Source organism: Bos grunniens, chromosome 11, assembly GCF_055505025.1.
Source record: "Bos grunniens cultivar Pamir isolate PY7600 chromosome 11, Bosgru_T2T1.0, whole genome shotgun sequence".
Lineage (NCBI taxonomy): Eukaryota > Metazoa > Chordata > Mammalia > Artiodactyla > Bovidae > Bos > Bos grunniens.
Window position 1 is genome coordinate 87,678,186 of NC_141175.1, and position 280,098 is coordinate 87,958,283.

Here is a 280,098-nt window from a genome sequence, read left to right on the forward strand (position 1 = left end):
TGTAGGATCTAGTTCCCTGACCAAGGATCAACCCAGACCCCCTGCTTTAGGATTGCAGAGTCTCAACCACTGGACCGCCAGGGAAATCCCTGGAATCCGTATTTTTAACTAGAATAGGAAAATTGATAAAATTACAGCCTTCAGAATAAATCTATTTGGGTTTGCATGCTGCCTTAGACCATAAATAAGTCATGGCATCTTGGCCAAGAAAGTATCTCCGAGCCTCAGTTTCCACATCCAAAATACGGGTTTGATAATCGTTACCTTTTTAAAATTTTGTGAATTTTTAATTAACCATATGCTTTTTGAAAGCAGTCAATAAGCAGTCGCTTTTTTTCCCCACACTTTTGTATATTTTTTTTTCCTAGAGAGTCTAAAAGGGTAGTGTTTTGCCAGCAATCCTGATTGAACTCTTTCTTAGAATTAGGTCAGCAGCAAACACACTGCTGGGTTGGATGAAATAAACCCAGCAGAGAAAACAAAATAATCAGGCCTGCAGCCCTCAAGGCACTGTTGATTTGTGTCTCTGGTAGGAGACTTTAAAATTTGGAGTTGAACTCCATTGACTTGCAAATTTATTCTATTCCTGGCCTTCAAAAACAATCCTGAGGAAAATAGATGAGAGCAGAAACCATGAGGCAAAGATGACACCTGCTGGCAGAGCATGGCTCCTGCACAGGCCATTCCTGTTGCTCAGCTGCTTCCAGCAAGGACTGATCCTTCAGATTCATTCACAGGAAATGTTGTCAAGGAAATAACCAGAGATGTGGACAAGAGTTTACATTCGAAGTCTTCATCAGGTATTATTTATAAAATGAAATGTTGGAAAGACTTAGTCCAACATTTGGGAAATGGGTTCAATACATTTTGGTATGTGCATGTAACGGACCATTAGTCATCCATGTTAAGCTGTTTTCAAATCATTTTAATAACATGAATAAATGCTAACATAAAGATTTTAATGCCAAAATAAGATCATAAAACAAACATATATAGAATATTCATTTAGTAAAATCAGTATCTATATGCTCAGAGGAGAAATATGGTTTGAAATGTAAAAATATTAATAGCAGTCATTTCTGAGGTTAGTATTTTCTTATTTATATATTTATGTATTTTTCAACATTTCTGCAACAAGCATGTATTAGCTTAGTGAATAGAAAGCAAAATAGTAAAAATTATTTATTTTTTCCTGCTTTATAGAGATATAATTGACCTATAACACTGTTTAAGGTGTGCAGCTTGATGATTTTATATACATATATTGCAAAATGATTACCACAATAAGGTTAGCTAACGCTTCCATCACCTCACATAATTAAAATTTGCGTATGTGTGTATTGTGAGAACATTTAAGATCTATTCTCTTTAAAAAGTATTTTTTAAAAAGGAAAAAGAGCTTCAATGCCATTTTAAGTGAGAAGAGAGGCCCCAGAAGAGATAGATGGAAAAGTGGTGAAGATCAGAGGTGAAGAGTTGACACTCAGATCTCAAGAACTATGATCAGAGAGACTATGAGAAGCAGTCTGACGTTAGCAACATCCAACACTGCAATGTGGCTGGACAGTGGAACAACAGAATGAGAGTATGAGGTTATTTCATTGTCTGAAAAGCACAAAGTGTTCTGTTCTCTCTGGGCTCGTCATCAGGCTCTTTACAAGTGGCTCTCCTTTGCAATTGTCTCTGTGGAATTTTCTTACATGAATGATGGTTATTGAAGGTCTGTCCTGCTAGGTGAGTGACTGCAGCTCTGTCTCCTTAATGAATGTCCAACTGATGCCCTTCTTGCTTCCCCCAGCATAACTGGCAAGGCTTCCCCCTAACACCAGCTCCATGAAATCGCCTGACATCTTTGCACTTCACTTTTCTTATTGATAAAATACAGATGACAACAGCCAACTTGCTAAAGTCCCACAGCTGTGAGCTTTGCATGAGATCATGTGTTTTGAAAATATCACACACAAACCACAACCAAGGCCACAGTGACCAACATCCCTGATTGAGTGATCATGTGTCAGGCACTCCACAAGGTGTTTTTCTCACCTGTTTCATTTAGTCACCATAAAAAGCTTGAGTGAGTGTCACACCCGTTTTACTCAAAACAAAACTGAGTTTATAGCCTGCTCAAAATTGAACAGCTTTTACATTGCAGAGCGAGGATTTGGATTTAGTTCAATCTCCAAAGGTTGGGCTCTTTAACACTATACCGTACTACTGCATAGCATTTTAGCACCCGAAGGCATCCACCAGATTATTAGGGTGAATCCCTAGAGTTTATTTTCTTAGAATTTATTTTTATTTATTTATTTGGCTGTGCCAGGTCTTAGTTTCGCTCATGGGATCGTCCATCTTCGTTGCAGCATCTGAGGTTTTTAGTTGCAACATGCAGGATCTCTAGTTGTAACATCTGAACTCTTAGCTGTAGCATGTGAACTACAGTCTACATGATTGCACCAGATGAGGGCACCAGGACCCAGAGGGGGACATGACTTGCCCTTATAACCATCAAAAACACCACAAACTTCACAGAATACCAAGATCGTTTCCACAGTCTGCCAGCTAATGTAGTTCCTGGTCACCCAAGCCCAAGGAGAGGGCTGTGGTTTCTGTCCTCAGTTAGCTCTGCTTCTCCATTTCTCGTAACCAGAAACTTTTGGATCCACCCTGTTATTCAATGGCCAAATTACACACTCTGAACCGAGTGAAATTTTGAAACTTCTGGGGAAACTGAACTTTCACACAATGAAGTTTTCACCAACTGCCAAAGCCAATGGGAGGGGGCATAAGGGCAGAGAGGCCACCAGCAGGAGGCTCCAAGGTCACCAGCCAATCAGAACCCTAGATGTAGGAGGTGTCCCCAAATGATCACTTTAAGTAAGTACCTTGAGAGTGGAAGGGAATGCTACTAATAATTATAGTCACCATATCCACAGGGTAATGTAGCACCGAGTGGAAGGAGAAGCTAGCGAAGAGCAGAGTACCAGAAGTCCAAGGGTCTGAGACTAGAAGCAGGAAAAGCAAGCTGGATTTGAGCATCCCTCTGGGTTGTGGTCCTGAGACAGTCAAATGACTTGCTCTTCATCAATACATCACTGTCACTTCTCTGGTGCTGTACCCCAGCCCATAGGCTATGACAGACGTGGCTGTAGTATATGCAAAGGTCAGAAACAACTTAAAAGTCAACTTACACACCAAGTACGCATGGGAATAAAATTCACCACAAAACAATTTCCATTTAGTTTACTCCAGCTGCAATTCTATGAATGTAGCATTTCCCTCTGAAATGTTCACTTTCCCTTACACTTTGTATGACTGTGTGAATGTTAAACTATGTAACAAGTATCTATTTCCATATTCTAATCAAGAATCAGATTATTTTGCGTCGTGAAGTATGTTGTAGCCTTCCAATAACCAAGGTGAGAAGAAACACTAATCTACAAGTCAGGTCTCTTCATGGGGACTAACCAGTAGGATGACTGATTGTTCTTTTGGTCAGATTAGCTTGTTGTCATGGAGAGGGGAATGGCAGCCTACTCCAGTGTTCTTGTACTCCATCCGTTAGGGATGGAGGAGCCTGGTGGGCTGCCGTCTATAGGGTCATGCAGAGTCAGACACAACTGAAGCGACTTAGCAGCAGCAGCAGCAACTTGTTATCAATGACCATGCAGCAGACCCCAGAGGGTTCCTGAATTGACCATTCTAGCCCAAAACATTGGCTCTGATTACATCTTTGAATCTCTCTGGTCCTCAACCATACCTGGACACAGCTGAGCCACCCATGCTCTGCAGCCTCTGCTGCTCACCTTTCATTTAGTTGCCTTGTAAGACTGTCCTTGGTTTCACTGCATTTCACTCATTCATTTATTTAACAAACCCACCATATGCCAGGCACTGTTCAAATGAACAAAGATCCCTGCCTTTGTGGAGCTTACATTTTAAAAGTGGAAAGCAGACAATAAAAAGGCAAACATAGTGAATAAATTGTAGAGTATATTAGAGGATGATAAAAGAAAACACTGAACAGAACAAGATTAAACTGTTAAATAGAGGGGTCAAGAAATACTTCACTGAAAAGTTATACTTTACCAAAGCTTGGAAAAAGATAAAGAAATTAACCACAAAAGTATCTAGAGGGAAAGTACTCCAGGCAGAGGGAATAGCCTTCGTAAAAATCCTGAGGTAGAATCCAGTCTGACATGTTGCACAAACAACAAAGAGGCCAGTGTTGCTGGAGCTTGGTCCAGCGAGCAAACGGAGAGACTGGTCAGGGGTGAGGTCAGAGTGGTGTTAGTGGACAGATCACAGGAGATCAAGCAGGCCCCTGTAAGGACGCTGACATTTACTCCTGAGTGAAATAAGAAACTATTGTAGAGTTCTGAGAAGAGCAACACTATCTGACCTACTTCCTTAAAGGATCATTTTTGTTGCTACATTGAGTATAGACTGCCGGGGTTAGGATAGAAGTAGGAAGATTGATGAGAGCTTCTTACAGTCATCGAGGCAAGAGATAAAGATGGCTTGGATCAGTACACCACCAATGGAGGTGGTAAAAGGTGACTGGATCTAGATGTACTTTGAAAGTACATTTGACTGGCTATCTCCTGACTAACTGGATATGTGAAAGAAGGTGAGAAATCAAGAGTGACTCCAATGTTTTTGGCTCAGCCACAGAAAGAATGAAGCTAGGGAGAGGAAGAAGGTGGCGCAGGTAAGCAGGGAGAAGATCAGGAGTTCGGTGAAGGCATGTTGAATGTGACCTGGAGCTGCTCAGCAGGCAGTTGAAAATGGGGAGACCAGAAGGCAGGTGAGAGCTCTGGAAGTCATCAGTTCTTAGGTAAAGACTTGAAGCTGAATGAGGTCAAGAATGAACTAAGAGAGATGGAGAAGAAAAGAGGACCAACACAGCTGAGCCCTGGGCCTGTCGATATTAACCAGTCTGGAGATGAAGAGCAATCAGCAAAAGAACGTGGGAAAGATCCAACTGGAGGAGAACCAGGAAGATTCAGTAGGACAAGGCCTGCACACAGGCCAAGAATATTTTGTTCTCCAATAACTTTTTTCTTTGGTTCCCTGGACCAGTGCAAATAAATTCCATACCTCTGAGTGCATTTTCCTTTGCATTTGATACTCAGCCATTTCAAGCCCTTTCCATGTAATTACCATGTATGTTTGACAGCAGCCAAGGGCAGTAGCCCTGATGGCAGGAAAATGGCCCAGGCAGGCAGCCTGTCTGCTGCTTTGATACGTCCCATGTCCAGAGGAGACCGCCACTCCAAACAGATCCCCACAGACTGCACCCTACCCAACACTGTCAAAACACAGCATGAGAGAAATTCAAGCCAGCCTGTCTGGGGCAAACTGTCAGGGTGTCATGCAGCGTGTGGGAGCTCAGCTATATGTAGAAGGTGAGGCATAGAATCCGGGGAAAGAGACAGACTCAGCAGCCCAGAGCATCCTACAAGTTGAGACTTGATGCCTATTACCCCTACAAGAGTCCTGCCTTATATCCTTATTGGCAACAAGCTGAAATTGCCCTCAGAAAGAAACAATGTCTAGGAATTCATGTCTGCAGTTCTGAGAACATGGAAATACTTTTAAAGCATCAGCTCTACAATCTGATTTATACACTGACTAATGGAGGGGACTGGAATGCAAAAGTAGGAAGTCAAGAAACACCTGGAGTAACAGGCAAATTTGGCCTTGGAATACAGAATGAAGCACGGCAAAGACTAATAGAGTTTTGCCAAGAAAATGCACTGGTCATAACAAACACCCTCTTCCAACAATACAAGAGAAGACTCTACACATGGACATCACCAGATGGTCAACACCAAAATCAGATTGATTATATTCTTTGCAGCCAAAGATGGAGAAGCTCTATACAGTCAGCAAAAACAAGACCAGGAGCTGACTGTGGTTCAGATCATGAACTCCTTATTGCCAAATTCAGACTTAAATTGAAGAAAGTAGGGAAAACCACTAGACCATTCAGGTATGACCTAAATCAAATCACTTATGATTATATAGTGGAAGTGAGAAATATATTTAAGGGCCTAGATCTGATAGATAGAGTGCCTGATGAACTATGGAATGAGGTACGTGACATTGTACAGGAGACAGGGATCAAGACCATCCCCATAGAAAAGAAATGCAAAAAAGCAAAATGGCTGTCTGGGGAGGCCTTACAAATAGCTGTGAAAAGAAGAGAAGCGAAAAGCAAAGGAGAAAGGAAAGATATAAACATCTGAATGCAGAGTTCCAAAGAATAGCAAGGAGAGATAAGAAAGCCTCCCTCAGCAATCAATGCAAAGAAATAGAGGAAAACAACAGAATGGGAAAGACTAGGGATCTCTTCAAGAAAATCAGAGATACCAAAGGAACACTTCATGCAAAGATGAGCTCGATAAAGGACAGAAATGGTATGGACCTAACAGAAGCAGAAGATATTAAGAAGAGATGGCAAGAATACACAGAAGAACTGTACAAAAAAGATCTTCACGACTCAGATAATCACAATGGTGTGATCACTGACCTAGAGCCAGACATCCTGGAACGTGAAGTCAAGTGGGCCTTAGAAAGCATCACTACGAAGAAAGCTAGTGGAGGTGATGGAATTCCAGTTGAACTATTCCAAATCCTGAAAGATGATGCTGTGAAAGTGCTGCACTCAACATGCCAGCAAATTTGGAAAACTCAGCAGCAGCCACAGGACTGGAAAAGGTCCATTTTCATTCCAATCCCAAAGAAAGGCAATGCCAAAGAATGCTCAAACTACCGCACAATTGCACTCATCTCACACACTAGTAAAGTAATGCTCAAAATTCTCTAAGCCAGGCTTCAGCAATATGCGAACCGTAAACTTCCTGATGTTCAAGCTGGTTTTAGAAAAGGCAGAGGAACCAGAGATCAAATTGCCAACATCTGCTGGATCATCAAAAAAGCAAGAGAGTTCCAGAAACACATCTATTTCTGCTTTATTGACTATGCCATAGCCTTTGACTGTGTGGATCACAATAAGCTGTGGAAAATTCTGAAAGAGATGGGAATACCAGACCACCTGATCTGCCTCTTGAGAAATTTGTATGCAGGTCAGGAAGCAACAGTTAGAACTGGACGTGGAACAACAGACTGGTTCCAAATAGGAAAAAGAGTTCGTCAAGGCTGTATATTGTCACCCTGTTTATTTATCTTATATGCAGAGTACATCATGAGGAACGCTGGACTGGGAGAAACACAAACTGGAATCAAGATTGCTGGGAGAAATATCAGTAACCTCCGATATGCAGATGACACCACCCTTATGGCAGAAAGTGAAGAGGAACTCAAAAGCCTCTTGATGAAAGTGAAAGAGGAGAGTGAAAAAGTTGGCTTAATGCTCAACCTTCAGAAAACAAAGATCATGGCATCCGGTCCCATCACTTCATGGGAAATAGATGGGGAAACAGTGGAAACAGTGTCAGACTTTATTTTTTTGGGCTCCAAAATCACTACAGATGGTGACTGCAGCCATGAAATTAAAAGACACTTACTCCTTGGAAGGAAAGTTATGACCAACCTAGATAGCATATTGAAAAGCAGAGACATTACTTTGCCAACAAAGGTTCCTCTAGTCAAGGCTATGGTTTTTCCAGTGGTCATGTATGGATGTGAGAGTTGGACTGTGAAGAAGGCTGAGCACTGAAGAATTGATGCTTTTGAACTGTGGTGTTGGAGAAGACTCTTGAGAGTCCCTTGGACTGCAAGGAGATCCAACCAGTCCATTCTGAAGGAGATCAGCCCTGGGATTTCTTTGGAAGAAATGATGCTAAAGTTGAAACTCCAGTCCTTTGGCCACCTCATGGGAAGAGTTGACTCATTGGAAAAGACTCTGATGCTGGGAGGGATTGGGGGCAGGAGGAGAAGGGACAACAGAAGATGAGATGGCTGGATGGCATCACTGACTCAATGGACGTGAGTCTGGGTGAACTCCGGGAGTTGGTGATGGACAGAGAGGCTGCGATTCATGGGGTGGCAAAGAGTCGGACACAACTGAGCGACTGATCTGATCTGATCTGAATGGATGGAATTCCATTGTTACCAGAGTTTAATCTCTTGATTTAAAAATGTTTTTACTAAATCCTGCTATCCATCACTTTCAGCCCAAAACAAACACACTGAGTTTGGCAGAGAAGAATGGGAAGAAGAGAGAGGGCATGGGACCACAAAGATTCCACTTCTGCCCCATCCCTAGGGAGGAACACTGTCTAGAACAGAGGATAGGAAACAACCTCATCACCTGGAGTTTGGGGGTCCATGTGAGATCTCTAAAGAAAGGGTTCTACTATTTCATACATAGAACTTAAAAATCTGTTGCAGCACAATGTACTACTGAGACAGAGACATGACTGTGGAGAGGCGCTCTTTCTGCAGCACCACCTTCAGGGTAAAATCTAAAGCTGAGGGTGAAAACCACACAGCAGATGATTTCTCAGGCCCTTTTCAGCTCTAGAACATTTGAATTCTAGCCTCTTGCTCCCAAACCCAGAACAACAATCTCAGTTCAGACTCCACTCATGCTCCAGTCTGACAATGACTTTGATGGAGACGTGTGACCTGGCTGGCCCTCCTACATGGGTCTGATAACATTTATGGGCCTTTGAGGAGGGGTATAAGGAACATCTATTTGATCAAAGTGCTTTGAACTCTTTGATTTTGAGAATTGCTGGACTGAGACTTTCATCATGAGTTAACAAACCCTTCCTTCTGCCGCCCTGATCATTACCAGTTTCAGTCTGTCTGGCCTCAGGCAGCGTCTGGATGAGGTTTTATCATGACTGCCAGCCTCCTACAGCAGAGCAGTGTACCTTTCCTGGTCAACTTCTAAGTATTCTCAATTTTTCTTGGTTTCTCAGATACTCTCATCTCTCTGTCTTCCCACCCCCCAGAGGAAATGTTAACAAGTTTAGGTTTGCCAAAATGTAACTTTCGAAGCTGTCAGCTTGCAATATAGGTCTGGGGAAGAAACACAATGATCTTGAAGAAAATCTGCTTTTAGGGACAGAGACTTTTTTCTATGACAAACACTCATTTCCAACACTAGGATCCAACTGCAAAGAAATGAAGCATGAGCAGCGGGATTAGGCATCTTCTAAATCTGGATGTTTAAAGCCTGAAGTGAAAGCATGCCCCATAGAGTTAACAGAAGCTGATAACTAACAAATTCCTGAGCTTGTTACAGAACAACAGATAAAGGAACAGCTTGTCAGAACCCCATGGTTCATAAACTGCCTTCGTTGATTAAGCTCATTTCAGTTCAGTTCAGTTCAGTTCAGTCGTTCAGTCGTGTCCGACTCTTTGTGACCCCATGAGTTGCAGTACGCCAGGCCTGCCGGTCCATCACCAACTCCTGGAGTTCACTCAAACTCACGTCCATTGAGTCAGTGTTGCCATCCAGACATCTCATCTTCTGTTGTCCCTTCTCCTCCTGCCCCCAATCCCTCCCAGCATCAGAGTCTTTTCCAATGAGTCAACTCTTCTCATGAGGTGGCCAAAGGACTGGAGTTTCAGCTTTAGCATCATTCCTTCCAATGAACACCCAGGGCTGATCTCCTTCAGAATGGACTGGTTGGATCTCCTTGCAGTCCAAGGGACTCTCAAGAGTCTTCTCCAACACCACAGTTCAAAAGCATCAATTCTTCGGCGCTCAGCTTTCTTCACAGTCCAACTTTCACACACATACATGACCACAGGAAAAACCATAGCCTTGACTAGATGGACCTTTATTGGCAAAGTAATGTCTCTGCTTTTTAATATGCTGTCTAGGTTGGTCATAACTTTCCTTCCAAGGAGTAAGTGTCTTTTAATTTCATGGCTGCAGTCACCATCTGCAGTGATTTTGGAGCCCAAAATATAAATATAAAGTCTGACACTGTTTCCCCATTGATTTGCCATGAAGTGATGGGACTGAATGCCATGATCTTAGTTTTCTGAATGTTGAGCTTTAAACCAACTTTTTCACTCTCCACTTTCACTTTCATCAAGAGGCTTTTAGTTCCTCTTCACTTTCTGCCATAAGGGTGGTGTCATCGGTTATTGATATTTCTCCCAGCAATCTTGATTCCAGCTTGTGCTTCTTCCAGCCCAGCATTTCTCACGAAATTATTATTTTTTCTTTCTTTCTTTTTTCTCTTTTACTACATACCTTCCGAGCTTCACACAGCTCAGTCGTTTTACAGGAACTTGCAAGGCTACCGGATTTGGTTGGGACCACCAACCCTAAAACTGGGCCTGCACAGGTGTCCCATGAAGAGTCTCTTGATACGGAGGGGGTGGGGGCGGGCTGGAAATTCCGCCCTCCCGTCAAGCTAAATGCCTCTATTCTGAATAGGCACACGCATGTAACCCAGATGTGCCTGCGTAAAACAGCCATTACCTCATCTTTTCCTGACCTCCAATCACCTCTCCCCATGCCTAAGATACTCTGCTTATCCAATTCCCTGATAGCTCAGTTGGTAAAGAATCCGCCTGCAATGCAGGGGACCCCCATTCGACTCCTGGGTCGGGAAGATCCGCTGAAGAAGCAATAGCCTACCCACTCCAGTATTCTTGGACTTACCTTGTGGCTTAGCTGGTGAAGAATCCCCCTGCAATGCGGGGGACCTGGGTTCGAACCCTGGGTGGGGAAGATCCTCTGGAGAAGTGAAAGGCTACCACTCCAGTACTCTGGCCTGGACAATTCCATGGATAGTCCATGGAGTCGAAAAAAGTTGTACATGACTGAGCGACTTTCACTTTCACTTCACCCCGACACCCTCACCTTCAGAGAGTGGGATTTCTTGGCTATAAACCTCAGCATCTCAGTATTTGGCTTGCTGCGTGTATGGCAAATGGACCTGGTTTGGTGGTAAGAGGCGTAATACACTCTTATAACACCTGTGCTCCTCTTCCAAGATTTTGAGTCTATATTTTAAGAACTTTGATGGAGGATCAAGTACATCTTCATTTTACGGGGACATTATAGTACCACATCCTTTGTAAGACAAGAGAAAGGCAATATTGTTCATAAGTCACCTAATTCACATGCTTACCTTGGTGGACATTTGTTGCTCTTATCTGTACAGAATCTATTCTCTAGATCTTCCTTTGGAGAAAGACTTCATCCCCATCTCCAACCCTGAGGTTTGTTGGGAGTAACCCTCCCCACCCCCCACACCCCACCGCCCCAGCTTTGTGGGCAGGCATGACCCACAGGACAAAGTCTATCAGCGCTTTCCAGTCCCCAGCACAGAGACTGAGTGAAGAATGAACCTAGAACACCACTTAGGCCAAAAGGAATTAGGGCTAGAAATTTGTGAAACAATTCAGCAAAATAAAATTCCTAAAAAGATAATTTTAAATCCCTAAAATTTTCTAATGATCTTTTCCTATCCTTAATTCATCTATCAATAAGGGATTAAAATCATATGTAAAACTACTCTGTGCCGCCATCAAAAATGACCTCTTTAATTACGCCTCCAGTAAGAGCAATTGGTTTAGGAAATGCAGGGAGTGCACTCCTTTTTTACAAACAAATGTATTTTACTACTTCCCAAGTGTTTAGAGAATCACAATGAATAACAATTGATGGCCAGCAGTCAGCTAGATTCATTCACCTCTCCGTGTCAATCTCTCAGCTCAAAAAATTTACTGCATGTCATTCTTTGTTAGTCAAAACCACAATAGTTTAATCCTTGCCTGCCAAGGAACTTTTGTACCCCATAGAAATTTTTAAACGTAATAGAACAAAGTTTTCAGTACCATTTATAATTCATCAGTTTTAAAATCTATTTTTAATGTTACCTTTGTAATCTTTGTGGGGTTTTAATTTGTTCAGATGGTTGATAGGGTTTTTTCGTTTGTTTGCATGCTTGCTTGTCTGTTTTTGTTTTAAGTCAAGTTTTTTTCTCTTCTTAACAATTCTGTGCTCTTAATATTAACTCTCAAACAAATGGTCTAAATTCTCCCTGGCAAATATGGATACGTTGGGAGAATGGGCCATGTGTTTCCTTTGAAATATGAGCACCCTAAGATGACTTCACACGGCATGAGCACGCCAACCAAATTCAGGCTGAAGGCTACAGCCATGACAGACAGTCCTTTCATCTCAGCTGCCTTCAAAACTGCCATAAAGTATTGCTGCTGTGTGCCAGGACCCTGCGGCTGATCTTCATGTTGAAGAGGATATAGGGGTGTCCTGTAGCACCCTACTGGCTCAACCAGCTAACGACCTCTCCCTCTCCACTTGAGTCCTTCCATGAAACATGGCAGTGAATTCACACAATGGGACCCACTCCTCGCAACAGAGTAAAAGGTTAGCTATTTGAAGGCTGAGAAAGATGTACCATAGAAGTCAGAGAAGTGAGACAGAGGGAGAAGTGCCAGGAGGACGTTAAACCACTTCAAAATGACTTTTAGTGTTTCAGACTGTGTAGAAAGTGGCCCTGAAACTGACTGAAACCTCAATCTTTCGTACATTCATCTTTGAAGCCAAAAGTTGGTGAGAAGGTTGGTTGGCTGTGAAAAGCACAGCCCCAGATCATGAACAGCAAACTGAAGTAATTTCCCTAAATTTCCTACATTAGTTTTGCTTTAAATTACTATGGCTGCCATAAACAGTCTCCCTCATCTTCTCTTTATGTCTTTTATTCCCACACCTTTATTCCTCAGATTTAGGGCTTGTAAAGAAACAGATTTCATTTTCAGCAGAATGGACCATGACCAAGCTTCCTGTGGGGCTGTCTGTACATCAGAGAAGTAGAAGTGTCTTGTGCCTTGTCCTTCCCTCCTTTGTGAGAAGTAACCGCCTCCAGCTGAGCCAAGTTAATTGAGCATGTGCTCAGTTTTCATATGACTTTGCTGCAGCATCAGAATGAATGCACCTCTTTGATGGAAGAAAGAAACTCCCTGGAATAAACAATTAAGGATTTGGAGTTGGAGCTGAAAGCATGGGCTGCTTTGTTCTTATGACAACTGCTTCACCATCTAAAACATTTCTGCAGTTTGAAGGATCTGTCTTTTCTCTTCCAGCCACAACCCTCAAGCTACAATAACAGACTCATGATTTTTCTTAGATGCCAAGGTTATGAATACTCTTTTATGAATATTTTCCTTTGAACTCATTTCTCTTGAAGAAGAAAAATAGCCCTGTGTGTTGCAGGGTTGACAGTAATAGACAAAGCCTACAAATTGTTCTCTTAGGGGCAGTAAAATGCTCCAAAATGTATATAGGAAAATTCCAAATACAACATAATGTTTATGGAAACCTGCCTTTGCAGGTATGATTTTTAAAGTAATATTTCTGACTGGCATTTTTATACAGAACATATTTCAGGGATTAATATCAAGATTAATACCTTAAAATGTTTCCCTTTATGGTATCATGATTACTTTTCCCATATACATACAAATTCTCTGTCAATAGAATTTTAGAATATGCCACTTAGAAGGAAGGACACTTTCCCTGAGTTAATCTGCTTATGTTTTTATTTTCCCTCTTATCTCATTTCAACATATTCTCCAACGTCCTCCTCTAAAAATAATTCAACTAATGTTAACCAAAAGATTATAGTAGATTTATTTATTTAATTCTGCCTCAAATAAAATTTATTATTTAGGCGTATAATTATATATGTAGTACTGTCAACTAACTTTTAGTTTCCTTATTAGAACATCTTTTCATTCTGTTTTAATATCTGTCACTTAAATCATTTCTTTTCTGGTATTTAAAAAGTGTTTTCCCTGAACCCCTTTCAAATGTTTTCACTCATTTGAAAATTAATCCAGAAAACTCAGCCTTTTTTAATCCTTCTTTGTGGCTTAGATTCTTCAGCCCTGGAACCACTCGTGTTGATTTCTATGATACATAAGCTTATGTAAAAATAGCCTTTGATATGGCAGAGAAATAATTCTGCATACAAATGACACACCTCTGAAGCCTAACATTGTCATGTGAACCCTTGCAGCAATGATTTAAGAATGCTCTCCCAGACTGAGTGAATAACCTGTAAAAATTTCAAGACGCCATTGTTGCATTGTGTTTGGTATTAAAAATATTCTGCAAAGGTCTTTTCATGTAAAAAGGTGGTACTCTGCAGTGCTCCAGAGGATGAGCTGTAGCGCCAGGCTACTTGCGTTCTAGCCCCAGCACTGTCACTTACTAGCTACGTGATCTTGAAGAAAATACTTAACCATTCTGAGCATCATGCATGCATGTGTGCTAAGTCGCTTCAGTTGTGTCTGACTCTTTGTGACCCTATGGACTGTAGCCTGCCAGGCTCCTCTGTCCATGGGATTCTCCAAGCAGGAATACTGGAGTGGGTTGCCATGCCCTCCTCCAGGGAATCTCCCTGACCCAGGGCTCGAACCCACATCTCTTACATCTCTTGCACTGGCAGATGGGTTCTTTACCACTAGCACCACCTGGGAAGCCCTCTGAGCATCATAAAATGTGGCTAATAGTAGCCTATACCCTTTAGGATTGTTGTGAGGATTAAGTTGGTAAAAACATGTGCAGCACCTATAACATTGACCCTCAGTTAGTACTCAATAACTGTTGGTTCTTAATATTATTTAACTCACAAATGCACGGCTTCCCTTTATAGAATTTTAGAAGCAGATTTGTGTAAAATAAAGTCTGTAAAAATCCAGTTCTGTAAAATTCACCAGGGTCCAGTAGTCAAGACTGCATCTTTCAATCCAGGGGGTACAGGTTAGATCCTTGGTCAGGAAACTAAGATACCACATGCTGCATGACAGGGCCAAAATTTAAGAATAAGTGAATACTTGTAAAAAAAATTGTTTAAAATGAAATAAAATTCACCATCATGAAATTGCAGACATAGACATAGTTGTATATAATTCTGGCTATTCTTGTATAAAATTATATAAAGTCATATACATAAATTATATTTTAGCCCCTGTTTTGACCTGGAAAGTATGTTTTCATAAGTAAATTCCTTTTCCAATGACTGTCTTTGCTATTGAACTTGAGGTTGCTATTGATTTCCCACTCAGTTTGTCTCACACCCTATCCAGTCCCAGCACACTAACTCAGTGAGGTTTATTAAATGTCTGCACAGAACAGAGAACACATGAAAAACAGCAACCCCCCAATTAACTTCATCTATTAGTATATGGCAGGATGAATCGCATCATTGTTTAACTGTGATCAAGTCTGTATTTCTAGATAACTGTTTCCTATAGCTAAAGAAAAATCTATGAATTCTTAACATGTTTCCAGCCCAAACAATTTTGCTTCCATGAATCTCCTATAAGAAATTAGCTATAAGTAATTAAACAAATGTGAATATCATATAATTTATACAACAATACACAGAAATGATCATAATTGCTGTGCTTTCTCTGTGTTACCTTCATATTGACTCTGGAGGACACACTCAACAATCTCTGTCTTCATCATAACCCAAGATCAAAACAACAAATAAATGTCTGGTAATTATATAATTTAACAGACAGAAAGCCAAAAAATTGAAGATAGAGTTTGATTATAAACACATATAAACTTCATTGAAAATATATGAGGAAAAATTAGAATGAGTGATGATTTGGTTAATATAATGAAATTATGGCTTTTTTACTTTCTCTATTTTCTACGTTTTTTTGTCCTGACTATATTATTTTACAATAAAAATGCAAAATTTGTAAACAATAAAACTGAGCTATACTTCAAATCATATGATTTTTTTCATTTATATATAAAGAAAGACATTTACAACATAGCATTTAATTTTGATTTAATTTCCATAAAATAAATCATACAAAGATTTCTCAAAGAGATTGAGTCCTCAAAATGCATCTCTGTTTTGTTTTATATGCAATAGATTTGCAAGTATAAGAAAATCATAAAACTAAGGCTATACATTGCACCTGACCATCATATTAAATATTATTTTAGAAGACCATGATACTAACTATATGCATCTGATTTAGCTTCATAGCTTCTTATCTAAAGGAGTTTTTTTAGAGATATGTATCTTCAGTTTTTCTTACATTTGCCTTTATCACTAGATGAAAATTAATGAGCAATTTGGACATGACATAAATCTAGGATATTCAAAGATACCTACAGAAAGAATCTATAGGATAGAAGTTTCCACACAGCATTGTCTAGAGTCAGATTATTTTAAAGGATTCCTTGACTTTTGAATATGATACTAGATGCAATCACCAGAATATTTAGTTCACCAGTAAACTAAACCAGAATATTACAAATGAAGATATTCTAACACAAATACTTGTAGAATTTTGTTTAGATTGTCAATGGTTGTTCTATCCAAATTTTCTTCATTGTCATCCATGGTGTGCCAGACTTCAGGGAAAGGAGATGATATCAGATGCAAAACTGGAACACCTAACACAAAGAAATGACTTGTAATTAAGTACATATTTCCCATGAGTAAGCTAGAAAGTATAATTTTTCAGAGAAGTCTAAGTGGGAGCTCTGTACTATATAAACACAGCTAATAACTCAGCTAATAACTTCTGTACGTCCCTATATCTTACCCTGATACTCCAAAGTCATTCATTCATTAAACAAATATTAATAAATTCAGTAAATAATAATAAAGCACTTACTATGTGCCAGCCCCTATTCTAGAAATTGAGGGTTCATCAGTGAAAAGGCAAAGCCCTGTTCATATAGAACTTACATTCTACTAGAGAAAGAAACAAATAAACAAATACAAAAAATAATTTTTGAAAATGATAAGGTTTATAAAGAATAGTAAAACAAGATAAGGGAATAGAGAATGAGGGGCAGAGAGCAGGGCCAAGAAAAAGGAATTTAAAATCAGGATGGCCCTGGATTTCCCTAGTGGTCCAATGGTTAAGAATCCGCCTGCCAAGGAAGGGGATCAATCCCTGGTACAGGAAGATTCCATGCTCTGTGGGGCAACCAAGCCTGTGCACTGCAGCTACGGAAGCCCACGGGCCCCAGAGCCTGTGTTCTGCCACAAAAGAAGCCACCGCACTGAGGAGCCCATGCACTGCAACTAGAGAACAGTCCCTGCTCTCCACAACTAGAGAAAGCCTGAAGGCAGCAATGAAGACCAAAAATACATATAAATTACAGTTAAAAAAAATAAAATCAAAGAAGTCCTCTTTGAGAAGCTAACATTTACACAGATGCAACAAAGGAGAAACTAAGCTGTGTGAAGACCTGGGGGTGACCAGGCAGCAGTATTAGCAAGCCCAAAGGTCCTGTGGCAGGAGTGTGCTTGGCCTGCTTGTGGAACAGCAGTGTGACTGGGTCAGAGCAATAATTAGAGAGGTAGGAGGTGATGCTGGAGAGGAAGAAAGGAATCAGAAAATGGAAGCCCTTGTAGGTCATGATGAAGACTTTGGGGCTTACTCTCCATGATGGCAAGCCAACAGAGCTTTAAGGTAGGGAAATAACATAATTTGATTGACAATTTTTAAAGATAACATTTGCTCATACATAAAGAATAAGGAGGTAAGACCAAAAGAAGGAGATGAATTGGATGGCTACTGTAAGAATCGTTGAGTTAATTTAGACTTCCAACACTGATGGAAAGGATGAAATGAAAGTGAAAGTGTTAATCACTCAGTCTTGTCCGACTCTTTGCAACTCTATGTAGCCCATCAGGCTCCTCTGTCCATGGAGTTCTCCAGGCAAGAATACTGGAGTGGGTTGCCATTTCCTTCTCCAGGGTATCTTCCCAACCCAGGGATCATACCTGAGTCTCCTGCATCGCAGGCAGATTCTTTACCATCTGAGCCACTAAGAGGGCCCTTTGCTTCCTTATTAGCAGGAAAACATAGTTACACAAAGTATAAGAATACAATCTAGGTCTGTGAAAGGGAAAGCGGGATGTCAGAGGCATACGAGCCTTGATAAATATTCTACATGTAGGAAAAAATTAAAAGGTCTCTTCAGGGACTTACAATGACTTTCATGAACAAATAAAAGCCATGAGATGATTGGTGAATGATTTAATTTATCAGCAATTAAATTTAATGGTTCTTCACACTTCTAGATTGTTGTAAATGCACATAAAATACACCGAATATGATAGGCAAAAACCACACATGTGCATACATATTTACACATACACACATTACCTCTTCTTAAAAATGGAATATGGTCATCCTGAATCACACCTCCATAACCATAATTCCGGAAATACCACCTCTCCGAAGAGTGATCCTTGAGTAAACCTAATTCACGGAGTCCATGTTCTGCAGATGATAATTAGACAGCAGATGAACACGTATTTTTAACTAATCGACAGAACGCAAAAAGAGTTTCAAATCTTGGCACTTGGTTTTAAAACACTGTGAGTAGTGCACCCATGACAAAAAAAAAACCTCTAAGCTGAACTTGGGGTGTGGACATTTTGGATTATCTCTGAGGGAGGAGTCACCTCTGACTTTAGCTTTCTGACTCCTGAGAGTCAGAAACTCAATAGAACAGTGGAGAGACGGAGAATGAGAAAACTAGAGGGAAGCAGAGGGGGAAAACACAGGTGTAGATACTTACAGATTTTCACCCCGGAACAAAGAGTGTTTCAAAAGATGCTGGGCTTGAAAGGGAACTTAGACAGAACAGGTATGAAGTACTATACTGAGTGACCTCTCTTTGCAAAAGCGATGCTTACTATGACTTGCGTCAGTGGTTCTCAAAGTGTGGTCTATAATCAGTTGCATCAGCACCACCTGGGAACTTGTTAGCAATGCAGATTATCTGGTCCTACCTCTGACCGACTGAATTAGAAATTCTGGGGGTGCAGTCCAGCAATCTGTGGTGTAACAAGCCTTCCAGGTGATTCTAATGCACACTAAAATTTGAGAACCATTGACCTACATTCCATCACTCCTGTCATAGTGTAACATAGAACTCATGTGTTACATGAGTTACGTATAACGTGAGCCTATGTTATAAGATGAAAAGAGATCACTAGAAGAGTTTAGGACAACCAAATGAAATTTTGCAGGATTGGTTATATTCATTGCTAAATTTAAAGGGTAAAATTAGACCAAAGGGTAAGCATTCGTATGTAATATGATTTTAGGAACATCAAAAAAGCCCTTACTACCACAATATTCCCATCTGTTTATTCATAATTATAATTCCTTATCTCATATACAACTTTTCCTTATACAATTAGAGATACGGTTTGAATATAAATACCACTCAGTGGGTTACACAATGGGTTAAAATTATATTAACATGTGAGTTACTGATATAAATTCATTCTGGTGGAAGAAATGAGATAAGGGAACAAAACCCATGACAGAAGGCCAAACCCAATTTCTTGAGGCTACTCAGAGTAAGGAAAACATGCTGTAAGGAAGTGTCCCAAAAAGCTTATATTAATACCAGAATAGCAAGTCTTTCAAATTAGAAATTGAAATTTGTCAAAGATAAGCATCTGAGGTTCAGGTAAACATTTCTTTCACAATATTCTAGATCTGGATATAGGCACATTGTGGCAAAAGTATGAGTTGAGATGGCAGCATTTTCCCCCACTGCTGAGAAGGAAGTACTATCCTACCCCACTGCAAGAAGTCTGTGTGGCTAGAAAAGAATTCTTAGTCTGATGTTTTTGCGCAGGGCTTGAATTCTATAATAAACATCTATCTCATGTTCATCCCTCCCTAAGGCCAATCTTTCATCGTTTGTTTTGTTCGTGTGTGTGTGTGTGTGTGTGTGTGTGTGTGTGTGTGTGTGTGTGTGGAGAGGGAGGAGTATATGGAGTAGAGATACAAGAGAAAGAAGTTATTCTTCTTCTCCAAGCCCCCAGCCTCTCTCCTGAGCCACAGATAACTTTGTTTCCTTGGCTAACCTGGCCTAACCTCATCTGGCCTAATCTACTCTCATTTAGTTGTCACTAAACCTTCTTTTCAGAGAAGGCGATGGCACCCCACTCCAGTACTCTTGCCTGGAAAATCCCATGGACGGAGGAGCCTGGTAGGCTGCAGTCCATGGGGTCGCTGAGTTAGGCACGACTGAACGACTTCACTTTCACTTTTCACTTTCATGCACTGGAGAAGGAAATGGCAACCCACTCCAGTGTTCTTGCCTGGAGAATCCCAGGGACGGGGGAGCCTGGTGGGCTGCCGTCTATGGGGTCGCAGAGTTGGATATGACTGAAGCGACTTAGCAGCAGCAGCAAACCTTCTCTTAAGTGACTCTTGAAGGATTTTGGCTTTCTCTTGCATCCCCTTTACTTATTGCTTTAGAAAATAGACAAAGATGGTACTAAATTTAAAAGAATATCACAACTACATAAGGCAGCAAATAGAAGATGACAAAGACAACAGAAGAAAAAAAGAAACATTAAAGGATATCTTTTGGTATCATTATAAGGACATAACATTCATCATTATCCAGTGTGCTTTGCTGAGTTTTCCCTAAAAATGCATTCCATTTGTTACAAACAGGACTCTGAGAAAATATCTCGAAGCTATTTCTAAGGATATGAATATATGAAATGTAGTATTTTATGTTTCCATTTCAAAATGCAGTTTCATGCAGGAAAATAAAAACAGATGAATAGGAATAATTAATTAATAAAGCAAGATAAAAGCCAGTAAAGTATATTGTGTACTCTGATCACACCCTTAAGTCACAAATTCTGAATTTTAGAATGCAGTGTTTATCAGTGAGAAGAAACCAGGTTTGATTCTCTAAGAGTGAAAAAGTGAAAGTGTTAGCCTTTCAGTCATGTCCAACACTTTGCAACCCCATGGACTGTAGCCCACCAGGCTTCTCTGTCCATGGAATTCTCCAGGCAAGAATACTGGAGTCAGTGGCCATTCCATTCTCCATTCTTCCCAACCCCCAGGGATGGAACCCAGGTCTCCCGCATTGCAGGCAGATTCTTTACCATCTGAGCCACCATAATAAGAGCGCTGCTTACCAATTGCTTCAAGTCTACCAAACCATCTGGCAGTGTTTGGGAAAAAGTTGGGAAATGTTGGGAATGGAGCTCCAATTAAATCCAGTAAGACCAATAAATCCTAAGGGAGAAAAAATATTATATAATCACTGTTGCCAAAACACATTTCATACTCAAAAATAGAAAAAAATCAGTCAAGACTAACTGCATTTTAATAACTGAGAATGAAATGAGGAGCTGTATAAATCAACAAAAGGTTTAATAACATTGTAAAGGAATCATCTGAGGGAGATTTTTAAATCTTGCTTATACAATGTGGAGAAATAGCAAAATGTAGATTCTTCATGTCTGTAACTCCAGAACAATATCACTAAGGCTAAATTAGAAGGAGGACACGTGGATAAATATTTCATAGAAAAAAAGGATACATTTGCTTTATTTTCAGATGGGCTTAAAAGCCTGTCTTGTCTTCTACTCCATTCTAATCAGTCATTTTATCCTTAGCCTGTAATAACACGACTGCCAAAGAGAACACTTGCATAGGAACTATTTATTCCTTAAAGCAGCACCTAAGAGAGTTTCCTTGACTAGGAGTTCTGTAAGCTTAGTCTCTGAATATCCATTTCCTTTTCTGTCAAACTAGAAGCTCTAGCTTGCTGATCTCTAAAGGTCCTTTCTGGCTAAAAGCCTCTGTAATAAGCCAAGTGATTCTTCTTTGAGCCATAAAACTTTAGCAGGCTTGAGGACTCCCTGGAGACTACCCCCTACATTAAGAATGCCTGATTTATTTAAGTGAGGTAAGGTATGAGTAATATCTAGCATTGATCCTGATATATAATAGATATTTTCAGAGTCTATGACTCTAAGACATAGTATCTATTAACTCATGAATGATGATTAAATATATTTATCGGGAAAAAAATATCTTGTTTGAAATAGGAGTATATTCACCAGGTTGGATAAGCTCCTAGGAATTTGTTCTGGAGGAAAAATGGTCTTAACTATCACTATGAATTCATATATTTGGACTCGTAAACAAATAACTTTGTTCCTCCTGCTGATCAGTCAGGCCTCTTCTCCTCCTTTGAACCCTTTTAACCACTTGAGCAAAAGTGATTAAATGAGGTGTCAATTATGTTCTCTTGACACCGTATGGGGCTTCCCCGGATGGCTCAGTGGTAAAGAAGTTACCCACAATGCAGGAAATGCAGGGTTGATCCCTGGGTCGGGTAGATCCCCCGGAGAAAGAAATGGCAAACCACTCCAGTATTCTTGCCTGGAAAATCCCATGGACAGAGGAGCCTGGTGGGCTATAGTCCCTGGGCTCACAAAGAGTCAGACATGACTGAGTGACTGAGCATGTACGCATGACCCCTTGTGAGCTGCCAGTGGGCAACGGGATAGAGAGAAAGCCAACACGAGATGTGTTGGAGTCTTACAGGACACTGCATGTGGCCATCTGGACTCACAGGGCGAAGGTCAGTGATAGGACAAAGGACACAGATGAATGGAGGGTGTTAGAAACAGGTTACCAGTTCACAGATAGGATGAGAGTCAGGGATGGGTGGAGCCACAGGAAGATTGAAGTCTCATGGGTTCCATGCAGGTGTCAGTGAATGTCAAATATGGGAAGAGAGTCAGAATAGGAAGGAAATCCAAAGATGGAATAAGGGACCAGGCATGGGTTGTGGGGCCAGAATGAGGGATGAAGGGGGGCCATAAGTTGCACCCACTACTTGGTAATAAGACCAAAATTTTAAGGAAGCACTGAAATGTCACTACCCTCATGTCAAAAACGCCACATCAAAATTTCCTATACTCACTGGAAGTCACTATAATGTTTTGAAGCCACCAAGGAAATTCTTCACTCCCATCCCTATACTATGTTCCACTCATACCCCATTTCCCAAGACCTCAGTCTCCTCTGGCTTGACAGAGGCCTCAGAGATGGGACTTGCTCTCTTCACCTCTAAACTTACTGGGGGAATGTGCTCCCATGGGACCAAACTGAATCTGATGCTTCCTTATTCTGATTTTTTACATCATTTTAGTTAAGCTCAGTCAAACATAACTTCTAACCCAGAATCATTCTTTTTAGCTCTGGGATTCCTCAAAAACCCAGTGCCTGCCAAATAATGCTCTATTATAAACACTCTGCTCCAAGAACGCCGTGGCATTTTTAGGTCTTTAACTGGCTATAGCTTTGACCTCCTTGGAAGCAGAGTCTGCAGTTGCAGCATCATGAAGAGCACCTGGACTCACCATGCCATGCAGTTGGTTGGTGTCCCTCGCTCCAGGTGGGTGTGGTGTCGACGCCATCTTGGAAGCTAAGTGGCGAGACCCATACAGAGAATCCTGAGGAGACCAGAGATGAAAAGCCTCTTCTCCATCAAAGAAAATCAGCTGGAGTGAAAGATCTGGCCTTGAGTCTGAGATATTCTGAATTTTAACAAAACAGAAAAAGAGAGAAAATATTCTCAGAATTTAAAAAATAGCATGCTTTCCTATTAACTGGACAAAATGATGTGCCATGAAGCAAAGGAAGAAGCCAGAACAAGTGAAGATATGTCAGAATTTATTTTGCACCATTTCCTCTCTGAAAATCATCGGAGATCCTACAGTCTTCACCCTTATAGATCTCACCATCTCCACTCCTTCTGAAAACAGAAGTCTTACATTTTTTTTTCTTACTCTTTAGAGAACTCTGGAACTACAATGGTGCACACTGTGACACAGCACCCGGGTCCCTTTCAGAAGGAGGTGTTGTCCCTGTTGCCAGCGGAGGAGTCAGCAGAAGGCCTTCGGTGGTTGGTCCCCTTAAGGACTGGCTCAGCCATGGAGGTTCCTACATGCAATGACTGGCCTAAGCAGGCATGGGAGCCCTCTAAAGGGCCATGCTACCTCCAGAGCTCCCCAAGGTTTGGCTGAGGCTGTTGCTGAACCTGCATGGCAGCCCGGCTTCTCCCTCTGCCTACTCCCATTTCTTTCCCCTCCCTGCCACAGGTGTGATGGTAAGGCCACTCCCTACTAAGTGACGGAAATGCTAACCTCCACATCAGAACACACCTCCCAGGGAACTGAACCTGAAACAGTACCAGTCTTTCTTGCTTCTCACCTTAGTTAAGTCTGCAGTGCTGTATTGAGTTCGAGAGTCTGCCCTTGGAATGCAACAGAGACACAAAGAATGGTAATTACAGCTTCTCCCTCAGAGGAACCTACACTTTACTTGGGTTAGGGAAAGATAAATACGTGGCCATGGCAAAACGTATCAAGGGTCACCAATGTAGCAGAAAAGTCCTCTAGGAACCAGGCAGATTGAGAGGTGGAATCCTTGGAATGTCAAGGACTTCAGGAAAGAGACAGTATTTAAGCGGAACTTAGAAGGATGAGTAGGATTCTGATGGATGTTACACTTTCCACTGTCTTGACAGCGGCTCTCACCTTTCAGATTAGTCCTTCTGGTACCCTAACCCCCATAGTCCTTCAACCCCATTGGAATCTCTAATCTATTATGTTCTAATCTATTGATACGTTCACCTTTTCACAGTCTTTACCTCTAAACTGTCCCCCCTTCACTCTATGCGTGGGTGAGTGCATGCTAAGTCACTTTGAGGCATCTTAGCACGCACGCATGCATGCATAGAGTGAAGTAAGGACACCACAGAGGTAAAGGAAAGACTGTGAAAAGGCGAACATATCAATAGATTAGAGACTCCAATGGGGTTGAAGGACTGTGGAGGTTAGGGTACCAGAAGGACTAATATTCATCATAAATTCTGAAGTCAATCATTCTAATTACTCCCTGCGTACATGTTCAGTTCCTATGCCTCTCTTCACCTTGGTCAAACTCATGTGGCAAAAACATAACATTAAGTTCAACTATCTGCCTGCTTTGTGCCTGCACTCAGGCACCTGAACCTGGATGAAGAAAAATACACAACCATTCACTCTCTCCAGCCCTAGGCAGTTCTGGGGAACTGACTCTGATGTTGCTTTAATCTGTTACAGATAAAACTTCTCCTCTCATCTCTCTAAGGACATGAAAATAGCATTCTTTAAAGTTATTTTCTGTGGCTGTATCCTATTTCCTCTGAGTTCATTTTTCAACTTGTATTATTTGTTTTGCTTTCTTTCTTTCTTTCATGCTGGAGACGGTCCTCAAATATCTGATCATCCTTTGTGTGCATTTGCATGAAGCAATAAGACACGATAGCACTGACGACAGACACAGATTGCTTGGCTCCACTGCAAGGCAGTCTGATGCCCACTGAGGGTTTTCACTGAGGATCCCCAAATGTCACTGTCTGTGGGCCTTCTCTATGGGTGGTTTGCATTCTCCAGAGAAGGATCCTCCAGTTTCCTGTCGGACGTGTGTGAGCTGGCTGCGAGCTTTCTCAGGCTGGAAGCAGGGAAAAGCTGGGGAAGCTCACTGCTTACTGTGTAGTCTTTCACTTCATCTTACCAATTCCCATGAGGTACCTCATTCCTGCCCTCCGGTGTCCCCACATCTAGAACCTCCCTGGCTCAATTTCTCCAGAAAAATATCCCATCATCTCCTACAAGGATACAGGTGAAAGAGTCACCTATCTGCCAGGTAGGGGGTGGAAATCTTATACACGTGTGTGTGTTAAGTCGTTCAGTCATGTCCAACTCTTTGTGACCCTATGGGCTGTAGCCCGCCAGGCTCCTCTGTCCATAGGATTCTTTAGGCAAGAATACTGGAGTGGGTTGCCATGACCTCCTCCAGGGGATCTTCCCAACCCAGGGATCGAACCCACATCTCCTGTGGCTCTTGCATTGGCAGGAAGGTTCTTTACCACTAGTGCCATCTGGGAAGCCCTCTTATACACCTAAGGGCTCCCTATACAGACTTAAACTCTCCTCCTCCATCCCCTACCTCATTTCTGCCTTCCTTACTGTCCCCTCCTATCCCTGAGCCAGTCAGGACTTCATCAGGGGACCACTGTCTTCTTAGACTTCTTCCCCTCTGGGCAATGTGACATCTCTCTACTCTGATATGTCATCTGTCTTTTCTCCATTCACCTTCTGTCTTCATATGGTGGTTTCCATGAACAGATGTTCCCTGAATTCTTCAAAGATGGAATTTTTCTTGACTGCTTTGGGGAGATTTCATAAGAAGGAGAAAAAAATGTCATTATCAACTGAAAACTAAGTTATCTTTGTATGGTAATCATTTCAACTGTCATACTATTACTCCTTAATTATACCCCAAGAAAAAGACAGCTTATTATATTTTGAGTCTCTCATAACTCCTGATAGTACTGAAGATAGGATGTGTCTGTCCGTGAAACATATATGCACTCAGGGTTTCATAAGAACTAGGAGACACAGGTTCGATCCCTGGTCTAGGAAGATCTCCTGGAGAAGGAAATGGCAACCCACTCCAGTATTCTTGCCTGGGAAATCCCATGGACAGAGGAACCAGGTGGGCTACAGTCCATGGAGTCACAAAGAGTCAGACATGAGTTAGCAACTGAGCAACAAGAAGAAGTAGTGGAACAGACTGTCTCACTGGCAAAAGGTATATCGTACAAACATTAGTGGAGACAGTCAAAGAGCCTTGACTGGTTCCAAAGTTCTAACTCCAAATCAAAGAGCATAATCATAGAATACCAGGGCAGAATAAGATGGCTTGGGACCAGAAACACTCTGTTCATGCCCAGTGTTTACATATTCTGCAAGTTTGAAGGTTCAGGTGCCTCAGAAATGTCAACAGTTTGGTAACTCCACGGTTCAGTACAATGGCTTGCTCTCATTCCCTTCTCTTCGCACCATCTCATTTAGATAGCCGTAAACTGTTTTGGACAATGACCCTGAGTCCTGTGAGGCAACTTTCTCTTTTTACTTCTTTTTACGATTGGTGGAAAAATAACTTTGGTCTTTAATCTCTAATAACTCAGTCTCGTATCTCAGAGCTAGAAAAAATGCATGGCCAGATTTGTGACGGTCTTCTAGTCCTTCTTTCTGGCAGTATGACAAATGCCTAGTTACCAGTGTTAGTAGAGTCAGTACATTACCTGCAGTCTTTCCCCATCCAAGGCTGCATCAGCTAACGCCATAAAAATAAGGTGTAAAAACCACCCCAACTTCAGTGGCTTAAAACAACAATCATGAGTTCTCTGGGATCTGCAGGTTAACTGGGGACAACTGGTTTAGGTTGGAGGAGCTCTGTTTCACCCTGCAGTCATCAAGGTTGGCTCTGTTCCACAAGCCTCTTAGTCTCCTCTTAGGACTGGCAAGCTAGCCAAGTCATGCTCTTCTCACAGTGATGGCCAAGGCACAACAGAGCGAGCCCAATTGCACGAACACATTTCCAGCCTCTGTTTGTTATCTACTAGCATCCCATTGGCCAAGGCAAGTCAAGTAACCAAGTCCAGAGTCAAGGAATGAGGAATTACCACCTCAAGTGGTAGGCTCAAGTGGAAGGGCACAGCAAAGTTACAAGACAAGAGAAGTGAAAGTATAATTACAATCTTATTACTAGAAGGGGAAGACTGCAAAGAATTGGAACCATCATCCAGTTAGTTTCCTATCCAGGCTTCTCCAAGGTCACATTCTATCATCCCTTACACAACTCATGACAGCCGAAGAACATAAAATATCTCCTTAATACAAATCTAAAGTACAACTGAAGAATAAATCTGATACTCTCAGGGATTGCATTCAAAACCAGTCTTTATTTTTCATTGCCTACATCACTGTTTACCTCTAATAGAAAAGACACTTATCACAGGGAATATAAGAATCCCTACATGAACTTAAACTATTAAAATAGAATGATCATCTGAAAAGACCAGAGGCCTTTTGGGAGACAATGGGGGAGACTTTTCTACTATGATGGCCATTTCCAATCTATAGGTCCACATCAAAATTTAAATATTTCCAAAATTTTACTGTACTATATAAAAAACTTAAAATGAGGACTTGGAGATCAGATTAAAATTTTTTTGTTGTTTAAAAAAGAAAGGATAATTAAAAGAATGTATGTGCATTTTGCTAATGGAGAGCCTTACTCAAAAATCATTCAGCCCTTTCTACTTCTGGTTACCAGAAGCAGGAGTGAATTACATGGAAACATGTAAAAGATCTCACCAAGAGAAAACACACCCACCGCATAGACTGTGTCTTTAAACCATATTTTACCTCATTTCATGTCCCTACACTAGAAATGCAAATAGGAAAAGTTAACCTTTTATATCAGCTTCTGAACTCTCTCGGTCAATTGCTAGCAAAGGATACTAGTTAAAAGCAGGGCAGCGCATGGAACAAAGACAATATAGAAGGTTCAGAAAACAAAACAAATGGAAAAAAACAGTGAAAAGGATACTGAGTGGTTATAAACAATTCTTGCTTTCTTCAGTTCAGCATATCCAGCAAAAATAGAACCAAATATCTCTATTACTTCCATTACGAGATAACTTTTTTACTTCTTTACCCCAACTTAAGCTGTCTCCTTCATAAAACTTTGAGGGGGAAAAAGGTATTTGTTGTCTGTGAACAAAGTTTTCTGTTTTTGCTTTGCTGTGTTTACTCAGTTATGAGATATCTGAACAAAATGTCTTCATCTGGTGTAGCACTTTTTTCCAATATACACTTAAGAACACAGAGACTGAAATAACATTATCTGAGAGTCCCAGAAGTATTCTGAACTGAAAATGTAACAAAAGCTTTGCTATGCTACAGAAAATTGAGCTGAGATTCACAGACAAAACAATAATGCATTTCTTCTTCATGCTTTTCATCTTGATATGTCTGAATTACCCATTCTCTACTTCAGAACCACTTTGCTGAAACTCCCTCCCCCAACTCAAGGCCACCATCTCTCAGAATAGAAGGCTGTAATGTTCATGGCTATACAAACAAGAAGAAATAAACATATTTCCTACATATGCCTGAATCAACCTTACACCTTCTTAATTTTTTGCAAAAAAAAATGTTTTTAATTTGATGTGTATTCATAACTAAGAAATCAGGTGTCAATTAACAAATACACTCTCATGTACTAAGTAAGGTTCATTGCCCATGGTGGACATTATAAATAATGTAATCTTCCGACTGGGCTTCCCTGTGGCTCAGTGGTAAAGAACCCACCTGTCAAGGGAAGAGACATAGGTTCAATCCCTGGGTTGGGAAGATCCCCTGAAGAAGGAAATGGCAATCCACGCCAGTATTCTTGCCTGAGAAATTCCATGGACAAAGGAGTCTGGCAGGCTACAGTCCATGGGGTCACTAAAAGAGTTGGACACAACCAAGCAACTATACAACAACAATCTTCCAATTAATATTTCAAATTCATTTCATTTTGCAATAAATTAGCACAAAATACACAGAAAGTCTACATCTCTAGATGGCTTTCTTAATGCCCCATGAACTAGAATTCACTCTGAGTTACTGCTAAATATTTTATTATCCCAGGAATCTGCAGGAGGGAAACAGATACCTTCAAGGAAAAGAGTTGCTTGTCTAAGGCCCGAGCAAGTTCCAGCATCATTGCACATGGCACGGCTGAATCAGTGGCTCCCACAAACACTCTGTCGTCCCAATGAGGAAAATACTTGGAGTCATAGTGACAGGCGAGGACCAAGTGTCGTTTAGCAGTGGGGTTGAGGGTGCTGATGATATTCGAGAAAGACCGGTACCCGTAGGGGGTCTGACTCAAGAAGGTGTCTACTTCCAAGACCCAGTCAGCTTGAAGTCTCTGAATTCTCTGCATGATGTGCTGATCAAAACAAAAACCAAAATTTCAGGTCTAGACAGTTTTGTTTTAGAAATTTTATGTAATACCTCTCCAATTAAAAATGCAATACATATTTATTGTATTAATAGCAAGGATGTTGAAAGGAAAAATAATCTAGTCCTCTCCCATAGTGTCCCCCTGCCAATCCAACCCAACCAACTGTTAATACTACCTATGTTAAGAGTCTGATGTGTATCTACACCCTTCTTGTTTATACAAACATACACTAGCACACAAACATGTATATTTAGCAGAGGGATGTATATTCTTATAGGAATAGAATCCTACTCTACATCTGCTCTGCCCCTTGCTCTTCTCACTTAACAATGTATCATGGACCTCTCTAAAGGAAATTAACCCTGAATATTGTTTGGAAGGACCGATGCTGAAGTTGAAGCTCCAATACTTGGGCCACCTGATGCGAAGAGCCGACTCACTGGAAAAAACCCTGATGCTGGGAAAGATTGGAGGCAGGAGGAGAAGGGGACAGCAGAGGATGAGATGGTTGGATGGCATCACTGACTCAATGGACATGAGTTTGAGCAAACTCCGGGAGATAGTGAAGGACAGGGAACCTGGCATGCTGCAGTCCATGGGGTTGGAAAGAGTCCGACATGACTGAACAACAACAATGGACCTCTCTGCACATAAGGAGATATAGCTCCAGTTCAGTATATATTACAGCTCACTTTTAATATTTCTAGCAGGATAACAAGACAGATTTGAGACATTAGATATACTGCTGCTGCTGCTGCTAAGTCGCTTCAGTCATGTCCAACTCTGTGCGACCCCATGGACTGCAGCCCACCATGCTCCCCCGTCCCTGGGATTCTCCAGGCAAGAACACTGGAGTGGGTTGCCATTTCCTTCTCCAATGCATGAAAGTAAAAAGTGAAAGTGAAGTCGCTCAGTCGTGTCCGACCCTCAGTGACCCCACGGACTGTAGCCCACCAGGCTCCTCCATCCATGGGATTTTCCAGGCAAGAGTACTGGAGTGGGGTGCCATTGCCTTCTCTGATTAGATATACTGGATACTTTACCACTAGCGCCACTTGAGAAGCCCTCTTAGAATGGGCAGAACCTCAGATATCCTTCAACCATTCCCTTGTAACTCTCCCCCTTCTGTACATTATCCTTAACAGGTGAGCTCTAGTATCTTTTGTTAGTGTTTGTTACATTATGAAATATTTGCTGACTGGGGGCACATGTTAAGTGCTTGGGACAAAAAGAGTTGCCATTTGCAATTCTCATCCTCAAACAAACACTAACAAAAGATACTAGAGCTCACCTGTTAAGGATAATGTACAGAAGGAGGATGGTTACAAGGGAATGGTTGAAGGATATCTGAGGTTCTGCCTATTCTAAGAAGGCTTCTCAAGTGGCGCTAGTGGTAAAGTATCCACCTGCCAATGTAGAAAACACAGGAGACACAGGGGTCGATCTCTGGGTCAGGAAGATCCTCTAGAGTAGGAAATGGAAGTCCACTCTAGTAATCTTGCCTGGAAAATTCTATGGACAGAGGAGCCAGGCGGGGTACAGTCTATGGGGTCACAAAAGAGTCAAACATGATTGAGCACCTCAGCACACTGCTCTAAGAATCAATCAGTAACTCTGAACCCAAGCCCTGGGATTTCTTTGGAAGGAATGATGCTAAAGCTGAAACTCCAGTACTTTGGTCACCTTATGCGAAGAGTTGATTCATTGGAAAAGATTCTGATGCTGGGAGGGATTGGCAAGAGGAGAAGGGGACGACAGAGGATGAGATGGCTGGATGGTATCACTGACTCGATGGATGTAAGTCTCAGTGAACTCCGGGAGTTGGTGATGGACAGGGAGGCCTGGCGTGCTGCGATTCATGGGGTCGCAAAGAGTCGGACACGACTGAGCGACTGAACTGAATTGAACCATAATGACATAACAAGCAGTTTTCCCTTTGTATTCAAAGCAGGTCCAGATCCTCTGCAAATGCTGGTGAAGATAAGAAAGAATCTATTTTCCCATCTTTCCTGATCACCTTGGGCCTTGTGAGCAACATGATGTCTGACAGGGAAGGGCAACAGATGTAAAAGGAACATCTCTTCAGGGACTGGAGGTGTCTTCTTAAAGAATTTAGAGTTTGTGATGTGAGAAGTTGCAGGTGAGTTCATGGCTGTTCAGTTTGCCCTTTCCTATCTTTATTTTCTCTTTGCTTAATTCTCACTACGTTCCATTTATTTCATTTTGAAATATTATATAGATCGTTGAAGGTTGCCTTAAAAAATTATTTTTAAGTCACACAACAATTATTTTTTATTTTCAAGTCATACAACAATTATTTTTAAGTCACCCATCAACATATCCGGCAATTTGTTCCACAATGAACATCCAGTGGGGATGGACCTTGAGGTGATAAACAAATAACTTATAATGACTGGAAAAGAATGGGAGAATTTTTCCCCCCCAAGGAAATAAATGACTTTCTAGCCTAGCCAAGTCTTGTGTGACCTGCCCTAACTAGTGTGACATGACACGTAGGCAAGAGCCTTGAAACAACTGGGGCAGGAAGCTTCCAGGAAGAGGAAACTAAGCCAGAGGGAAGACAGTGATTCTATAGTCAGTCCTGAAAAAGCCAAATAAACAAACCGTTTCCCAGTTACTCCTTGTTCTCTGTCAGGAGGTGGACTTTGGCCTAAAGAGCAATGTATACAACGTACCTTACCTTTTCTATGATACATTTACAGGCTGTTTTTTCATATAAAAATAATTTTTGAACCATTATAACCTTTTTGAAATGATTACTCATCTCTCATTTATTTTGTCATTCTCCACAATGCTTAGTGTTGGGCTTTGTCCACAGTAGGCTATCAGTAAATATGGACTGATTAGAACTCATACTTATTCTAAATGAGACTATATAAAATAATATGGTATAGGATATTAATCATTTGACTAGAGAGAAATCACTGCCTCTAAGAAAAGTTTTCCAGAGAATGTGAAAAGAAGTTATCCCCAGACTTTGGGGAAAAGAAATTTTTCCATAAAAAAGGGGTCAGTCTTTAAAAATAAATAAATAAAAAGCACATCTCCAGAACATCTGGTATCCAGATGATGAACTGCTCCATAAAATGTGTTCAACACCAACAGCAGCCTGCATGCTTACAAAATGAACTGGGATTTTAAAAATATGTATCTCTTAGCTTTGCTCAGCTGAAGTCTCACACACAAACTCATTTCTCAACCCTGAACAGGTTTTGGCCATAATATCTGATACCTGTATTGATGTTAAAATCCACAAAAGTGTCAGCAAATGCCCCCCAAAAGAGTTCTCCCTGCACTAACCTTTTTTACTCAGTATAAATATTTTTATTTGTCTTAGCAACTAATTTCTTTATAAACAATCAAATTGGCTGCATAATCTAATTAGGTCACCAATAGCCCTTATTGTTGTGCTTGTGGCTTGCAGACTTAGTTTGCGAGTTCCCACTGTAATTCTCCAGGGTAGGCTCCACAAACTACTGCTCTTCTCTCTAGACTGCCCCTGAACAGAGAGTGCTTGGCTATGAGAGGGCGTCTAAGGCAGCTATGTTTCCCAAACTCCAGGTTGCAGGAGCCTCAGCCTACCAGGCATGCTAAAATGTAATTTAGAATATAGATGGATTTCTTTTTTTTTTTTTTCTAATTTTATTTTATTTTTAAACTTTACATAATTGTATTAGTTTTGCCAAATATCAAAATGAATCCACCACAGGTATACATAGATGGATTTCTATACATCTATCTTTTTAAATGGAGAGAGAAGAAAAGAGACAGGGAGATGGATAAAGACAGAGAGATGAAGACAGAGAGAGAGTGAGACTGAGTAAAGAGAGAAAGAAAAGCATATGAAGATGGAGGGGGAGACAAGGAGAGAGACAAAGAGAGGCCAAGACTGGGGGTGGAGAGAGAGCAAGGAAGAGAAAAATAAAAGTAAACATGACATTCTGCTTCCTGCTTCCTGGGGAGGAAGGCCCGTGGGGGACTTTAGGTAACATTGGTGAATGATGCTGGGTCAAGTTAATTAAACTTACACTCTCCTTTCCAAGGTCTGAGAAACACTGTCATTAGCAGACCAGATTTGTTTGGAAGAAGTAGATTCTGTGCTATTTGCAATAAGTCTGCAAATATTGCCTGGATGCTGCCACTGGGGACTCCGGGCACTTCCTCCCTCTTGGGTGGACCACGTATTAGCCCCTCAGGCTTTCAAACCAGGGCCCTCCATTCACGGATACACATACTTTCCACTAAAGAAGCCCAGCTTCAGCTACTCAGATACACTGGACATCTACAGGGGATTTTAACCACCACATTTCTAGCTTGCTTCTAGACAAAGTTTTTGGCTTGCTCCTCAGTGAGACTTTATCATCTTGACTTTTTAATTCATTGTTTATTCCTCTCTCAGCTAGAAATCACTGGAATCCTCCAAAATTTAATACCTTCCAAGTATTATTTACAAATAAAGTATCTTCTCAAATAAATATATTCTAAAAATCCAAGAGGCAGCATTAGACCCACTGATCAGAGACAATAAAAATGAAGACTATGGGATATTGCTCCCATATTATCCTCTGAAAGGGAATTCATAGCAATATACATCTTTATTGATAACTGATGAAAGTTAATTCACTAATCAATTTTATACCAAGTCTACATTTTTTTTTAGATTTTTAAAGTGTTCTTTAGTTATGACCCTGAAACTCTATAAATTATAAAACATCTGACTGGGTCCTCAAAAGTGCCTCAGGAGAAAAAATAATTTTCCACCATTCTTGTCTAAATTTAGTTCAGAGCAAAAGGTACTAATAGTCAAATTAAAGTCATTAGTGCAGTTCCCCCCTAATATCTCAGTATCATCTGTTTCATTTTCAAAAGAGGGAATTCTTTATCTTCCACATTTTGGGGGGGGCAGCTTTCCTAAAATTCATGGTAATTTTCTTCTCCCCAAATTATAAAACTGAATGTCTTAAGTGAGATTTCTAACACAACCATTCTGTCAGCACTGCTGCTATGCAGCCAACTATATGCAGGGAATCCAGCAACAGTTCCCGGCACATTCCAAAATACTGTCAATAAATTTCTCACTTGCCTCCACCCCCACCTGCATTGGGAGATGTTATTATGAATTTTGCAAAACTTTTAAATGAATATGTAGTTTTAAAATCACAACAGAATCTATGTATATTATTTCTGCAATCTATACTCCTGGAGCTAGAGAAAGATCAAAATAGCAATATTTTGTTGTCTTTATTGCTTTTTAGAGGACACAGCCAGAAACCTCAGGTCTAAATGTGCATATACATTTTGCAGATATATATTTGGCCTTCTGAGCAATGCTATGGGGAAGTGAAAAAGTGGAGATGGGTGAGCATTACAGACATAGATTTTTTCAAATGAAGAACTGAAGATTTTGCAAAGACCCAGTCAGTGCCCTGAACTTTTCTGGAAAATGCTTGAGCGATGAGGCCCAGGGGAGATCATTGAAATGAGTGGTATGTGCCTTGCTCTCCAACTGGGGCCTGAGAAGACACAGAGCTGGACTCATGCGTGAGCACACACCACAGAGCTAGGCTCGCCCAGCCACTGCTCTCCAGGGCTTGGATGGAGAAGTCAAGTAGATCCCAGTGCAGGTTCCAGCCTCATCTCTACAACATGTATAACCATGAGCAAGTTAAATTGCATACCTCAGCCTTTTAAAATCTGTAGCACTGGGAGAATAATTGTCCCCAAAAAGGTGGCACTGCCGTGTGAACTGAATGAGATTATCCAAGCAAAGTTTTCCATCAAGCGCCTGACAGAGCTGGAAAAAGCCCTGGATAAAAGTCTGCCATCATCAGCATTATTCCTCTCTCTGCCTAGAGCTTAGAAGAAATTAATGTCGTCTTTGGGTCTCCTCCACCTAAGTCCTTAAGGAAAGCAAGAGCTGTTTGGATGGAAGACAAGAGGCTAATGGGGCAACAGACAATGCATCTGGGCTCACCTTGAGAGGCAGAAGTCATATATTGGATAGAGAGGAAGAGCCCACCAGCTGTGCTGCTGGGCCTTGCGGGTATCACTTTGTCACTGCAGTGGAGTGCCAAGGGGTTTGCTGGAAGAGTTAGGCAAGTGGGCTACTCTCAGAGAGGCCAGCCTCTCCCCATTCCTTCCCAAGCTGCCCCTAAAAATGGGGCTACCTTGAAAACACAGGCATTCAGAGCTGGGGTTTCAGATTGCTGAAGAGGATAGACACTTAGGAGTCAGAGAGACATTCAGGTTTAGTCCCTCTAATGGCCTAATCCACCCTCCATAGCAGTGTCTTCCAAACTACAGTGCAAAAATCAGTGCATCTTGAAATCAGATTAGTGGTTCATGACTAGAGTAAAAGGAAAACTAGTAAAATAAAATTAAAATCAGAGGAACTAAAGAGCCTCTTGATGAAGGTTAAAGAGGAGAGTGAAAAGGCTGGCTTAAAACTCAACATTAAAAAAACTAAGATCATAGCATCTGGTCCCATCACTTCATGGCAAATAGATGGGGAAACAATCAACACAGTGACAGACTTTTATTTTCTCAGGCTCTAAAATCACTGCAGATGGTGACTGCAGCCATGAAATTAAAAGATGCTTGCTCATTGGAAGAAAAGCTATGACCAACCTAGACAGCATATTAAAAGCAGAGACATTACCAACAAAGGTCCATGTAGTCAAAGCTATGGTTTTTCCAGTAGTCATGTATGGGTGTGAGAGTTGGAGAATAAAGAAGGCTAAGCGCCAAAGAATTGATGCTTTTGAACTATGGTGTTGGAGAAGACTCTTGAGAGTCCTTGGACTGTAAGGAAATCAAACCAGTTAATCCTAAAGGAAATCAATCCTGAATACTCATTAGAAGGACTGATGCTAAAGATGAAGCTCCAAAACTTTAGCCACCTGATGCAAAGACCTGATTCATTAGAAAAGACCCTGATGCTGGGAAAGATTGAAAGCAGGAGAAGAAGCAGACAACAGAGAACAAAGTGGTTGGATGGCAACACTAACTCAATGGACATGAGTTTGAGCAAGCTCCAGGAGATAGTAAAGAACAGGGAAGCCCGGCCTACTGCAGTCCATGGGGTCACAAAGAGTCAGACACGACTTAGCTACTGAACAACATCAACAGATTGCACATAATAGGAGTATTTTTTAAGAAAGTTTTTTATTAGTTAACTCTATGTTTCTGTGTATAAAATGTAATATATATATATATATATATATATATATATATATTTGCCATGTGTCGGAGTCAGAAGCTTGAGAAGCACTGTACTTGAAAAAGTAGTTTATCACTGGTCTTAACTCTCCCTCCAGGTAAAATACAATTTCAAAAGGGGAATAAAGGCCTGTTAAGACCATAACTCACTCTTGACCCAGAACTGTTAAGAAAGAAATGTCCAAGTCTGTTGAGATTGGGTGTTTAAAGTTCAAGAAAACTTGGTTGGGTGCCTGGGGGTGTGTTATAGAAAAAATCAAGAGTTGGGTACCTAGTACCCTGTCTGATTTTGGCCCTCTCAGACAGAGAATTCATATATAAATTGATTTAGGTTAACATGCATCTCTTAATTCAGAATAGATATTTACTCTTAGTTGTCTGCTTTTCTAGGATGCTTATTTTAGTTAATAAGATGAGATGACAGATCTGAATATAAGACAACTCAGAATTTTGAGCATAGCATCATCTCTCATGGGAACGGAATGTGTTGGACAACCTTCAGAGTAGTGTGCTGTTTCTCACCTGGCGAGCAGCAAAGCTTCCAGGCGATCCAGGATATCGCTCTATCAGCAATGGTCGTAAGTCATTTTGCCACATTTCAGAAATACTGGTGCCTTCTGCAACTTGCCGAAGAGATGATACATTCAAAAGGGCTGGTTGGTGATAATTCTGATAATAAATAAACATTAATATTTACATCATTTCATAACATACTTAAGATTTATCCTGAAACATTTGCAATTGTAAAATATTTGCTTTGAACTTCAAGATAAAGGGATAGCTCTTACATTATAACATAGTAAATTAAACTGCTGCTACTGCTGCTAAGTCATCTGCAACCCCACAGATGGCAGCCAACCAGGCTCCCCCGTCCCTGGGATTCTCCAGGCAAGAACACTGGAGTGGGTTGCCATTTCCTTCTCCAGTGAATGAAAGTGAAAAGTGAAAGTGAAGTTGCTCAGTTGTGTCCAACTCTTCACGACCCCATGGACTGTAGCCTACCAGGCTCCTCCGTCCACGGGATTTTCCAGGCAAGAGTACTGGAGTGGGTTGCCATTGCCTTCTCCCAGTAAATTAAACTACTCAACTTTAAAATTGGCCCCTTAGATCTACAAGTTCGACTGTTTTGGCAGCTTGTTTTTAAAACAGAATTAAGATAATGCTTTGAATCTGAGAATTAATGCTTAACACTTGTAGCTGTGTAACTTTTAATAATTTTGCTACAATTACTTTGTAAAACTAAGGTTTACAAATAACAATTGTTGATATCCTAATCTTAAGAAAACTCAATATTGCAAAAACTACAGCCAACAAAACAATATACTCTGTTAGCATAATTGTTCTATAAAAGCCAGTGTGATGTTATGGAATAAGCATACTCTTGGGGTGAGAGGAGCTGGATTCAAAGTTTTTGCTGCCATTTACAGGTTGTATGACCTTGGCCAGGTCACTTAAATTCTCATTTCCCTAAAATACTAATAAAGGAATTTGAGCTAAATCTGCATTGTCTAATATGGTAGCCAGGAGCCACATGTGCTATTAAGCTCTTGAAATGTAGAGAGTCAGGTGGAAGCGTGCTTTATGTGTAACACACATATTGAATTTTGAAGACTTCGTATGAAAAAACATGCAAAATAGCTCACTAAGAATTTTTATAGTGATTAAAAGTTGAAATGAAAAAATTTGATATATTGAGTTAAATAGTGTTAAAATTAATTTAACCTATTGTCTTTTACTTTTTTAATAGAGCTACTAGAAAATTTTAAATTACATATGTCCTTCGCATTATATATTTCTATTGAATAGCTCTAACCGGATGATTGTTGCAATTCTTTTCAGTCAGAGATTGATGATTCTACAATCCACTAAATAGTACATTTTTTGTCTTCAGTTAAAATTATTTTAATATTCCATTAATGCTCACACTCTTTGATACACTTATATATTAAGTGAACCTTAATTTAAGCAGCTGAACAAACATAAAATTCAAATTTGTATTCTGGATACTACTTTATACTTGCTGAATTTTCTTATAATTCCAGTAATGATGAATCATTCATTCATTACATGTTCATCAGGCATTCAATGACAGAAAGTGTTACTCCTCCCCATAGGGAAGTGAGTCCTTGATCTGATTTCTTCTCTGAGGGGAATGATGAAGGTAACATAAATTTTTCGGAAATCAAAACAGAGCTCATGGGAGCCCTCTCTATTTTATGGCTTTTTCCAAAACCAGTATAAATTGATTATGTGCAGGTTATCACATGGGTGTTTTCACTCCATGAGAAACTGTGGAATTAGAGCATGCTTATTGTCTGATTGGAGAAGAAATGGCAACCCACTCCAGTACTCTTGCCTGGAAAATCCCATGGACAGAGAAGCCTGGTAGACTACAGTCCATGGGATCACAAAGAGTCGCACACGACTGAGCGACTTCACTTTATTGTCTAACGCTTATTATACTTATACTTCACTATGTCTCAGTGGCACTCTCAGCTATTATCACACAAAGATAGGGGGCTGTGGGTCCAGGCAGCCCCCTTCAACTTGGCCTCTCAACTCAACTCCTCATCATTTACTATCTATAACTCTGGCTAGGTTACTTAACCTCATTATGACTTAACATCCTCATCTGTAAAAGGGAAGTAATAACACCTACTTTCCAGGGTAATTATAACTAAGTGAGCTAACTCATGTAAACTACCTCAGTAAACATTTGGTAAGTATTATTAGTTCTATTACTGTCTATCAGACACTGAAGAGGTATAAAATTCTGAGCTGGAAAGGTCACTTAGAGATGATTATAATCCAATCTCTTTGCTGTCAGTGGAAACTGAGTCAGAGAGACTAGCTGATTTTCCCAAGGTTGTAGGAGAGTTACAGGTAAGTTCGAGAAAGGATCATGGTGGTGTCAATTCCCAATCCCATGCTCTGCCTCCCTGCATTATCTGTGACTTTCAGTGCACAACACTGTCTATTGATGCTGCTTCTGAACATCTTAAGGTTTGTGTTTATTTACTGATCATACATTTAAAAATATATTTCCTTGCTAAATTTGTTGCTGTAGCCTTTAAAGTCCCTGGTACCTCAGATCTAAGTCTTCCTGTTAACACTCAAACAGCACTTTGAGAAGAAAGAGGGAGATAAAAGATAAAACCATAGAAATGTGAGAAGCGAAAAGAAGAGAATGGAGGCAAGAAGTTGGAAAACTCACACGGTTAATTATTACTTAACACAGACAACAAGAGCCTCTGATCTCTCCTGCTGCCCCACAAGCCCCGTGCAGGACCACTCAGACCAACTCACCATGCTTCAGTCTCCCTGGCATTCTTCAGGACCCAAGGCAGTGAGGCTCAGGCTTGTTGGGGCATTTGCATTGTGGTGCCTTCTACCCTTGAAGGCTTTCCACTTCCTCTTCACCTAGCTAACTCCTGCTCATTTCAGGTTGGAGTGTAGAGGCCTTGTGTGTCTATTTGTTTAATGTCTAATTTCATGCAAGATGTCAACTCCAAGAGGACAGGAACTATCTCTCTTACTTGCCATGCTCTCCCCAGAACCACACAGCACCTAGCTCACGTGGCACACTCAATAATAATTGGGTTAACTCATCAAATATGGAATCAACAAGTGAACTGTCTTTCTAAAACTAACTTCATTAAGACGGTATGTACATAATAATAAAGTAAAATGGGAAGTTTCCCATCATATATACCAAGTCAGTTGAATGAACAGAGATTATAGAGCCAGGAAAGACAAGCGGCTGCCTGCTACAGAGGGCCAGGAAGTGCTGTAGTTCAATGTTGGTAGACTTTGTTCTTTTTGAGTTTCTGAGAGTCGGTGCTTGTGATGTTTAGAGTTGAGAGCTGGCCTGGGAAAGTCACTGTGACAATCAAGAACTGTTGTGTCAAAGGCTGTCTGGCCAAGGACTCCTTTTCATTTACTGTTTATTACTCCATCCATCCCAGACCCTATCTGGTCACTGTGGTCCTTGACTCCATGTCCACAGTGAATGGAAATCAAGTTGATATTTAAATGGGCGATTTATATAAAGATTGCCGCCATGGCTTGCCCACTTGCCCAACAGGGTGGAGTGTTGCTCCAGGACCCTTTGTTTTGGGCATGTAAGATCCTCTGTTCAATAAATCACTGATTGTCTCTGTCACCATCTCCAGGCTCTTTCTTTGGCCTCGAAACTGGGCAACTACAAGGTTCACAGGCCTGCAGGGCGCAGCCCAACAATTCGTGAGCCAAACAGGAGCCCAAGGAAACTCCCATGAGCCCCAAGATGTTGGGAAATAAGGATTATGAGGAAGAAGGGAAATAAGTAAATAAGTAAATAGGTGATTTACGGAGGCTTAAAAAGAGTTCTTAAGAGATTTAAGGAAAAAACAGGAACAAAATAATCCTCTAGCATCACTACCTGTTACAGATACTGTGAATGAAACATGGTTGACAAACAATGCTTAATGGATAAGTAAAGGGTAAGCTCATTAGATAAGTCTATTGGTGCTCCTGAATACAGAAACTTACCTGTGTTGATCCTCAGTCTCCTGGGCTTACGCATTAAATGAACACACTTTGGTAAAGAGCCCTTCCCCTCCCTGCCTCTCTGGGAGTAAAGATGCCCCTGTGAAATCACAGAGATTAAAAGCTGTGCTATGCCAAGCTAAGTCACTTCAGTCGTGTCCGACTCTGTGCGACCCCATAGACGGCAGCCCACCAGGCTCTCCTGTCCCTGGGATTCTCCAGGCAAGAACACTGGAGTGGGTTGCCATTTCCTTCTCCAATGCATGAAAGTGAAAAGTGAAAGTGAAGTCGCTCAGTTGTGTCCGACTCTTAGCGACCCCATGGACTGCAGCCTTCCAGGCTCCTCCATCCATGGGATTTTCCAGGCAAGAGTACTGGAGTGGGGTGCCATTGCCTTCTGCTAGAGAAGGGGAAACAGTCATAATCGGTTAATTGCCTAAGCTTTTCTATTCATTAAAGCCCTGAATGGAGAACCATTTGATTTTTCCAACCTAAACAGCATTTGTTTGATTTTTACGGAGGCTGACTCTCAGAACTCAATAAATATAAAAATCTATGTGCAGCTGAGAGGAAGCAGTAGAGAAGAAACCTGAAAATAAAGTGCAAATTGGGCACAAAGACAGTAAATGAATGAGGTAAAACTGTGTTGAGCTCAATGTTAAATGTCAACCCCAAACCACTCTAGGTTTATTTCAGTTAAAAGGCACATAGACAATTTTCCATTGGTACGGGCATTCTCAGAGGAGTGAGTCTCTATTACAGCCCCTGCCTTGTCTTTCCATCCAGGCAGAAAGGACAATAAGTCTGCTTTGGGTGACAAGAATCTTTCAGCTGCAAAAGTGTGAACCAGGTCTCCTTCAGCATCTCCTCTGGACTAATCACACGGTGCCCGGCCAAAGAGGGTTTTAATTACACAATTTGCAGAACTGGCCCGGCTTGCAGATGGATTTGAGGTCCCACACCATTGAATGGAAGGGAGAACATTACAGAAGCACAGCCAAATCAATTCTAGTTTCCATCCAATATGAGCATCACCCAGACAGCGCTCACATTAACACCTGTGTCTACTTCAAATTCAACCCATTTATAGAACTCCTTCTGGGTCAGATGCCACTGATATGATAAATGAAGTTGTGGAACAGTTGAGAAGTGAATATGATAAAGTCCTATCTTCTTTAATGCTAGCAGCCCTCTATCTAAAAGCGAAACAGTGCAGGTTTTAAAAACAACAATTTAGAGCCAAATCCCAGATCCTCACTTGCTAGCTATGACCAGGAAAAGCTCCCGTATCTGCATAATGGATGTCATAGTACTTACCAGCCAGATGCAAGAAGCTCAAAAACAGCACATTTTCTTTCTCCTTTTACCACCAACATGCAGACTACCACTGGCCCTCTGCCCCTGCCAGTGGAGTCTCCATTGCTGCTTTATGATTCACAGGAATCATAATGGGCAGAGGGATAGATGGCCAAGAATTTTAGAACCACAGAGGAGGGGAACCTAATGGGGTTTTAGAATATATGTGGTTCCAGAAGTGGAAAAACGTGAATTCTGGTGAGAGCAGTAATTCTCCTCCAGAACAATCCTAGAGGAGGGCTCCTAGGTGAAGCCAACTCTCCTGTACAAGGTTCCTCCATCCTTCATATGACTTAAAGTTTTCTTTTTTACTTTTGTTAATAACAAAGGGAAAATCTATCAAGTAAAATACATTGGGTCCCAGCTTCATGATAAGGAAAGTTTGGAAACCACCTAAACATCCAATAATAAAGGCATGGTTGAATTAAGGAAAGACAAGGACTCTTCAATTCGCAGCTGTAATGGTGGTCAAGGTTCCTCATCTGTAAATTGGGGATGAATATATCCTTCTTACTACAAGGGCACTGCGAGGTTCAAGTCAGATGCTTATATATAGAAGCCTGATACCCAGATGCCAATGCCCCTAAATATATACCAGTGAGCCCACCTGTGAATCAAATAACATATAATATGACTTCTATGGAAAAATCGTTTACAGGTTTCAAACAAATCGCAGTCTTCTAAACACAACCATAAAGTAGGGTTGAACTGTTTTTACGTATTAGATCCCACTGGAAAAGACACACCTTTATTTCAAAGCAAAGAAATGGATTTCAAAATCAGTACTTCCTTTACCACACCTCACCTTTTGGCAGACCAGTGTGCCAAGGGCACACCCCACATGATTAAAATAGCTAAATATCATGCAGAGCAGGAAGGCATGAATTTTAGTGTGGATTAATTCATTTCCCAGGCTGCAAATTGTACTTGACACCTGATAGATCTTATTAAAGCCTTAAAGGGTAAGGGGCTGGGGGACCAGAAATCAGGCATTGTCGTGGCTGACTTTATCATTTGCATCAATTGCTTGCACATCTTGAAAGGAAACAAATAGAACAGCGATTAGAAGATTCTTAAATATAAAAGAGATTCGGGCTTTAAAAGACATTTCTCAAAAGCTAGAGTCTCATTAGTTTAAAAGACTGAAAGAATCCAGCACCTTCTCACACCCACAAATACCTCCTGCCTGTAAATGACCCCTCAGAACAGCTCCTTCTGTCCCCACCTCACTTATTCCCATCCATTTCCACGGATCATAAAGACACATTTGGTGTGGCTCCACATTCTGGTAGTTAATGCCCCTTCCCAATTTCTGGCAGGAAAGAGAAGATGGAAGTCTGTAACCCTATGTTCATCTATGGACATTAGTCCTATTGAATTCTCATGGGAAGCTTTTCTTATAATGAAGTTATTTGTGAATCGATTGCCCTCATCGTCCCCAGGTTCCCTGTGGCTAGTGATGTCCTTATGTAAGTGGAGCACCCTTGTGGTCCTTGAATGGTGAAGCTATAAGTATCACCCAGAGAGCTGAAGTGGACTATTGATATCCATAGTCTGTGGCAGGCCAGGACCCACAGGTGAGCCCGGAGAGGGCCTGTGCATTCGCCCTGAGCCCTCTAAGTCAGTACTGGCAGACCACAAGCATTTAAGAGATCTGTTCAACAACGCTGTCAAAGGTCATATCCCTTTCAGTTCAGTTCAGTTCAGTCGCTCAGTCGTGTCGGACTCTCCGCGACCCCATGAATCGCAGCACGCCAGGCCTCCCTGTCCATCACCAACTCCTGGAGTTCACTCAGACTCACGTCCATCGAGTCAATGATGCCATCCAGCCATCTCATTCTCTGTCCCTTTACTTTGCTGCTTTTCTTAGTATCTTTGAAAGTATACCAACCTTTGCTTAAGTCCCTAGCAGTTTTACACAGTTTTGAAAAACTGTTACACAAGAAATGGAAATAACTGTGAACCTATTTACTTCACACAGAGGGAGCTTGCAAATCCCTTTTATCCTAAGTTCATTACATGAAATCTCCACCTACAATTTTATACATTTCTTTAACAATTGTATTTTACTTTTAACGAAAAAAAAAAAACCATTTTAAAGTAAAGTGGGTCTCCAAGTAATCTCCTCCTTTCGGCGCTGATTCGCTTAAAAATCTAAAACAGACCGACACACACGTCCGTGCCTGGAAACTTCAACACCTGGAAGGCGTCCCGGGATACGGCGGCGCGGCGAGGGAGCGGTGGCACACCCCCAGGCACGCCCCGCACCTAGGCCGCCTGGAGCGCCGAGACCCAGCCCCCCCCGCCTCCTGAGCTGGCGGATGCGCCGGTGCTGCGCCCTCACCTCCCCGCTCCGCCACTGCAGGCAAGTCACACTTCGTGTGCCTATCAGTACCAGCATCAGACCGCAGCCGAGCACAGCCCGGTGACATCACCCAGCTCCCAAGGCATCTCCAAAGCCTCCCGGCGGCCAGCCAGGCACCCTGGCGAGCACGCAGAGCCCCAACTCTTCTGGGCGCAGGGTTGGGGGACCTCGGCTCTGCCCGCTTCTCATCCTGCCCAGGTGGGGGTCGCGGGACTGAGTCCCCGCACGCGAGAGAGCCGCCCAGATACAATCGCGCAGCAGCAGTCTCTCACCTTCTCTTGGGTCCAGTCTACCGCGCCCCGACGGACCCCACTGACTGCCAGGGGTAGGACGGCCACCAGCAGCAGCAGGTGGAGGGTGTCCACGACGCGCGGGTCCCTGCAGCCTGCCATCTCTCCTGGGCTGTCTGGGTGCCGGTTCCTGGAGCCGCCGGCGGTCACGAGCCCGGGAACGCGCGTCCTTCGCCTTCCCCCTTCTCCACCCATGGGTCGACTGCGCCCGCCTCCCCATCGTCTTCGGGTCGCCTCCCCGCCGCTCTGCGCAGGCCAAAGCCGCAGCTCTCCACCCACCACCCCCACCTTAGCAACCCGGGGACTGGGCTGTCCTAGGAGGCACGAGCTTCCGAATCCACGGGGACTCACTGCCACTTCCTTGGAAGAAGGGAAGGAGAGAAGAGACATGGGAGAAGCATCTTTACGATCTCCACTGCTGTGACGGGAATGGAAAGGGGAGGAGACCCTGTGAGGTTGAGAATTGTTTTCCCACGGCCCATTTAGAAGGGATAGACAGGGATCGCTATTTACCGAATACTTCTGTACTAGCCACTGTTCTAGGTGCTTTTCTGATGTTTCCTTATTGAATCTTCACAACCAAGTTATGTAGGTATTAATCGCATTTAACAGATGAGGAGACAAAGCCTGAATGGAACCTTCAGAGTATTTCCTTTATAACAGCCCATATATCTTTTCTCTTTTTTTCTCACAAATAGTTACTGTGCCTTATAGGAGACAATCATACTCCCAAGCTGAGAAGTATGGTTGAAGTAATTGAAATAAATGAGATCTAAAATGTTCACAGGGGCCAACTCCTCCAGTCCATACCCCTAAAGGAAAAGCTAAATACAATCGTCTTTACTTTGTAACATCAAAGATCGCTGTTATCCAGGTAATCCTAGAAACAAAACGGTATCTCAATTTTAGGCAGTTGAGACGTTTCTAGTCTAAGTTGTCGGGGACAGTTACTTCACCACCCTTTTTTTCTTCCAAACTGAGGATCAGGGTGTGGGCTGCCATGAGTCATCTCCTAGTAACATATAGATCCCCAAAAAAGAATCAAAACAAGGACACTTAAACAGACCTATTTCCCAGAGGGCGAAGGTCTGAAGGTAATGGACAGTCAGAAGGCTCACCCACTCTGTTTTAGGCTTGGCTATAAACAGAGTTTGAAAAGGGAGAGGACTGACCTGGGAATACTCTGTCTGCCCTCCTCTGAAGTCAGGGAGGAAGACAGGAAGGAAATACCCACTTTCCTGATCAAAATGACTAATCCTGTTCATGTCTGAGAGTTTTGAGTAACCATGCAAATCTTCAGGCTCAAACAAAATTAAACACTTCTGATCATCAGACAACCTCAGAACTTTCTACTGGTATATATTCACATCTCCTCTTTTGCTGCTTAGGCCAACCTTGAAATTGTGGGTTTCCTGAGTGTCTGGGTAAGAAACAGCATAATTGTTTTTCTTACCTTACTACCTTTTTATCTTTCCACAATAAGATTTCTTCAAGAAAGGGGAGGTGGAAATATGAAAACAAATGTTAAAGATAATATGCTGAGTATAAGCAATTCAAAATAAATGCTTGTGTTAAAAGGTTAACACATAATTTTGATGATTAGTTTCCATTGCCTAGGGTTCTCAAGTCTTCTCCAATTTTGGTTATATTTAAGTCAGTAAGATGCAGTTCCAGTTTGGGATCTACAGGATGTAGACTGAGACAGAGCTAGGCATTCAGGATGTATTAGGGAGTGCCCATGGGACAAACCCCTGTGGGAGGGAGAGGGCGGAACTCCACTGGGTGGAGGCAAGAGTCAGCAGGGGAGTGGCCCTGTCTTCCACAGCTTCACCCAGAGTGAAGAGTTGTCCCACCGTGACCCAGAATGGCTGAAGCTTTATAACCTCACCTCGTCTTCTTCCTACAAGAAACAGTTCTCTGCAGCCAAAGGAGCTGACAGCTAGAGGCTGTCTGCCAGAAACACGCCAGCAACTGGAGCAGAGTCTTTTGATAAAGGGAATGTGAACAGTACATCTCTGTATTCACTACTCATGCATCCTTATGATGTACCTGTACCCCTAAAACATTTGCATAGTAAGTGAAACTGATTTTAGTAAATTATTCTTTTACACAGGTCAGATTTTTTGATAAGCAACGAATCCAGTACAACTCTATTTATGTCTCTTCCTTCTTTATTTTTATCTTTTCTTGATATGCAGATGATACCACCCTAATGTCAGAAAGTGAAGAAAAACTAAAGAGCCTCTTGATGACAGTGAAAGAGGAAAGTGAAAAAGCTAGTTTAAAACTCAACATTCAAAAAATGAATATCATGACATCCAGTCCCATCAGTTCAGCTCAGGTCATCAGTTCAGTCATTCAGTCGTGTCCAACTCTTTGCAACTCCATGGACTGCAGCACGCCAGGCCTCTGTTCATCACCAACTCCCAGAGTTTACTCAAACTCATGTCAATTGAATCAGTGATGCCATCTAACCATCTCATCCTCTGTCATCCACTTCTCTTCCCGCCTTCAAGCTTTCCCAGCATCAGGGTCTTTTCCAAGGAGTCAGATCTTCCCATCAGGTGGCCAAAGTATTGGAGTTTCAGCTTCAGCATCAGTCCTTCCAATGAACACCCAGGACTGATCTCCTTTAGGATGGACTGGTTTGATCTCCTTGCAGTCCAAGGGACTCTCAAGAGTCTTCTCCAACACCACAGTTCAAAAGCATCAGTTCTTCAGCTCTCAGCTTGCTTTATAGTCCAACTCTCACATCCATACATGACTACTGGAAAAACCATAGCCTTGACTAAACAGACCTTTGTTGACAAAGTGATGTCTCTGCTTTTTAATATGCTGTCTAGGTTGGTCATAACTTTCCTTCCAAGGAGTAAGCATCTTTTAATTTCATGGCTGCAGTCATCATCTGCAGTGATTTTGGAGCCCCAGAAAATAAAGTCTGTCACTGTTTCCACTGTTTCCCCATCTATTTGCCATGAAGTGATGGGACCAGATGCCATGATCTTCGTTTTCTGAATGTTGAGGTTTAAGCCAACTTTTTCACTCTCCTCTTTCACTTTGATCAACTTTTTCAGTTTATTCTTTCACTTTCACCAGTCCCATCACTTCATGGCAAATAGATGGGGGAGCGGGATGGAAATAGTGACAGACTTTATTTTCTTGGGCTCCAAAATCATTGCAGATGGTGACTGCAGCCATGAAATTAAAAGACATTTGCTTCTTGGAAGAAAAACTATAACAAATCTAGACAGCATATTAAAAACCAGAGACATCACTTTGCCAAGAAAGGGCCGTCTAGTCAAAGCTATGGTTTTTCCAGTAGCCATGTACTGATGTGAGAATTGAACCATAAAAGAAGGCTGAGTGCCAAAGAATTGATGATTTCAAACTGTGCTGTTAGAGAAGACTCTTGAGTGTCCCTTGGACGGCAAGGAGATCAAACTAGTCCATCCTAAAGGAGATCAGTCCTGAATATTCATTGGAAGGATTTTTCCTGAAGCTGAAACCCTAATACTTTGGCCAGCTGATGTGAAGAGCCAATTCATTTGAAAAGACCCTGATGCTGGGAAAGATTAAAAGCAGAAGGAGAAGGGGATGACAGAGGATGAGATGGTTGGACAGCATCACCAACTCAATGGACAGGAGTTCGAGCAAACTCCAGGAAATAGTGAAAGACAGGAAAGTCTGGCATGGTTCAGTCCATGGAATCACAAAGTGTTGGACATGACTTGGCAACTGAACAACAACATATCTGAAATATCTATCTTCCCCTTTTCTTCATTCATTCTTCTCTTCTCTCCTCCTTCATTCTGTAAACTTTCCAAATCTCTTCTGTTATTTTTTCCCCTACTACAACTTTTTCTGTCTTCAAACTCTTTCTATAGAAGATAACCCATGACTATTACATTTAACTAGACAATTGCAGGCACCATTTTTAACCATGGAAAAACTTATTTGTGTATGCAGTGATAAGCATTAGTCACAAGTGGAATGGTTATCATCTTTATTATAGTATAGATCCTGTACTGTAATTTGAAGTACATTAAGGGCTCAACTGCTAAAAACAAGGTCTAACCATGCAGTTTTCTGGCAGGATTTTCATATACCAAGTCCTACCTTTAAAGTGACACTATTGGACTAAAGCAGTAATCACCAGAAAGTTGTATTAAAACAGCAGTTCTGAAAATGTGATCCATGGATCCCTTAGGATTCCCCAAGACCCTTTTGGGGAATGTCTGCAAGGTCAAATCAATTTTTACAATAATACAAAAACAATGTTTATGTTTTACTGTATTAAATTTGTACTGATGTTGCTAAAGCAATAGTGGTTAAAACTTCTGGCACCTTCAGTTCAGTTCAACTCAGTTCAGTCACTCAGTCGTGTCCGACTCTTTGTGACCCCATGAATCGTAGCACGCCAGGCCTCCCTGTCCATTACCAACTCCCAGAGTTCACCCAAACTCATGTCCATCGATGCCCTCCAGCCATCTCATCCTCTGTTGTCCCCTTCTCCTCCTGCCCCCAATCCCTCCCAGCATCAGAGTCTTTTCCAATGAGTCAACTCTTCGCATGAGGTGGCCAAAGTATTGGAGTTTCAGCTTTAGCATCATTCCTTCCAAAGAAATCCCAGGACTCATCTCCTTTAGAATGAACTGGTTGGATCTCCTTGCAGTCCAAGGGACTCTCAAGAGTCTTCTCCAACACCACAGTTCAAAAGCATCAATTCTTCGGCGCTCAGCTTTCTTCTCAGTCACTTACCAAGACAGAAAACAAAATTGTACTATTAAAAAAAAACCACTTACTTTTAGTCACTGCATTTTTCACTGCATGCACAATAAAAAAAAAAAAAAAGAAAGAAAAAAAAAAGAGAAAGACCAAAGAAAGGCAAAAGATCCAGTCTAGTTTAAGAATATCATTGACAAAGCAATAAAAGTTGTGGTTATTGTTAAATCTCAACCTTTGAGCAAGTGTGTGTGTGTGTTTTTTAACAACTTTATTGAAATAGAATTAGAATATGTTAAACAGTGCATTTAAGGCATACAATCTGATGCATTTTAACATATGTTTACACCCATAAAATCATCATCACAATCAAGGAAATGAACAATTCCATCTTTACCTATAGGTTATTTAGAACATATTATTTAGTTTCCATACAGTGACTATATATAGACTATACAGTGGAAGTGAGAAATAGATTTAAGGGACTAGATCTGATACACAGAGTGCCTGATGAACTAGGGACGGAGGTTTGTGACATTGTACAGGAGACAGGGAGCAAGACCATCCCCAAGAAAAAGAAATGCAAAAAAGCAAAATGGCTGTCTGAGGAGGCCTTACAAATAGCTGTGAAAAGAAGAGAAACGAAAAGCAAAGGAGAAAAGGAAAGATATACCCATTTGAATGCAGAGTTCCAAAGAATAGCAAGGAGAGATAAGAAAGCCTTCCTCAGTGATCAGTGCAAAGAAATAGAGGAAAACAATAGAATGGGAAAGACTAGAGATCTCTTCAAGAAAATTAGAGATACCAAGGGAACATTTCATGCAAAGTTGGGCTCAATACAGGAGAGAAATGGTAGGGACCTAACAGAAGATATTAAGAAGAGGTGGCAAGAATACACAAAAAAACTACAAAAAAGATCTTCACGACCCAGATTATCACAATGGTGTGATCACTCATCTAGAGCCAGACATCCTGGAATGTGAATTTAAATGGGCCTTAGGAAGCATCACTATGAACAAAACTAGTGGAGGTGATGGAATTCCAGTTGAGCTATTTCAAATCCTGAAAGACGATGCTGTGAAAGTGCTGCACTCAATATGCCAACAAATTTGGAAAACTCAGCAGTGGCCACAGGACTGGAAAAGTTCCGTTTTCATTCCAATCCCAAAGAAAGGCAATGCCAAAGAATGCCCAAACTACCACACAATTGCACTAATCTCACACGCTAGTAAAGTAATGCTCAAAATTCTCCAAGCCAGGCTTCAGCAATATATGAACCGTGAACTTCCTGATGTTCAAGCTGGTTTTAGAAAAGGCAGAGGAACCAGAGATCAAATTGCCAACATCCACTGGATCATGGAAAAAGCAAGAGAGTTCCAGAAAAACATCTATTTCTGCTTTATTGACTATGCCAAAGCCTTTGACTGTGTGGATCATTTTTTGACTTTGACTGTGGAAAATTCTGAAAGAGATGGGAATACCAGACCACCTGATCTGCCTCTTGAGAAATTTGTATGCAGGTCAGGAAGCAACAGTTAGAACTGGACATGAAACAACAGACTGGTTCCAAATCAGGAAAGGAGTATGTCAAGGCTGTTTATTGTCACCCTGCTTATTTAACTTCTATGCGGAGTACATCATGAGAAACCCTGGGCTAGAAGAAGCACAAGCTGGAATCAAGATTGCCGGGACAAATATCAATAACCTCAGATATGCAGATGATGCCACCCTTATGGCAGAAAGTGAAGAAGAACTAAAGAGCCTCTTGATAAAAGTGAAAGAGGAGAGTGAAAAAGTTTAAAGTTGGAAAAAGTGAAAAAAAAAAGTGAAGAAGAAAAAGTGAAAAGTTGAGCTTAAAGCTCAACATTCAGAAAACTAAGATCATGGCTTCCAGTCCCATCACTTCATGGCAAATAAATGGGGAAACAGTGGAAACAGTGGCTGACTTTATTTTTCTAGGCTCCAAAATCACTGCAGATGGTGACTGCAACCATGAAATTAAAAGACACTTACTCCTTGGAAGGAAAGTTATGACCAACCTGCTGCTGCTGCTGCTAAGTCGCTTCAGTCGTGTCTGACTCTGTGCGACCCCATAGACAGCATATTAAAAAGCAGAGACACTGCTTTGTCAACAAAGGTCCATCTAGTCAAGGCTATGGTTTTTCCAGTGGTCATGTATGGATGTGAGAGTTGGACTATCAAGAAAGCTGAGTGCCGAAGAATTGATGCTTTTGAACTGTGGTGTTGGAGAAGACTCTTGTGAGTCCCTTGGACTGCAAGGAGACCCAACCAGTCCATCCTAAAGGAAATCAGTCCCGAATAGTCATTGGAAGGACTGATGCTGAAGCTGAAACTCCAATACTTTGGCCACCTGATGCGAAGAGCTGACTCATTGGAAAAGACATTGATGCTGGGAAAGATTGAGGGCAAGAGAAGTGGATGACAGAGGATGAGATGGTTGGATGGCATCACCAACTCAATGGACATGGGTTTGGGTGAACTCCAGGAGTTGGTGATGGACAGGGAGGCCTAGCATGCTAGGGTTCATGGGGTGGCAAAGAGTCAGACATGACTAAGCGACTGAACTGAACTGAACTGAATTTAGTTTCCAAATAGTTGATGATCTCCCTTGTATCTATTTGTTACTGGTTTGAAATTTATTTTCATCATGGCCAGAGAGTAAACTTGGTGTGTATGAATCCTTTAAAACTTTTTGAGAATTGTTTTATAGCTCAGAATATGATCTATCTTGGTAATTATGATCTATCTTTTTTCTGACAAGAAAAGAATGTGTATTCCTCTTTTATTAGGTAGAGTGTTCTGTAAATATCAATTAGGTGAAGGTAGTTGATCATGTTCTCCAAATTTTCCATATAATAACTAATTTTCTGTCTACTTGTACCATATATTACAAAGAGAGAGGTGTTGAAATCTCTAAGTATAATTTTAGATTTGCCTACTTCTTTCAGTTCTATTAATTTTTATATCATATATCTCTAAGTTTTCTTATTAAGTGCATGCATTTCCGATTGCAATGTCCTTTTGCCAGATTGACCTCTTCATCAGTGTGAAATGACCCATTTTTATTTGGTAATAATTCTTTGCTCTGAAACCTATTTTCCCCTATTATTAATGTAGCCATTCCAACTTTCTTTTGATTAGCATTAGCATGTTATATCTTTTTCCATCCTTTTTAAACTATTTTCTTCTTTACAAGTAAAGTAGGTTTCTTGTAGGTAGCATATAGTTAGGTCTTGCTTTTTATCTAATTGGAAATTCTCTGGCTTTTATATGGAGTATTTGGACTTTTTATACTTAATGTGATTATTGATATGGCCAAGCTTAAATGTATCACTCTGGTACTCGTTTTCCATTTGTTCCATCTGTTTTTTGTTTTTACCATTTTTTCTCATTTATCTTGGATTAATTTATTGTTGTTTATTATTCTACTTTATGTCCTTTGGTAGTTTGTCAGCTTTACCATTGTTTTGTTTTTGTGATTGGTTTAGTATTTATAGTATACATCTCTAACATTATCACTATATACCATCAAGAACTATTATGTCACTTAATGTATAGTACAAGAATGTTAAAATAGTGTATTTCTATTTCCCTTCTTAGTCTATTGTCAGATATTTTACTTCTCAATATGCTATTAACCACATCATACATTATTATTATCTTTGCATTAAACAATTCTCCTTCAAAGAGGTTGTTACAATAAAGGGCATTTTGCATTTGGTATTTACCATTTCCTTCCTTTGTGTAGATGCATATGTTCATCTGCTATCATTTTCCTTTTGCATAAACTATGTCCTTTAACATTTCTTGTAGTGCAGGTATGGTAATAATTTCTGTATTTTGAAAATAAAAATTTTATTTTGCCTTTGTTTTTGAAAGATATTTTTTCTCAGTATGGAATTCTGTGCTGACAGGTTTTTTCTTCCTATACTTTAAAGGCTGTTGCTCCAATGTCTCCTTGCTTGCTTTGTTTTTTATTAGAAATTGGCTGTCATCCTAATCTTTGTTCCCATACATGTAATGTGCCTCTGTCTTAAGATTTTCTCTTTATTCCAGTTTTTAGACAATTTAATTTTAATAAGCCTTGGTGAAATTTTCTTTCTGCTCTTATGGTGGGGTTCATAGAATTTCTTGGATCAGTGGATTTTAAGCTTTTATCAAATTGGGAAAACTTTTAGCCAATATTTCTTCAAGTGTTTCATGCCCCATCCTTCTTTGGGCAGTCCTATTATACAGATACTAAATTCTGTGAAGTTTTCCAGCAGTTCACCTGTGCTGTTTAGTTTTCCTGTTTTTTTCTCTATTTCCTTTGTATTTTTTCAATTCCTTTGTCTTCAAGTTCACTAATATTTTCTTTTGTGGTGGCTAATCTTTGTTGTTAACTGTTGTTAATTCCATTCAGTGTACTCTTCATCCCAGACATTGCTTTTTCTTTCTTGGATGTCTGATTTAGATTTTCATCCCATCCATGTCTCTCCCTAACATCCTCAGCCTCTCCTCAACTGTCTTGAACATATAGGATATAGTTATGACAACTGTTTTAATACCCTTGTCTGCCAATTTTTCATCTATGTCATCTCTATATCTGCTTCTATTGATTGGTTTTTCTCCTTATTATAGGCTCCTACTTCTTTGCATGCCTGGCAATATTTTTATTAGATACCAGATGTGACTTTTATTTTTTGGGGGGTGCTGGGCATATTTGCATCCTCTATATGTTCTTCATCTTTGTTCTGAGACACAGTTGAGTTGGAAACAGTTTGGTCTTCTGGAGGCCTGCTCTTCAGTTTTCTTAGAGTGGAGCATAGCTGCATGTGATCCAGGTATCATTCAACACTGTACTGAAGCAAAGCTCTCTGGATATTCTATACTTGCATTTTATATTTCCTATTTTGTATTTTAAGGTTTTTCCACTCTGACTGCTGGAAACACAAAATATTCTTAAACTTATCTGTTCTCTAGGGCTTCTTATGCCTGCTTCTTTCCAGTAGATCTTTCCCCCACCCTCCACCCTAGAGTAGTTTCCTCACTTGAATGTGCTGATCTGTACCCAGTTGAAGACTTGAGGAGAAATCTTTACTGTTTCCTAAAGTGCTCTCACCTCGAAGCTCCCTGTTTCTCCTTCTGTACTGTTCAAATTTTAGCCATCCACTCAACCTTACCATGTTCTCAACTCTGTCTGTTCGTCTCATAGATACCACCTGGCTCCATTTGGATTCTTTCAAACTGGGAAATCTCTCAAGACAGCAAGCTGGGGGAAATATCCAGTTCATCTCATTTGTTTTCCTTCTTTTATGACTCGTCTGTGATGTCTGTTTTCCAATATTTGAACATCATTGTTTGATATACTGGAGAAGGAAATGGCAACCCATTCCAGTGTTCTTGCCTGGAGAATTCCAGGGACGGGGGAGCCTGGTGGGCTGCAGTCCATGGGATCGCACAGAGTCGGACACGACTGAATCAACTTAGCAGCAATAGCAGTAGCAGTTTGATATACATTTGAAGATAGAATGATAAATCTAGTCTGTTACTCCATCTCGACTGGAAGCAGAAGTTGAGACTATGAATCTTGCCTTTTGCCTGACAAAAGGTGAGGTTCAAGGAAAGTACTTCTGCTACACGTTGAAGGACAAATGTTATCTCAAGGAAAAGCACATACACAGTTGTTTGTTTGAGATGTGAGATGAGCTATCTGCTTTCTTGATAAAATCCTACTTTTACTTGAAAGAATAATTGACTGATATCCTGATTATTCAGACTTGGCTATTTGGTAAAAATCTGTTTGAAAATGAATAAAGTGTGCCTATGCTTTCAAGGACAATAACCAACAGTATTTATTGTCAATGATAAAACTGCATCTTTCAAGTGAAAACTGGGTTTCCCTCATAGCTCAGTCGGTAAAGAACCTGCCTGCAATGTAGGAGACCCGGGTTTGATTCCTGGGTCTGGAACATCCCCTGGAGAAGGAAATGGCAACCCACTCTAGTTTTCCTGCCTGGAAAATCCCATGGACAGAGGAACCTGGCAGGCTACCGTCCATGGGGTCCCAAGAGTAGGACACAACTTAGGAAAACTTGTATCTGCTACCGTAAGTTTGAGAGTTTCCTGATACATAACAACTTTTCTAACAAAGTCAGTTATTTTAACAAATGTGATTTTAAAATACTTTATAATGAAATGTTCAACATTTGGAATATCAGTATAACTCAGTGAACCAATATTTTCCAAACACTCCATGCCCAATCACAGAGAAAAGGTCCAGCCAAAATATAAGACAAACCAATGGATTTCAATGTAACGGAGTGAAAATGTTTACATGGTTTCAGATTCTGCATTACAGCTAACCTTAATGACATTATTATTTCCCATGTTTTGTTTTAATAACAAAAAAGATGACCCATAATTATCTAAAGAGGTGATTAAAACACTCCTTCCTTTTCCTACCACATGTCAATGGAGGCTGCACTTTTTTTATATACGTCAACCCAAAATAACATGTCACAGAAGGTTGAATGCATAAACAAAACCAGTTGCTTTCTAATAAGTCAATAACGCTTTTTAAGCATTAAAAAATGCCAGTCTTCTCATGAAACCCTGTTTTAGAAAGCATAGCAATTTTTTCATAAGAATGTGTTGACTTGTAATGCTTTTGTTGTTTTAAAATAAGTCCATAATTAAATATGTATAAAATGTCTGGTTTAATTTTCAATATAATAAATATTAATAGAAGTAATCCACATAAGCAAAAGCTACTAGAGGCCCTCAATAACTGTTACTATTGTAACAGAGTGAAATATTTGATAATTCATGTGTTAAGGCTATTTTACCCTGGAGAAATAAAACATCAAGCCAATGGTTTTAACTTTAACTGTATATTTGAATTATCTAAAAAGCTTTTTTTTTTTTTTTTTAGATGAAGTTGCCTGGGTACCTACCACCCCTAGAGGTTCTAATATGATAAGCCTATGTGTGGTACGGACATCAAGGTAATTCTAGCAGGGCTGAGAATCACTCTATTAATCACATACTCTGAGAAATACATTAGCAAAAACCACAGAGAATACAAAGAGACCCGTATTATAGCCCTGCCCAAATCTGTCCACCACTGCTTTCAATAATGGAATAAAAAATTAAAATGTTTGCTTCCGTAGTACAGAGTCAGACTTTTTGCTGTTCCCTGGAAATCTCAGGAATCCAGATTTCCTGTAAATCTTCCCAACTGCTTACACCAGATCAGAGGTCAAGTCAAGGTGGCAACAAAAGTTGGGAAAAAAAATCTCCTTTCCTCTTGTTTTCTGGCTCTCTCCCTTTCTAACCCTTTAGAATAACAGTTCACGCTCCTTTCTAACTGGGAAGGAGAACATTCCCTACAAACCCTGATTCCTTTCACTAGCACTAATCTTGGATCCAAACAAAATTCCTTTCACTCCTTTACTAATTTTGTCTTGCTTTTTTTTTCTTTTTTTCCAGTTTTTTTCTCCATGGGCTCTGAAAACCAAAAGTCTTCATGATCCAAAGAAATGAATCTCTAGTAAGGAATTTTAATCCATTCAAGGAGATGAGGACAGAGAAAGAGAATCAAAGATGAAGAATCAATAAGAAACTTCATCTCTTTACTGCTTACAGAATGGACAGCTCTGATATATACAATATCAAAATTGACTGCAATGTTGAAGGTTCAATCAACTGATTTTATGGAAAGAATATATATACATACCATGTATATATTTTCACTTTTTATTCAAAGAATTCCACTTTTTTTTTTTTGCATCTTATAGGATTAAAAAGGTGAAAAACGTGAAAAAGCACCAATTTCTGGAATATATTAATGATAATACATGGAAGACAAAAAGCTGTCAGCTTGAGAACTTGTTTTCATTCAAAGTTACTAGCTAAATTTTTAAGGTGTAAGTTAAAAATATGATTAAAGTAGTTAGGTGTGCCAATAACTTATTTTTTGAGATCCATTAATTCTATAAATTCATACAATGAGAGATATTATTATCCTACTAGTTACTGCTAAGAAACTTAAAGCATGGGGAGGTTGCAGGTGGATTCTTTACAGGCTGAGCCACCCAGGGAAGCCCACACATAATCTGCCCAGGGGCATGCAAAACCAACTCAATGCAGGCATTATACTTTTACTCTAACCTACAGGCTTTTCCAGTTTCAAAGGAGAAGATTTAAGCAGCTAGTAAATTCTAATTTTTAATATGTTGAACTAAGCATTTACTGAACCAGACACCTTTGAAATGATTTTATTTCCAAGTTTTAGGCAGAATACTCATTTTGTATTGCTTTCTTCTTTGTAGCCAAAGATGGAGAAGCTCCATATGTATAGTCAGCAAAAACAAGACCAGGAACTGACTGTGGCTCAGACCATGAACTCCTCATTGCCAAATTCAGACTTAAATTGAAGAAAGTAGGGAAAACCACTAGACCATTCAGGTATGACCTAAATCAAATCACTTATGATTATACAGTGGAAGTGAGAAATAGATTTAAGGGCCTAGATCTGATAGATAGAGTGCCTGATGAACTATGGACAGAGGTTCATGACATTGTACAGGAGACAGGGATCAAGACCATTCCCATAGAAAAGAAATGTAAAAAAGCAAAATGGCTGTCTGGGGAGGCCTTACAAATAGCTGTGAAAAGAAGAGAAGCGAAAAGCAAAGGAGAAAAGGAAAGATATAAACATCTGAATGCAGAGTTCCAAAGAATAGCAAGAAGAGATAAGAAAGCCTTCTTCAGTGATCACTGCAAAGAAATAGAGGAAAACAACAGAATGGGAAAGACTAGGGATCTCTTCAAGAAAATCAGAGATACCAAAGGAACACTTCATGCAAAGATGAGCTCGATAAAGGACAGAAATGGTATGGACCTAACAGAAGCAGAAGATATTAAGAAGAGATGGCAAGTATACACAGAAGAACTGTACAAAAAAGATCTTCACGACCCAGATAATCACGATAGTGTGATCACTGACCTAGAACCAGACATCCTGGAATGTGAAGTCAAGTAGGCCTTAGAAAACATCACTACGAAGAAAGCTAGTGGAGGTGATGGAATTCCAGTTGAGCTATTCCAAATCCTGAAAGATGATGCTGTGAAAGTGCTGCACTCAACATGCCAGCAAATTTCGAAAACTCAGCAGCAGCCACAGGACTGGAAAAGGTCCATTTTCATTCCAATCCCAAAGAAAGGCAATGCCAAAGAATGCTCAAACTACCGCACAATTGCACTCATCTTACATGCTAGTAAAGTAATGCTCAAAATTCTCCAAGCCAGGCTTCAGCAATATGCCAACCGTGAACTTCCTGATGTTCAAGCTGGTTTTGGAAAGGGCAGAGGAATCAGAGATCAAATTGCCAACATCCGCTGGATCATGGAAAAAGCAAGAGAGTTCCAGAAAAACATCTATTTCTGCTTTATTGACTATGCCAAAGCCTTTGACTGTGTGGATCACAATAAACTGTGGAAAATTCTGAAAGAGATGGGAATACCAGACCACCTGACCTGCCTCTTGAGAAATTTGTATGCAGGTCAGGAAGCAACAGTTAGAACTGGACATGGAACAACAGACTGGTTTCAAATAGGAAGAGGAGTTCGTCAAGGCTGTATATTGTCACCCTGCTTATTGAACTTCTATGCAGAGTACATCATGAGAAACGCTGGACTGGAAGAAACACAGGCTGGAATCAAGATTGCCGGGAGAAATATCAATAACCTCAGATATGCAGATGACACCACCCTTATGGCAGAAAGTGAAGAGAAACTAAAAAGCCTCTTGATGAAAGTGAAAGTGGAGAGTGAAAAAGTTGGCTTAAATTCAGAAAACAAAGATCATGGCATCCGGTCCCACCACTTCATGGGAAATAGATGGGGAAACAGTGGAAACAGTGTCAGACTTTATTTTTTTGGGCTCCAAAATCACTGCAGATGGTGACTGCAGCCATGAAATTAAAAGACGCTTACTCCTTGGAAGGAAAGTTATGACCAACCTAGATAGCATATTCAAAAGCAGAGACATTACTTTGCCAACAAAGTTTCGTCTAGTCAAGGCTATGGTTTTTCCTGTGGTCATGTATGGATGTGAGAGTTGGACTGTGAAGAAGGCTGAGCGCCAAAGAATTGATGCTTTTAAACTGTGGTGTTGGAGAAGACTCTTGAGAGTCCCTTGGACTGCAAGGAGATCCAACCAGTCCATTCTGAGGGAGATCAGCCCTGGGATTTTTTTGGAAGGAATGATGCTGAAGCTGAAACTCCAGTACTTTGGCCACCTCATGCGAAGAGTTGACTCATTGGAAAAGACTCTGATGCTGGGAGGGATTGGGGGCAGGAGGAGAAGGGGATGACAGAGGATGAGATGGCTGGATGGCATCACTGACTCGATGGACGTGAGTCTCAGTGAACTCCGGGAGTTGGTGATGGACAGGGAGGCCTGGCGTACTGCGATTCATGGGGTCACAAAGAGTCGGACACGACTGGGAAACTGATCTGATCTGATCTGATTGCTTTCTCTCCTTTAATCAGATGTCTAATACCATATGTATTAGGAAGGGGAAAAGTGGATTTTTCACACACAAAAAAATATGAATTAATATAATCCAAAAGTGAAGACTGAAGTTCTTGTTTGTCTTTTCCTTTGGGGTCATTTATGGGTTTTCTTAGGTATTACATTCTACTTATCTATGTTTTAATGATAGGAAATCATGAGGTTTTTCTAATGATCAAAGATCACAGACCAGAATCAGATTTAACTGTTAAAGCATTCTTTCCCCCAATTTTGTAATCTTGAAGCAGCATTAATTGATTGTTAATTGGCCCTTTTTGACTTTTCATAAAAGAACAATTATTTGAAGAGTAATTTTCAAGTCGTACCAACAACAAAAAAAAAGCTTGTTTTTAAGGTTCAGCTAAGCCTAGTAATCTCAAATGAAAGAGGAAGAATGGCTCTAAAATCTCTTTCCATGGGATTCAAAAATAGAATGTTAAGACAGCAAAGAAATATGACACAAATTCACAGAAAACAGCAGTAGTCATTTAAAAAAGAACAAGCTGACTATGGCACACATAGTTATTAATAATAATAGAAAGTTACAGCATAATACCATAACCCAAATTTGCCTTAAACCACGTGTTTCTATATATATATTTATTTTTGCCTAAATTTAGGATTAAATTTATGCAGGATAAATAACTCTAATTCTGCCTTAAACCACATATATTCCTATATATATATCTTTATTTTTGCTTAAATAGGATGAAGGTATGATGTTTGCTTTATTTATATACTTGAAAAATTAGCAAAGTATTTTGAGTGTTTTAGTCATTCTAAGGCAGTGCAGATTGTGGTCATAAAAAATCCTTTCAACTCTACTGTTTATATATACTCCATTGTTCAGACTGTAATAAATTAGATGAACTCATTCACCTTCAATTTTAATGTTTTAAAAAGCATTTCCACAAAGCTCATAATCAACACAAGGCTACAAGTGTACTTAAATTTCCCTTTAAAAGGAGCTTAAATTATTCAGCATATAATTTTAGGAAAACTAATCCCCTTCTGTCACTGGCCAAACCTCTGTCTTTCATGGTTTTTGCTCAGAAAATCATATATATCTATTATGGGAAACACTAAAGTTTGTATCTAGAAATCTATAAGAAAGCAAAAGAGACTGAATAATTACCTTTCATAATATATTTGTTTAGTTCTCTAAGAAAATCCTTCTAATAGTCCAGGGTTAAATATCTATTAAAATTAGGAAGAAGCAATGTTGCAATTTGAGAAAGTGTGCTGGGAGGAAATTTCATAAGCAAAGGAAGTGGCCATAGCAAAATTGTGCGTCTTCATTCTCCTCTGAGTCAAACAGTCCCTTTCTTTATTTCTTTTAATATTTATTTTAATAAAGTATAGTTGATTTACGATGTTGCATTAATTTCTGCTGTACAGCAAAGTGATTCTGTTATGCATATATATTTTATTTTTCATTATGGTTTATCACAGGTTATTGAATATAGTTCCCTGTGCTATGCAGTAGGACCTTGTTGTTTATCCATTCTGTATGTAACAGTTTACATCTGCAAATCCCCAAACTTCCAATCCACTCCTCCCTGCAAAATTATCCCCTCTTTTCAGTTCTGTTCTTAGAATAGAGAAAATGAATCCCAATCAGAAAACAAGCTAATGGCTCAGACAGAAAATACATGACATTCAAGACCGTGCCGTACATACATAGGATACAGTAAAAATTATTATTCAAGATTTTTAGATACTGAAAATATAGGGGAAATATGATATAGCAGCTAGACAATAGCCTGATTATACAGATCTCTGTGTGCTATTATTTCATGTTTATCTTTAAGTTATGCGGCTTTACATAATACTATTGTTTTATAGTATATTACAGGGAGACCTGGCATGCCACTGTCCATGAGGTCTCAAAGATTCAGACACGACTTGGCAACTGAACACACACACACATACACATATACACACATCTTGAGCATATGCTTTTATGTGTAAAAGACTTTGATAATATAATTCTTAGAAGAGTGAAGGCCCTGGCAGCATACCAAGTTCTCAATAAAATACTGAATGTCTGAAAACAAATACCTTATGATTATTCAAAGTAGTGTCTGCCAAAATACGAAGAAATAGGTGACTCATCATAGTACATAAAAGTACAGCTTAGCCAACAACACAGGCAATGTTCTTCCCTGACCCTGCTACCTTCTTTAATTACTGTTCTCTTTCCCTTCACTTCCATTTTTAATATAATTAGCACCACTAGTTCTCAAATTTCAGTTCCATATTAATGCCTGTCCATGAATATAATTATTCCATGAATATATATTATTTGTCTGTTACAAAATGAGAAAATTAAGAAAAAGTAATAAAATAACTGTATTGCATTAAAAAGCTTTACTTATTCTTATACTCTTCCTTCATATTTGATGTTACATATTTTAATTAACATAATAATTGGTATAGATTTCAGAGTTTGTTTTATATTGTCATGTTCTATTGTTAATTGTGGCAAAATACACATAACGCAAAACTAACCATCAACCATTTAAAGAGTATAGTTCAGCGGCATTAAGTACGTTCACATTGTTGTACAACCATCACCTCATCCACCTCCAGAAATATTTCCATCTAGGAAAGGTGAAATACTAAACCATTAAACAATTCTCTGTTCTCCCTCTCTGTGCTGCTGCTGCTGCTGCTAAGTCACTTCAGTCGTGTCCGACTCTGTGTGACCCCAGAGACTGCAGCCCACCAGGCTCCCCCATCCCTGGGATTCTCCAGGCAAGAACACTGGAGTGGGTTGCCATTTCCTTCTCCAATGCGTGAAAGTGAAAAGTGAAAGTGAAGTCGCTCAGTCATGTCTGACTCCTAGCGACCCCATGGACTGCAGCCTACCAGGCTCCTCCGTCCATGGGATTTTCCAGGCAAGAGTACTGGAGTGGGATGCCATCGCCTTCTCCGCACCTCTCTCTAGCCCTTAGCAATCACCATTCTACTTTCTATCTCTCTGAATGTAACTACTCTAAGTAACTCATGTAAGCAGGATGTCTTTTTGTGATGGGCTTATTTCACTTAGAATGACGTCCTCAAGGTTCATGTTGCAGCATGTATCAGAATTTCCTTCATTTTTAAGATTGACAAATATTTATACCATATTTTACTTATCCATTCATTCACTTGGGTGCCTTATGCCTGTTATGAACCTGAGTCTCTTTGAGAAAATGCCTTTTATTTAAAAAATTGAAGTACAGTTGATCTACAATATTAGTTTCAGATGTATAACATAGCGATTCAATATTTAATAGATTATGCTTTTAAAGTTATAAAATATCAGCTATATTCCCTGTGCTATACAATAATACATCCTTATAAGTTTATTTTATACACAGTAGTTTCTGTTTTGTTATATTCGTTCATTCATTTTCTGGTTCCACATACAAGTGATAACATACCATGTTTGCCTTTCTCTGTCTGGCTTATTTCACTAAGCATATTACCCTCCAGTTTCATCCATGTCGCTGCAAATGGCAAAATTTCATTCTTTTTGTGACTAAGTAATATTCCATTGTATATATACACCAATCTTCTTTACCCATTCATCTACTGGTGGACACTTAAGTTTACTTCCATATCTTGGCAATTGTAAATAATGCTGCTCAAATTAGTATTTTCATTTTCTCCAGGAGTGGAGTTGTTGGATCATGTGGTTGTTCTATTTTTATCTTTTTTTGTGTGAAACCTCCCTTCCCACCAACAGTGTATGAGGGATCCCTTTTCTCCACATTCTCAGCAACATTTGTAATTCATAGACTTTTAAATAATTTTATTTATTTATTTTTGGCTGTGCTGGGTCTTTGTTGCTGCACGGGCTTTTCTCTAGTTGCAGCAGATGGGGCCTACTTTCTCGTTGTGGTGAGCAGGCTTCTCATTGCAGTGGCTTCTCTTGTTGCCGAGCACAGGCTCTAGGGCACTTGGGTTTCGGTAGTTGCAGCTCCCGGGCTGCAGAGCACAGGCTCAATAGTTGTGACATAGGGGCCTAGTTGCTGCACGGCATGTGGGACCTTCCTGGATCAGGGATAGGGATTGAATCCATGTCTCCTGCATTGGCAGGCAGATTCTTTACCACTGAGCCACCAGGGAAGTCCTGTAATTTATAGACTTTTTGATGATAGCCTTTCTGACATGTATGAGGTGATATATCATTGCAGTTTTGATTTGCAGTTCTCTAATGATTAGCAATGTTGAATATCTATTCATGCGCTTGCTGTCTCCTTTGGGAAAATGTCTATTCGGGTCTTCTGCCCATTTTTCAATCAATCAGGTCATTTTTTTATATTGAGTTGTATGGAGTGATTATATAGTATGGAAATTAACCCCTTAGTCATCATAGTAGTAGCAGTAGTGTTAGTCGCTCAGTCGTGTCTGACTCTTTGCGACCCCATGGACTATATCCCGCCAGGCTCCTCTGTCCATGGGATTCTCTAGGCAAGAATACTGGAATGGGTTGTCACTCCCTTCTCCAGAGGATCTTCCCAACCCAGGGATCAAACCCAGTCTCTTTCATTACAGGCAAATTCTTTAGTCATCCTGTCACTTGCAAATATTTTCTCCCATCCAGTAGGTTATCTTCTCATTTTGTTAGTGGTTTCCTTGAGACCCTGCTTTCAGTTCTTTTGGATATATACCCAGAAGGAGAATTGCTGGGTTATATGGTAATTCCGTTTCTAACTCTTGGAGGAACCCCGATACTGTTTTTCATAGCAGTTGCACCATTTTGCATTCCTATCAACAGTGCTTAAGTGTTCTAATTTCTCCACATCCTTGCCACACTTTTTTTGTTTTTTGACAGTAGCTATCCTGATGGATATGAGGCAGTATCTTATTGTTCTGATTTGCATTTCCCTAAGGATTTAGTGATCTTGAGTTCTTGCTTTATTGTTCTCAGTTGATAAAGCAAGAAGTTGGCAACTCAATCTGTTTTTTGTGGGTTTTTTTTGTAAATTTTTTGGTCCTTGAAATCTGAAAGTCTGAGAACTACCAGTGTATTGTCTATGTCCTCTTTCTAGCCTCTGTTTATCTCCTAAATTCACTGCTTTGGTGTGTGTGTGCCGTGCCCAGTTACTCAGTCGTGTCCAACTTTTTGGGACCCCATGAACTGTAGGTCACCAGGCTCCTCTGTCCATGGAATTCTCTAGGCAAGAATATTGGAATGTGCTGCCATTTCCTTCTCCATGGGATCCTCCAGACTCAGGGATCAAACTTGAGTCTCCTGCATTGCAGGCGATTCTTTACAACTGAGCCACCAGGGAAGCCTCCATCATAGGACCTCAATAAATGTAATTCCTGTCCCTGATCTTCCTACAGGATAATTTCATCCCTTCTCACATTTTCATTCTGCACCCTATGCAATGACTTTCAAATCTCTAGTATTAAACCATGTCTGTGGAATACTAAGACTTGTGCAAGGCACCCTGCAAGGAACACAGGAAATTAGGTGTGGCCCTGATCTCAAGGAACTTACAGTTTAGTAAGAGAGACAGTTGTGCATAAAGTGTCTATGCATAGGAGCTATGAAAGGAACATGATTGAAACCACAGAGAACAGATTGGTATTTGCCAAAGGGGAAGGGGTTGGGGAAGGGATGAATTGGGAGGTTGGGGTTAGCAGATGTAAGTTTTTATGTATAAACAACAAAGTCCTATTGTATTATAGCACAGAGAACTATATTCATTATCCTATGATAAACTGTAATGGAAAACAACATTAAAAAAGACTGTATATATTTGTGTAATTGAATCACTTTGCTGTATAGCAGTAATTAACACAACATTGTAAATCATGTATCAGTTCAGTTCAGTTCAGTCGCTCAGTCGTGTCCGACTCTTTGCGACCCCATGAATCATGGCATGCCAGGCCTCCCTGTCCATCACCAACTCCCGGAGTTCACCCAGACTCATGTCCATCGAGTCAGTGATGCCATCCAGCCATCTCATCCTCTGTCGTCCCCTTCTCCTCCTGCCCCCAATCCCTCCCAGCATCAGAGTCTTTTCCAATGAGTCAACTCTTCGCATGAGGTGGCCAAAGGACTGGAGTTTCAGCTTTAGCATCATTCCTTCCAAAGAAATCCCAGGGCTGATCTCCTTCAGAATGGACTGGTTGGATCTCCTTGCAGTCCAAGGGACTCTCAAGAGTCTTCTTCAACACCACAGCTCAAAAGCATCAATTCTTCGGCGCTCAGCCTTCTTCACAGTCCAACTCCCACATCCATACATGACCACAGGAAAAACCATAGCCTTGACTAGATGGACCTTTGTTGGCAAAGTAATGTCTCTGCTTTTGAATATGCTATCTAGGTTGGTCATAACTTTCCTTCCAAGGAGTAAGCGTCTTTTAATTTCATGGCTTCAGTCACCATCTGCAGTGATTTTGGAGCCCAAAAAAATAAAGTCTGACATTGTTTCCACTGTTTCCCCATCTATTTCCCATGAAGTGATGGGACCGGATGCCATGATCTTTGTTTTCTGAATGTTGAGCTTTAAACCAACTTTTTCTCTCCACTTTCACTTTCATCAAGAGGCTTTTTAGTTCCTCTTCACTTTCTGCCATAAGGGTGGTGTCATCTGCATATCTGAGGTTATTGATATTTCTCCCGGCAATCTTGATTCCAGCTTGTGTTTCTTCCAGTCCAGTGTTGCTCATGATGTACTCTGCATATAAGTTAAATAAGCAGGGTGACAATAAACAGCCTTGACGAACTCATTTTCCTATTTGGAACCAGTCTGTTGTTCCATGTCCAGTTCTAACTGTTGCTTCCTGACCTGCATACAGATTTCTCAGGAGGCAGATTAGGTGGTCTGGTACTCCCATCTCTTTCAGAATTTTCCACAGTTTATTGTGATCCACACAGTCAAAGGCTTTGGCATAGTCAATAAAGCAGAAATAGATGTTTGTACAAATTTAAAAGGGGAACCATAGAGTTTGTGAATTATATCTCAAATTTTTCAATGTGAGAAAAAAATTCTACGGCTCAGCTTACCTGAAGTATTTGATCCAAAATGTGCCCCATATTTTCGTACCTATATGCTTTTTCTCCTGTTGTTTCCTCCCAGAATCTTTTTTCTCCCATTCCTCTCCCCCATATTTTCAAATCTCTTTCTTTCTTCCAAACCCAGCTAAAACCCTCTTTTTTTTAAGACCTCCGCAGGCTGGTGGTATGCTTTGTACTTCTCTGACATTTTATTTTGCCTTCTACTTATTTTGCTCTCTCTCCATTTAATAGATTTCACATATCTTACTTAATACACTTTAGGTTCTTGAGAACAAGAGTTGTTTCATCTATAAATCCTATCAAATGCCTTGCTTATAGTAGTCTTTCAAAAATGTTTAGTAAATTAATATACAAAGGATTGTTAAGTTTCAAGGAAAATCTAAGGAAAAAAAGACAAACAATTAATAACAACTAATTTTCAGCTAAACTCTCCATCATCAAATAAGTGACTGTGATACAATTTACAGTCTAAGGTTACATAGTCACAATTCTTTCTGGAAAGACTTGAGATTGTGAAATTTGAGGTGTCATGATCAGAGTACAATTTATAATAACATGTTCAGGTCCTTGTAGTCTAACTATATTAAAAATAAAACCAATAAGGATAAAACTGTTCAGTGATTTTATCCTGCACTCGAACACATGAAGCTGCTAGTGTAGAAAATCTGTGCAGTAGGATCTTCCTTTGATGAAGTGCAAAGGAATTTACTCTATAGCCATAGGGATTCCTGTTCTTTTCAAACTCTTTGTTATTCAGTTTCCCTCCACAGACTCAAGCTCAGCAACTTTTCTTTCCCTGTGCTGCCTGAAAAGGAGGAGATATGGAGATGGAAAAACTCTAACTGTTCAACATGAATAATCATAGCTATTATTTCTTGAGCATTCACCATGTGAATTTTTTTTAGGTCTTTTCTATATGCTAGCTCATTTGGTCTTTATACAAATCGTGGGGGAAGGACTACTACAAACCAAGTTAACAGATGATGAGACTTGAAGCACATAGAGGTTCATTTGCCCATGGTCACACAGGTTGATAAACTGTAGGCTCATAATGCATCCTCAGGCATCCTTAATGCCCATTACAGGTTTAATGCATTAGATTTTTTTTTTCATTTAATTCTCACAAAAATTCTATAGGGTGAGCAATTATCTCCCCTTATTTAATAGGTAAAGAAACAGATTCTTGGTGAGATTAAGCAGCATGCACTTGCTAAATAGCAGAGCTGAGGTTGGACTCTGTCTTCAAAGTCCTACTCCAACCCTTACCTTCCAGTTGGCTCTTGAGGACTGGGGAAGCTCCCAGGTTGTGCGTGAGGGAGTCTGCATCTCTAACTTCACTGCTGTGCTCAATGCTGGTATGAAATGAGTTTTAATACTGGCTCTCTACCTAGGTCTGTAGCACCTTTATTCTTTCTCAACTGGCATTTTAAATATAGCTTAGCCGATTTTTCAGTATTTCAAACAGAGGTTTTAAATTAATACATAACTAGCAGCAGCAGCAGAATGAAATCCAGAAGCCCATTGGTACATTGGAGGTAATGTACCCTCCTCTTTCTTGGGGGAATATATATTTGCAAGCACAGAGATAAGCAGGAATTATTGTGGATGAACCAGGTAATTTGTTTTTTCTTGCAAATTACCTGATACTAATTTTTAAGGACACCATATGAAATCCTAGGTAGAACATGGGCAGTAACCTCTCCTTTTAGTTATCAGATTTTTCTAATTCTCCTTTCAGTTGAACTTTCCTCACCACACCTCTCTTTCATTATACACTATGTTATAAATATACATGCATATATATGTTTGTATACATATATACTTGTGAATATATTAATATCTGCATATATATCAATAACATAATATATAATCAAATAGTAAATTATATAAAGCTACATATAGGTGCAAGTAAAGAAAAAGGAAGTGCTATATGGAATAAATTCAGAAGGCTATAAAAAATAAAGATGAATGTCCCTGGCCCAGAGCTGGTATTTAGTAAATGATAGATATTATTAGTAGGCTTTATATCCAGACAGAAGACAGTGGTCTTCTCGAAGTTCATTAAGGGGAAAGGTGGATACGGAGAGCCCAGGGGGATCTGATATATACTCAGTCCACAATAAAATGTGGTAAGTAACTTGAGAATTATCCATCAAGGCTATCAGAGCACAGAACAATTATTTAGAGCCTGCAAATCAGAGAAGACAGTTTGAAGGTATAACAGTTCATGCTAGTCTAGAAGAAGACCAACTAAAATCTCCATATACAGAGGGTCTGAACTAGCGTAGAGAAGGACATTTTGAAGAATATATCAAGAGCATTGGTGCTGAAAAAGAAATAGACCCTGAAGTATTTTTTTCCCATACCTATTTTACTAACTCTGTATTGGCACCTAACTGCTTTCTAAATTTTTCACTTGTTTTAAGGTCATGGAAAAAGACAGAAAAATAAAATAATTTTGCAGTAATCATGTTATATAAATTAAAACAAGCTCAAATTTTTTTTTTTAATGACTATTGCTTCCAGTGGGGCCCTAACAAATCATGTTTTACTGCATTTTGGATTCCGAATCAGGATGCTCTGCTACCTTAAGTCACAGCAGTGTTGACTCTCTTTGCTTCTATTAGGTAACATATGTGAATGGTTATGTTGTTAACCATTAAGGCGCAGTGGGGTGTATGTGGAATAAATCTAGGACAATATTTGCAACTACAGTCACAGAAGACAAAGACTAAACTCCTAGTTTTCAAAAAACACCAGCAGGAAGAAAAATCTTTTTCATCTTAGTCTGATTATATTTTCTCTCAAGTATAAAAATCTCACATTTACTTAATATACCTAATCTTTATTCCTTCAGTCCTCTTGGAATAGGAATGGAACATCTTGAGAAAATCATAGTTCATGTCAAGCAAAAAAATTACAGGTACAGATAGTCTTAAATATATTGTTGAAAGATTCAACTAGAATGGAGGAGATGATTTTATTTTTAAAAAGAGAAGTGAAAAAGTGGAAATGAAATGAAGATATACATACATATATCAATATATGTATGTATATATATACACATGCATGTGTGCTAAGCGTGTCTGACTCTTTGTGACCCCATAGATCGTAGCCACCCAGGCTCCTCTGTCTATGGAATTTTCTAGGAAAAATAACTGGAGCAGGTTATTATTTCCTACTCTGGGGCATCTTCTCCACCCAGGGATCAAACTTGCGTCTCCTGCATGGCAGGCAGATTTTTTACCACTGAGCCACCTGAGAAGCCTCATACAAACACACACACACACATGCATTTGCACCTCTATAAAATAGCAACTTGCTTCATTTAGAAAAGTTACTTCTAGAAAGAGTAACTTCTGTCTCTTTAAGAACCACGAGTGAAAATGGAAGTCACTAGTAAGGCGATGGCACCCCACTCTAGTACTCTTGCCTGGAAAATCCCATGGATGGAGGAGTCTGGTAGGCTGCAGTCCATGGGGTCACGAAGTGTTGGACATGACTGAGCGACTTTCCTTTCACTTTTCACTTTCATGCATTGGAGAAGGAAATTGCAACCCAGTCCAGTGTTCTTGCCTAGAGAATCCCAGGGATGGGGGAGCCTGGTGGGCTGCCATTTATGGGGTCACACAGAGTTGGATACGACTGAAGTGACTTAGCAGCAGCAGCAGCAGTAAGAAGGACTGGGTGTAAACAGGTCCAATGAGCTCCTGGGAGTCTTGCTGAGAGAGGGTATTTGGGGTTGGACTAAAACGTCAGTTGGGAAGTGAAGGGAAGAAAAAGGCAAAGTTAGGTAAGAGCCTAGGTACGTTTTTAATTTTAAACATAACCTTGAGTGGGTTTACTTTCAATTTTAATGCAAAAGAATAGCAGAATAATACTACATATAAAATATAATTAGATTGAATTAGATATTACTGAATGTGAGACATGCAGTATCTTCGAATTCCCCAAAATGTTTCAGACATGTCTTTTAAAAATATAGCTTCAGAGTAGACCAGAGTTATACACAATTTTACTTGCCCCATCTTTAATATAAATTATTTTTAAATTCCCATTTAACTTTAAAGCCAGGGACATCCAGTAAGATTGATGACTTGGAATAAAAAGTGGGGACCCATTTGGCTTTTTTTCTTCCTAATCTCAAAAGACTGTCCTAGACCTCTGCACTGGATGGATGAATTATTGACTGCAACCCATCGGCTTCTTTGAATATATTTTACTTAAGGACTGTGGGGATGAAATTTGGACCTCAGGAGGACTAGGCCGTTTCTGGGACTATGTGTGTTTGTGAGCTGTTTAGGATTTTCTCCCACGCAAAACATGTCTAATTCAACACCTAAGGTATTTTCCCTCTAGATCTCCTTCCACCCACGTCTCTCCTCACCTGGCATTGTCGCCCTTGTCAATGCCACGTGGAAGCCTAGGTTCCATGATTCTTGACTTCACTTTGCTCCGATGATAGGGGACACACTCAAGTTTAAAGATGGACAAGTAGGATACACAAAACATACTGAAGGCAGACCCGGTTTATTCTGCTTTAGGTGAAGGGCTCTGGATGTATCTGCCTAGGTGTGGAACACCCTGGGATGCAGTGCCAAGTGGCCACCTGAAGGCTAAGCACTGGGGAGGGAAACTGGAGGAGCAGTGAGAAGATACCTCAGTGTGGAAACTGTTCTCTACTGTAGACCCCTAGCAAGTTCCGGACTTGTCACCACCTCCTGCCCTCTTGCCACCATCATCTACATCAGAGCGGAGGACAAAAGAGAAAAAGGCAGTTCAGTAGCAATAATGGGTATCAAGTACAGTGCGTAACTGGAATATGTACACGGTCGCGCCCCTCCGTATCTCGGAGGGTGCAGAGTGAGCCCGAAAGCACCCGAAGCTCCTGTTGCTCCCGCGCGGGGTCAAGCCACAGCCCCACGCGGCCACCACGGCTTCGAGCTCCGGGGAGACTACAGCTCCCGGCAGGCCCCGCGCCGGCCGCGCGCCCCCGCCTCGCGCGCGCCCCCGCCTCGCGCGCCCCGGCCCCCCGCCCTCGGGCCTCAGGACGGGACGGGGCGGAGGGAGGGAGGGAAGAAGGGGCGCCTGTGGCGGGCGGGATTCTGCGAGGCGCGTGAAGCCTCGCTGGCTCCTGCTCCAGGACCCAGACGCTGGCAGGCTTGGACTTTCTCACGACCGGCCGAGCCAGGCTCTGTAAGTAATCGCCTCGGGCAGCGCGGAACAGACACCGAAAAAGTTAGCGCCGCCGCGGCCGCCGCTTTGTTCTCCCGGCCCGTCGGGTGAGGCGGCGTTGGCGGCGGCCGCCCCTCCCCCACCCGTCCGCACGCGGCGGCGGCAACGAGGGCGGCGGGACTCGGACCCCGCGCCGGGCTGGGCGGCGGCCGCCGGGGCTGGGCGGGAAGTTGGCCGAGTGCGCGGCGGGAAGAGCGGGCGGTGGGCGCCCCGGCGAGCGGGGGCGCCGGCGCGGCCGGCAGATGGGGCCAAGTTCCGGCGAGGGCGCCGACGCCAACTTGAAGTCACGGTACGCCGGCGACCACCGCGCCCGGCCCCTCGGTCTCCATCTCTCAGCGGATCCCCCCTCCCCAACTACTCCCGACGCCAGACGGGCGGCACTCACGCTGCCGAATTCGGGATGAGCCTTTCCCTTTTCTTTACACCGCTTTTCCTTGCAGCCGTCTCAAAGTGGTGAGTCGTTGGTGCTTAGGGAACGTAAGCCCCCACCCCAGTTTCCTGACTCTTGTTTAGTTTTGCAAGTTGCCGCGTTGTTCCGAGTCAGTCTCACCCCCGGGAGGTTTTTCTTAAGATGAAGCACTGAGGAGAGCGTGTGTTTCTTTGAGCAATAAAATAACCACAGACTATTCGATTGCCTGTTGGAGATTTTATTTGAAGTCATCGCAGTCAGAAGCAGAGGCCTTGTCGTGTGCAGCAGGCACGGATATAAATCGAGCGACGGCATGTGTGAGAGCTGCAGACTTTTCCATACACAGATTGATGGCTTGGACGTAACTGTCTCTTCAACCACACCCGTCCCCACAGGAAATAAGACTATCAGTGTCATCTTTGATTAGGAAGGATAAGTTACACCCTGAACTTGGTTCGACACAGCCTTAATGAGCTGTGGAGGCAAATGAAAACTTTTAAAAGACCGTAATTTGTACTCTAGAAACGATTATCGTATTATTCTTATACTGTTTCTACTTTGTACTTACTGCTTAAGTTCTTCAAGTTTTAGCGGCTGTAATTTTGCTTAGATCAAGTTTACTTACCAACTTGAATGCAGCGAGGGTGGGGGCATATCTTTGGATTCGTTGCCCCGACTGAGGTCTAGGCCAGGTTTACTTAATAGAGGAACCCGCTTCTCCTTCCTGTTAGCATCTGGATTCGGAGCAAGCATGGACATTTCAGCCAAAAAGAAGTTACAAGTTTTAATAAAAGTATGTAAAACGTGTCACAGAAGCCTTCGTGTTAGGTTTTGCTTCAGTAGGTCATGTAGATGGTGGTCGACCTGATCAGAGGAACTTGAATATTTGACAAGTCAGTTTTCCATCCTAAGTTAAGAATGTTGACTTGTTTATTATCTTGAGATGAATCGTAGTGAGTCTTTTAAATATATAAATTTCATAAGCTTTCAGTTTCATGGGGTGACCTGTTTCAAATAGAAATATCTCTTAGTAGGTCGTGTTTCACCTAAAAACTGCCATATCCCCTAAAAAGCTTAATACATCAAGTTTTCGGACATTAGGTTTTTAAAGTTATATAAGAATTGGAAAAATCTACAGGAGGAAAGAGAATAAATGGTCATTTAAAGTTGATGAAAATATTACCATATTAATTGCTCATTTTAAAAAGAAACTACTTTTACAGAACTTGATATTGGGAAATTATTGGCTAATATAGTTTTAAATTTGATTTAATAATAATCATGCTTGTGATTCATAATCTGTGCAGATAGTACTTTGAGTCTGATTATGTAATTCAAATTGAACTTGTATGTGAGCCTCTTTGGAGCAGTTGTCTCATTAATGAAAAAACTTGAGATAATGTTCTGGAGATGTTTTAATTTTAATTTCAGTGTAGAAGAAAGTTTTCTCCACTTCTGTGGTCAGTTTATAGTGACCATACGTATGAAATAGCTCACTGGCTGTTAGCTAGTCAGATTTCTCAGATACCACTGATGCAAAGAGAGGTGATGTAGATACATCAAGCCCAACATAAATTTGTAGACTGGAAGTTTGTAAGCTTAATAGCAGATAAACTTTTCACTGCTTGAGAGAGCGGACTTGGTGTGCTTACTCTCTGTTCTCTCTGACGGTGGAAAAGACTGAACTGCAAATACCCATGGTTTAGATGAGCAGAATTTTACCAGCAACGGTTTAGTTAATGCTGAGCTCTTAGGAGGAATAGTACTTAATTAATCTAAGGTAATAGTTACATTTTTGGAAATAAATAGATGGAGGAATTGCTAGAAACTATGATTTTTAAAAAACCAACAATAAAGTTATTTGGATTTTTTTATACACTATAAAAGCACCATCAGGGTTATTATTAAGCAAAATCAAGCCTGTATCAAGGTAGAACATGGATACTGACTTCAGGACACCTGTAAAGTATTGCACTGAAAAAGGCCACATGCTTTTTTACATATTAAAAGAATACAGTGCTTATCAACAGAAGAAAAAAAATTATCTGCATTCGTTAGCATTCCTAGCACACAAAACTAAATCAATCCAGGAAAACCTGTTACTAGTAGAGAGTCATGGTAAATATTATGCTATTCTGAATAGAGAAAGTGTTGTACCTCTTCACTGTTACCTTTACTGAGTACAAGAAGGACATTGGCTACAGTAAATAATGAGCTTCCCTTTTGGAGTATTTACTAGCTGGATTTGTTTTGTCTTTCTGGAATCCTCTTTGCTTCTCTCTCTGTTTCCCTGACTCCCACTTATCCTTTAGGTTTTAGCTTCCTTAAAGGTGCCTTGCCTGTGACCTCAGTTGAAATCAGGTCCTCTCAGGATACTCTGTCATATCACCTTTCATAATTTGTAATTGCTTTACTATTAATATGAATATTTGTTTAATGCGTGTGTCCCACATCACACAACAAGCTCCAGGGAGAGCAGTAGCCACGTGTGTTTTGGTCACTGCCGTACAACCCTAGAGTTTCTCATAACAGTCTAGCAAATGATAAAGTATAGTATTAGTCGCTCAGTCATGTCTGACTCTGTGACATTATGGACCAGGCTCCTCTGTCCATGGAGTTCTCCAGGCAAGAATGCTGGAGTGGGTTGCCATTTCCTACTCCAGGGGATCCTCCCACCCCAGGGATCAAACCCAGGTCTCCCACACTGCAGGCAGATTCTTTACTATCTGATCCATCACATTTGTTGAATGAAAATGCTGCTTTTGAACTTCTTATAATTAGAGGCTTTGCTAAGAAATGAGATAATGTAAATGTAGGGAAGGATTGAGAGAGAGCTCAAATTGTGGTGTTACCATGAAGTAACTCTCAGTTAAGTTCCCCAGCCTCCAGGGCCTTTGTTTTTACCCAGTAGTAATAATAGGGCAGATTGGACTCAAGATTCCTTTAGTATTCCACTTTTTTACTCCATTCAACAATAGTGACAGATTATATGCTCATTTGAATAAAATATATGACAGATAATTCCCCAAAAGAGTATTTGAGATGTTTCAAATAAAAATGCTTGCCAACTCATAGCTATTAGGAACAAACATATCTAATTGATTTATAAATTAGTAAAATGTACTATTTGTTTTGTGATTGAAGCATAAAGACAAAATAAATTAGAGGTATTAGGTTTTTTTAGTATTTAGTCTTAATAGTTTAATGCTATATCTCAGATCAAATCAAGGTTCATAAAACAAAACAGGGAGAGGGAAAACGGAATGAGTGGGCAAAAGCTAAGACAGCTCACTTAGTTTTTTCTATTTGTGTTCATGCTGAAACTTTAACAAATACTTTAATATAAAAATAAGACATAGTTTACCAGTAGTTATTGATAGTACTGATCATTGATTGTAATCATAAGACAAGTACTGTTATTTAGCTAACATTAGCAGGTATTATTTGGAAATTTAGTGGGAAGACAGCCATCAAAAATAATTATTATTATTGAACACAGCAGTATCTTGTAATTTAAAGTATTTAACCTGCATGCAGTATTATTCATAGATATTTTGCTAATGTTTTTATGAAGTTTGTTCAGCTTTTGGAAACTACTCAAGTCAGGTATGTATGTTTAGAAAACGTGTTCCAGATTGTTGGAGGTGACATGAAATAGTATAAAGAACATGGTCTTTGGAGTCAGAGGAACTTTGATGTGAATTGCAGTTCCATCACTTTCAGCTGTGTAGTCATGGGCAAGCAACTATTCTGAAACTCTGGCTTCTTTTCTGTAAAACAGTTAAACAGCTCCCCTGCGGTCATAGCAAGGGTTTAATAAAGTATATCTTAATTGCAGAGTTTAATGTAAAGTGGGAGCTTAATTATTAATTCTTTACTCTTAATTACTATGAAAATTGCTAAAACTTACTGAGCACTCCGATAAGCCAGAAGTGTGCTGTACATATAGTCGCGCAGTCCTCAGTAACATCCTGTAGGGTAAGTAAATAGTGCTGTTGTCTTCATTCTATTTCTGCCGTCTGCAGTGATACTGAATAAACCAATTATTCTGTTAATTCCTTAATCTTACGTTTGCTCTGTGTCCACAAGTTGTCCATCAACTCAGCTTCTTGGGCGTGTGGTGTAAGTAGGGATAATACTTCATAAGTGAATATATTGTCACCAAGAACAAGAAATAAATAAATCATCCATTTAAAAATAGGGGAAAAAACAGTTATTCTCTTAACACCTTTTCAGATATTTGAAGACCATCATTTTATTCATTTTTGTTATGCATAATTTGTCACATGACATTGTCTTCACTTTAATCTGGATATATACTCTGTTGTTTTTGAAAATCAATACAGCCTTTAAAAAAGTTAACCGTGGTAATGTAACCGTTAAAATGTAACTGTGGTAATGTAACCTGATTAGCAACCAGTATTCTGATTGATGCTGATGTGTTCTCAGTGTCCCTGGGATTTGGGTTTATGTTAGTTCTTTTAGTCACCCATATTATTAATAGCAGCTGCTGTTAAACTCTTGGGTTGATAACTCCTCTAATGAACAGGTTCTAAGTCAGCATTTCTCCATTTCAGTATTGCACATTTAACTTTTGAAATGCAGAGCTTTACACTTGTCATTGTTATAGTTCACTTGAATTTTAGTTTATTTCTCTCAGACTGTACAATCTGAGGATTTTATAAGCATGTTTTCCATGTCTTTATAATCTTATAAATAATCAAAAATAATACAGGATCAAGGCCAGAGTTCTAAGGCACTCTCCTAAAGGTTTCTTTAAGTTGATAAAGAGTAGCAAACTACACTAACATCCAGCTTATACTTAAGCAACTTCTTTACTGGAATAGCATCTTGAATATTGTTTCAGCCAGAATACACTTAATTTTTTTCTGGCTTTGCTAAATGTGTAATCTTGGACAAGTACTTTCGTATCTAGGCCAGTTTTCTCAACTATAAAGTGAATTGTTGTGAGGATTAAATGAGGAAACATATGGAATGCTTAGAACAGTGTCTGGCAGAAAGAACTCAATTACTGTAAGTTATTATTTTCTCCTTCTAAAAAGGCTAATAATCACATTTTTCAAAGATGTAAATATAGTTGATTTGGCGTTATTCTGTTTGAATTCAAGCTCACCTCTAGTGATCATAATATGCTTTTCTGAGTATTCAGAAACCATTTGCTTTCATAATCTGTTTTCACGTGTGACTGAGGGTTAATATTAAGGTTATATTCTGTAGTTTCTGAAATTGCTTCCCTATTCCTCTAGCCCAGAAAACTTGAAACAGCTCTGCTCCATCTCCAGTCCATGATTATTTCTCTCTGAGTTCTTTCTTGAGGAAGGTAAGAGTCAGATTTGTGATTGCACTTACTGATTTTGCAATATGGAGTAGATTGTATCTGGACCTGAAGACTTGTATTCTCAAAGATCTTTTAGTCTCTCTTATTCACCAGGCTCAAGTTTCAGTTCTCAGTGCTCTTTTACAGTTTTAGTTTAAAAACTGAGAGAAGGTAAGCAAAGCACAAGTTGAGCAATTCTGCCTTTTCTCTGTGCTCTTTCAACCTTAACAACATCCTCACTGAGCAGTGATTCTCTCAGTTCCTTGTTCTCTTTGAGAAATAGTATGTTATTGTGGAGATACCACTGGGTCGGAAAGTATGAAACTTGCCTACCTAGTAGGTCCTAATTCCTACTCCACCTCTTAATAACCATGTGATGCTGGGCAGGTTACTTTATCTGCTAGTTCTTCAGTTGTCTCATCTGCAAAAATAATAAAGTAGTATTTGCGTTGTCAAGTTCGAAAGACATACCATGAGATAAAGTGTATAAACGTTTATAAGATGTTAAGTGCTGTACAATGTAAGATGAGTTACAAATTGTTTATCTGAATGTAGTTCTAAAAGCTTTTGTTATCTTTAGGCACTTTTTTCTTAAGACTTAGTTTTCCTGAACTTTCTCATTCCTAATACTATATCTGTATGTTTTTGATCTTATGTTATGTTCATCCTAATTTATTTAGTCCTATTAACCACTGTCCAGAGAGCCATTCTACAGCTGCTCGGAGTGCTTCACTCTTTGTTGTTATTAGGATTGTTTGCAGGTATGTGATGGAACCTAAACGGAAATATCCATCTCTTTTTGAGCCATTTCACTTAGCCATGAGGTCATGCTTTTAGTTTTTGAACTGTCTTTATGAAAAACTGTGATAAATATAACCGTGCTTAGTGTCCTTTTTACTTTTAGAAATTTTTTTGTGACAAGATCACTTTTTCCGATCTTCCTGTCTTAATTATGTCTTTTACACTTATTTGTGTGCCGTATAACTGTTTAGTATATGCTTTTTTAGTTTTCTGTCTAGATTTAAACTTTTAATACAAAGAAGAATACTCTTATTTACATTAGGGCAGTATTATATATCTTTTGTACAACCGAGTGGTACTTATGTTATTTCTATGACAATATCGGTTTTACTTTTCTTTTTGTCCCTTCTGTTTTTCTCATAACTCAGTTGTTTGTGGAATAAAGTGTTTTGACCTTCCTTAAGTTTCAAGTGTTAGTGAGGAATGTCAGGAGTCTGTTTTGTTTCTGTTTTGTCTTTTGAGCAGGAGACTGTCCCTGAAATTATGGGCTGTGATAACTAGGCCCCAATAAAATGGCTGCCCATTAAAATTTATTGGTGAATTATAAACATACAACCAAAACTTATTTAAAGAAAGCATAAAGATTCTTGCAATTTAAAAATAACGTTAAGTGAGTATAAAGTACTAAAAGTTTTTAAAAAATTTCTTCCAGGCTACCTACATTTCAGAAAGCATCAACCTTTCTCAATGGACGCGTTTATCAAGTGGAACATACCTGTTCTATTTTAAAAAGCTTTGTGCTTAATCTTGGAAAAATTTACTCCTTCAAAATGAAAATGAGGACATGTGAGAAGGTGATATAAGGTGTGGACATTTGAGAAAGTGTCCCATTAGATCAATGAACCAAAGGATACGAACTGAATAGATTAATCCTAAACACTTTTTAATTTTTAAACTAGGAGGATTTTATTTGACAGAAAAACAACTCTTATTCATTATGTATTTTCTGAAATTAAAAGAGAGAAACAAGAGTAGACTTAAAAGAAAATAGGTGAAGATGTTTAGTAGATAAACAATGCCAACTCTTTTCTGATGAGGATAATTCAGTGATGTTAAATCCTTCCCAAAACCCTGGTTGTGGTCCTAACAACAAGACTTTTTTGATGGGACTGATACTAAGGGAAGTGGGACCTTTGGTATAGTCAACTCACAGTTGTAGAACTTGCCATCATCAGCATGAGTGGCTTAAAAGAGGAAATAAAGAAGCTTTCAACTAAATCCAAAACTACAGTCATTTTTTTACCGCTGTGATTTTAAGGCCTCTTCATAACCATTGAAAAAGAATTGACAACTGTTTTAAAAGATTAAAGAAAGGCAGATGTCTGCAAACAATTCTCCTCCATCAGCTCAGAAGTCTGTAATACCTGCCACTCTTCCTGCTGTGCTTCCAGCTCCTTCTCCGTGTTCAAGTCCTAAAACAGGACTCTCTTCGCGACTCTCTAATGGAAGCTTCAGTGCACCGTCGCTCACGAACTCCAGAGGCTCAGTGCATACAGTCTCATTTCTGCTGCAGATTGGCCTTACACGGGAGAGCATTACCATCGAAGCCCAGGAACTATCTTTATCTGCTGTCAAGGACCTCGTCTGCTCCATTGTTTATCAAAAGGTACTGTGCATGCTATTTATGTCAACAGTTTTTCTAATTAATATTGTTTCTGTTGCTTTTCTATAAATTATGCATACAACAATGAGTGAACTCATATGGATGAATCAGGTGTTTATATCCTAATTCTGACCGTTTGGGAGAGAGTCCTAATAGACTAAAAGCTTATAGTCTGAAATGTCAGAGTCTAATAGCTGGAGACTATATCCAAGCTTTAAAATACTATTTCAGTTTGTCTCTTTAAGAGCAGGAGAAGCAGTGTAAAGCCAAGAGGACTTAAGCAATCTCACTTGTTTTCAGAGAAAAGTCAGCAGGTATTAATAGGAGGCACAAAAAAGGCATCAAGGGTACTTACCGAGAGGACGGGGCCCAGCCATCCAGGCAGCGGAGTCCAGGTCCACACCTCTCCTTCCCAGGGGCCCTGTGTGCCGCCCTTTTGTACACCCTCTTCATTCCCTTTTGATCCTGATTTCACTTAAACTGCCGGAGGACCACACTCTGTCTGTCTCTTAAAAATTAGGTAAACGAGTTTTTAATATATATCAAAATACATGAACATTTAAAAATTGAGGGTGATTTTATTTTCTTTCATCCCCTCATCCTCTGCCCCATACCCTGCCATTTTTTAAGGACTCTTAGCTGAATTTCTTTAGTATTCTTGATTTGATGGATGAGCTGGTATGTTCTACATTTTATCATAAAACTCTGCATATAAGTAGTATGAATTGGTATGACTTTCTTTTTAATGGACCAAGCCTATGTTTCAAACAAATTAGTATACTTCATGTTTTAAAAATTCTATCAGTAAGATTAATATATTTGGGTTCATGCTCCTCCTCTTACTGTTTTTGTTTCAGTTCCTTATGCTTCATGTGGTTTGTCCTTATCTTCTAATGTAGAAGTAATTAACAGTCAAAAAATGTTATGTGGTTTGTAAAAATGACCCATATCTCCTCTGTGTTAACAGTGACATCTATTTAAATGTGGCCTAAAGTAAGGTTAGATATCTTTGTGTAGATCTGTAGACCATCTATATGTCTTTAAGTGTCTTTGCTTTTAGTTTCCCTTTCATCAAATGTTAACAGATTTTAATAAATATTTTTGCTGGCTTTTAACTTTAAGGTTTTTGACTTAAATATAGTTTGTAACTTTTATTATTTCTCTTTTTTTGAGCCCTCTAGAAATCATAACTAATGTTTTGGTAGAGTTTTTATTACTGAGTTTTTGACCTTTGGAAACTTTACTTAGTTGTTTTATTTCTACAGAGGCATACTGATTATCTACAGGATTATATAGGGTTAATGTTGCTCCTTCATTAATATAGATATGAAAATTGGGTCAGATTGGTCAAGTGCTTGGGAAATTATAATCCATGAAAAATTCTAGTGACACCAAAGAAATAGACAAGATACAGCTCAATAAAAGATAACTCAGGGTAAAACTTCATGCAAATATAAAATAGAATTATTAATTTCAGAGATAGCCAGCATAAAATGAATACCATGGTGGACTGAATTTGAATCAGTATTGTGGTAATATGGGGATGTATTTGGCAAAAATATATAGCATATATGTCTCATGGTCATATTATACACTCATTTTGACATATGCTAGAATTCTAACTGTTTAAGTATAGTGAAAAAGAGTACTGAGCTTGTAAATGGGTCAGCTTTAGTGGGTTTGTTTGTATGTTTGTTTTGGCTACCCCACACGATTACCGGATGTTAGATCCTCAACCAGGGATTGAACCCAGGACCTCAGCATTGAGAACACAGAGTTCTGACCCATAAACCACCAGGGAATTCCCCAGATCTGTTGTTTATTAACTGTATAACTTTGCATAGTTTAACTTCTGTGGATTACATTTCCATATCTGTCAAATGATTGAGTTGGAGTGTTATCTAATATGTAATTTCAACTGTGAAATTCTGAATCATTTAATCTAAATTTAGGTCTTTACTCTAGAGACGGAGAATGGAGTATCAAGGAACAACGTACTCAAGTCCCAACTGAAAAGAAATCTTAAGGGAGACAGCTCAGTTTCTGGGGTTCTATAGAGAGGTTTCATGGATCCCTAACTTATCTGAGAGATGGAAAAACCATGTCAGAAGTTCTCTTCTTTTCATCTTCTCTCTTGTCTTGGATTCTTGCTTGCTAATGACTTACTTCACTACCTGCACATGCACAACTCCAGGTTAACGCCCCAAACTCTGATGGGCATACTTGCTTTTCTTATTTCTGTGCTTAGTAAATTTATGTATTAAACCTTCTAAAGGTAGAGGACTGGTAAATTTTAGGGAGTAGATTAACCATATCTTGTCCCTTCCCTCCAAAAGCTTATAGTTTGGTAAGGGAAACATTTACCACAGTAAAATATGAAAAGTAAAACGTGAAGCTAAGATAAAAAGTGCTCTTCTCAGGTTGATAAAAAGATGTGAAAGGCTTCATATGAAATGTAGCATTTCATCTGATACTTGAAGAATTAATAACCTTTCAGCAATATGGGAGGGAAGGAGTATATACCAAGGCAAAAGAATCAGGGTAAGCAATGATACGGGAGCGGAAAAGAGGAAGACTATAATTGACAGCATTTATTTTGTGCCTGCTCTACATCAAGAGCTTCATGCACACTTTCTACTTAATCCCCACAGCAATTTCTGGTGCTGTGAACCAGGAAAAAACACATAGTTTTTTTCTTCTTGTGATGAGAACTTGTAAGATCCATTCTCTTAACAGCTTTCAGATAGAAAATATTGTTAACTGCAGTCACCATGTTGTACATTATATTGCCAGAACTTATTTATGTTATAATAAGAAATTGGTACCCTTTGACCACTGTATCCATTTCCCCACCTTTGACCCCTTGGCTCTAATAATCACCAGCTCTGGTTTTTGTGGATTCCAGATGTAAGTGAAATCATATGGTATTTGTCTTTCTCTGTTTGACTTATCTCACTTATCATAATGCCTTCAAGATCCATCCATATTATTGCAAATAGTAGGATTTCCTTCCTTTTATGGCTGAATAATATATCATTGTCTCTCTTTGTATATACACATCACATTTTCTGTATCCATTCATCTATCAGTGGAGATAGAGGTTGTTTCCATGTCTTGGCTATTGTAAATAATGATGCACTGACATGAGGGTGCAGATTTCATTCAAGAGAGTAATTTCATATCCTTTGACTTTATACTAGAAGTGGAATTGTTGGATCTCATGGTAATTCTATTTTTAATTTGTTGAGGAGCCTCTGTATTGTTGGATAGTGCCTGTACCAATTTACATTCCCACCGACAGTGCACCAGGGTTCCCATTTCTCCACATCCTTGTCAGTATGTGTTGTTACCCTTTTGACAATAGCAGTTCTAACAGGTGGGAGATGACAACCTCACTGTGGTTTTGATTTGCATTTCCCTGTTGGTTATTGATGGAACACTTCTTCATTTACTTGTTGGCCATTTGTATATCTTTTTTGGAAAAATGGATATTAAGTTCCTCTGCCCATTTTTTACTCTTAATTGATAGGTAGGGCTAGTTGTTGTTTTCTTTTGATAGTGTGTTATGAGTTCTTTATATGATTTGGATATTAATCCTTTATCAGATATAAGATTTGCAAATATTTTCTCCAGTTCATTTTTTAATGGTTTCCTTTGCTATAGAGAAGCTTTTAGTTTGATTTAATCACAGTTGTTTATTTTTGCTTTTGCTGCTCATGTCAAAAGCAAAAAATCATTGCTAGGATCAGTGTGAAGGAGTTTACCCTCCTATGTTTTCTTCTAGGAGTTTTATGGTTTCAGGTCTTGTGTTCAAGTCTGCATTCCATTTTCAGTTGATTTTTTGTATAGTGTAGGACTGGACTTAAGTTTGATTCTTCTGCATGTGGTTGTTCAGTTTTCCCAGCACCATTTATCAAAGAGACTGCCCTTTTCCTTTGTTTATTCTTGGCTCCTTTGTTATAAATTAATTGACCATACATGATGGGTTTATGTCTGGGCTCTGTTCTTTTTCATTCACTTAACATGTCCATTTTTATGCCAGTATTGTGACTTTGAAGTATAGTTTGAAATCAGAGGCATGATACCTCCACCTTTGTTCTTCTTAAGATTGCTTTGGCTATTTAGAATCTTTTGTGATTCTATACAAATTTTAAGATTTTTTTTTCGTGAAAAATACCATTGGAATTTTGATAGGAATTACATTGAATCTGTAGATCATTTTGGGTAGTGTGAACATCTTAACAATATTAATTCTTCTAGCTCATGAACATAGAGATCTTTCCTTTTATTTATGTCTTCTGCAGTTGGATTTTGATGCATGGCACATAAAATTGTTCTCTTTCCAATGATTTGTTATTAGTGTATATTAATAGAAATGTAATTGATTTTTGTATATTGACTTTGTATCCTGCAACTTTACTGAAGTTTTCAGTTAATCCCAACAGGTTTTTTGGTGGAGCCTTTATGATTTTGTGTATATAGTGTCATTTCATCTGCACATGTACAGTTTGCTTCTTCCTTTCTGATTTGTATGCCTTTTTTCTGTTGTGTAACTGCTCTGACTAGGACTTCCAGTAAATACTATGGTGAATAAAAGTAGTAAGAGTGGACGTCCTGTCTTGTTCCTGATCTTAAAAGTTTTCACCCTTTCAACATTGAATATGATGTTAGCTGTGGGCTGATAATATATGGTCTTTATTATGTTGAGGTACATCCCTTCTACAGTCACTTTGTTAAGAGGTGTTATCGTGAATGGATGCTGCATTTTGTTAATGTGGTGTGTTGAAAAAATCCTTTCATCCCTGGAATAAATGCCACTTGATTGTTTGTTCTTGTTGTTCAGTTGCTGAGTCATGCCTGACTCTTTGCAGCCTCATGGACTGTAGCACGCCAGGCTTCCCTGTCTTTCACTGTCCCCTGGAGTTTGTTCAAACTCGTGTCCATTGAATCAGCGATGCCATCCAACCATCTCATCCTCTGTCACCTGCTTCGCCTGCCTTCAGTCTTTCACAGCATCAAGGTCTTAATGAGTCAGCTGTTTGCATCAGGTGGCCAAAGTATTGAAGCTTCAGTATCAGTGCTTTGAATGAATGTTCAGGGTTAATTTCCTTTAGGATTGACTGGTTTGATCTCCTTGCTGTCCAGGGGACTCTCAAGAGTCTTCTCCAACACCATAGTTCAAAAGCATCAATTCTTTAGTGCTCAGCCTTCTTTATGGTCCAACTCTCACATCCATACATGACTACTGGAAAAACCATAGCTTTGACTATACAAACCTTTATTGACAAAGTGATGTCTCTGCTTTGTAATATGCTGTCTAGGTTGGTCATAGCTTTTCTTCCAAGGAGCAAGCGTCTTTTAATTTCATGGCTACAGTCACAGTCTGCAGTGATTTTGGAACCCAAGAAAATAAAGTCTGTCACTGTTTCCATTTTTTTTCCTCCGTCTATTTGCCATGAAGTGATGGGACTGGATGCCATAATCTTAGTTCTTTGAATATTGAGTTTTAAGCTAGCCATTTTTGCTCTCCTATTTCACCCTCACCAAGAGAATATGATGCTTTTAATGAACTCAGTTTGCTGATATCTTGTTGAGGGTATTTGTGTTTGTGTTCATCAGGGATACTAGGCTGTAATTTTCTTGTAGTGTCCTTATCTGGCTTTATTATCAGGATAATGATGGTGGTTTCATAAAATGAATTTGAAAGTATTCCCCCCACTTCTGTTTTTCAGAAGAATTTGAGAAGGATTGTTATTTAAACATTTGGTAGAATTCACCATTAAAGCCCTCTGGTTCTTATCTTTTGTTTGTTGAGAGGTTTTTGGTTACTGATGTAACCTCCTTACTATTAAGTGATCTGTTCAGATTTTCTACTCCTTTATGATTCAAGATTGGTAGGTTGCACATCTCTAGGAATCTATCCACTTCTAAATGTCCAGTTTGTTGGTGTGTAATTGTTCATCGTAGCCTCTTATCCTTTGTATTTATGTGGTATCAGTTGTAATTTCTTCTTTTTCATTTGTAATTGTATTTGAAACTTGTCTTTTTTCTTGTTAAGTCTGTATAACGGCTTCTCTATTTTATCTATTTAAAAACCCAGCTCTTAGCTTTATTGATTTGTTTTCTGTTGTCTTTCTAGTTTCTATTTCATTTATTTCCGCTATGATCTTTATTTCCCTCCTTCTACTACTACTACTTCTTTTTATAGTTGCTTGAGATATAAAGTTAGGTTCTTTATTTGAGATCTTTCTTTTCTCAGCGTAGGTGTTTATTGCTATGAACTTCCCTCTTGGAACTGCTTTTGCTGCGTCCCATAAATTTGAGTATATTGTGTTTCCATTATTTGTCTCGATATTTTTTTGTTTCTCTGTTGATTTCACTTTGACTTGTTGGCTATTCAGTTGTATGTTGTTTAATCTTCACGTATTTGTGAATTTTCCAGTGTTTTTCCCTTCTGATTGATTTGTAGTTTCACACTGTTGTGGTCAGAAAAGATGGCTTGATATGATTCACTGTTCTTAAATTTATTAAGATTTGTTTTGTGCTGTAACATCTGATCCACCCTGGGGAGTGTTCTCTGTGTGCTTGAAAAGAATATACATTCTGCTGCTTTTGCATGAAATGTTCTGTAAATTTTCATTAAGTGTATTTGTAGCCTAAATTCAGTATTCCTTACTGATTTTCCATCTGGATTATCTATCCATTATTGACAGTGGGTTTTTTTTTTTTTTAATTTATTTATGGCCGAGTTGGGTCTCGATTGCTGTATGCGGGCTTTCTCTAGTTGCAGCAAGTGGGGGTACTCTCTGCTGTGGTGTGAGGGCTTCTCGTTGTGGTGAGGTCTCTTGTTGCAGAGCAGGGACTCCAGGCATGCAGGCGTCAGTAGTTGTGGTGCTCTGGCTTATTGGCCCCATGGCATGTGGAATCTTCCCAGACCAGGGGTTGAAGCCATGTTCCCTGCATGGGCAGGCAGGTTCTTAACCACTGGACCACCAGGGAAGTCCAACAGTGAGATACTGAAGCCCCCTGTTACTAGTGTATTGCTGTCTATTTCTCCCTTCAGTTTTTTAAAATGTTTGCTTATATATTGAGGTATCTCTGTTTGGGTGCATATTTACAAATGTATATCCTCTTGTTGAATTGACCACTTTAGTTTTTGGCTTTAATTCTATTTTATCTGATATAAGTTAAATACTTTTAATTATACCATACTCTTATTTGTCACTCTTAACAATGTTATTTGGAGAGCCAAAGTTTCTAATTTTAATGAAGTACAATAAATTTTTTCCTTTATGGATGGTGCTTTTGTTTCATATGAAAAACATATTTGCCTAAATGAAAATAAGATTTTGTCCTATGTTTTCTTCTAGAAGTTTCATAATTTTAGGTCTTTTTTTACATGTATTTTTTGGCTGTGCTGGGTCTCTGTTGCTGTGTGGGTGTTTTTCTCCAGTTGTAGTGAGCGGAGGCTACTGTCTAGCTGCAGTGCGTGAGCTTCTTGCTGAGGTGGCTTCTCTTGTTGCGGAGCACAGGCTCTAGGGCACATGTAGTTGTGGCACGTGGGCTCTAGGGCACATGTAGTTGTGGCACGTGGGCTCTAGGCACACGTAGTTGTGGCACGTGGGCTCTAGGGCACATGCTCAGCAGTTTTGGCGCACAGACTTAGTTGCTGTGTGGCATGTGGGATCTTCCCGGATCGGGGATTGATCCCATGTCTCCTGCATTGGCAGGTATACTTTTTACCACTGAGCCACCAAGGAAGCCCTAATTTTAGCTCTTTTTATCGGTGATCTATTAGTTTCGTGGAGCTGCTATATGAAAGTACCACAGCTACATAATTTAAACAACAGGAGTTTATTTTCTGACAGTTCTTGAGGCTAGACATGTAATCGGAGATCAGTAGAGTTGGTTCCTTCTGAAGACTGAGCAAGAATCTGTTCCATGCCTCTCTCCCAGCTTCTGGTGAAAGTGAAAGATGATCAATCGTGGCTGACTCTTTGCAATGGACTGGAGAATTCTCTAGGCCAAAATACTGGAGTGGGTGCCTTTCCCTTCTCCAGGGGATCTTCCCATCCCAGGGATGGAACCCAGGTCTCCCACATGTGTGCAGGCTCTTTACCAGCTGAGCCACCAGCGAAGCCAAGGCTTGTGTGTCATGTTCTCTCTGTGTCTTCACTTCGTTTTCTATTTACAAGTATCTGACTGTGTCTACAAATTTTTCCCTTTTGTAAGGACACAGTCATACTGTTTTGTTTTGTCAACATATGTGTGTATCCTTAAACTGCGTCTGTCCTAAGCTGCTTCAGTATGCCCAACTCTCGTGATCCCATGGACTGTAGCCGCTAGGCTCCACTGTCCGTGGGATTCTCCTGGCAAGAATACTGGAGTGAGTTGCCATTTCCTTCCCCAGGGGATCTTCCCCCCCCAGGGATATCCTTAAACTAATTCCACATTGTCTTGAATTCTCTGGTTTTATGACGATATGATGTCAGGTGTGTAAAGTCCTCCAACTTTGTCCTTTTTTTCAAAACTGTTTAGCCCAATTAACATCCTTTGCATTTTCATATAAATGTTAAAATCAGCTTTGTGGTTTATATCAAAAAGCCCACCAGAATTGTGTACATTATTTATTACCTGTGTTTCATGTTTCTGATGCAGTTTTAAATGAGGTTTTTAAATTTTCTAATTTCTGATTTTTCATTTTAGCATTTAGAAATATAATTTTTTTTGTACATCACACTATCCTGCAGTCTTGCTAAACTAGTTCTAGTAACTTTTAAGTTTCTTTAGGGTTCTCTACATAGATGATCTTGTCTTTTGCAAATGCAGTTTTATGTCTCATCTTCCAATATTTCATTTCTTGTTTTGTACTGGAGGCTAAACCTGTAGTACAATATGGAATAGAAGTGATGAGAGGACGTTTGTGCCTTGTTCCCAATATTAAAAGGAAAGCATTCAGTCTTTTATCATTAGGTGTCAAATAAAGTTTTTTAGATGTTTTTCATCAGGTTGAGGAAGTTCCTGTTCCTAGTTGGCTAAAACTTTTATCTCAAATGATTGTGAATTTTATCAAGTACTTTTTCTCCATCTATGTATTTTTCTCTGTTGATATGATGAGTTACATTGACTTACTTGGAAATGTTGAACCAACCTTGCATTTGTGGAACAAACTCTCTTGGTCACCATATATTTTCCTTTTTATACTTTGTTTGATTCAGTTTACCTATATTTTCTTAGGATTTACCTGTCGTTTTTTTCTTCTATTATCTTTGTGTGGTTTTGTTAACAGGGTATTATTGGTCTCACAAAATGATTTTGGAATTATTTCCCTCCCTCTTCTGTATTCTGAAGAAATTTGTGTAAAATTGATATTACTTTCTGAAGTGTTTGATAGAGCTCACCAGTGAAGCCACCTGGGCCTGAAATATTCTTTATGAGGAGGTTTTAAACTCAATTTCTATTCTTCAGTGCACATAGAGCTATTCAAGTGTCTACTTCTTTCTGAGTGAACCTTGGTAATTTGTGTCTTTAGAGGAAAATTTTCATTTCATGCAAGTTATCAAATCCATTATGTTCTCTCATTATCCTTTAAAATCTGTAGGATTTCTGGTAATGGTGTCATTTTCATTCCTAATATTTATAATTTCTGTGTTTATTCCCCTTCTCAGTCCTTGTTCTTTCTGGCTACAGGTTTTTATCAACTTTGTTTTCAGTGAAGTAGTTCTTGGTTTTAATTATTTTTCTCTATTGTTGTCTTTCTCCCCCCTTTTTTCTACCTCCTTTGGGGTTTAACTTGCTTTATTTTTTCAGTTTTTTTAAGGTAGAAGCTTAGTCTTTTTCCCTTTAATATAAGTGCTATAAATCTGGTGGTATAAGTTTCCCTCCAACCACTACTGTAGCTGCGTATCACAGACTTTGATATATTTTTATTTTATTCAGTTAACTGCCTGATTTCTCTTATGATATCTTCTTTGGTCCATTGATTGTTTAATTTGGAAGAATTTGGAGGTTTTTCAGATATTTTTCTATTGTATTGATTTCTCGCTTTTATTTCAGTTTTGGCTCAAGAGTATACTTTGTATGATTTCAACCTGTATATTTATTGAGATTTGTTTTATGGTGTAGGACTGTGTCCTTCAGTATATTCTGTGTGTTATATTTGCAGTTTACAAAACATGTATTTGCTTTTGTATAGTGGAGTTTTCTATAAATAACAGGTCAAGTGGTTGATCGTGTTTTCTATATCTTTATGGATTTCTTTTTATTCTGTAATGTACTAAGAAAGTAGTATTAAAATCTCCCAGCTATAATTTTAGTTTTGTTTGTTTCTCCTTTCAGTTTTTTTCCCTTTCAGTTTTAATCAATTTTTACTTCATGTTTTTTGAAGCTCTGTAATTTGCAAGCACATTTGAGATTTTTACATCCTTTGATACGTTGATCCCTTTTTTAGTATAACTTTTCTTCTTTATATCTGGTTATATATCCTATTCTGAAGTCAACTTTGGTAGAATATAACCATTCCTGCCTTTTTTTTGTTTAGTTTTTGCATTGTGGTACCTTTTCACATGTTTTTGCTTATAATCTCTCTTGTACCTTCATGTGTAATGTGGGCTTTTTGTAGAGTGCATGTGGTTGGGTCATGCTTTTTAAATTTACTCTGTCAAATTCTGCTTTTCAAGTGCTTAGACTTTGTGTTTAACACAAGTTTTAGTATAAATGAATTTAAATATATTGTTTTTTCTCTTTAGGTCTTGAATCATTTTCTCTTTTTCCTGCCTTCTTTTAAATTGAGTATGTTATGTAATTCCATTTGTTTTTAACTGTTGTTTTATTACACTCCTAAAATTCCTTTTAGCAGTTGCTCGAGTGCAGCGGTCAACAAACTACATCTTTGGGCCAAGTCTGCCCCATTATCTTCTTTTACGAATAAAGTTTATGGGAACATGGCATGCTTGTTCATTTGTATCTTGCCCATGGCTGCTTTCATGAACAACAGTGGACTTAAGTAGCTGTAACAGAGACTGTATGGGCCACCAAACCTAAAATAATTACTCTCTGGCCTTTTATAGAAAATATTTGCCAACTGTCGCTTTATCATAATCTTAGCATAAACTGCCTTTAAACAGTATCCTCCTGTTGAAACGCGTGGTGCTGTGCTGTGCACTACTGTGACGTAAATCACTACTGTGATGCAGTGCGTCCTTGGAATAGTATATTTCTTTTTTCTGTCGTCATTTGTGCTGTTGTTGTCACATACTTGATTACTGCATACAGTTGAGTCTCATTACTTGTGGTATTTATAACATGATCTCAAACATTGTATTAGTGAATACTGCACCATTGCTTCAGGGAAAACACAGGGCTACGTCCCTGTGAGCATTCAGGATACAGTTTTGTCAACCAGGAAATACATGACCTTGTTTTGTATATGTCTCTGCTTAAAAATACCTTATTTAATGTATATATTGTTGATTCATTAATATTGACCTCATGTACAGAAGCCCTGTCACTCACGCATGAATGGAGCTTATCTAGCACACATTTTCTCCATAAGGCACATTATAGCCTTCTTGCATTTAGGAACAGCAGACAGCACATCAGCCATTTTAAGCAGAGAAGTCGCCATCAAAAAGCCCCCAAGTCCAGAACACATGGCACTAAATAGACCATGAAAAGGACATGCATTTTACACTATGAGAGCTGAAACAAGAAGGCAAAAGCATCACCTTGTTCAGTTTCAATTGGAAATATGCAGAGTGACAGATTTTTCACCTTTTCTGCATGTCTGCAAATGACTGATAAAGCACAGAGCATATTGATTTTGAGGTTTCAAGTAAATTTTAGCAAGTAGGCACATCCACAGAAGCAGAATCTGTAAATAATGAGGATTGACCTTTGTTACAGATCTCTCAGTAAGTTGTTATTCTTCTTGCTTTTAACAGTAAATTAGGTTTTTAGAAAGTTAGAACCGAGAAAAATGATCTTTTATATTTATCCACTCACCTACTTAACGCTTGCAGTTTAACACTTGCAGTACTCTTTATTACTTAATGTTGGATCTGAATTGTATGCAACATGTCTTTTTCTCAGTCTTCATTTAGATTTTTCTCTTCTTGGTTTTCAGTGGTTTGAATATCATGTGCCTTATTGTGGTTTTCTTTTTGTTTTGTTGCTGGAATTTAAGCTTGGTCTTGAGAATATGATTTCCTCAACTTTTGAGAATTTTGTATTCATTGAACCTTCTTAGTCTTTTCCTGTATTATTTCTACCACACTTTCAGAATTCTTGTTTGCTTTCCTCGTCTTCTTTCTATCTAATCCAGACTTTGATTTGAAACGTGTAGTGCAGTTGTTGTTGTTTAGTTGCTAAGTCATGTCTGACTCTCTCTGACCCCATGGACTGTAGCCTGCCAGGCTCCGTCTGTCCATGGAATTCTCCAGGCAAGAATCCAGGTGTGGGTTGCCATTTCCTTCTTCCTGACCCAGGGATTGAACCTGCATCTCCTGTGTTGAAAGGCGGAGTCTTCACTACTGAGCCCCTGGGAAGCCCATTTAGTGCAGTAAGAAAGCTATATTTGAATTGTCTCCAGGTTGTGCTGTGACTACACCTGAGCTAGAGCATTATTAAAACTGTTTTCAATCCCAGCCTACTGTGAAAGTAGATTGGAGTGTAAACCAAGCTCCTTGTCACAGTTTGCCATGATTCAGTCATTTTTGATAAGTTTTTCAATTGGTTACATGTACTTTGACCAGTGCAGACTTTACTTCAGTGTTTGTGTCTTTTTCCTACAAAATCTTATCCAATACTTTTAAGCAGGTACACTGGAAAATTTTCTAATTACCCTTCATGAACATTTCCTAATGAGCAGCTTTTTTTTGTTTGTTTGTTTTAATGTCAACATTTTAAAAGTATTTACAAGCTCCATGTATATGGTTGGGTACTTCTGTGCAACTTAAATGTGACTTAATTTGTAACAGTGGTTTTCAACCTTAACTACACTTGAGAATAACCAGGGAGCCTAACAGACCCTTTCCTAGACCAGTGAAGTCATGCTTCCTGGGGGTTCAGAGTTTGCATAAGAACTCCATCTGTGGCTCTGTTTGTGGTTCTCGTGAGCAGCCCAAATCAGGAACCTCCACTTTAATGGAAATTGACAAGCATAAATGGCCAGATAGGTAATAATCTGAAGATATTTTTTCTAAATGGCCAGATAAGTAATAATCTGAAGATATTTTTTCTAAGTATTTAAAATTGTATAATTTGTTGTATGAGCTTGATATCATTGTTTTCTACATACTGGTAATAAATAATATATTTTTAAGACATCTGGTAATTCAAAGATTCGGTAGGGCAGAAACCAATACAACATTGGAAAACAATTATCTTCCAATTAAAAAAAAATTCAGTAAGGTCTACATCTGATTATAGGTTAATATGGCAGTTCAAAATCTTATATTAAAAAAATGCTGGTGATTTCATTTCTTCTGCTTGTCCGATTACAGACAGCTAGATAGTATAATCCAGTTATCCCTTTTCTCAGTGCCGTTATCTGTTACTACTCCATGCAGTTGAGTAGACATTTGTGGTACACTTAAACTGTTCAATCACAGTGCCCGCTACTGTGGAGCTTATCAAGATAAAGGATAAATTCCCTGCCCCTAGTGATTTATGCTCTAGAAAAAGAGAAGGTGAGTGAATGTCAAATTACTGTTTGGTAGGATAGATGACGCTAAGTCCTGAAATAAAGGCATAAAATGGTACATGACTCAGAGGGAGAACTGTCATCTCATTGGGGAGTTGTGACAGTGTTTTCAGCCCTACTGTTTACTTTTATTATCACCAACTGTAGTCCTTCACCTGTGGAACTGAACTTCAGCTGCTGGTACAATGCCCCAGGACTACTTTGATAGCTTGTAGCATGAATACAGCAGGATGCCTTTAACGTCCTTTAGTAGTCAGTGAAGAACAGAAACCTGTCTTACTTGTGCACGTATGGAGTTTTTTTTTTTTTCACAGTCAAATGAATAAAGCTCTGTGCTTCTGCTTCCTAGTAGTGTTCTAAATTTTATATGCACTAGACCTAGTTATTCAAGAATTCGTGGTAATTTCTGTTCTCTTCACCTTCCTGCAACTAACTCAACAAACATTTCTGGTTGCTGGCAGTGAGCCACTAACAGAAATATGTGATTATTTAGGTAAGGTATTACTGCAAGAATACTTAGAGAAAATGCTTATGGTTTCCAAAGGCAAGTCACTAGTCCAGATTACTTCCTAAGCTCCAATCTGCCATCTTCTGTCTTATTACTAGGGCTTTGTGTCTGCTGTTCTTTTACTTGGAACACCCTTCTCCTGCCATATCCTCTGCTTACACCTCCAGGAAGTCTTTTTCTGACCTCCTCTGCCGGGGTTAGATGCTGGTATCCTGTACAACCTGTATTTTAACTTTCATCATATTGATTGTAATTGTCCTTTTACTTGAAACTATCCACCATAAAACTGTCGTCTCTGTGAGGTCAAACATCATGTCCACAGCAGGTGCTCAACAGATGTTTCTTAATTGAATAAGTAAAGAAAAGAATCCATTAGAAACAGTGTGGTTTGGTAGTTAAACATGAGTTTGGGAGTCAAATTTGGGTTTGTCTCTACCACTTACTAGTGCGTGTTTGGTTTCTTATCTGGAAAATGAGGTTTAAAATAATACTCATTTCATGGTTTTGTGTGTGTGTGTGTACATGTATATTAAATGATTATATTTATAAAATGCTTAACCCAACACATAGTAATCACACAGTAAATATTAGCTCAACAATAATATTGCATATTAGTCTGATCTTCAGTTCAGTTCAGTTCAGTCGCTCAGTCGTATCCGACTCTTTGCGACCCCATGAATCGCAGCACGCCAGGCCTCCCTGTCCATCACCAACTCCCGGAGTTCACTCAGACTCACATCCATCGAGTCGGTGATGCCATCCAGCCATCTCATCCTCTGTCGTCCCCTTCTCCTCCTGCCCCCAATCCCTTCCAGCATCAGAGTCTTTTCCAATGAGTCAACTCTTCCCATGAGGTGGCCAAAGTACTGGAGTTTCAGCTTTAGCATCATTCCTTCCAAAGAAATCCCAGGGCTGATCTCCTTCAGAATGGACTGGTTGGATCTCCTTGCAGTCCAAGGGACTCTCAAGAGTCTTCTCCAACACCACAGTTCAAAAGCATCAATTCTTCGGCACTCAGCCTTCTTCACAGTCCAACTCTCACATCCATACATGACCACAGGAAAAACCATAGCCTTGACTAGACGAACCTTTGTTGGCAAAGTAATGTCTCTGCTTTTGAATATGCTATCTAGGTTGGTCATAACTTTCCTTCCAAGGAGTAAGCGTCTTTTAATTTCATGGCTGCAGTCACCATCTGCAGTCATTTTGGAGCCCAAAAAAATAAAGTCTGACACTGTTTCCACTGTTTGATCTTAGTGGCTTCCAAATGAAACTAAACAGAACTTTAACCACCTTGTACTTTGGGATCCTTTCTCATTTGAGGGTTATAAGAAATCAATTGTGATCCAGAAATCACTGAAAGCACCTGCCAGTTAAGTTTATGTTAACTTTTGGTTTTGTCCTTTATGGAATGTACATTTGTGTCATAATCTGTTTTCTACTTTGTATAAGACAACTGATTCCTTCCCTGATCAGTATGGGTGAATTATTTGAAATTTCCTATTAGGTCCACTAATGCTCCTTTTTATTGATGCAGAAAGTTGGAGATTAATGATGTATCATTTCTGTGGTTTATTTAATCTTCTGTTCTTGGGCTGTATGTGTGAGTTTCATGTGCAGTCTTTTAGCTCCTGAAAACCTGTGACTTTTGTCTTAGAAGATTGTAGTATATTGTATTACTCAGGGAATAAGTTTCTTTAGATTAATGTGATTACAGATATGACTTCAGGGTCATAATTTTGAGTTCAACTGATTTAACTAGTTATTTACTGTTGTTGAGCAAACGTGCTTTTCTGGGTTTCTATACTGTTATAGGCTGCTATGGTTAATTCAGTGGAATTGAGATTTTCCGGTATTGTATGAACATTCCCAAAGACTGAACTGCCAGAAAGAGCAACTTTAAAGATATGGGGAGAGGAGAGCTCATTGAAACTATGTTAGATCTTTTGATATTACAAGAGGGACATAAAACTAACCAAGAGTACATGACCATTTCCATTAGGGGAAAAGTGATTGAAAGTATTTATTGATAATTATCTTAAGAAATTAAATGAATACAAATACAAACAAAATTTAACATTTTTGTGTAATGCTTAAGAAAAAGGCTTTGTGAAATAAACGTATCATTATATTCCTGAAAAAGAAAGACTGATAGTATATAATTTGTACTACCCAAATTAAATTTTTTTTCCACTCAGAATTTTATTGGGGAAAAGAAATTTATTGGGATTCTTTCTACTCCGATAATGTTTTTCTAAAGTTCATTAGGGAGAAAAAGTAGTCAAAAGCATTGTTTAAAATCTGAAAAATAAGAGAGAAAGGGAAGTGAAAAACTGTAGTAACTGAAAGCAGATACTACTAAACACAGTAACAGATCCAAGGTGCATTTCAGTGCATGTCAAGGGAGGTGAGAGAAATAAAGGGGAATCATTTTTCAGAAATTTGAGTTTAGAAAACTCACTAAGCAGTTAAAGGGGCATTAACATAGACCTCCATTTAATACCTGACACCAAGATAAATTTTTACAGGAATTAAAGGTTAGGAACCAGAGTTCAAATTGCCAACATCCTCTGGATCATTGAAAAAGCGATTGACTATGCCAAAGCCTTTGACTGTGTAGATCACAATAAACTGGAAAATTCTGAAAGAGATGAGAATACCAGACCATCTGATCTGCCTCTTGAGAAATCTGTATGCAGGTCAGGAAGCAACAGTTAGAACTGGACATGGAACAACAGACTGGTTCCAAATAGGAAAAGGAGTACGTCAAGGCTGTATATTGTCACCCTGCTTATTTAACTTCTGTGCAGAGTACATCATGAGAAATGCTGGCTGGAAGAAGCACAAGCTGGAATCAAGATGGCCAGAAGAAATATCAATAACCTCAGATATGCAGATGACACCATCCTTATGGCAGAAAGCGAAGAAGAACTAAAGAGCCTCTTGATGAAAGTGAAAGAGGAGAGTGAAAAAGTTGGCTTAAAGCTCAACATTCAGAAAATGAAGATCATGGCTTCCCGTCCCATCACTTCATGGCAAATAGATGGGGAAACAGTGGCTGACTTTATTTTTGGGGGCTCCAGAATCACTGCAGATGGTGACTGCAGCCATGAAATTAAAAGATGCTTATACCTTGGAAGGAAAGCTATGACCAACCTAGACAGCATATTAAAAAGCAGAGACATTGCTTTGCCAACAAAGGTCCATCTAGTTAAGGCTATAGTTTTTTCAGTGGTTGTGTATGGATGTGAGAGTTGGACTATAAAGAAAGCTGAGCACCGAAGAATTGATGCTTTTGAACTGTGGTGTTGGAGAAGACTCTTGAGAGTCCCTTGGACTGCAAGGAGATCCAACCAGTCCATCCTAAAGGAAATCAGTCCTGAGTGTTCATTGGAAGAACTGATGTTGAAGCTGAAACTCCAATACTTTGACCACCTGATGGGAAGAACTGGCTCATTTGAAAAGACCCTGATGCTGAGAAAGATTGAAGGTTGGAGGAGAAGGGGACGACAGAGGATGAGATGGTTGGATGGTATCACCGACTCAATGGACATGAGTTTGGGTAAACTTTGGGAGTTGGCAGTGGACAGGGAGGCCTGGTGCCCTGCAGTCCATGGGGTCACAAAGAGTCGGATACAGCTGAGTGACTGAACTGAACTGATGAGAATTTAAGTCAAAGGAAAATTAGAATATAGTGGAGTTGAGTATTTATCAACTTATGAGTAGATATCTTACTTTCAGAACAGTAAAAAAAAAAACAAAGGAAAAGAATAGCTTGCAGATTTGAATATTCCAAATTGTAATATTTGCAGATGTAAGAATAATAAAAAGAAGTTTAGGGCGATACTGCACCAAATATTACATAAGATTAATATCTTTATTCTGTAAAGAGCTTGCATATTAGTAAGAGAAATCTCTAAATATTTGGTTAATTCATATAAAATATATCTCACAAAGATATTCGATTAAAGAAGCTCTTGGGAAATGTTCAATATAGTAGTACTAAATAAATGTTAGGTATTATGTGTTCAATTAGGGGGAAAGTGAAATTGGTATTTCCATTAGAGGTGAGATATGGCAAAACCTCATAGAAACAGAGAGCAATCAATGATTCTAAGCAAAAGTTAAAAACTACATCAAGTTCTAACTAACACAGATAGTATAAAACATGTACACAGATTTTTTTCCCCTGAAGAATGTATCTCTTTAACAAGCAAATCATTCATAGTTGAGCTCTGCTTAAAACTTGGATGTGACCAAAAGTGGTCAGTCTTTGAATTCACTCCAATTTCATGACACATCCTGAGGGTGGAGTGGGTGGGGTGTCTTTTGTTGTTGTTGTTGTCTTTAACTTTGGCCAAAAAGTTAGCTTCCTTTTTTTGAAAATTTGAAATGCTTCCAACACTTATGTTACATTGAGGTTGGTTATGTCTTATTCCTCTTTCTGTCTCCCCAGCGCCTTATACTCAGTAGCCATTTGTTAAAAAGAGACATTGTACCTGCATTTACTGCTAAAAACATGATACTGCAAATAATCTTTAGTGCTAATTATTTCCCTGATGAAACAACATAAAGTTGCTAGAACCACAGAGAGAAAGGAATGAGTGAATACACACCAGTGTTCTTTTTTGTACTGTTTCATGTATCAGTGCCTTAGTTTTGCCCAACCTGCTGTCACTAGTTTAGGTGGTCACATATTTAGTTTCTGGAGCTCTGTCTTTCTGGGATTGTGTAAAAGGCCAGGTTCTCCTAAAGTACTTGAAATTCTCAAAGTTTTTCACTCTGAAAACACCAGTGAACTTCATATTCCTTGTGAGAATGTAGCTTGCTGCTGCTGCTGCTGCTACTGCCTAGTCGCTTTGGTTGTGTCCTACTCTATGTGACCCTGTGGACTGCAGCCTGCGAGGCTCTTGTGTCCATGGGATTTTCTAGCCAAGAATACTAGAGTGGGTCGCCATGCCCTCCTCCAGGAGATCTTCCTGACCCAGGAATTGAGCCCCAGTCTCCTGCATTGCAGACAGATTGTTTATCACTGAGACACCAGGGATGTCCAAGAATGTAGATTGGGACTGTTACAGCCCCAGTACCTAATTTTAACATATACAATTAAATTAAGCCAGTGGTTCTCAAGTGGGTTGACACCCGCCACCCTCAGGAACATTGGGTAGTGTCTGGAAATGTTTTGTTTTTGTTGTCACAGTTAGGGGAAAGGAAGTGCTACTGGTATCTAGCGGGTAGAGGGAAGGGATGCGGCTACAGTGCTCGCGAGAGCTGCCCCACCCATCCCCTCAACAAAGGATTATCTGGTCCAAAGTGCCAGTAGTGCTGAAGTTGAAAAACGTGGAGTTAGAGTCTATAGAAATAAAATCTATGAAGTTGGAAGGAATAAAAAACTTCTGTTAGTACTATTGTAGGGTCTTAGTAAATTAGTAAATATGAATGTCTTCTAGATGTGAATTGTAGCTTGAGAGCTTTAAATTTGGATTTGTATTTTGCCTTTAGTGTGTTTAAAAATACAACACAGTTTCCATTATGAATATGGATATAGTTACACAAAGAAAGTAAGTTTTTAATCTCATTGCATTAGATATCTGTATCTTCATACTGGTTTATAAAGCAAACTTAACAACTCACAGTATCTCTGCCTTCTGGGAGTTTATACGCTAAAGGGAGTGTTCTTTATACTGATGAAATCCAAAGAACTGGTAGGACTGGCAGTCAGGAGAAGAAGGCAGACGGAGCTGAGCAGTAGGTAGAACTAGGATTGAGCCAAGCAGAAATTGGCTGATCAGATCTCTGCCAGGAGGCCACTACCAGAGAGTCAGATTGCAAATGAGAAAATCAAAACTGAGGGAGCAGGCCTTGCCCATTTAAACAGAGTATTCATGCATGGATTCCCCGTGTCAAAATTACATTAGCATTTAAAATCTGTTCTATTTTTTGTTATTGGCATGTGTTTTTAAAAGATTTAATAATCTAAGAAAGAGGTAACTGTTTTCAAATCAAAGGGACAGATGCAAGTGAAGATTTTGATTCTGCAGCTTTTTTGTGTTTTGTGGTTATAGACCCTTTCTTCCGTCACTTGACTTTTGAACCTGATCTGTAATGCAAGGGTCATCATACTTACCTCCATTTTAAAATGTAATTAATGTAAAGCCCTTAATACATCATCTGGCACATGGTTAGTACCCTCCAAATAGTAATATTCATGGTTTTAAAATCTCTTTAAATCTGGAAAGATCATTGATCCTGTAGTGTTGTTAAAATTTTAGTAAACGCCAAAGCATGTATAGCATTCATGCTATAGCCATGACAGTAACTTAGCTTTATTCCTAACCTTTGATTTTAGTATTTAGCATATGACAGACTATTAAAAATGGAGACAAAATGTTCATCTTATTAGAGGACTGGGGTTACTTGTTTTAGGAATTCTGAGGAAATTAAATGAGATCAAGTGCTCTGCATAATATAATGCTTGATGTTTAGCAACTATTACACTCAATGAATGCTAGTTTCCAACTTTCATATTGCCAAGAGGCTTAGAAATACTATTGTAACGCTACTGCTATTATGTTAATTTATTGAATGAAGATAGTAGATGTAATTGGAGTAAGAGAGGAAATTGGCAGACAGTAAATCATTTTAAGCTATAATGGTGTTTACTGAAATTGAAATGATCCTAACTAAGACTGACTGTCTCCTTTTAACTGATTTAAAACATTTGTTTTTAGTTTTGACCATTTACATGACACTAGACCTGAAGGCTCTTTGTTTACCTATCCTGATTTAGGAGGATTTTGGTCTGTTCTTTGACTGAATACACTGTCTCTGCAGACATGCTGTAATTTTCAGGTCCTGCCAAAGTAGAGTGAAAACCCCAGCTGTGTCTTTTGTGTTCTAGAAACCAGTTGTCATTCTCTTTTTTTCCCCTCTCTATTCTTTTCATTACAGCTGTGTTCAATGGCTAGGTGACATTCTACTCTTTACCCTATCCCAGCGTTTTTTTATCTTGGCAAAACAGTGTCTGTCAGGCAACCATTGACTAATCTGGAGGCTCAAACTGGAAGAAGGTTGTTTTGTTTTAATTTTGCTAGATATTCAGGTTAAGACCTTGGCTGGAATAGAAAGATCCAAAAAGTTTGAATTAAAGATAATCAGAACTAATTGAAAAACAAAGAAAAAATGAAAAAAAGATCGTTCTGGTTTATGTCAAAGAGAAGTGGTATTAAATGAAGCAACTTGTCTAGCATCCCATATTTGGAACATTCTGTTAGAGATTAATGATGAAATTCAGAGTCCACATTGAATAATTTTCTCGTTGACTCATCTAGACTTTCGTGTCTTCTATCTGTGTATGGGAACAGAGTCCTTGAAATTCTTCTCTTTAATAAAATTGTTTCCTAAGAAGTGATGTTAACGTAATAATTATATTTATTTCTGGGAAATATTTTAGTGTTAAATTAGTTTAGCTTTGCTCAGCAGTCAACAGTCTTTTTCAGTAAGTGCCTGTTAGATACTAAGTTCTAGGTGCTGGGCATTCAGTAGGGAACATTGCAAAGAGAATGCCCTTGCCCTCTTGGACTTATTTATTATCATCTGTTTTATTATTAGAAAGACTTACTGTGAAGATTTACTTGGCATCAAATGACTTTGGTATTTCATCTTTTCAAATTAAGTGAATATGAAAAAACCTGTGATGCTAGAAATGTTCTATTAATCTTGACCTGGGTGTTGCTTATGTGGCATGAGAGTGTAGAGTTATCTATCTTCTAATTAACATTCGTGTACTTTATTCATTATACTTCCTTTAAAAAATGTTTTTAATGTACATTAAAATTCTCCAATGGTTTTCCATTGCCATTAAACTAAAACTCATATTCCTTTTTTAAAGTATATAGTGATAAATTATATGTTGAGGTAATGTTAAATCCTGAAGCTGTTATGTTAATGTGTAAAAATTGTGTTTGATCAAATAGAAACTTGAAAACTTCTTAACTCATCTAACTTTTTTTTTTTTAAAACAATGTTCACAGAGATGTTATAGAAAACAGTGGCAGGTTTTTTTTTTTCCAAATTTTATTTGTTTATTTTTGGCTGTGTTGGGTCTTCGTTACTGTGAGGGCGTTTCTCTAATTGGGGATAGCAGGGGCTAATCTTTAGTTGTGGTGCGGGAGCTTCTCGTGGCAGTGGTCTCTTGTCGCAAAGCATAGGCTCTCGGCACGCAGCCTTCAGTAGTTGCGGCTCAAGCTCAGAAGTTGTTGGTGCACAGGTTTGGTTTCCCATGGCATGTGGGATCTTCCTGGATCAGGGATCGAACCTGCATCTCCTGCTTTGACAGGCAGATTCTTTGCCACTGAGCCGCCAAGGAAGCCTTCATCTAACATTTTATTGACAAAATTTTAATGATATGAACTTTATTCACATTAACTCCCAAAATATAGTGTGACTTGAAGGAATTTTATTTGCAAGTATTAAAAACTTTTTACTTAAGACAAGTATAAGTTAATACCATGGAAAATGACTTTCACGGGATAGTTATAGAAAGATAAGATGATCTGTTTTTTTATTCCTGAAGCCATCTTTAATGCAGAAACAAAGACAGATGAGTCTAAAGTGGGCGAAGTGGGTGCATAAGGGGTGAGAATTTGATAACTTTGTGATGAAATTCTGTTACTTTCCCACATGAACTGAGAACAGAATTCATTTGCACTGTCAAGAGAAGTCATTGGCACAGTTGTAGAAAGAAAATCCAGAAAGGGGGGAATGGGGATTTGGAAAGAGGCTAAAATAAAGGCCTTTTGCTTCTACCCTGCTAATTCTTTTGATGTTTTTCTCATTTCCTCTTTCTTCTTTTAATCAAGGCTGAAGTGGGCAAGGGAAGGAAATAAAGCATGTTTAGATTTCAGAAGGTTTTCAGCTTCCTTCCACATATTCCAGTCCCTCTATTTTCTTGACTCCTTTATTCCCCAGAGCAGCATTTCTCAGCCTGAGCGCTGTCGACATTTTGGGCCAGAGAATTCTTTGTTTTGTGGAGTGCTTATTGTAGGATGTTTGGTAGCATCGCTGGCCTGTACCCACCAGGTACCAGTACCACAAGTTGTAGCAACCAAAAGTGTCCCAAGACATTTTTGAGACACTTAAGATGTGCCCCAGATCTTCTGGAGGGCAAGATTACCCCAGCTAAGAACTACTTTCCTAGAGGACAATTACTGATGGGCTTCCCTTGTGGCTCAGCTGGTTAAGAATCCTCCAATGTTTGAAGATCCCCTAGAGAAGGGAAAGGCTACCCACTCCAGTATTCTGGCCTGGAGAATTCCATGGACTACATAGTCCATGTGGTTGCAAAGACTTGGACACCACTGAGTGATTTTCACTTTCACTCACTTTCACACTAAGCTTATTACCAGCTCTCCTCCTTTTCTAATCTTGGTCTGGGTCACAAGTAGCTCCCACCCACCCCCCGCCCCCTTGTGAGAAAAGAATGCTTAGAAAGAATTGTACCATTTTATTAGGTAAGACTTGTATTCTGGAATGAGAATAGAAAGGAGTCCACTGAAAATGGAAATTCACAATGTAATCAATAATTGGTTTTCATTACTTTGCTAAAATATTTCTTCCTCTTAAAAATTATACAATTGAAAGGGGGAAAGTTATCCTTTTTTCTTTATTATACTGGAGCCTGGCTGAGAAAAACAAGCCATTATCTTGGAAAAGCTCCCTTTTTCTGTATAGGGTATTTTACAGGCATCATACCATATTGAGAAATTCAACATATATACTGCTAAATATACAGGGGTTTTGTTTGTGTTTTTTGGTCTGTTGTTCTGGTCTTATTAAGGATGTCCCACACAATGAGAAACATTCTGAGGGATGGTTGGATTTAAAGTTGTAAAGATTATGGATCCATGAAACAGGCAAAAATGAATAGCCACTTTACAGAAAATATAGCTATCTCTTAGGCATATGAAAATGTTCAACGTCGCTTCTTATAATTAAAACTACATTGAAATACATTTTTTTAACCTAAAGTCAACAAGTTTGATGGTATACTTGTTATGGACTGAATTGTGCTCCTCTTTTCAATTCATCTGTTGAATCCCTAACCCTCACTGTAATTATATTTGGAAATAGGAAATTTAGGAGGTACTTAGGGTTAAAGAAGATGTTCAGGGTGAGATTCTAATCCAGGAGGATTGGTGGCTTTTTAAGACTGGAGGAAGAGTCTCTCCACCTGCACACTCCATCTCAACAACTGCATGTAAACTAAATATGTTGCTAAAAGACAGCGGATCTGTGATGCAACCAGAGGAAACTTAAAAATGCCTTGAGACAAACCATAATGAACAGCCACAGAAAGAGAAATGAAGGGAAAAACATGCATTCTTAATATGTTACTTTTCGAAGTATAATTGGTATAGCCTCTGTAAAGAGCATTTGGGGAGTGTCCAAAAAATGTTAAATGTGTATGTTCTTTGACATGGCAAATCTACTTCTAGGAAATTATCCTACTCATATATTCAAAAGATGGGGGGAAAATGTATATACAAAATTATATACTGTGTATTGTTTGTAATAAAAAAGATTGGGAACAGTATCTTCAATTCATACGGCATTCAAAACATCAGGAGTTCTCTGAGCTCTTTACATATATTCACTTACTTAATTATCATGATAACCTTATAAGGTAGGTATTGTTTTACAAATAGAGAAACTGAGGTTAAGTAACTTGGCCAACTTTGTAAGTGAACTCAAGACTATTTAGCTTTAGTTTTACTCCTCAACCCATATCCCATCAGTAGGGAATTGGTAAAATAAAACTGTGCAGCTGTTTAAAAAAAAAAAAGAAAAACATTTTTGTATATTGTTATTAAATGATCTCTAAAATATGTTGCTAAGTGAAAAAAAATGTACAGAACACTTTTTATAGTTGGCCACCATTTGTGTAAAATGAGGAAAAGATATATCCATGTCTACTATCTAGGTATAAAATATGTTCAGAAGGATATTGAGAAAACTGGCTGTGTTGTTGACTATGGCGGAGATCACTGGACAACTGGAGCTTAGGTTTTGCACTCCACTCTTGTAAAATTTTGAGCCATCGAAATAAATTTCATACTAAGAAATAAGAAATGTATTTTAAAAGAATATATATTATATCCCAAAGTATATAATTATCCTTAAATCCATACTGAGAGATACATATAATATATTTGGATGAATAAATAAATGGTAGGAAATAGAAAAATCTCCCCTACAGAAGAATTCTGAATAATTTATATAGCTTCTCTGCCCTGAAGGACAGGGGAAGTAACTTGTTCCTTAACAAGTGTTAAGCGTAGGCTGCTCATAGTAACTTACTTCCAAAGAGTATGTTATCAGTGGGAGAGGGGAATAGCTCTCCAGGGGAGAGACCTGACAGACGCGGCCCAGTCAGATCATCAAGGTCTGCGTCAACAGCAGTTGATCATGTTGATGGTAGGAACACTTGATATGATGAGTATGGCACTTTACCTCTGACGTCTTCTTTGCCAAGATCCGTAACTCCAGTGTAATAATGAGAAAAATTCTGACAATGAGGCATCTGAGAAAACCCCTGAACAGTACTCCTCAAAACAGTCAAGGTCTTCAAAACTCTGCAAAGTCTAAGGAACTGGCACAGCCAAAAAGGGCCTAAAAAGATCTGACAATTGAAGGAAGTATGGTATCCTAAACAGGAACCTGGGACAAGAAAAAGACATTGGGTAAAAACTAGGGAAATCTGAATGAACTGTGGACTTTAGTTAATGATAATGTATCAATATTAGTTCATTAGTGTAAGAAATTTACCAGTGAAAATGTCAATAATAGGGGAATCTGGTACATGGGTATAGGTATAGGGAAACTCACTCTGCTATTGTCTTAATTTTTCTATGTCAAACTATTTAAAGTCCATTTTTAAAAAGAGTATATATGTATGTCTCTGTACATGTATATGTATATGCTGTGAAAGTGCTGCACTCAATATGCCAGCAAATTTGGAAAACTCAGCAGTGGCCACAGGACTGGAAAAGGTCCATTTTCATTCCAATCCGAAAGAAAGGCAATGCCAAAGAATGCTCAAACTACCACACAATTGCACTCATCTCACAGGCTAGTAAAGCAGTGCTCAAAATTCTCCAAGCCAGGCTTCAGCAATATGTGAACCATGAACTTCCAGATGTTCAAGCTGGAAGTTTTAGAAAAGGCAGAGGAACCAGAGATCAAATTGCCAATATCCGCTGGATCATGGAAAAAGCAAGAGAGTTCCAGAAAAACATCTTATTTCTGCTTTATTGACTATGCCACAGCCTTTGTGTGAAAGTGAAAGAAAGTGAAAGTGAAGTTTCTCAGTCGTGTCAGACTCTTTGCTACCCCATGGACTGTAGCCTATCAGGCTCCTCCGTCCATGAGATTTTCCAGGCAAGAGTGCTGGAGTGGATTGCCATTTCGTTCTCCAGGGGATTTTCCCGACCCAGGAATTGAACCCAGGTCTCCCGCATTGCAGGCAGACGCTTTACCGTCTGAGCCACCTGACTGTGTGGATCACAATAAACTGTGGAAAATTCTGAAAGAGATGGGAATACCAGACCACCTGACTTGCCTCTTGAGAAGTCTGTGTGCAGGTTAGGAAGCAACAGTTAGAACTGGACATGGAACAACAGACTAGTTCCAAATAGGAAAAGGAATATGTCAAGGCTGTATTTTGTCACCCTGCTTATTTAACTTCTGTGCAGAGTACATCAAAAGAAACACTGGGCTGGATGAAGCACAAGCTTGGAATCAAGATTGCCTGGAGAATTATCAGTAACCTCAGATATGCAGATGACGCCACCCTTATGGCGGAAAGTGAAGAAGAACTAAAGTCCCTCTTGATGAAAGTGAAAGAGAAAAGTGAAAAAGTTGGCTTAAAGCTCAACATTCAGAAAGCTTAAGATCATGGCATCTGATCGCATGACTTCATGGCAAATAGATAGGGAAACAGTAGCTGACTTTATTTTTGGGGGCTCCAAAATCACTGCAGATGGTGACTGCAGCCATGAAATTAAAAGACGCTTACTCCTTGGAAGGAAAGCTATGACCAACGTAGACAGCATATTAAAAAGCAGATACATTACTTTGTCAACAAAGGTTTGTCTAGTCAAGGCTATGGGTTTTCCAATAGTCATGTATGGATGTGAGAGTTGGACTATAAAAAGCTGAGCAACTGAACTGATAAATGTGTATGTGTGTGTGTTTGTATATATGTATGTGTGTGTGTGTGTGTGTGTATATATATATATACACACGCACATATATATGTCTTCCTGTATGGGTTCTTTATTGCTATATATATAGGTGGTGCTAGCAGTAAAGACTAAAGAAAGCTGAGCGCCGAAGAATGGATGCTTTTGAACTGTGGTGTTGGAGAAGACTCTTGAGAGTCCCTTGGACTGCAAGGAGATCCAACCAGTCCATCCTAAAGGAAATCAGTCCTGAATATTCATTGGAAGAACTGATGCTGAAGCTCCAATACTTTGGCCACTTGATGCAAAGAACTGACTCATTGGAAAAGACCCTGATGCTGGGAAAGATTGAAGACAGGAGGAGAAAGGGACGACAGAGGATGAGATGATTGGATGGTGTCACCAATGCAATGGACATGAGATTGAGTAGGCTCCGGGAGTTGGTGATGGACAGGGAAGCTGGGTGTGCTGCAGTCCATAGGGTCACAAAGAGTTGGGCACGACTGAGTGACTGAACTGAACTGAGCAGTAAAGAACCCACATGCCAGTGCAGGATACATAAGAGACTCAGGTTTGATTCCTGGGTCAGGAAGATCCCCTGGAGAAGGACATAGCAACCCTCTCCAGTATTCTTAACTAGAGAATCCGATGGACACAGAAGCCTAGTGGGCTATAATCCTTAGGGTCACGAAGAGTCAGACACAACTGAAATGACTTAGCATGCACACGTGCATGCATATATATATATTTAATATTGAATACACTGAATAATATAAAAGTAAATTTTGAAATCAGGTGTCCATGTCCTAGTCCCTAGAGCTTAACCATAAATCTAGGAATAATCTTCATGTGTTTTGTTTGTTTAAAATGTTCTTGATACTTTCCCCTAAGCATCTTTGCTGTGGATATCTTTGCCACAGGCATTTTGGTCAGATTTAAGTTTTTTGTTCACACATACTACAGTACTACATGATTGCAGTCAGTTGAATCTGCCGGTGCAGAACTGCAGATTCAGAGGCCAGCTGTCAAATTATGCATAGGTTTTTGACTGGATGGGGGTTGGCACTCCTAGCCCACACAGATTGTTCAGCTGTATGTGGTTTTTTGCTTATTCAGTTTTCTTATCGTTCCGCGTTGCACTTATTCTTTTTCACTAAAATTTCTTCCTTCATTAAGAGAGGTGTCCTTTTCCAAATACTGGCATGCCTATTTGTAACCAAGCTTTGTATTGTGTTGTGAAAGCTTTCTTCTACAGTGTTGTTTCTGTCACATGTCTGTTGGTAGACATGCCAAAATTCCATGAGAAATATGGGATGAGTTCTGTACCTTTAAGACCCTCAGCCTCTTTCTCCTCTGATGTGTAGTGTATTTCAAAATAAGAAACCAAATCATTTTGGGGCAAATCATCCTCATTTGTCAGGACTTCCTGGTGGCTCAGACAGTAAAGCGTCTGACTCATTTGTCAGCTCAGTAAAGCCATTGATAATGTTGCCAACTAGAAGAAATGGTAATATATTTTGAAACCAAACTGTCAACCAGTTATTTTATCTTTGATGGCAGAATTGCCTTATGGGCAGTAAGTTATGTGGCAAAAATGCTTGCTGCAAAGAAGTGAATGATAAAGATGCTTAGGGTGAAATAGGATGGTTTTAAGCTCCACAGATGATTGCAGCATGTGACCAAAGGTGAGACATGATGTTACAAATTCATTCCTGCTTGAAAACCAGTTTCTGAATTTTTAAAAATCATCAACAGTCTATCTTTATAAATTCAAAGCTTATTAACAGAGTTTTTTTTTGTTGTTGTTTTTTATGGAGTTGTTCCTTACAATTGTTTAGATTTTTTTAAATGAGTGTTTATGGTTTGTTTCCTTGTTTCTACTTTTTAGGTGTTTTATCTTTGAAATACTCATGCCTCAAGATTCATAATATTTTTAATGGTGGGCAACACTGTTTCCTGATATTCAGTGACAATATTTAATATTCTCTCTGGCTCTTTTTTTCAGGCTAGTTTCTGTTACTTCATTTTGTGAGGACCCTTGTTTTCAGAGAATTCCTAAATGTCTTACCAAACACACATATATAATCATGAATAACAAAAGACTCTTTTTCACAGAGTTGTTATTACATTTTCTTTCCCTTGGAGAATTGTGTAATTTCTCAACCATATAGATGAATATAGTATATAAACATTTGCTAGTCCAGAAAGTTACTTTGTTCTTTATCATCACTGATGGCTTTCCAGCTTGGTACACAATGTATGTCTTAAATAAATATTCTTAATACTCATAATTTTGCTAAGCCATTAATTTTTTATGTTTTCTTCTCTCATTAATATGTTTAGTTGTGGGGAGTTCTGATTTGGTCAAAACGGTATTAGTGATCCATATACTTTACCAAATATAGTTTCTAGGGGGAAGTGTTTCTTGTCTTGCTTCCTATCTTCTATATAATCCAGACCCCAATACCTCTCTCCTGACCCATAGCCTCTGCCTTCTGTAGGAGCTTGCTCTGTCTCTTCCTGTTCCAGTCCCGGCTACTCAGGGCTGTCAGCATTATCCTTTTAAAATTGATCATGTTCGTGCCTTGCTCTGGCACCCCTTGTCTCTCCCACTTTGGGTATAGAATAACATGAACCACTGGTGTTTATTTGATCACAGTGCTGAGTGTTTTATAGTCATCAAATAATTTAATTTTGATGAGAACCACTTAAAGCTAGTACTCCTGGGGACTTCACTGCAGGTCCAGTGGTTAAGACTCCATGCCTCCACTGCAAGAGGCACAGGTCCGATCCCTGGGAACTAAGATCCTGCATGCCATGTGGTGCACCAAAAAAAATAAAAGCTTGTAGTCTTACTATTCCTAACTCATAGACAAGAAACTGAGCTTTGAGGGGTTAAGCAGCTTATCTAAGGTGCTATAGTTTGTAGGTTGCAAAGCTTGAGAACCCAGCTCTGCAGATGCTGAGTTTCTCTGTCTGTATGGTCCATCTGGGGCTCCGGTGTACATTTTTGCCTTTTTTCTGTCCCTGCCCGCCGCCCACCGCCACCTCCACCTCATTCTCCAGTCGTCAGAGTCCACTTCCCTTCTGTCATTTACCTTCTACTTTCTCAGTGATGACCCTTTCGTTTTCACTTTCTGCCCTTGGAAATCTTGCTTCTCTTTTTATGATTCTGCTCAAATAGCACTCTTAAAGGGATAGTCTATCTTTTTTATTCCCTCTTCTAGGGTTTTTTCATTCTTGGCATTTCTCTTATGTTATATATTTGTTTTATTTCTCTTTCTACTAGGTTGTAAGCCCCTGGAAGGCAAAGACTGACTCTTAGCTTTACACACCATAGGACTGTACACTTAGAAGACATGTAAAAAAAAAATTGTGACTTTGTAAAATGAGTTTTATTCATACAAATATTTTGTTAGAGATTTTATAAGGATGGAATATGGAATCCTTTTGTTATTAATTCTTAAGAATTGTTGCAACTAAGGTTGTATTTTAGTTGCAGCTAAGTTTTACTCTCCATTAGATGTTTTCCAATTTAATAATTAAGTAAAATTTTAGTAAATTTAAATTTTAAGTTAACATCTAATGAAAATAATTTTTGATTCTGTATTACTCTTTTCAATGGAAAATTCTTATGCTGTTAGATCTGTTTACAGCATGTTATGAAGTTTTAAAAATATCCGTAACTCAAATATTGAAAAGAGATATAGTATTATAAAAATTCCAAATATTTCTATACTTTATTAACTGAGGTTTCTTAAAATGCAAGTAAACTTTAAAATTTCTAATTAAGTCATTATTTTCAATTCCTAAAAATTTAACTTTTTCCCCCAGAATTGAGACCTTTTTAGAGATGTATATAAGAATTTTTAATGGGAAAATTAAGGCCATAAAGTAAGATGAACCAGGTTGGTATCTGCACCTAAAATATATGCCGTAAGATCCTTAATTGATGTAGAAGTGGGCTACAAGTTTGGCTTGGCCTTTTTCAGTGGGCAAAGTAAACAGGAAAACCTGATTAGTTACATGATCAAACTGCTCATTACAAAACCAACTGGATGTGAACAAGGAAAAATCATCCAAGGTCAGGATATCTTATTTAGAGGATACAGTGAGTTGACTCCATAAAGAAGATATTAAACTTGGTAAACCATCAAGATGTAAAAGTTAAGGGAAAGTATTACTCAAGCTAGATGAGCGTGGTGATTGAGCACAGGGAATATGGCTAGACTAAGAAACTCAACTTTTATTTATTTTTAATTAGCTTACGTTTAAATAACTACATGTGTCCATATTGAACAACAACAATATGGCTGGTAGTTGACTAGATGGGAAGCTCAGTTCTAAAGGACAGGAAAAACTGCTCATCTCTCAGTCTTTGTAAGAATAGCACTAAGTTGAAGATTGTATTCTTCATCAATAACTGAGTAAAGAAATTCTACACTTCTAAGAGACAAATGTCTCTAAGATATCAGTAATTCTTTATATTGCTTACTTTTATGTTTTTGAACTTGAGAATTAACCAAGATGCTTGAGCACATGGTTGATCTTATTTGGATATTAATAAAATTGTTAGCAAATAGTGTCTCCAGGAGATGATGAGGGACAGGGAAGCCTGGCATGCTGCAGTCCATGGGGTTGCAGAGAATTGGACACGAATTGATAACTAAACAACAACAAAAGTACATTTAAAATTATTTCATAAGATTGAGACATTTACTTACAAAATGAGTATACTGATATAGGACTGTTTTCCTACAGTTTCCAGAGTGTGGATTCTTTGGCATGTATGACAAAATTCTTCTTTTTCGCCATGATATGAACTCAGAAAATATTCTGCAGCTCATTACCTCAGCAGATGAAATACACGAAGGAGACCTAGTAGAAGTTGTTCTCTCAGGTAAGTAAATAGTTTCTTTTATTTTGTTGCCTTTTTTTCCCTCCCAAAGAGCCTTTTTTTTGGGGGGGGGTGCTTCAACTAAATGCTATATTTAATTATACTTTGTAAATACTATAGTTGCTTACTTCTATGTTGAGCTTAAAGCTCAACATTCAGAAAACGAAGATCATGGCATCTGGTCCCATCACTTCATGGGAAATAGATGGGGGAAACAGTGGAAACAGTGTCAGACTTTATTTTTCTGGGCTCTAAAATCACTGCAGATGGTGACTGCAGCCATGAAATTAAAAGACGCTTACTCCTTGGAAGGAAAGTTAATGACCAACCTAGATAGCATAGTCAAAAGCAGAGACATTACTTTGCCAACAAAGGTCCGTCTAGTCAAGGCTATGGTTTTTCCTGTGGTCATGCATGGATGTGAGGGTTGGACTGTGAAGAAGGCTGAGCGCCAAAGAATTGATGCTTTTGAACTGTGGTGTTGGAGAAGACTCTTGAGAGTCCCTTGGACTGCAAGGAGATCCAACCAGTCCATTCTGAAGGAGATCAGCCCTGGGATTTCTTTGGAGGGAATGATGCTGAAGCTGAAACTCCAGTACTTTGGCCACCTCATGCAAAGAGTTTACTCATTGGAAAAGACTCTGATGCTGGGAGGGATTGGGGGCAGGAGGAGAAGGGGACGACAGAGGATGAGATGGCTGGATGGCATCACTGACTCGATGGACGTGAGTCTGAGTGAACTCCGGGAGTTGGTGATGGACAGGGAGGCCTGGCGTGCTGCGATTCACGGGGTCGCAAAGAGTCGGACACGACTGAGCGACTGAACTGACATGATTTTTACTTTCAGGAAGGTTACATCACAGATGAGAAAATAGGAAAATAAGAAAGAAAGTGTTAGTCGCTCAGTCTTGTCCAACTCATTGTGACCCCATGACCATAGCCCACCAGGCTCCTCTGTTCATGGAATTCTCCAGGCAAGAACACTGGAGTAGGTTGCCATTTCCTTCTCCAGGGCACCTTCCCAACCCAGGGATCGAACCCAGGTCTCCCATATTGCAGGCAGGCTCTTTACCATCTGAGTCACCAGGGAAGCCCCCAGGAAAATAAGCCCTGAATTATTTAAAGTGTTACTAAGCTAAGGGAATTATCAGTTGAATTGGAAGAGGACCATATTCCTCTTTTGACTCAAAGAAATGAAACAATTACACTGAAATTCTGTTTCCTTTTCCCATTTCTGTGACGATTTGGAGAAGAAAATCAGAAGGAAAAAAATAATGAAAATGTGGAAGAGGAAACTGCAATATTGGTTGATTCCATGACTTAAACAATGCTCCTTCTCTGCTTTTTCTTCGTGGACATTTTCTTATTCTCTGTTTTCCCCTCTCACCCATTCTTGCCATCCATTGTTCCTTAGCCCTGCTATTTCTTACCTCATCCGACAGCAGGTGGGCAGGAGAGCTAGTGAGAAGTGGCAAGGAATAAAGAATGTGTATAGTAGGCCTGTAGAACTTGTGTTTGGCAGCAAAGGAAAGAGGGAGGGAGAGACGTAGAGGGAGGGAAAAAATAAAGAGATGGGAGAGAAGGAAAGGAAGAAAGGCCAGGCCTAGAGTCCAGCATTCTGCCACCATTTTTTTCCCTCTTCCCAGTTCGTCTTTGCAGTCTTGAGACTCTTTCTGATCACCACCTTTCCTTATTAGTCTCTAATCCTTACTGTTTATCTTCTCCACTACAACCCCAAATTCTGTACACATCCCAGTCCTTGTCTTCCTTTTCATTGTAGAGGGGCTTCACTCCCTGTCATCCCAGTGGTCATGCTCATATCTATTCCTTTTTTGCTCTGGAGCCTACATCAGCCCACAGGGATATCCATAGTGAGTTGCACGTGATGTTGAAAGGATGTCTGATGATGGATGCATCTGCTACTGTTGAGTTGCTCACAGAGGGGAAAAGAGTCTCTTTTTTATCCACTGGGACTGTGGAGAACAGACAGAGTGTATCCTGGGATCCTAAATGAGGACTGAGTGCATTTCTCCCAGAAACATTGCTATAAGTTAATGTTAAGTTTTATAATTTTTTAAAATTTAGTGTTCTATTTCCCAGTACATTATAAGTTAAATAGTTTTTAACTAGCTAAAATAAATATGACAATCATTTGCAATCTAACTCCAAGAAAATGCTTTTGGAGGTCAAAATACGTACTTTTGGAGATCAAATTATTTAAATTTGTCAGCTTCTTAAATAAAGTTCGAAAACCATGATGTTAAAGTCTTAAAATAATTTTTTATGGGTGAAAGATGAAAGTTTCAGAAAAAGAAATCTGTATACTTTGACATAAATGACTATGGTTGATGTTCTTAATCTTATCACAACTGCAAGTATAGGGTTTATTTGAATATTTTTATTTTTTTTAAAGCTTTGGCCACAGTAGAAGACTTCCAAATTCGTCCGCATACTCTCTATGTGCATTCTTACAAAGCGCCTACTTTCTGTGATTACTGTGGTGAGATGCTTTGGGGATTGGTACGCCAGGGACTGAAATGTGAAGGTATGTGTTCTAAATTTTTGATAATTTGAAATAAGTTTTCACATTGACGTTCTTTAATCATCAGTGAAAAAATAAGATCATTGGTCAGTGACTAGGTAGTACCCAAGGTTTGGAAGCAGAGCAATCTGGTTGTTCTGTGTTAGAATTGCCAGGGGGGTAGGATGCAGGTGCACATCTGATTTGTCAGTAAACTTGTTCTGTAAAGGACCAGAGGGTACATACTGGTATTTTAAGTTTTTCTGGCCATGTGGTCTCAGTTGCAGTGGCTTAACTTTGCCGTTGCAGCATGAAAATAGTCATGGGCAGGTGGTAAACTGTGAGAATGCTGTGTTCCAAAAAATTATTTATGAGCACTGAAATCTGAATTGCATGTAATTTTCACATGTCATAGTTCACAGTTTGCTGAAGTTATTTAAGCCAGTGGTTCTCAAACTTCACTATGTATCAGAATCACCTTGAGGATTTGCTGAAACATTACTTTGCAAGGCCCCATCCCCAAAGTTTCTGATTCAGTAGGTCTGAGGTGAAGCCCAATCATTTATTAGATTTCTAACAAATTCTTGGGTTCTACCTTGGGGAGCACACTTGAAGAAACCACTGCTTTAGCTAACCTAACCTTTCTAAATAAACCTTTCTACACATTTCCTATTCTTAGCTTGTTATCTGTGTTCTTCATTAGGATAGCTACTGCTGCCAGAGAAAATAAAAGAAGCACCTTTTTTTTTATGTATGCACTTAGATGGTTAAGTTAAAAAAATTTTTTTTAACCTTTTAAAATATATTTAGGCTGTGGATTAAATTATCATAAACGATGTGCCTTCAAGATTCCAAATAACTGTAGTGGTGTAAGAAAGAGACGTCTCTCAAATGTATCCCTGCCAGGACCTGGCCTCTCAGTTCCAAGACTCCTGCAGACTGACTATGTAGCCCTTCCCACTGAAGAGGTATGTACTCTAAGATAATAGAGGGCATTTTTACCACTTATTCTTTATGTTTCTACAGTATATATGATGTCATCCTAAATCATAAGTTATATACTAAAGAACAGTAGCGTTCCTACACTTAAGAAACTTAAAATGTATCACTGTAAACAGGGCTTACCAGTAGCAATGAATTGCATGTTGTATAGTTTGAGATCACCTTATCACTTGAACCAGGAGATCAGTCTCCTGACCAGTATCCTGACTCCTGCTCTCCACACTGCACTACAGCTTAATAGTCAGCAACCAATTAGATTGCTCCCTTCAAGGAGACCTCTATATATTCTGCGTTTCCGACAATCTGTAGTATTCAGCATTCCCTGAACACATCCTTTCTCCCCAGCCCCCTACATTTGCTCTTGTTGATATCTATCCTATATGCTTTTTCTAGACTTACCTCAACAGCTACCTTACTTGATTTCCCTTTACCTAGAAGTTATTTTTCTGAATGCCATACCACTTTTCAAACCTCCTTGATGGTGTGTATAGCATTTTACCATAATATCACAGCATTTGTATACTAGATTGTCCTCAAGGAGTTTAACTATTTAGAGAAGACAGTATTCATGTCTGTCTTTGCCTCACCATGCCCAAGCTCCGTATCTTGTGCTTTAGTGGGTGCTCAGCCATAAATGAATAAGTGTTTGAGTGACATCACTGATCTTTACGGTATTCCAGTGAGGTCTGTATACTGTGAGATAGCTGGCACTCAGAATTATCAAGTGACTTGACTAAAGTCACAGAAATTAGTAAGCAATTTTAGAATTTAACCCAGATCTGCTAATGTGTAAATCAAATGTAGTAGATTGGGGAAGAAAGAAATAACTGCCTTACTTATTTGGTACTACTTTAAATAACTTCCATCTGTAGATTACAGTCTTAATTTAGTTATTTCTGTAACCCCTTTGGCCTTCTATATATTAATGGCAAAATCAAGCCATTGGACTGCTGTCTTGACCGCTTCATCACAAGATTTTGCTAAATTGAGGAACTAAAATAGAAGCTTCTGAAATTCTTTCACAAAAATCCCACATTTCCATATTGCATAGCCCTACTATGACATTTTTAAAGTATAAGATGAGTGCTATAGCATTAGAACTGAGAATGAGAAGTTATTATAAATACATGCAAAAGTTTAGGGAAAGATTGATAATAGAAAAATTAATGCATTTTACACACAAGCTACACAGGGAAACTTGGCTCGAATTGGGGACTGTAGAATGAACATATATTGTTTTAAGAACCCCACAAATGGTACTGGTTTGTCAGCCATACCCACTGAGTATTACAAGATTAGGAAATAACAGGACCGAGCAGATGAATAAGGTATTCAGTTTTAATTTATTCATTTATATTTTACCCGGAAGATGAAAATTCTTTACAGAAGTATAAGGAGAGTGACATGTTTGAATTGGATAGATTGTGCAGAGTGTTTTAGAACAAGTAGAAACTGTAGTAAAGAATACCATCTCAAAAATGAAGGTACATTCAGTAAGAAGAGCTGAGAGCTCATGGAGGAAAATCAGAGGGGAGGAAGAGTGGTAAAAGCGGACAGTCTAAAGGAGTAGAGGAAACAGTGAAGAGATGGGAGCGCCCGAGACTGAACCAGGTTTAGAGAAGAACTCACTCTAAGTGGCTGCAGGAAGTGCCTTGTAACTTGTCAGATGCCAGTCTTCATGCTGGGATGCTTTACTTATCTTTTCTTGTGTAATCCGCACCACAATCCTGGCAGGCATGTAGCTGTTGTCTTGATTTCATAGATAAAGCATGAGGAAGAAAAGTTTCTAAGGAGTCAAAATATTAAACTTCACTGACTACTGACATAAGAGAAGGCCAGTTTGGAATAGAAGCCTTTGAATCTGACCCTTGGGTTGTCATGTAATAAGGCAGTTTCTGTCATTGTCTGAAATCACTTTGTAAAGGGAATCAAGTAAAGAGGTGGAGAGGCAGAAGAAAATAGACTGTTCATTGAATTTGGTTAAAATGGAACCACCAGGTTTAGAGAAACCAATGTTGAGTGATGGCTGTTTGGAGATGAGAGAGATTAACGTTCATCTCAGTGCATTTGGGAGAAACTTTTTTTTTCCTGCCCCACTGCATGACTTGTAGAATTTTAGTTCCCTGACCAGGGATCAAACCTGCACCCTTGGCTATGAAAGCATAAAGTCCTAAGCACTGGACCACCAGGGCGTTCCCATTTGGGAAAATTTCTGCAGGAACAGTACAGAATCAAGGTAGAAAGAAATTCTTGATTCTTAAGTGTGCACATTAAAAGTGGAGATATTTCTTTCACTGAAAAATGTTCCAAAGTCGAATATATATAATTGGGGAGTTGCCCCCTTTAAATTTTTTATATCACCTTTATTATTTTATATGATTGAGAGTTGGCAATATTGTTATGAAGTTTTTATGAGCAATTCAGCCAAAATTAGTTTAAACACACATTGTGGAAATAATTAGATTACTTTCAGAAAATTTCTGTCTACACATCAATAAGAAAGAAAGGAAAATTTAAGCTAATAAGTGATTTGTAAAGAGGGCCATTAAAGCAATGTAAGAAAAGAGCTTCCGCTCTAGTTACTCTCACTGGTCCCGTTTTAGCCAAGTGCTCTAGGTAATTCTACCAGCATTCTCCGTCCTCCAAATTCTGATTAAGTCTATTGTACCTTTCTTGCCTTCTTCACTCAGTAGATGGTAAACCACTGTTATTGGCTAGATTGCAGTCTGCTCAAGGGTGTTGAGATGGGGAAAAGGTTAAGAATCACTGTACTGCTAAGTAGAAGACCCAGGTGTAACTCAGGTCAGTCCACGTGTTTGTTTTAAGCTTGAGACATAGACTAAGTGGTTGAAGCAGAGCAAGAGAAATACAGTGTTGAGTCACCACTAGACTGGGGGCCCAGGGATAAGCAAAAGCTGAAGGCATCCGTTTCTGGTTCCTGCTGGCTGCTTTATCAGCTTTGAGGAATCACTTCAGTGTTCCTTTTGCTGACGGTGCTCTGTACGTGGAGGAGGGTTGGGCCAGACTAGAGCAGGACACCTTAGACAGCTGAAGTCTGCAAGTTTGGTTTGGGTTTTAACATTCTTTTTGTACGTTTCTTAAATTGCTTCATAATTTGCTTTAGAACGTTTCTGGCTACACATTATTGAAAAACTATCGAGCAGAGGCTCTATTTGTGTTGTTTTTATAGTGCTTTCCTCCAGTGGTCAGTCCTTTTCTTTTTTCCTTCCTCCTACTTCCTTCAGAAAAAAAGCCCTTTATTTTCTTCTCTCATTTCTCCTGTACACTTCTCTGTCTTTTGATTTCTTTTGGCTTCTGTTGGTTGAACATATCAATGTACAGGGACTCAATTCTAAGTTACCCACATTACTGGTTATAGAAGGCAGTCCTGGCCGTGACGAGGCAAGCAGCTACAGCAAGGTCTGCGGTGCATCTAGAAGGCAGTTAGGTATCTGGATTTTGTCCTTGAGAATAAGGACCGTATTCATTTTCATATTTCTAATACATAGTAAAGGACAGTCAATGAATGTTGAATGAATATGATGGGCTATATTGATCTGACCTGGAATTAAATTGATTGTTTCCTTGGTATACATAAAAAGGGTCATAGTTTAAAAATCCATTTATCCCTCAAATGGCACAAAAATTTTTAACCAACGTCTTCTTTAATTTTCCTTTTTGCTCACCTGAGAGGGAAAAAACCAAATAACTGAAATATACTTAAAATATCAAGGAACTTCTTAAAGCATTATTACTAAGGGTAAAGTTGTTTTAATTTACATCTGCCATTATTAATGAAAGATTTTTACATACTTATTTTAGTATTTATTAAAATAGATTTTAAAAACCAAGACTTGTTTCAAAATATTTTCAGACGTTGTGTTCAGTAGCTCAACATGAGCAGCACTAACCCTTCTAAATTTACTTAATTTTCCTGTAATTAATTTCTTGGTAAGGAATTTGAACGTTATAAACTCATTTTAAGGTTTTGTTTTTTATTTGTGAAATGTCATATGTGCCTGGCAAATAATAATTAATCAATGGATACATATCTGTGAGGATGAAAATACCTTGCATAAATAATAGCAAAAAAATTCTACACTTTTCTTTTTCAAGGGTTGGTAAGTTAAGCTTCCAAGGGAAACTGCTGAGATCCACGTTTTTTTATTTGTGGCTTTAGTGTTTGAAATAAATGACTTGTCAAACCCTGATCTGAAGACTTTGTTTTTAATGTTGACTTACACTATGGAAATTGCTTATGTTTTAGTCACATGTTCACCAAGAACCTAGTAAGAGAATTCCTTCTTGGAGTGGTCGCCCAATCTGGATGGAAAAGATGGTCATGTGCAGGGTGAAAGTCCCACACACGTTTGCTGTTCACTCATACACCCGTCCCACGATATGTCAGTACTGCAAGCGGTTACTGAAAGGCCTCTTTCGCCAGGGAATGCAGTGTAAAGGTAGGATTGCATGATTTTCTGAAGTAAAATTCATATTTGTTTTTGTTAGCAAATATAAAATATTTTTTACTTCAGAAGCCTTAAGCAAATAAATTGGTCTCATAGTTAAGAAAGAAATACGCATATATGTGTATCTATTAATGATGACTCCTATCTGCAACATGTGTGTTCTGTACCAGGAGCTATGCTAAAGAAAAATTAGAGTGTAAACAGAAAAACTAGAATTTGAATCTGTGAGATGTGGCTGCTTAACAATTGTCAATATGGAACCATTAGTGAGCAGGTAAGCTAATATTTGAGCTTAAGTCTTTCTGATTCCAGAGCCAGACACTACCCAAAATATAAAATAATGCCCTCCTCTTTCCATTAAATGGAATCACCGACTTGATGGACATGAGTGAGCAAGCTCTGGGAGTTGGTGATGGACAGGAGGCCTGGCATGCTGCAGTCCATGGCGTCACAAAGAGCTGGACACGACTGAGTGACTGAACTGAACTTTCCATTAAGTATTCATACACACACACACACAGCAACATGTTACAAGAGTTTTATTTTTGCTTTAATTATGGGGCTGTGAGAGCCGTACCAAAATTGTCATTCTAAACAATCACACTGAAACAGGCAGAAATAGTAGAAGCTACTGGAATTATTATGGGGACCATCTATATTTAGATACTAACCCAAAACACTGTCATAGAATTCCAAAAACATCTCTAATGAACTATGTTTTTAATAGAGTAATGGTTTCCTGTAGTTATATAATGTTTTAATGCTTTTAAAAGATGCTTTTATCTTTTTGTCTCACGTCTTCTCAACAGTGCTGCACAACTATGTGAAAACCAAAATAGAGATATTAAATGTGTTATTAGGCATTGAGCCAAGATAAGATATAGGTAATCTGTCTATAATCTTATGTACTTATTTTTCATGTGATTACTGTAATTATCATTACTTCTTGATACCATACTTTTTATGTAAAAGTATTTGTGGAATTGAATTACCTAGTTTTATCTAGGTAAAACATTGGAATTGAGATCTTTGCAACAATAAGTTCTGTTTTCAGTGTTGAATTAAATAATTTATGTATAAATTTATAAGTATATAAGAAAACTTTTTTTAGCAATATTTTGCTACATACATAGAGAATACATTGTACATTTGTTGCCAATATTTAATAACCATCAGGCAAGCTTAATTAAATGTTGAAATTTTATTTCAACAGCTTACTTTTGAATATGAGTTAATATATAAATTAATACTTTAAATATCAACACTAAAGTGTACTGGCAAGCAGCCACTAAAGAATGTTTTGGGAAAGAACATTAAGAACAGATGTACAAATTCTAGCCAGCAGATAATCTTAGTAAAGGTAGTAAATATGCCGTTCTGCTGAGTAGAACAGAAACATTCTAAAACCACATGCAAAAAAGCACAGTACTTTTTAAAAGAATAAAATATGGAAGTAGATTAATGAATTTTGAAATAAAATCAATTAACTATGTGACTGGCTTAGTAGTTTAACTTCTTAGAGCTCTAAAAGAATAATGTTTTTTGCTTATATTGGTTCAGAAAGTATCAAAAAGTCATAATTTATTTAGTAATCCCTGTATTTTTACTTCAAAAGTAAAATAGACATTTTCATTCACTTGTTAAGCTAAGAAAAAAAATAGTTAAGATAAAACAGTTATGCAGAATCATTTGAGAAAAATGTACAATTCTAAGAGCAGTTAATTTATTCATTCATCTGTTTTCCACTTGGTTATATTAAAATTTCAGGGCAGCTTATATAAGCACATATAGGATAAAAGAAAACATAAATAAATTAATAAAAAACATGGGCAGGAATATAGAGAAGTGTAAATGACTGTCATTAGAACTACATACTTACTGCATATGGGTGGTAAACTTGGCTTTACATTTCAGAGGGAAAGGGAAACCTTGTTATTTTCACAATTTGCAAACTTCATGAGATAAAAAACATTTAAATGTATGCCAGTGTTAATACTAGTTCATGTGAATTTTCCTAGGGCCTCACCTTTTTAAAGACATTACGTAATGCAGGTTTTCTCATCCACCAAATTATTATTTCATAGAGCTTTTTCTTATAATGACCTTTCTGTATTCTATTGGCATGATACCAAGAGTTTTCTTCAGTTATAGAAGTTACAAAATTATTCTAAATCAGGACTTGAAATTATTTTTACCCTTTTATTGTTGGTAGAATTATTTTGAAGGTGGTGTTAGATAGTAGTTATAGCAGTGGGTTTCAGTTTTAATGTTAATTAACTAAAGAAGTCATTAAAGTACCCGTTTCTCAACCTCACTCCCAGAGCTGATGACGTAGTAGGTTAGGGGTGGGGCCCAAACAAGATCGGGCATCTCAAAAGATGCTGATGTTCCGGGCCTGGTGACCACAATTTGAGAACCATGAGTTACACAGTAGTATTGAACAGCTTGGACGTCACTGACACTCATCTGCAGTACAATCAGCTCTGAGGTTCTTGCAGGCTGAAGAGAGCCATTATATACTACAGGTGGGGGACCTTATGCGTGAGAAGCTCAGTCCTTTCTTGCAAGGTTGTCTAGGAAAGCTCTTACTAATTCCTAATAAATGGTGTAGCATTGCAATTTCTTTTCTGCGTATGTACCAGGTCCTGATAATTAGGAATTGAAAGTAACTGCCTGACATATGTTGGAAAGGGATTTAATCAGCCTGAGAAACTCTTTAAGGGGGATATAGAAAGAAGAATGCGACGTAAGGGAGGGAAGCATGGATCTGCAGCATTTTGGCAAAGTGTTAAACAAGTGGTATAAATTTAATTTTACAGATAAAGAGACTGAATGATCCCTGAGGGATTAACCAACTATTAAGAGATGGTATCAGAATATGAAACCAGACCTTTTAAGACCTGAGTTCTTGTAGAGGAAATCTTTATTATTTCATCATCATTATTAATAATACTGTATGTGTGAGTAAAGAAAGTCTTTAACCATATCTGATACTGCCTGACTTTTTACATAAATTAATAAGATGAATATTTTGTTTTAGATTGTAAATTCAACTGCCATAAGCGATGTGCATCTAAAGTACCGAGAGACTGCCTTGGAGAGGTTACTTTCAATGGAGGTGAAAGTCTTTTTCTTAATTTCCAGAAAAGATCACAATTCTTTTGTGTATTATCTTTATATAAGGTTATATTTGCATATTTTATTTTGTTTACTTTGTTTCTTTGACTTTTTTCTGATTTAATAATCAAGCAAAATACAGATATCGCTAATAGTATACTTTTAATTATGCCTCTGGTCTCCTTTAACCACCTACCACTCTGTAGTCATATGTGGCAAATGATGCTGCATATTCTCATTTATCTTTAGACATAGCAAAACTTACTTTGTAACCGTGCTGTTGTCCCTAGAACTATTGCATATTTCTAGTATTTATTAACTACTTAATGAAAGCCAGGCACTGTTGTAAACATTTTATATATATTGACATTTAAACCTAAGAACAACCTTTTGAGATAAGGACTTAGAGATGAGTAAACTTAGGCACAGAAACATTAAATAATTTGCCTAAGAGATACAACCAGTAGTGATAGAGTTGGGATTTGAATCTGTGTGGTCTGGCATCTAAGTTCATAGTCTTTAGAAGTCATTGTACTGTCTCACTTTCTCTTTTTCCATCAAATAATCACTTAGCTGAACATTGTTGCTTTTTTACCTTTTTTCCCCCTCTTTTCAAGATTATATCACTCAAAGTGATTACCTTTTTTGGAAGAAAGGAGTAAACTTGCAGCATAATTTTTCCTTAATATTACATGGCTGGTAAAAATTGAATGTAAGTAGTTCTATAGGAAAGGCTTCCCTGGTGGCTCAGATGGTAAAGAATCTGCCTGCAGTGCAGGAGCCCTAGGTTCAAGCCTTAGGTTAGGAAGATTACCAGGAGAACGGATATAGGAGGAAAAGCATGAGGAGTGGAAATTAATCTCCTTAAGAGTTTAACATTTTCTCACGTGGCATGTTTTCTGTGGTTGCTGTTTAAGACCATTGACAGCGCATGATTGGTTTCTTCGTTTCAGTTGCTCAGAATTAATACAGCTTTTCTACATGATTGAAGTCTTTTCTAGATTTAGCTGGTTCATGTATTTTTGTCCTTGTCTACCTTTTGACAAATGGATATGAAGTACATTTATATTTATTTTAATGTTTATTTATCTCTTTCAGATATTTACTGTTTAATTAGGAGTTTTTTCCCTCTAAATTACTTGTTCACATGTTATATATTCTACTAATTCTTTGTCAGCTTCATTGAGATACGAGTTGTATACCATACAGTTCATACATTTAGTTTATTCCCAGTTATGCAGCCATCACTACAGCCTAATTTTAGGACGTGTTCATCATCCTGAGAAGAACTCCATACCAATTAGTTGTCACGTCCCATCCACTCTTCCCTGCTAGCCCCTGGCAACCACTAAGTCAACTTTTATCTGTATCAGTTTGTCCCTTCTAGACATTTCATATAAATAGGATCATACAATGTATAGTCTTTGTGACTAATTTCTCTCACTTAGCATAATGTTTTCAAGGTTCATCCATGTTGCATGTATCAATACTTCATTGTTTTTTTATTGATGAGTAGTATTCCTCTGCCTGAATGTTCCACACTTGATTCATCACCAGTCAGCCATGGTCCTTTGAGTTGTATCCATTTTGGGGCTATTATGAACAAGGCAGTACATTTGAGTACAATTGACTACATGTGTTTCCATTCCACTTGGGTAGATAGCCAGTAATGGAACTGTTGAGTCATATGGTAGCTCTGTTTAACATTTTGAGGACTGCCAAACTGTTTACCAAAGCAGCCATACCATTTTACATTCCCACCAGCAGTGTATGAGGAGTCTCATTTCTACGTATCCTTTCCACCACTTGTTAATTGTCTGTCATTTTGATTGTCACCATCCTAGTGAGTATGAAGTGTTGTCTCATTATGGTTTTGATGTGCATTTCCCAGATGGCTAACTGACATTGCGTATCTTTTTATATACCTCTTGGTCATTTTTATATCTGCTTCAGAGCAGTATCTCTTCTGGTCCTTTGCCCATTTAACTAGGTTATTTATTTATCTTTTTATTATGGAGTTGTAAGAATTCTTTAGATATTCTGGATACAAGTCCCTTATTTGATACATGATTTGCAGATACTTTCTACCATTCTGTACACTGCCTTTTCACTTTCTTTGAGGTGTCATTTGTAGCAGAGAAGTTTTAAATTTTGATGAAGTCCAATATATTTGTTTTTTCTTGTCATTTAGGTTTTTGGTGGTATATCTAAGAAGGCTTTGCCTAACTCACAATCCCAAAGTTTACTCCTATGCTTTCTTCTAAGAGTGTTATAGATTATTTAGGTCTGTGATCTACTTTAAGTTAATTTTTGTAATTGATTTAAGGAAATCTTCCCAATTTTCTTTTTTCTTTTTTGCATATAAATATCCATTTCTCCTATGACCATACACTGAACAGAATGTTCTTTTTTCATTGTATTGTCTTAGACACTTGTGGAAAATGAGCTGACCAGGTCTATAATATAGTGGCTAACCTTTTACTTTGCTTCTAGTATCTTTTGTCATATCAAAATTTAAAATTCTGATGCAATCAAGTTAATTTTCTGCCTTATGATTTTTATACTTATATCATCCTAAGAAATATTTCTTTAACTTGAATCATAAAAATATTTTTCTGTAATTTCATTTAAGAATTTTAAAAATGGTTTTCACATTTGATATACTGTCTCTATTTAGGTATATTGATATTCCATTAATGTAAAATTCTGAATTCATTTAAAACTTTGCCAGAGCCATCTACTTTGGGAACAGATACAGATATACCAATGGATATTGACAGTAGTGACATGAACAGTGACGGTAGTCGGGGCTTGGATGACACAGAAGAACCATCTCCTCCAGAAGATAAAATGTTTTTCTTGGATCCATCTGATCTTGATGTGGAAAGAGACGAAGAAGCTGTTAAAACAATCAGGTAATGCGTGGGTATGGACTACAAGATATTTCCAAATGCAAGGTCAGTCCAGGAGTTCTGTTAAAAAATAACAAATCATATCTCTTTAAGTGGAACCTAGAAATGTAATTATAAAAAGAAAATTTTTTTTCTTGAAGTATAGTTGCTTTACAATGTCGTGTTAGTTTCTGCTGTACAGCAAAGTGAATCAGTTATACATAAACGTATATCCCTCTTTTTTTAGATTTCCTTCTCATTTAGATCACTATAGAGCACTGATTAGAGTTCCTTGTGCTCTACAGTAGGTTCTCATTAGTTATCTGTTTCATATACAGTACTACATGCTTGTCGATCCCAATCTCCCAATTCCTTCCACCCCCTAAAATGTAATTTAAAATCAGTTAAATTGTGGCTAATGCTTTTACATGTACCACATGTACATTTATTTTTCTGAAATAAATTATATTCCTCTTGCTGTCCACTCAAGATGAGAAGGTATGAGAATCCCATTTTCTTAAAAAGAAAAATGCTTTATTTAAATACTGTATTTAAATACCTAGCTGTGTAGCAGTCTTTCACAAAGTGCCAGCATTGGACTTCAGGTAAAGCAACCAGTTTCTTTACACAGGCATATTAGCTAATGTTGCAAACCCCAGTAAGAATCTATACCTGAGAATGTTGTACAGAGATGATGGTGATGAATTTGGGGGCAGTTTTCATATTGCAGTTCATCTATTAGCTCTTTGTAAAAATGCTCCTGGATTATGAAACTTATATATCCTCCTATATTTATAGAAATTCAGTTTTTTTAGATATAGCCTATAAGATATACTACTTTGTGATACAGTGTTAACATTTTAAGCAGGTTTTGTTTTTCATTGGCAGCAAATAGGTGTTTAGAGAAAATTCATCATATGTCAGTCTCATATGGCTGAGTCATTTATTCAGTTTGTCTTATCATTAAATTATAGCCAGTCCAGGTTCGATGCATGATACTGGATGCTTGGGGCTAGTGCACTGGGACGACCCAGAGGGATGGTATGGGGAGGGAGGAGGGAGGAGGGTTCAGGATGGGGAACACATGTATACCTGTGGCAGATTCATTTTGATATTTGGCAAAACTAATACAATTATGTAAAGTTTAAAAATAAAATTAAAAAAAAATAATAAATAAATTACAGCTATTATTATCATTATCATTATTAACTAAATGTTTGCCCAAATTGGAGACTTAAGAGAACTAAGCTTGTTTCCTAATCATGGATACTTCACAGTTTAAGAGCAAGTATTTAACTGTTTGAGACTCAATTGAAAAACAGTGTATTTTTCACACACTTCTGCCAAGGTGCTCTTTCTCTCCAGCTACACTGTTACTGACCTGTGTTTCAGTATTACCTGATGTGACTCATTTCATTATTTATTATTTTTACTTTCTTAATACCTGTAAATCATTTTTCTTTCAGTGTCTTCTGTAAGTAATTGTTGCTGACAACATGAATAATGGACTTTGATATTTGAATTTTGTCCTGTTATGAATTTATTAATTTGTCATGTTATCTAGGGTACGATTTCTAGTAGCAATCCCAAATGAGACCCTCTCCCAGGCTCCAGATTTGCCAACCGGAGAGGATTCTTTCTGCTCTGTTTATTGTTTTCGTATGTCCTGTGGCCCTCCAGAAATATTCATGACAAATAATGATGATTTACAGTATTGTTGTAGGAAGGGGGGGACCCCACTCCAGGGCCCCAAGAGCGGGCTCTTGTCTAACACTCGGAAAAGAACTGTCGGAGGAGACACGTGCTGACAAAGCAAGAGATTTTATTGGGAAAGGGCACCCGGGTGGAGAGCAGTAAAGGGAACCCAGGAGAACAGCTCTGCCATGTGGCTCGTAGTCTCAGATTTTATGGTGATGAGATTAGTTTCCAGGTTGTCTTTGGCCAATCATTCTGATTCAGAGTCCTTCCTGGTGCCACATGCATTGCTCAGCAAAGATGGATGCTAGCGAGAGGGATTCTGGGAAGTGGGTGGACACGTGGTGTCTCCTTTTGACCTTTCCCGAACTCTTTTGGTTGGTAGTGGCTTATTAGTTCCATATGCCTTACCAGGACCTCCTGTTGTAAAACAACTCATGCAAATGGTTACTAGAGAGCCTGGCCAGGGTGGGCGGTTTCAGTCAGTATGCTTCCCCTAACAGTATCATCTTTGTCTTTTATAAATTAACTGTGTATCATCATAACAGGATTAATTTATCTTTTTCTTCTTAAGCCATTGTCTTCGTAAGATATTTTGAAGAATTTTAGTTTAATTATCTTTAGAAGGGTTTGATTTTACTGTATTGATGATCTTTTAAGTTAACATTATAAATATTTGTCATAAATTTAAAATATTTTGTAGTCCATCAACGAGCAATAACATTCCGCTGATGAGGGTCGTCCAGTCCATCAAGCACACAAAGAGGAAGAGCAGCACAATGGTGAAGGAAGGGTGGATGGTCCATTACACCAGCAGGGACACCCTGGTCAGTAATCACAGGCATCTTATTATGGTAGTGAAACTCTGTTATGTGCTTTACTTCGTGCGTTTTTTAAGTCCAAATGAGAATGAGATATATATTAAGACATCATAGTACACCAGAACCATCTTTATATTTAGGATGTTAGGAATATTTAAAAGGTGGACTATTCAATGTACTATTTTTATAAATTGGTAGAACAGTACAGAGTCAAAGCAAGTCTGATGGTACACCACCAAATGCACAATCTCTGAAAGAAAGAATTGGTATTCCCTGGTGGCTTACATGGTTAAGAATCTGTCTGCAATGCAGGAGACCCAGGTTCAATCCGTGGGTCAGGAAGATCTCCTGGAAAAGGGAATGGCAACCCACTCCAGTATTCTTGCCTGGAGAATCCCATGGACAGAGGAGCCTGGTGGGTTACAGTCCATGGAGTTGAAAAGAGTCGAACACAACTAAGCAACTTTCACTTCACAAACTTCTGCTCTGCAAAAGACAGTATTAAAAGATTGAGATGACAAGCCACAGACTTGGAAGAAATATTTACAAAAAAGATATCTGTAAAAGACTCTTCTCCAAAATATACAAAGAACTCTTAAAATTCAACAGTAAGAAAACTTAATAACCTGATTAAACAATGTGCTGAAGACCTTAACATGTACCTCACCAAAGAAGATACCTAGATAGCACATAAGCATATGAAATGATGCACCACATCTTATGTCATAGGGCAAATGCAAATTAAACAGTGAGATACTGCTGCCCATCTGTTAGAACAGCCAAAATCATAAACACTGAGAACACCAAATTCTGACAAGATGTAGAGCAACGAGAGCTTTCTTTGATTGCTGGTAGGAATGCAAAATGGTATTGCTAACATTTGAAGACAGTTTAGTAGTTTCATGCAAACCTAAAATGCTTTTACCAGATGATCTAGCAGTCGTACTCTTTGCTGTTTACCCAAAGGAAATAAAAACTTACATTCACATGGAAACCTGCATATGGATATTTATAATGGGTTTATTCATAATTGCCAAAAACCTGGAAATAATAGATCTCCTTCAGTAGGTAAATGGGTAAACAAACTGTTCTAAAGACAGTGGAATGTTATTCAGCACTAAAAAGCAATGAGCTGTTCAGCCATGAAAAGACTTGGAGCAATCTTAAGTCTATATTGCTACATGAAAGAAACCAATGTAGGAAGATTACATACTATATGCTTCCAACTATATTATTTTCCAGAAAAGGCAGACCTGTGGAGGGTACAGGGTGGGGACAAGTAGGAATGAATAGGTAGAACACAGAACTTTTAGGGCAGTGAAAATACTCTATGTAATACCGCAATGATAGGTACTTGTCATTATGCATTTGTCCAAACGCATAGAATGCACAGCACCAAGAGTGAGCTGAGTTATATAACCTATGGACGTTTATGATTATGATGTGTCAAATGTAGGTTCACCAGTTGTAACCATTGTACCACTCTGTTAAGGGTGTTGATGATGGGGTCTGGGGTTATACATGCCTAGGGACAGGAAGTATATATGGGAAATTTCTGCCCCTTCCCCTTAATTTGCGATGAACCTTAAATGGTTCCCAAAAAGTAAAGTATTAATTTTAAAAAATTGTTTATAGACACATGTTTAAAAAACAAATGCTGCATGGCAAAGAACAGAAACAAAGACAAACAACAAACTGGAAAAAGTTTTTTTTTCAACCCAGAACACAATAGAAAAAAAGGCAATGAATCTGAACAGACAGGTCTCAGACAAGGAAATGCAAATTACTCTTAAACATAAGATCTTGATCTCATTTTTAATAAAAAAAAAAATACAGTTTAAAATGTTACGAAAATACTAGCCAAGTAGTATACTAATTGAATAGCCAAAGCAGTCTTGAGAAAGAATGGAGCTGGAGGAATCAACCTTCCTGACTTCAGATTATACTACAAAGCTGCAGTCATCAAGATGATATGGTACTGGCACAAAAACAGAAATATAGACCAATGGAACAAGATAGAAAGCCCAGAAATAAACCCATGCACCTGTGGGTACTTTATTTTTGACAGAGGAGGCAAATATATACAATGGGGCAAAGACAGCCTCTTCGATAAATGGTGCTGGGAAAACTGGACAGCTACATGTAAAAGAATGAAATTAGAACACTTCCAAACACCATACACAAAGATAAACTCAAAATGGATTAAAGACCTAAATGTAAGACCAGAAACTATAAAACTCTTAGAGGAAAACATAGACAGAACACTCGATGACATAAATCAAGATCCTCTATGACCCACCCCCTAGAGTAATGGAAATAAAAGTAAACAAGTGGGACCTGATTAAACTTCAAAGCTTTTGCACAGCAAAGGTAACTATAAGCAAGGTGAAAAGACATCCCTCAGAACGGGAGAAAATAATAGCAAATGAAACAACTGACAAGGATTAATTTCCAAAATATACAAGCAGCTCATACAACTCAGTACCAGAAAAACAAACAACCCAATCAAAAAGTGGGGGAAAGACCTAAACAGACATTTCTCCAAAGAAGATATACAGATAGCTAACAAACACATGAAAAGATGCTCAACATCGCTCATTATTAGAGAAATGCAAATCAAAACCACCATGAGATATCACCTCACACCGCTCAGAATGACCATCATCAAAAAGTCTACAAACAAAAATGCTTTAGAGGGTGTGAAGAAAAGGGAACGCTCTTGCACTGTTGGTGGGAATATAAATTGATACAGCCACTATGGAAGACGGTATGGAGATTCCTTAAAAAACTAGGAATAAAACTACCATATGACCCAGCAATCCCACTCCTGAATAAACCCTGAAGTTGAAAAAGACACGTGTATCCCATTGTTCATTGCAGCACTATTTACAATAGCTAGAACATGGAAGCAACCTAGATGTCCATCAACAGATTAATGGATGAAGTTGTGGTACATATACACAATGGAATATTAGTCATAAAAAGGAATGCATTTGAGTCAGTTCTAATGAGGTGGATGAACCTAGAACCTATTACACAGAGTGAAGTAAGTCAGAAAGAGAAAGATGAATATCATATACTAATGCATATTTCTCCACTCTTCTCCAGTAGCATATTGGGCACCTACCAACTTGGGGAGTTTATCTTTCAGTGTCATACCTTTTTGCCTATTCATACTGTTCATGGGGTTCTCAGGCAGGAATACTGAAGTGGTTTGCCATTCCCTTCTCCAGTGGACCACGTTTTGTCAGAACTCTCTGCCATGACCCCTCTGTCGTTGGTGGCCCTACGAGGCATGGCTCATAGTTTCCTTGAGCTAGACAAGGCTGTGGTCCATGTGATGAGATTGGTTCGTTTTCTGTGATTGTGGTTTTCATTCTGTCTGCCCTATGATGGATAAGAATAAGAGGCTTATGGAAGCTTCCTGATGGGAGAGCCTGACTGAGGGGGAAACTGGGTCTTGTTCTGATGGTCCAGGCCATTTTCAGATAAATCTTTAATCCAATTTTCTATTGATGGGCAGGGCTGTGTTCCCTCCCTGTTGCTTAACCTGAGGCCAAACTGTGGTGGAGGTAGTGAAGATGATAGCGACCTCCTTCAAAAGGTCCATGCACGCACTGCTGCACTCAGTGCCCCCAACCCTGTAGCAGGCCACCGCCGACCCACACCTCTGCCAGAGACTCCTGGGTACTCATGGACATGTCTGGGTCAGTTTCTTGTGGGGTCACTGCTCCTTTCTCCTGGGACCTGGTGCACACAAGGTTTTGTTTGTACCCTCCAAGAATCTGTTTCCTCAGTTCCTGTGTAAGTTCTGGTGGTTCTATGGTGGGGTTAATGGTGACCTCCTCCAAGAGGGCTTATGCCATACCCAGGTCTGCTGCCCCCAGAGCCCCTCCAGCAGGCCACTGCTGACCCGTACCTCCACAGGTGACACTCAGACATAGTTCTGGATCAGTCTTTGTGAGTTGGGTGTGCATTTTGTGACCTTCCCAGGTCTGAGCAGCTCAGGTGACCAACTGCTTGGAGATTGCACTGTCCCAGGTGGGCCGTGTGCCTTAATGACCTCCTCGTCCCGGCCACTCGGTTTCCCAGGTGTACTGCTAGAGCAAAAACACCCAGTTGTGGATGTGACAGGTGATGGTAGTAAAGTCCGATGCTGTAGAGAGCAATATTGCATAGGAACCTGGAATGTTAAGTCCATGACTCAAGGCAAATTGGAAGTGGTCAAACAGGAGATGGCAAGGGTGAACATCGACATTTTAGGAATCAGTGACCTAAAATGGACTGGAATGGGTGAATTTAATTCAGATGACCATTATATCTGCTACTGTGGGGATGAATCCCTTAGAAGAAATGGAGTACCCATCATAGTCAACAAGAGTCCAAAATGCAGTACTTGGATGCAATCTCAAAAATGACAGAATAATCTCTGTTCATTTCCAAGGCACCATGCATTATCACAGTAATCCAAGTCTATGCCCTGACCAATAATGCTGAAGAAGCTGAACAGTTCTGTGAAGTACCTACAAGACCTTCTAGAACTAATACCCAAAAAAGGTGTCATTTTCATTATAGGGGACTGGAATGCAAAAGTAGGAAGTCAAGAGATACCTGGAGTAACAGGCATATGTGGCCTTGGAGTACAAAACAAAGCAGGGCGAAGGCTAACAGAGTTTGCAAAGAAAACACACTGGTCGTAGCAAACGCCCTCTTCCAACAACACAAGAGAAGACTGTACACATGGATATCACCAGATGTCCAACACTGAAATCAGATTGATTGATTATATTCTTTGCAGCCAAAGATGGAGAAGCTCTATACAGTCAGCAAAAACAAGACCGGGAGCTGACTGTGGCTCGGATCATGAACTCCTTATTGCCAAATTCAGACTTAAATTGAAGAAAGTAGGAAAAACCACTAGACCATTCAGGTATGACCTAAATCAAATCCCTTATACAGTAGAAGTGACAATTAGATCCAAGGGATTAGATCTGATAGAGTGCCTGAAGAACTATGGATGGAGATTCGTGACTTTGTACAAGAGGCAGTGATCAAGACCATCCCCAAGAAAAAGAAATGCAAAAAGGCCAAATGGTTGTTTGATGAAGCCTTACAAATAGCTGAGAAAAGAAGAGAAGTGAAAGGCAAAGGAGAAAGGGAAATATATACCCATTTGAATGCAGAGTTCCAAAGAACAGCAAGGAGAGATAAGAAAGCCTTCCTCAGTGATTAGTGCAAAGAAATAGAGGAAAACAATAGAATGGGAAAAGATTAGCGATCTCTTCAAGAAAATTAGAGATACCAAGGGAACATTTCATGCAAAGATGGGCACAATAAAGGACACAAATGGTATGCACCTGATAGAAGCAGAGGATAAGAAGAGGCAGCAAGAATACACAGAAGAACTATACAGGAAAAAAAAAAAAAAAGAACTATACAGAAAAGATCTTCATGACCCAGATAACCACGATGGTGTGATCACTCACCTAGAGCCAGACATCCTGGAATGTGAGGTCAAGTGGGCCTTAGGAAGCATCGCTGTGAAGTGAAGAGGAACTCAAAAGCCTCTTGATGAAAGTGAAAGTGGAGAGTGAAAAAATTGGCTTAAAGCTCAACATTCAGAAAACGAAGATCATGGCATCTGGTCCCATCACTTCATGGGAAATAGATGGGGGAACAGTGGAAACAGTGTCAGACTTTATTTTTCTGGGCTCCAAAATCACTGCAGATGGTGACTGCAGCCATGAAATTAGAAGACGCTTACTCCTAGGAAGGAAAGTTATGACCAACCTAGATAGCATATTCAAAAGCAGAGACATTACTTTGCCAACAAAGGTTCGTCTAGTCAAGGCTATGGTTTTTCCTGTGGTCATGTATGGATGTGAGAGTTGGACTGTGAAGAAGGCTGAGTGCCAAAGAATTGATGCTTTTGAACTGTGGTGTTGGAGAAGACTCTTAAGAGTCCCTTGGACTGCAAGGAGATCCAACCAGTCCATTTTGAAGGAGATCAGCCCTGGGATTTCTTTGGAGGGAATGATGCTGAAGCTGAAACTCCAGTACTTTGGCCACCTCATGCGAAGAGTTGACTCATTGGAAAAGACTCTGATGCTGGGAGGGATTGGGGGTAAGAGGAGAAGGGGACGACAGAGGATGAGATGGCTGGATGGCATCACCGACTCGATGGACGTGAGTCTCAGTGAACTCTGGGAGTTGGTGATGGACAGGGAGGCCTGGCGTGCTGCGATTCATGGGGTCGCAAAGAGTCGGACACGACTGAGCGACTGATCTGATCTGATCTGAGTGGAGGTGATGGAATTCCAGTTGAGCTATTTCAAATCCTGAAAGATGATGCTGTCAAAGTGTTGCACTCAATATGCCAGCAAATTTGGGAAACTCAGCAGTGGCCACAGGACTGGAAAAGGTCAGTTTTCATTCCAATCCCAAAGAAAGGCAATGCCAAAGAATGCTCAAACTACCATACAATTGCACTCATCTCACACGCTAACAAAGTAATGCTCAAAATTCTCCAAGCCAGGCTTTAATAGTACGTGAACCGTGAACTTCCAGACATTCAAAGTGGATTTAGAAAAGACAGAGGAACCAGAGATCAAATTGCCAACATCTGTTGGATCATCAAAAAAGCAAGAGTTCCAGGAAAACATCTACTTCTGCTTTGTTGACTATGCCAAATCCTTTGACTGTGTGGATCACAACAAACTGTGGAAAATTCTTCAAAAGATGGGGTTACTAGACCACCTGACCTGCCTCCTGAGAAATCTGTATGCAGGTCAAGAAGCAACAGTTAGAACTGGACATGGAACAACAGACTGGTAGCAAATCGGGAAAGGAATGCGTCTGGTTCCAAATCGGGAAAGGCTGTATTGTCACCCTGCTTATTTAACTTACATGCAGAGTGCATCGTGCGAAATGCCAGACTGGATGAAGCACAAGCTGGAATCATGATGGCTGGGAGGAATATCTATAATCTCAGATATGCAGATGAGACCACCCTCATGGCAGAAAGCGAAGAACTGAACATTCTCTTGATGAATGTGAAAGAGGAGTGAAAAAGTAGGCTTAAAACTCAACATTCAGAAAACGAAGATTATGGCGTCCAGTCCCATCACTTCATGGCAAATAGATGGGGAAACAATGGAAAGAGTGCGAGACTTTTATTTTGGGGGGCTCCAAAATCACTGCAGATGGTGACTATAGCTTTACAATAAAGACGCTTGCTCCTTGGAAGAAACGCTATGACCAAACTAGACAGCATATTAAAAAGCAGAGACATTACTTTGCCAACAAAGGTCCATCTAGTTAAAGTGATGGTTTTTCCAGTAGTCATGTATGGATGAGAGAGTTGGACTATAAACAAAACTGAGCGCCGAAGAATTGATGCTTTTGAACTGTGGTGTTGAAGACTCTTGAGAGGCCCTTGGACTGCAGGGTGATCCAACCAGTCCATCCTAAAGGAAATCAGTCCTAAATATTCATTGGAGGGACTGATGCTGAAGCTGAAACTCCAATACTTTGGCCACCTAATGTGAAGAACCAACTCAATGGAAAAGACCCTGATGCTGGGAAAGATTGAAGGCCGGAGGAGAAGGGGACGACAGGAGATGAGATGGTGGATGGCATCGCTAATGCGGTGGACATGAGTTGACTAGGCTCTGGGAGTTGGTGATGGACAGGGAGGCCTGGCATGATGCAGTCTATGGGATCACAAAGTCAGACACAACTGAGCAACTGAACTGAACTAAACACATACACAGAATGTAGAAAAATGATACTGAAGAATTTATTTGCAGGGCAGCAGTGGAGAACAGACATGGAAAGAGACTTATGGACATGGGGAGAGAGGAGGAGAGGGTGAGATGTATGGAGAGAGTAGCATGGAAATTTACATTACCATATGTAAAATAGCCAATGGGAATTTGCTGTATGTCTCAAACTCAAATGGGCTCTTTATCAACCTGGATGGGTGGGATAGGAAGGTAGATGGGAGGGAGGTTCAGAAGGGAGGAGATATATATATATACACCTGTGGCTGATTCATGTTGAGGTTTGACAGAAAGCAACAAAATCCTGTAAAGCAATTACCTTTCAATTAAATAAATTTTAGAAAATGTTACGAAAATACTAGTTTTTATTTATCAGTGTAGCACAGGATGAAAAGGGTTAGTAATAAGCTGTATTAGTGAAGGTTTGAGTAAATAACACCCTCATGTTACTGATGAGACTGTAAGTTGGATCCAGAAATAGAGGAATAACTGAACACTGTCAAGAAAAATTACATATGCATTTATCTTTTGATCCAGTAAGGCATACTTTAGAAATTTAGTCCATGGATAAATTAAGTATTTGTGTGTGCATGCATGAGATTCCTGAAAAGAAACCTCCAAAATGTAGTAACATTGTTTGCCTTGAGTAAAGGTGGGAGTGAGATAGGGGTGATGATGGAAGTATACTTTTCACTATCTTTTTAATTTTTCAAATTTTGAAGCTCATGAATTTTATACCAGTACAAACTTATAGATAAGAGATGAGAGGGAATGGAGAGTTCAGACACTTTGGAGGAATCATTACTTTTGAACCTTACAGTTTTGTGCTCTTTGTAGAGAAAAAGGCATTATTGGAGACTGGACAGCAAATGTCTTACACTGTTTCAAAACGAATCTGGATCAAAGTATTATAAGGTAAAAATTTCACATCTTTTAAAAATATGTACATTAAAATACTGTGTGTTTTCCAAATATATCCAAGTAATATTTATTAGTTGTTATATTGGATTACAGCTCTGCCTAATATAGTTTCTAGAAGTCACTGTTAAGATCCTTGTAAAAGCAAGTATCCTCTGCCCCTCCATCTCATCCCTTGCAACAGCCTTGCTGCCGAAGTTTTTTTTGTTGTTGTGCGATTCTTTTTTTCTGGCCTATGAGGTTGCTGCTGTTTTCCTTCTGGGTACCAAGTGGTCCTCCGTATCAGTGGATGTCTAGCCATTTTATATAAGGGACTTGACCCTTGCATACGAAAAGACAACTAGACTGTGATTTAGATTAGACTATGAGAAGTCCTGTGATTATTGCTGATCAGAAGAAGCCATTGTGGTATTCAGCATTTCTTCCATTTTCCATTTTACCTTAGACCCCAATTCCCAGATGCTTCTTTTGGCTCTTTTTTATATAATTCTCTTTGCTCAACTTGCTCCACATTTTGCCATGTCACCAGTTGACACCAAATAAAATTGTTAGTATAGTGATTGTATCAGGAAGAAAGAAAATAGAGACTAATGAATTGCTTTGAATTGGTTGGGTTTTTCTAAAGAAGTTTTCTACTTTAGGAAGTAGACTAAATATAAATGATTGTTAAAGTTATGGACAGAATCAGAATAGAGCACTTACACTTATTCTGACATCCTCCTTTGCTGCTGTTATTTCTTTCTCGTTCTCCTTTGGGGCCATATCTTGCAGATAGCAGCCAGTAGAGTTGTTGTTGAGATGACTTCCTGACAGCTGGGATATGGCAGGTGTTGGCTATAGCAGCAACCGCCCTTCTAAATCCTTTCTTTCTAAGGATCTGCTACAGGCCTGAATTACTAGCTTGGTTATTATACTCCATGCTCTCTGCCTTTGTCCTTGATGGACATGCAGATCGTTCAGAGCAGATACCCTCGTAAGACTTGACTGTGTGTCCATGTGCCACATTCACATACTTGTGTTTGTCTTTAGTGGTATTCATTAGAAATGCATATCTTTGATTGTTTAGTGTATTTGAAAAAAGCCCACATATTCATGTTTCCTAACGCTTAGTTCTTTACTTCAGGAAATTCCACTTTCAGAAATTCTCCGCATATCTTCACCACAAGATTTCACAAGCATTTCCCAAGGCAGCAACCCACACTGTTTTGAAATCATCACTGATACTATGGTATACTTTGTTGGTGAGAACAATGGGGACAGCTCTCACAATCCTGTTCTTGCTGCCACTGGAGTGGGACTTGATGTAGCACAGAGCTGGGAAAAAGCAATTCGCCAAGCTCTCATGCCTGTGACGCCTCAAGCCAGTGTCTGTACTTCTCCAGGCCAAGGGAAAGATCACAGTAAGCAATAAGCTTCTTGATGACTTTTTCCCCATTTGGTTCTTAAGTGTTTTGTGGGTGTAGTTGTGTTTCTGTATTTATTTTAAGCCTCATTTTTAGAATCAATACCGTTAGTCAATTGCTTTATAAAATTATGTTGGTCATAGTATGTGCTTGCAGTCCCCAGAGCGAGGCTCCAGAGTCAAGTCTGCCTGCATTTAAATCTTGGCTCTGCTGACCTGTTATGTGATCTTGGCAAGTACTTTCCTTTTCTGTAACGAACCTGCTGTATAGAGTTGTCAGCATTAAATGAAAGAGAACCAGAAGGGGTTAAGTATTAGGATGGTGCTTCATGGTGGGATTTTCAGTCTGTAAAGCGTTGCAGTTCACATAGTACTTATAAAATGTATGAAGTCAGAAATGCTGCATTCGTTTTAACTGAATTAAAACATTCAGAAACATTAAAAAAATATATTGAAACACATGTGCTTTGCACCAACAAAATTTATAAAATAAAACCTAAATTTGTTTTAAGTTTCAAGTGAATACTTAATCACAAAGCCATAGTAAAATATCACTTCCCTGCACCCACCCCCCCATTGACATTACGTCATTTATGGTGAAACAGCTTTCATTCATCAGGCAAATACATTTAAATTGAAAGAGATGTCAGCCTCTTTTCTTTTCTAGCTGCACTGCACAGCTTGTGGGATCTTAGTTCCCCGACCAGGGACTGAGCCCAGCAGTGAAAGCACCGAGTCCTAACCCCTGGATGGACAGGGAATTCCCTCAACCAGTTTCTGTATGCCTTTTATTTCAGTTAAGCTATGCTGCTTAGTATACCTCATCTTGGCATTATGCTAGGCCCTGAGCTAGAATACAAAAGAAATACAGAGATTTTTTTAAAGATAGGCAGGGAAATAGGTACATAAAGCAGTAGAGTGCAAAAAGGAGCAGTGCATTTCTCAAGGACTCAGATACAGATAGGAAGGTAAGTGGAGACTTCATGATAGAGAAGCCTGATTTGGACCTTGACCTTGGATCTCACATAAGTTAGGATAGGCAGAGCCAACCTAGGGGTGTGCGTGGAATTAAGGGGACCTGTGATCAAAGGCATGAGGGTAATGACCATGAAAATGTCTGGTGTTGAATATTGATTCTGAAAGGATGAATAAAATGGATAATCACAATGTTTCTTAAATTTGAGGGGATTTTAAAACTGTCTGATATTCAGTTGGACCTTTCACCCCAGAAAATAATGCAGATACAGAACACAAATTTTATATATAATTGGATTTAGGATCCTTCTCAAGCCCATCCATGGACTCTTCCTAGGATTATAAGCCCCTAAGGACAGACTGCAAAAGGGCTAAGGGAGAATGAAAGCCCAGTTCTGCCACTTTGCTAGCTTCATGGTCTTGGCTTCTTCAGTTCTCTCATCTAAAAGGAGAATGATATAATAATTGCATATGATGCACTTAGCACCATTCCTGACCTAGTTGTGGCACTCTTACTGTGCAGCTGCTGCTGTTGCTGCTGTCCTTATAACAACCAGTCTGGAGCAGAGTTCTCCTGGGAAGCGATAGAAATGAAAACTGGATGGAGTTAAGACAGTGGAGGCCTTTGAAACATAATAAATATTAACTTAAACTAGAAAACTGGAACTACTGAAAAGCAGAGTTTTAGGCTCATTCATTTTATTGATGCTGTGCTTTTTTGGTCTCTTGCATTAATATTTGATTTTTGGGGTTATTTAAAGTTGACTTAATATTTTTAAATTGACAATATTTTAAAATGGAGTTTCCACAGTCATTTACTTATTTTTTGATGTATAGTTGCTTACATTTTCTTCTTAATGAAGTTTTATGTTTTTATATTTGGGATTATAAAAGAAATTTCTTACCTTTTTCTTTATCACTGAGATTCTAGATGTTTGAGAACTAGTCTCTTGCTTTACTTTTCTCATTTCTAATTTTCTTGTCAGTTACTTCCTTTGCTTACCAAAGTAATATAGACATTTAAACTTTATAGAAATATGTAATATAAAATGAGAATCTCTTCCCTATATGCATGTGACATGTCCCCCTATTCCCAGTTGTATATCTCCCCCCTCAGAAAACCATTATTAATAGTTTGGTGTATATTTCTTTTGGGGGTGGCTTGGGAAGAGGGAAGTCTATTCTATTTGTACGGTCTTGTTATATTTTTATTTTCATAAAAGTCATGTTTGTTGTAAAAGATGATCTTTTTACAACTTGATTTTATGAACTATTTAATATCATATATTTCAGAATTATATGTTTATATAATTTTAATGTTTTATGACAATAATGCATACTTTCTATACATTTTTTAAACAGTCTAGAAGCATATAAAAAAATCTTTGTTCCTCAACCCCATCTCTCTCCCTCACCAGAAGTGATCATATTTTGTTTGCTTTTCATATGCCACTACCCTGAAACATACCTTTTTAACTTAATAATATAAATAGCTTTCTGACTCAGTACTTACAGCCCTGCATCCTTAAATGTGTAGATAGAATTCTTTTGTATGGATGTGTATTCTATTTTACCAGTTTCCTGTTGATGGATTAGTATTGTTTAGGGATAAATTTTGTTTTAATGTAATGCTATTAACTGTATGTTAGCTAGTTTTTAAAATTTAATGTACTGTAAGCATTCACATGTCAGTAAATATTAGTATTACTAAGTTATATACTAAGTTTTTTTCCCCATATTATCATTCATTTTACAGAAGATTTGTCTACCAGTATCTCTGTATCTAATTGTCAGATCCAAGAGAATGTGGTAAGTAAATATTACAGCTGAAATATGAAGATTGGGTAATTAAGGAAAATAAAATGTGAAAGTCTTACTAGAAAATAAGTTTAAAAAAAAAAGAAAGAAAATAAGTTTATAACCCAGAGTACTGTGCAGTTTGCCTGAAGACACTAGACTGAACTGTGTGGGTGGTAACTTCCTGGAGGAGTTCTGCTTTATGAAGGAAACTGAGGCAGTTTCCTTTTAAATTATAAAAATAAAGTTAACTTTTTCATAAGTGACATTAGTATATTACAGAGTGATAGACTAGTTCAAAGAGAAGAGAGAGGCTACTTGCTGGGTCAGAGCAGGGAAAACTTCCTAAAGGAAGTAGAACTTGAAATATACTTAAAAAGAGTTTTGACACGAGTGCTCAGAGGATGGCAGTGAGAGAAAATTTCATGAAAGTACAGAGAAGCAGAAAATGCAGGATTTTAAGGCAGAGTGAGGACTCAGTTGAGCTGGTACACGTAGGGGTTTACATTAGGGGTCAGCATACTTTCTATAAGGGGATGGAAGTAAATATTTTAGGCTTTGCAGACTATATACAGTTATAAACTCAACTCTGCTGCCATTGTGAGAAAGCCATAGTCAGTACATACAGGAATGAGCTTGAGTGTTTTCCAGTATAAGTTTTTTTGTGAACACTTATATTTGAATTTCATATAATTTCATGTTTTACAAGATGACATTATTGTGATTTTTTTTTCAACCATTTAAAAATGTAAACTGTTTTTAGTTCAGAAGCCATACAGAAAGAGGCAGCAGGCTGGATTTGGCCCACAAGCCTAGTTTGCCAGCTCCTGGATTAGTTAGAAAAAAGGCTAGAAAAAGAAGCCCAAAAGCTGTATATAAATTTATTTGATTCACATCTCTCTTACTCTTCAACTTGGGGCATCCAGCTGTTACTGTTCAGTAACACATAAACGTTGGGTTTTCTAAGATTGTATAGAAACTGGATATCCAGTAGTGTTGTGGGGGATGGAGGGTTTCAGGGAGGTTTGATCTGTGTGTCTCTTGTCCAGGCAGCATGTGTGCATGTGCAGTCGCTTCAGTCGTGTCCAACCCTGTGGACAGCAGCCTAGCAGGCTTCTCTGTCCCTGGGATTCTCCAGGCAAGAATATTGGAGTGGGTTGGTAGGTAGCAAAGGAACCAGAGTATTGGGGAGAGAAAGAAGTTTTCTCATTTCATTTTTACAGATGAAAAGACCAAGTCCCAGGGAATTCAGCTTATTTAAGATTACCTAATTTAAGTGGAAATGAGGGGTTTGTGGAAGTACTGATTTTTATATGCCAGGCACTAGACTTGACACTTTATATATCTTCATTTAATTCACTTAAAAATCCAGTAAGATAGATGTTATTATATCTGCTTTACTAATGAGGGAATGAGGCCTGGTTTATTCAATCCAGTGACTACCATGAGAAAGCACTGTCTGGGAATGTAACACTGAACAAAATAAGTGTAGTCCCTGGCGTCTTGGAGACTGTAGCACATACCCAAATGAGACCTTGACTGAGGATCTGTGGAAAGGATTGGAGAATGCTTTCTAAGAATATTCTGACAGCAGCAGCCACTAATGGGAAAAAAAGAGGAAAGGGAAGGAAGAAGATTGAGGAGTGGATATGAGTTACACATATTTCATCAGTCTTTCAAAATAAGTCTCAAAAATACAAATCTCAAAAATACAAAACTTTGAGTTTTCTTTGAAGTCAAAAATAGCAAATCTCTTTAATAGTAAAGTTGGTAAAACTTTCTTCTTAATTTTTATGTTAATTTACTTTTTATAGATCACTACTTAATAAATATATTTTTTAATTCAAATCATTTTTCCCCCAGTGGTGGTCTTACAGAATACATTATAGTTGTACATTAAGAGTCATAGTAAAGTTGGTCTTTTTTAGGACAGAGAATGTCAGTATTTCATAAAGTATTTTGTGAAAAAGAAATCCCTCAACCATTAAAAACTGAAATGTATGTAAGTATTTGAATGAAAAGAATCAGAGATATGGACATGGTTTCATGGAACTAATAACACTTACTCTTTCCCAAATAGGACATCAGTACCGTTTACCAGATCTTTGCAGATGAGGTACTTGGTTCAGGCCAGTTTGGTATCGTCTATGGAGGTAAGTAAGCAGTGGCAGCCTTTTGCATATTGTAGATAATGTATAAAATTAGGAAATCTAAAAATCATCTGCCAGTTGTTAGCATGTTTTCACAATTTTGCAAGTGGTTTCTTCCTCAGAGATTAATCTGCATAGTTTTAGGTAAGTCCTTTTCACTATAACTTAGTATTAATTTCTTAATTTAAATTGAAAACTTTAAAAAGAAACAGAGAATCAGAAAATTCACAGTAGTTTTCGTCGTTTCTTGTAGCTTACACAGAAAGATGTTTGTGTGGCTTGAAGTTTGTGTTGGACTCTGAGAGTTCATTTACTGACGTATGTGCCCCACTGGTTTTCCCACACAGTTGCCCGTTTGTCTGCGGTTGGCACACATGATTTATCAGGTCTAACACCTGAAATCTTAACCTCACTCTGACCTACATTGCCGAAGCCTTTTAACCTCACTGTGCCTCAGTATCTTCATCAGTTTAATGGGGCTTATACAGCCTGGCCTGTATCCATTAATGTATGTAAAGCTACTTTACAAGCTATGATGCAAGGTAGAAAAGTAATGTTAAACCATTTGCATTCCTTACCACAACTAGTTGGTCTTTCTGCTTGAAGATTTACCCTAATATATAGTTAAATCACTCTGCAAAGAACCTAGAATAAAATGAATTCCATGGTACAGTGTTTCTATCTTGACAGAATTTCTGAAGACTAAGTCACATAGTTAACTTTCATTTATTTAATAAGGTGGATTATTTTTCAGCAGACAGGTTCATTCAAATTCCCTGCTATTTCAAATAACAAAACAGCCTTTATTAGAGGCAGTTACTATAAGGGAAAATTATAGTAATTATAGATGAGTGATGGAGAAAGAACAAAATGAGCCTGCCCCCTAAAAGAAATACAAAAGTAAATACATATCAATTTCAGTTTGTGGACGACTTCCTAATGAAACTTCTGTATTGTATGTGACATCAATTTGCATCTTCTTTCTTACCTGAACTTTTTTGAAAAATAGGAAAACACAGAAAGACTGGAAGGGATGTGGCTATTAAAGTAATTGATAAGATGAGATTCCCCACAAAACAGGAAAGTCAGCTCCGTAATGAAGTGGCTATTTTACAGGTAAAAAGTTGCTTTGTATTGGTTTTCATTTTGAACCAGCAAGATTTGGTTTTTGTTTTCTTTCTTCGCATCTTATAACATTTTGGCTCAGTGAGAGGCCAGTGAGCTTCTGAATTAACTCCCTTTTTTTAAAAAAGGGCAAAATTATGTTACAGTAATCTAGGAGTTAAAAGGACTGACATTATGGTAGTAGGTTGTTTGGAACACGTTTTCATAAGTAAAGTCTTAAATTTAAAAAGCTCAAATTTCATTCTTAACTCATCACTCCATGAACTATAAAAAACACTTTGATACTTCTACCACCGGATTTCATTATAACAGTTTAATCCATCAAGCTATACTTTTAAAGATATATTGGCAGTGAGTTAAATTCCATAAAATAAATTACTATGAGTTTTTATTCTCATGTAACATGTTTATCTATTTTGGAAGTCATCTAGAAGATTAAAAGTTAGCTTTATTTTTCTGAATACATTTAATTTATAATATGCAAATGTTTATTGATTCATTGTGTAGCTTTTGCATGGTATTTAAGAAAATGTAATAGTTAATGCTGTCAGAGCCCTATTTGCTTGTGGGTGAAGTTCAAGAAGACCCAGCCTATTGAACTTGGTGCTACTTTGGAGAAGAAGGTAAGAAAGTTGTAAACATGTAATTAAGTTTACATTTATTACATTACTGGTCACTGTTACTAACACCTGCCTCACTTTTTCCCAGATGATCAAAAGATGGTGGTCTACAAGCTACCTGTGTGGTCACTTCAAGGCTGCCTCCTCCTATGAAGCTACCTTTAAAATAGTCTGAATAGTAGCATTCAGACTCTGCATTAGGGTTTGAAAATATTGTTAGAGATCTTTTTTCATATCTAATTTTGGACTCTTTCTCAATATCCAGTTTTTATGCAAAAAATAAATATTAAGGATTTATTCATAAGACTTGATTTCTCCTTGTCACTTTTTAAAGTTTTATTGTAGTTGATTTACAATGTTGTGTTAATTTCTGCTATACAACAAAGTAACTCACACACACACACACACACATACATATATATTCTCCTCCGTTATGGTTTATCATAGGATAATGAGTATAGTTCCTGTGCTGTACAGTAGGACCTTGATGCTTATCCATCCTGTGTGTACTGGTTTGCATCTGCTGATCCCAAACTCCTAATCCATCCTTCCCCCACCCCTTCCCCCCAGTCTGTTCTTTATTTCTGTGAGTCTGTGTCTGTTTCATAGAAATGTTCATTTGTGTCAGACTTTAGATTCCAGATATAAGTTCTCCTTGTAACTTTGATCACAAATACAGTTCTGAACTAAATACTGAAGCTTATATCTCCCATGTTACCAACTGCAGATGTTAATAAAACTAAGTTTAGGAATTTGCAGGTAATATACAATGTAAACACTTTATTATTATATCACTCTGGTTCTTTTCATTGATATTGCCTGACTGGGAACAGAATTAAATAATTGTAGTATGGGGGATTTTGTTCCTTTCATTTCATAACAATGTGGTAATGTAAAATCTTTTGTTATTGCCTGAAGAGGGTAGTAGAGTAGTGGGAGAAAAGATGAAGTGCTCTCCTGGCTCCCTATGTAAATAGGAAATTCAGTATTTTCCCCTTCTCTTCTTGGAAATCACCCAGAAGCTACACGAAAAATGATAAACAGAAAAGCATACTCTAATATAGATAGAAAGTTCAGATATACAAAATAGGTAGAAGTTTTTCCAAAAACAGTGGAGATGGACCGGGCAAATGTACAAAGAGGCATCACAACAAGAACTGGTTTTGCTGGCTCTTTCTGAGGTCTACAGTCATGACAGCCTCTCTGGGTTTCTCTCAGATAGAAGAAAGTGCCTAGTAAGATTTAATTCAAGAAAAAACATGAAGTGAATTAAGAAGGGCGCACTCAGTGGAAGAGTGCAAATCACGTTAAACCAAATGACGTCAATAACTTTAAAGGAAAACTAGTGACCATACTAGAGAAGGCAGTGGCACCCCACTCCAGCACTCTTGCCTGGAAAATCCCATGGACAGAGGAGCCTGGTGGGCTGCCAGTCCATGGGGTCGCTAAGAGTTGGACACAACTGAGCGACTTCACTTTCACGCACTGGAGAAGGAAATGGCAACCCACTCCAGTGTTCTTTCCTGGAGAATCCCAGGGACGGCGGAGCCTGGTGGGCTGCCGTCTATAGGGTCGCACAGAGTCGGACACGGCTGAAGCGACTTAGCAGCAGCAGCAGCAGTGACCATACAGGGAAGAACAGACAAATACACAGATGTCCATGACAGATGAAGTAGACAAAGCTAAGTAAGAACAGAAGAGGCCTAAACATTATAAGGTAGATATAACCAGTTTATATTGAACTCTGTACCCACAAATAAATAAATACTTTATTAGCTAAAAAACAGTTTTTTATCTTAATGTACTAAAACTGCAAATAAATTATAAAATTGGGGAAAAGAAATCTCCCACCATCTGAAAAAAAACTTTTAAAGTCTTAATTCTTGAATCAGAGAGTAAAATCATGACCCACGTATTTAGAAAATAATTATGAAAATACTGTTTATCAGAGCTTTTAAACTACTACTCATAGAAATGTCAAATACTTAATGAGGAAGGAATGAAAATAATGAATTGAGTCCAACTCAAGTTAAAGGAGGAACAGTCAACCTGAGGAAAACAGAATTAACAAAGATAAAACTGGAAGTTAATAAATTTAGTACAGTAAATCCAAAAGCTGGTTAGCTATGTGGGTGGGATAACAACAAAATAAGTGAATCAAAATATAAGAAAACAAAAACATTTTGGGAGGATGATCACAAATACTGAAAAAAATTAAGGGAATCTTAAGATACTATCTTGGTGGCTCAGCTGGTAAAGAACCGCGTGCAATGCAGGAGACCTGGGTTCGATCCCTGGGTTGGGAAGATCCCCTGGAGAAGGGAATGGCTACCCACTCCAGTATTCTGGCCTGGAGAATTCGGTGGACTGTATAGTCCATGGGGTCACAAAGAGTTGGACACGACTGAGCGACTCTCACTCACTAAGATACTATATTGTGCAACTCTACTAGGTAAACTTGAAAGCCTGGAGAAGATGATTAATTCTCTATGAAACTATAATTTACCAAAACAGACTCCAGAGGAAATGGGACATTAAATAAGTAGAAGACGTTGTTAATAAGAATTATGTTACAGCATACTTCTGTTTTGGTGTGTTCATGCATATGTTCTCAAGGATGGCAGGGGTTGGGGGTGAGAAACTTGAGAGGTAATTTGGTGTATAGGGGACAGCTGGCCACACTTATAGCTCTAAATTGATCAGAGTTAGGACGTTTTGACTCTTCTGCTTACTGCCATTATCACGCCCCACAACTGGGGTATTTCACTTTATCTACTATAAGATTGTATCACTTTTTATTTTGCCACCTGGAACACCATCATTAAATTATTTTAAGCTGATTATAAATAATATTTACTTTGTGCTTGCTGTGCATTTTCTAAACAGTTTTAAAACACCAACCATGATTCAGAAGTTAAGCTAAAAATGACTAAGACACGGTCTCTGCTGTCAGTACTGTACTAGAGAGTAAGATATGTATACATGTAATTCAGTACTGTGGGATAAGTACCGCTGCATGGAGAGTGCAGGGGCACCTGCTGCAGTAGTCCAGGGGAGAGGTAGTGTGAGCGAAAATTAAGGCATTACGGTGGGAACTGAGAATGATGGTGGATTCAAAACACATTTTAGACATGGAGCCCAACTTCACACAGGCTGGAAAAAAGTTTGCCCTCTTGGTGTAATTAGATATCCATAGTGTGAGAAAAAAAGCATAAGAAAAAACTATTTCTGTTAATGAGGATTAAAACATTTAATCACTTGGGCCAGTATTTAAGAACATATTTAAGTTTGAATAAGAAAAATGAAACCAGGTTATTGAAGATACTAAAATTCATCCAGAAATTTAGATTTATGTCCATAAAGAACCATTAAATGTTTTTGAGTATGGCTGGTTTCTCAAATTCACTTTTGAGGAAGTTTTGTTTTTAATACCAGTAAGATAGTTTGCTTTAAAAAAAACAAAACAAAACAAAACAGTATCACATTCAGCTTTGTATTTTTCCAACCTGTGAGCCTGAAAGTGAAAGTCACTAAGTCGTGTCCAACTCTTTGTGACCCCACGGACTACACAGTCCATGGAATTCTCCAGGCCAGAATACTGGAGTGGGTAGCCTTTCCCTTCTCCAGCGGATCTTCCCAACCCAGATCTCCTGTATTGCAGATGAATTCTTTATGAGCTGAGCCACAAGGGAAGCCTAAGAATACTGGAGTGGGTAGCCTATCTCTTCTCCAGCAGATCTTCCTAATCCAGGAATCAAACTGGGCTCTCCTACATTGCAGGTGGATTCTTTACCAACTGAGCTATCAGGGAAGCCCCAACCTGTGCGCCTAATAGTGCTTAAGAAAAATGGGGTGATGGTGGTAGAGATGCTGAACCTGAAAGAGGGAAGACCAAATCAAGATATAATATGAGATCAGGACTTAAATGACTACCTTCAAGACAAAGCCACCTGTTGAGCCAAGACCTTTACAAACAGCCCTGAAGAACCAAAGCTGTGTAATTGGCTAAAACTTTGGTAGTTGGTGCCTATTTGTGGATAGCATAAAGTTAGAGTACCATCAGAAGATTAAAAAGATGACAAAAAAGGAAAAGCAGTAATGGACAAGGGCAGTTATATAATCAAACTGGGGAGACGTTCTTTCCCTTCCCGTGCATCTTCTCTTCAGTACAGAACTTTGAAAATCAAACTCCATGATCCTTTTTGTTTGCTTTTATTTTTCTGAGCTATCTTTTGTGCCATTATTCCATACAGTTAACTGCAGTACATTGTTAGATACTTGCATAGTAAAACTTTACTCAAGTTGGTCACATAATATTCTGCAACTCTTCAGAATTTGCACCATCCTGGGATTGTAAACCTGGAATGTATGTTCGAAACCCCGGAAAGAGTTTTTGTAGTGATGGAAAAGCTACATGGAGATATGCTGGAAATGATTTTATCTAGTGAGAAAAGTCGACTTCCAGAACGAATAACTAAATTCATGGTCACACAGGTATTTTAAACTTTTTTTTTTTTTGAAACTAGAGAAAAATTAAGGACTATGGGAAATAGTAGTGTTTTTCACATATCAGGATATTGTGGGTGTTGTTACTTTGAAGAAGACAATAACACTTGGAGTTAAATCTTTATGAACTGTAATGGACTTTCCAAATTATTATACTGTTCAGGGGGGTCCAATTAGGATTTAGCTGTGACTTTTCCAGGAACAGAAAAAATTCTCTCTTCTTCAATAACAGATACTTGTTGCTTTGAGGAATCTACATTTTAAGAATATTGTGCACTGTGATTTAAAGCCAGAAAATGTGCTACTCGCATCAGCAGAGCCATTTCCTCAGGTGAGATATTCTCCAGAACCTTTTTAAAGTATGGTTTTAAATATCTGTGTGACAACATTGTGAAGCACACATGTAATGAAAGGCAGTGCTGTAGATTCAGTTCATAACTATCTACAGAAATAAAGTTTTTAGCTTGTAACTACCAGGGAGGATTTATACCTGAATAATTTGAATTGAGATTTTACTAATTATTGATATATTGTTTGTGTTCATGAAGACTTTTTACACCTAATAACTTTTTAGACCAGTTCTTAAGGAGTAATTTTTTTGTGATTTGTGCACAGTTCACCACTCCCCTGTAGTTTGGGAATATAGTAGGAAGAGGTAGCCTTGGTTGGTGCTTGGTCCTCAGGACAAATTCCCTATGAAATAAACTGAGGGATAACCCTGAAAGGGGAAGACAAGATTTTGGCTGAGGCAGGCAGCCAACTCTTCCTCTTTAGAGTACTGTATTTCAAACATTCTCGACAAAACCCATGGAAGAATTACATTTCCCATCACCACCGGGGCTCACATACGTATGTTGATAATGTGTCTCCTGCATGTGATATACTCATTTTGTTTTTCACTTGGTTAAATTTTATTTCATTAAAACGTCTTCATCTTGATTCAGATTTATCTCATAACCTAAAAATGGTTCTTAACCCAAAGTCTGAATCATTTATCCTAAGGACTGTACGTTAGTGTTGCCTATGAATGTTTCTCATGACTGTCATCAACTCGAATAATTTATTTCCAAGTTATTGTTTATGTGCATTTATTTAAAAAACAATTAGACAAGAGGGCAACAGATGACTATTCTGTTGGTAAATACAACTTAGATTGTCCTTCAAAGAAAAAGATATATTTTAAAAAATTATTCAACTCTTTTTACATTTAAGGAAGTAATCATATTCCTCTTAGAATGCATATGAGAATAAAAGTAATCCCCTGTCTTTATGAGATCAAAAAGGTGCCATGAGCATTGATGCTATATTTTATTTTATTTTATTTTTTTTAGTTTGGTAGAATTCAATAGTGAATCCCTGTATGCCTGGTGCTGTTTTGAATATTAATTATTCAATTATTAACTCAATATATTAATTATTGAATATTAGTTAATGATGCTATATTTTAAATAAAGTGCTTCAATATATTATTTCATTTTATCTTCAAAGGAGTATGGGCAAAGGATGCACACCCCTCCAGCTAAGGTTAAAACTCGAACCTTCTAACCTCCATTAGGATCAAAGGGAAAATAATGTCATTTATTTGATAATCTTTTTTTTTTTCATCAAATGCTAGGCATGGCCACTCTTTTTTCAGGTGCCAAACTGCCAAGTCATCTTTATCAAAATGTTAGCTGAAATATGGCATTTAATGAGGGGGAAAAGAGTTCACATTTCTTCATGGTTGATAATCCTGTTCTTCAAATAGGATTTGAATCTCAGAGGAAGTAGCCAAATTCAGTAATGACACAAAACAAACATCATAAAAACACGTATGAAGGTCCATCTTTGCTTTCCAGTCATTATGTATATCACTGGTTTTTAGAGGCCAAATCCCTCATCTCTCAACTCATCTTAACGTTTTTAGTGAAGACATTTTGTGAATCTGGGCATTTCCCTCAGGGAAGTACTTGGCATTTGCTGCTCAGCATGGATGTATCCTTAATCACCAGAATTTGAACCTCTGCTAGAGGATAGGCAGCAAGCTCATTACATTTCCAGAGCTTTCTTTCCAAAAGAGCATGGTAGTGACTATGGCTACCCTCAGACATAACTCTTTTCAAATCTAAACATCTAACTGGCAATATTTTGTTCCATAGTCATAGAAAAGCTACTCTTAATTCTTTCAAGCAATCTCTAGTATTACTCTTTTACTGGCCACATTAATAGTTACCTTTTAACACACCTGGACTGGTATGTATATATACTTGCCAATATATAGTGACCTTGGGAAGAGAGATTCTAGGATTAAGTAAAATAAAGGGTAAGTTTTTAAATATCATAACTTATTTTTCATTCAGCAAACACTTGAGTATCTTTATACAGGCACTGTGAGGCCACTATGGATTTAAAAATGAAACAGTTCCTGCTTATAGATGATAGAAAGGGGTCTCCAAGCCAAATGATAAAAGATCAGCACCTTCCATTTCATCAAAAATGATGAGCACTCATAACACCATTCTGGTATTTGGCATTCTGGAAGCTACACTTCAAAAGTGATTGTTTGAAACAAGCTCTTAGCAAAGTTCTTCATACTGTTAGTAATGGAACATAGAGTTATAAATGTATCTTCCTTTTGGGAAAAGGATATTTTACAATTTCCGTATGTATCATCTTTTGGCATTCATAATACAGTTGGCAAATGTGTTTAAATGATTCCATATCATATTTAGGGACAGGTAATTATAAATGAATTGATATATATTTTATCTGTATATCAATAATATAAAATTAACATCATCCTTATTTCCAGGTGAAGCTGTGTGACTTTGGGTTTGCACGCATCATTGGTGAAAAGTCATTCAGGAGATCTGTGGTGGGAACTCCAGCATACTTGGCCCCTGAAGTTCTCAGGAGCAAAGGTTACAACCGTTCTCTAGATATGTGGTCAGTGGGAGTTATCGTCTATGTGAGCCTCAGTGGCACATTCCCTTTTAATGAAGATGAAGATATAAATGACCAAATCCAGAATGCTGCATTTATGTACCCACCAAATCCATGGAGAGAAATTTCTGGTGAAGGTAAAAAAAAAAAAAATTAAATTTTTGGTCTGTGCCTCTTAGTTTAAAAACCTTCATGATTCCACATCACCCTGTTTTGACATCTCTTTTTAATATTTCCCATTCATCTTCCAAATTCAGCTATTTACCATTGTTTGAAGAATACTTCCTTTTATATATGGTTTCTTTATCTTCCTAAGTTTCCAGGCAGGGCACTAATCCAGGTCCCAACTGCCTCATTTTGAAACTACTGAAACAGCTTTGTAATTGTGCTCCCCAGTCACCGGTGCCAAGTCCGTCTCCTGGAAATGCTGCTTTCGTCTTACTGTGCTCCCAGACACCTCAGCCTCCCTGGAACCAGGCTGCAGCTGTAGGTCTCTGTGACACGGCCCAGGTTCTCACCTTCTGGTCTCCTCTGCTACCGCTGCCCTACACAAGCTGCTTTCAGTCATTTGCTGCATTTTGCTTTAGACCTTTCCCCTGCCTGCTCTCCTCCTTGCTGTCGAAACCCTTCCAGCCCTTCAGAGATCCCTGATCTTGTGGCTCATCTGTGAAGTCTTCCCTGAACCCCTCCAAACTGTATGATCTACTTAGGCTACTGGTTGGGCATATTTTTCCTGAAGTAATCTATCTTTTCACAGTCACTTTTCTTACCTTCAGAACTAAATCAGGTTCTTTATACACCACTTAAAACATTTTTAAAAATTCTGCCCAGTATGAGACCTAATCATAGGGATTAATAAAACTGGGTAAAGTTTGAGGGACAACATAGTAAATAGTAGGCTTACTTGTTAATGAAGAGATCTGATGGAAGAAGTATATATGAGGGTTTGGGGATGTTGCCAAAGTCACCTTAGAGCCCCTTGGACAGTGTGGTCTATAGACCTCTTACATCAGAATCACTTGGTGAGGTTATTAAAAAGACCTTCTGGCTCCGTCCCTAAGACTCAGACTCACCAGCTGTACTGCTACTCAGGAATACATTTTAGTAAACACACTGAATGATCCTGATGCACATAGCAGACTGCCATTTAAGGAACAATGGATATTTAGAATATAGAGAAACTAGTACTTAAACTAATTTGGGGGGAAAAAACAGGGTGGAAAAAAATCTGGAAAATCTTGACTGGTATGACAGTATATAGAACTAGAAATAGTATAGGATAGTCCTTAGTGTGGCTCATCCCTGGATGCAGACCTTAGTAACAATGGCCTTGTTACATAAGGATTTTGTCAGTGTGTAGTTACATGGTTGCTTTGGTTTTATAGTTAGCCCACATCTCCAAATAATTGGATAAAATATGCATGCTAAGATCTCACCACATACACCAAAATACCATGAACTTATTTGTTAAAACCTGTTAAGTACGAACTTTTGGTAAGAAGTTATTACCTCACTATAACTACATCTGCAGAAGCAAGGCAATGAATGGCTTTGGCTCTTTTCCATTCCAAGCCCAAAACTAGCATAGCATCATTGTGGAGGGAAAAAAAAAACAAAATCAGACTGTAAAGAGAGTCTGTTTTATTCATTTTTAAAAGTAATGGTTAATTCTTAGCACATAAAAGCGTCATTCTGAGCCCTTTGTGTGTATTAAGTTTATTTCATCTTCTCAACAACCTTATTTTACAGATGAGCAAACAGGCAAAGTGCAGTTAGTAACTGACCCCATGTCACACACAGTTACAACTTGGGCTCAAGCGGGCGGGCTCCAGTCTATACTTTTAACTTGTATTCTGTACTGTCTCCTTAATAAACCAGGTATACTGAATTCAATAAATATTTATCAGTCACTAACATGTTAGCTTAAAGGCTATGTCCTTGAGAAGCAAATATCTTGAACTGTGTATTTCTGTGGATTGAACTGCCTTCCGGGCAGAGTCACAGGTTTGGGGTGGTCAGTGCTCAGATTCACATAGCTTATTTTGTCTTTTCCCTTAGCAATTGATTTGATAAACAACCTACTTCAAGTGAAGATGAGAAAACGTTACAGCGTAGACAAGTCTCTTAGTCATCCCTGGCTGCAGGTAAAAGCAATGTATTTCTCTTTAGCAATCTTCATTTGAGCAGTTTGTGGTGATTTGTCTTACTTAATGAAACCACTCTTAATAGATCATCAGATTCTACATGTCTTAGGGCCTTATGGTGTTTATTTCACCTTTTTGTAAGATGAGCATAACACATTATATTGTCAAATATATTTTATTTTTAAAATGTCCACCAAAAGGTTTATATTTTGTATTGAAAAGATCAGATACGCCATTTTAAATGTTTGGTTTAATTCCCCTAAAAGCCATTGCATAGATTTATCAAAAGATACCCCCAAACTTCAGACTAGAGAGAAGCTTTAGAACAATTACTGTAAAGGGAATGAGGGATATAAGTAACTTTAGAACAGATGTAATCATAATTAATCTCAGTAACTGTTAAATTATCCTGACAACAGAGTCTAAGCACGTTTCCCCTGTTTTGAGGAGTAAGGTGTAATCAGATTAATAGTTATTATTAACCACCTCAGAGGGCTGAGGCAGTATTTTTTTTTTTTTTTTAATTTTAGAAGAGTTACTTCCTTCATGAGAGAGACTAAATCTGAAAAAGTATAACATTGCTAACCTAAAGTATTACAAATGGAACTTATTGTATAGCTAGTATTTGAAATGGCAACCCATTCCAGTATTCTTGCCTGGAGAATCCCAGGGACATGGGAGCCTGGTGGGCTGCCATCTGTGGGGTCGCACAGAATAGGACATGACTAAAGCAACTTAGCAGCAGCAGCAGCAGGGGGTAGGGGTTGTCAATTACATAACTAGGGTGCTAAGCAAAAAAACAAGTTAACAGTATTTTGTTTCTTTTACTGTTCATAATCTTCATTTTTTTCCCCCTAGGACTATCAGACTTGGCTTGACCTTAGAGAATTTGAAACTCGCATTGGTGAACGTTACATTACACACGAAAGTGACGATGCCCGCTGGGAAATACATGCATACACACACAACCTTGTATACCCAAAGCACTTCATTATGGCTCCCAATCCAGACGACATGGAAGAAGATCCTTAGTTATCAGTGAGCTAACTTCAGTAAGGAAGCATGTCATGTCATGGACTGGTATTTTGCTGCGTAACTGTTGTTCTTTGTATGGTGTCATCTGAAAGGATGCAAAGATATGGAAAATATAAGGAATCAGTGACACCGATACTGTAGTTCATACTGAGTAGGTACAAGAGGGGAAACTGAGTCATAAAAACATAATGGATTCCAAGATGAAGCTTTTCATAAACCTTTACAACGTAAGCAATAACTGGTTTTTGTGTTTTTCCCTAAGCGCTCATTTTAGTACAATAGTGGCACTTAATTTATCTTCCTTTCTTGTTCTTACATCGTTTTTTTTAAAAGGAGAAAAAAGGCAAGCCAGAGTCCAGTTATTGCATAGCTTGATCAAATCATACAAGAGTTATTACACAGTTTATAACTAAACAGATTTGCATTTATGAGATAACTGAGAGGCTACCAACATGCCATTTCCTATAGGACTTTAAACATTTGTTTAACTGACCACAGAGGCACTGAGGGGTTTTTCCTAGATGCCTAGAAAGGGAGTGCTGAACTGGTTTACCCTTCTCTTTTAGGTCAGTTAAACTCCAAAATAATAGTATTGCTCTAATTTCTTTGGGGTTGAAATTCTGAATATGCTCTTAACATGGAAAGTTGTCACCTTTTGTTTGTATGTTGCAACAGCCCCTAAGATTATTTGGGACAACTGATACACAAAATCAGGAGTAGGAACTGCTGGTCTAAGTGCTGAGTTGTTACATACGTCTTCCTGTAGTTCAACTCTGCTGCTAAATAATCACATTCCCATTGATGCTGTTGTGATGTCACCATTAGATTCCAACATTTAATGGGTACAGATCTGAACTCTTAATCACACAATTTCTCTTTACATGGGACTGTATAATTTGAGGAAGAAAATTAAATACATGCCAAAAGTAGGGACAGTGCAGGGTTAGTTGATGCTACAGGAAAGAATAACAAACAATATTCTTTTTTTCTTCCCTTAGCTTATTGGAAGGCTTTACAGATATCTGGAATGTTTTTAAATCAATTATTTTCAGCAGTTTAGGGGAGTGGGTGGGGTAGAGCATGAAACAGTTTATAAAGAGTAGGGCTGTATTATCAGCTGAGCAAATGAAAGAATGAAGTATTTTTAAAAACACTGCAGCTCCAGCAGCCAGCTAAAGACAGTTTTTGTACCCTAACATCATATTTAAGAGGTTAGATTTTTTCATAGCTTTTAAAAGTTATTAATAGTTTCCCCCAAAAAAGTTAAAGATCTAGGACTATCCACTTATAAAAAATCTAGGGGCTTTGTGTTTCTTGATTCCTAAATAATCACTGTGAATGTTTTTTTTCCCCCTCCAAAAAGAACAAAAGATGTGAAGCCCAAAAATCTGGCTCCACTCTTAAGCTGTGTTGACCTCGGCAGGTGACAACCTGGCTGAGCTTTGAGCTCCTCAATCTATAAAATAAAGATTATAATTCCTGCCTCTGTCTTCCTTAATGTTGTTGTGAAGATCAGATATTTATAAGCTAAAAGTTATAAAAGTGTTAACTGTCATTTCCCATGGAATCTGAGATAGCAAAAGAATGTTCTTGTGAACAGAATGAGAGGGCCTTCAGAGATCCCTGAAGCTGCTCCCTTGTGTAGGGCTAAAAATACCCTTGAGAGAATGGAAGCAAACACCAGTGCTCCTCTGTTCTGAGCTCTTTACATGTTTTTCCCTCACAGGAGACATGGATAAGTCATCGAACTTTGTCTCACAGATAAGGAAAGTGAGGCACAGGAAAATTAACTAGCTGCCTAAGGTCACACAGTTAGGATGTGGGTTTGAATCCGGGCAGTGTGTCTCCAGAGTCCTTATTGCTAACCATTCTGCTATACTGCCTACCGTTAGATATTCCCAGAAGACATTCCACAGTGTCTCTCACTATTTCATTCTCATACAGGAATTTAAAAAACTAAAAGCAAATTAATTATGTAAAACCTTTGGGAAATGTATTTTCCCTGTGATAGGGGGTAACTTCCCCTAATTTCTCTAAGTCTGTTTATACAATCAGTGTGCTCAAATGAAGTAATTTCTGAGTCACTAGGCACCCTATTGTGGTTTTACTGTGTAAGATGAAAATTAACTGGAATGCTGTTTTCTATACTTATATAATAAAACTTTACAAGCCATAAAATTAATTGCACTCTTTGTTTTTGTTATTGAGAAGTTTTCTTAGAAAAAAATGTAAAGGCACTGTCAGATAATTTGGAATTGAGTAATTTTCTCCAGTTACTGTATAACCTGCATAACCTTTTTTGTCTTGAAGTCATCATGTTTGTATAAGAAATAACTCTTAGAAACATTTGATAATGTATACAAAGTCTATAATGACATTGTTTAGTACATTTTTAATTATATCCCACTTTTTGTAAATATCCTTGAAGTTTGATAATAAAATGTATTTCCATATCACTGTACTTTTCCATGTGGAAACCTGAGCTAGTAGAGGTATCCAGAGAAAATTGTATTTGGTTGTGTTATTTTCCCAGGCTTTGGTAAGAGAACTGTTTTGGAAATAGTATTTGTAAATGAAACTAATGCTATATTTAAGAACACAGATTTTTTTTATCTGACTAAAATAAAAAACAACTCATTATTACAATTTTATACAAAATTTGAGGTTATTACCTCAAGGTCTCATTTCTTAAAAGTTTGGAATAATTAAAAGTTTTTCAGAAACTACCATTAAATATTCAACTATTGCAACTGCCAAAAGACTTAAGTAAGTTAATTTATGTTTTTCTAGGTTTTAAGAAGCACTGGCTAACTCTTTCCCCTTAATCATGAAAACTATTAAATAATTGGGAAGGGCCAACTATGGACATTTTCATTGAACACTCTGCCAGTGAACTTCCAATATAGTTAAGCTATAAATTGAAGATATACAGCTAACATTCTTTTAATCTCTCAAATTTGTGTGGCTATTACTATAATTCTTCAGAAAGTCCATGTCTGGTATTATTAAAAAGTTCTGTGAACCAAAAGAATGGGAACTTACAGAAATAAATCTTGACAGTTATCTGGAAATGAGAGAATTAACTAATTTTAGAAAATTATTCCTCCTAAGTCTGCATTTACTCTCATTCATGTTTTAAGTACATGTCAGGTTGATTGGTTTTACTGTGACTTTAAAATTTTTTTAATCAAATTTTGGTTTTAATTATAAAATTCACAGAAGCATATTGTAAAAAATTCAAATACCAAAAAGGAGGACAAATTAAAAAAGACTTCTCACCCCTCAAACCAGACTGGCAAATTTCATAGTGATTACTGGGAGTTCATAGCAAATATAAGGCCTACCTCAAGAAAAAAAAGTTTCAAGTAAACAACCTAATCTACCATCTAAAGGAATTAGAAAAAGAACAAAGCCCAAACTTAGCATATGGAAGGAAGTAAGAGAGGAAATATAAAGTCCAGACAACAATAGAAAACATCAATGAACCAAGCACTTGTTTTTTGAAAAGATAAAATTGATATGTCTTTAGCCAGGCTCACTGAGAAGAGAGGACCCAAACAGAATAAATGAAAGAGAAATAATACTAGAGATACCAAAAAAATAGAATACCATGAATAGTTACATGCCAACAAATCAACCTAGAAGAAATGCACAAATTTTTAGAAACTTACCCCACCAAGACTGAATCAAGACAACCTGAACAGACCAATCACTGGTGGTGAAATTGACTTTGTAATTAATAAAAAAACCAGCAAACCAAAACTCCAGGCTTCACAAAGGAATTCTAAACATATAAAGAAAAGCTAATACCTATTCTCAAACTATTCCAGTAACTGAGAATGGAACACTCCCAGATTGATTCTACAAGGCCACGATTTCCCTTGTAGCAAAACCAGATAAAGACTACAAAAGAAAATTACAGGCCAGTATCTCTGATGAATAAAGACACAAAAATCCGCATAAAGTAGCAAGCTGAACTCAACAATATACCATGATCAAGTGGGATATATTCCAGGGACACATTATCTGCAGATCATTCAGTGTGATCAACGTTAATAAAAGGATTAAAATCACACAGTCATTTCAACAGACAGAAAAAAGTAACAATACTCAACAGTCATTCATGATAAAACTCAACAAAGCTGATACAGAAGGAACTTATCTCAATATAATAAAGGCCATTTAACATCATACTCGGATTTCCCTGGTGGCACAGACAGTAAAGAATTTGCCTGCAACGCAGGAGACCTGGGTTCGATTCCCTGGGTTGGGAAGATTCCCTGGAGAAGGGAACAGGCAAACCCACTCCAGTACTCCTGCCTGGAGAATTCCATGGACAGAGAAACCTGGAGGAATACAGTCCATGGGATCACAATGTCAGACACAACTGAACAACTCATTTTTCTTTCACTTTCGGACTTCTCTGGTGGTACAGTGGATAAGAATCTGCCTACCGATGCAGGGGACGGGTTCGATCCTGGTCCAGAAGATTTTCACACGCCACGGAGCAACTAGTTCTATTTAATCAGCCCCCTGTGAATGGCCAGTTGTTTCCAGTTGTTATTAAACCAATCAGTATTCATGTTTACACTTTATAACAACCAGCTTTATTAATTAGAGGATACTCAATTTGTTTCATTAAATTGAGAACAAACATTTGTACCAAGAATCAAATACAACCTTAAAAGATCAACTTCCAGTGGTACTGTATGGTTTATTTTTATTGGCTATGAAGAGATAAAATATTTTAATACTTATTTTACCTGTGATATATAAATATGTTCCCTTTATTCTGGTTTCTTAGGCCAACTTGGGGGTGAAAAGTCCAAACAAATATCACTGCCAAGCAAGTTCACCAAACCCAGCTACAGGTGATGGAGAGGGTTTTGACTGACGTGCATTCGTCTGATGATTTCTACCATGAAGTCTCTGATGAGGTACCAAGGCAAGAAAGTTGAATCTTTCTCCCATCTTCATAGGATTCATTAACATATTATACCCCTGAAGTAACTGCTGCCTCAATGATGGGTCATCTGTTTTATCTAAAAGAATCTGAAAAGAAAAAATGTCTTAGTAAAAATAACCAGAAGAAACAATTCCTAGGTATATGTAGTAATACAATGACTATTAACTATTCAATAAAACTGCTTAAAAATGTGATTTTGAGCCTCTACCTCAGAATCATGGCCTGTTTATTAAAGACATAGGTTGCTGTTACTCAAACCTACAGATTTGTATGTTTAACAAACATTCCCAGGTGGTTTGATCTACGCTGAAGTGTTAAGCTGTCTTTAAGACAGTTCTAAAATTCATACCCATACAGGCAGTTAAGTTTTCTTAACAAACATTAACACTATTTGGAAGTCTTACAGAGATGCGTGAAACTTACAATCTGCTCTACCCTCAAGTGGTCTGGTTACACTGAACCCCACACTGCTGAAAAGACCACAACACCATGGATTGGACTATAAGAGCACCGAGACCACGTGAACTCACTACTTACAGTACTTATTGAAATACTATGAAATTAAACTAGTTAGTAATAGTGAAATAAGATAAATCATTACCTTCAGCCGGACGTCAATGCCCATATTTCTTAAAAAAGTTTGCTGTTCTATTGGACCCAGGGAAGCTACTTTCCCCTGGGACATTCTACGCAAGTAACTGAAGTCCACGTCAGCTGTTAGGTCTGCTGTTCCCGGGGCAGTTAGGACATCATGAAGCCTGTGGCCACAAAACCCCTTGAACATAATTTTTAAATGATGAGTTTTTGTACTTTTACGGTTATCATTATCAAGATTAAAGAAATGCTATCATGTAGTCCACTTTACATAACTGTTAAAAAGGAATATATGGCCTACATCAGGGGTTTACAGACTCTTACAACATAGCACCCTTTCTTCAAACGAGATACTATGCGGAAAACCCACTATGAAGTACTGTGTTGTAGTGCCTGGACATGCTGCCTTTGACATCTGTTGAAAATTTTCATTAACGCCCATGGTGATAGAGAATTCTCCAGATGAACTCAGGTTAACAGAACTGAGACGGTGTTTTACAAAGTGTATCCATCAGCTATATGCATCGTAATCACCTGAGAACACGTTACTGGACTCTTCCCAGACCTAGCAAATCAGAATCCTGGAGGTAAATCTAGAGAACAGTGTTTTAAAAAAAACTCTCCAGGTTTTTCTTTAAAAAAAATAATAATAAAGTTAAACTTTTTTTTTTTTTTTTTTACTGAAGGGAGGAGAAATTTTTAAGAACTTTTAAGAAAATTCCCACTTGAATTATTCAGATGTTTACTAGAATCTATGCAAACCTAGGTTCTGCAACTTAAGGAATAATGTAGACAATCTAGACCCTGTTCAAAGGAAAGGTAGACAGTAAAATACCGGGTTAAGGGTGATTATAACAACATAGATTAATTATAAAATATGTCATGCAGCAAGGACAGACACTGTAGAAACCAAAATGAGATACATATCTTCAACGAACTTCAGCCCTAACATATGACAACTATGTCAACTGTACCAGTTAAGTTCTGATAAATCATGTGACTGGATTATACATACTCTGAAGGTGTCTGTCTTAGTCCCGTCATGACCATAATCCGCGATCAGGGCAGCACCTCCAGTTAGTGAAATGCGTTGAGAAAGTTCCTGAATAACAACACCAGCCTCAGGACACACTTCCACATGATCCCTTGTTTCATCATTCTAGTAAGGGAATAGTTGAATCAAAATACATCATTCAAAAAACTTGTTTCCTTAGGGTTTTCCTACAATGAGCATTTCTCAGTTATAACAAAAACAAATTCCTTCTCAATATGAATATGTTGTCTACACTCAACTTTTCACATGACACCCTTTTTATTATATAGAACTCCTTGGTTCTCTGATGCCATCCACTCAGTTTACAAACACATTTTATTTTGATGCCTTTTATAAAAAGCCATAAGTCCTCCCAACCCTCCAGATGGCTAAGTACATTATCATTTTATTTACAGTGATTTTACTTCTATATCATAATTCATATAAATATATTCCACTGGGCTGAAACCATGGGAAAGGGATTTTTGCCTGCCTGGAACAGTGTCTGGCACATAAAAGACACTAAAAACTTGTTCTGGAAGAACAAATGAAATAAATCCAATATAACAAAACAGAGCCTATTAAGTGTATCTGCTTTCTTTGGGGGCAAAAGGTACCCCACTGATATACCCTAAACATTGTAAGTTAATACCAGCTTATAAACCAGTGTCAATGTACCTGAAGCCCTTATTTCCCAAGATGTTCAACTGTTAAGGGTCTTCAAGAAGTACATATTGGCTTAGAAAGTATATGAACAATAAATAATAATACTTGCCAACTGGATTAGTATATATTAAATTTGACTAATTCCTGTTACTGAACCAAATTTTTTCTTCATTATGCAACTATACATTAACTTTTGCTCCCTCTTAACACCTATTAGAAAAGACCCTGAGGTGGCAGAGGATGAGATGGTTAGATGGCATCACCAACTCAATGGACATAAATCTGAGCAAACTCTGGGAGATGGAGAAGGACAGGGAAGCCTGGCGTGCTGCAGTTCGTGGGGTCACAAGTAGTCAGACATGACTTAGTGACTAAACAACAGAAAGTCTCTGCCTATAATAGCACAGGTCTAAGAGGTATAGAGTCAGGCAGACTCAGCCTGTGAGTCTGAGCTCATCCACTGCTTACTAGAGACAAGTTACTTCACCTTTCACAGTCTAGTTCCTCAGTACATATTCTAGCCTTACTGTGAGGATTAAATGAAATAATAAACCACTAAGCCCCCAGTGTATGTTGGTCACTCAGTCGTGTCGGACTCTTTGCGACCCCATGGACTGTAGCCCACAAGGCTCCTCTGTCCCTGGAATTCTCCAGGCAAGAACACTGGAGTGGGTTGCCATTCACTTCTGCAGGGGATCTTTCCCACCCAGGGATCAAACCCAGGTCTCCTGCACTGCAGGTAAATTGTTTACCAACTGAGCCGCCAGGGAATCCTAACTTAGTTGGCTTTACCAAGTAAGCCCCCCATGCTATTTGATAAATTCCGTGGTGTGACTACATAAATCACAGGGCCAGTTTCAAGCATAAGCTGACAGGCCTCAGCGTTCTGTGCTGGCATTCTTTACATCCTACACTGCTTGCTCTTCAGGACAACAGATTTCCATTCCCATTTGCTCCGTCCAAATGAGAGAGAGAAGTCATCACCCCATCTCTCCGAAGTGTACACTGTTCAAGTGAAGAACTAACAACAATCAACTCTCAGAGGGTCAGCTTCTGGAAGCTTTATGAATTTGATTCTCACTCAGGTAAAATTAGGTAGCCACAATATGAAAACACAGAAATGTTCACAAACACTTAGGCTGATATTTTAAATCTATGCTTTGCAAAGAAAACTTAATTCACAGGTTTATGTTTAAAAGCTTGTAAAATCAATAACTTCTGAGGCAGAAATCCTTAGTTATGGTCTAGAAAGTAATCCTTTTTTTCTCAGCTCAAAAAAGAGGAGGTGGGTGGGATAAAACAGGCAATCTAAAGCCCAAACATGCCTGGGAAGTAAAGGATTTTTGAATCATTAAACCCAAACCTAAGATCTGTAGCCTCTTGAGATTATGCAGCAGTACATCCACCATTTGGCAGACTAAAATCAGACTAGAATCATGTGCCATACTGTTGAAGCATGCCTTTTTTCTCTTTCACCCAAATTTAGATTTGAGAAAAAATGCATGCTCCAACAGTAGCCCAAAGAGAGTGATAATAAAACTGACCTAAGGGTAGTTTTGAGAATTGAATGAGAAACTAGAGTAATACAAGGTATTTAACAAATATTGTTATTGCTACTTTACTATACACTGTACAACACTGTTTTCACAGACACATAACTTCCTGTCAAGTAAACAATATTGTCACCATTTGATGGAGAACTGCAGGAGACAGACAGACCCGGAACTTGCTGAGTAAGCACTTAAATTCTTATTACATGAAGTTCACACAGCCAAGGAATGACTTGAACCCATTCTGACAGATCCTATGGATTTCCACTATCAATAAAAAGCTCTTAAATGTTACAAGGAACTCTAAAATAGGAACTCAGAAAATAAGACCGAAGATTGGGTTGGCAATAAACTTACGAAAAAAAAAAAACTTATTCCTACTTGTATGAACGCTTCTGCTGGGGTGGCACACGGCGCCAAAACAAATCTCAGTTTATCAGAAACCTGTGGGTCAATATCAACAAGTACTTCTCGCCATCCGTGTGGGGTTTTCTAAACACAAATAACAAAAAAAGAAATTTCTGCAAGTCTGTTCTCAAAACTGCTTTTATCAAAATAGCAAATCTTCTCTTATCATATATAAGCTAGATAAATAACATTTACAGAACACTTTACCACTTGAAATTATTTAAAGGCATTACTTCATTTCCTTTGAATAATATGAGTAGACTGACAGATGCAAACTATTAATGTTGCTTAGATAAGAAATGGAGGAGAAAGTAAGCAACATGGTAAGTGCCCCCAAAACAGAAAACAGACTTAGAAGGACTAATCAGAAGCTTCAACAACAAATTGCTACATAATAATATTAACATATACTCTTAGCCCTAGAAGTTACCAGTACACATGCACTGCTACCAAATTTTAAATTTCCTCACATAAAGAATGAAGAAAAATTTTAATTCTTAGAATTTAAAAATATTTCCTAAAAAAGTTATCCTTCATTGTACTATAATCATTTACCATCTCATATTCCCATACATCTTTATCCCAGAAGAATTAAGAATTCTTAATAATTATCCTAAGAGAATTAAGAATCCTTAATATTTCACTTTTGCGTTTCAATTATTTTCAATTATTTATATTCATCAAACTTCCAAATATAGCTAGCTTCAAACAGTAAAAATTAAACACCATAAATGTTTATTCTTACAACAAAAGGCCCTTTGTTATTCAATTATAAATGTGACTTCTTTCCCATCAGTACCTGAAACTTATGCACAGGAAGAACATCGAAAAATTCATGTGCGAGATAAAAGCTGTACTCTATTTAAAAACAGAAGAGAGAAATTAACACTTCAGCATTTTCAAGGCAATAAATTGGTTCTTTTGGACATTAGCAAAAAGAGAATGCATAGTTCTTCATATGGGGAGTTGTGGTGCTTGCGTAATTACCACTTTCACAGAATCATCCACCTCTTCACAGGAAACCTACGGTGCAGAACTTACACAGGAGGAACTATCACTATTCTCATTTTCCACACAGAGGATCCCAATCATCAGTTTAATCTTTAATGCATCACTAAGAATGAAATGAATCAGAACTCAAATCTGTTAGCAAGAAGAGGATTTGAATTTCCTAAAATCAAATGAGATGGTGAAGGCCAGGAACGGCTGTGGCACCTTGGCCAGGGTCAGGCGATACCACTTTAGGTTTGACCTGGGGCTCGTCAATATAACATTCTTGAGGAATACTAGGATTTCTCCACCACCCTTTACAAGTAAGGATAATCCAAAGACGACAATATTAAACTCATCTAAGGGACTTCCTGGTGGTCCAGTGGCTAAGACTCCATGCTCCCAATGCAGGGTACCTGGGTCAATTCCTGTTTCGGGAACTAGATCCCATATGCTGTAACTATTAATAACAGATTCTACATGCCGCAACAAAGATGGAAGTTCCCATGAGCCGCAACTAAGACCCAGTGTGGCCAAATAAATAATTTTTAACTAAAAAAGTAAACTCATCTCCTAACATTGCTTCCTTCAGCCCGACTGCCTTGGGCTGCTTCATCATCAGTACTATCTTAGGGGGTCGGGAAAAACTGAAGTATACAACAGAGATCCCTATTTTGGTTTTGTCTGGTTTTTCCAACACTGCATGAAATTCACTGCTTCTCAATGTTAGGTGATTTTATTTTCTAACACAATGCTCTTCTCCAGAAAAAAAATGTTTGTTAATCTCTATAAGTAAGGGAATTGGCAGCACTAACTCAGTCTATTATATTGCAAAACAAGGTTGTGCTCACATATCACTGTGAGGGGCTGTGATCAAAATTCTTTCATTAATCAAAGTAAAATAATTACCTTTTGGAACATCTTGAAGATCTCGGTACCAGGAAACTGGAATTCCAGATTTAGTGACACCTTTCATATATACTGGGGATTCAGCATTTCGCTCTAATGGGACCTTCTCTTCAGTCAACGTTAATGCTTGAATCTCACTTAATTTCTGGCTCACCTCTACCAGATGTAGTGAAATGTCACAGTTTTTCAGCAAAGACCCAAGCTGACTAAATACCTAAATATAAAAAGAAGAAATTGGCAAAATACAGACTGTTGAATAGATTTTAGGTTTTTCTAGCCATTTATTTCAATAATTTGTCAGTATCAGAGTAGAAGTAATAGCTGGTTTCAGAGAAATTTCTTCTTCACACAGGTCACTCTCCAGCAGTCTGTAAGAACCAAAACTTATTGGAGTTATTAAACATAGTCTATATGAGAAATGAACAGTCTACAGTACCATTTGCTTTCCTACTGATAAAAATTAGAATTATGACTAACAAATGAAAATAAAAGCTTTAGCATCCAATAAAAACAATTATCCAGATTAGGGAGTCTAAAAAAGACCAAGGAAATAAAATTTATATGGCCTTGATTTTAACTTTGAAAAAATGGAGATTTATTACTTGTAAGACCTGGAAATTGAATATGTGACACCTGGTGCCACATAGCATGTTCATGGACAGAGAGCTAGGCTTGATTTTAAAAAGCTTCCCTGTCTATAAAACAGTCTCACCGAGATGATCAGAATGTATCCACAAGAAATCGGATTTGAACAGCACTAATAACCTCACATTATTAGTGAAGCAACCCCACGTCCAAGGAGTACCAGCTGCGTGGGTGCAGGAGGGCGGAGAGGAGCTATTCCATGTTCAAGGTCAGGAGGGGCAACCGTGAGGAGATACCCCTTGTCCAAGGTAAGGAGCAGTGGCTGTGCTTTGCTGCAGCAGCCGTGAAGAGATATCCCACGTCCAAGGTAAGAGAAACCCAAGTAAGATGGTAGGTGTTGTGAGAGGGCATCAGAGGGCAGACACACTGAAACCACAATCACAGAAAACTAGTCAATCTGATCACACGGACCACAGCCTTGTCTAACTCAATGAAACTAAGCCATGCCATGTGGGGCCACACAAGACATACGGGTCATGGTGGAGAGGTCTGACAGAATGTGGTCCACTGGAAAAGGGAATAGCAAACCACTTCAGTATTCTAGCCTTGAGAACCCCATAAACAGTATGAAAAGCCAAAAAGTTAGGACACTGAAAGATGAACTCCCCAGGTCGGTAGTGCCTGATATGCTACTGGAGATCAGTGGAGAAATAACAGAAGAAAGAATGAAGAGATGGAGCCAAAGCAAAAATAACACTCAGTTGTGGATGTGACTGGTGATAGAAGCAAGGTCCGATGCTGTAAAGAGCAATATTGCATAGGAACCTGGAATGTCAGGTCCATGAATCAAGGCAAATTGGAAGTGGTCAAACAGGAGATGGCAAGAGTGAACGTCAACATTCTAGGAATCAGCAAACTAAAATGGACTGGAATGGGTGAATTTAACTCAGATGACCATTATATCTACTACTGTGGGCAGGAATCCCTTAGAAGAAATGGAGTAGCCATCACGGTCAACAAGAGTCCGAAATGCAGTACTTAGATGCAATCTCAAAAAAGACAGAATAATCTTTGTTCATTTCCAAGGCAAACCATTCAATATCACGGTAATCCAAGCCTATGCCCCAACCAGTAACGCTGAAGAAGCTGAAGTTGAACGGTTCTATGAAGACCTACAAGACCTTCTAGAACTAACACCCAAAAAAAATGTCCTTTTCATTATAGGGGACTGGAATGCAAAGTAGGAAGTCAAGGAACACCTGGAATAACAGGCAAATTTGGCCTTGGAATACGGAATGAAGCAGGGCAAAGGCTAATAGATTTTGCCAAGAGAACGCACTGGTCATAGCAAACACCCTCTTCCAAAAACACAAGAGAAGACTCTACACATGGACATCACCAGATGGCCAACACTGAAATCAGATTGATTATATTCTTTGCAGCCAAAGATGGAGAAGCTCTATACAGTTAGCAAAAACAAGACCAGGAGCTGACTGTGGCTCAGACCATGAACTCCTTATTGCCAAATTCAGACTTAAATTGAAGAAAGTAGGGAAAACCACTAGACCATTCAGGTATGACCTAAATCAAATCCCTTATGATTATACAGTGGAAGTGAGAAATAGATTTAAGGGACTGAATCTGATAGACTTAGTGCCTGATGAACTATGGACAGAGGTTCATGACACTGTACAGGACACAGGGATCAAGACCATCCCATGGAAAAGAAATGCAAAAAAGCAAAATAGCTGTCTGGGGAGGCCTTACAAATAGCTGTGAAAAGAAAAGAAGTGAAAAGCAAAGGAAAAAAGGAAAGATATAAGCATCTGAATGCAGAGTTCCAAATAGCGAGAAGAGATAAGAAAGCCTTCCTCAGAGATCAATGCAAAGAAACAGAGGAAAACAACAGAATGACTAGAGATCTCTTCAAGAACATTAGAGATATCAAGGGAACGTTTCACGCAAAGATGGGCTCGATAAAGGACAGAAATGGTATGGACCTAACAGAAGCAGAAGATATTAAGAAGAGGTGGCAAGAACACACAGAAGAACTGTACAAAAAAGATCTTCACGACCAAGATAATCATGATGGTGTGATCACTCACCTAGACCAGACAACTTGGAATGTGAAGTCAAGTGGGCCTTAGAAAGCATCACTACAAACAAAGCTAGTGGAGGTGATGGAATTCCAGTTGAGCTATTTCAAATCCTGGAAGATGATGCTGTGAAAGTGCTGCACTCAATACACCAGCAAATTTGGAAAACTCAGCAGTGGCCACAGGACTGGAAAAGGTCCGTTTTCATTCCAATCCCAAAGAAAGGCAATGCCAAAGAATGCTCAAACTACCACACAATTGCACTCATCTCACACGCTAGTAAAGTAATGCTCAAAATTCTCCAAGCCAGGCTTCAGCAATACGTGAACCATGAACTTCCAGATGTTCACACTGGTTTTAGAAAAGGCAGAGGAACCAGAGATCAAATTGCCAACATCCTCTGGATCATGGAAAAAGCAAGAGAGTTCCAGAAAAACATCTATTTCTGCTTTATTGACTATGCCAAAGCCTTTGACTGTGTGGATCACAATAAACTGTGGAAAATTCTGAAAGAGATGGGAATACCAGACCACCTGACCTGCCTCTTGAGAAACCTATATGCAGGTCAGGAAGCAACAGTTAGAACTGGACATGGAACAACAGACTGGTTCCAAATAGGAAAAGGAGTACATCAAGGCTGTATATTGTCACCCTGCTTATTTAACTTACATGCAGAGTACATCATGAGAAACGCTGGACTGGAAGAAGCACAAACTGGAATCAAGACTGCCAGGAGAAATATCAATAACCTCAGATATGCAGATGACACCACCCTTATGGCAGAAAGTGAAGAGGAACTCAAAAGCCTCTTGATGAAAGTGAAAGTGGAGAGTGAAAAAGTTGGCTCAAAGCTCAACATTCAGAAAACAAAGATCATGGCATCCGGTCCCATCACTTCATGGGAAATGGATGGGGAAACAGTGGAAGCAGTGTCAGACTTTATTTTTGGGGGCTCCAAATTCACTACAGATGGTGACTGCAGCCATGAAATTAAAAGATGCTTACTCCTTGGAAGGAAAGTTATGACCAACCTAGATAGCATATTCAAAAGCAGAGACATTACTTTGCCAACAAAGGTCCGTCTAGTCAAGGCTATGGTTTTTCCAATGGTCCCTATGTATGGATGTGAGAGTTGGACTGTGAAGACAGCTGAGCGCCGAAGAATTGATGCTTTTGAACTGTGGTGTTGGAGAAGACTCTTGAGAGTCCCTTGGACTACAAGGAGATCCCACCAGTCCATTCTGGAGGAGATCAGCCCTGGGTATTTTTTGGAAGCAATGATGCTAAAGCTGAAACTCCAGTACTTTGGCCACCTCCTGTGACGAGTTGACTCATTGGAAAAGACTGTGATGCTGGGAGGGATTGGGGGCAGGAGGAGAAGGGGAGGACAGAGAATGAGATGGCTGGATGGCATCACCAACTCGATGGACATGAGTTTGAGTGAACTCCGGGAGTTGGTGATGGACAGGGAGGCCTGGCGTGTTGCAATTCATGGGGTCACAAAGAGTCAGACACGACTGAGCAACTGAACTGAACTGAACTGAATAACTTCACAGTTTAACTTTGAGATTCTTTCCATTTCAATTTTTCCTTAGCTACATATACTTTGTTTTTTTTGCCATTGTAAACATAAGGAGAAAAAAACCAAATATACTAATGTTTTATCAATACACATTAATGCAAAATATTCAATGCTAACTGTGTAAGTACATCAATTTTTTTTCACTTGAATTTAATATTCACTGGTGATATGCATCGTACTTTTGAGATCTGTATATGCAGATGCAGACTGATAAGGACAAGACGACTTTTTCAAATTCAGTTTTGAGATGAAACTACATATGGAAAACTTCTTCCTAACAGAGAAATTTGAGAGTTGAACTATAAAGAAAGCTGAGCTCTGAAGAATTGATGCTTTTGAACTGTGGTGTTGGAGAAGACTCTTGAGAGTCCCTTGGACTCCTAGGAGATCCAACCAGTCCATCCTAAAGGAGATCAGTCCTGAGTGTTTATTGGAAGGACTGATGTTGACACTGAAACTCCAATACTTTGGCCACCTAATGTGAAGAGCTGACTCATTTGAAAAGACCCTGATTTGGGAAGGATTGAGGGTGGAGGAGAAGGGGACGTCAGAGGATGACATGGTTGAATGCCATCACCGACTCAATGGACATAGGTTTGGGTAGACCCTGGGAGTTGGTGATGGACAGGGAGGCCTGGCATGCTGTAGTTCATGGGGTCACAAAGAGTCAGACACGACTGAGCAACTGAACTGAAGCGAAGAGAAATATCCTTCAGAAATCTGATCAAAAATAAAACATCTGTAATTATGCCTTTGGCTATTTTTCCTTATATTCTTTGGCTGTTTCAGAGTTCTTAGAACTTGAAATAGGGAAGCATCCTCAAGACATTTTTAAGACCTGTGGGTAGTTTGGTGCATATAGTTTGGAGCACAGCGTTTAGGGTATGGCAAATGGTTGTGAACATCTTGTATTGGTCAGAGGGTAGCTACTGAAGACGCGTAGGCAGGGCAATTGATAAAGCCAAACATTTTCTTTCCAAAAAACAAACCTCACAGTTGGATTAGAGGGAGGCAAGGATGAAGGACTTGGTATTAACACATATACTCTACCATATATATAAAACAGGTGAACAACAAGACCAGCAAGAACCATAAAACAGGTGAACAACAAGGAACTATATTTAGTATAATAACCTAGAATTGAAAATAATCTGAAAATAAATATATATAATCACTTTGCTATAACCTGAAACACTGTAAATCAACTATACTTCAATAAAAAAAAATGTCAAGAAAAATACCCGTGGGCTTAATTTTTAAGGTGCTTGAGACAAAATATTGTTTGAGAATTTTATTTTATATTCAAATGACTTTGTCAATTTAAAAAGATACAAAATTGACCCCTGAAAACGTAAGTCAGTAGGTCTTTTCCACTCCAAGCCATACAATATAATGATTCTTCTTCATCAGACAATTGTAAATTTAAAAAAAATTTCAATTCCTAATTTCAAGCAGAAATTACATAACATCAGGAAATTTTAATTTCTTGAAACTGAATGGGTGTTTTTTTTTTTCTTTTTTACACAAATTGTCACGTACATGCAAAATAAACTCACAATTTATTTTGGGTCACACAATATGAGTGACTTTGATGTTAACATATAATGTCCAGTAGCTAGTCACAGGAGTTACACCAAATTATACTTATAAGCAGCATGTGAGAGTCCCCTTGCTCCTCATCCTCACCAAGTCTTTCTAATTTTGAGTAGAATGGTTTCTCACTGTGATTTTAACTTTCATTTCTCTGACTACCAATGAGTCTGAGCATCTTTTTGTATTTGTTGATCATATGGATTTCCTCTTCTATGACAGGTCTGTTTACATCTTTGGCTTGGCCCTTCTGTTGAGTTCTCTGTCACTTTCTTATGGATTTAAAGGAGTTTTTTCTGTATTCTAATGTCAGTTCCTTGTTAGTTGTATGTGTTAAAAATATCTCCTCCCACTTTGTGCTTTGTCTTGTCACTTTACGGTATCTTTGAAGAACAAAAAGGTCCTAGTTTTTTTAAAGAACAAAGAAGTTCTTAATTTTAACATAATGGAAATTATTAATCTTTTTCTTTGTGGCTTCTGCTTTTTTACATCAATTTTAAAAACTCCCTACTCAAAAGATGAATACATTCTTCCATAATGTCTTCTAAATGTCTTATACTTTTTAACTCACATTCTCTCCAAACCCCCACTTTTTAAGATTACAAACAGATAATAAGTAATGATTCATTATATTACCTTGACATTATATTTTAGCTGAGAAATATGAGAGAAGGAAGTAAGGCTGAAAGCCAAGGAAATCAACAAAGTTTTCAAACTCGGTTAAAAGTAACAAGATTCTGGACTTTCTTGGTGGTCCAGTGGTTAAGAATCCACCTCCAATGAAGGGGACACAGGTTCAACCCTGGTCTAGGAAGATTCCACATGATGTGGGGCAACTTAGCCCCTGAGCCACAGCTACTCAGCCTGTACTCCAGAGCCTGCGCCCCGCAACATACTGAAGCCCATGCACCCTGGAGCTTGTGCTCTGTAACAAGAGAAGTCACTGCAGTGAGAAGGCCTCGCACCACAACTAGAGAGTCGCCCCCATTTGCTGTAACTAGAGAAAGCCCATGCACGTTAAAAATAAATGAAACTAATTTTTAAAACAGATAACAAGATTCAGGTACATGAGACTTTGTTACTTACCCTCAAAATATCTCCCAAGAGGGTTCCCTTGCCTGGGCCTAGTTCCACCAGTTGGAAAGCTGCATTTTTTCCAGCGGCTATCCATTCACTGATGAACCATATCCCTAGGAGCTGTGAGAAGGAAAGAACTACATTTGAGCATTATAAAGCATAAAAGGATACCAGGATATAAAACTATGTAAACAGACTTTATACCAGAAAGCAAAATGTTTGCAAACAACTATACATGTTATTCAACAAGTTCATATATGTATACACACATAGGAACTTCGCAGTACAACACATACCACTTACGATGCTTAGTCACAGAAGAAAACACCTAGCTAAAAGGCAGCCTCCATTATAAAAGGTCTCATGACACATACTGAAAGGTACTAGTACTTGAAAGCGAACAGACATACGAAGTATGATTAGGCCATTTCTTCATATTCATGCAATTTCAATAATTACACGGCTTTAAGTGATAGTTAATATTTTTGAATGCCTAGATTCTTCTTCCTTTTGTGTACTATTTCCTATTTCTAAATTGATCCAAGATTATACAAGGAAATAAATGAACTAGAATTCCTGAAAAGAATTCAAAGTTTCCTCAAGGGAGACATCTACTATAAATACAGCTAAATAAGAAACAGGGGCTTTAGCACACATCTTGATCCCACTGATTCCTCAGTGTTTTTTTTAATCTTTTCTCTCTTCCTTCTTGGGTACTCCCAACTTCCTTTTACACCTCACCTGTTGTCTCTCTCCATCCTTCCACTCTCATTTTTCATCTGGTTCTCCTCTTTTCGAATGCCTCACCTTCTGTCTCTTTTCTTTCTCTTTCCTTTTGTTCTTCATATGGCTACATTTCCTTTTCTACATGAAGTATAAACCTTTTAAATGTCCTCTATATACCTCTATTATTCTCTTTCAGTATATAAACCACTAAAAAATTAAAACTTCACGAATCACAAAAAACAAAACTTATAAAACACTACTGTAGAATAATACTACTTGATTTTTTTCTCAAATGTTTGTAATAATTAGTTTCTTCTATAGTTTACATTGAATATTACCTCCCCAAACATCTGACTTATTTCAGGTGAAGTAATGAAATCTCCTTCTTCTCCTAGCATGTCACGGTTCATGTAATAGCCCTATGTAAGAAGAAAAAAATGGAGAAAACATTAATTTTCAAATAAGCTTTTTAAAACACCCCTCCAAAATCTTATATAACGTATACAACTAGAAAAACAAGTATTTCATAAGAAAGTTCTCTCTTCTAAATAAGCAAAATAAACAGTGTCTTTACCTAGATTTTACAAAGTAACAGTCATTTTGCAGAACTGGTAGAAAAACATAACTAAGGCACTTCCACAACCCCTATTCCTACCACACTATTTGCTTCCAATCCCTATCAATCTGGGTTTTGTCTTTTTCACCCTCAGAATTAATTAAAACAATCCACAGTGATCTTGTGCAATTATTTGCTTCCTTGTTTATGGCTCATTTTCTCACCAGCACATAAGTGCGGTGCTCCACTGTCCACTGCAGTATTTCCAGAGGCTGAAACAGTGTGCACCATAGTTGGTGCCTCAACAAATGGATAAATGAAGAGCAGATCTCAACTCTAACCCAGGTAAGCGTGTTTTAAAGTTTCTCCTTACCTGAAATTTTGGTACACTGTAGCACTGTATACAGGCATTAAAGGATCCCTTCTTTTACTAAACCTCTGGACCCTGAGTCATTCCACTACATCCAAAAGCAAAAGGAAGATGAACCCTGGGATTCCACAGATCTCATAATTCAACCCAACAAAAAGTGAAACACTGAAATAAAAGAACCACAGGCTTTCACCAAGTGGCTCTGTACAGCAGAAAGGAAACGAAAGTCAGAAAGCTGTAACAATGCCTAATGCTGTAACATAAAGGTCCAGACCTCCCATTCTCAATGGAATATGCTTCCAATGCCTGCTGATGCCTTCACAACACAGCTTTCCAAGCACCAAATTCATACTTCCTGTTGCCTACTGCACATGCCACCTGAGTCCCACAAACACTACAAATTCATCCACTGAACTCAACTCTGTCCTACCTCTTCCTACTCCTGTATTCTCTTCTTCCTGAAAAATAACTCCAACAACTACCATAAACCCAAGTAGGGAAGTCATCCTTCCTCATCTCATAAATCCAATTGGTTACATTGTCTCCTTAACATCTTTGGAACGTGTCCTCTCTTTAATGACACTGCCGCTGACTTCACCCAGCTCTGACCAATTGACAGATCGATTTATCTGTCCCAAGGTCTTCAATACTTTGGTCAGCTGATGCAAAGAACTGACTCATTGGAAAAGACCCTGATGCTGGGAAAGACTGAAGACAGGAGGAGAAGGGGACGACAGAGGATGAGATGGTTGGATGGCATCACCAACTCAATGGACATGGGTTTGAGCAAGCTCCAGGAGTTGATGATGGATAGGGAAACCTGGCGTGCTGCAGTCCATGAAGTCGCAGAGAGTCGGACACGACTGAGCGACTGAACTGAACTAAAGGTTTTCAAGCCTGACTTTTGCCCTGGGAGGCTCCCGCTAGGGCTGAGGGCCCTCGGGCTCCTCTGCGCACATCCTCCTGTTTCACACCTGACAGCGCTGCTCGAGTGGGCCTGGTGGCCTGGTGCCCCGACCCATACCTTGGCTGGGTTCGTCAAGACCTCCTTCATGTACTCGGCCACAGTGATGGGACCAGTAGACTTGATTTTGTATATAAGATGCCTCAGCATGGGGGTCACAGTATTGTTTTCTGCAGGCTCATTCCCAGAGCTGAAGTACTTTCCTCTCCAAAGGCAAGGAAGGACTGCAAAAAAAAAAAAAAAAACCATTAAACGGAACTCATTAGAAATCTTAAGTGTTGACACAGCAGCCTGAGTGATTTCAAGGCGGCTTCGTCAACCTTTCACTTAGCCAAAGCCAGGAAAGCGGTCTCGGGCCACAATCGGCCCAAGACCACACAGCCATTCCATGTCTTAGGCTGGACTCCAGTCTGCAGCCCAGAGCGCCCCAGAGTCCTCTCAACTGAGGAAGGCGTCCCGGACGGTTTCCAAGGCAACAAGGCTTTGAGCACCGCAATCTCTTACCTGCGCGCATTGCGCACAGCCGCCTAACGCCGGCTGCCGCCAAGAAGTTCATGCCTAACTTCGCCTGCAGTAAAGCTCCGCCCGGAAGTGGGGATTGCGCCTGTTTCCAGTGAGGGCCACGCCCCTTACAGGAAGTACGTCACTCGGCCTAGCGGAAGAAAGCTAGGGCCTTTGCGCGCGTGCTTCGCTTGCTATGGCGGCAGCCGAGAAACCTTTGGAGTTCCATGCCAAGCGGCCCTGGGGCCCGGAGAAAGGGCTAGAAGATCCGGACGAAGACGAAGAGGATGATAACGATGAAACCGAGGATGCGTTCTCCCTTCAGGAAGTGTTACGGCTCGGAGGCACCAAGGTAATGGCCGCGGGCTCCCGAAGAAAGGAGACAGGCGTGTGGAGGGGTCGCGAGTGGAATTGCCCCGCGAGTAGCGGGTTAAGTGGCCCAGCAGCCCCCGAGCTGCGGAGCAGGAGCTCACAGCTCAGACTCCAGCTTCGAAATGTACTCTGCGCGTTTCCTGCACTTCTTTCCCGTAATATTGCAAGAAAAACGTCGTTTAGAATTGAACTTTTTTTTGCCGTGTCTTTTCTTAAAATGTAGGTTATCTTCTCTTTTTATTGACGTAGTGTATAAATGGCACTCCATCAGGTCGGAGAGGACTGTTTGTTGTTCCGACCTCTTGACATCCGTGTTTGGGATCCCACTGGTGTTAGAATCTTAAGTACACACACTTGCTCACTTTACGCCCAAGAATCTTTCTGCGTTCTTGGAATTTACGTATTAATGAAACGGTAACCAAACTTTGAAATACACAGTGTATCTAACGCTGAGTAAGAGCTATGACGAAAGCTAAAACGAGAGAGGATAATGAGTGGGAAAGGACTTAAAGTTTTAAACTAGGTGATTGGGGAATCCACCAGTGAGTGAGCAGAAAACTGGAGGGAAGAAAGCAGTGAGCCCTTTTGGTTTTGTTGTCCCAGGAACAGTAAAATAGTGCAGCTGAGGTCAAGTGAAGTGAGAGAAGAGCGGTAAGAAATGAGGTCAGAGACATAAGAGGGTGGACTTATGTTCTCATTTTATGGGAAACCTTTAGAAGATTCGGAGCAAATATGTGACAGTTTGGCTTTGTATTAATTGTTTTGAGGGTAGACTTTTCTGAGCAGTGTGGGAGAGGGCGGAGTGGGGTCAGTGATTAGAGGCAGGAGAAATGCAGTTTCCCTGGGCAGACTGACAGTTTAGTCTGTACTTGGGTTGCATTTTAAAGGAGCAAGTGCATAATGAAAGGTCTTCTTTCTCACTTTAATCTCCAGCCATGCAGTTTCCTCTTCAGGAAGCAATCATTTTAGTGTCTTTTATATCTTTCAAACAAATACACACACCCCTGTATGTGTTATTTTTTACACAAAAGGTGTAGTATATCTATACTATTTGATGCTTCCATATCGGTATATAAAGTTCTGTCATTGGTTTTATGTCAGCATAAATCGTTAATTTATCTAACCAGCCATTGATTGCGGATATTTGTCAGTCTTTTGCTATTTTAAATAATGCTTCAGTAAATAGCCTTGAGTATGTATATCTTTCCCCACATTAGTAAGTGGATGTATATACACCTAAATTTATAGAAATGGAACTTTGACTCAGTCAAAGGATGTCTGTCAGGTATTTTGATTGAAGTTGGCAGATTGCTTTCTATAGGGAACTTCCATCAACAGTATGGGAAAGTGCTTTTTTCCTTCACCCTCTCCCCAGCACCACCTGTCTTAGTGTCATCTCTGCTTGTCTGACGTGTTTAAAAATGGATATATCATTGTGATTTTAATTTGGACTTCTTTCAATGTGAGTGAGGTTAGGCATCTTTTCATTTTTTTAAAAACCTCTTATTTGTTTATATACTTGCACATCTTTCTGTCAGATTGTCACTTCCTTAACTGATGCAGAGGAACTTTTATATTAAGCTAGATTACTTTGATATAAGTTGCCAGTTACTGTTTTTTTCCAACTTATCTGTCTTCTGATTTTTGTATATGTTTTGTGTATATGAGAGAATGGTAAATTTATCCATTCTTTTCCATATGGGACCTGAGTTTTATGTCATATTTAGAATTTTTCCCTACCCTGGTTTTTTTTTTTTTTTCCCCTAATGTTGTGGTTTCTCCTGTTACTCTATAGTTTTGTTTTTCACATTTATTTTTTTGGGGGGCGGGGGGGTAGGGCTGTGCCACTTGACCTGCAGGGTCTTAGTTCCCTGACCAGGGTTTGAACCTTGGCCCAAGGCAGTGAAAGCACAGAGTCCTAACCACTGGACTGCCAGAAAATTCCCTTTGCATTTAAATCTTTGCTTTATCAAGTACTTTGGGTGTGGAAGGGAGCCCAGGCAGTACTATAACTAAATTTCATGGATAATTGATTTCAGCAATATAAATATCATTAACTTTTGAAGTTTTAATGAAACTGTTAGATTTGTAATTTATTGTTAACTTTTCATATGTTTCTATGCAGCAAGATTATCTTATGTTGGCTGCTTTGGATGAGAATGAGGAAGTTGTGGATGGAGGCAAAAAAGGAGCAATTGATGATTTTCAGCAAGGTGAATTGGAAGCATTTATTCAGAATCTTAGTTTGGCCAAGTACGCAAAAGGTTTCTTAATTGAAGAAGATCAACCAGCTAAAAAAGAAGATGATAGCAAGAAGGAATCAAGAGTATCTAAAGTGGATAGTAAAAAGCAAAAAGCAGCAGAAAGTGAAAGTAAGGTGAAAAATAAGAAGAGGCCAGAACAGCATTCTGATGAGAACAACAGTGCCATAACAAAAGCAAAGAAAGATAAGCAACAGGACATCTTTGAATTTTTTGAGAGACAGACTTTGTTACTTAAGTCTGGCGGCAAATGGTATGATATGGAGTATAGCGATGAATATTGTTTGGAACCCCAGCCTCGGGATGTTGTGTCCAAGTACAAAGCCTTGGCTCAGAAGTTGTATGAACATGAAATCAATTTATTCAAAAATAAGACGAATAACCAAAAGGGAGCCTCTTCTACCTGGATGAAGGCGATTGTATCATCAGGGACTCTAGGTGACAGAATGGCAGCCATGATTCTTCTTATTCAGGATGATGCTATTCACACACTCCAGTTTGTGGAAACTCTCGTGAACCTTGTTAAAAAGAAGGGCAGCAAACAGCAGTGCCTCATGGCTTTGGATACTTTCAAAGAGTTACTCATTACAGACCTTTTGCCGGATAATCGAAAGCTACGGGTTTTCAGCCAGCATCCTTTCAACAAACTAGAGCAGTTGTCCAGCGGCAACAGGGACTCCAGAGACAGAAGACTCATATTATGGTATTTTGAACACCAGCTGAAACACTTAGTGGCTGAATTTGTGCAAGTCTTAGAAACTTTAAGTCATGATTCATTAGTAGCCACCAAAACTCGAGCCCTCGTGGTGGCTCATGAGCTTCTTTGTAACAAACCTGAGGAAGAAAAGGCCTTTCTTGTGCAGGTGGTAAATAAACTGGGAGATCCTCAGAACAGAATAGCCACCAAAGCCTCCCATCTGTTGGAGACACTGCTTTGTAAACATCCCAACATGAAAGGAGTTGTGTGTGGTGAAGTAGAGAGACTGCTGTTCCGCTCAAATATCAGCTCCAAAGCCCAGTATTATGCAATTTGCTTTTTAAATCAAATGGTCCTCTCTCATGAAGAAAGTGAACTAGCTAACAAATTAATAACTCTTTATTTTTGTTTTTTTCGGACTTGCATCAAGAAAAAAGATATTGAATCAAAAATGCTCAGTGCCCTTTTAACAGGAGTGAATAGGGCATACCCCTATGCCCAGACTGCCGATGACAAAGTGAGGGAGCAGGTTGATACGCTGTTCAAAGTGCTGCATGTTGTGAATTTTAATACCAGTGTGCAGGCTTTAATGTTACTCTTCCAAGTCATGAATTCTCAGCAGACAATATCAGATCGATATTATGCAGCATTGTATCGGTAAGTACTTAGCATTGTAATACGTGAATGAGAAAAATGTGGTATAATATACTGCAGTGTCCGTCTTGGGGGCAGTAGAAAGAAAGTAGGGTTTTTGGCACTCCTTGGTAACTTGCTCTTCACCAGCTTTTGAGTCACTTAATCTTTAGTTCCCTGTTGGGCATCTGTATTAATATGCTTTGAATATGTCATTTATTATTTTTTTGTTTTGAGAAGTCCCCATCCTTGATCCTATATTTCTTTCCTTCTGTCCTTCACACTGCCATTTAGTTGTTCATTCAACAAGAATTTTTTGAGTGTCAGCTACGTGCTGGGTACTATTCAAGAACTCAGGATATAGCACAGTGAACAAATTTCCCACCTCTAAAATACTTTCATTCATGTTGGGGAAGACAAATAAATGGTAAACAAAGTTTTTACATAGAAAGGTTGAGGAGGAGCATTGCGGTTTTGGAATATATTTTAAAATGTTAGTATTAAGATTTTGGTACTAGAATTACTGAATTTGCAACTGTCCTGCAATGCACCCATTCAGGGCAGATATTTTGAAGTTTGTATACTTGGAAACTATTGAAGTACAGTAAACTATTTCTAATTCATTTTTCTAATTTTACGTACATACAGCTTGCAAGAAACATAATATATTGGTTAATATCTTAGATCTAAACCTAGATTTGACTTATATAGTTTATCCAAAGGACAAATTGCTTTAATTTTCATTAAATCCCTATTGGTAAACATGATTGATCCCGTTGTACTGTGCTTTTATTTGTCTGTAAAATGAAAAGGAAAGCACCTATCTCATAGGTTTTTTAATGAAGATTATGAAACTTACGCACAGCTACACAGCTAAGCAATGATAGAGCTGAGGTTTTAATAAGATTAATGAGTTAATGTACTTTTTAATTAATTTAATTTTTAAGTGAAGGATAATTGCTTTACAGCACAGTGTTGGTTTCTGCCAAATGTTAACATGAATCAGCCATAGTGAGTTACTGTATTTGTAAACCCATGTGATTGTCAGTGTATGCTGTACTTCACTTTCACTGTTCACTTTCATGCACTGGAGAAGGAAATGGCAACCCACTCCAGTGTTCTTGCCTGGAGAATCCCAGGGACAGGGGAGCCTGGTGGGCTGCTGTCTGTGGGGTTGCACAGAGTTGGACACGACTGAAGTGTCTTAGCAGCAGCAGCAGCAGCTATGCTTTTAACACAGCCCAACACATAGTTCAGTGCTCTGTAAGTGCTGGCTGCTATTACTGCTCATTTACATTTCTTTAATTTAATCCTTTTACAAGCTCTCTAGTCTGTGAGGTACAATAATTTGTGCAAGGTCACACACACATCATGAAGTCAACTTAGGTGGCAAATCCAGGCCTAGTGACTTGGAGTTCATGGTGTTTCATGGTACTGATTGGGCTTATACATTAAAAAAGATTTCAGAATTCTTTCCATAATTCTTTTTTTTTTTTTTTTACAGTTAGCCTTTTTATTAGCAGGTTCTACATCTGTGGATTCAGCCAATTGAAGGTGATGGAAAATATTTTGGGGAAAAATTCCATAAAGTTCCAAAAAATAAAACTTGAATTTGAAGAGTCTAAGTACTCTAGCCCTAATTCCCTGGTGGTCCAGTGGTTTCATCTCAGCACTTTCACTGCTGTGGCCCAAGTTCAACCTCTGGTTGGAAAATGAGGATCCTGTAAGCCATGAGGCACAGCCAGAAATGAAAAATTTTTTAAAAATTTTAAGTAATAAATCCTTAATTTTTTAGTTTGGAAAGACTTCCAAGGCTGAAAGTGTAGAGGTTTCAGAGTTAGGTTCTTTAGCAACTTTTGAGGGTCATAAGAATTTCTAGTTTTTGGAAAGTTTGAAATCTACTGGAAAACGTATTTTTCTAATATCCATTTAATATCTCAGTGTTAAACACAGGGGTCTAACATGTCTGAGGAGTGCATTCTTAAACTCTTCAAATTATTGCTTGCCAAGAGATCTCACAGATGGATTACTTCAAAGGCCTTTTAAGGTTTTTTAAAGTATGTATTTTCTCTTGATTGTATTAAAAATATTTTAAGTAAAAATTCCGTGCTATTAATTGACGGATAAAAGAAATGAAGAGATGATTTGGTTTACAAAAACATAATTTATCAAAAACTTCAGGAACATACTCTCTGTCAAATGGTAGAGACACATCCCTGTAAATTCTCAAATGTTTCTATTGATGTGTAATGGAACTTATTAAAAATGAGTGGCAGAACGGATGGAAGTGTTGAAAAATTTAAATGAGAAAAAAGTGGACTATCAAAGTTTATTTGGGGAATTCTCAGGCAATCCAATGATTAGGACTCTGCACTTCCACTTAGGGGCCCCCAGGTTCCATTCCTGGTCAGGGAAGTACCCACATGCCATGTGGTACAGCCAAAAATAAAACATTATTTGAATGACATTGACTATCTCAGAATATCATCAGTATGTACTAGAATTGTGGAATTGACAAAATGGGGGAAACTAGATAGGTGAAGAATATGAAAATATGCTTCACAAAGTTAAATATTTTCATTTCTAGTGTTAGTAAAAAAAATAAAAGTTCTTAGAACAAAAGTGATGATTCTGCTTTTGGAGTAGATATCTGGAGGATTGTGTTTATTCTGGGTTTCCTAATATCTGGGGGTCCAGACCAATTGGAGCATCTCTAGGATTCAACAAACAGGATAAAAAGAGAATTTAGAAGTTACATGAGATAATAGTTCAGCAGCCTGCCAAAGGGGTAGGGGGTGGGGGATGGACAAATAATAGCTATAGTAAAGGGTCAAGTATTTAAAAGGCTGTAAAAGTATACTTAGGTTACTTTGTTGTGTAACCAATTTATTGACCCATAAAATTGTATTATTTAAAGCACACAGAGTGAAGATTTGATACATGTATACATTGTGATGTTTACCATTTTCAAGTTCATTAACACCTCCATTACTTCATGTAGTTACATAGTTACTCCTTGGAGGGGTTAGAGCACTAAAGATCTATTCTCAGCAAATTTCAAGTCTACAGTACAGTATCATTAAATATTCACCATGAAGCTGGAAGTTTGCACCCTTTGACCAACATCTCCCTATTCCCTACTCCCCACCCCCTACCGCTGGCAAATACCAGTCTTTTCTCTGTTTTCTATGAATTTGATTTTTTTTTTTTTTTTTTAAGATTCTGTTCATCCATGAAATCAGAGTAGTAGTCTTTCTGACTGACTTCATTAGGCATAATGCTCTCCAGGTTTATACATGTCACAAGTGGGACTTCCTTCTTTCTCATGGCTAAATAATAATCCATTGTGTGTATATAACATATCTTCATCATCCATTCATCTGCTAACACACGCACAGGTTGTTTCCATACTTCAGCTGTTGTGAATAATACAGTGAATGTGGGAGTGCAGATATCCCTTGACAGACTGATTTCATTTTCTTTGGTATATGCCCAGAAGTGGAGTTGCTGGGTTATATGGTAATTCTATTTTTAATTTGTTGAGGAACTGCTTTACAGCTTTCCATAATGGTTGTGCCAATTTATATTCCTACCACCAGTGTATATGGATTCCATTTTTTCCATGTGCTTTTCAGTGTTATCTCTTGCCTTTTTTATAATAGCCATCCTAACAGGTGTGAGTTGGTATCTCAGTGTGGTTTTGATTACCCTGATGGTTAGTGGTGTTGAGCACCTGTTTCATGTACCTTTTGGCCATTTGTATTTCTTCTTTGGAAAAATGTCTATTCAGATCCTTTGCCCATTTTTTAGTTGGATTTTTTGGGAGATTTTTGCTGTTAAATTATATGAGGTTCCTTACATGTTTTTTATATTAACCCTTTATCAGAGATTGGATCTTCATGGTAGCTCAAATGGTAAAGAATCTGCCTGCAATGCAGAGCCCCGGGTTTGATCCCTGAGTCGGGAAGATCCTCTGGAGAAGGGAATGGCAATCCACTCCAGTATTCTTGCCTGGAGAATCCCATAGACAGAGGAGCCTGGCAGACTGTAGTCCATGGGGTTGCAAAGAGTTGGACACGACTGAGCAACTAACACTACTACTTTATCCGTTACATGTTTGCAAATATTTCCTCCCGTTGCATAGGTTGCCTTTTCAATTTGTTGATGGTTTCATTTGTTGTGAAGAAGTGTTTGATGTGGTCCCACTAGTTTATTTTTGCTCTTGTTGCTTGTGTTGCATCAGAAGGCAATAGTAAAATTAATAGTTAGAAATTACACATTAGATTTCAGCTGTGGATAAAGAAGGTGTTTGTTTTCTGGCAAAAGTAAATTGTCCAAAATCGGATTGTATTCCTAGTGAGAGACTGAGCAATCTGCGGTTACAAGATATATTGAACAACCACTTACCATATCATGAACCATTTGTTCATTCAGCAAACATTCTAGTGCTTATTAAGTGCAAGGCACTAGGGTTACAGCAGTGAATAACAGGCACCGTCCCTGTTCCAATGGACTTTGAGGGGAAAAAGAAAGGCAACAAAATGTGTTCAACTATAAAGAACATAAACACAGGACCAAGAATGATGAAGGAATCTATGGATGTGCAGACAGTTGGAGAAGAGCATCACTGCCTACTAGCTGGGTGACCAGAGGCTGCCTCCACACGGTTCGGGTGAAGACCGTACATGCATAGTAGAAAAGTGAACTGTGAGACTCTCTTTGAGTGCATATAGGAAGGATTTATACAGTTAGTACATTCAAAGGGAGTCTCACAGTTCAGTTTTCTACTACGCATGTATGGTCTTCACCCAAACCGTGTGGAGGCAGCCTCTGGTCACCCAGCTAGTAGGCAGTGATGCAAGGATAAGAACGCTGGTCTAGTCCACTGCTTTCAAAGGGCAGTTTTCATTGTTTGGTTTTGAATTAGCCTTCCATGAAAATTATACTGTTAGGGAGGTGCCCTGTTGGTCTAGAGAATGGAAAACCATTTGGAAAAGAGAAAAGAAACCCCAGAAAAGTTTCCTGCTCCTGTGGAGTTTTTCCCTCTGGTACTATCATCATTCTTCCTGTTCTGGTTATTCACTTCGATCTTACTCCTTAGGACAGAAATGATCTCTTGTTCTAAAATAGTGGGAAGGCTATCCCTAACTAAGATGAGGATATTTATTAGTCGCTGGGTTTGGGGATGTTTTATAAATAAACATGTGCTCTTGTTTCTGTTTTGCAGGAAGATGCTGGATCCGGGGTTGATGTTGTGTTCTAAGCAAGCCATGTTTCTTAACCTTGTCTACAAGTCTCTGAAAGCTGACATTGTGTTGCGGAGGGTGAAGGCTTTTGTGAAGAGGTTACTTCAAGTCACTTGTGAACAGATGCCACCATTTATATGTGGAGCTTTGTATCTTGTATCTGAGATCCTCAAAGCAAAACCAGGTTTAAGAAGTCAACTGGATGATCATCTGGTATACTTTACAACTGCTTTTTAAATCCAGTGGGTTCTGAACTGTATTTGATATTTTTCTTTGCTATGATGACAGTAACATACTCAGTTCTCTGGAGCATCCAGAGTGTGAGACCTGGAATCAGACTGACCTGGATTTTAGTCCCTGGTGTGAAGTCAACTCGGTGGGCATATTGCTTGACCCTTTACTGGTAATAAACTACCATAAAGTGGGATTCTGTGATGCTGTGAAAGACTGATTGCAGGAGGAGAAGGGGTCAACAGAGGATAAGATGGTTAGATTGCATCACTGACTCAATGGACATGAGTTTGACCAAATTCTGGGAGATAATGAAGGACAGGGAAGCTTGGCATGCGGCAGTCAATGGGGTTGCAAAGAGTTGGACAGGACTTAGCCACTGAACAACAACAGCAGAGAGGGTTTAGAACTAGTAGATCTCTTAAACCTGTCTCTCAGTTGTGAAATGGACATAATATCACCTGCCTTATAATTTATAACAAGTCAAAAATTTATTTGAGGGCTGAATGCTTTCAAAGTCTCATGGATTCTTGATTCAAAACTTTATTCCATTTAGCAATAAGAATATGATCTCCTCTCATCTAAATTTCATTTTTGGAACTTTCATGTTTCATCAGAATTGCAATAAGCGAGTCTTCTTCAAAACCACCTCACATAATTGAATGTGGACTTCCAGTTGATTAAACCAGATTCATTAAACCATTTTTTTAGGAGTCTGATGAGGAAGAAAATTTTATTGACATAGCAGATGATGAAGAAGCAGAAAAATTCACTGATGTAGATAAAGAAACAGAAACAGATACCGTGAAAAAAGCTGAGATGGAAAAAACTGAGTCTGAAAGTCATGTGGGAACCAAAAAGGTAGAGTCTGCTTCTTGGGTGCACTTTGATAATTTAAAAGGTGAGTTTCTAAAATCTTTAAAGTTTTCTCTTGAATCTTAGGATTCCCTTTCGATCTTAATAGAAATTAACATTATGCACTTTAGAAGTTCTCAATATTGTTTTCTTTTAGATGGGAGCTCTCATCACTAGGTATATTTAGGTCTTAGAACTAAAATTTTTAACATAATGAATCATTGATTTACTTATGAACAGTACTACAGATAATAAGTAGCATACTCAGTAATGAATCTGCCTGCAATGCAGGAAACCCAGGTTTGATTCCTGGGTTGGGAAGATCCCCTGGAGAAGGAAATGGCAACCCTCCCTAGTATTCTTGCCTGGAGAATCCCATAGAAAGAGGAGCCTGGCAGACTGCAGTCCATAGGGTTGCAGGAGTCGGACACAATTTAGCGTCTAAACCACAGATAGTAAGTACATATTTTTAAATTAAATTCTAGAAATTAAAGCAGATACCTTTTAGAGTTGTGAAGATTTAGTGAGAAAACTGTGGTCATGTTAAATGCACAATAGATCTCTCTTCAGCTGTAAATGTAGTCAGTTTATACCTTTGAACAAGTTTAGTTTCTTGATCTTTAGATGTAAAGGCTTCCTAATGGAACATATATGAAAAAAACACGTGTATACAAAAGTTTGACTTACAAACAAAAGTATTTGTTACATATTATGAAGTATAATTGGAGAAAGAAATGGCAACCCACTCCAGTATTCTTGCCTGGAGAATCCCATGGACAAAGGAGCCTGGCAGGCTACAGTCCACGGGGTTGCAAAGAGTCAGATACGACTGAGCGACTAACACACACATGAAGTATAAAACTTGTGGTTATTTTGTTTGAGCATCATATTTACCCTCTGTAGTTCCTTAAAGAAATGTTTGAGAATTGAAAACTCTTTTTGGTATATTGGGTTGGCCAAAACGTTCCTTTGAGTTTTTCCATACAATGTTGCAGAAAAAGTGGAAGGAACCTTTTGGCCAACTCAAATAGAAACTTAGGCGTTCCATACACACATCAACTGAATTGAATCTATTAACAGAATATTAGAGCCAAAAGAAATTGTAGAAATGCAGCCTCTTCATTTAAGGCTAAAAGAAAAACACACTAGCCTTGAGGATCAAGAAAGGTGCCAGCTGTTTACAATAGCTAGGACATGGAAGCAACCTAAACGTCCATCTGCAAATGAATGGATAAGGAAGTATTAACAATGGAGTATTACTCAGCTATAAAAAAGAACAGATTTGAGTCAGTTCTAATGAGGTGGATGAAACTGGAGCCTGTTATACAGAGTGACATAAGTCAGATAGAGAAACACCAATACAGTGTATTAATGCATATATATGGAATTTAGAAAGATGCTAACGATGACCCTATATGCAAAGCAGCAAAAGAGACACAGATGTGAAGAACAGACTTTTGGACTACCTGGGAGAAGGCAAGGGTGGGATGAATTGAGAGAATAACATTGAAACATATATATTGTTACCATATGTAAAATAGATCACCAGTGCAAGTTTGATGCATGAAGCAGGGCACTCAAAGCCAGTGCTCTGGGACAACCCAGAGGGATGGGGTTGGGAGGGAGGTAGGAGGGGGGTTCAGCATGTGCATGAACACATGTGCATGGGGACACATGTGCACCCATGGCTGATTTATGTCAATGTGTAACAGAAACCACCACAAGATTGTAAAGTAATTATCCTTCAATTAAAATACATATTTTAAAAAGTTGCCAGACCCATTTTTCAAATTTGTGGAACTCTTGGTCAGAGTAGTTCACCTGTCTGAACCTTAGCCTGTAAAGTGTACAAGAAAAGTATGGTAGCCACCAGGAAAGTTTTTTAAAGAATCCATCAGAGGGCTAACCTAGGAATAATCCTTTAGAAGGATGACCAGTATGTACATTGTGAAGTAGACAGTTCCTTCTGTGTTCTAAAGGTTCCTTGTTGTAAATTTTGTAATGCAGAATTGCTAAAAACATGAAGAAGATAATATGAAACCTGTTCCAAGTGATACTTACTTCTAGGCATAATTTAATGACAAATATTCACTGCACTCTAAAGTTCCAAAAGAATTTAGACCTGTTTCATCTTCAGGTCCTTTGTCATCTTAACACTTAGGATCTAACTGACCTAAAAGAAACTAAGAGCGCTGTTGGTGACAGCATTAATCCTGGTGGGTTAGTGACCACTTGGGCTAGGACCAGAGCATTTGAGAAATACTCTATTTTTGTTCACAGGTGGCAAACAGTTAAACACATATGATCCATTCAGTAGAAACCCTTTGTACTGTGGAGCTGAAAATACAAGTCTCTGGGAACTCAAAAAGGTAAAGTAATTCCAAATTGTCTCCTAATTCATCTGTGCCGTATATTTGCCCCCATGGATTTAATAGTTTCTTTTCCATTTTTCTTGTAAATGATAAATAGAGGAGTTATTTAGAAATTAGTCAGCATAAGCAATTTGAAATATGTCACCTGGCTGTAATGCCTTATAACCCATATTTCTGTTGCCTGTAATAAACATTAAATTTACACATTTCTGCATTCATATGTAGAAAATCTTAAATAACGTGGGTACAAAATAAGGTTATTATTCATGGCTGTAAATAAATTTTGCTTTTCCTAAGTATGCTGTTGTATATAATGGCTCTGTAAAATGGATACATTTTGCTTTACGCATTGGATATCTCAGGGCTTCCCTGGTGGCTTGGTGGTGAACTTGCCTGCCAATGCAAGAGATGCAGGTCCAATCCCTGGGCTGGGAAGATTCCATGGACAGAGGAGAGTGGCGGGCTACAGTCCGTGGGATCACAAAGAGTTGGACACAACTTAGCAACCATATTACCGCAATTGGGTATCTCTGAAAAATTTTGTGGTAGTAGAACTATTTGCAAGCAAAGTTACCTTGTAAATGTATAAGAGGAACTCATTTCTAATAACCTTTCTGGAGTTTTGCTAACGCAAGTGTCTTCCTAGGCAGACTCCTGTGGGTCCCTGACACCTTGTTAGTGAATCTGTAAGGTCACAACTACTTTGAAAGTGATACCAAGATATTATTTGCCTTTGTCACTGTTGATGCACTGGTGGTATTAAAGAAATGATGGCTAAACTGCTGGTGACTTTAGCAGAAATAAAAACAGTAGTACCAAGCTGTACTGATGGCCATTATATTCTTCATTGCCATATACTTGAAAGGGAGGAGGAAAGCCAGTATCACACAAGTATGATGAAGCAAGGAAAATTGTTGATTTTATTATTTTAACCCCAGAATACCTAGGTATGAGACTTTTCTCACATCTCAAGGAAAAGTGCCTATATAATTGTTGGAAATGCAGCTAGCTACTTTTTTCATGAAAGACTGGCTGACAGACTGGTCATGCTTTTGTATTTGGGAGATATTTCTTGAAAATGAATGAAGTAAATCTTTTACTTCAAATGAAACAGCTGACAGTATCTGTTATCAGTGATGAAATTCAAGCTTTGGTTAAAATTTTAGAACTCCTATAACCACCATCTTAAGCTTAACAGTTTCTTGGTATCTTTTCTAATGAAATTCATGGTGATACTATGGTTTTTGTGATGTTTAATTAAATGTCAGCAACATTTTGAAGAATTGCATAATTCACAAAATCAGTATTTTATAAATGACCAGTGCACAGTGTTAAAAGTCAAACATGAATAAAAGATTCATCCACTGTAGACCAGTTAATTTTAAGTAGCAAATACCAAAAGTTGATAGGGTTTCAGACTCCATATTGCAGCTCATCTTTGGTATAGTATCAAAGGAAAAAAATCCACATTTATGTGAAAGACCATTAGTTAATCCCCCATTTTTTCCAAGTATATATGTGTGTGGCCAAATTTCCTAAACACACGTGAACTAAAATAACATGGACTACAGAAGTAGATATGAGAATCTGCTGGCTTCTCTTAAACCAGACATTAGATTTGCAAAGCTGTAAAATAATGCTGCGCTTACCACTAATGTTTGTTTTGAAAGTTATTTTTCATTCTACATGTTATTGTTTATATTAATATGTAATAGATTTATTGTTAATTTTAAATGAACTGTAAGTGTTCAGATTTTCTTTTGTTGTAATTTCTAATAAAGTTAAGTATCAGTAGATATATCCCACTTAACTCACAGAAGCTCTTAAGGTCCTTGATTTTGAAGTATACAGAGTGTTCCTGAGACCAGAATGTTGAGAGTAGTCACTCTTCTCATGTATTGGCTTCAGTTTCAGTTTGGGGGATTTTCTTAAATAACCTGCAGTTTTGGTAGTTGACCTTATTTCACATATTTCTTTCCAGCTATCTGAGCATTTTCATCCTTCTGTGGCCCTTTTTGCAAAGACTATTCTTCAGGTAAGTCTCAAATATTCAGAAGACAAGAAATTAAAGAAAATAAGTAATCCTGTTTGAAGTAGTCACTAACTGGTCAGTGTTTTCTCTACTAGATAGAATTGTGTATGTTTTTCTGCTTTTGTAAAGGAGCAATGATTTGTTTGATAAAGAGCAACAGATAATTCCTCCCACTCTGAGATGAGTGGAAATACATGGATATTATAGAACCACAACAGTTATTTATTACATCCTGATTATTTATTGCTCCTGGAGAAAGGCTACCCTCCCCTTTCCCTTTTGCCATTTTTTTCACTCAGCGTTGATTCCTGGTTCATGGTTAGATGACCTATAGTATTAATACTGTTTGCCTATTCATAAAATCAGCAGTGCATTATAGAATATGTATGCGTGTGTGCTTAATTTCTTCAAGGAAAGAATAATGTGCATGTGAGGGATATTTGAAGGGTATTTTATTGCACATTTGTGCCTTTGAAGCAATGTAGTAGATGCTTATCTTTTTCTTGTTCTTCTGTGTGTGTGTGTGTGTGTTGTGAGTATATATATATATTTCAAGTTAAGATCTTAATTCCCTCCCCTCATCTTTCAGGGAAATTATATTGAGTATTCAGGGGATCCACTGCAGGATTTCACACTAATGAGGTTCTTGGATCGATTTGTATATCGAAATCCAAAGCCACATAAAGGCAAAGGTATACTTCTGTTTGATGAACTTTTCCGTTTTCACTGTTGATATTTAATAAACAACATAAGCATATATAACTAGGTTTTACATTACACTGTCTTGATTTTACATTTCAGAAAACACAGACAGTGTTGTGATGCAGCCAAAAAGAAAACATTTTATGAAGGACATTCGTAGTCTTGCTGGTAAGTATAAAGCCTGGACAGTTGAAACTGACAGTAGTGCAGGTTAGTAGCACACAGGTTGTGTTAGTCTTTGCTCTGCTTATCAGGGTAAAACCTAAGCACCACAGATAGTATCCATCTTTGTGTTCAAGAATGTATACATTTTCAAGTTTACTGTGACTGGGCCTTTTTTCTTTTTAATTACAAAACATTTCAAACATATCCAAAGTATATACACAAGTGGTATGATAGACCTTCCCCCCCACCCCACCCCACCTTTGTAACCATCACCCATCTTTTAACAATTAACATTTTGCTATTCTTGTATCATCCATAGGTAAAGCTATAGCTCTGTCACTGACATCAACCCCACCCCCCATATATAATTATCTTTTATAGTTCAGACCATCTTAAGCTCTCTAATATGGGCTTGGCAGAATAACTACAACAGATTTTTGTCACTGAGCGTTATTTTAAACTTATTTCTATGGGTATTTAGTACTCATCCTGTGAATCTAATTCTCTTTGTATTCACAGCAGACATTTATTTACATATTAGATCCCAGTTCCTTTTTGTTCAGAGTCTAAGATTCAGTTCAGTTCAGTTCAGTTCAGTTCAGTCGCTCAGTCGTGTCCGACTCTTTGTGACCCCATGAATCGCAGCACGCCAGGCATCCCTGTCCATCACCAACTCCCGGAGTTTACCCAGACTCACGTCCATCGAGTCAGTGATACCATCCAGCCATCTCATCCTCTGTCGTCCCCTTCTCCTCCTGCCCCCAATCCCTCCCAGCATCACAGTCTTTTCCAATGAGTCAACTCTTCGCATGAGGTGGCCAAAGTACTGGAGTTTCAGCTTCAGCATCATTCCTTCCAAAGAAATCCCAGGGCTGATCTCCTTCAGAATGGACTGGTTGGATCTCCTTGCAGTCCAAGGGACTCTCAAGAGTCTTCTCCAACACCACAGTTCAAAAGCATCGATTCTTCGGTGCTCAGCCTTCTTCACAGTCCAACTCTCAAATCCATACATGACCACAGGAAAAACCATAGCCTTGACTAGACGGACCTTTGTTGGCAAAGTAATGTCTCTGCTTTTGAATGTGCTATCTAGGTTGGTTATAACTTTCCTTCCAAGGAGTAAGCGTCTTTTAATATCATGGCTGCAGTCACCATCTGCAGTGATTTTGGAGCCCCAAAAAAATAAAGTCTGACACTGTTTCCACTGTTTCCCCATCTATTTCCCATGAAGTGATGGGACCGGATGCCATGATCTTCATTTTCTGAATGTTGAGCTTTGAGCCAACTTTTTCACTCCACTTTCACTTTCATCAAGAGGCTTTTGAGTTCCTCTTCACTTTCTGCCATAAGGGTGGTGTCATCTGCATATCTGAGGTTATTGATATTTCTCCTGGCAATCTTGATTCCAGCTTGTGTTTCTTCCAGCCCAGCGTTTCTCATGATGTACTCTGCATATAAGTTAAATAAGCAGGGTGACAATATACAGCCTTGATGCACTCCTTTTCCTATTTGGAACCAGTCTGTTGTTCCATGTCCAGTTCTAACTGTTGCTTCCTGACCTGCATATAGGTTTCTCAAGAGGCAGATCAGGTGGTCTGGTATTCCCATCTCTTGAAGAAGTTTCCACAGTTTATTGTGATCCACACAGTCAAAGGCTTTGGCATAGTCAATAAAGCAGAAATAGATGGTTTTCTGGAACTCTCTTGCTTTTTCCATGATCCAGAGGATGTTGGCAATTTGATCTCTGGTTCCTCTTCCTTTTCTAAAACCAGCTTGAACATCAGGAAGTTCACGGTTCACATATTGCTGAAGCCTGGCTTGGAGAATTTTGAGCATTACTTGACTAGTGTGTGAGATGAGTGCAATTGTGTGGTAGTTTGAGCATTCTTTGGCATTGCCTTTCTTTGGGATTGGAATGAAAACTGACCTTTTCCAGTCCTGTGGCCACTGAATTTTCCAAATTTGCTGGCATATTGAGTGCAGCACTTTCACAGCAGCATCTTTCAGGATTTGAAATAGCTCAACTGGAATTCCATCACCTCCACTAGCTTTGTTCAGTTACAACTTATAAATCATTTAATTTTAATTGACATCTCACAGAGGTCCAGAGACATAAAAAGACTTAACCAAAGTTAGGGTTGGAATTAGAGAAGCCAAATACCCTTTTTAATCAAGATGATTCTGAATATTTTTATGCTGATAAGGAAACAGTAAAAGTGATTATTAATTTTTTTTCTCTTAAAGTTTGGATCCTGGGTGCAGTTGGAGGACAAGAGAACCCTGCTCTTTCACTGTGATCACTGTTGGCTACAAATGATTGTAGCTGATAAAATTTCAGATGTTGGGTTTCCTCCACACAGACTTTTCCAGACTGTCCTTCACATTATAAGACGACTTCTTTCCAACTTCCTTACATTTTGAGACTTTAGATTTATAGGTATTGTGTACTTAGTCTTAAAAGCTTGAAGAACATAAAAAGAATTCCTTAAAATTTTTAACTTGTTTTCCTAGTTAACAGTAAGGAGTTCCTTGCAAAAGAAGAAAGCCAGATACCAGTAGATGAAGTGTTTTTCTACAGGTAATATACGTAATATACTGGTTCACTGGTTCATTTGAAGAGCTGTTAAATTTAAAATTTTTAGATTCCATAAATGCTTTGTTAACATAGGCCTGTTATGGACAAATTGAAGGATATGTCACTCCATTTTTGTTGGAGGAATTTAGAAATGTTCAGTTTGCTAAATGTTAAGATATCTAAATGAAACGAAAACAAGTAAATTTGAGGGTTTTGTTTTTTAACAATTTAGCACACATTTTAAGAATCTTGTGAAATTTAATCTTCAGTTTTAGTATATTAGTTTTCTTAAAGTCTTAAATCTGTATCAATCTAATATAATGATAAATAACTCATAAGTTATTTGTCTAAAACATGGCTCTAAGGAAAATTAGTAAAATTCATTGCACTACTGTGGAGATAGGGCTTCCCAGGTGGTGCTAGTGGTAGAGAACCACCTGCCGATGCCAGAGATGTAAGAGACACAGCTTCTATCCCTGGGTTGGGAAGATCCCCTGGAGGAGGGCATGGCAACCCACTCCAGTATTCTTGCCTAGAGAATCCCATGGACAGAGGAGCCTGGAGGGCTACAGTCCATAGGCTCGCAAAGAGTCAGACACTTTTGCACTATGGAGATAAGTCCTAAACCTACTATTAAGAGTTATTACTACTGATTCTTTGCCTAGTGAAGGAACTGTTATCTCATCTGGGTGATTGGTTAATTTGGTTTGATTTGATTTGCTTTGTAAATACATTTTGTGTAAAGAATTTTGAGGGTATGATCCCATCAGCAGAATGCTAAGTTTCATTGTCCTTGATAGAATGGGTTGAACTGATAAAATATTGAGATTAGAAGTCATTTAGAGCCAGTTTCTAACATTAGAATACTTGTACCATTTAGTGTTGATACTAAAATAACCTTTTACTGTGCCATTTAATTAAGATGACTTATGGTGTTTTTATGAAGAACCAAGCCTAGATCATTGAAATTTATATCCTTCACATTTCAAACGTTTCCAACTGTTTTGAATTTAAAACTTTTTTCTATAATACAAATTTTAGTCATTTATATGCCACTGAGTTGACAGCTTTTACACTTGTTTGTGGCATTGACCGTAAGTCTTTTGATGATCATAGAACAACAGGCCCTTTGATAAAATCATCAAATGTCAATGTATAACATGCATTTTATTTTAGGTATTATAAAAAAGTTACCAATGTTAAAGTGAAACAAAAACGGAACGAAGATGAAGAAAGTATAGAAGATGTGGACGATGAGGAATTTGAAAAGATGATTGGTAATTTGTTTACCTTTATAATCCACAGAGCTTGAAAATTTTTATTGAAATTTGGACTGAAGCAAAAATTGGGAAATTAGAAAAGTTTACATTGAGCTCACTTGTTGCATATTATATCACACCTACTAAAAATAAGCACTTAAACAGTTCTAATGGAGTAAAAAGGACTGCAATTGCTAAATACTCTTTTATTTGACATTTTCCCTCATTGAATAAAAGAACTGTAGAAAGAAGCTAAAATTAACCAGAACCCATTTAGTTTAGGGATTTAATTAAGGCCAGCATAGTACATGGATTTGTGTAGATTAATAAAAAAGCAGCAGTGTCAGATGTATATCATTTTGGTGTTTACTTATCACAAACAACAGTCATATGTGTTGATTTTAGTATAAGACGTGTCATTTGTTATTTCTTGCTATATCTCACAATTTGTATATTGCTCTCTGGCAGACACATTTGAAGATGATAATTGTTTCACCTCTGGAAAGGATGACCTTGATTTCGCTAGGTAATATGCTTTCCTTAAATTTTTTTTTTAACTTTTTTCCCAGCATTTCTCAAATTACTGTCTTTCAGAACAGTGGAGCACAGGACTATGTGTTATATAGGAGAAAGGTATTGAATTTTGGGAAATAAATATAGTACTTTCATTTTTGGACTTTTATAATGCTTGTTAGTATGTTAAATAAAGGCTCTGAGCTGTCTGTAATTTTCCTTTGAATTCTGTTAATAGCCTAATACCCTGCTGGTCACCAACACATACTTTAGAAAACAGAGTCCTCATTTACTTTACTAATTGTTATTTTTCTTCAGCAACATGAAGAAGAAAGCAAAAGGAGCTAAGGATGACTCAGAAGATGAAGATTCAGAAGATGACGACCTTGATAATTTGGATGATGATGAAGTTTCCTTAGGAAGTATGAATGAAGAATTCGCTGAAATTGAGGAAGATGGAGGAACATTCATGGATGTGTTAGATGATGAGAATGAGGGCATTCCAGGTAAACCTTTAAACAAACTTTCTGCCTTAGCAGAGGCTAGTTTTTCTCTTAAAGGTTTTTTAATATTATCTTGTATTCAGATTTATACTCAAATCAGCCAGAAATTTAAGATCTTCCCATCTCACTTGACACTGAAGTTTTGGGTTTTTAACCAGCTGAGTTGTTTTGGACTTCTGTTTAATCAATATTGAGGCTGTCTATGCTTTTCCTCTTGACCTGTCGTGTTATACTGCCTTTTAAAAATACTGGATTGATAATTTGCAATAATGTTAATCTATATTCATCATAGTAGTTCTGCAGCAGTTTTTTAAAATTGCTTAATAACAACAGAGTTTTTATGTTTTTGTTTTTGGTAACAGAACTTGATGATGAGGTCAGACTCAAAGTCAATAATAAGAAAAACAAGAGAAAAAGTGCAAATGATTGTGACTTTGCTGGGTCATTTCAAGGTAAGAAAATGTATTTAGTCTCTTCTGCACCTAAGCACTGCATGTGAAAGCTGTTGTTCATTATCATTTTGGGAAATTAACTGTTCTATTGGGTAATAAGTTTTATGAATTTTTAATACATAAATATTGTTGTTTTTCACATCCTCCAATTATTTTCTTTCCTGAATTCACTCCTCTCATTTAAATACCTCTGGATCATCTTTTCATGAATGTTTAAACCTTCAATAATAATGTAAGCCCAGGATTTTCATAGACACCTGTTGCATTTTTCCTTTTATCAACTCTTACCTTCCCATCTGATCCATCTATTTAAAAACCCATGCTCTTTATTAACATCATTTTCTTTTTTTAATGAGAGCTGCCATGACAAAATGATTCTGATCTCAAAAATATGTAAAATGAGAGTTTTCATTTCTGCTAATTTGTTCTCTCATATTTTTTAAAGTATATCCTAACAGATTATGCCTTTTAGTGTAATACTTCTACGGTACTAATAAAAGGAAAAAAGCACTATATATTTATCAGGTGATAATAGTTTTTGATAAAATTGTAGAAAGCACTATAATAAATACAAATATTCCTTAATTTGTGGATAAATTCACACACACACCTACCTTTAAAAAAACAAAACAAAAACTTCGATTATAATGCCTCTTTATTTCTGCTTACTAGTACTATGGTACATTTGACCCTTAAATAACATGAGTTTAAACTGAATGGGTCCGTTGGTACAGGACCAATAAACACGTACCGCAGTGCTACATGGTCCTCAGTGGTTGAATCTGAGGATGTGGAAGGCTGAGGTTAAGGTATATTCCTGTTTTTGGCTGCACAGAGGTTGATGCCCCTAACCTACACATTGTTCAAGGGTCAGCTGTAAATGCTAATGAATAAAAATAGACCTGCGAAGTTTAAAACGCTTGACAATATTTTGTTAAAATTAAATAATACAAAACTTTTTGACAGTAAATATCAACAGTAACTCTGGGTGGGTAATAGTCCCTTAGAGACGTTGATGCCTACAAAGTTTAAATACTGCTAACATCACAGTTCTCTTAGATTTACCTGATGCATGTTTACATCATAATGTGTTACCATTCAGAATTTGTCTTTCATTGAATGATAGAAGGTCACACTTTTAATAGTAGCATTTGCCCATAAGGCAGTTTTCCTCAAAATCCCTCAGAAAAGATATGTTGCTTTAAATCCTACTGAGCCTGTTGTATTAAAAGATGCTCTCTCATTGACCTTATTTTTAATAAAGTGCCATTTCAGAAGATATTAGCCTGAAAAGACATCAAATCTCAGTGGATAATAGTTTTGGATACAGATTAAAGGATGTGACAGAATTGATTTTTTTAAAAAGAAACGAAGGGATTTAAAAAGGAAAGAAGCAGCAAACAGATGAATTGATGAGGGTGGGGGAATTCACCCTGCATTTGCTAATGTTGGCTAGTCTAAGAATAAATCTTTTAAAAAAAGAATAAACTTGAAGGAAGCAGTTCAGCAGAAGTACTTGCTAATTGAAGCTTTAGATATATGCCTGTAGGATGAATGAAAACCAAGACCTTTCCTAATACTATACAAGTGGAAATTTTAGCTTAGGAGAAAAATAGCATTATGCACAATTCTGAAATAATACACATTTCACTTTGGAAGATGAAATGCTCTAGAAACATCTATCAAAAATGGCTCTGGTATATCCATACAGAGACATGTACATGACTGTTCATAGCAGCAATATTCATAATAGCCAAAAAGTAGGAACAACCAAATGTCTGTTGAATGTACAAGCAAAAAATAGATGAAGCCCATATAATATTGTTCAGCAATAAAATGGAATGAAATATTGATACATGCTATAAGGTGAATGAGCCTCAAAAATGTTTTGCTGGGAATTCCCTGGCAGTCCAGTAGTTAGGACTCCAGGCTTTCACTACCAGGGGCCTGGATTCAATCCCTGGTTGGGAAGCTACCACAAGCCACGCAGCACAGCCAGGTAAAAAAAAGTTATGCTAAGTAAAAGAGGCCAGTCGCTGAAAACCACATATCACATGATCCCATTTACATGAAATAGCCAGAAAAAGGGAAGCCTTCCATGGAAGGGAGCATGGGACTGCAAATGGGCACCAGGGATAATTAAGTGGCTGTTAGTACCAGAAACATTGATAATAGAGTTTGAATATTGTTTCAGGTAAAGTGAAAATGGGTAAAAGCAATACTTTGAATTATTATAGTTTTAGATAATGCTTTTAAATGTGAGTTAAAATGTAATAAATATTAGTGAACTTATTTAAAAAACAGACTCACAGACACAGAAAACAACTTGTGGTTACCAAGGAGGAAAGAAGTGGGGGATAAATAAGAAACAAGGTCCTGCTGTACAGCACAGAATACTATATATTCAATGGCTTGTAATAAACTGTAATGGAAATGAAAAAATGTAACATATATTAAAAATGTTTTATTATTTCTTCTGTTTTGAAAGGTTTACATATTTAGAATTACAGGGGAGGTTTTTTTAAAGAACCACTTTATTTCAAGTAGTAAACAAAACTCTAGTTATAACACAATAAAGAAACCCTCCATCACTTCTTCACAGTCACTCCAAGGAACAAAACCTCTTACTTAGTTAAAATTTACAGTTAACCTTAAATATTTAAAATACATCCTCGTCAATTTCAGAATTTTAATCTTGCCTGATACTTTGAAATACTTTGAAATCAAACTTTGATTAATGGTCAGATCTGAAAGACAAGAAGACACTATTGTCACCTGAACAGTTCTATTAGGATATTAACTTAAAAAAACTGTATACTAACTCAAGTTATTTTTTTCTCTTTAAATGCCAGCTGCCTAATGATGCTCATAGAAGATAATTATAACTGTGTGTTTTAAGCCAAATAAATATATATTAACAAAACTACATTGAAGATCTTACTTCTACAAAATTATTGGATTTACAACTTAATAATGTAGGCTTATACTTTTTTTAGGACCGAGAAAAAAAAAGAAAAGAGACTTTGATGACTCCAATTTATTTGTATCTGCTGAAGAGGTAAGGCTAACACATTGTTTTAAGCACTTACTGTTGTACGTTGTTTTTTAAGTTTTCTAATAAATGTATTCTCCGCACCGCCCCCCCCACTCTTCTTTTTAAGTTTGGCCACCTATTGGACGAAAATATGGGATCCAAGTTTGATAACATTGGCATGAATGCCATGGCTAACAAAGATAATGCAAGTAAGTAACTTGAATTTTTATTGAGGTTTTAAAATAGTCTTAAGTTATAATTTCTGAAGATCTAAATATTTTTGGAGGACCTTTTGATAGTAAGAAGGGAAAAATGATTCCTTACAACCTGGAAGGAATGACTTTTTCACTTCTGTCTGCAGAGCATATGGGATTAAAAAGTACACTACAGCAAAAAAGACTACAGCCTACAAAAACTACTTTTTTTTTTTTTTTTAATGGAGGCAGGCTATTTTTATATAGTATAAATTTGCTAAGTAACCTTATAAATATTTTATACATCTTTTAATTATTTCTGATATTGATAGTTAACTGGCTGCTCTTCTTTCAGCAGTGAGTGTTCAGGGAAAAGAAAATCTTTAGAGCATTTGTTCCTTTCCTGTCCTAGTTGTTTATTTGTAAGTAAATCTTTGATGATAAATACAGAAGGAAAGCAGCAAACAAGCAGGGGTTTGTGCAGCAGATGGGAAGTGACTATAAGCCATGGCAGACTGGAAGCTCCTGTCACTCAGGGTGTTCTCTGGAGCCCCAAGAATCTACCGTGCACTCATCTTTCTTCTCCCCTGCAAAGGTCTCAAACAGCTTAGATGGGAGGCTGAACGTGATGACTGGTTACACAACAGAGATGTGAAAAGCATCATCAAGAGGAAGAAAAATTTCAGAAAGAGGCCAAGAACCACTCAAAAAATGAAAAAGCAAAGAAAATCAGTGTTTTCTAAATAAATTACAAAGTAAAATTCCACTTACTCCTAATTTTTATTGCTCAGCCATTTTTCTTGATCTTGCTCTCTGATTCCATACATTCCAGACTGTTCAATGGATTTGTAATACACTATAAATAAAAATATCTGTCATTTATAAAATCATGTAAAAGTGTTAAAATTAAACTATACTGAGAAAAAAAATCCAGCTGTTCCCCTTTATTTCTGCACACTAAAATGAAAAAGACGACAGGATACATATGTTGTGTGTAAGCTCTAGCATCTCTAATCTCTACTAATCCTTGTAAGGAACACTGTTAACTAAGCATTACTTTATACCAGATACTGTTTGAAGTAATTACATAATGTTATCTTTTTTAATCCTTATAACAATTCATGAGATGAGCATTATCTCTACTTGATGGAGAAAGAAAAAGCTCCAAGAAAGTAGCAAACCAGACATGAGTTTTGAGTTTCAAGCAGTGATTTGATTCCCATCACCCTCAGATAAGTCTCATTCCAAAGTCTACATTCTTAACCCACTGGAAGAATTAAGAATCCAGCCCATCACTGGGATTAACTCATTGGGTAACTGCGATGAGAATTTTCTCCACTGTGTTCTTCAAAAGGAGTGAAAGTAGAGATGAACAGTATTTTTGGAAACGGACATCAAAAAATTAAAAAGTGATTCAACCCTTAATTGGTCATAACTAATTTATAAAGTTTACCTGAAGAACTTGCTTTGTACACACAAATTTTACTTAAGGAAAAACATACCTTCTAAGATGAAGGGGAATTTTTTGCTCATTGTATGCCTGAAATCTAATGAAAAAAAAAGTTTTAAAATTAGGCATGATTAGAAATTCACTGTATTAACACGTGGAGCCATAATTTAGTGCTAGCCTTAGGGTCTATAAGACAGGAATCCTATAAATTAGAGAAGCTATCTTTTTAAAATAGGGTCAAAACTACACTTACAGGTAGTCTTCATAGCTATTTTGGAGTTTTTAAGATTTGACCTATATATATGATTTAATTTATTTCAAAATGGTATTTTAAAAGCAGATTTACAGTGTTAATGTGAAATTCCCTTGTGTAATTTTATGAACTGTTTTATGGATGCCATTTTACCTTGCTCTGAATTAGAAATAAGACTGTACTACACCCAATTTTTGAAGTTGACCTTAAACCTTAGTTTGCTTTTAAATACCATTTGTATGTTTTCTTTTATACCCTTACATCCTTTAAGATAAATGACAAGTTTCAAAGATGGCCACCACCCCAGGACGACTACTCCCTGCTTTAGAGAAAGGGAAAGTAGCACTTGCTGATGGCATGAGGAAGGCTGTTAGTGCCTAATGCTGAAGAAGAGGAAGAACTCTAACCGGAGCAACTGGTTACTTGACAATTCAGCTATGCTGCTTGTTTTCTCAGTTTGTCAAACAATGAGATGTAAGGGACAGGCCGGATTTTTTCCATCTATACTCCCAAACTAAGCCAGACCAAGGACACCTACTCTATGCTTCCCATTAGGAAAATCCATGGAAGTATGAAACATTTTCCTTAGTCTATAGACATTTAACTTTTGGTGGTTGGGGAGAAGTAAGTCATTTATTCTATAATACAAATAATTAACACCTAGCTTCCTCCCCTTGTGCCCATAAAATGCCTAATACATTGACTGAAGAAGCAGTTTCTCCAAAAAAGCCATTTAACCTAAAATGTGTTAGTGAACTGTACATCCCCCTAAAAAACACTAATTTCTGAATTATGATTACCTTGGCTTGTGTTCATCTTATTAAACAAAAAATATGCTCCAAAAATGCCCATAAGTTCAGCTACTAACACTCCTTTAAAGATCTTCTTTGCCAGTGGATCCATAGAACGGGACATCCTAAGTTTAACAAATAAATGTAAACCTGAATAAACATATTCAAACTTAATAACATTGAACTTCAATACATTTCAATAGTTTGAGTGATTACATAGGAAGGAATAAAACCCCAAAGTTAGTGTATGCAAATTGTATTAGACATGTCTCACTTTCCTAGTTTTCAATCTCCATGCCTAAGGTGCACAATGAACCAGAGACATGATTAGAGAAAGCAGAGAGGAGACAAAATTGAAGGTATTGTGAAAACTAACAACTTATGGAACTAAGATTTTTAAACTGCCTAAGAATATAGAATGGTGGGAGATAGGGAGCTGAAACTAGAAATTCCTAGTTTCAGCTAAACTAGGAATTAAGATATGTTCTAATGAGTATGATATGTGGAGTTCTTCATGAAGTAGCCTACAAAAGCAAGATTATTCTGTAAGTGGTTAGATCAATACGTGTTTTATAGCTGGAAGTTTTCATTTATGTAATATATTGAAGTATGTGCCATAGTTCATAGCATTTTCTATAAAGATGAGCAATAAACTGGTTCTTGCTCCTAAGGAGTTGCTATTCTAAGTTTTTTCAAACTAATCACATCACCCAAAAGCCTTGTTAAAAATGCACATTCTTTGTTGACTTCCCTGGCAGTCCAGTGGTTAAGACGCCATGCTTCCAGTGCAGGGGAAGGAAGCAGGTTGAATAATTGGTTGGGGAACTAAGATACCACGTGCCACAAGGCGAAGCCAAAAAAAAAAAAAGCATATTCTTGGGCCTCAACGGGCAATTCCCCAATCCCCAAATCTGATTCAGCAAGTCCAGAGTTGGCACCCCGTAATCTGCCCTTTTACAGACAACTCCAAGTGACTTTTATACAAGAGGCTCCTGGACCACGTGAGGGGAAACACTGACCATGATCACCCACTAAGTGGCAAGACTAGACTTCAACTCTTGATTCTCTCCCTGTATTATAAAAGCCCATCAGAAGAAAGTGCTTGAGTCTGTATTCTCTTTCATGAAGGTAAAAGCTAACAAGGAAAGATCTATATAACAAACTAGCATATCTGACTCTAACTGAATAAATGAAATATAGACCAAAGTTTTTACTCTGCCTCAAAGTCAAGAAGGCCAGGAGAACCAGTGGTTTTTAAACTCAGGATCTCAGCATTGTCCTGTGTATGATTTGTCATACTGTTCCATTCTCTGTGTGAAATGGCACAGCCTGTAATACTCTACCCAGCTCTCCTCTCATTCCACTCAATTTTAGCTTCTTTTCAACAGTCTGAGGGTGGGGGTAATTAAATACTTTGGTAGGATTATCCTACTAATATCCTTACCAGGTGTCCCTCCCACCCCACCCCCAAGATCCCTTCTCTCATTTTGATAATGTGATCACCCTGAGGCCTGAAAGATTAAAACTTTATTATTCATGCCTAAGTGAAATGAAGCAGAAAAGTTTAAAACTTACACATAACTAAGAGGCAGTGAGGGAGTAGGAAGGAAGATTTGTTTTCCTTTGTGTACTGCTAGACATTACATTATAGGCTGTACATTATAGGTTTCCCTGGGTAGCTCAGCTGGTAAAAAATCCACCTGCCATGTGGGAGATCCCAGTTTGATTCCTGGGTTGGGAAGATCAACTGGAGATGGGCTAGACTACCCACTCCAGTATTCTTGGGCTTCCCTGGTGGCTCAGACTGTAAAGAATCTGCCTCCAATGTGGGAGATCTGGGTTTGATCCCTGGGTTGGGAAGATCCCCTGGAGGAGAGCATGGCAACCCACTCCAGTATTCTTGCCTGGAGAATCCCCATGGACAGGAGCCTGGGGCTGGGGGGTACCCTGCAGTCCATGCAATCCCGAAGAGTTGGACATGACTAAGCACATTTACTGCCAGGAAATAAGCCATAACCAGTACAAGAGCTATCTTGGGGTTATTTTTTAATGTTCAAGTGCTGAAAAAACAAACAAACACACCATAAAGCCAGCCTTACAGGCAGATCCAGAGAGTAAGGAATTCAAGTAGAATTCTGTTTTGTTAGGAAAGCAAGGAAAAAGGTTCAAAAAAGTAAAGTCCATAAATAAAGCAAATTTTTAAAAGACTAGGAAAAAAGTAAAGTTCAAATAACACTGTAAAAAACATTTACCTTTCTTAAAAACAGATATATGTACATTTCACATTCCAAGTCCCTCAGCTTCAGAAAAGGTGTTTATAACAACTGATAAAACCAATTTAATGAACACCAAAGGCATACCATTCCACAACAGGTTACTAACTGGTGGAGATGGAATAAGATTAGACAAGATTTTTGGATAATGGTGGAATTCAGGTGACATTTAAAATAAATCAGTCCTTAGAGTTCCCTGGTGGTCTAGTGGTTAGGATTCCGAACTTTCACTGTTGTGGCAGGGGTTTAATCCCTGTGACTGAGATCTGGCAAGCAGGGCAAAGCCAAAAATAAATAAATAATAAAGCAATCCTCAGGTGGGCTGGGAAAAAAGCAGGGCTGTGTGTCATGAGGGTAACATCACACTGGGCTGAGACGCTGACTCAGGATGCACAAGCTTAAGACAAATACGCATATTGCCTCCAAAAAACCTCAGCTGTGCACCATAGCCGGCTATGGACACTGCTCAGCATCTCCAGGCAACATTTCAAACAGCAACGTCTTTCCTTCCACTCTAAACAACAGGCTTCCCAGCTCCGACCCTGAGTTCAATGAACAAAAGCAGTTTTTCCAGGTTTTCAGTGTCAAGAGCCAAGCAACCAACAAGGCCCCCAAGCGTGGTCTCAGGTTGGCTACCAGGGATCCTCAGCCCCTCGCAGCCCCCGCATCCCCGGTGCCTGGGCTCCTGCCATCTCCCCAGTTCCCGGGTTCTTCCCGACCCGCCGGGACTCCCAGCACACTCCGGCCCGGCCAGGTGCCCACATGCACGCTCAGCGGAAGGAACACTGACCGGTCGCCGGACCAAGGTCACCGAGCGACCCGGAAACACTCGGGTCCGCCCCTCGTGCAGACCAACACAGTCAAGGAATGTCCTCTTTATGATACCAGAACTCTGCCGTGGTCCCTACAAACCTCAGCCCTCCTCCTCACTCTGGGGAGACCCTGTCGGGCACGAAGAGCTACAGCCAAAAGTCTAGCAAGAGGGCTGCACAAGTACCTTACCTGAGGCGCGGACTCCAGGGGTTGCGCATGCGCAAAGTGTGGCAGAGCCCTCCTCTCCCGGGCGTTGGCCCCGCCCCCAGACCGTAATTACCGCTTACTGTGCATGACTGAAACGGCTTAGCAGTAGCAGCAGCAGCAGCAGCAGTGCTCTTACTACCCTGGTGGCTCAGCCTCAAAGAATCTGCCTGCAATGGAGGAGCTACAGGAGACACAGGTTCGATCCCTGGGTCAGCAAGATCCCCTGGAGAAGGGCCAACTCTTTGTGACCCCATGGACTGTAGCACGCCAGGCTACTCTGTCCATGGGGATTCTCCAGGGTTGCCATGGCCTCCTCCAGGGGATCTTCCCAACCCAGGGATCAAACCCAGGTCTCCCACATTTCAGACTGATTCTTTACCATGTGAACCACCAGGGAAGCCCAACATATACACAGTACTACATATAAAATACATTACCAGCAAAGACCTAACGTTTTAGCACAGCAAACTATAGTCAATATTTTGTAATAACCTATGAGAAAAAGAATCTGAAAAAATACATAGATATATATGTATGTATAACTGAATCACTTTGCTGCACACCTGAAACTAATACAACTAAATAAAAAGGAAGAAACTAGGAGCTTATAAATAAACACTTCAATTAAAAACATACTTCAATTAAAATAAATCCTTCAATTATGTACTTAATAAACAAATACCTCAATTAAAAACAAACAGGGACCTAGGAAGTTTGCTGTCCATTCTCCCACGGACATCTCAGAGGAAGACTAGCTAGTCAATCTGGTGGAATCCTCGAGTTGAATCCTTCCAACTACCTGACATGAGGCAGCAGAGATTAGTCTAGATAATCCACTGCTGCTGGTTGCCAAAGGGCACCTACTGGACAGAAGGGCCAGGATGTTGGTGATGGCGCAGGCTTCCCTTCAGATGGCCCAGGACACAGAGCAGTGGGGAGCTGTGGCCTCTGGCGGGCGGGCACTGTCCCTGAAGCAGGGGCAGCAGGGGCAGAATCTCTGTTCTGCCAGCTGCTATGCTCTGGAGGGAGTGGCTCTCCCATCACCCTCAGCCTAGGAGACCAAAGTGTTACCAGATACACCATCCTGGATCCCGAATATTTCCATCATCCACTAACTCACGGACTCCATCCTGACTTCCTGATGGTCAACTTCTGATAAGGGGAGCCAGTTTTTAGTAAACTCTCCAAATACAGAGGTTACTCCCTTTCCCTACGTATTGGATTCCAAGGTCAATTTGAATCTTGAACTGCCCTGAAAGTAGAACATCTCTTGCTAAAGAAGAGGGTGGGGGTGGGGGAGGAAACACAACATAATCTGAAGGGGCACCCCAAGGAAGATGGCACAGGAAGGGCCAGTTTACCTGCCTCTAAAAAGCAGCCTTGGGTCAATCAACACACAGGAGCCCTCTGCTATCTAATACCTGCTTTGCTCATCAGTCTTGATTTCAATCTCCTTAGACTTTTTAAAAAGTCACCTGTACTCTGGGTGGGTGGAAGTGTCTATGTGTGTATGTGTGTGTGTAAGTTCACAGCCTGGGAGAAAAAATTAAAGGAAAAGAAGGCAAGAGGGACCAGTCTCTTTAAACTGAAGGAAAGGAGCTTCATATAAACCTCCCAGACTCAGCAGAGCCAAGAATCAGTACCATCTGAGAGGTCCAGCACCACTTGCCTCAGGCCTGGGTGGATCCAGCTGAACAGGAAGCTGGGATTTTGCAGAGCCAGAGGTCCACCTGCAAATGCATCATCTAATCCCGATTATTCTGCAATCATGCATGAAGGTTGACAGGTTGCCCTGAGTTTAGGGAGACTAACAAAAATCAGACCTCACATTACCAATTCTAGACAGCCCCTAAATCTTCCTAATCACAGGCATTAGTATCAGAACAGGATCCAGTCACTCTTTTTTTAATGTCACTGTTTGAATTAATGTCTTAAGTTCTACCTTCCCTAGGGAAACAAAGACTCTGTACAATATAAGAGATAATCCCACTAAGCCACTTGGCAGGGAGTCCAGTCTTACACCTTTTCTTTTTTGGGAGGGAGATTCTGAAATACACAACCTTTCCACCTACACTGAATAACGTCCTATTATTATGTACGGTAATAAGAGCTTCAAGGGGTAGTGCTGTATGGAAATACAAAAACAGGACTTCCCTGGTGGTGCTTCTGCTGCTGCTAAGTCACTTCAGTCGTGCACGACTCTGTGTGACCCCATAGACGGCAGCCCACCAGGCTCCCCCATCCCTGGGATTCTCCAGGCAAGAATACTGGAGTGGGTTGCCACTTCCTTCTCCAATGCAAGAAAGTGAAAAGTGAAAGTGAAGTCGCTCAGTTGTGTCTGACTCTTTGAGACCCCGTGGACTGCAGCCAACCAGGCTCCTCCGTCCATGGGATTTTCCAGGCAAGAGTACTGGAGTGGGGTGCCATTGCTTTCTCCACCCTGGTGGTGCAGTGGATAGAAATCCACCTGTCAGTGCAGGGGACATGGGTTCAATCCCTAGTCCGAGAGGATCCTAGTCCTGGAGGATCCCACATGCCATGGAGCAATGAAGCCTGTACGCCACGACTACTGAGCCCATGCTCTAGGGCCCGGGAGCCGCAACTAGTGAGCCCATGTACCTAGAGCCTGTGCTCCACAAGAGAAGCCACCGCAATGAGAAGCCCGTGCACAGCAACTAGAGAATAGACCCCACTCTCTGCTACCAGAGAAAGCCTGAGCACAACAAAGGCCTGGCACATTTAAAAATAAAAATAAAGATGAATAAATCAATAAAATTAAAAATGTAAAAAGACATAGAAAAATAGCAAGACTCAAATATTTTAATTTTACTAACTTAAAAAAAATAATCACAAATATAATAAAACCTAGCTACTCATTTTAACTCTGAAACCTCTTAGGTCAGTTCTTTCCCTTCAGTAAAATGGAGATTAAAACTTCCTGTCCCACATCCACCACCTGCCTCACTGAGACACTTTCTGTTGACCGGTATAACTTCGTCAACTCTATGATGGACATGCTTTCCACATTTCTGAAATTGGAATGCACCTCACAATCAATGGATACATTTAATACTGTGTTTATCCCCAAATGCTGTTATTGAATATAATGTTCTAGAATCCAGGGAATTTATTTCCCTTGCGGTCATAAAAATCCATCTCCTTAGGAGGTAAGATTTTTTTTTCAGTGAAAAGTCGCGGGGCCTTGTTTCTCATAGCCTGCAAAGTAGCACCGGAAATGCATTGGTAGAGACAATTACACTGGGGCCTCTAACAGAGATCTTGCTGTAACCATCTGTCTGCCAGGGGATTCAGCTGCACTGCCTACATTCCTGTCCCAGCTCCTCAAATGTCTGACTCTACTTCCCTCCTGTAAAACTCCAATTAACCCACCTGTAAAATGGTAACAACAGTAACATTGATTTCATAGGGCTATTTAGTGAAGCTACATGAAATCATCCATGTAATGTTACCAGCGTGGCAGGATGTCTGCTACATACAGGTGATCAATAATGTTGGGTGTTATTTTAATTTATATATGGATATGAATGACTGTAGCAGCGAGGTAATGATGCACAACTAGGAGCTAACTTCCTCAGTGTTAGCATGAGTTTAGAGAAAGGCAAATGTGGGTTTTAAAAAACTATGTTCATAAGGCTATAGGAAAAAAAATGGAGGAAGAGTAAGGAGAACGATTTGGAGAAGAGAATGGGATAAAGAAGAAAAAAATGCTCACTAGATGTATACCGAAAGTCGACTTAAGAAGAAGCCAACGAGAATACATTTTGACCCAGAAAGTATACTAGACAAGATGTATGCTAAACTGCTGAGACAAAGAGACTGCAGAAATCCAGTGGCTGCCACAAGACAGGCAATTGTATTCTTCCACACACAGTTCATGATATTGGTTCTATGTAGGGTAGGTGATGGGATGGTGATCGCATGTTGAGTTCCTGTATCTCGTTGGTCTGCCATCTCCTAGAGGGCTGTTTTTGTCTGAATTAGCAAGTCTGGCTTACCAGCATCATGTCTGTCCTCCAGGTGTAGGAAAGGGGAGAGAGAAAAATTAGAGAACAATCAACTTTCTGTGTCCAGGTCCTGAAGAAAAGTTTGCACACACTACTTCTACTCAGCTCCCATGAGCCCCAGGGCCACACCAAGATGCAAAGGAGGTGAGGATAATAGTCCAGTTCAATCAAAGAAAAAAGAAGAGAGTATTGCTGGGGAAAATCTATGTCACAGAGAGTAAGCGTTTCACTTCAGGGACCTTGAACCAGAAGGACATGAACTCAGAGAACAGGAGACACCATTATATTGTATGTTTCCCTTGACAAAGCATCTCCCTTCTAGGAATCATACATATCTGTTGTCAAATAGGCCACCTATTACTATCCCTCTATTCTGAAGGAGATCAGCCCTGGGATGTCTTTGGAAGGAATGATGCTGAAGCTGAAACTCCAGTACTTTGGCCACCTCATGCGAAGAGTTGACTCATTGGAAAAGACTCTGATGCTGGGAGGGATTGGGGGCAGGAGGAGAAGGGGACGACAGAGGATGAGATGGCTGGATGGCATCATGACTCGATGGACATGAGTCTGAGTGAACTCTGGGAGTTGGTGATGGACAGGGAGGCCTGGTGTGCTGCGATTCATGGGGTCGAAAAGAGTCGGACACGACTGATCGATTGAACTGAACTGAACTGAACTGAAGGTATATTATGAGTTCAAAATAACACAACTAGTCATCATCAAAAGGTGTACAAATACAAATGCTGGAGAGGGTGTGGAGAAAAGAAAAGCCTCCTACACGTCCTACACCTCACCTTCCTGTGGGTGACAATGGTGCAGCAACTACAGAGAACAGTATGGAGTTTCCTTAAAGACACAGAAATAGAGCTTCCATATGATCCAGCAATCTCACTCCTGGGCGTATATCTGGAAAAAAGGAAAACTCTAATTTGAAAAGATAAGTGCACCCCAAAGTTCATAGTAGAACTACTTACAATAGCCAAGATGTGGAAGCAAACTGTCTACTGACAGGTGAATGGATGAAGAAGATGTGATATATATACAATGGAATACTGCTGCTGCTGCTGCTGCTAAGTCGCGTCAGTCGTGTCCGACTCTGTGTGACCCCATATTCGGCAGCCCAACAGGCTCCCCTGTTACTCAGCCATAAAAGAATGAGATATTGCTATCTGCAGCAACATTGATGGACCTAGAGATTTTCATATGAAGTGAAGCAAATCAAAGACAAATATATGATATCACTTGTCAGATCAGATCAGATCAGTCACTCAGTTGTGTCCGACTCTTTGCGACCCCATGAATCGCAGCACGCCAGGCATCCCTGTCCATCACCAACTCCCGGAGTACACTCAGACTCACGTCCATCGAGTCGGTGATACCATCCAGCCATCTCATCCTCTGTCATCCCCTTCTCCTCCTGCCCCCAATCCCTCCCAGCATCAGAGTCTTTTCCAGTGAGTCAACTCTTCGCATGAGGTGGCCAAAGTACTGGAGTTTCAGCTTCAGCATCATTCCTTCCAAAGAAATCCCAGGGCTGATCTCCTTCAGAATGGACTGGTTGGATCTCCTTGCAGTCCAAGGGACTCTCAAGAGTCTTCTCCAACACCACAGTTCAAAAGCATCAATTCTTCAGCGCTCAGCTTTCTTCACAGTCCAACTCTCACATCCATACATCACCACTGGAAAAACCATAGCCTTGACTAGACGAACCTTTGTTGGCAAAGTAATGTCTCTGCTTTTGAATATGCTATCTAGGTTGGTCATAACTTTCCTCCCAAGGAGTAAGCATCTTTTAATTTCATGGCTTCAGTCACCATCTGTAGTGATTTTGGAGCCCAGAAAAATAAAGTCTGACACTGTTTCCACTGTTTCCCCATCTATTTCCCATGAAGTGATGGGACCGGATGCCATGATCTTTGTTTTCTGAATGTTGAGCTTTAAGCCAACTTTTTCACTCTCCTCTTTCACTTTCATCAAGAGGCTTTTTAGTTCCTCTTCACTTTGTGCCATAAGGGTGGTGTCATCTGCATATCTGAGGTTATGATATTTCTCCTGGTAATCTAGATTTCAGCTTGAGTATCTTCCAGTCCAGCGTTTCTCATGATGTACTCTGCATATAAGTTAAATAAACAGGGTGACAATATACAGCCTTGATGTACTCCTTTTCCTATTTGGAACCAGTCTGTTGTTCCATGTCCAGTTCTAACTGTTGGTTCCTGACCTGCGTCCAGGTTTCTCAAGAGGCAGATCAGGTGGTCTGGTATTCCCATCTCTTTCAGAATTTTCCACAGTTTATTGTGATCCACACAGTCAAAGGCTTTGGCATAGTCAATAAAGCAGAAATAGATGGTTTTCTGGAACTCTCTTGCTTTTTCCATGATCCAGCAGATGCTGGCAATTTGATCTCTGGTTCCTCTGCCTTTTCTAAAACCAGCTTGAACATCAGGAAGTTCACGGTTCACATATTGCTGAAGCCTGGCTTGGAGAATTTTGAGCATTACTTTACTAGCGTGTGAGATGAGTGCAATTGTGCAGTAGTTTGAGCATTCTATGGCATAGCCTTTCTTTGGGATTGGAATGAAAACGGACCTTTTTCAGTCCTGTGGCCACTGCTGAGTTTTCCAAATTTGCTGGCATATTGAGTGCAGCACTTTCACAGCATCATCTTTCAGGATTTGGAATAGCTCAACTGGAATTCCATCAGCTCCACTAGCTTTGTTTGTAGTGATGCTTTCTAAGGCCCACTTGACTTCACATTCCAGGATGTCTGGCTCTAGGTCAGTGATATCACTTGTAGGTGGAATCTAAGAAAATGATACTTATTTACAACTTATTTGTAAATGAATGAACTTATTTACAAAACAGAAAGAAATTCACAGATACAGAAAAACAACTTAGGGGGACTTCCCTGGTGGTCCAGTGGCTAAGACTTGGCACTCCCAATCCAGGGGGAGCCGGTTGGATCCCTGGTCAGGAAACTAGATCTCACATGCCACAGCTAAGACCAGCACAGCTAAATAAATAAATAATCAAAAAAAAAAAAAACCTTATGGTTACCAAAGGGAAAGGGGGAGGAGAGAGGGATAAATTAAGAGTTTGGGATTAATATATACACACCACTATACACAAAATAAACAAGGACCCTGTATAGCACAGAGAACTATATTCGGTATCTTGTAATAACCTATGATGGACAAGAATCTGAAAAAAGAACTGAATCACTTTGCTGTATACCTGAAACAAATACAACACTGTAAATCAACAATACTTCAATAAAACAAAATAAACAAACACAAGTAAGTGGTAGAGCTGAGATTCAAACTCAGGTCTATAGTCTTCTGAGTCTACTGCAGCGGGAAATGATAGATTCAGTTGGGTGCCTCTTTCCACCCCACTAAATTACTGGGCAATTCCATCACTTCCTTGTCACTGAAGGAGACCAGGTTTTGCCATCTTACAATATGCCATGTTGGCATGAGGATAATTTTGAACTAAAGGCAATTAAAAAACCCAGCCAATTAAGGAAAAGCTCTTTACTTCCCCCTTTAGTTACCTAAATTTACATTGGAAAGAAGGGCTGTACCAGGAAGATACCTATTACCAGGGATATATTTTTATCCAAAAAACTCATCTGCAGAACAGGGCAACCCTAGTTTTCCAAACATCTTCTCTGCCTTCCTGTGAGTGGCTTTCCTCCCCTTTGTATCCTCAAACCCGTACCCCTTTCATAAACCCCTGTTAATAAACAGGATGTTATTTAAACTTCAATTACCTGATGGCCTTTTGAATCTGTGTATTATAATGGAACATCCATTAAGTACGTAATTTTTTTGTTTTTTTCTCCTGTTGACTGCTCTTACATCAATTTAATTATTAGACCAGGCAAAGAACCTAGATGGGAAAAAGGGAAAAATTTTACACCCTGCATCACACCATGGGGGCTTCCCTGATAGCTCAGTTGGTAAAGAATCCACTTGCAATGCAGAAGACCCTGGTTGGATTCCTGGGTCGGGAAGATCCATTGGAGAAGGGATAGGCTACCCACTCCAATATTCTTGGGCTTTCCTTGTGGTTCAGCTGGTAAAGAATCCGCCTGCAATGCAGGAGACCTGGGTTTGATCCCTGGATTGGGAAGATCCCCTGGAGTAGGGAAAGGCTACTCACTCTAGTATTCTGGCCTGGAGAATTCCATGGAGAGTCGGACACGACTGAGCAACTTTCACTTTCACTTCACTTCACACCATGGACATGTATGTGTAAAACTATCAACCAACGAGAGAGGTTTCCTCCATAAATTGTTTTGCTAATATTAAAATATTATATGTGATTGAATTAAACAACTATGTGTTAGACATTTAATATCTATTATTGTCTATTAAGAAAGTCTACTCTGTCCTTGGGAGGGCTGTGTAGAGTGGTAATATAATCCACCCACTGGGTAATATTCCCCGATCCTCAGCCCGTTTTGCACCTGCGGCGTGCCTTTTGTCAGAGGTGGGTACGCAAAAAGCCAAGGGTGGAGGTGGGTGAGAATTAAGTATTTCTTTCTCACGTGAATGGGAGGAGCCCTTTATTCCACCTCCTGAAAACCCCCATTAAAAGCTGTCACTGCCCCGGACAACCACAGAGCAGGTTCTTTAGCAGGGAGCCAGAATGACTGCTAATTCCAAATTTATTGACTACATTAATGAAGCTTTGGAAAAATCAAAAGAAACTGTACTGTCTCACTTGTTTTTCACCTATCAGGGGATTCCTTACCCAGTCACCATGTGCACCTCAGAGACTTTCAAAGCCCTGGACGCCTTTGAAGCCAGAAGCGATGACATAGTTCTAGCATCTTATCCAAAGTGTGGTAACTAACAAAACTTTTCTACAAGGGCACTTTTTCAGAGTGAGTAGGTGGGGAAGGTGCACGGAGAAGGTGGGAGGAGGGCAGGCCATCTCATCTCTACATGAAGCCAGAAATTGGAGAGGCGGGTAGCTGTGGTGAATCAGAACAAAGCCTGTAAAAGCAGTAACTAGAACTGGTAGATTTAGAAACCCCAGTGTCTGAGGGCTTCCCTGGTGTCCCAGTATTAAAGAATCCACCTGTGATGCAGGAAACTCAGGTTCAGTCCCTAGGTGGGAAAGATCCCCTGGAGGAGGGCATGGCAACCCACTCCAGTATTCTTGCCTGGAGAATCCCATGGACAGAGAAGCCTGGCAGGCTACAATCCACGGGGTCGCAAACAGTCAGACCCGACTGAAACTGCTGAGCACGCGTGACGCAGTGTCTGAGGGAGGAGGTCTGTGTGAAAAGAACAGGATCGATGATGAGTGTAGAAGGAGCTGTATGGTGGGGCTAGCAAACAGAAACAGGGCCCACTTTCCATGGAGTACTCAGAGTAGCCAAGATGTTCATCTTGATTTTTGACTGAAGACAAGCATGGGCTTGTCTATAAACATCTATGCCTTCCATGTTATTTTTTCAGGATCAAAGACCAATCCTCCTGTTTCTCAACCCAGTTTTATAGTGGTCCTTCATCAGTGGAGGATAAGATGTTAAGAAACTAAATTACTCTATTTTATACAATCTACTTTTGATTTTTTTTTTTTTTCGTTTCCTTTTTGGCCACACTGGGTGGCATGTAGGATCTTAGTTCCCTGACCAGGGATCATACCTGCACCCCCACCGTGGAAACGTGGAGTCTCAACCACTAGACCACAGGAAAGTCCTACTTTTGATCATTTTTAACTGTTATTCCATCTCTGTTTGTTAAAGCCAACTCCATTTCATATTTCCTTTTTAACTGATGCTGTATTTTTATAAAAATCAAAATCCCACATTGCTGTAGAACATATTAAGGTAAAATATATGATACACAATAAACAACCATTTCTATAGTATAACGTTGTGTAAAGAAGATATTCTAGATTTTTTAAAAAGCACTGCCTCTTGTTAAAGGAGAAATTTAAGAAACAAGATAATCTGATTTTTATACGGAAGTAAGTAAATGCTTCTTTCCACAGCCCAGGTTATGCTGAGTGCAGAAGAACCAGCTGTACACATCAGGGAATTGTTGTAGGTTTTCTTTCCTTTTTTTTAGGCTGTAACATAGTTTGCAGGATCTTGGTTCCCAGACCAGCGATCAAACGTGGGCCCCCTGGAGTGGAAGCAGAGTCCTAACCACTGGACTGCCAGGGAATTCTCTCATTGTAGATTTTAATTTTTATGATATGTATGTTTAAGTAACATGCTTTTATTATATCAAGACTCCTTAATGAGCTTTGGTTCTCTGATTTTTCTTATAGGTTCTAACTGGATTCTCCACATCATTAGTGAATTAATGTTTGCTGATTCTAAACAAAAGTATGACTATCCAGAATTCCCAGTTCTTGAATGTGGGGACCCAGAAAAATATCAGGTTGGTACAAAAGAGCCTTGAAACTTAGAGCAAATTATTCTAGAAAGTAGAATTGGGGGATTTTTAGTTTTGAGTTCAGAAAATACAACACTAAATAATTCATTATGTGCTTATCATATAATCCCAGCACTTTTCAGGAATTATCTCATTTTACTACAGAATCACCTTATTACTATTACTTAAAAATGATTAAATCATTAGTGTGTGTGTGTGAAGTTAGTAACAGGTCATCCTACCTGTTATTAATATTATCTTATCGCATGTTATTACTCACCTTGTCAGTTTAACTAACTAAGGCCTGGATGTGAGATAGGATGTTGTTCTCCCTGCCAGGAAGGACAAGAAAAAGGGGGAGGAAGGATCTGCCTCGAGAGTTTGGTGCTTGGACAGAACAGGGGAGAGGAGGACCATCCAGCCCCCCTCCACACTTAGACACACCACAAACACATGTGGGAAGGGAAGACGGTATCCAACTGGAAACCGCATTCCCAGCAAAACTTAGCAGAAGTGCTCACCAACAAAACTCCCAACAGGCAGACAGAACACACTTACTAGAAATAAAGTCACTTAGGGCGTTCAGAAAATTTCTGGAAAGAGATGGAGACACTTGCCAGGATGACAAATACAAACTTAAAAGTTGGATCCCAGTTGGAAGGAAACTTATTTCCATGGACTGGGCCGAAGTAACAGAAAAATATATTGTAAATGAGGTGTTCAGGGATTTGGGTTTCGAAGTCTTTTGATGTCTATAATTTATCAGAAATGTTCATTTTTCTCTTGAGTATTTTTAAAAGCACTTTTTGCATTTTAATTGTCCCTTGTGGCTCAGCTGGTAAAGAATCCACCTGCAATGTAGGAGACGTGGGTTCGATCCCTGGGTTGGGAAGATCCTTTGGAGAAGGGAAAGGTTACCCACTCGAGTATTCTGGCCTGGAGAATTCCATGGACTGTAGTCCATGGAAGAGTCAGACACGACTGAGTGACTTTCACTTTCACTTTTCATATACAAGGATAGTTTTCTATGCAATGCGTCTTTTATTTTAAAATGGAAATGAGTGAGAGGATAAGCTTCATTTAATGGTTATTCACTTTATACAGAAAATTTTCTAAAATATATACATTTTTTTCTTAAGATGTATCTGTATTTCGACTTTACACTGCTTACAGTTGGCTATATCATGCATTTTTGTGAACATATAATTATACATTTATCTAGTTTTGTTACAATTAACCTCCATTTTCCTGCTGGATATTTTTCTAACCCTTTTAAGGAACTTTACCATTTCTCACATGTCTTAAAGAGATTTTTGGCCATGCAGTTTGGTGGAAATGGCACTCTATCACTTAATCTGAAAATTACCATCCATGTGATTTTGCACAAAGGACTTAAAACCTCAAAGTCTCTTGTTAATCCTTAAAATGGGGGTTACAATATCTACCTGAAAGGATTATTGTGAGTGAATGTAAAAGTACTTCCAAAACTGGAATCAAGAACAATGACTACTAATCATCACTTGGGCCCATAGCATTGATTTAAAAAAAATTTTAAGTCAGTTTTTGCTCCCTTGCTTGAGTTGGGATCTCTAGTTAATTTTTCACAGAAGCATTGGCTATAAACATCTAAATATAATTTCATTGCTTGAAATGATGACCAGCATGGAAAAAAACACTGAAAGCATTAGCCCACCACAGAACATACACTAAAGGTCTGATTTTGAGATAAAAGCCTTCATCCTATCCGATTAAACAGAGCTTCATTTTGTAAATTATCAGTAGAAGTAGATTACAAAAACAGAAAGAATCAATCATGGAGTCCTTATATTGACAAGAATTTCTCTCGTAAGGTATTTCTCAGATATTTAAGTGACTCTGCACTTTCAGGTTCTGTTAGGATATTTGACTGCATGGAGTTTTGCTGGTTTAAGAAAAAAAAAAGACCAAGATGTTAAAAATGAATTTGGAGAAGCTATAGAAAGACTTGAACATTTCTGTTAATGACTTTGAATGTAGAAAAGATCCACATTAAGTGAAAGAGTGGATTGCAGATTTTGAGCTGTCTTGAAGAAAATGATTTGGGGATGGCTGTGGGAAAAGGTAAATTTTTCTGAAAAAAAAAAAAAAAAGATTGGGCAATGGAAAGCAGGACAGAAGAAGGAAGTTCAAAAGGAAGTTTTCAATTGCATATTTATTTGTGATTCTCCATTCCTCATCCCCCACAAAGAAAACAGAAATAAAGAAAATCTAGAGAAGGATGTGGAAGAGGAATGATAGTAATGACTGAAACTCCTCTTCAGGTACTAAACCTAGGAGTGATTCACCACACACACACACACACACACCACACACACACACACACAACACACACACAATACACACCACACACACACACCACACACACACACCACACACACACAATACACACATACACAACACACACACACAACACACACACAACACATAAGCTTTAACTTTATTGTTTATATTTTCAAGAGAATGAAACAGTTTCCATCACCAAGGATTTTGGCAACTCATCTCCATTATGACAAATTACCTGGGTCCATCTTCAAGAACAAAGCCAAGGTGAGTGTCCCTCCACTCGTATTTCAATGTGAAGTTCTTCATGTATAGATATTGGCTTTCTGAGGTATAGGATGAGTTTGCTACTCATCACAGAATTTTAATGAATAAAGTGTGCAGTTTGGTGTTTCTTGTTTTTTCTTCAGATAAATTGGCTATGCTGCTGCTGCTGCTGCTAAGTCGCTTGGCTACAGTTGCATTCAAATGAAATGTATTTTCAGCCGGGATATAAAACATATACATAAAGTAGCCCACCAGGCTCCACTGTCCATGGGATTTTCCAGGCAGGAATATTGGAGTGGGTTGCTATTTCCTTCTCCAGGGGATCTTCCTAACCCAGGGATCAAACCCAGGTCTTCTGTATTGCAGACAGATCCTTTACTGACTGAGCCACCAGGGAAGTCCCTAACCCCCATTAGGTATTTGAATTCCACCAAGTGGCTGTCTGGACTACTCACATCTCCCATTACAAGGGACTCCTCTGTCCCCTCTACCAGGTGTGGATGGCTCTGTAAAACAGTTTTTCTTTATACTGAGAATCTCCCAAATTGGAAATACCGCTTTAATCCATAATTTTCCCAGTTTAATGCAGTTCAGTAGAATCACAAACCCCAGTGATTCTTTTTCCCCCCTCAATTATTCCATGAGACACAGAGCTAAAGTAATGTATAAAGCATTTGGATTTGGAGCAAGCAGCCTTTTGAACAAAGCTTTACTTTCACAAGAAAGCAGGGCCAGAGATGAATGACAGTTAAGGTAAGAAGTTGATACTGAGATTTTATCCATACAGTCCAGCCTGCTGGCCTTCACCATGCTAACTTATGTCTTTGCAAAATTATAAATTGCTATGAGCCAGAGAGATTCCTGAGTGGTAAGCAGAGCCCCAAATATAAGACCCTCAAGTGACAAGAATCTGCTGTATTTGGATTGGGGGCAGAGTTTTAAATCTCAACAAAGACAGACTAGCACATTCATCTCTATTCAGTTTTACCCTACTACCATCAGTTCATGTCTTTAGATTGACGAGGTGTCCTGGAATCCAGACTCCCTCTCACTTTCATGCCATCTACAAATTTGATAAATAGAGTTTCTATATCTTAATCTGAAATCCTCATTAAAATGTTGATGATGGTCTAGTCAGGACAGTTTTATTAAAAATCTCTGGGCAGTTTTACGTTAGTTTTTCAGCCTCCTTTGCATCAGTTTTATGTGCTTAAATGCTTCTGCTGCCGGCATGCCTTCTTCCATTTGCAGAGGAAGTCATAAGCAGCAAATCTACTAATTTAAGAACTATGTCCAAGAAAAAACTGCAATTAGAAATGACTTTTTCTTAGAGAACCCCTGTTGCCCCCTGGTGGTTATTACTTGCTCTTTTATGTGGCCACAAGTCAATTCCAAAAATATCTCCAAAATGGAGGTCATTTTGTACTTTGCAAACCCCACACTTTGCTCTTTCGGAAAGGGAAATGCTACTTGCCTGTTTCCGGTCCTCCGAACCTCTTATATGCTGTCTCCAATTCCTCCAAGGTCACTAACAGTGCTCAGTAATAATGTATTCCACAACATTCTCAGTTCTTTAAAGGGAAATCTGGCCAGAGGGCCCAAACCCACTTGAAGTGGTCTGCAATTTAGTAGTTTTTCTTGGGTTTCAGTTTGCTCTTTACAACATTTATTTCACACTTTTCATTCAGAAAAATGAATTTGTGCCTCATCAGAGAAGGCAGATATAACACTGAAATTCAGAGGTTCTGTTTCCTCCACATCACCCATCATACCTCCAACCTGCCCTTCTTTGATCTTCTCCCATGAAACTCTAAACATTATTTTTGTTGTCCTTAACATTATTTTGTTGTTTTTACTTTTGGGGTGGTTTAACTTTTCAGACCATGCTCTTGTGAGCCTGCTCTTCATTCCTTTTTACATGGTCTACATATGACATTTTACTGTCTCAGTTTGTTACCAAAAATTCAGTGTTACAATATCAGTCTTCTTTTTCTTCTTTCTTTTCCCCTTTTCCCCAGGCTTCCTTATCTGCCAGCTCCTGTTCCTCAACTTCTTTCTTTCTTTTTACCTCCACAAAATCAGGTAGTATACAATAGGACACAATGCTCATGCTTTCAGTTTTCCAAAGTTCAACGCCTAAAATTAAGTTAAGATAACTTAATGTTCTCTCTCCAGATATTGGTGATATTTCGAAACCCTAAAGACACAGCAGTATCTTTTTTCCATTTCCACAATGATGTTCCTGATATTCCAAGCTATGGCTCTTGGGATGACTTCTTCAGACAGTTCATGAAAGGACAAGGTATGGCTGTTGGTAAAAGAACAACAGATGATCACAGAAATACAAAAATTCAAATGTGTTTTAGGATAAAGAAAGAAACAACAGGGACCTACTGTATAGGACAGGGAACTACATTCAATATATTGCAACAACCTACAACAAAAAAGAATATGAAAAAAGACTGCATATTTGTGAATATATATACAACTGAATTACTACACTGTACACCAGAAACTAATACAACATTGTAAATCAACTATACTTCAATTAAAAAAATTAATAACTTTAAAAAAGAAAGAAAAAATAAATTAAGGCAGATCCAGGAACCACAATGTTACTTTTAAATAAAGCTTTCTAGGCATCAAACAATACATTACTGTTTTTAAAAATAATTTGGACAATTCAATATGTTGAGGGTGAATGTTAAATAGCCATAGAACAGACATGGGACAAAAAGGCCTGTAATAGACTTGTACAAAAAGCATTTCAAATTCACTTCCCACAAGTCTCTGTATAGGACAATGATAAAAGCCAAAAAAGAACAAAACCATGACAATGAGCAGCCACACATAAGATACTTGTTTGCCAGAAAGCAAGTAAGGTTTTGTTAGATTATGTTGAAGGTTTTACCTCTGGTTACTGATAACCATAATTTCATAAGTGCCCACAAATGCTCCGGCTACCAAACTAGGTACTATATACACATATCTCATTTAAGACCATACCAACTATGAATAAGGCAGTATTAACTATAAAAAATTTAAATCACTTGCCAACGGTCTCAGTTACTTGCATCCGGCAGCAACTCTACTTCCGTGGGTATAGTGGCCAGAGGTGAATAAATGTCTCTTTTTAGTAGTGAGTGGCTCTGTTGAGTGCTTACAGTATAGTACAAGGAAGAATTAATGCCAGATGACCTTAGAGTTGCTACCAAGTCCCTCTAAAAGGACCACGTTTAAAGGGGATCAGCACAGCAATGCAACACTATCCCATATGACTAGACACTGGGGACAGTACCGAGTCCTTAGCAAAGATTAAGTCTTGGGATTGGGGTGTAGGAGAGAAAAAGAAAGTGTACAGAAGGTGCTTATGAAGCACTGATAGGAAAGATTTGGCTTGTTTAGTAACTACTCACTAAGACCAGATGGAGGCGGTTAAGTCAAGTCTAAAACACTATACTCCATTCATATAACACAAGAGAACATTCAGTGGTGGAGAAACGCATCATCACTGGGACAATCTATTTTAGGGAATCTTTGTTGCTTGTCCATCCTTTTAGTCTAATCCTTTGATTAACAATGATAAGAAGTGGCACTGATATTAATAACTTGGATGGATTTTCTGCCTTGTAAACTTCTTAAAGTCAACTTACAGAGAGGCAGCTGAATGTACTGAAAATGTACAGGATGTAGAATGAGAAGGCCTGGATTGGGCTTCATCACTTATTATTATGTATTAGTAACACTAGATAGAATAAAACAGCTACCATTTATTGAGCACTTACCACATGCCAGGCATGCTGGCATGCTACTCCTAACACACATTATTTTAATTTTCATAATAACCAAATGAGGATAATACTATTATTATCACCATGTTACAGAGAAGAAAACAGAGGCAGAGAAAGACTCTAAACTTTGATTTCCCTAGTTGTAAAGAGAAAATAGGAATACCCAACCTATGAGAGGTAACACAGTACTGTATTTTGTTTGGTTGCAATAGCTCTGGGGTTGAACTAACACTAAAAGATGTCAATAACACATAACTTATTGTGCAGCCTTAAAGTGGTTACTTAGCTCCTCTGGGTTTCTAATTCTCCATCAATAAAATGGGTATAAAATTGTACCTATCATATTGGATTGCTTTAAAAAGTGAAAGATGAAATACATGCATATCAGTAAAACATTTGGAAAAGCAGAAAACCCCACCACAGTGGCATAAACAGATCAGGTTTTATCTTCTTCACTTAACTAAGAAATATGGAGATAGCAACTGACCCAGTAGACCAGTAACGTTGGGTCAGCAGCTCTGAGATTCCCTGGGCCCCTCTATCATGCTTTCTGCAACATTCTCTCAAGTTGTCCACTGTCCCTCTGAGCATCACCTTCAGATCATGAAGAATGGTCATCGTGACAGGAATAATTGTTCTAGAAACCTTCCAGCAGACCCCTGATTGCTGGCTAGGACTACTTCATGTGACCAGAGTCCAAAGGGAGGCAGAAAGTGAGAAGCAGAATTTTCTGATTAGCTTAGACCCAACTAATAAGGGTTTGGTTGGCAACAAAGAAGGGAGTGTACTATATTTGGGGCAGGAAATTTACAGTATTTTGTACAACAAAACATGTAGACACTGCCTGGCTCAAATCATAATAATTATGACAATATTATTATTACTAATAATGTTAATATTGGCTAATATTTGAGTGGGTATTAGTGATCAGGCACTGTTTTAAGCATTTGACATGTGTTAATTCACTTAAAATTCACAACAACCCCATTTTACAGATGAGGAAACTAAAGTACAAAGAGGTTTAGGGATTTTCTCAAAGGCACACAGCTGTCTAGATCTGCACTGTCCAATATGGTAGCCCCTAGCCACATGTGGAAATTGAGCATTTGAAATGTGACTAGTGCAAGTGAAGAGCTAAATTTTAAATTTTATTTTAATTTAAATTTATATTTTAAGACACTCAGTTCAGTTGCTGGAAACTTTTAAGTAAGTTTGGTATGAGTGTGTGAATCTGTTTTTTTAACTATAAGTTTCATGAAGTCTAAATACACATCAAGTATTTTTGGCAAAAAACTTAATCAAATTGATGTTCCTTATAAGTGTAAAACACCCACAAGCTTTTGTAGACTTAGAATTAAAAAAAAATAAGGGCAATGTTTCACTAATAATTATTTATGCTGATTACATGCTGAAATGATAACATTTTGGGATCTGTGGGTTAAATAAATTAAACTATTCAAATTAATTTCACCTGCTTCTTTTCACTTTTTTTAACATGGCTACTAGAAAACTTAGAGTTACAGATGTGGCTTGCATGACATTTCTATTGGACAATGCTAGTCTAGATAACATGTCTCATCATTTCTTTCTGACATTATATCTGTTGGGTTTCATGTCTCATTCACTATTTCTGAATTACTTCATTCACCTAAATGTTCATGAAAATTTGTAGTTCTTGTGAAACCATTTTTACAACTTGCTTAGTTGTGCCACTGTTCCTGAAAATAAGAAAATGAGAAAATCTGACATTAGGACTGATTTATGTCAGTTCTTTTGGAGCAGGGATTTGTAATCTTATAGTCTTGTTTGATCGTATACACATACATATAGTTTATATTTTAGGGCACACATTAACCATTTTATCCTCATTCTATCATTCTATCATTTTAACCTCAATTATTTAAAATTTCTTAAGAAGTTATTTTTTCCCTGTATTTTTAGTTTCCTGGGGAAGCTATTTTGATTTTGCAATTAATTGGAACAAACATCTTGATGATGAAAATGTTATGTTCATATTATATGAAGACCTGAGAGAGGTGAGATTATGATTATTGGTATTCTATAGCAAGGTTTACTATAAATGACAACATAGAACATTTATTCATAATGTCTGATTGCATGAACAAATATTATACTCAATTTTTAAAAATATTCCATATATGTCGTACAGTACTAGGGGAAAAAAACCAAACAATGCATATGTGTTTAGATTGTTTATTTAATAGAAATAATAAAGTTCTTAGGAACTTACTACTAACAGTGACTGTTTTTTTCCCCTCTGTGATAGATAGTCCAAATTAGGAATGGCAGAAATGATAGGTCTCTATTGAGGTTTAACTCAATATGCTTTTGGCTGTGAATTAATTTTTCCATATAATGTTATTTTAAAAAACTGCTTGTTCACAAATATTTATTGAGTTCAGCATTGTTCTGCTGCTGCTGCTGCTAAGTCGCTTCAGTCGTGTCCAACTCTGCGTGATCCCATAGACAGCAGCCCACCGGGCTTCCCCGTCCCTGGGATTCTCCAGGCAAGAACACTGAAGTGGGTTGCCATTTCCTTCTCCAATGCATGAAAGTGAAAAGTGAAAGTGAAGTCACTCAGTCATGTCCGACTCTAGCGACCCCATGGACTGCAGCCTACCAGGCTCCTCTGTCCATGGGATTTTCCAGGCAAGAGTACTGGAGTGGGGTGCCATTGCTTCTCTGAGTATTGTTTTAGGCCTTTGTAATTTATCAGTGAACAGACTAAAGTTCACTACGTGGGAGCTTACATTCTAGCTGGAGAAAGTGGGGAGACAGAATGATAAACAATAAATACAATAGAAATTTTAAATGTATATAATATGTGAGAATGAAGAAAGAGCACAGCTGATTAAGGAAAACTAGAAATCCCCAAGGGTGGGGGTGTCGGGATACTGAACAAATCTCAGCATGAAATAGGATGGTCAGTGGAAAGAAACCTCATGGAAGGCATGCGACATGAACCAAGATCGGAGGGAGATGAGGGAGTGAGCCAAGTAGGTAACCAGAGTAAGAGCTTTCCAGGCAGAGAAGACCAACTGGAACAAAGGCCCTGAGGTAGGAGTGTTCCTGCAAGGATTAAGGAATGGAAAGGAGCAGATGTGGTTGGCTGTGGGGACGAGCCCGAAGAGGCCAACCGATGAGGGCAGGCGTAAGGGGGTGGACTGGAGTGTGAGAAATGGAGTGGCTCTGAGTGAAATGGGAAGTCATTGTAGGATTTCGAGCATAAGAGTGGTAGGAACTGATGTGTTTTTAACAGGATCATTCTGTCTGGTGTGTGAGAATATATTAGAGGGAGGGAAAGAGAACCCAGGGAAACCCATGAGGAGGTTATTGCTCTAGTCCAGGCAACAGAAGGAAGATGGTGGCTCAGACCTGAAGGGGCCATGGAGGGGAAGAGAAGTGGTTGAATTCTGAACTTACGTTGAAGGAAAAGCCAATAGCATTTGCTGCTGGACTGGATGAGGGAAAGAGGAGTGAGAACAAAAGAGAAGTCAAATGAGACTTTTATTTTATTGGTCCAACCAACTGGGAGCATTGAGCTGTCACCATGGGAGTAGGAGACGGCAGCAGGTGAAGCAGGATTGTGGGGAAGACCAGGGATCTGGTTTTAAACATCAGAAGGCTAAGATGTTTATCAGTCATCCAAATGGAGAGGCCAAGTAGGCAGTCGGGTATTGAAGTCTTAAATGCAGAGAGTTCTGAGCTACAGATGTAAATCTGGCCCACAAATAACATTTAAAGTCATGAGATTACATATCTAATATGTAAGCATATGGATAGAGAAGTTGACCAAGAACTGAGCCTTGCAGCCCTCCAACATGAAAAGTTTGAATAAAAAGGGAGGAATCAGCAAAGGTGACCTAGGAGTAGCTAATGGCATAAGAGGGAAACCAGAGTCCTGGAGCTCTAGGGAAGAAAGCATGTTAAAGAAGAGACTCAAATGCTCTCTAACGGAATTGAGTCTTTAACACTAGTTTCTCCTGACAGTCTTATAAAAAAAAAAAGTGTAATTGAATTCATCCCTTCTGTTTATCCCAACATGAAAGAACATACTCATGTAGTCTTTTCCCCGTCTCGTCTAGAATGTTGCTAAAAAAAATTGTGATTCATGGATGTTAGTGTTGTCCCAAATGTTAATCATTCTTTCTTGCAGTTGGTAGGAGGTTGCCTGTTCAAATTGATTTGGGGACTGCTGTAGTATATAGCCTGCTCCTTTGGGAAATTCACATTGCACACTAGCATATTAAAGATTGACAGATTCTACAAACAAACAAACAAAACCTTACCTTTACTAATCCAAGGCTTCCACATTTATTTGACCGCAACCCTTAACCTTCCTTCCCCCCATGAAACATCTATAAGCACCTATATATTCACCTATATATTTCATTAATATATGAAATATATTAATGTTTTGTAGAGTACAGTTTAAGAAACTGTGCTAGAAGATTTCTAAATCTCCATTGGTCAATGATACTGTTGAAAAGGTTGATGATACTTACAAAGGTATTAAATGATATATTCCAAGACTCATTCTAGCTTTTATGATTCTAAAAATGAGCCTTTCTTGATAGAATTAAATATTAGCTACAAACAGGATTTAAAAGAAAAGAGAATTTGAATGAGCACATACAAATATATTAATTTCCTCAGCTGGTTTAGACTGGTGCTTTTTAACAAAATGAATGTCATCTTAGATAAAATTCTACCCTACTAATGAATGCTTACTGTCACTATCTATACCCTGAATAGTTTAGTAAGTCGTAAATTGAAACTACAAAGTAAAATCAGTACAGAGTATCTTAAAGGGAAATTTCAAATATTTATACTGAAGTATCAAAGTAAGTCTGAAGAGATAGAAAGGGACAGCTGAATTATAGAGTTAGGCTTAAAATGCATTCTAAGAAGCCTGTCTTTGCTCGGGGCACAATTCCCATAGAAAGAAGTTTATCCTCTAAAATTTTGTTTTCAGAATCTGGCCACTGGAATAAAACGAATTGCTGAGTTCTTCGGATTCTCTCCATCTGGGGAGCAGATTCAAACTATTTCGGCACGAAGTACCTTCCACGTCATGCGAGCCAAGTCCCAGGAAACACACGGTGCTATGGGCCCGTTCCTGTTCCGCAAAGGTAAAGCTGCCTTGATTTCTAAGCCATCCATCAGTCTGCACATAACAGGCAATTCAAACAACTATGCTGAAGAAGACGGGATTTTCTTTGTCTCTTCCTCAACAAGAAGTCTGACATAGATCAGAGCTGGAAGTGGTAACTCCACGCTATCTTTTAGAGTACTAAGCTCCTCCCACCTTTCTCTTGCCACCTGCTGATAAAAGGAGAGCAGCTAGAGCTCCTGAATTACAATAAAGTTAGAGGGTTATTTCATTAAAGTAAAAAGGGAGTGGCAAGAGAATCACATGCATTTGCCGAGCGAGCCCCCTTTACAGAACTTTGTGGGAAGCCTCATTCAGTGGCTTACATCTCATTGGTCACTTCTCACTGTGCTGTTGGCTGGAAAATGTAGTTTTTTAAAAAGGTGGGTGTGTTATTACTCAATTAAAATCAAAGTTTTATTAATAAAGGAGAAGGAGAAAATGAGTGTTGGATAGGCAACCAGTTTTCTCTGGCACTGATGATTTGACTAAATTTCATTAAAGTATTCTAATTTCTTATGCAAATGTATGATAATATATAGCCCAAGGATTGTCAGTTTTCTTTTTTATTGCATATATAATGAAAGTGTAATGTGATTTAGAGGCAGCACATGTAACAACTATTACTTATTAAGCATAAATCATGTGTTAGGCCCTTTGCTGGGGTTAAATTTTATAGCAAAAATACATTAAATCCTTAATTTTATAATATGGGCACCAAGACTCAGAGATATTAATTGATCCTTTGTCACAAAGCTAATTGGGCTTCCTAGGTGCGCTAGTGGTAAAGAACCCAACTGCCAATGCAGGAGACTAAGAGATTCAGAGTCGATCCCCTGGGTCAGGAAGATCCCCTGGAAGAGGGCACTCCAGTATTCTTGCCTGGAGAATCCCATGGACAGAGGAGCCTGGTGGGCTACAATCAATAGTGTTGCACAGAATCAGATACGAGTGAAGCAACTTAACATGCACGCACAAAGCTAATTAATGAAACAGGATACAAATGTAGGTCTACTTGATTCTACTATACTTTGTCAAATGAAGACTCATTTAAAAAAATCCACTGTGAATACAACATTGTATATAAATCTGGCTTTGGTTTGCATTCTGACTTTAACTCTGATTTTTATGCCCTATTTTATTAGCTTTAAGAAGAGGGGAAAAATAAAACCTTCCTATATGTTGTTAATCAAATACTCTTCAGAATAGAAAAAATTCTAAAAAGTAGTGATTTTAAAATATTACACTATTCCATGTAGAAAATTCAGAAAGTACAGAAAAATGAAAAAGTACTAAAAATTATCCACATTTCCCCCACCAGAGGCAGGTTTGACTTTTTGACACATTTCTTCCAGCCTTATTCTGTGATGTTTCATATAGTTGATGACATTTGTAGAGAGTTTTGTTTTTTTATTCCCTTCATATATGTAAGCATGTTCTCACATCATTAAAACTGCTTTATAAATATACATTTCATTGGCTATGCAACAAGGAGCTTAACAACTTCAACCCAAATCATCAAAAGAGTCTAAGGAAAAGAGTAACTTCTTTACTTTTAAAAGCACATAAGAAAAATATATCTCAATCTCAGGCAAAATAATAATTTTTTGCAAAATTTTCAGCACTTGGAGACTTAACCAGAAGCTGCTATAAAAATATTAATTTATCTTCACAATGGGTATTTAAAGTATTAAAAGACTTTAGAGAGAAAAAGATGATTCTAAAAACGTGGTATTTTGGTCCCAGGTATTGGAAGAGGGGTGGGGGCAGGAGGTCACTGAGGTCACGGGCCCCCTTAGTGACACTGAAAAAGTACATCACCTACCACAGCACACCATACCAATGAGGAAGCCCAAGTGGATCTTGCTCACTTTACAAGAAAAAGTACATTAGTTTTTTAAGACTGTGTAATTTTTTTTCATGTGTCCATTTCACATTTCAAAGTGAAACTCTGCACGGAGAAATGGTAAAATCAAGAGGAAATATTCTAACAGGTATCTAAGTCTACTGTTTTTTTGTGTGTGTTGTAGGTGAAGTTGGTGATTGGAAAAACCTGTTCAGTGAAACTCAGAACCAGGAAATGGACGAAAAATTCAAAGAGTGCTTAGCTGGCACTGCCCTGGGAACAAAGTTGAAGTACAACTCATACTGCCAGCCTTGATTCTGGTCAATTCAGCTTATTTTCCTTAATAATAACTGAATTTAAATATCAATAATTACATAATAATCTAATCAATAATGATAAAAACATTTTAGACATAAACAGTGTTTAATAACGAAAACAAATGAAAATTTTGAGCACAAACATAAGTTTGTTCACTTTTTACAGAAAGATATGTTTAGGAGAAGGAAATGGCAACCCACTCCAGTATTCTTGCCTGGAAAATCTCATGGACAGATGAGCCTGGTGGACTAGTGTCTGGCATCGCAGAGTCATACACAACTTAGCAACTGAACAACAACAACACACAATCAGGCAGATGGTGATTTGGGGAAATAGTTCTTGATGGAAATGCGACATAAAATGAAGATTGAAGTGACCTAGCATATGGAATACAGAGTTTTGTAAGAAATTAACATTTGTGTATAGAATAATAATTGCAAATATTCAAACAATAAAGTCCAATGATAAATAAAAAAAAAAAAAAAGAAAGATAAGTTTAGCCATCCAAAAGGGATACTATATTTAGTGATGCATCCTGGGGTTTTAACTTCTTTCATGCTCTGGGTTCACACATGACCATAAGCCAATACTATCAGAGATATACCTAAATCTGTTTGCACATAGATGAGACAGGCCTTTCTGTCTGATCACAGGAAGGCCTGTGATCATGATCACAATGTTCTGTCCTCTCACAAAAATCCCTCTCTTCCCCACTGTGGATCAGAGCCCTTGTGATCTGATCCTTTCTGAACTTACTGCTATGGGAAATTTAATTCCAATTCTGCCCCGAAATAAAATGAGTAAACTCTATTCTCATTTGATTCAAGAAAAACACATTGCTCATGTACTCTGTGTGTGTCATTTCAGAAAGCTCTATGGAGGCCCACTCTCAAGGGACTTTATAGTTGTACTTAATACAAGCTTCACTTTAAAGCTAAAGATTAGAGGTTATGTTATTCTGGCATGAAGGCTTTCCTACCAGAGAGCCTCAAGTAAGCATGTGGAATCTACAAGAGAAAGCAGAAAGTGTTCTGGAAAAAAAAAAAAAAAAACCCTTTCAACAATCTCCTTAATATTTACACTACAGCTAGTTTCACTGTAAAGCTAAGTTCTACACAGTTAATAGAATGAGTTGTAAAAAAGTTACATAAAATTGCTTTGAGAAAGATTATAGGACTACTATTTCTAGCAGTATGGTAGATTAAGTAAACTGAAGACTCTTTCCTCAAAACACCAAGAAAGGCTACATAAAAATTCCTTCAGTGGCACTGGTCAGCTTCCAATAAAGTGAGTGGACTTAACAGAGACCAAAACTAAAGAGAGAACTGAGAACTAGAGTGAATAAGAATCAGAGATGACCTTGAGATGTCAATGAGAAATCTGCAGAAACAGAGACTTGGGTTTTAATGCCCAAGCTCATATGATTGGAGCAGGAATAGACAAATAGGCCAAACAAAATAAAACAAACAGAACAAAATACAGTGGCCAAACTGATCCATGAATGTAAAGAAAGTTCAAATACGACAGAGATGGCATTGCATATCATAGGAACAGATTAAACTCTTCAACATTTGATGCTAAGATAACTGCTTATGATATAGAAGAAATAAAATCAGACCTTTACTGCACATCACTCAAAAAAATTAATTCTTTACAAATTAAAAGGCTGTATGTCAAAAGATGATGTAAAGACTACGTTTTTAGAAGCAAATACAAGTTAATATTTTTATGACCACAGAGTAGGATTTATTAAGCAAGAAACAAAACAACACAAAAAGGAAACAATTTATATTTTGGGCAACATTAAGATTTAAAATGTAAAACAGCATCATTAAGAAAGTAAAACCAAATGAAACAGCGTGTCAGAATTAAGATTCCACACTGTTGTGGAGCCACCCTCCCTGCTGCTGCTGCTGCTGCTAAGTCGCTTCAGTCGTGTCCGACTCTGTGCGACCCCATAGACGGCAGCCCACCAGGCTCCCCCGTCCCTGGGATTCTCCAGGCAAGAACACTGGAGTGGGTTGCCATTTCCTTCTCCAACTCATGAAAATGAAAAGTGAAAGTGAACTCGTGTCTGACTCTCAGTGGCCACCCTCCCTGGCCGCCCTCAAAAGAGAACAAAGTTCAGGTCACTTACTGCCATTGCTACTGCTGACACCTGAGATGGCCTCTGCCCTTTGAGAGCTGACAGGGGAACATGAGTCCAGCTTCTGCCAACTCCCCTGAGCTTGCTTGTCAACTGGTCTGTCACAGAAAAATGGGACTTCCTTCTATGTTCCAAGTCTTGCACCACTGTTTATCCATCACTGGCTAGACTTGAATTATACTGAGAATTTTAACTCCATAGTAATCTGGAAAATGTGGTTTTAACCTTCCATACATTATAATCCAGGAGATGCGGAGACATGGAAGAGAGTTGGAATGGAAGCTAAGTCAAACTTAATAACATATAGTACAGTCCACTCTTTCTACCAATAATCTTTCAAGCAGTCCACTTAATGCAGTTGTTCCCTTCTTCAAATGGAAACATGCTTATCCTACCTCCTAAATCTGTATGCCCACTGTGATATTTCTTCCTCATTTTAGTCACAACCCCACTTTAAGACACTCTGTCCCAAAGACTATCTTATAAAATTAACCACCATCAGCAAATGTCAAGTAAAAAGGGCAAGGAGAACAATTAAAAGAGGTTCATCCACTGCTGGGCATACACACTGAGGAAACCAGAATTGAAAGAGACACATGTACCCCAATGTTCATTGCAGCACTGTTTACAATAGCTAGGACATGGAAGCAACTTAGATGTCCATCAGCAGACGAATGGATAAGAAGGCTGTGGTACATATACACAATGGACTATTACTCAGCTTTTAAAAAGAACGCATTTGAATCAGTTCTAATGAGGTGGATGAAACTGCAGCCTATTATACAGAGTGAAGTCAGTCAGAAAAAAAAAACCAATATAGTATATTAATGCATATATATTGAATTTAGAAAGATGGTAATGATGATCCTATATGCGAGACAGCAAAAGAGACACAGATGTAAAGAACAGGCTTTTGGACTCTGTGGGAGAAGGCAAGGGTGGGACGATTTGAGAGAATGGCATTGAAACATGTATATTACCATATGTGAAATGGTTCGCCAGTCCAGGTACGATGCATGAGACAGGGCGCTCAGGGCTGGTGCCCTGGGGTGACCCTGAGGGATGGGATGGGGAGGGAGGTGGGAGCAGGGTTCAGGATCGGGGACACATGTACACCCATGGCTGATTCATGTCAATGTATGGCAAAAACCACTACAATATTGTAAAGTAATTAGGCTCCAATTAAAATAAATTAATTAATTTACAAAAGTTCATTTGTACATAACAAAGACAAAGCTATGGAAATACATGCATAGCTTCTATGGTTCTTTATTTTGCATCTGGTCATGAGACCGTAGCTGGTGTTTATAATTCCTTGTTCATTCTTCCCTTTGCCATCAGATGTCTCCCTGGTTAGTAGGGTGATACAGACCTTCAGTCTTGAAGGATCTGAGTCCTTAACATTCCCACCTGTGTTAGAGACCTCTAAATTTCCATTAATGAAAAAATCACTTATCACTGAATGTGGAACTACTGAAAGGAATTCCAGAGAAACCTTTGGGTTGAAGACATACTTATCTCTGGCTGCATCACTATTTCCTCTTGCTAATTCATATCAATCAATCCAACCAGTCCAGTAACCCCCTTCTTATTATTATTATTTTGGCCATGACACATGGTGTGTGAGATTGTAATTCCCCAACCAGGAATGGAACCCGCACCCCCTGCATTGAAAGCTTGAAGTCTTAACCAGTGGACCAACCACCAGGGAAATCCCTCCCCTTTATTTTCTTGATAACTTAATGGCAAGATGCACCTGCAAACTTGAAACTGCATGTTTCAAGTTCCCCTTCAAGGAACCACGTGGTGAAAACACAGCCCAAAATCATAGAAACAGGAAGCCCTTATTTTGCAAGCATTTGATTAGGTTTAACCATGGAAAACAACCCTTTTACATCTACTGATTTCTGGGCTCGAGTATTCCGGCCATGGAAGAAATAGCAACTAGGGTCAGAACACTTACTATACCTGAAGGACAGTACACCCAGCTTGCCGAGTGTGGTCTCCTACCTGGGGCTGTAACTGAATCTTCAATACTTGATCCCACTCTCCTAGAAGGCCAGCTGCTTTCAGGTGATAAGTTCAAGATAAAACCATTGAATCGCATGGTAGTCAGTGTACTGCCTCACTTCTTTCTCTGCAAAACGGGTTCCTTACTAAGGGATATCATTATGGCGAACAAGGTATTTGGAAAGGCTACCAATGATGGCACTGGCAGAAGCGCTAGAGGAAGAAAAAGCAAGCCCATACCTGGAATACATGCTTTCTCCACAGAAGGCAGATCCCTGCCCACTCCATGATGAAAGGGCTCCATGTAACCGACCTGCCACCAAGTGGCGGGCTGGTCTCCACAGGTGTTCAGGGTACTTGTGCTGGGGGTCTCAGTGTTGGGCTCAGCTGTCGGAGTGTCGGGTGTTCAGCAGTAAGATCCACCTTGACAAGATCGCACACCTATCTCATCCATTCCTACTGCCAAGGCTGTTCATTTGTGTTAAACGAGCATGGGGGTAGCTGGGGAAATGCCAACTGACATCTACAGAAGTTTTCTTGCACGCTAGCTTCTCAAGTCTCCTTAGAAGGGGGTAACTCTCATGAAGATTCACAAGGAAACCCAATACACTCAGACTCTGTGTCCATTCCAAGTGGTCACTCACATCCTTTTCCCCCAGACCTCCTTATCATCGACACTCTGACCTTGTTCCTTCCAAATCTCCGAATATCCAAGTAGGCCGCTACCTTTCTCTCCTCCCAAGTGACAACTCAGTGTATTGCTTGAAGCTGCACCCTGGAAGGATTTCCCTTCTCCCACTATCCTTTAGGGCCACTTCCCTGAAGGGCTGTTGGAACACATCAGTTCACTTCCAGTTAAAGCCAGTGTATAGTGCTTCACCTGAATTTTCCTTTCTCAGCCACCTGGTCACAGGGAACTCCCCATGAGACCAGAGATGTGGGTTGATAAAGCAGAGAGCAGGAATGCATGTCACAGAGGTCTTAGATATCTGCTCACGTAGCACACCTGTGGGCTGCCATCTATTTCAGTACTAGAAACTCCAGGAAGTTTACCACTGCTAGTGGTATCTGGTGAGCAAAACTTTCTAACTACTGCTCTGACTCTGTGGCCCTTTTTTTGGAGGTGGGATGGAGTTAAGTGTTGCCACATGGCTTCTGCCAGTCTGGGAGCCATAATCTCCATTGAAATCAGGTAGTTTTTCAATGGGAACATCTCCCGTCAACATTCCCCACCCACCGTGGACAGCCACTACAGAGCTTTTCAAAGATGAAAATACACTGCTCAAGGCCTGGTGAAGGAGAGTCCTTTGGATATTCTTAGGGGGCATGGTTAGAAAGTGAGTGGATAGGTTGCGTACAATTAATCTACTCGAACAATCCTGATTCCCTAAGTATTTTTGATTTCTTCTTTTGTATTACTTGGCATCACAATTTCATTTAATGTTGGCCACCACTGAGCTCAAGTTATAGTAAACCAACTAAACAAACTCTTAGAACCATTGCCAGTGCTGGAGCCAGCGCAATGAGTGCATAATGTGAACTATGTTCCTTTTCTCATGTTACCTTTAGAGTCATACCCACGCACTTTTCTTGGATTTCTGCTGATAAAAATTAGTGAAATCTGGTAATTCTTTCATTATGTAAACAGTATTCTTTGGGTCAGATCTTGTCTGTATCCTCTTGAAGCATTCTAGCATCTGATTCTAGTTCTAGAAGTGAGTTCATGAGGTAGGAATAGGACATTTGGAAAATCAGCACCTCCTTACAAGCTGACAACTTCAGGCTCTTCAAGTTTGGCTGTACCAGCCTTATCCAACAAGCATGGAAGAGCTGTGGTGATTCAGCAGAATTTCGGAGGGCAGTGGACTCCTTTCAGTTCAGTCACTCAGTCGTATACGACTCTTTGTGATCCCATGGACCGCAGCACGCCAGGCCTCCCTGTCCATCACCAACTCCCGGAGTTCACCCAGACTCTTGTCCATTGAGTAGCTGATGCCATCCAACCATCTCATCCTCTGTCGTCCCCTTCTCCTCTTGCCTTCAATCTTTCCCAGCATCAGGGTCTTTTCCAATGAGTCAGCTCTTCACATCAGGTGGCCAGAGTATTGGCGTTTCAGCCTCAACATCAGTCCTTCCAATGAACACTCAGGACTTACCTCCTTTAGGATGGACTGGTTGGATCTCCTTGCTGTCCAAGGGACTCTCAAGAGTCTTCTTCAATACCACAGTTCAAAAGCATCAATTTTTCGGCACTCAACTTTCTTTATAGTCCAACTCTCACATCCATACACGACTACTGGAAAAGCCATAGCCTTGACTAAATGGACCTTTGTTGGCAAAGTAATGTCTCTGCTGATTAATATGCTGTCTAAGTTGGTCACAACCTTCCTTCCAAGGAGTAAGCGTCTTTTAATTTCATGGCTGCCATCACCATCTGCAGTGACTTTGAAGCCTCCAAAAATAAAGTCAGCCACTGTTTCCCCATCTATTTGCCATGAAGTGATGGGACAGGATGCCATGATCTTAGTTTTCTGAATGTTGAACTTTAAGCTAACTTTTTCACTCCTTTGAATCCACCCAAATTCCCAGGATCTTATTCTTTCCCAGTCAATGGCCTCAGTGTTCATAGAAGAGATCTGAGGAGGGTACAAATTAAGGTTATACAATAACAGCTAACTGCAGCACTGAACTCCACACCTAATTTCTGCTCCATGAACCTTGAGATGACAGGAAGCAAGAGGTTCTTCCGGGCAGTCATAAAAGCTTGTATCCTCTGACCATGCTTGAGCTTGTCATTTTCTTTCTTTAAGCTCTTTCGGCCAGTTCAGGGGCTTTAAAAAGTCAGAAAACATGTCATTGCTATTGCCGTTACCTCTGAAACAACCACCTCACACCCACAAAGCTGGTAAATGGACTCCGGCAAACAATCACTACAGTTGGAGCTTTCTGTCATCTCAAAGGGCCACAGAAAGAGGGGTCTGACCCCTGTCTACCTTCCAAATCTTCCACTAGGGCTTCATATGTGGGGAAGTTAAATCAAGGAAACTATAGTGTTTCCCACTGATAGGCTGCAGTACCAGAGGCTGCAAAAGAGACACGGGAAAGCCAATAGCCAATATGTAATGTGTACCTGAAGTCCACCTTGGAAATGCCTCTTCCCCCTCACCCTAGCTAGGATGTCGAGGTACAGGCTTCTGGTTCTAATTCTAGCTCCCTTGCTTACCAGCTGTTACTTAACTTCTCTGTGCCTCGGACCTCGGTTTTCTCATCTGTTAAATGGGCATAGTGATGGCACCTACCTTGTAATACTGCTGTGAGATGGGTACTCAGCACTCCTCAGTCACTCAGTCAAGGTGCCAGTATTACTCTGGGAGTGTGATAGTCCATTAGATGAGGAGGATGTCTTGTCTTGCTCCTCTATCCACGGGATTTCCAAGGCAAAAATAGTGGAGTGGGTTCTCTTCTCGGGGAATCTTCCCAACCCAGGGAACAAACCGGATCTGTGGCATTGCAAGCAGATTCTTTACCGTCTGAGCCACCAAACCTTGCCTCAGGATATCTTGCAGGATTTAAAATTTTCTCATTAAAAATCCTACTGGTAAGGACTTTGGTTGTAAACTCCAGGAGACCCCTCAGGAAGCAGATGGCTCTCCTAACTGCTGGCTGGTACCTGGTACAGCAGGTACAATTACCTGTTGAATAAATGAATGGTTACATGGAAACAGAGAGAAGGGAGATTATGCCTCTGCATCCCCCGTCTGGGTTGCTGTGAGGAGAGGTGCTTCGTTGGTTACGGGCAATGGAATCCTGGCTCTGCCTTGGCAGAGTTGATTTACTCAGTTTCTTCCATTATGAAATGGAGCCAATGATATCCAGCCCCTCCAGTTCAGTTCAGTCGCTCAGTCGTGTCCGACTCTGCGACCCCGTGGACCGCAGCACGCCAGGCCTCCCTGTCCATCACCAACTCCTGGAGCCCACCCAAACCCATGTCCATTGAGTCGGTGATGCCATTCAACCATCTCCTCCTCTGTCATCCCCTTTTCCTACTGCCCTCAATCTTTGCCAGCATCAGGGTCTTTGCAAATAAGTCAGCTCACCCCACCCCAAATGCTGGCGTTGAAGAGGCAAGGGGAGCATTTACGGCAGAGGGCCTGCCACGTTGCGGGCCTCGGAGACCTCAATGCCCTCCCCATCTCCCGGAGGACCCTGCCCCGCACCGGGGCCGGCGACAGTCCCAGCAGCCGGGGTGGGGGCTGCAAGGCCCTGGACGTCCGCGCGCGGACTCCAGGTGGAGGCCTGACGCGGGTTTCAGGCGATCGCGGGGCCTGTGCGGACCCGTGCGGGAGGGGCCGGGGCGGCCGAAGGAAGGCGGAGTCCGTCGGGAAAACGAAACCGAGAGCGAGCCGCCCAGACTCGCCGAGCTTCCGCTGACTGTAGCGGCGCGGGAGCTGCGAGGGCCGGCAGCTGGAGCCAGCGCGGAGCGAGCCCGCCTGTCCGCCTCCCCAGCCCGGGACTGGACGCCGATAAGAGGCCCCGGACCCCTGCGCCGCCGCCCCGGTAGCGCTGTCCGAGGCCCGCAGCCGAGTGCTGGCCCTGGCTGGACCAGGGGAAAGCATCCTGCAGCGCGGTGGGAGCTGACAGTCATTTTCTTCCCGCGAAGAATTTTTAAACCAGCAGGTAACCACTAACCCGGGCCTGGTTGCTGGGGGGAGGGGAACCCGTGGAAAACGGAAAAGTCCTGTGGCTTGATAGACAATGTGAAATACGGAGGCCTGAATTGCCCAAGATTGGCAACAAAAATCTCCTGCCCAAAATCCCTTGAAATTGTCTCCCAATTGCCCATCTTTGGCCCCCGCCCAAACTCTGGCCCTCCACCCCCACCCCCACCCCCACCCCCACCCCCACCCCCCCAGCTTCTCGCACCGTAGCAACCCCAGGCCCTCGAAGGCAGAGCAGGGAACCCTCAATCCCCACCCTATCCCCCATTCTTCAATAACTTTCCATCTCATTAGAACCCTCTAGAAGGTTGCTGGCCTACAGGCATGGGCCCCTGGGCCCTCCTTTCCGACCACACAGGCCTCCTTTCGGTTCTTGGAGCACTGCCAAGCACTGCCCCTGCCTATGGGCTTTTGCACTGCCTGTTTCTTCCTGGAAAGCTCTTCCCAGAGACCTGTATAGGCCAGTCGCTTGCTTTACCCTGTACTTGTTCCAATGTAACAGTATGAGAGCAGCCTTCCCTGAAAAACCTCCATGTAAAAGAAACTCGGCCATTCCCTTACAGTACCCCCTACTCTGCTTTAGTTTTCCTAGTACTTATCACGTTGTAATATTTCCTGTAGGTTTGTCTTCAAGGTCTCTGTGCTGTGGCACCTGCCTACCTCTCTGACTCAAATCCCACCATTTCCCTTCGTTCACTGTGCAGCAGTTTCCTTGACTTTTTCTTAGCCTTCCAAAAGCCATGCTGGTGCCTGCCTGACGGTTTCCTCTGCCTGAGATGCACTTCCCCCTGTCTAAGCATGATGGACTTTCTCATCATCCAGGCTTGATTTCAGTGTTGCCTCCTAAGAAGGGTCTTCCCTTGCCACTGTATTACAGCCACCTCCCTCGTATCTCTGTCCCCACCTCCTAATGCCCCGTCTATCTCATAGACCTATTTCGCTTCATTGGAGCACTTCCAGCCATCTCTTATCCTCTCCTGTTTGTTGCTTCTGGACTTTGTTGCTTCTTGTAGCTCTTGGTCTCTTTTGGAAGACAGTCAGTTAAATTAGCAATTGTAATAAAGGAGACAAGGGCTGTAGAGCATCAAACCAGGATGTCTTCCAGGGGGTGTGGGAAGTGACACTTGAGCTGAGATCTAGAGGAAGCAGGAGTTCACCAGGCAGAAGCAGCTAAGGGGGTAGAGTCCAGAGCATTTCAGGAGGGAGTTTGTTGGTCAGAAGCAGTTGGGAGCCAGGAAAGAGTTAGTGGGGGAGGCGTCCTTTTGAGAACCATCTCTGTGTAGGTGGAATTTAAAGCTCCAAGCCTTGAGGGGATCACCAGGGAGTGAGTGTAAGTAGAGCAGAGAGGAGATATGAGACCTGGACCCCGAGACAATGCAGTATTTAAAAGAAAGGATGATGAAGTGGAACCAGGAAAGGAGACAGAAAAGGAATAGCTTGTGAGAAAGGAGGGAAACCAGGAGAGGATGGTATCTTAAGTGTCCAAGCAAAGGGGTAAGGAGGGACATAGGAGCGACCATGTCTTGTGCCAGTTATGTGTCAAGAAGAAAAGGGCTGGGAACAGACCACTGACTAGTTGCAGAGGTGGGGGAGCCATTGGTAACCTTGACAAAAACAATTCAGATGGCCTGTGGAGGCTGCATGACTGAAGTGAGGTTTTAAAAGATTCTGACACGACTATTTTAAAAATGGAAAATAACAACTGTTGGTGAGGATTTGGAGAAATTGGAACCCTCGTGCATGCTGATGGAAGTGCAAAATGGTACAGCCACTGTGGAAAGTAATTTGACAATTCTTGAAAAAGTTGACTCTAAATTACCATATGATTTAGCAAGTCCACCTCTAGGTGTCTGCTCAAAAGATTCAAAAGTAGGCATTTGAATAGATTTTTGTACAACAATGTTCATATCATCATTATTCACAATAGCCGAAAGATGGAAATAACCCAAGTGTTCATCAGTAGATGAATAGATAAACAAAATGTGGGATATCCATACAGTGGAATAGTATTCAGCCTTAAAAAGGAAGGAAATTGTGATATATGCTTCATATAGCATGGATGAACCTTGAAGACATTAGCTAAAACACAAGAGGACAAATATGGTATAATTCAACTAATACTAGATACCTGGAATAGGCAAATGTATAGGCATAGAAAATGGAATGGTGGTTACCAGGGGCTGAGGGGGAAGGGAAATGGGAAGTCATTGTTTAGTGGGTACAGACTTTCTATTTGGGGAGATGAAAAGAGTTTTGGAAATAGATGGTGATGGTGGGCTTACAACATTGTGAAAATGCTTTTGCCCACAAATTGTTCACTTAAAAATGGCAAATTTCATGTTATGTTTATTTTACAACAATGAGAAAGAGGTTCTACTAAAAAATCATGATGGCTGCAGGTTAGAGAAGAAATTGTAGCAACCGTGAGGAATTGGTTCTGAGGTTCTTGCAGCAGTCCAGGAGTGAGACGGTGATGGCTTGAACCAGGATGGTGGTTTTAGACATCACTGAGAAGTCAAAGGATTTGGAGGACAGGGCTTAGGTATAGATCAGAAGGCACGGAGAGGACATGTCCAGGATGCCTCCCAGATTCATGGCTTTCAGACATGGGTGGACAGTGGAGTCATTTTCTGAGGAAGGAAACTCTAAACCAGTCTGAGAGAAGATTATAAATGCAGTTTTAGATTTTTGGAGTTTAAAAGCCATTAAGATGTCCAAGTGGAGAGGTTGGATAGAGAGCTCTGAAACTCAGAAAGAGGTTCATAAATTATGTATAAATTTCAGAGGTAATGACAAATAGGTGATCTGTGAAATCATGGCCATGAGAGAAATTTCCTTGAGGAGAAAATATAGAGTGAAGAGAATAGTGTTTTTGGACCAAGTCTTGGGGGAAACTCCAGCATCTAAAGGCTGTGGAGATTAAGGAGTGTCAGAAAGAACTTGTCACCTTGGAAGAAGGAAAATCAAAAGAGCTTGCTAATAAGAAACAAGAGGTCAACAGGGTCCACTTTCTGTCTATGGATTTACTTATTCTGGATGTTTCACGTAGATGGAATCATAGATATGCTGTGTTACTGTTTACATCTGACTTCTTTCATTTAGCATGTTTTGACATTTAACCACGTTACAGCATGTTTCAATACGTTATCCTTTTCGGGGCTTAAAGGATATCTTAAAGGATAAGATTCCATGTGTAGATGTACAGCATTGTGTTCACCTTTCTTCAGTTGATAGATATTTGATTTGTTTCTACTTTTGGATTATTGTGACTAGTGCTGTTTTGCATATTCCTGTGTAAGTATTTGAAAACCTGTTTTTCAATTCTTTGGATATACACCAAAGGGGTGAAATTGATGGGTGGTATTTGTGGCTCAGCTGGTAAGAGAATTCGCCTGCAATACGGTAGACTTGGGTTCGATCCCTGGGTTGGAAAGATCTGCTGGAGAAGGGAAAGGTTACCCATTCCAGTATTCTGGCCTGTAGAATTCCATGGACTGTATGGGGTCGCAAGAGTCAGAAACGACTGAGTGACTTTCACTTTCACTTTTATGGTAAATCTAAGTTTAACTTTTTGAGGAACCATCAAATTTCATAGAGGCTGCATTACTTGACATTCCGTCAGCGATATATGAGGTTTATAATTTCTCTATATTTTCACCAATACATTTATTTTCTATATTATTATTATTTTTACCAGCCTAGTGGGTGTGAAGTAGAATCTAGTTGTGGTTTTGATTTGTATTTGTCTAATAAGTAATGATATTAAACATCTTTTCGTGTGCTTGTTGGCCATTTGTATGTCTTCTTGGGAGAAATATCTATTCAATCCTTTGCCTATTTTTTAATTTCTTAACTCTTTTTATTGTTGAGTTGTAAAAGTTCTTCATATATTCTGGATATTAGGTCTTTATCAGATATATTATTTATAAAAATCCCTTTCTGAAGACTGTCTTTTCATTTTCCTCTTAGTGTCCTTTGATATGCAAATATTTTTAATTTTGATGAGGTCCAGTTTATTTATGTTTTCTTTTGTTGCTATGCTTTTGCTGTCATAGCTAAGATTCCACTGCCAAATCTAAGATTGTGAAGATTCACCCTTATATTTAAAGTTTTATAGCTTTGGCTCTTATATTTAAATTCTATATTCTTTAGATTTTATTTGTAATTTGAATCATTGTTACTATCTTCGTCCAGTGAGAACCATAAACTAGGGCCTAATGTGTCTGCCAAGTAAATTGTCCTAAAGCTGACTTCTGAAAATTTCAAATGGAAGTTTTGTGGGGTTTCATAGGAGAATCTTTGTCCGTACAGCTAAATCCTTCATGATTTCATAAATTTTATATAGACACTCAACCTTTTTATTCTCAGCAAAAATAATTCTAATCCTCCTCCTTCAGGCTTTTATCTTTTTAAGCAGATGGACAGACTTGCACTTGTTAGTGGAAGCAGAAAGAAAAGTTAAGGAGAAGGACCCCCATCCTTTTTTGGCCAGTTGAGTTTTGAAAGTAGAAAATCTTGGAAAAATTAACTTGATTTTGTAGTCCACGAGAGAGAAAGAAAGATCTTGTAAGAAAGTTTTCTCTGGATTTATGTGGGGCTGAGATGAGTCATATAAAGGAGAGTCATCTTACCCTGTTTTATCTCTTAAACTAAACTGGGGAAATTAAATATTTTCTGAGTATATCACTTCTTTCAAAATTCTCTTTTTTTTTTGTAGGTTACTAGAGGAAAAAAAATGGCCACTGGTCGTTCACCATGTTTCTACATAGAAGAACTTAATAAATACCAACAAAAGAACTGTGTAGAAGTTAGGTATTGTGAACTGGCTAAGACAGGACCTCCACATAATTTTAGGTAAGTTGCTATAAGAAAGGGTATATCCATATAAAATTAAAACTGGGAGAATAGCAACTTTGGCACAATTTTGAGGTCAGTTCTTTAGCATGAGAGCAACGCTGCCAGAGAAGATGATGAGAATCTTTTCGATGTAAAGTGGTAACTTCAGAGGACTCCAAAGAAAAAAACAGTGTATAAACCTTCCCATGCTTCAAAATGATGTACTGTTTTGCTGTTTAGGGTGACTGCTTGAATTCTGTGTGGTGGTTGTTGTTCAGTCACTCACTCGTGGCTGACTCTTTGCAACCCCATGGACTGCAGCACGCCAGGCTTCCCTGTCCTTCACAGTCTCCCAGAGTTTGCTCAAACTCATGTCGATCGAATTGGTAATACCATCCAACCATCTCATTCTGTGTCATCCCCTTCTCTTCCTGCCTTCAGTCTTTCCCAGCATCAGGGTCTTTGCTAATGAGTCAGCTCTTTGTATCAGGTGGCCAAAGTATTGGAGCTTCAGCTTCAGCATCAGTCCCTCCAATTAATATTCAGGACTGATTTCCCTTAGGATTGACTGGTTTGATCTTGCAGTCCAAGGGACTCTCAGGAGTCTTTCCCAACACCACAGTTCAAAAGCATCAATTCTTCAGCGCTCAGACTTCTTTACGGTCCAACTCTCACATCCATATATGACTACTGGAAAAATCATAGCTTTGACTACATAAACCTTTGTTGGGAAAGTAATGTCTGTGCTTTTTAATATGCTGTCTAGGTTGGTCATAGATTTTCTTCCAAGGAGCAAGTGCCTTTTAATTTCATGGCTGCAGTCACCATCCGCAGTGATTTGGGAGCCCAAGAAAATAAAGTCTGTCATTGTTTCCATTGTTTCTCCATCTATTTACCAGTAGAATGTTGAATTTTAAGCCAACTTTTTCACTGTCCTCTTTCACCTTCATCAACAGGCTCTTTCTTCACTTTCTACCATAAGGGTGGTATCATCTGTGTATCTTAGGTTATTCATATTTCTATTGGCAATCTTGATTCCAGCTTGTGCTTCATCCAACCTGGCATTTTGCATGATGTACTCTGCATATAAGTTAAATAAGCAGGGTGACAATATACAGCCTTGACGTACTCCTTTCCTAATTTGGAACCAGTTCATTGTTCTGTATCGGGTTCTAACTGTTGGTTCGTGACCTGCATATAGATTTCTCAGGAGGCAGGTAAGGTGGTTGGTATTCCCATCTCTTTAAGAATTTTCCACAGTTTGTTGTAATCCATACAGTCTAAGGCTTTAGTTTAGTCAGTGAAGCAGAAGTAGATGTTTTTCTGGAATTCTCTTGCTTTTTCGATGATCCAACAGATGTTGGCAATTTGATCTCTGGTTCCTCTGCCTTTTCTTAATCCGACTTGAACATCTTGAAGTTCTTGGTTTATGTACTGTTGAAGCCTTGCTTGGAGAATTTTGAGCATTACTTTGCTAGCATGTAACATGAGTGCAATTGTGCAGTAATTTGAACATTCTTTGGCATTGCCTTTCTTTGGGATTGGAGTGATAAATGACCTTTTCCAGTCCTGTGGCCACTGCTGAGTTTTCCAGATTTCCTGGCATATTGAGTGCAGCACTTTCACAGCATCATCTTTTAAGATTTGAAATAGCTCAACTGGAATTCCATCATCTCTACTACCTTTGTTCATAGTGATGTTTCCTAAGGCCCACTTGACTTCACACTCCAAAATGTCTGGCTCTAGGTGAGTGATCATACCATCGTGGTTATCTGGGTCATAAAGATCTTTTTTGTACAGTTCTCCTGTGTATTCTTGCCACCTCTTCTAAATATCTTCTGCTTCTGTTAGGTCCATACCATTTCTGTCCTTTATTTTGCCCACCTTTGCATGAAATGTTCCCTTGGTATCTCTAATTTTCTTGAAGAGATCTGTAGTCTTTCCCATTCTGCTGGTTTCCTCTATTTCTTTGCATTGATCACTTAGGAAGGCTTTCTTCTCTCTCCCTGCTAATCTTTGGAAGTCTGCATCCACATGGGTGTATCGTTCCTTTTCTCCTTTGGCTTTTGTTTCTCTTCTTTTCTCAGTTGTTTGTAAGGCCTCCTCAGGCAACTATTTTGCCTTTTTGCATTTCTTTTTCTTGGTGATGGTATTGATCACTGCATCCTGTTTAGTGTTATGAACCTTCGTCCATAGTTCTTCAGGCACTCTGTCTATCAGATCTAACCCCTTGAATCTATTTGTCACTTCCACTGTATAATCGTAAGGGATTTGATTTAGGTCATACCTGAATGGCCTAAATCAAATTCCTTATGATTATTTTATGTGGAACACAGGTTAAAATTTTCAAAGGTAGTCACAGAAGGCAGTTATGATTAGAATGCTAGTTAAATAATGCATGAATTTTATGATATTCTTTGAATTTTTCATTGTAATCAGGTTTACATATCAAGTTATAATAGATGATAAAGAATATCCACAGACTGAAGGTAGATCAAAGAAGGAAGCCAAAAACGCTGCAGCCAAATTAGCTTTGGAAATAATTAATAAAGACCGTAAGGTGAGTAATTACCTTTTTTTTTCCCATTGTGAAAGGGAACTCACAAATATCTATGGTATTTTGCCCTGTCCTGTGAGAAAATACTCACATGCAGAATAAAACCATTCACAAGTTCTTTTGCTTTCAAAGTTTAGTTCATTCTTTTTCCTGGACTCTTTTCTATAGAACCCTGAATAAGAGGTCCACCTCAAAAAGAGCGGGCAAGATGGGCGATACCTATTTAGAGTGCCAACAGCAGTGACATACTCTAAGGAAACAGTGAGAAATGAGCTAACAGGTTCTGGAAGGAGCCCCTCCACCTGATTGAGGGAATGCAGTGGAGAAGGGCAGAGATGGAAGGAACCATGAGGAGAATGATACATTAATATATGGAGGGCAGATGATGCAAAAGTAACATATGTATAATTGGTATTGCTGAAGATGCAAACAAAGTAAGTAAACTAGTACAGAAAAAGCTGTCTCTGAAAAGAGCAGTAGAAAGTCTTTATGAAATAAAGAAAGAGCTACCTGCAGATTGAAACAACTCAGCGGCTCATAAGATATTGAAAAATATGGAACCACCAAGAACAACATTGGCCTTTGTGAAAGGACTGAGCTCTAGGGATGAAGAAAGAATCCTACAAGTATCCAGACAGAAGAACTTATACAAAATATAAAAATGAAAAAAAAATCATGCTGCCCACACCACCATTAAAAACCAGACAACACTGGAGCAGCATCTGTAAAATGAGGCAGGAAGTCATTTTGCATGTGGGACAAAAATGGATCATTCTCAAATTTTCAAAATTTTTCAGAATTTCAGTATTCAAGATACTTTCATGAAAAATCTTACTCACTGGGATCTTCCTGGTGGTCCAGTGGTTAAGACTCTAGGCTTCCACCTTAGGGGGCACAGGTTTGATCCCTGGTCTGGGAACTAAGATCCCAAGTACCATACAGTGCAGCAAAAAAAAAAAAAAAAATATATATATATACATATATATATATATAATTTTACTAGAAGGTGTCACCCTTTTAATCAAAATTGAGCAAAATAAATCAGGAAAACCCCCAAAACTTATAAATTGTTAATGAGCCAGAAAACCAAGTCATGAAGTCAGAAAAAGAACAATAGAATACCTTTACCCACGAAAAAGCAGAAGTAAGACTGTGATAACAAAAGGGAATAAATTGATGTGAAAAAAACAAAGATATAATAAAGAAGGTCAATAAAACCAAAAATTCTTTGACAAAGTTAACAAAGTAGAAAAACTTTGGACAAGATTTTGACAGATTGGGAATTTTAAAAGGGGCAGATAATAGTGGAAGGAGTAATGTATTTTACTCCTGTTTCCTATGAAGTTGTGATCTAGGATATAACTTTATTTCAGTATGTGTTATCTTGTCCTTTGAGATTACAAAAGATACAACAAATCAGAAAGCTTTATAGTTTTACCTAGATAAACAAGAAAATTGACTATTTTGTTTTCCCTTTTGAAACTTTAAAAGGAAAATATGTAATGTCTTTTCTTGTTAAAATTTATCCTTATGGGTTTTTTTTTCTTTTAGTCAGTTAGTTTTTCATCTCAGCTGACAACAAATATTCCAGAAGGACCACCCATTGAGAATTACATAGGCCGTCTTAATACGATCTCCCAGAAGAAAAACCTATGTGTAACTTATGAAGAATGTAAATCAAAGGGTGATGGGCCCGAAGGGTGAGATGTTGTTTTTCCTTCTGTTTCACTATATCTAAGCAATAGAGCAACCTTATTTTCATGTCTAATTTTCCAAAAATATCTGTCTTTTTTGGTACATTATGCAGAGAAGGTTTTTTATGACCTTATTGCAGTTTGACATCTTTGTAATGAAAATATTAAAATGCTTCATTGCTGAAGTCTGGGCACCCATATCCCACAATAGATCAAATCTGGGAAATCCTTTATTTCTGAGATCTCTCTGGGTGGTTTAGTCTGCAGGAAATCTAAGAGAGGTCAGGTGGTGAAGACCTTCCCATCCCTGAGGTCACAGTGGCTGTGTGAGAAGAGCCCTGCCACATGTGTGGACTGAGTCTCTTTCCACTCTTGTCAGAATGGAGATGTTTGGCCTTCAGATTTTATTGAATAGTGTCACTCTCTAGGCAAGTACTATGTATTAGAAGGAATGGGTTTAGGGAAGTTCCTGGTGAAACATAGGTTTAGGAAACCCTGGTCCAGTGGTTAAGACTCTAAGCTTCTAATGCAGGGGGCATGAGTTTGAATCCTGGTTGGGGAACGAATATCGTGTATGCTGTGCAGACAAAAGGAAAAATAAAAACACTTCCCTGGTAGTCCAGCGGTTAAGAATCCACCCACCAATAATGCAGGAGAGGTAGATTTGATCCCTGGTCCAGGAAGATCCCACATGCCATGAAGCAACTCAGCCCCAGCACCGAAACTACTGACCCTGCAATCCAGAGCCTGTGTTCCGCAGCAAGAGAAGCCACCACAATGAGACGCCCACAGAGCAAAAAAAAAAACCCAACACAACCAAAAATAAATAAATAAGGACTGGGTTTTCACCCTGGATGGTGAGGAGACCAGGATTTGAGGGATATGATGAGGGGGATGGATGAGAAGTTCAGTCAGAGATAATGAGAACGTCTCACCAGTGGGCAAAGACTTTGGAGATGAGGATGAAGAATGAATTTGAACTGGGAAAAGCAGAAAGAAAATGAGTGTGAAGAAGGTTGTTTCTCAGCTACAACCAATCAGTTAAATGAGAGAGAAGGACAAAAATTCTAAAAGGCGAATAGTCCAAACACCCCACTTTAGGATACTGTTCTATGAATTTTACTGTTCACCCCAATGGCTTTTAGGCCAGAACCAGGAAGACAAAAATGTGATAGGATTCACTGGAATGAAAGAGTCAAAAGTGAATTCTGTGAGTCAGTCTCCATAAATTAAGAGCTATTTTATTTTCCCGTAGCTCACCTGTTTGATTCCTTTGACCTAGTGCTTTAACATTTGATTGTTAAAGAAAAGAAGACTGTTTAGGGAGTGCTGAAGAAAAACAGGAGCCACAGAAATAATCGAGTCCTTCAGCCCAGCTCCCTAATTTCCCTTCAGAGCCTAGTGGGGAAGACTCACTGGTAGAGTGTTTCCATCCACGATGAATAATACTGCCATAATTCTGTAGCACCACGTGGTAACTCCATGATATAAATTGCCATGTCTGTTGCTTTGCCACCTTAAATATAGTTCTTCTATAATTGTCCAGGGCTCCTTGCCTAACTACAAGCATCCTTGTAGCTCATATGAAAATTAAGTGACTTCAGCATGGGGCTTTTGCATTGTGAGGATTTGCCTAGGTTTTTGTGTACATGAGCATGGGGGGCGGGGGGCAGTGGGCGCAGAAAATGCTGAAGTTAGAGCTGAAGTTAGATACACTTGGCCCATGTCCTCCAAAACACTGTCACCTTATTATTCTCCTGTAGAAGCCTCTACGGATTTTATCTTAGCAGTTGAACATCTCTGAAAAATTCATTAGATCTCTTTCTTCTTTCTCTGCCTCCATGTCTTTTGACTTTTGGGGAATTTTAAAAAATCACCACTTGGTACCTTAATGCCACATCTTTCAATGAAGCAGCAAAGAGTTAGAACGTTCCCTAGAGAATGGAAGCTGGGCTATTAGCCAATGCTGGTTATTCTGGTAAACTGATTAGCCATCTCCTTGAAAAAAAAATATATATATATATATATTTATTTTGCTTTTTTAAATATAATTTTTATTTATTTATTTAGTTAGTTTTGGCTGTGCTGGGTCTTCATTACTGCGTGGGGTTTCTCTAGTTGCAGCAAGCAGGGCCTACGCTCTAGTGGCCATGCTCAGGCTTCTCGTTGTGGTGGCTTCTCCACTTGCAGAGTATGGACTCTAGGATGTGTGGGCTTCAGTAGGTGCGGCAGATGGGCTCTGTAGCTGTGGCTGCAGGACTCTAGAGAACAGACTCAGTAGTTGTGGCACATGGGCTTAGTGGCTCCACAACATGTAGGATCTTCCCAGATGAGGGATTGAACCCATGTTTCTCCTGCATTGGCAGGCGAATTCTTTACCACAATGCCAGCAGGGAAGCCCTCGTTGAAATTTTAAATTAAGTAAGATATGAACTATTAATCTGTTAAATTGGTGTTATATTTAGCCCTTTGTTAATGTGTGTTTTTTTTTCTGAGAACACATGAGTTACGTTTACTGGTTTTTGGTATTTGGTTTAATACTCTTTATCATTTCTCCTAGATTTCATTATATATGCAAAATTGGACAAGAAGAATATGGTAGTGGTGTGGGTTCCACTAAACAGGAGGCAAAACAGTTGGCTGCCAAACTGGCTTATGAAAAGATAGAATCAGAAACAATGGTATGTACTGCCTTGGGATTTGATTTCTATGTTTTAAAATTCTCTCTGAAGTTGATTTGAAGTTAAATGATATTTAGGTGATGTCAAGACAGCCAGTCACATAGCAAAAGCACTCCTTCATGCTGTGTCCCACCAATGAGCCCTGTGGCCATGAAGCTTCAGAAGGATCACAGTTCTCATGACAGCTCAATGTTTCTTAAATTCAGATCAAACATCCATAAAAATGTATTAATCCTGTAATTCTTTATGGCTGTGAATTTGGTAAATATGGGGAAATAAATGTGGGAGTTGGTTCACAGAGACTAAGCTACTATAAGAAGTCACTTAGTTGTACTTTTAAATCTTGCAGAGAGATTGTTTCAGTGCTGCGTGTGGTGATGTCGAAAGAAACTCTCCAGCAGTGAGTACATCGTAAGTATGGACAAACCAGTGTGACAAACAAATTCAGATTGCAGCCTCAAAGAGCAGATATTTACGGAAATGTTTAATGTCGAAGGAGAATTTCGAAAAAGCAATTAGTGATCAACAAAAAATAGGTAGAATTCATAAACTAATAGCTGTCCTCTTTTCTTTTAGTAGTTCTGAATCACCGTCTGAAAATGGCTTCTCAACAAATGCATCAGAAAGAAGTGATAACAACAGTGGCACATTAAACAGCTCTTCCGTGTCTCCAGGGGTATAGTATTAGTCTCTAACTTTCCTAGTTAATCTTATTTTCCTTTGTGTTTCCCCATTTAAAAGTGACCTCCAGTACCTGTCATAATTTTTCAATTTTTTTATGGGCTCTTATTAAATCAAAATATTTTGCAGCCTTTTCTCTCTCCTTTCTTTATTAACTCCCATTCCTCACATGCAAAATTTTTCTGCTCTTCACTCCCATCTTTCTCTCCCTACTCACCTTTGTATTTTTCATGTATTCCTATAATCTGGCTTCTTTTCTTCTATCAATTGGATGGTATTTAGAAGGTTCACTCATAGATTTCTGCTTCTGTTTTAATAAATCAGAGCTAAACTTAAAAATCAGATAGTTTTTGTGGTGATGATTAGTGTTATCAAAATATTATATTTATAAAGAACTAGAAAGACATCCCTGTTGGTGCAGTGGCTAAAACTCCATGCTCTCAATGCAAGGGGCCCAGGTTCCACCCCTGGTCAGGGAACAAGACCCTGCATACTGCAACGAAGACCTGGCATAGTCAAATAAATATTTTTTTAAACTACAAACAAATCAATGAGAAAAAGATAAGCAACTCAGTAAAAAAGAAAAAATGTACAAAAGAGCTGAACAGACAGTTTAGAAAAGAGATACCCAAAGGGGCAACAGACATATGAAAGGATGCTTCACTTCATAATAATCAGGAAAATGCAAATGAAAACAACAGCTAGATACCATTTTAAACCATCTGATTGGCAAAATTTGAGTCTGGCTATTCTAAGTGTTGACACAGCTCTGTTCCTGTTGTGCCTATTATGTGCTGTTACAGCAATAGTATATGTTGCTGGCTGATGTATAAATTGGCCTTGACTGTCTTAGGGAGCAACTTGGGCGGAGTTGAGGGTGTGCCAGCTGTATTGCCAATTCTACACCTAGATATGTCTTTTAGAGAAAGACATATATGTGTGCACAGAGATACATGTATATGCATGTTCTTTGCAAAATTGTTTGTAATAGAAGAGACTGGAGAAAATATTGTCCATTTACAGAATGTCTGAATTAATCATAATGCAGTCACTGTGCAAAACTGAGGCTGGTGGGTGATAGGAACTCAAGAAATCTTAGTCTGATGTTTGTACTCAGTGTCAACCTACTAAAATTGTTAAAACAACACAACACCTACCAGAATAAAAGTGAATATGCTTAAAAAAGAGCTATGTTAATTTTTGAGAGATATGTCAAAGACTCCTCTTTTTTGGCTAAATGTTAAATTATTGATTTGTCCTAAAAATGTTTTAAACTAGATCCCTGGGCCCCATCTGTTTTCTTTACTAGCACTGTGAGTAATTGTAATGCATAGTTTCTTGCTGAGATCTGCTGGCCAGAGGATCATTTGGGAAGCCATATTCTATACCTGGAGAATCAGTGCTTCTGTAGAACATGCCCTGCAGTTCTTTTTTTTTTTCCCCCCTGTTGTGCTGCACAGCATATGGGGTCTTGGTTTCCTGACCAGAGATCAAACCCGTGCCCCCTGCTTTGGAATAGAATTGCAGAGTCTTAACCACTGAATCTCAGGGCCCCTACAATTTGTGTTTTTTGACCTTCTTATCATATCTGTCTTTGCTATAATTGATGAGAACATTGATGTAGACAAGTACACTGAAAGCAGGGCTTGCTGAGAGCATATAAATTGATGAGGTTGTTAATCTTAAGGACAAAGAAATGTGGTCAGAGAACCATCTAGAAGTACAGGAGAAAAGATGGCCAAGAGAAGCAGGATACTTGAGTTAACCGTCTGAAACTATTTTCCATTTTCTTTTGTTATAGGACGGTTCCAGAAATAATTCCAGGAAGGTGAAGAGGTGAGTATCATCATGCATTGGACTTATTTAGAAATGAAGTTTTATTTCAGATCTAGTTTATTCATCTTATTTATGAAGTCTTCAGTATTTGTATTGTATGCCCTTATTTGAGTGGAGTTTCAGGAATTCAAAGCATGATTAAGGCTCACAGAAATCTTGAAATCTACGAACAAATAATTTTAAATACATAGAGAAGTCTTTGAACATATGCACACAATACATTGTAGGCACAAAGGCCTATGGGGCTATTGGTTGAGTAATTGGTTAAGTGCATTCTTTTGGACAAGTCTAACAGAAGAAGTGGGCTTGTAGAGGTATTCTTAAGAGAAATGTATTATGTGAATTCCCTGGTGACCAAATGGCTAGGACTTGGCACTTTCACTGCTGAGGGCCAGGTACAATTTCTGGTTGGGGGAATTAAGATCCCATAAGCCACATGGCACAACCGAAAAAAAAAAGAGAGAGAGAAGTGTATTATTTTGCAGACAAGCAGGTAGGGTAGAAATGTTATCATAACTCAGGGAAGAAATAAACGATCAGATGTGCTGTAAATTAGGAAGACTTGGCCTCTTGAACGGAAGAGAAAAGCAAGGATATGAATACAGTTAGCAGTGGGAGTAAGACGGCAGCAGGAGCCACTATGAGGCACCAGTACATTCTGAACAGTAGGTAACACTTGCAGAAAGATGATGCCAGATGCTGGTGTTCAGATGGAGAGAGGCGAGGTCTGTGTGTGAGATGGTCAGGCCATCAGACTGATCCAGTGATGGGGAGGAGGAGAATTTGTGAGACAGACTGTAGAAGAAGAGTAGACATGACTTGAGGGAATAGAGTTAAAGAGCTGGGTGAAGAAGATGCAAAGGAAAAAGGAAATGACTGTTCCTTGTGAATGAGATGCAGGCAAGTGTCATGGCACTGATGGTGTCAAGGGAGTCCAAGACTTGGAGGGAAGATTGTTGTTGTCTAACTCTACAATCCCTTGGACTGTAGCCCAGCAGCCTCCTCTGTGCATGGGAATTCCCAGGCAAGAATACTGGACTGGGTTGGCATGCCCTTCTTCAGGAGATCTCCTTGACCCAGGGATCAAACCCTCATCCCTGTGTCTCCTGCATGGGCAAGTGGATTCTTTACCACTGCGCCACCTGGGAAGCCTGGAGGGAAGATAACAATTTGTATTTGTTTAGTTTTAGGTGGCATTTGGACTTCCAATTGTAGGAGGCTTACCACCAGCAAGGAATAAATGACAAAGGAAACACAACCAGGATGAGAATTCAACAAGACAGATTTCCTAAGGTTTTGAGTCTAAAGGGAGAAAAAGAGGCTAGCGGCATGCTGGCAATCAATGTGTTAAGGCTGAAAAACACAGGAAAAGAGTGAAAAATTGTTAGAGCACAGAGAACCCCATTGTTTCTTAAGACAAAGGTTAGAACCTTTGCTACCCTGCTATTCTAATAGTTGACTCATAATAAAAAAAAAGCCTAGTGCATAGCATAAAATCCACTCTTAATAAGTTATACTTGATTTTAGTTTTGAATTTATGTGTTTCTCTTAACTTTTAGAAGTTTGGCGCCTACATTTGTCTCTCCTGTGAAGACAGAAGGAAACATTTATAGTGTGAACGAAAGGTAAGAGGGAAAACCAAGAAAAAGAAAAAGAATTTGTTTAAGGATACATGTACAAAAGTTGACAAAAGTTTCTTAAGGGACAGTTGAACATCAGACAAGTTAAGTTATATCTCTCCCTGAACAGTTTGTTTTAGCTCAATCAGGCCCACAGAGGATCATTGCCTCATGGAGGAGTACACTTTAGATGTGTTCAAACGGAATGTGGTGTCTGTGTGGTACTCATGTGGGTTTCTTTGACATCTCTGGGAGGTTTTAATATTGAAAGCCAATATTTCTGTAAACCAGTAATTTTTTTTCAACAAAAGTACTCCTGCAGGAATCAGATTAGATCCATTTGAATCTGTTTTCCATTTTCCAGCTTCATAGCAGATTTCACTTTGAAAAGTGTTCCTTTGGTGGTCGATCGCATGTTTGAGCTTAAATAAAGTATCTTTTAAAAAGGAGGCCTATTTGCAACAGAGGAACATCAAGTACAAACTTAAGAAATAATAATGCTATGCTATACTGTGCTAAGTCACTTCAGTCGTGCACGACTCTGTGTGACCCCATAGACGGCAGCCCACCAGGCTCTCCCGTCCCTGGGATTCTCCAGGCAAAACACCGGAGTGGGTTGCCATTTCCTTCTCTAATGCACGAAAGTGAAAAGATAAAGTGAAGTCACTCAGTCGTGTCAGACTCTTAGTGACCCCATGGACTGCAGCCTACCAGGCTCCTCCGTCCATGGGATTTTCCAGGCAAGAGTACTGGAGTGGGGTGCCATTGCCTTCTCCAAGAAATAATAAAGAATGACCAAGTATGTAATAAGTACCTAATATATATCTGGCACGGTGCTGGGCATCGTATTTATAGCAGGAACAGTAGAAGCAGCCCGTGTCCTCCTGGAGTTTTTGTGGGGATGATAATTACACACTGTGACCAGAGGTCTAAAGGAAAAGCCATGGTGTGGTTGGGGACCCTTGAATTTAGGGTGAGGGATGAGGCAGGGCTTTCTCTGGGCCACAGTTGTGGGGAGGCTTGAGGGATGAGTTAGCACAGGGCGGTGGGGAGCCCCTGGTACTCTGCGAAAGAGGAGCACATGGGAAGGCGAAAGTGGGACAGGTAATGTGAGCACCCGAGGAACTGAGAGAAAGCCATGTGCCAGGAGGGCAGTGGCCAAGGAGCTGGGGTCACCAGACAAGCCGGAGAGGGGACGGGGACAAACAGGTGGCCCCTGGTAGCCTATGTCAGGGTTTTCTGGGTTTTGCTGAATGCAGGGGCAGGCTTGGGAAGCGTTTGGCCAATAGTCGTGATCAGACTTAGTATTTATCACACTGATTGCTGTGAGGCTCGTGGACTGGAGCAGAGGAAGGTGAGGAGGTGGTGTGTCTTGTGAAGAGGGTTTGGTGGGAGTCTTATTGGAAGCTTGCGCCAATGGGGGAAAGTGGGCAGACACCCGCAGATGTGTTTTGGAAAGAAAATTGGCAGGTCTTAATGATGGAATGTGGGGCAGGAGAGAGGGGAAACCCAGAGAGGTGCAAACATAAACAGGCTCATTTCTTGTATGACAGCTTGGTAGTAGCAGGGAACACAGTCTGGCACTCTTCTCTAAAGTTTTATACTTGGAATAGAAGATTCTTTACCATTCTTTCATGCAGCCAGGCGGTGACTGACTCCCAGGAGTGATCTGTTATGTTGGGATGGGAAGAGGGAAGACTTATCCTTTGTGATTCAAGAGTTTCTGTGAAATGGATCCTTCTTACTCAGAAGGGGAGAGTCCTGTTTGTTATAGAGTCCATTTCACTAGCGCCTTTAAGGGAAAGCAGAAGGGTCGGAGTGGAGGAACAGAGGACATTGAACTCAGAATAACAGCAGCATTTTATCTCTCAAGGTTGGTCAACGATTTCACAGAAGTAACACCAATTGGCTCAGGTGGATTTGGCCAAGTTTTCAAAGCCAAACACAAAATTGATAAGAAGACTTATGTTATTAAATGTGTTAAATATAATAGTGAGTAAGTAGTAATATTTTATTTTTTTAAATGTGAACTTGCACTCTTCTTTTTTACATATCCTCTTCTTCATTAGTGTATTTTTTTTCCTGGTCCTCCTTGAAAATATTATTCATGAGGAGAATGATATTTGGCTTACTCTGAAATGACCTCACTTTCCCGTGGTTACTTTAATTAAAAAATGGATATACCATTGATTATCCTTGAGGCTATGTTGATGAGAACTACAGTTATAAAATCTTTTAGCTCAAGGTGACCTTTGAGTTTTTCTAGTCTCATCTCCTTATCTTACAGAGGAGGAGAGTGAGATTCGAAGATGTGAACTGATTTGCCAAAGGTAAAAGCTAGTTGATAATTGTGCTGGTTGTCTATTATTGCATAATACACCACTCCAAAATGCAGTGGCTTAAAAAAGTTATGACCAATCTAGATAGCATATTGAAAAGCAGAGACATTACTTTGCCAACAACAAAGGTCCGTATAGTCAAAGCTATGGTTTTTCCAGTGGTCATGTATGGATGTGAGAGTTGGACTGTGAAGAAGGCTGAGCGCTGAAGAATTGATGCTTTTGAACTGTGGTATTGGAGAAGACTCTTGAGAGTCCCTTGGACTGCAAGGAGGTCCAACCAGTCCATTCTGAAGGAGATCAGCCCTGGGATTTCTTTGGAGGGAATGATGCTAAAGCTGAAACTCCAGTACTTTGGCCACCTCATGTGAAGAGTTGTCTCATTGGAAAAGACTCTGATGCTGGGGGGGTATTGGGGGCAGGAGGAGAAGGGGATGACAGAGGATGAGATGGCTGGATGGCATCACTGACTCAATGGACGTGAGTCTGAGTGAACTCCGGGAGTGGGTGATGCACAGGGAGGCCTGGCGTGCTGCGATTCATGGGGTTGCAAAGAGTCAGACATGACTGAGCAACTGAACTGAACTGAGCTGAAACACCAAATTGTTATTATCTCTTATGGTCCTTTGAGTTGACTGTGTTCACCCGGGTCATTCATCATGCATTTGCAGCCAGGAGTCATCTAAAAGCTTGGCTTGGCTGGACATTGGAGATGGCTCTCACATGGCTGGCAGTGATGCTGGCTGTGGCTACAAGTGCAGCTGGAGCTGTAACCAGAGCGCCTCCACCTGGCCGCTTTATGTGGCCTGGGCGTTTCACAACTTAGTCATTGGGTTCTAAGAAGGACTGTCCCAGAACAACTCATCCCAGGAGGAAGCAGTCTTGGAAGTTCTGCATCATATTGATTAAACAAAGTCACTATGGTCAGCTCGAGGGAGAGGGCAAATAGACTCTTACCACTTAGTCTGAGGAGTGGATGTGAGCATGGGCAGAGAAGAAATTAATGATGACCATCCTTGGGCCCTATCTCCTGTGGTAACAAGGTGGAGATTTAGAACTCATCCTCTGGAATTCCAATCTACTGTGTTCCCACCATATCCCAAAGCTTCCCATGTTTGTTTTATGTATTATCTCTGCCCCTCCCCACCCCCACCCCAATTATTGGATAACAGAACTCCTTTAGGAAGGAAGACACAGAGGAAGGAGCTCTGAAATCCCATGTTCACCGATCTTGCCTGTTATTTTCTGGCAGCTGTTATTATTTGTAATTTGGCCAGACAGATCCCTCAAGGATCAGAGAAGGAGATGGAAAAGGGATATAGGTGAACGAAAATGACATAAGAAAAGAAGAAGCAGGTGTGGTGTCTTAGATGCTCTTCATCCAGTCAAACCAACCTATTGTTTGTCCCGTGGACAAAGCCTTGCGGTTGAAATACCTTCATACTGCTGCTGCTGATGCTAAGTCGCTTCAGTCGTGTCCAACTCTGTGTGACCCCATAGAGAGCAGCCCACCAGGCTCCCCGGTCCCCGGGATTCTCCAGGCAAGAACACTGGAGTGGGTTGCCATTTCCTTCTCCAATGAATGAAAGTGAAAAGTAAAAGTGAAGTCGCTCAGTCGTGTCTGACTCCCAGCAACCCCATGGACTGCAGCCCACCAGGCTCCTCCATCCATGGATTTTCCAGGCAAGAGTACTGGAGTGGGGTGCCATTGCCTTCTCAGACGGTCATACTACTTGGCATCACAATAAGGCTTTTTCCTTCATTGTTTTGCTTACCAGGAATACTGCTGTTCTTTCTATCCCATAACATCTTTTTTAACGGTAATCCTTCATGATGATAAGGGTGCAGTACCTTGAACATTTCTCATAGATTCAGTTCAGTTCAGTCGCTCAGTCATGTCCGACTCTGCGACCCCATGAATCGCAGCACGCCAGGCCTCCCTGTCCATCACCAACTCCCGGAGTTCACTCAGACTCACGTCCATTGAGTTGGTGATACCATCCAGCCATCTCATCCTCTGTTGTCCCCTTCTCCTCCTGCCCCCAATCCCCCCCAGCATCAGAGTCTTTTCCAATGAGACAACTCTTCGCATGAGGTGGCCAAAGTACTGGAGTTTCAGCTTTTGCATCATTCCTTCCAAAGAAATCCCAGGCTGATCTCCTTCAGAATGGACTGGTTGGATCTCCTTGCAGTCCAAGGGACTCTCAAGAGTCTTCCCCAACACCACAGTTCAAAAGCATAGATTGGTACGGCACAGTTAAAAATACACTTGGAGATATGCAACGAGAAGCATTAAAGTATTTATGTGCTTTGACCTATGGATTTCCTATTGGGAACCTATACCAAGGATATTATCCAGATTACAGGAAAAGTTATTCAAGTAGATAAAAATCACAATGTCATTTATAATAGTGAGAAATTAGAGCAAACAGAATGTTCAGCAATAAAGGAATGATTTAGTATGTTTTGTGCTGTCCTCTGATCAATGACTGTTTTGCGGTCATTAAAAGTGAGGGTTATATACTGTAAATATTTATATACACTATGAATGGCATGATGCTAGAAGTTGCTTCAGAATAATGCAGGGAAAGATGAGGAAGTAGGTAAGAGTATACAGGAAACAAGATTGGCCAGGAGTTAATTACTGTTTCATCTGATGGCCAGGTAGGGGTTCATTCTACTATTTGCTCTACTTTTTAATACTTTTGAAATTTTACATTAAAATGTTTATACATGATGGTTAGACAGATTGTATAGTAATAGGGAAAATTTTAAAGATAATATATGAGAAAACGTTAGATAAATATATATACTATAATTACACATATGTAAACATGTATATGAAGAAAGACTATAAGAAATCATCTAAACTCATAAGTGTGTTAGGATTGTGTTAATATGAGTAACTTTTTCTCTATTTTTACAAATTTTACATCATACAGAACTTTTCAAATTAAAAAAATAAGTTGCAAAATGTTTGCTTATCCTTTCTCATTCTTGAAATCTCATATACTCCACTTAGCATAGGATTGTCATAACTCTTACCTATGCATTCCTGTAAAGCTCCCACATTGTGCAGTGAAATTTCAGTTTCTCTGCATAGATCTCCCTCTGTGTATATTTTTGCCATGCACTGAAAATTCTGAATTAGGTTCTTCATGCAGCTTGGATTACCTACCCTTGCTGCCCAAATGGAGTTTGCTTTTGAAATCCAAAGTGATTTTAACACGAGTCTAAATAAAACATAATGGATGATTTTTATTTTAGATCCAAAAAAAGTTTGCATCACTGGTAGCTCACAAGAGTACTACCTGTGACTTCTAAATTGTCTGAGGTTTGAAATAATTTTAGTCACTGTTTTTTTTTTCTTATGTTGAGAGTGAAAACAGCTGATTTTTTTTCTGTGTTCACTCTTTCCTTTTGAGAGCTGCAGGCTTCCATTCTAAACCTTGGTGTGGGAACCATGGCAGCTGTTTAATAAGGGAATATTGGTGATTGTCTCCTATTGCTCAAGGTGTTTTGTTATTATCAGGGATGGATACTGACGCCTTTGTGTTCCCTGTTTCTTTTAACTAGGAAGGTGGAGCGTGAAGTGAAAGCTTTGGCAACACTTAATCATCCAAATATTGTTCATTACCACAGTTGTTGGGATGGGCATGATTATGATCCTGAGCAAAGCTTAAATTCTTCAAGGTAACTAAAAATAAACTCTCATAGTCTTAATAGGAGGAGCGAAACTTGTTTACTGTGTGTGGGTCAGTGGATAAGGCCACTAATTATTACATTTAATAATCATAACCAGAAACTTTGAGACACTGTTATGCCTCCATTCTACAAATGAAGAGACAATGAATAATCTTTTCCTTGCTGCAAATTTGCTTTAAAAAACGTTTTTTTAAAATTGTCCTCTGTGGCTTCCCTGGTGACTCAGATGGCAAGAAGCTGCCTGCAATGTGGGAGACTGGGGTTTGATCCCTGGGTTGGGAAGATACCCTAAAGAAGGAAATGGTAGCCCATTCCAGTAAATTCTTGCCTGGAGAATTTCACTGAGAGAGGGACCTCGTGGACTACAGTCCATGGGGGTCGCAAAGAGTCACACAACTGAGTGACTAACACTGTCTGTGGTTTTTGACGTCTCAGGCTTAGGTTTCCTGACTGTTGTTTAAAGTACAGGCTTTCTCACGTGCCCTGACTCCAGTCCAGGTGGTAAATGCAGACAGCACAACTGGAGGCCGCCCTCCCCCCACTGCTAACGCTCTTCTGCTCCACTCAACTGGTTGGCAGGGTGCAGTCACAGGGTCCCTTCTGTGTGTAATCATACCACTCATGGTGAGGTGAAGGGCAGTCTAAATAATTCCAAGACCCTGAGCTGTGATGGGGGTACCCCCCCGGCCCTTGCATTACTCATGTTTGTCTCAGGCAAGCCACTGGAAAAGGACTGAAGGGTTATAAAGAGCCTCCCTTTGAAAGTCACCCCGTGTTCCTTGGAGACAGTTCTTTCAGTGCAAACCTGAGGCCATGGTGAGCCTGTTCATTCACCGTCTCCTGACTCCAGCCCTATCTCCACACCATGTAATTTAGAACTGTATCTTTAGTTTCAGAAGTACCATCCGCATATGGACTTCAGCTTTTAGAAAATTCCTGGCTACCTTTTTTTTTATTTTCTAGCCAACATATGCTCAAAGAATTTAAATTAATATTAAAGCCAACTTAGTTCAGAAAAGAACAACTACCATGATTAGCAAAATCGGTCCTCCTTGCTGTGTGGTGTGTGCTTAGTCGCTCAGTCATATCCAACTCTTTGTGATCCCATGGACTGTAGCCCATCAGGTTCCTCTGTTCATGGGATTTTCCAGACAAGCAAACTGGAGTGGGTTGCCATTTCCTACTCCACAGGATTTTCCCAACCCAGCGATCAAACTCACGTCTCTTGAGTCTCCTGCATTGGCAGGCAGATTCTTTGTCACTAGCTCCACCTGGGAAGACCCGCCTCATTGCTATACCTCGTAACAATTTTTGGCATTTCTCTTAGAGTTCCTATCCATGTACTACTGCAGCAGTCCCTAACCTTTTTGGTGCCAGGGACTGGTTTCATGGAAGACAGTTTTTCCATGGGCCAGGGAGAGGGGATAGTTTGGGGATGATTCAAGTGTATTACATTTTTTGTGCTCTTTATTTCTGTTATTATTATATAACCTCTGCTTCAAATCATCAGCATTAGATCCCAGGGGTTGGGGCCTGCTGCACTGTTGTTTTCTGCTTGTTTTTCCTTTATCGCTCTCCCATCAAACTATAATCCTCATGAGAACAAGGCTAGTGTCTAACTCATTTTCTTATCTTTAGGTGCCTGTTCTGTGTCTTTTGCAAAATAGATGCTCTGTAGAGCAATCGTGAATTAAAATGTTTCAAAATTACAATATATAATAATGAAATTTGGTTTTCTGCAATTTTGTCATGCTTATGCTTCTCTTCCTATCTATTAGCAAAGATAGTCAAGGACCTTCAGTGTTAAAGAATGGGAAGGCTTCTACTTTACAACTTAGCTAAATAAACAAAGCTTTGCTATCTGGGAACTTATGACCTAAATAAAGAGTGGTTTATTATGTGTTGACTCACATTTGTTATATTTAGATTTCTGTTTTGAGACATGTTTGGCATTTTTAAGAAGGTGTCATTTTTTAAATTTAATTTTTAAGTGTATTTTTTTATAAATTTATTTTTATTGCTACTTATACAGTGAATTTTATCCCAGATCAAAGACTAGGTGCCTTTTCATCCAGATGGAATATTGTGATAAAGGTACGTTGGACCAATGGATTGAGAAAAGAAGAGGCAAGAAGCCAGACAAACGTTTGGCTTTGGATTTCTTTCAACAAATAACAACAGGAGTGCATTATATACATTCAGAACAGTTAATTCATAGAGACCTTAAGGTGAGTGGAAAATGTGCTGTATTGAGAATTGGTAAATAGAATTTATTAATGTGAAAGTCTGTCTTCTTTAGTTTTCTAATCGATCAACAGTCGTGAGGAAATAACATCTCTGATCCTGTAAGGTTAGAGTGGATATAGCACTTGCCCCAGGTACCAGTCTGTAGAATCAATCAGGAGGTTGCCAGGACTGTAAACTTACTAAGATGCTGAGCTCTGCAAGAAGCAGCTCATTGCTCATTCACTTCTGGTCCTATTTGCCATCCTGGCTGATACCTTCACCCCAGTTGTAAACACTAACCACTTTAGTGTACTGGACATTTCTATGCACATAATTCTTGTGGCTGGCACATCTAGTTGAGTGCTCTGTCTCTGCCTCTACTGCTACCCAGGCTTGTCTGAGAGGCAGAAGAGACTCTGGTGACTCTGGCTTTGGGAACACGATTCTCTTAACCTTTTAAGTCATTACTCTTGAGGGCAGTCACAGCCACTAAGTCCAGAGTCTCGAATTTGCTTGGCACTTGGTGAGACATCTCTGCCCCATGAAAACTGCGGCAATGCAAACCTTGGACCATGCCATATACTTTTGTATTTTCATTTTCTTCTGGCTTCCTAGCTTCTCTCATGGTCTAGATGAGCAGTTTTCCCATTTCCTCCTCAAAATCAGACAGAAGAGCTTTTCAGTCTTCCCTTGGCACTCTGTTCCCTGTGATTTGCGTACCGTCGTCAAAAACCTCCCATGCTGAATCCTATCACCAAACCTTTGCTCGTGTGCTCACATGAGACACTCTTCTACCTGTCCGCTTTGGTCTCAATTTCTTTATGAGGCTTTCCTGATCATTCTGGATTAGACAGAAGCACCTCGTCTATATGGACCTTGGGCTTATCCCACATGTCTAAAACAGCCAGGAACGAGAAACAAAGAAAAATGTTCCTTGAGAAAAATAAGCAGCCATGTACATAGTTGTTTGTTGGCTTTGGTAGGAAAAGATGGCCCTTAAGAGGTATTGCATCCTTGGTCTTCTCAGGGGCTGGATGTCTGACGCCTTCATATTGGGCTGCCTCTGGTTCCAATATCTCATTTTGTTAATAACAGTATTTGAAGGTGTTCTTTGAAGTTGGAAGGATATAAGGACTCTGTTCAAAAGAATACATTTAGAATGGCTATACGTTCACTTTGAAATGAATCATATAGAGTTAAATAAGAAATTAAGCACAATTATCTCTTTATACAATCATTTGCAAATAAATTATCTACTTACACAGTCATCTCCTCTACTCAGAGGTTTGGGCATTTCCTCCCAGGCCCCCATCAGGATGAGTTAATGAAAATGCCTAGTGCTCCCTTCTCCCACCACGTGGTTGGCCAGTTCCCTCCTGTATCTTGTACTGCTTGTGCCTCTTGTCGGGGAGTCATCTTTTCTTGTGTCTGTAGAGAGTGTTTGCCCTATGTTTGCAGGTGCTCAAAGGTCAGACTTTCATCTTTTTTAACTTGCTAACTTCACTGATACAGTTACTGCTTTTTCACATCTGAGAGAAGATGTAAACAAAAGTGTGCATCTTATTTTGTGATGCTTCGCAAAATACCTGCTACTGGTGGCTTTGCCAGATAATGGTCTTTACCCAATAAAGCCCCTGTTCTATGAAGTCAACCAGCATTTACCATAAGAACTAGACCAAAAATGCTGGTGAGAGACACAGAGGTTTCTGGAGAGAGGGCTTATGGGCTGAGGAGGTTCGATTTCCCAACTGCCCCAGGCTCCTCGGTCACCTTATTCTTGTACCTCCTGGATAAAGTTTGCACCCCTTTTTTTTGCCACACCTTGTGGGATCTTCGTTCCATGACCAGGGATCAAACCTGGGCCCCCTGCAGTGGAGGCACAGAGTCCTCATCAACAACCTTCCTGGTTTCATGGTCTTTAGAATATTAGTCAATACCTTCTACAAAGTTGTGGAATTCTCATTCTGTTCTTCCTTTTTTTTTCCCATTATGCTTAAAGAATTATGTAGAAAAATATATTTCAGTGCTAGGCATCAGCTTCTAGTTAACTTGGTATGCCTTCAAAGACAGAGGGGCTGTGTTTGTTAAGAAGTCAGAAGCCTGGAGAAATGGATATAAAGGAAGCTCCCAGGGAAAATTCTGCACAGGGTATTCTGCAGCATTACTGGGAATGGACTCATTCTGAGAATCTCAGGATGGGAGAGGATCTTAAGGGTGTCTCCTTCAATCCCTTTCAAATGCTGGACTCATGTTTGCAGTGTTTTCACCAAGTGGGTGTCCAGCCCTGTCTTGACTACCTTGTAGGATGGGGAACTCTCTAACTCCCATTTGTTGGACCACACGATTACTATATTCAGTTCAGTCAGTTCAGTCGCTCAGTCGTGTCCGACTCTTTGCGACCCCATGAATTGCAGCACGCCAGGCCTCCCTGTCCATCACCAACTCCCGGAGTTCACCCAAACCCATGTCGTATTAGGATATATTAAAAGCAAGTCTTGGGGTCGTTTCCATCCTCTAGTCCTGGATCTATCCCCACAGGGACCAGGCAGGAGTGAATCCATCTTTCTTTGACTTATCTTCAGCTATCTGAAGGCAGCTATTTCCCAAGCTTTCTCTGCTGTCAGCTAAAATGTCCTGACTTCTTCAGTTAGCATTTTAAAGACTGATATTAATAAGTTTCCTGTTTTGGGCTACCTAGGAGCAGGTAAATGCCTTACAAGTAAATTTAAAAATAGCTGTTAAGAAGTATGAATTGGATATGTGATAAAAATCTGTCAAATTAGTACTTATAACATATTTTTTCGGCAGCCAGGTAACATATTTTTAGTAGCTATGAACCAAATCAAGATTGGAGACTTTGGACTTGTTACATACCTGAAAAATGATGAAACGCGGACAAGTAAAAAGGGAACTTTACGATACATGAGCCCAGAACAGGTGAGGTCCCCTTTCTTTCTGTCTAGATATTTTTTTATCTCTTTCATTTTTTAATTATAAAAATAACAGGCACTCATAAAATTAAAATAATACATAAGTAAATAGAATGAAAATGGAAAATTACCATTACTCTTCATTTTTATTCCTACTCTTTTCACCAGAGTTGGTAGTTTATCCTTTTAGGTCATTTTCTTTGAGTTATAAAAAATATATAGATACATATATTTATGGAGACTTTTTTACATAAAAATAATAAATACATTTTATGAAGCTACTAAAAGTTATTTTGTAACTTAATTTTTTTTTACTCAATAGTGTATCATAATCTTTCCATGTCTGTACAAATAGATCTGACACATTGTTTTTAACAACTGTATTGTACACCAAAATACAGATATACAGCAATCATTTAACTATTTCCTGACTGATGGGCATTTATTTAGGCTGTTTTCAACCTTTTACATTTGTAGACATGTTATGTGTCTTCTTCCTTACCTGTGAGTCTAAAAACAAGTATTTCTGTGATAATCAATGATAGAGTCTTTGAAGTGAAATTGTTGACTAGAATGACAGGTGCAGTTTATAAAAACATAACAAAGTTTTTCCAAGGTGTGTAAGTAGAAGTCATAGGGGAGTAACAGCTTCCTTTCAACTCCCATTCTCTTAAATATCTCCTGCATCCAATATTGAGGAAAGATTTATACACCATAAAATTCAGATCTTGAATGTCTACATTTTTTTTTTTAGTTCTGACAAAGGCATAGGTTCATGAAGCCTACAAGCCTATGAGAAGGTAGAACATTTTCCTCACCTTTAGACCCATTTCCAGTCGGTCATTCCTCTCCACTGCCCAGAGGAAACCAGTTCTCTGATTTCTATCACCATAGATTACTTTCCCCTGATCTTGAGCTTCATATGAATGGGATCACATTGTATGTACTCTTATGTTTGATTATTTCACTCAAAGTAATGTCTGTTGGAGAACCTCTAGTGGTTGCTTATAAATAACAGCAGATTATTCCTTTTTGTGGCTGAGTAGTATTCCATTGTATGAATATACCACGATTTGTTCATCCATTGTCCTGTTGATGGACATTTGGGTTGCTTCCAGTTGTTGAATATTGTGAATGAATCTGTGATAAACCTTTGCATGCAAGTGATTTACTGGGTGCTTCACCTAATGGTCTCATTTAACCCCACAGTCACACTCTGAGGTTCAAACTATTGCTATCTCCATTTTAGGATTTAGATTATTCCCACATTGATGGGTAGTGTATACAGGTGATTCAGCTGTTTAGTGACAGAGATTTGAACCTGGGCAGTCAGGGCCTACATATCTTGCTAATGAATATACATTGTTGTGTGTTATAAGACATTTTGGTTAGATAACTTTTTTGGCTTTAGAAGGCATGAATATTTATATCAGTGAGTCACAAATATAAATTTTTTTTTTCAGCTTTCTTCTGTGAAAGACTATGGAAATGAAGTGGACATCTATGCTTTGGGGCTGATTCTTGCAGAACTTCTTCATATATGTCCCACTTCTTTAGAAACACAGAAGGTAAATACAATGTTACAGAAAGAATTAAGCAACAAAAATTATTGACCATCATATTCAAAGTACTGCTGCAGTTATTGACCTCACGTGAGGATGGACTGGAGCATGTTAGTGTTGACTGCAAATTAAATATGAATTTTTATCTCTTTCAAGTTTGGGCAACCAATACTTTTTCTTGAAGACCAAACCTTTGGTCTTCTTTGGAAGGTGTGTGCATCTCTGTCTGTAAAATTGTATCGATGGCTTGCTTTGCATAAGACCCTGTGCTGAGCTCTCCAAGGGTTATGAAAATGAGGAAGGCTGTTCTCAAGGAGCTTATATGTTACAAGGAAAGGTAACATAAGAGAATGCTATGAATATTATAGGAGAAGGCATGAAGTCTAATGGAAACAGCTAGGAGGGGGGCTTTGCTAGCTGCAGGGATTTAGGCTTCATGCAGGTGTTTAAATTGGGCTCTGAAGGATTGGTTGGCTTCCAATACTCCAATTTAGAGAGAAGGTGATGCTAGCGTGGAAAAGGATTGGGAAGAATATATTTGGGAATAGTTGGCAGTGTCATTTGTATTGGAGTATATAAGTCAAGGAAGTGGTTGATGGTCAGTGGTACTGGAAAGATATACTAGGATGAAATTAAAGCAAGAATATGAATTTCTTATGAAGACAGTGGGGGGGGGCACCGAATGCTGCAGGCAACTGGATATCCTAGTCTGAAGGTCAGTAAGAGGGACTTGCCTGGAGTTGACAGCCTTCTCCCCTGTAAGGCAGGGATATTGAAAATACCTTGCAGAGGGCTCCAAAAAGGATGCAAGGAGATAATTCATATGATGCTCTTAAAACTTCAACATGCTGTAGTGATCAGGATGGTTCTTAATGGGGGTGGTGGGGAAAAAGGATTCCCGCTTGCTTCTTAGCTGAAGAGATTTTTCTAAAAATCTAGAAATATCCTAGAATTCTGGTATCCCCAGCCTTTTGTGCTTTCTAAGTTTGTTTTTCTCCAAAGTGAATCATTTCCTAATAAACATATATATGTTTAATTTTTAGTTCTTTGACGATCTAAGGAATGGCAGATTAGATGTATTTGACGACAAAGAAGTAAGCATTTAAAAATAATTGAATTTTGTTTATTGCAATGTTTTCTTTCCTAGAATTGACTCTTACTGTCATTACAGAAAGATCTTCTGGAGAAATTACTCTCAGTGGACCCCAAGAAACGACCTACCGCATCTGAGATACTGAAGACTTTGAAGGAGTGGAATAATGTTACAGAAAAAAAGAAACGAAACACATGTTAGATACTTCAAAAAGTATCCTGCTTCTGATAATTCCATTTTCCTGTAACTGTCTAAAATCTGCTTGGGAATATTGATGGTATTTATCTTCTATTTTCATTTTTTCTATTAATTTTTTTTGCCACATTTGAAGAAAGATTTACATTTTTTCTTACTTTAGAAACATTCTTACATTTGACTTTCCCGTGGATAATCTTCTTGTTGTGAAAATACCAAAAGAACCCCTCAAATTTTCTTTTTAATACCAATCAGTGAATCAATTAATGAATGAATATTTGTTAAATGCCTAATGTTTCTAGGCAAAAATAGTATCAGATCTATCTCTGTCTTAAATAGCTAATAATCTAGTTGGAGAATATGGTGACCATGAAAAGATAAGTAAAAAAGATAAATAAGTATAATACTTCTGAAAGCAATTTGGTATCATGTAGCAAACTTATGGCACCCCACTCCAGCACTCTTGCCTGGAAAATCCCATGGGTGGAGGAGCTTGGTGGGCTGCAGTCCATGGGGAGTGACTTCACTTTCACTTTTCACTTTTATGCATTGGAGAAGGAAATGGCAACCCACTCCAGTGTTCTTGCCTGGAGAATCCCATGGGTGGGGGATCCTGGTGGGCTGCCATCTCTGGGGTTGCACAGAGTCGGACACGACTGAAGTGACTTAGCAGCAGCAGCAAACTTAAATGTATATATCCTTTCCTGAAAAGCAATCAATTCCATTGCTACATACACACCAACAAGAATGTTCATAGGAACCCTGTTCATAATAGCCAAAAAATAGGAAACAGTGCTAATGTGCACCAGAAGAAGAAAGGATACACAAGTTGTGTTATATTCACACACTGGAATACTGTATGTACAGCGTGAAATGAAGGGATTTCAGCTGAACACACTAACATGCCAGATCTCTCAGGAACATATGTTAAGGAAACAAAGCAGACTGCAGAAAATATACACAGAATGATTCCATTAATATAAAGTTAAAAGAACATGGTAAGTGGAATAAGTGTGAAATGAGTGTGTTTAGGTATCCAAACGAATGTGGTAAACAACACAGGGAAGGAAAGGAGTGAGAACAATTATTAGATTCTGATAGTGGTTTTCTCTGAGGAGGGACAGGAGAGATTTAAGAGTTAACAGTTAATTTTTTTTTCCTTACTCTGCATGTTGAGTCCACTAGTGTTTACTGCATAATTCTTTTACTTCTCTTAAATACATTTTGTACATGTTATAACAGACACTTTAAAGAGATGATAATTGTGCTGTAAGACAATAGCTGAGCACAGAAAACAGTCAATCTGGAGGGGTGAGATGACATACTGAGGAACCATGGCACAGGCTTAGAAGTGACATTCCAGTGAGACTTCCAAGTCTGTGAAGGATTGAGATGAATAGAGAGCAGACCACGTGAGGAGCCTGGACAAAGGGCCTGGTATGCATCCTGGAAAAGATAGATTTGAGAAATTGGGTACACTAGTTTGGTTCCATGAATTGCTGTTGGGAAAGTGCTTAGTTGCTCCGTTGTGTCCATCTCTTTGTGACCCCATGGACTGTAGCCCGCCAGGCTCCTCTGTCTGTGGAATCCTCTAGGCCAGAATACTGGAGTGGGTTGCCATTTCCTCACTCCAGAGGATCATACTGACGTAGGGATTGCACCCGCGTTTCCTGCATCTCCTGCCTTGGCAGGCAGATTATTTACCGCATAGCCACCTGGGCCAGAAGATAATTAAGGCTGCATCTTGGAAGAACTTGAGGGTTACTTTAAGCTTTGTAGTAATCAACTGCCTTCCCAGGTGGCGCAGTGGTAAAGAATCCGCCTACCAAGGCAAGAGAAGCAGGAGAGGTGGGTGTGATCCCTGGGTGGGGAAGATCCCCTGGAGTGAGGAAATGGCAACCCACTCCAGTATTCTTGCCTGGAAAATTGCATGGACAGAGGAGCCTGGCGGGCTACAGTCCATGGGGTCCCAAAGAGTCGGGAATGACTGAGCACACAGCAGCAACCAACTATCATTCTAAAATCATCGTGTAATTTTGTAATTTTTAAAATGAGCCAAGTTTAAGCTTAGCAGAAAAATCATGGTAGTAGAAAATACTTTTGTCAAGATTGATAGCAGTTTCTAAAAAGTGTAATTGAAAGCAGTTAATATGGTCTTCAACTCCCAGTGCAGTATTTGATTAAGGCAAGGTTCATCAATGGATGCTAAAACTTTTGGTTGAAAAGGTATTGGGAAACAGGAGCCACAAAAGGATGTAAATATAGTCCCATAGATGATATTGCAAAGGGGAAAATGTATCTTTAAAATGAAAAGATCTTGTCACCACAATAACCAAGTAATTAAAGGTTCAGCATCACCAAAAGTGGAAGCAGTTAACACCGCACCCCTCCTGATGTGATGTAAGGATTATAGACTGTCAGCTGTTTAGTTTTATTGCCCGCAGTGTTTAACTGGAAATTAATCATGAAATTAAATTAAAATGATTAGCCAAATCCTGAATGAAATCACTGATAAGGTAATTAACTTGGGTTTCTCAAAAAGTCAGGACGATGAAAAAGAAAGTAGAGGAACTCTTCTAAATACAGAGAGACTAGAGATACCATGACCAAATGCAATGCTTGAATCTTGATTGTATCCTGGTATATACATACAAAAAAAGAAAAACCCAGGAAATAGCTATAAAAGACATTTTTGAGATAATTGAGAACATTTGAATATAGACTGCATATTAAATGAATTTATAGAATAATTGTTAATTTTCTTAGGTATGATAATGATATTGATAATGATAATGATATTATCATACTGGAAGATGTCTTACTTTTTCTTAGGCAGTGCATACAGAAATATTTAGAGGTGAAGTGGCTTGACATTTGCAACTTACAAATGTTCAGCAAAAATCAAGGTGAACATAAATATGGGTATGTAGGTATACACTTAGTCGTTCAGTAGTATCTGACTCTTTGTGACCCTTTGGGCTGTAGCCCGCCAGGCTCCTCCATCCATGGGATTCTCCAGGCAAGAACACTGGAGTGGGTTGCCATTTCCTCCTCCAGGGGATCTTCTCTATCCAAGGGACCGAACCTGTGTTTCCTGTGTCTCCTGCATTGCAGGCAGATTCTTTACCTGCTGAGCCACTGGAGAAACACCTGTGTGCATGTGTGTTTATAGAGAGAGACAGTGAGACAGAGAGAGGGAAGTGTGGCAAAATGTTAACAATGGAAAACTGATAAATCTAGGTGGAGGATATACAGTATTTCTTGTGTTATTCCTAGAGCTTTTCTGCAGATTTGAAATTTTTCTAGGAGGAGACAAATCTTTTAAAAAAGTATTATCTGGATTTGTTGAATAAAGACAAACTCAAAATAAAAGCCAATGAACGTGGCAGATGAGTGAACATGGCTTTATTTTTAACCTCTCATTTTTTAAATTCAGGTATAATTGATTTGCAATATTATATTAGTTTCAAATGTATAGCATAATGATTCGGTTCTTTTATATATCCTTCTCTCACTCAAATATTTCTCGACTACTGTAAAGTAAATATAGCATCCCTTAAAGGTTTATTTTAGCATGTATTTTCTCAGCCTTAAACGATCTAGTAAATAAAAAGTATCCTTTTAGTCAGAGGAGAAGAGGGGCAAAGACCAGGGACCTTATTTGCTAATTAAAACACATATGTGCAGAGATTTTCAAGAGCCATTTTAACCTAATTGCCTCACCAGAAACAGAACTTCTAGGAAATTTTTATTACAGAGAACACAGGTTTCCTATTAAATGTGCACATATTTAACATAAATATATATAGATGTGTCATACTCAGCACATGTTATTTTTGTTGGTGGTATTTAATATAAATACACACATATACACATATGTATGAGTGTATGTGTGTCTGTGTGTATGGCCAGCTATTTAATATGTGGGATCCAAAGCAAAATGAAAATGTGAGGCCCTTATTCACAAATTACCATGGGGACCTTGTGCAGCCACATAGACTGCATGTCAGTGAACTCAGACTTGTACGTATATACACGTGTGTATCCACATGTATACATACTGCACATGTATGTATGAAATGGTTAGAAATCTAAAAACAAGCTTTTCCAAGACTCTGTTATCCAGTGTACCAACTTGAGAGATAAAGTCACAACGTCTGTTTCACACTTTCAGCATAGATTGAGGTTTTTGGCATGTTAATTTTTCATTATGAATATGGAATAATTTCAATATTATCCATATTTATAAGTTTTTGTGTTAAAACAGAAAAGCAGAGACTAGAATAATGAAACTCTGTGTACCCGGCTTCAACAACTATCAGTACTCTGCTTTTCTTGTTCTATTTACCCCCTTATTTTGCTGGAGAATTTTACAGTAAATCTCAGGTATTGTATCATTCCGCTTGTAAACACTTAAAGACGTATTTAAACTTTTTTTTCTTTGTTTTTTGGCTGTGCTGGGTCTTCTTTGCTGCCTGCAGGCTCTCTCTAGCTGTGGTGGGCGCAGGGCTAGTCTGTAGTTGCGGTGTGTGGGCTTCTCATTGCCGTGGCTTCTCTTGCTGTGGAACTTGGGCTCTAGGGCACGTGGGCTTCAGGGGTTGTGGTGCGTGGGCTCAGTGGTCCCACAGCATGTGCATCTTCTTGGACCAGGGATTGAGTCTGTTTCCTTCTGTACTGGCAGGCAGATTCTTAACCACTGCAGTACCAGGGGAGTCCTAAAGATGTATTTCTAACATAAAAGATATTTTAAGTTTTAACCAAACCTCGATATCACTGTTGCTCAACAAAATTAGTAAGATTTCTTTAATAATCAGACTGTATGGAGTTTTCCTATTTAAAAATATTTTTCGGCAGGTTTTTAAAATCAGGATCCAACATTGCATTTAGTTGGTAAATAAACTTTTACCAACTTTTACTCTATAACATTTACTCTATAGTATTACCCTGTTATAGAGTACTTTTGCTCTATAACATTACCCTGCTTTTTGTTTCTTTCCTCTTGCCTTTTATTTGAGGAAGGAACTAGGTCATATATCCTATAGAACTTCCTTCATTTAGGATTTGGCTGATGGTATCCCCATGGTGTTTAGTTAGATCTAGAAAATTGATTTGACTATGGTCTGAAAAATTTTTCCAATACTCCCTAGATGATGCTGTAGTGTGTGTGTGTGTGTGTGTGTGTGTGTGTGTGTGTGTGTAGAGAGGAGTCTTCCTTATTTCTATGTGAAAACCAACATAAAATGTGTATTTCTTATACATTGTGTTAGGGTATGATGCTATGTATTCTGCATCACTCCAGGAGGAGCATGATGTCTGACTGTTCCACTTTTGGTGATTTTGATCGGTGGTTTGTGGTGGTGTCTGGGTTGGGAAGATCCCCTGGAGGAGGGAAAGGCTACCACTCTGGTATTCTGGCCTGGAGAATTCCATGGACTGTACGGAGTCGGGCACGACTGAGCGACTTGCACTTCTGGTGCTGTCATCCACTGCCGTCAGTTTTCCTTATCGGTCTTTCATCTAAGAGTGTCAGCAGCCATTGATGACTATTGCCTGGATCCATTGTTTCATTAGGGGTTGCAAAACTGATTTTCAGATTCTATCAAACCTCTTGCATTTATTGTCTGTGATTCTTCTTGAAAGAAGAATTTTCTCTAAAGCTGAATGGGTTGTTGCTGTTTAATCGCTAAGTCATGTCTGACTCCTTTGCGATCCCATGGACTGTATCCCACCAAGCTCCTCTGTCTGTGGGATTTTCCAGGAAGGAATACTGGAGTGGGTTGCCATTTCCTTCTCCAGGGGCTCTTCCCAACCCTTGCATTGAACCCATGTCTCCTGCATTGGCAGACAGATTCTTTACCATGGAGCCACCAGGGAAGCCCAAAAACTGAATGGAAAAGATGGGATTAATATTTATTAATTTTTAGAATGAGGTGGCACCCCAGCAACCTCCAAAGGTGAGAAAGAGGTTTTTTGGCTTTTTTTTTTCTTTTTTTGGTGGGGGGCAGGAATGTGATCCAACCTATACTTTGAAACTGTGTTTAGATTAGGTTGGAGCAGGCAGAGACTATTGAAAGGTCAGAAGTCCGAGAGGCTAAGCGGACCATAACAATGGGAGGGGACAGAACCAAGAGGAGCTGGCATCTAATTGGATGTGAGGATTTAGGTAATCAGAGAATACCTCCAGGTTGCTCTGATGGTGAGCACCAGAAGTATGATGCTGTTAAAGAAGGTCCAAGTCTCAATCACATTAACCCCTTCAGTGAGCCACACACAGCTGAGAGAGATTTTGTCTCACACTGTTCTCTACTGCACAGTTTTTAGTTAGAATTTAAGCGACAGTGGAGCAATGGTTCATGTGCGGCACACTGAGGAGGTAAAATGCTGGATCTCGTTTGGAGATGTCGAGTTTGAGGTGCTGCCATAATATTCAAGAGTGAATGTAGAGCAGATCTAGGAAATGCAGGGGAAGAACTTGAAGGATGAGCTGGAATCATACACAAAAGAGATGTGGGTCTTATCCGGAAATAAGCCCTGGTGCTTAACTTTGAATCCAAGAGCTTGCTGAGGGAGAGTACATAGAGGAAAGGGCTCAGAAACAAAAGTATGCTGGACATCTCCATTTAGATATTTACCCTTTATATCTAAATGTCAGTCCACTCCCTAACGTCTGTGATTTTCCATCTGTGACCGTGAGCTACTCCAGTCCTGACATTTCCTCAGAATGGTCACAGGGACAACAGCTGACAGGTCAGAGGCCCCACTACTGGCTTATACTAAATGCAGAGAGAACCCAGGTCTCCCGCATTACAGGTGGATTCTTTACCATCTGAGCCACCAGGGAAGCCCATTACTGGCTTATCGGAGGACTAAAATCCACGTAATGGGTAAAACTCTTGAGGCAAATCAGATATCTCAAATATGTGTGGCTCTTCAGGGGTCAATATGATTGAGACCTGTTTTAGTTTCCTAGAGCTGCTGTAACCAAATGACCACAAAGTCGGCGGCTGAAAACAACACATTTATTTTCTTACAGTTCGGGAGGCCAGCTTTTCACTGGGCTCAAGTCAAAGTGGTGGCAGGGCTGTGCTCCTCTGGGCGCTCCCGTTTTGCATCCCCTGTTCAGCGTTACCTGGTTAAGTCCCAGCCACATAGGTCTGCTCAGGGTCACCTAAATAGGCTTTTGTGCTCAATGGCTCTTAGCTATGGTTTCTACCTAAAGTTCCCTTCAATCTTTTCCTCTTTTTTGTAAAATAACAGCTTTATTGAGACATAATTTCACACATTCTAAAATTCACCCCATTTAAAGTATACAGTTTAGTGGTGTTTAGTATATTCAGTTGTGCAGCCATCACCACAATCAATTTCAAAACACTTTTGTCTCCCCAGAAAGAAACCCTGTACTTGTTAGCAGGCTTTCCTCATCTTCCCCTAATTCTCTGCAACCACTCATCCACTTTCAGTCTCCATAGACTTGCCTGCTTGGGACATTTCATTTAAGTGGAATCATACAACACAATCATACAACATGTGATCATTTTCACTTAATGTTTTCAAGTGTCATCTATGATATAGCTTGGGTGGAAATTCCTTTCCCTTCTGTTGCCAAATAATATTCGACTACATGAATACATTAAATTCACCTATTCATCAGCGGATGGACATTTGGGTTTCTGTTTTCTGGCTATTATGAATACTGCTATGAATATTCGTGTGCGAGTTTTATGTGAACATGTTTCCATTTCTCCTGGGTATATACCTGGGAGTAGAAACACAGGTCCTACTGTAACTCCTTCCTAGTGACTTTGGATATGAAAATGATGTTCAGAGCCCAAATTCAGTGTTGCTACCATAGTGTTTTACCATCTCCCATACAGAATGAAACCTCTCCCTAGTACCCCTAGTGCTTAGTACTTCAGTATGGTACTTATCAGTTTGCCTTGGCACTCCGTTATTCCTGTGTGGGTGTCCTCCTCCTTGTAAATTTCTGGAAAGCAGGGACAGTTGATTTACCTTAAGGAAGCAACCTGCATAAAGCAGGAACTCTCTAAGTGCTTTTGAATTAGTAGGGAATAAAAGTGCCAAGAATTTTATATGCCTGATCCTACAGAATGTGTCTGATATGAAATAATTGTTCATTGTAAAATTTCAACAATTAAATGTTGGTATATAACACTTGAAAGTGGGTAGGTAAACCAATATTAAAATCTCTTTTATTTTGAATTTTAGAAGCTTCAGTATTTTGAGTTTATAATGAGGAAAATCAAACATTTTAGAAATTCTAGATAGGACTTTGACAATAAACATAGTATTAACATACTATGGTCAAAAGTAAATGACAACCTGACCTGTTAAAATTTATGTTTCAAATGTCACTTATCTTCTAAAGCAAGTTTAAAAATTCTTTTCAGTATTTTGCACCCCTTGGTTTTCATTATTGTCTGGTTATGAAGTTGTTAAAGGCATTTATGAATAAAAGTAAGCTTTTACTCATACTGAAAATCTGTAGTTTTCATTGGTGGTGGTAATGGAGGGATGTCTCCCACTCTCCAAGGCAGGCTGAGTGCTGGGCTCTGGCCTGGAAATGCAGACCCCAACTCTGGTGGATTCATGGGTGCCGTCACGGTTATTCCTATTCTTATGTTAATGAATATACTCACGAACATATTTAAAATACTCTAGGCCACCGGGCAGGTAGCCCCATAGTGCAA

General features: G+C 39.1%; 8 protein-coding genes across 26 annotated transcripts; 4 read left to right on the plus strand and 4 right to left on the minus strand.

The window, feature by feature from the left end:
* Window positions 1-15,753: 15,753 nt before the first annotated feature.
* Window positions 15,754-45,633, minus strand: QPCT (glutaminyl-peptide cyclotransferase). Of its 2 annotated transcripts, XM_086327423.1 has the most exons (7): window positions 45,412-45,633; window positions 37,414-37,560; window positions 29,359-29,637; window positions 23,160-23,336; window positions 20,919-21,018; window positions 18,118-18,234; window positions 15,754-16,387 (listed from the first exon to the last, which is right to left on the minus strand). In XM_086327423.1, the coding sequence occupies exons 1-7, from the start codon at window positions 45,622-45,624 to the stop codon at window positions 16,242-16,244; spliced, it is 1,179 nt and encodes a 392-aa protein (XP_086183549.1). In that variant the 5' UTR covers window positions 45,625-45,633; the 3' UTR covers window positions 15,754-16,241. The 2 variants fall into 2 exon arrangements, with proteins under 2 accessions (XP_086183549.1, XP_086183550.1); XM_086327424.1 differs by lacking the exon at window positions 29,359-29,637.
* Window positions 45,634-72,739: 27,106 nt separating this feature from the next.
* On the plus strand, window positions 72,740-159,832 carry PRKD3 (protein kinase D3). Of its 8 annotated transcripts, XM_086327436.1 has the most exons (20): window positions 72,750-72,950; window positions 78,666-78,739; window positions 80,190-81,143; window positions 113,353-113,491; window positions 115,902-116,033; window positions 116,820-116,977; window positions 121,279-121,471; window positions 124,521-124,598; window positions 127,329-127,512; window positions 129,887-130,010; window positions 138,623-138,700; window positions 139,827-140,103; window positions 142,837-142,889; window positions 144,958-145,030; window positions 146,037-146,143; window positions 151,105-151,266; window positions 151,511-151,609; window positions 154,070-154,337; window positions 156,259-156,344; window positions 157,203-159,832. In XM_086327436.1, exons 3-20 carry the CDS (start codon window positions 80,856-80,858, stop codon window positions 157,374-157,376), a joined length of 2,673 nt encoding a protein of 890 aa, XP_086183562.1. In that variant the 5' UTR covers window positions 72,750-72,950; window positions 78,666-78,739; window positions 80,190-80,855; the 3' UTR covers window positions 157,377-159,832. The 8 variants fall into 8 exon arrangements, 6 of the variants coding, with proteins under 6 accessions (XP_086183561.1, XP_086183567.1, XP_086183562.1 ...); XM_086327435.1 differs by lacking the exon at window positions 78,666-78,739 and having other exon boundaries at window positions 72,740-72,950; XM_086327437.1 differs by lacking the exons at window positions 72,750-72,950; window positions 78,666-78,739 and adding an exon at window positions 73,137-73,442.
* Window positions 155,822-178,634, minus strand: NDUFAF7 (NADH:ubiquinone oxidoreductase complex assembly factor 7). 4 transcript variants are annotated; one of them, XR_015137229.1, is made up of 11 exons: window positions 178,546-178,634; window positions 178,102-178,265; window positions 176,490-176,570; window positions 175,435-175,545; window positions 168,496-168,709; window positions 167,396-167,454; window positions 166,570-166,680; window positions 163,955-164,098; window positions 162,947-163,120; window positions 162,143-162,431; window positions 155,822-157,464 (listed from the first exon to the last, which is right to left on the minus strand). XR_015137229.1 is itself a non-coding variant. In XM_086327449.1 (10 exons), exons 1-10 carry the CDS (start codon window positions 178,595-178,597, stop codon window positions 162,216-162,218), a joined length of 1,326 nt encoding a protein of 441 aa, XP_086183575.1. In that variant the 5' UTR covers window positions 178,598-178,634; the 3' UTR covers window positions 161,964-162,215. The 4 variants fall into 4 exon arrangements, 2 of the variants coding, with proteins under 2 accessions (XP_086183575.1, XP_086183576.1); XM_086327449.1 differs by lacking the exon at window positions 155,822-157,464 and having other exon boundaries at window positions 161,964-162,431; XR_015137230.1 differs by lacking the exons at window positions 166,570-166,680; window positions 167,396-167,454; window positions 168,496-168,709.
* A 64-nt stretch (window positions 178,635-178,698) lies between these two features.
* Window positions 178,699-203,567, plus strand: CEBPZ (CCAAT enhancer binding protein zeta). 3 transcript variants are annotated; one of them, XR_015137226.1, is made up of 17 exons: window positions 178,699-178,894; window positions 181,040-182,529; window positions 187,733-187,964; window positions 188,694-188,883; window positions 189,129-189,292; window positions 191,118-191,206; window positions 193,191-193,244; window positions 193,831-193,933; window positions 194,043-194,111; window positions 196,620-196,686; window positions 197,860-197,960; window positions 198,411-198,468; window positions 198,774-198,961; window positions 199,321-199,410; window positions 202,407-202,468; window positions 202,572-202,653; window positions 203,234-203,567. XR_015137226.1 is itself a non-coding variant. In XM_086327433.1 (16 exons), the coding sequence occupies exons 1-16, from the start codon at window positions 178,739-178,741 to the stop codon at window positions 203,383-203,385; spliced, it is 3,183 nt and encodes a 1,060-aa protein (XP_086183559.1). In that variant the 5' UTR covers window positions 178,699-178,738; the 3' UTR covers window positions 203,386-203,567. The 3 variants fall into 3 exon arrangements, 2 of the variants coding, with proteins under 2 accessions (XP_086183559.1, XP_086183560.1); XM_086327433.1 differs by lacking the exon at window positions 189,129-189,292; XM_086327434.1 differs by lacking the exons at window positions 181,040-182,529; window positions 189,129-189,292.
* On the minus strand, window positions 201,860-209,112 carry CEBPZOS (CEBPZ opposite strand). Of its 4 annotated transcripts, none has more exons than XM_086327452.1 (5): window positions 208,408-209,112; window positions 205,142-205,257; window positions 204,141-204,185; window positions 203,410-203,494; window positions 201,860-202,157 (listed from the first exon to the last, which is right to left on the minus strand). In XM_086327452.1, exons 1-4 carry the CDS (start codon window positions 208,677-208,679, stop codon window positions 203,412-203,414), a joined length of 516 nt encoding a protein of 171 aa, XP_086183578.1. In that variant the 5' UTR covers window positions 208,680-209,112; the 3' UTR covers window positions 201,860-202,157; window positions 203,410-203,411. The 4 variants fall into 4 exon arrangements, with proteins under 4 accessions (XP_086183578.1, XP_086183582.1, XP_086183580.1 ...); XM_086327456.1 differs by having other exon boundaries at window positions 208,196-208,414; XM_086327454.1 differs by lacking the exon at window positions 208,408-209,112 and adding an exon at window positions 207,385-208,192.
* A 7,991-nt stretch (window positions 209,113-217,103) lies between these two features.
* On the plus strand, window positions 217,104-232,629 carry SULT6B1 (sulfotransferase family 6B member 1). Its single transcript, XM_086327458.1, has 7 exons — window positions 217,104-217,302; window positions 218,742-218,854; window positions 221,345-221,434; window positions 223,610-223,736; window positions 227,167-227,261; window positions 230,222-230,378; window positions 232,429-232,629. Exons 1-7 carry the CDS (start codon window positions 217,104-217,106, stop codon window positions 232,557-232,559), a joined length of 912 nt encoding a protein of 303 aa, XP_086183584.1. The 3' UTR covers window positions 232,560-232,629.
* On the minus strand, window positions 221,306-241,573 carry LOC147363508 (uncharacterized). Its single transcript, XM_086327457.1, has 3 exons — window positions 240,018-241,573; window positions 236,959-239,549; window positions 221,306-223,742 (listed from the first exon to the last, which is right to left on the minus strand). The coding sequence occupies exon 1, from the start codon at window positions 241,332-241,334 to the stop codon at window positions 240,807-240,809; it is 528 nt and encodes a 175-aa protein (XP_086183583.1). The 5' UTR covers window positions 241,335-241,573; the 3' UTR covers window positions 221,306-223,742; window positions 236,959-239,549; window positions 240,018-240,806.
* Window positions 241,148-271,486, plus strand: EIF2AK2 (eukaryotic translation initiation factor 2 alpha kinase 2). Of its 3 annotated transcripts, none has more exons than XM_086327445.1 (16): window positions 241,148-241,395; window positions 246,154-246,290; window positions 248,712-248,832; window positions 250,381-250,529; window positions 253,084-253,204; window positions 253,554-253,615; window positions 253,781-253,880; window positions 255,687-255,721; window positions 257,281-257,346; window positions 259,214-259,336; window positions 263,256-263,372; window positions 265,432-265,612; window positions 268,419-268,547; window positions 270,004-270,108; window positions 271,146-271,196; window positions 271,274-271,486. In XM_086327445.1, exons 2-16 carry the CDS (start codon window positions 246,172-246,174, stop codon window positions 271,394-271,396), a joined length of 1,602 nt encoding a protein of 533 aa, XP_086183571.1. In that variant the 5' UTR covers window positions 241,148-241,395; window positions 246,154-246,171; the 3' UTR covers window positions 271,397-271,486. The 3 variants fall into 3 exon arrangements, with proteins under 3 accessions (XP_086183571.1, XP_086183572.1, XP_086183574.1); XM_086327446.1 differs by having other exon boundaries at window positions 253,784-253,880; XM_086327448.1 differs by lacking the exon at window positions 259,214-259,336.
* Window positions 271,487-280,098: the final 8,612 nt, after the last annotated feature.

What these genes read in the sequence shown, in the direction of transcription:
- SULT6B1 (XM_086327458.1), top strand. Translation starts at nt 217,104, where the DNA reads ATGACTGCTAATTCCAAATTTATTGACTACATTAATGAAGCTTTGGAA. An exon ending in AGCATCTTATCCAAAGTGTG is followed by an intron (nt 217,303 to 218,741) that starts GTAACTAACAAA and finishes TTTTTCTTATAG; the next exon opens with GTTCTAACTGGATTCTCCAC. An exon ending in CCCGTTCCTGTTCCGCAAAG is followed by an intron (nt 230,379 to 232,428) that starts GTAAAGCTGCCT and finishes TGTGTGTTGTAG; the next exon opens with GTGAAGTTGGTGATTGGAAA.
- QPCT (XM_086327423.1), bottom strand. Translation starts at nt 45,624, where the DNA reads ATGGGTGGAGAAGGGGGAAGGCGAAGGACGCGCGTTCCCGGGCTCGTG. An exon ending in CCAACCAACTGCATGGCATG is followed by an intron (nt 21,019 to 23,159) that starts GTGAGTCCAGGT and finishes TTTCTCCCTTAG; the next exon opens with GATTTATTGGTCTTACTGGA. An exon ending in TGGTAGACTTGAAGCAATTG is followed by an intron (nt 18,235 to 20,918) that starts GTAAGCAGCGCT and finishes TATCATCTGCAG; the next exon opens with AACATGGACTCCGTGAATTA.
- LOC147363508 (XM_086327457.1), bottom strand. Translation starts at nt 241,334, where the DNA reads ATGCTTTCCCCTGGTCCAGCCAGGGCCAGCACTCGGCTGCGGGCCTCG.
- PRKD3 (XM_086327435.1), top strand. Translation starts at nt 80,856, where the DNA reads ATGTCTGCAAACAATTCTCCTCCATCAGCTCAGAAGTCTGTAATACCT. An exon ending in CTGGATCAAAGTATTATAAG is followed by an intron (nt 138,701 to 139,826) that starts GTAAAAATTTCA and finishes TCTTTACTTCAG; the next exon opens with GAAATTCCACTTTCAGAAAT. An exon ending in TTAGTCATCCCTGGCTGCAG is followed by an intron (nt 156,345 to 157,202) that starts GTAAAAGCAATG and finishes TTTTCCCCCTAG; the next exon opens with GACTATCAGACTTGGCTTGA.
- NDUFAF7 (XM_086327449.1), bottom strand. Translation starts at nt 178,597, where the DNA reads ATGAACTTCTTGGCGGCAGCCGGCGTTAGGCGGCTGTGCGCAATGCGC. An exon ending in TCTTGGGAGATATTTTGAGG is followed by an intron (nt 168,710 to 175,434) that starts GTAAGTAACAAA and finishes TTTTATATTTAG; the next exon opens with GTATTTAGTCAGCTTGGGTC. An exon ending in TCTTCAAGATGTTCCAAAAG is followed by an intron (nt 167,455 to 168,495) that starts GTAATTATTTTA and finishes GTTTTTAAATAG; the next exon opens with AGTACAGCTTTTATCTCGCA.
- EIF2AK2 (XM_086327445.1), top strand. Translation starts at nt 246,172, where the DNA reads ATGGCCACTGGTCGTTCACCATGTTTCTACATAGAAGAACTTAATAAA. An exon ending in TGTGTTAAATATAATAGTGA is followed by an intron (nt 259,337 to 263,255) that starts GTAAGTAGTAAT and finishes TCTTTTAACTAG; the next exon opens with GAAGGTGGAGCGTGAAGTGA. An exon ending in ATGTATTTGACGACAAAGAA is followed by an intron (nt 271,197 to 271,273) that starts GTAAGCATTTAA and finishes CTGTCATTACAG; the next exon opens with AAAGATCTTCTGGAGAAATT.
- CEBPZOS (XM_086327452.1), bottom strand. Translation starts at nt 208,679, where the DNA reads ATGGGGTCACAAAGAGTTGGCCCTTCTCCAGGGGATCTTGCTGACCCA. An exon ending in TAAGATGAACACAAGCCAAG is followed by an intron (nt 204,186 to 205,141) that starts GTAATCATAATT and finishes TTTTTTCATTAG; the next exon opens with ATTTCAGGCATACAATGAGC. An exon ending in ATTCCCCTTCATCTTAGAAG is followed by an intron (nt 203,495 to 204,140) that starts GTATGTTTTTCC and finishes TTTTATTTATAG; the next exon opens with TGTATTACAAATCCATTGAA.
- CEBPZ (XM_086327433.1), top strand. Translation starts at nt 178,739, where the DNA reads ATGGCGGCAGCCGAGAAACCTTTGGAGTTCCATGCCAAGCGGCCCTGG. An exon ending in TTGCAAAGACTATTCTTCAG is followed by an intron (nt 193,245 to 193,830) that starts GTAAGTCTCAAA and finishes CTCATCTTTCAG; the next exon opens with GGAAATTATATTGAGTATTC. An exon ending in GGACATTCGTAGTCTTGCTG is followed by an intron (nt 194,112 to 196,619) that starts GTAAGTATAAAG and finishes TTGTTTTCCTAG; the next exon opens with TTAACAGTAAGGAGTTCCTT.